Source organism: Tursiops truncatus, chromosome 13 (genome assembly GCF_011762595.2).
Source record: "Tursiops truncatus isolate mTurTru1 chromosome 13, mTurTru1.mat.Y, whole genome shotgun sequence".
Classification (NCBI taxonomy): Eukaryota; Metazoa; Chordata; class Mammalia; order Artiodactyla; family Delphinidae; genus Tursiops; species Tursiops truncatus.
This window is the reverse complement of record NC_047046.1, coordinates 34,370,650-34,625,456: the sequence shown is the minus strand read 5'-3', so window position 1 is coordinate 34,625,456 and position 254,807 is coordinate 34,370,650. Positions and strand designations below refer to the sequence as shown.

The 254,807-nt window shown below is 40.7% G+C and overlaps 4 protein-coding genes, 1 non-coding gene and 1 pseudogene across 12 annotated transcripts; 3 read left to right on the top strand and 3 right to left on the bottom strand.

Moving 5' to 3' along the window:
* Window positions 1-17,712: 17,712 nt before the first annotated feature.
* MYOM1 (myomesin 1) lies at window positions 17,713-180,828 on the bottom strand. Of its 4 annotated transcripts, XM_073790556.1 has the most exons (41): window positions 179,758-180,828; window positions 172,266-172,350; window positions 162,470-162,649; window positions 160,794-160,844; window positions 155,313-155,637; window positions 136,634-136,774; window positions 133,154-133,382; window positions 132,346-132,503; window positions 121,455-121,547; window positions 119,427-119,515; window positions 119,253-119,315; window positions 115,262-115,426; window positions 113,030-113,191; window positions 106,621-106,762; window positions 103,943-104,142; window positions 101,736-101,792; window positions 88,862-88,986; window positions 84,147-84,330; window positions 83,500-83,674; window positions 79,781-79,902; window positions 78,122-78,409; window positions 75,746-75,942; window positions 65,300-65,426; window positions 61,677-61,861; window positions 57,593-57,707; window positions 48,146-48,302; window positions 46,035-46,141; window positions 45,873-45,917; window positions 40,514-40,650; window positions 38,232-38,376; window positions 37,413-37,472; window positions 37,046-37,113; window positions 33,703-33,816; window positions 32,941-33,028; window positions 31,918-31,956; window positions 31,731-31,836; window positions 28,441-28,604; window positions 26,236-26,272; window positions 25,983-26,005; window positions 23,917-23,972; window positions 17,713-21,105 (listed from the first exon to the last, which is right to left on the bottom strand). In XM_073790556.1, exons 5-41 carry the CDS (start codon window positions 155,612-155,614, stop codon window positions 20,812-20,814), a joined length of 4,959 nt encoding a protein of 1,652 aa, XP_073646657.1. In that variant the 5' UTR covers window positions 155,615-155,637; window positions 160,794-160,844; window positions 162,470-162,649; window positions 172,266-172,350; window positions 179,758-180,828; the 3' UTR covers window positions 17,713-20,811. The 4 variants fall into 4 exon arrangements, with proteins under 4 accessions (XP_073646657.1, XP_073646658.1, XP_033693489.1 ...); XM_073790557.1 differs by lacking the exon at window positions 78,122-78,409; XM_033837598.2 differs by lacking the exon at window positions 160,794-160,844.
* Window positions 122,688-124,463, bottom strand: LOC101330159 (BTB/POZ domain-containing protein 10 pseudogene; annotated as a pseudogene).
* Window positions 180,829-180,969: 141 nt separating the features above from the next.
* Window positions 180,970-191,095, top strand: LOC101333732 (myosin regulatory light polypeptide 9). Its single transcript, XM_004313113.4, has 4 exons — window positions 180,970-181,116; window positions 186,982-187,180; window positions 187,671-187,832; window positions 190,593-191,095. The coding sequence occupies exons 2-4, from the start codon at window positions 186,997-186,999 to the stop codon at window positions 190,763-190,765; spliced, it is 519 nt and encodes a 172-aa protein (XP_004313161.1). The 5' UTR covers window positions 180,970-181,116; window positions 186,982-186,996; the 3' UTR covers window positions 190,766-191,095.
* Window positions 191,096-196,550: 5,455 nt separating this feature from the next.
* LOC101333254 (myosin regulatory light chain 12B) lies at window positions 196,551-210,784 on the top strand. Of its 3 annotated transcripts, none has more exons than XM_004313110.4 (4): window positions 196,551-196,702; window positions 205,532-205,727; window positions 209,243-209,404; window positions 210,276-210,784. In XM_004313110.4, the coding sequence occupies exons 2-4, from the start codon at window positions 205,547-205,549 to the stop codon at window positions 210,446-210,448; spliced, it is 516 nt and encodes a 171-aa protein (XP_004313158.1). In that variant the 5' UTR covers window positions 196,551-196,702; window positions 205,532-205,546; the 3' UTR covers window positions 210,449-210,784. The 3 variants fall into 3 exon arrangements, with proteins under 3 accessions (XP_004313158.1, XP_073646659.1, XP_019776310.1); XM_073790558.1 differs by lacking the exon at window positions 196,551-196,702 and adding an exon at window positions 196,882-196,893; XM_019920751.3 differs by lacking the exon at window positions 196,551-196,702 and adding an exon at window positions 201,947-201,971.
* Window positions 204,783-204,855, bottom strand: TRNAG-CCC (transfer RNA glycine (anticodon CCC)). The gene has a single exon. It is a non-coding gene; the product is annotated as a tRNA-Gly (tRNA).
* Window positions 210,785-213,111: 2,327 nt separating the features above from the next.
* On the top strand, window positions 213,112-230,665 carry LOC109547561 (large ribosomal subunit protein eL31-like). 3 transcript variants are annotated; one of them, XM_033837596.2, is made up of 2 exons: window positions 213,112-219,943; window positions 225,987-230,665. In XM_033837596.2, exon 1 carries the CDS (start codon window positions 218,685-218,687, stop codon window positions 218,988-218,990), a length of 306 nt encoding a protein of 101 aa, XP_033693487.1. In that variant the 5' UTR covers window positions 213,112-218,684; the 3' UTR covers window positions 218,991-219,943; window positions 225,987-230,665. The 3 variants fall into 3 exon arrangements, with proteins under 3 accessions (XP_033693487.1, XP_073646661.1, XP_073646660.1); XM_073790560.1 differs by lacking the exon at window positions 225,987-230,665 and adding an exon at window positions 220,606-225,980; XM_073790559.1 differs by lacking the exon at window positions 225,987-230,665 and adding an exon at window positions 220,580-225,980.
* Window positions 230,666-254,807: the final 24,142 nt, after the last annotated feature.

Sequence of the window (254,807 nt, the reverse complement as noted above, 5' to 3'; positions counted from 1 at the left end):
CTACATTTATGTATGATTGAGAAGCTCCATAATAAACATTTTAAAAAGTTAACGAATAAAGAAAGAAATGAAAGCATGAATGGATGTACATTTTCCCACTTCTGTGCATTTGTTCATTCTATTCACTCCATCTGTTATGTCCTCTTTGTCTCCACAAGTCCAAATACTACAACTTTCAAGATCCACCTGTCTTCTATGAAGTAATCTCCAATTCTCCTAGTTTTAGGTTGATCTTTCTCTACTCTACTCTACTCCTAAAGCATCTTGTTTGCTATTTGTGGCTGAGAAGCAAGGTCTCCTACAATATCTGTTCTCTCCTTCTTTCATAGAAAGACCCTCAATTTTTAGCTGGGCTCATGGTCACTCAGAAAAGATTCCATTTTCTAGGCTTGTTTATGGCTTGGAGTAATCAGGTGATTACAACTCCTCTCACTAAGGAGTTGTAATCATGATTGTCCTGTTGTTCTGGGAAACTTCCTCAAAAGACAACTGACCTATATTCCTTGTCTCTTCTTTTTGCCCTGACCTCTCTCATGCTGTCTGGAATGGGGACCTGATGGCAGGAGCTCTAGCGGCTATCTTGGATCATGAAGACTATGGTCACATCCTAGAAACGACAGAGCAATGAGCTGGAAGGAGCTGGGTTCCTGGGAATTTCATGGAGTAGCTCCTGGACTGGACTCCTTCCTGTGGAATCTTATGCAAGAGGGAAATAGGACTCTATTTTGTTTAAGTCACTGTTATTTTTGGTTTTTATTTTTAAGAACAAGAGTTATTGCTAACAAACACCACTTTTTCAATAATATTTCTTCTTTGAATTCTATTTAGCTGTGGATATATTGCAGGATAGGACTTTTCTCCTCCTTTGTCACCCCCCCTTACTACCTTGGTCACAGATTACAGAGATGGTGTCAATATTAGCAAGAGCAAGGTCTGTTTGCCAGTGGGGGCCTATGGCTGTCCTGGCACCATGGAACCTGGGACAATGTCCAGTGTTTCAGGGATCCTGCAGAAGGGGGCAAAGGGGTAGGAAAGACCTCAGAGATGTACAGGAAGAAGAAAAGGGCGGGAGACTAGAAGTTGAAGGGACTCGTAGTGAACACCTGAATGGAATGGGCTCTGTGTGAACTGCAGGATGACTGAACGGGAAAATGAAGATACCTTTCTGTAGTCTCTAGAGCAGGATGTGTTTGCGTCGGGTTACTGGTAAGATTGTCTTCTCTCAGTGATGGTCACCCGCACAACCCTCTGGACACTGCCAGCAAACCTGCAGGTGATGTTCTTCTCTCTCTCCAGCTGAGCTCCTCCTGGGCAGGGTTGATGTTCCACTCTTCACATGTAGCCCAGTTCACAGTTCACAGAGATGCTAAATACGTGTTTGACGTTGATGAGCCTGATGATGATTAGCTTTAGTTTTGAAATATCAGTACCTGTGGGATATTTTTCCTGTGTTAGAATCTGAAAAGAAAAAGATACCTTGTCCTTTCTAGCTCCCCTCCCCTCCAGGCACTTAAGGTACTTCTTGGAATTTGCCTAAATAAATATACACCCAAAATATGTGTGTTTGTGCAGAAGGTGCCATTCGTAGCCAAGGGTGGCTTTAGCCAAGTATTCATCAGCTTACTTGCTTGATCTTTGTCTATTCCATTCGGAATTTTACTCCCCTCTTTTGGTTAAAAGCAAAACAACCAGAAAACGAGGGACTGTATCTTCCTAATGATTGAATGTTTAATAAATATTTATTGAATGAATAAATAAATGAATGAATATCCTAGAGTAATGGAAATAAAAACAAAAATAAACAAATGGGACCTAATGAAACTTCAAAGCTTTTGCACAGCAAAGGAAACCATGAACAAGACCAAAAGACAACCCTCAGAATGGGAGAAAATATTTGCAAATGAAGCAACTGACAAAGGATTAATCTCCAAAATTTACAAGCAGCTCATGCAGCTCAATAACAAAAAAACAAACAACCCAATCCAAAAATGGGCAGAAGACCTAAATAGACATTTCTCCAAAGAAGATATATAGACTGCCAACAAACACATGAAAGGATGCTCAACACCACTAATCATTAGAGAAATGCAAATCAAAACTACAATGAGATATCATCTCACACCAGTCAGAATGGCCATCATCAAAAAATCTAGAAACAATAAATGCTGGAGAGGGTGTGGAGAAAAGGGAACACTCTTGCATTGCTGGTGGGAATGTGAATTGGTTCAGCCACTATGGAGAACAGTAGGGAGGTTCCTTAAAAAACTACAAATAGAACTACCATATGACCCAGCAATCCCACTACTGGGCATATACCCTGAGAAAACCAAAATTCAAAAAGAGTCATGTACCAAAATGTTCATTGCAGCTCTATTTACAATAGCCCGGAGATGGAAACAACCTAAGTGCCCATGATCGGATGAATGGATAAAGAAGATGTGGCACATATATACAATGGAATATTACTCAGCCATAAAAAGAAATGAAATTGAGCTATTTGTAATGAGGTGGATAGACCTAGAGTCTGTCATACAGAGTGAAGTAAGTCAGAAAGAAAAAGACAAATACCATATGCTAACACATATATATGGAATTTAAGAAGAAAGAAAAAATGTCATGAAGAACCTAGGGGTAAGACAGGAATAAAGACACAGACCTACTAGAGAACGGACTTGAGGATATGGGGAGGGGGAAGGGTGAGCTGTGACAGGGTGAGAGAGAGTCATGGACATATACACACTAACAAACGTAAGGTAGATAGCTAGTGGGAAGCAGCCGCATGGCACAGGGATATCGGCTGGGTGCTTTGTGACCGCCTGGAGGGGTGGGATAGGGAGGGTGGGAGGGAGGGAGACATAAGAGGGAAGAGATATGGGAACATATATATATGTATAACTGATTCACTTTGTTATGGGGCAGAAACTAACACACCATTGTAAAGCAATTATACCCCAATAAAGATGTTAAAAAAATGCAAAAATAAATAAATAAATAAAAAATAAATGAATGAATAAATGATAATAAATCAACACATTTCTATAAATCCTTTCTATATAACCAAGTGATCATAACCTGCTCTGTGTTATTTCTCAGTTACCAAAGGACAAACTGAATGTTTATCATAATGGTGTATTTATCAATCAGTATTGACTGTATGTCAATTTCAGTGTTAATTAGCGTGAGGAACACCCAAGATCCACCTTACAAACTGAGTAGAAAACACACAACAAAAGAGAATGATTTCTTCTAACATGGAAACATAGTACCATTATAAATGAAGTAGGAGCTCAAGGAAGAAATAGCCACATGGCCTGGAGGGAAAAGTTAAGGATTACTTCATGGAACAGATCAACAGCAAAGAACAATTCAGATTGTCTAGGGAACGTGGAGGAAACAGTGCTTTCAGGGGTCGGAAAATCAGGAGCCAAGCTCATGGATCTAGGTAATGAGCCGAGGTCATGGGGTTCTTGAGCAGAGGATTAACTGAAAGCACATTCTAGACTACTGGTCTGGTTGTGTTCCCCGAGATTAAAAAGATGCCTTTCTTTCTTGTCATAACTTGGGGCCTGGGCCATTGTGGGGGCCTAATCAGTGTTTGCTGAGAGGATGAATGAATAAATGAATGTCTCATTAAAATAAATGTGATCACCCTCCCTCCTTTATTCCAAGGGGGATACAATAAGTGACATGGTCTCACCTCTCTACCTCCTGTTTTTCTTTCTTTTAAAATCTTCTCTACTTTTCCACCTTCGGATTCATTGCCCACCTTTCTCTCCATCCTCCCCTTTCTTGGTCTGTTGTGAGTCTAAAGTGGAAGCCCAGGAAATGGGATAAAAGGCAGCACAGCACAGGCAGCCTGCTGATTCCTGAGTCCAGCAGGATGGATGGTGGTCATTGCCGTTGTCACCTGGCATTTCCTCCCACTCTGACTCCAGGAAGATGCCAGAGCTATGTTTGCCAAGCCTTACAATACTGCATGTCCTCAAGGTCGGCCTGCATTAATGACATTTTCCAAAGTAGCATCATTTAGTTATCAGAAAAAACATACATTAGGAAAAGAATGTTGTGGCTTCTTCTCTATTCACAGGCACCATTATTTTCTGACAAGAATCATTTCTTTTTTTACAATCAGGTAATTCAGTTTGCATCAACTGCTTCTTTATGATAGATGCTGTCAGAATAAATATTGTGAATTAAAAGCTTTGTTAAAGTTAATTAAGTCTTACGATAGAAGACTTAATTTGGTATATATATCGCACATTAGGAAACGTGCATATATATATTTGGTATATATATGTATTTGGTATATATATATATCGCACATTAGGAAATAAAATCAAGTTGGACATTTCATTTGATGATTAAATACGCTCACATTTATTTTTGCTTTTGTACAAAAACACAGTAAAGCACAAAGGCAAAAAACAGTACAAACTAAGACTCACCCAAAATCCATTAACAGTTTGATATATGTGTTTTTTATCTTTTTTCCTCTGCAATTTGTTTGTATGATTTTAGATTTAAAAAAAGAAGATAAAAAAGGAAGATGCATTTGCTTTTCCAATTACGCAATATATCAATCAATATTGCCACAAAGTGTTCCCTCAGTGGATTACTATAGTTTTCTTAAGTGATCTCCAATTTTTAGTATTAACAGTGCTTTTTCATGTTTTGATATTATAAATAATATTGTGATGCACATTCTTAACTCAAACATCTTAGTACATCATCTCTATTTCCTTCTGACAAATTATTGAATTTCTGTGTCTAAGGTTATATGCATTTGTAAGATTTTCAATCTGTATTTCTGCTTTTTATTCCTTTTTTACAAAACTTTCAGTTATGCTGTAACTTTAGGGAAATAATGCCAGGTCCAGGCAAACTCTGAAGGACCAAATCTTCTGTTTTGGGTGCTCAATATGTCTGCTCTTTCCCATGTAAAAACCTGTTCTCTGGAAATAATCTGAAAAATTAATTCTCCCCTGAGGATGAAGTTTCCGGGGACCTCAGTTGCATAAAGCTGGGAGCAGTGCTGGTCTTGTCCCAGGCTGTGCACTGGTGGGTTGGCCGCACAGGGCCTTTGGCTGAGAGGTGCTCCCTACACACTTACGGAGAGAGATGAGGATGAGGTGTCCCTGCCTGGCTTGGAATAAATCATCTTTCCCGTAGGGTTTACATTTTAATAGGAAGTCCCTTGATGATGGGGTAATGGCTCTCTACTTGCGTGATTTTAGACAGCTCTGAGCAAGTGAGGGGATACATTCTGGGCAAGGTGAGGACAACAAAACTTTCTTAATTCTGGAATCTCATTTCACAGATTGTTATCTATTCTATCTACTCACAAGGGGAGGTTAGCAGGAAAAAAACCAGTCTTTGAAATCCCGGATTTAAGGATTCCACTCTCTGAATAATGTGTTGTCCTCTGGCCTACTTACTAAAATGCTTCAATTCCAAATTGTTCTATCTCATTGGGACCAGCTGTCCATTGAACACCATTTTCCAAATGTTCTTCTCACCCTTCTTGCCCAGCTCCATGGTCCAACTTGATCACTTCCTGTGAACCCCCACACCTCCATCTCCATTCATTCTCCAGTTACTCACTAGGCAAAGCTGCTCCATCATAACTACACTTGTGCAACTGAATATTGCAGAAGTTGCACAACTGTGCTGACAGCGTCATCTTAAATATGCGACACATATTTCAAATGGGCCCTTGACACCTCCTGGAAACCCTGCCACATTTTCTGCTAAGATATTTATTTTTTTAAATGCTTTCTCCATGCCCCAAACTGAACTCTCTCTTTAAAAAAATATTTATTTGGGTGCATTGGGCCTTAGCTGTGGCACATGGGCTCCTTAGTTGCAGCAGGAGGGCTCCTTAGTTGAGGCTCACCGGCTCCTTAGTTGTGGCATGTGAACTCTTAGTTGCAGCATGCATGTGGGATCTAGTTCCTGGATCAGGGATCAAACCTGGGCCCCCTGCATTGAGAGTGCGGAGTCTTAACCACTGCGCCACCAGGGAATTCCCAGTCAGCTAAGATATTTATATCCTACCTTTTTCTCTCTTCAGTCACTAACCCAACCCTCCACCTTCCTCCCGCAGCTTCACTTTCAACCGATGACTTAGCCTCACAATTCGTGAAGGAGATGGAAACGATTAGATGGGAACTTCCTCATCATTTCACCATTAACTACCTACCTCCGTGCTCGTATTTTCTGCCTTCTGTCCTATTAAGGCCGAGGGGATGTATCCCTATCCAAGCAAAGCCACACACCTGCTCATGTGGACGTCATCCCGTCTTGTCTACTCAAGGGCATCAGTCTGCACCTTCACTTCCTCCCTCTCTACTCAACCAGCCTCATCAGAATCTTTCCATCTCTGATCTATCATCTTAGCTAACTCCCCCTTTACTCCAAGCCCCCTTCAGCTACCATCTCATTTCTTCACTCCCCATGCAGAATAACTATGTACTTGACATAATTATCTGTACTCCGTGTCTCCATGTTTTATCTTCCATTCTCTCTGAAATCCACTCCAAGGCTTCTGACACTAAAGCTAAACTCATGCCGACTTTCTGCACATCTGATACAGTTGACCACTCCGTTTGGGATGAGCAAATGTTCTTTTCTTTTGCCTCCCTGAGGCTCCCAATTTACTCCTTCCTGGTTGCCTTGGCTGGTTCCTCCTCCTCTTCTGGAACTTAAATGTGGGCATGTACCAAGGCTCTCTGTTTTTCACTTCCTTCTTTGCTGAGGTGGTTCTCTCTTGGAAGCCCACGCTGTTGGTAGCATCTGTAGTCCAACAACTCTAAATACCTTTCTCTTCTATGACCTCTCCTGAACCACAGACTTTGTTTGACTTCTTACCCGGCATATCCATTTGTGGGTCTAATAGGTATCTCAAAATTAACATGCCCAATATGGGATGATTGATTTCCCTGTTTTTCCCCATTTTTTCCTGTCTCAAACAGTCATACCACCACTCTTCCAGGGGACAGGCCAAAAGCCTTGAAGTTATCCTTGATTTTTCTCTATTTCCCTCAATTCACTACATCCACTGCATCAACAAAACTTTGTCCTCGAATTATATCTCAGATCTGTCTGCCTCTCTCCATCTCTGTTGCTAACTATAGTCAGGGCTGTCATTAATTCTCTCTTGAGTTGGTGGGAGAACAATTTAACTCCTTTTCCTTCTTTCATTTTTGTCCCTCCTCAATCCATTCTCCACTAAGCACCCAGAGTGATCATTTAAAAAAAAATAACTCATGTTGTTTCTTTGCTTAAAATCTTCTGGTGGGGGACTTCCCTGGTGGCACAGTGGTTAAGAATCTGCCTGCCAATGCAGGGGACACGGGTTTGAGCCCTGGTCCAGGAAGATCCCACATGCCACGGAGCAACTAAGCCTGTGAGCCACAACTACTGAGCCTGCGCTCTAGAGTCTGCAAGCCACAACTACTGAAGCCCTCACGCCTAGAGCCTGTGCTCCTCAACAAGAGAAGCCACCTCAGTGAGAAGCCCGTGTACCACAACGAAGAGTAGCCCCCGCTTCCCAAAACTAGAGAAAGCCCGTGTGAAGCAATGAAGACCCAACGCAGCCTAAATAAATAAATAAATAAATAAATAAATAAAATCCTCTGGTGGGTTCCCATTGGATTAAGAATAAAGTCCAAACTCCTAACCCCACTCTATATGGCCTGATTCCTACTTCCCTTGCTGACCTTATACTACCCTTCTCCTCAATCACTGTATTCCAGGAACATTGGCATACTTTCTGTTATTCAAACATGGTAAGTGCCAACCTGCCCCAGGGCCTTTGCACTTGCTGAACCCTCTGCCTGGATCATCATATCTAAACCAGTTCAAACCCATTATTCATCGTCCTGTTGTATGTCTTCATGCCTCATTTTTTTTCTTTTCTTTTTTTCATAATTCTTAACTCTAAAATTTCTAACAAAGTATCTTACTCTTAGTAGATAATCAATAATTTTTTTTTTGGAATAAACAAGTGATGCTGCTCAGTGAAACTTGTTCACTGATTGATTCATTCTTTAATATACCTTTGATAAAGAACATGCTTGGGCATCTATCCAAAACTGAACAGGCTTAAAGTTGAGAGAAACGTGAACTGAATTACAAATAATAGACTGGCATCACTTCAGAGTTAGTCCTTTTAAACGCTATATTTGAGATAGTTTCTGAGACTGTAATAAAATGGTAATTGAACTGTCTTCCTCCTAATCTATCCACCTCCCACTGTTGACAAGGCAGAGCTCTGATTCCCCTGTCAAACCAGGGTCCTCTTCACCCACTGAAATGAAAATTCGTGAAGAATGGGCAAGAATGAAGCATAGACTGGCCACTTACCTACTCTCTACACCTACTGCCATTTTCTCAATAGCCTGGTTTTATTCAGACATGTAGTTCTAATATTTTCCCTTTGTCTTTGATATTCTGAGGGGTCTAGGTGTGGATTTATTTTTTACTTATTTTGCTCATGATACAGGGAGCTTCATCACATATCTTTAGTTATGGAAAAAATTTCCATGCTTTTTCAATAATGTTATTTTGTGTTCTTCTTTTTTTTTTTTTTTTTTTTTGCGGTACGCGGGCCTCTCACTGCTGTGGCCTCCCCCATTGCGGAGCACAGGCTCCGGACGCGCAGGCCCAGCGGCCATGGCTCACGAGCCCAGCCGCTCCGCGGCATGTGGGATCCTCCCGGAACGGGGCACGAACCCGCGTCCCCTGCATCGGCAGGCGGACTCTCAACCACTGCGCCACCAGGGAAGCCCTTGTGTTCTTCTTACTCTCTTCTCTGGAACTCTAGTTCGATGTATTTGGTATTTCTCATTTTAGTCTCTGGGTCTCTTACATGATTTTTATGGTTTTCTTCCTTACATCTCTAGTCTGAATTCTGAAGTATTTCTTCCACTTCATTAATTCTCTTTTTAGTTAACTGAGTTTTTTTTTAATAGTTCCAGTAGATAATCTACTTTTCATGTGTAGGATTTCTATTTGTTCTGTCCTAAATTCATCTGTTCTTTTCCCCATAATATCCTGTTCCTGCTTTATACGTTGTATTTCTTCCTTTACCTCTTTCAACATTTCAAACTCAATTATTTTAAAGATTCTTTCAGATTGTTCTATTGCCTCTAGTTCTTGGATGGGAATTATCTCTTTTGTGGTTCTTCCCTGGGGTGGTTCATTTCCTGGGTGGTTTGTAATTTTCACCTGTGAGCTCATCTGAGGTGGGTGTTATGTTCCATGAGAGTCCACCTTCCTTGGGTTTTGTAGACAAATTACAGAGAGGGCAGGTCAGCCTCCTGTGGCTTCTCAAGACTGGTTGCCCAGTTGGAATGTCCTGGTCTCTGTTTTACAGATGGGACAACTCCTCAGCCTTATACAGGGAGTCCTTCTTACAGAGGTTAGTGGCTTCATCTTTTGACATGTGTGAAAATCACAGATTTGATCAATGAACATCTGATGTATGAACATCAAAACCCTGGCTCCCAAATCCTAAAGCTTGTGTCAGGTTCCAGGATCTCCTTTACCCATTCAGCTTTACTGTTGCACACTACTTTGGCTTTGAGTTTTCTGTTCATTTCCAGCCCTTAAAATCTTTTTTTCATTCAACAGATATTTATTGAGTGTGCCAGGCACCGTTCTAAACCCTAGAGAATCAGAAATGAAGAAAATAATGTCTTTGTCTTCAAGGATTTTACATTCCAGAGATTTCTCTTTCTTCTCCCATGCTCTAAATGTATTAAAAACTTATTTGTTGCATTTTATCCATCATTTCCATGTGTCTGGAGTGTGTGTGTCTATGGGGTGGTGTGGGGAGGGTGTCTTTCTGCAGCAAGTCAGCCTGCTGGAATGCCCAGGTGCCACCCCTCTCCTACCTGTGCCCCTGCAAAGTTGAGAGGATGGTGAGGCTTCTAGCCTACCTTGAAGACAGTGGAAATATCTCTATCCACATTTAACCTGAGAGGCAGCTGAGTATAATTAACAATTAAAAACATGGACTTTGGAGCCTAAACACCTACATTCAAAACCCAGCTTAACCTCTTACTAGTTATGTGGCCTTGGGCAGAAATTTCTCCTGGTGCTTCAGTTTGCTCATCTGGAAAAGAAGTCCAATAATAGTATTTTCCTTATATGCGTATTGGGAGGATTCAATGTGTAAAGTGCTTGGAACAGTTTCTGACATGTTGTAAGTACTTATTAATTGGTAGCTACAATGCAAACATCAGGGACTATTATGGACTGAATTGTGTTCCCCTCCAAATTCACATGTTTAAGCCCTAATCCCCCAATGTGACTGTATTTGGAGATAGAGCTTTTAGGAGGTAATGAAGGATCATAAGGGTGGGATCCTAATCCAATAGGATTGGTGGCCTTATAAAAAGAGGAAGATAGTCTCTCTCTCTTTCTCTGTGTGTGTGTGTGTGTGTGTACCCTGTGAGCACACAGTGATCAGGCAGCCATCTGTAAGCCAGGAAGAAAGCTCTCACAAGAAATTGAATCAGCTGCAACCTTGACCCGGGACTTCCAGCCTCCAGAATTGTGAGAAAATAAATATCCTCTGTTTATGCCACTCAGCCAGTGGTGTTTTGCTATGGCAGCCTGAGAAGGCGAATACAGTGATCCAGAGCTAAACCCAGTGCTCTGTGACTAGTAGGTCTTCAAGAGATCTTTATTGTTGCTTGTTTGTTGTATTTTGCTTTCCACCATCTGCGTGCCTCATGGGCCAGGGCACGCTGGTGAGATCCAGTCACCAGTATGGCTGGGCTGAGCTGTAAGCTGGAGCGAGGTAGGGAGCCCGGAAACCAAACCCGGTCTGTTACCCAAAAACTGGGTTCACTTCTTGGTGGGTATGGAGCCAAAAGACACAACCAAGCCAAAGAGTGGGAGAAGGAAGGGTTCATTACCTGCAGCAAGTAAGGGGAACACCGGCGATCTTTCCCAAAGCAGTGTCTCCCCAAACAGCAAAATTGGAGAAGTTTTAAGCTAAGGGTACATGCACATTCATGAAGGACTTGAGCAAAGGAGAATTCAGCATAGAATTAGGGCAAAGGTCGGCAGAGTCCAAGCTTTAGTTGACTGAAATCATGAAGGTCAGAAATAGTCAACGTCATCCCTTGGGTTCCAGTTGATCTGGTGGTTTGAGCCCTTGAAAGGGGTTTAAATTCTGCAAAACAGCTCAGAAAGTGCTTCAGGCTAATCTTTACCATTCAGAACTGGGAGTCTTTACAACTGATTTATTATCTTTGCTGTTATAACAGCCTTTGTTCTTTTGTCCCCGTGAGAGCATTATTACTGAGACCTGTTCAAGGGCAAGCCTTGTGGCCGGGCTTAGATCACACAATGGCTTAGGCCTAAAATGGCTTCTCTTCCGTCCAAAGTTACATTTGGTTCTTTTCCTGTGCCAACCCCCCACCCTACCTGGTCCAAACCAGGGGATGTCTAAAGCCTCTATGGGGACTATATTAGTTTGTTGGGGCTGCCAACAAAGTACCACAGACTGGGTGGCTTAAACAACAGAAATTTATTTCCTCACAGTTCTGGAGGCTGGAAATCCAAGATCAAGGTATCAGTAGGGTTGGTTTCTTCTGAGGCCTTTCTTCTCGGCTTGTAGATGGCTTGTCTCCTCCCTGTGTCTTTACACGGTCTTTCCTCTGTACCTGTCTGTGTCCTAATCTCTTCTGAAAAGACCACCAGTTATGGGACTTCCCTGGAGGTCCAGTGGGTAGGACTCTGCACTCCCAGTGCGGGGGGTCCGGGTTTGATCCCTGGTCGGGGAACTAGATCCTGCATGCCTCAACTAAGGAATCCCCGTGCCTCAACTAAGACCTGGCGCAGCATAAATAAATAAAATAAATAAAAATATTTTAAAAAACACACAGCACCAGTTATATTGGGTGAGGACTCACCCCAATGACCTATTTTAACTTATTGGCCTCTTTAAAGGCCCTATCTCCAAATGCAGTCACATTCTGAGGTACTGGGGCTTCGGACTTCAACAAATAAATTTTAGGGGACACAATTCAGCTTGTAATAAGGACAGGATGAACTCTGCTGGACATCGTCTTTCTCTGGGAGCGCGTATTCCAGCTCACTTCTGTGCAGACTTGTCTCCTTCTGGGATGCCTTCACAGTGCTGAGTGATTTCTACTCAGTCTCCAAATGGCTAAACCCATCTGCTCATCAAAGCTCAGATAAAAAGCTTCTACTTCTACAAAGCCTTTTCTGAATTTGGTATCTCACCTTCTTCCTATGCTCACCTCACGCTACAGCAAGTATTGCATCCCTCCTCTGAACTCGGATAATAATAGTGTGTTGTCTATACTTTCCTCACGAACTTGTGGCTTGTATTACGGTTTTTCACGTTCCTGTCACTGCATTAGTTAGAAGTAAGCATCCTGAGGGCACATCTCCTGCTGGTTCATCTTTGTATCCTCACAGTCTGTGCTCAATAAATACGTGTGGAAGGAATAAATGAGTAATAAAAATAACAACTAGATTGACCTCTATGTCATATATGGAGTCAAGTATTGAGACGTTCTTCCAAAACCTCTGATCAATATTTGACTCATTTGAAGACCTTACCTGCTTAGCACAACTTTTGCCACTTACTCAAGGTGAGCACTTTGAAAGCCTGGGTGGAAGAGGCATGAAATTAAGGTGTACCTTTGTACAGGCTGAGGGCTACCTTTAGCAAGAGAGAAGGTCATGCAGTTGTGGTGTGAAATCCTCAAGGACTCATGCAAGAGGTCCACAGTAGAAGTGAACCAGATTAGTTTTTTTTTTTTTTTTTTTTGCAGTGACTTGTCTAATTTCTGCATAAAACACTTTAAAGGTTAGAGAAGTAAACGCTTTCTTATTTTTTCCCCCATTTCATTTTAAAGGGAGTTTCCAGAGTTTGACTCTTCTTTTGAATGATGTCTTTGTAACAAACTTCCTGTGTTGACAAGGAACGCATTGCATTTCTGTAGCTGTGGCTACCATAGAAATGAGGCGTGGTTCCAAATGTCTTACTATTTTAAGGTCTTTATGCAATTTTCTGAGAGTTCAAGTCCCCTAATTTTTATCATGGGTGTATCTTGATGATATACAACTATTATACAGTACAATACAACTATAATACAATAATAATATACAACTACATCTCTAAATATAAATATATACAAATAATACAATAATAATAATATACAACTACATCTCTAAATATAAATATATAATATACAAATAATACAATAATAATAATATACAACTATATCACTATACTATACTGCTGTAATAAGCATGTCAAGTAATGTTTTGTCTTTTGTTTTTTGTTTTTTTTTTAACTTCGCCTAGTGTCTTGATTTGTTTTGCTTTAAATTATCTATCAGCAGAGGCCTGAACTTTTACTTCAGCCTTGCGGAGGTAAACCTTCTCCTTTATTTTGGTTTTGTATTATTAGGGTGGAAATGGAACCAGTTACCTCTGCATCTCGGCTGTGTCGGAGATCAATCTGCCTCCACCTCATAAAAGTGGTTCAAATGTCATTGACTCCGATTCTAGCAGAACTGGGGACATCCAAGTGTCTCTAATTTATAGGATAGAGTGATTTTAGCATGAGCCTGTTTTAAAACACAAATAAAAATTTTCTATTACTCAAGCTAAATGGTTTATCGTTCTACTTTTACTTACAGCTTTTATCTTTCTTTGGTGCCTTGTATTTTAAGGCAATGACCTCCTTTAATACAGCATTAGGAGAGCACAGCAATTTGTTTGAAATGTTAACAAGCATAATGTGGCCTAGATAAGAAACAAAAGTAATATTAAAAGCCTGAGGAGATGTAAAGTGGAGAAAAAGTCCATCGAAAAACGTTTACACAAAATAGTCTATAATTCTTTATAGATATGAAGTTATGCGTACAAACGCATAAGAATTCCCTCTCCTTCTGTCTTCTCTCCCCTCCCCTCCCAGCCACCTACACAGCTCCCATCTTGACCTCACCCTCCATCCAGGGAGACAGAAAAAACCCAATTCTCACCCCAGTTTAATTCTGTGACTTCCGGGAGTGCCCGTGCAGAGGCCAAAGCTGCCTGTGATTTTCCATTTACATCAACATGAACCTGGAGAGAAGGCAGGGGATTCAAAGGCTGAGGGGCAGCCTGGCCGCTGGTGGTGGTGGGGGGGTGGCTGTGAGGAGGAGGGTCTGATCCAGACCTTTGCTAAGTCGATACTTGTTGGATGAGTGAATGAGCAGAAAAGGCGATGTCTTGCATTTTTATTAGTATAAGATAGAGGTAATTGCCTTCACTTCCAGTTTCGAGAAGAAAACCGTTTCTTCTTTTCATTTTCATCATTCTTATCTTCATGTCAACACGGCTGAAACTTCCTCCTAAGATTCTGCCCTAGCAAGGAGTTGATCTCTCCTCTCTCTGCACAGTTTTCTTCTCAGTGAAGTAAAAAGATCCTCTTGGGAATGTGGTCCTGGTTTGTGGTACGGAGGAAGGGGCACTTTTCCCGTGACGTTCTGGAGAGTGGGGACTGGATGGTGGGGAAGGTCACCAGCTGGTGGGGTCTGTGCTGAAGCAGTCTGAGAGCAGAGGGGGTCCTGAGGCCTGGCTGGAGCGTTGCAGCGGGAATATGAGGCTGTGAAGAGCAGAGGGCAGTGGAGTGGGGTCGTTAGTCTATGCGCTGCAGCTGGCCTGGAGGCTTCTGTGGGCAGCTGTGGGCCAGGTGTGTTTGGATCACCGCGATCAACCCAGGAGCAACCAAAATAGAATCTACATAAGAAAACACTGTGATTCTGGGACAGGGCTCCTGGTCTCTGAAAGGAAGCTCTTCCCTCTGACCAGTCCCAGGGATGAGGTGTCAGCGGTGCCACCTTCTCACCCAGCTTAGAACTAGGTCAAGGCAGGCAGGATAGGAGGCTTTCCTGTGATATCATTGCACCCTTCAGGCTGTAGTCCTGCTCCTATAGGTTATGCCCTCCGCCCTTCTTCAAATAGGGAGGAGAGGGAAGGGGGAAACCACAGAAACTTGAGACCAGGGGAGGGGAAAGCTACTTTCATGATTTATTCAAAGCAGGGCGTATTTTGTTGCCAAAGTGTTTTAAGTGCAGCTTGGTTGTGTGTTGCTCCATACCTTTTCCAGAATGTAGAAATTTGCCCTTAAGTGGGGACAGCAGGGCGTGTGTACTGTCTCTGGGTGCCCCCAGAACGTGAATGAGCTTTGTCACAAGTATTGTCTTATTATCTCTACTAATAAGACAATAGTAGTAGTCTATTGCCACTAGACTACAATAAAGTATGTAAAGAAATAGTGTGAAAAATCACTTAGATCTTAATAACTATGAGCTAGGTCATTTTGGAAACTTTCATGTAAATTTTTTGAGATTTTCATGTACATATATCAGTTGATTCTTCAGAAGCGTATTAAATCATCTAAGACTTTTCTTACATAACTTCATCTCTAAAGCCCGGAGGTAGAGGTCAAAATGCAAACACCTGAAGACATGACATAATAGTCATTGTGTTTCAAGCATGTAATCTTCCATAAAATCTGTGTATTTTATCTAAACGTCTTGCTGTGGGTAAGAGCTGGGCCACAGAGTTGGACATAATAAACACTTTGAGACGGCGCCAGTGGTACTATTAACCCATAAATCTTTTTTTTTTTTCACTTGATAGCGGTGGATACTTAGAAGTAACAAGAACATACTGTTTGAGCAATAACAATGCAATGATACTTTGCAACACAAATGCTACATAGTTCCTGTAACTGCCAAAACAGTAAAGAAAATTCCTGATTCTATGATTCAACAGGAGTGTAATTCCTCTATTGTACAAGATTTGCTTTCCTGAGGTAGATATATTGATGCACCACAAAGATGGGGAAGTTTTTGTTTTGTTTTAACGTACAGTATAAGGATTCATAGTTCCCAGTACTTTAACTCACACTTTCTCTTTTATTTGTTCTGAGAATGCAAGCCCAGTAATCATTTAAGCATCATCCTCTGCTGCTTTCTGGTCATTCATCTCATACTGCTTCCTTCTCTTTCAGTCAAGGCTTTTTGTACCTAATATCTTCTAAAAGCAGTAATTTCTTACCCTACCCGACCTTTTAGGAAACTCACAATTTTGCCGTAATGCAACCCCCCCCCCCCCGCCGCCTCACATGGCTCCTTCTATCTCTGGGCTGCTCCCCTTTCAGAGGACACACCACCCATCCAGCTACTCAAGGCAGAGGGTAGGTAGGTGAGTCCTCCTGAGCAATTCCACCCCAGCCCTGCCCATTTACCTTCGAAACATCTCTCTGGTCAGTGCATCCTCATCTCCTCGGCCGCTGCTCTCATGCAGACACTGCAGGAACCTCCTGAGTGGTCCAGCCCTGGGTAAGGTTGGACTTCCTGAGACTAGAGGGATGAAGGGTTGGCACATTATCCTGGCGGGACTGCATCTATCCCTAAGCAGCGCCTCTGATGGTACTGATGCCGAGGCCTGGGAACCCTAGGGCTGGCCAGGGTCTGGGTGGAGGGAGTACAGGTGCTGGGTACCAGGCCGGGCCAGGGTGCCTCTGGCAGAGGTGCATTAGGAGCAAGAAGAAAATACAAATGAGAAAAATGTACTTCATATTTGCCCACGTATTTGCCACTTCCGCTACGTTTCATTCTTTGTTGATCTGAATTTCCATCTGATGCCACTTGCCTTCTGTCCGAAGAACTTTCTTGAACATTTCTTACAGTGCAGATCTGCTGGTGGCGGACCTCTCCACTTTAGTTTGACAGATACTGTAAAGTGTTTTGCCTTAATTTTTTAAAAAATAAATTTATTTATTTATATTTGGCTGTGTTGGGTCTTCGTTGCTGCGCACGGGTTTTCTCTGGTTGTGTCCAGCGGGGGCTACTCTTTGTTGCGGTGCGCAGACTTCTCATTGTGGTGGCTTCTCTTGTTGTAGAGCACGGGCTCTAGGCGCGCGGGCTTCAGTAGTTGCAGCACGTGGGCTCAGTAGTTGTGGCTTGCAGGCTCTAGAGCACAGGCTCAGTCACTGTGGCGCGTGGGCTTCGTTGCTCCGCGGCACGTGGGATCTTCCCGGACCAGGGCTTGAACCCGTGTCTCCTGCATTGGTAGGCGGATTCTTAACCACTGCGCCACCAGGAAAGTCCTTGCCTTAATTTTTAAATAATATTTTCAGTCGGTAGAGAATGCTAGGTTGAGAGTTTTTGGTTTGCTTTTTACTTGGCACTTTAAAGATCTCACTCCATGGTCCTCTGGCTTTTATAGCTTCTCATGAGAAGTCTTGCGTTAGTCTCACTTTTGTTCCTCTGTACATAATTTGTCTTTTTCCCTCTGGCTGCTTTTAAGATTTTCTCTTTACCAATGTTTTTCAGCAAATTCATTATGATATGCCTTGGTATTCTTCCACGTCTCTACTTAACATATTCAGTATTTCCTCTGGCTTCTTAAAAATATAGAATATAGTTATAACAGATGTTTTAAGGTCCATGTCTGCTAATTCAATCACCTCTGTCATTTCTGGCTTTGTTTTTATTAATATACTTTTTTTCCTCATGTATCATTTTATTAGATTGTGGACTTCTGCTAACTTAGATTAATGATCATAAAACTATAGCAATGCCATTTCAAGTTACATACCTATAAGCTACCAACAAATAACTTATATACACGTAGCTCATCATATTTCAAGCATCTTTTATTGAAATTATGATTACATTTGCTGTTGGGATTGCACTGTGTTAAAAATGCCTAAAAATTATTTTGAATTTTCATTATCTGCTCAAATTGTATTAAATTAATAATGAATTATTCTTGATACTTCCATAAAACTTGTGTATATTTTTCCCAGTTTTATTGAGATATATGGACATATAACATTGTATTAGTTTTAGGTATACAACATGATGATTTGACATATGTATATATTGTGAAATGATTACCACAATAAGTTTAGTTAACAACACCTCACATAGTTACAAATTTCTTTTTCTTGTGATGAGAACTTTTACCATCTACTCTCTTAGAAACTTGTAAATATGCAGTACAGTATTATTAACTATTGTAATAATATTTACATGCTGTACATTACATCCACAGAACTTATCTTTAATGTACTTTTCTCCTGGTTATCAATCATATTTTCTTGCTTCTTTGCACACCTGCTGATTTTGATTGGATGCCAGCTGTTATGAATTTCACACTGCTGGATGATGCATTCATTTAAAGTGTGCTGCACTTTGTCCTGACACACTATTAGGTGACCATAGATATTTGATCCTCTGGAGGCCTGCTTTCAAGCTTTGTGAGGGTGTGTCCAGGGCAGCTTTCAGTTAGAGTTAATTTAGCCCCACTACTAAGGTGAGCAACTTCTGAAGCCTCTACCCAATATTCCATGTATTACATTGAACATTTTCATTCCGGCTGGTGGGGAGGAGAACTGCTCCCAGTCTGTGTGAGCTCCCAGGACTCCTTGTCCCCCCACCTCCCAGGGTTCTCCCGCACTCACAGAGCAGCGCTCAGCCAGAGACCTGTCTGCTGCAGCCCGTGCTCCTCTCTGGGCAACTCTTCCCAGAGCGCGGGCTCTAGGAGTGCAGGCTTCAGTAGTTGCAGCACGTGGGCTCAGTAGTTGTGGCTCCTCTCTGTGCAACTCTTCCCTCCATTGCCCTTTCCTATGAATCCCAGCCACTTCAGCCTCCTTGAACTTCAGTCTCTAACTCCTCAACTCAGTGAGACTGACAGGTTCTCTCTTGGTCCCCCTGGCTGGACTGCAGCCTGAACACTGTCCAGGCACCAAGTTGGAGAAATCACAGGTCTTTCGTTACTGTTTCCCTTTCTCTGGGGCATCACAGCCCTGCATGTTCACTAGCCAACGCCCCAAAGAGTTTTTTCCCACATATATTGTGCCTGGTTTTCTAGTTGTTTATGGTGGGAGGATAATTTCCATAACAGCGATCCTTTGTGGGCAGACACAGAAGTTTCTTGTAGTGTCGTTTTACATTTGCTTCTCTGGGGCCCAGACACTGGCCATTTTTATGGGAACCCTTGGCTTGGGATACCTATACCATGTGGTGCTTGCTGTAAATGTGGACCCCACGAGTGTGCAGTACGGGCTTGAGGAACCCGTTAACTTTGTTTTTCTCCCCAGAATCACTCCCAGGCAGATGGCGAGCTTCAGTAGAGCTTCTCCATGTCAGCTGGTGATATTTTTACTATCCTTGTTTTTTTTTTTTGTCTAAACCACCTTTTGTGCATCCCAGCGCTGTGCTGAGGTCTTGGTGTGCAGTTCCCCATCGCGAACGATCCGAATCCATGCCTCTCATTCTGGCCTGGGTATTAGAACTCCAGTCTCAGGCTCTAGGGGCTACATCTAGGTAAAATGAGTATTTTTGCATTATGGAGTCTGTGCATATTTGATTTTTATGTACTTGTAATGTTTTAGATAATTAAACACTTTCCTTCTGGGTCCACTCGTCCTGGGAGGAGAAGGTCAGCCTGCTCAGGCCGGCACTTTCTGCAGGGTCCAGGGGACCCCGGGAAACATCCACCTGCCGTGTCTGACAGTGGGAGGGCAGCAGCTCACTCCTGCCGGTGGATGGCGTCAGGGCGATAGTGGGGGCTACAGTCAGGTGAGAGGCAAGTTGCAGTCCTGGTCTTTGCAAAGGAGAGGATGTGTAGGTGCCCCTCCAAACTGTGTGAGGGACTCTGTCGTCCCGTCCCTGACCCTTGACAGGACGAAGGCAGGGGTGGCTTTCACAGTTACTCTTTTCCTCCTGTGTTGTGTGTGTGTGTGTGTGTGTGTGTGTGTGTGGTGGTTGGGGGTTAGGGGTAGGGGTGGGGAAGGCCCAAATTCCCTCAAGCAGAAACGCTGCCACAAGGGGCAGGCCCCAGACCTGGCAGTTCTCTGAACTTAGAGTGACCATCCTGTAGTGTCTTTTATTCTCAGCTGTGGCCTTAGTCGCCAATTCTGGTGCTAGACGCCCCACGCCGTCTTATTATCCTCTGTTGACACATTACATTCGGTGACTCCGGGTATCTTAACAATGGAGGAGACCTGACAGATCGCCTGGTGAGCTACCAGATGCACAGTGACGGAGCAAGTTCACACCTCTGAGCGTCAACCGACCTGGGATGCCTTATGTGATTGCGTTGTGAAGGCACTGCTTCAACCAAAAGGAATTTAAAATTCAGAAGACGTGTTACAAGAAGAGGCCAGAAAGGTCACCCAGCGGAGGCCACCCAGCTGGGCAGCTAAACCAGTAAGAAGGAGAGAAGCACTGACGGGGGAGCGGAGGGGTGTGAACTGTTTATTAGGACCGAGAGCTTCCAAATCGCCAGGCCGCCCACAGAACGCACACGGCTCTTGTTACAACACACGACACAGGCTGGCTGACTTAATAGCTTGTCTCGTCCGACTGGATGCTGCCGCCTCACTGCGAACCAGGAGAACTGACTGCTGAGAGGCTGGCGGGTCCAGACGGCTCCACAGCACGTGTCCCCCGCCCCCATTCAACGGCCCTCTGACTTTACCCTGCTCTTTGCCTTAAAACTGTTTCCTAATATTTGCGCTACCAATGTTATTTTCTTAACACAATTTGTAGGTAAAGAAAAACGATTAAAATGTCGTTAGTTGGTGCTTTCTTATATGAATAAAGATTTGACAATCCCCCCCGACCCCCAAAGCCAGCACAAAAATAGGGAGTAGGAAGCACGGAGACTTCCTCGCACTCAGCTCGAACCCTTCGCACACACGTAGCCCGAGGCAGTGCGGGGTGGCTCGCCCCCCTCGGCCCACTCGCCCTCCGGTCACTTGGCCTTCTTGTTGCCCTTCGGGCGCTCCTCGGCGACTGTCCTCGCCTCCTCCTCCGGGATGAACACGCTGACGGTGAAGTCGCTGGTCTCCGAGCCGTACTTGTTCTTCACGACCAGCCCATACTTGCCCGAGTCGGACGTTCTGACCCCGCTGATGGTGAAGTAGGCGGTCTTGCCGGCCTCGAACCTGAGGTTGCAGTGCTCGTCCGAGGCCAAGATCTTCTCGTTCTTCAGCCAGGAGACCTCCGGAGTCGGGTCTCCCCACACTATGCAGGTGAGGTTAAGCGCCTGGAAAACAGGTTTCATGAGAGGGGAGGAGATGTATCAGATTAACGATCCAACTTGAAGCGTCCTTCTGGGGGTCGGCCTGACCGGACGGAGGATAAACCTAAACCTCCCGGGCCGGGCTGCGTGTACCTGTCTGAGTTACAGTCTGAAATCACACCTGAGTAGGTTTCTTTGGGGCCTTGGCTTTCTGGCTTTGGGAACATTTATCATCAAAGCCCCACAAAGGCATTTGCTTCCAGTTCCCATAAACACACAGATGCCTTTTTGCTCTAATGTGGCGTTTTGGACTCTGTCTCAGTAGAGAAGTCTCCTCGTTGCCATGATCTCCACCTGCTTGCTTTTGCATTTCATTTGTGTCACTGGGCCCAGCAGCAGAATCCTAACAGCTGCTTCAGATAATGTGACTCATTTTCATATCCCATCTTCCTCATTTTATTTCTCCCCCCAAACCCACTCGAGCTGTTGCAGTTGCAGAGGTGCCCTGCCAGCATGTATTTGTAGTTCCTAATATTTTATTATATTACCAACTGTGCTGAAACCCTCTTATTTTAAAAGATCAATGTTTAGGCCTATAATTTTACTTTATATTTTTGTTGAAATATTTTTTAGATAATCATAGATTCATATACAGTATAAGAAATAACAGATTTTGTATATTCTTTACCCAGTTTCCCCCAATAGTAACATTTTACAAAACTACAGTATAATACCACAACCAGTACACTGACATTGACATAACAGATTTCCCCAGTTTTTCTTGTATTTGTGTGTGTTTAGTTCTATTCAATTCTATCACCTGTCTAGGTTCATGTATCCACAACCTCAGTCAAGATACAGAACCTTTCCATCCCCACAAGGATCCCTCCTGCTGTCCCTTTATAACCACGCCCACTTCTCCCTCCCAAGCTGTTCCTAACTCCTGGCAACCACTAATCTGTTTTCCATTTCTAAAACTTTATAATTTCCAAAGCATTATATAAATAGCATCATACAGTAATGTAACGTTTTGAGAGTGCCTTTTACACTGAGCATAATTCCTTGCAGATTCATCCAAGTTATTGCAGGTATCAATAGTTTGTCCCTTTCTATTGCTGAGAAGTGTGCCATGGTATGTATGTACCTGTAAGGGTCATCTGGGCTGTTTCCAGTGTGGGGCTATTATGAATAAAGCTGCTATGAACATTTGTGTACAGGTTTTTATGTGAACATAAGTTTTAATTTCTCTGAGATAAATGCCCAGGAGTACAACTGCTGGGTCATATGGCAAATGTATATTTCATTTGTTTAAGAGATTGCCAAACTGTTTTCCCAAGTAGCTGTATAATTTTGGTCTACATTTCCACCAGCAATGTAGGACTGATGCAGTCTCTCTGCATCTTCACCAGCATTTGTTGTTGTCACTGTCTTTTTATTTTAGCAATTCTGATAGGTGTGTCATGATATTTCATTGTGGTTTTAATTTGCATTTTCCTGATGACCAAAGATGTTAAATTTACTTCACATTTTAAATTCCATTCTTGCATTTTTTTTCTTACTGAAGTCCAGAAATTATAAGGAAAAGAGCTAGGGCTCACCATATACAGGGAAAAGGACAGCCTTCTATCTAGAAGGACCTTATATGATCACTTGTTACCTCTTCTGTAAGAGTATCATTTAGAATTGGGTAGATATTAAGAAATTTGTTTTCTTCCCATGATTAATTAGCACTTCTGACTGAATTATTCTGCAAACACATTTCAGCAAGAAAAATATGAGTCAAACTATCGACATTGAATTTATCCAAGCAGACCACGTGTATGTTCCGGGAAACTGTGATTTCGTGCATATTAAAACTTTTATCAAAACTAAACAAAACTCCCATGCACCTTAGGTGTCCAGGAAAACTCTTACCTGTACTATATATTTGAGTTATAGATCACGGGATGCTTTCACATACATTCTCTCTCTTAATTCTCACTACCACCCAGTGAGTTGAATATTTTGAACCTCATTAGGTGAAGAAAATGGAAAATAGAGTTTCAAAACAAAAGCAACCCTGTAGCAGTTGAGCTTAAAGTCAACTGTGGTCCTATTTTCCAGGCACGAAGAAACATAGCTGGATGAACTGACCTCTCATTTAAAGCATTAGATGTGCCCTGTTTATCATCATAGTCCCAGTCACCCATCATACATCTTCATTGCCCTTTGGAGGTGGGAAAAGATGTTGTTCCACTACAAACACCCCTCCTCCTGTGATTGGCATATTAAATTTGTTTTAATGAAACACAGGGATGAAGAAAGTGAATCCAGGTTAGAAATTACGTTCACTGCTCTTCAGAGAGATTCTTATGGATCCAAGAAATACCAGTTTAAAACCAAATGGAAATAAATCAGTTTTCAGCTGAGAAGGGGCCTGTAGAAATTCACAGAGCAGCACGTTTCCCTCCAAAGGTGAGGAATCTCATAGGTCAGCCCATTTTCTACTAGTGTGAGAGGTTGCTTCTTCAATTATGTTCATCACATAGTTATGACTGAACATTTTCTGCTTCTCCTGATGTTAAAGGGAAATCACTTCTGGAAAGAGACTAAGAGGTCTACATATACCCACATCAGACAAACGTGCATCCTGATGCTTGACCTACGAAACATTAAGCTGAGTGGAAAACTGACTGCATTTTGAACCTTGCGTGTGGCTATTCTGAAGTCAGGCGTAAGCAGCAGTGGCATATGATGAAGATGGTAGGATGCATCTTCAAAGAAGGAACAAAGTCTGGGGCACTGGAACCCCTTCCTAGCGTGGAAGAATTGGGGACAGGAGTGCTCCATGCTTACCTTGCCCTCCTGGATGGTGACCACATCGGGGAGACCTCCCACTACCCGGGCGCGATCTGCAAGCACAGGCATTTCCGGTTAATCACTGAAACGACGAGCGCCAGCAATCACACGCACAAAGCCTCCCAGCGGAACTCATTTTCCCGTTTAGCTTCCCTCTCCTTGCAGTTACTTTATGCCTGCTTTCAATATGCAAAATAAGAAAATGATCCAGTAATTCTGAATGTTCTTCTTCTTCACACACGGGTGCCTCTATCTGTGCCTGAAATATCAACTTGAGGTCACTCTGTTGTATCGAGATCTGCTCTGTAACTTTCCCGGCTATTCTCAGCCCTGGCTCTCCTGGAGGCAGAGCAGATCTTGGCCTCTTTCATGGGCTTCTCTCTGATTCGAAAAGGTTGCATAACCAGAGGCTGTGTGCCAGGGAGATCTGGAGGCTGGAGAAGATGTGGGCTTTCCTTGGGGCCTTCCCTAGAGAGTTCCCCTTCCTCATCTCCCGGGAGTTCTTGAGATGCTCTGCAGAGCTCCTGTCTATGGCTGAGGGGACAGGGGGTGGGAAGGGTGCTGAAATCCAGGGCTGACACCCCCCCCCCCGCAAGCCTTGTGCTGTGGGTGTGACTGCCTCGGCCCCAGGGACGGACACCTTTCTGTCACTCAGTCAACACTAACGCAGTAGCCGCCACCCTCTCATTTTCAGCCTACGTCAATGAATGTGTGACTCTACCTCCTTATTTCTATCAATACAATCCCTTCTCCAGTAAGTCAGGCCAAATCTTTGAGTGAGTCTTAACTGCCTTCTCCTGCCGACTCCGTTGCCCTTACACCACTTGTGGGCCCAGCCCATCACCTGGCCCCTGCACCACCTGCTGTGTGGTATTAGGTGAGTCACGTCGCTGTGTGGACCTCAGTGTCCTCATCGGTGGGGCGGGGGGCTTGTGTTAAACCCGTGGACATGAAGCTTCTAAACTCTGCTCCGTGGCATCGCTGGGATTCATCCTGACTCCACCGAAGATAATTCAGCTCTTACCTATTTTATGTATTGGGAAGATTTTGTTTGAACTAAGTGTTCTAGGCAAATGTTTAAGAACATGGAGCTAGAAGGGCTCTCAGGTCTCTTCCGGCTCTGAGCTGCTGTGGTCCAGAGACCTCTGGAAGGAGCATATGAAGCAGAGGGAGGGTCAGGCTCCTTGTCCACAAGAGAGGTCAAGAACGGGCGAGGCCTGGCTCTGGCTCTGACACTCTCCCGTTGCGCCTGGTGCTGGCCTCGGCCTCACAAGCCCCGGGCAGGAGCGGGAGGGAGGAAGGAGGGGGAAGGAGGGAGGAAGGCCTTGCAGGTCAAAGGTGAAAAGTTCCTTTCCGAGTGACCAGGAGCCACTGACAGGTGGACAACTCCACTTCTCACTCTTCCTCCTGGTTCCCTTCCACCCAGCTCAGGGCCAACCCTACAACTTTAACCCTCAACGGTTTTCAGGTTCTGCTCCCACACTGAGAAAGAACCTGAGTTATCACGATGATCCGTCTGTGACTCCTGGGATCCTGTAGACTGAGTTCTAGAAATTTCTGTGTGAAGCACGGTTGAGAGAGGTCAGGAGTCAGCACAGTTTTAGGGACACAGGCTTGACTGCTGGGTCAGGGTCACTCAGCCTTATTTGGCCCCTCAGGAAAATGGGACTACTTGCTGGGGGACCAGCTATAGCGATTCACCTGATACCAAACCTACAAAATTTCCTATTTTTTCTTCTCTTTAACATATATACATTTTTCTGACACCTGGCACCTGCTGCAAGCGATTAAAATCCTACTGTGTGATTTGCAGCCCAGAGGTGTTTCAAGTCAAGGCTGGGTGCCATTCTCACAGTGTAACCTGAGACCTTCTTTTCACAGACATTCTACTGAAGAGACTAAATGAAAACACATGCAGAACACCTAAGATTTAAAATATATAGAGAGAAATGAAAGAAAAGGAAAAAAAATGCTTTCACTCTCCTACATCTGCAGTCATAACAGAAAAACAAAAGTTTTATTTTGAAACCACAGCAGGAATAAACACGAAGGGGTTTACTTACTTTTCTCCACGATGGCAGCTTGTCTGTGGTTGAGAGAAACAAACAAACACACAAACAAAGAAGGATTTTGTTTTAGTGTGACTTCAAAGTAGCCAACCTCGACTGCATTTCATGTTTTTGCTGCTCAACAAAGCGGCAGGAAATGCTGCTCAGACTACGCTTGCCCGAATGAAAGACCCTCTGACAGCCAATGGGGAGCAGCGCGCATCAGAGACAAGAGTGCCCGTGGCATCGCTGGGAAAGAGGGACTTACTTTAATCTCTGGAATTCTTCAAAGGCTTCGTCGTACGCTTGAAGAGACAAAAAAGAGAAGTTAGAATTTTCTCTCCCAGAACTGGCCACACACAGGGGTCTATTAAAGCTCACATCCTTTAATAGACCAGTGTAGGGCAGTGTAAGCGGTCCAGACAAAATTCAGCTGGCTTTGAATGAGGCTGCGCCCGAGCGGTCCCTCTACAACTTGATGGGCTTAACAAGAGAAGCAAACACTTTCTAGGCAGAAAGCATGACATAGTGGATTTTAGAAGCTCTCAATTCAGTGAGAAGCCTTCAACCCTCCAAGTAGAAAGGGAAAGATTTGCTCTGCCGAAGATGAAGTGGAAAGAAAGGTCTGTTTCAAAAAATGATTGGTTGTCTATTAAGCATCCTGAGCATCAGAAAAGCTTTTCTCTCATTAAATCATCCCTCACGTCACAGCCTCCTAGCCGGACAGTTCTGTGGTCCTGCCCGTGCATTTGCGGTAAAGGGCACGAGGAATTACTACGATCACAGTGCGGGCCAGTGCGGGCCTGAAGCGATGCTTGTACACTGTGCAGCAGACGAAAAATAAGACAGGGAGACAAGGAAATGAGAGCTATGGAGCTCTAAGATAATTATTTTTTTCCTGAGCCTGCGAGTAAGGCACTTGGAAGACTTCAGGCCATAAAGCTTCACTTTTAAATTTCTCTCACCTGATCTTTAAGCTCCTCTGTCGTCTGGGAATCACAACATTTTATGTCTAGAAAATATGTCCATAATACTAGTTTGCTCTCTTCTTTACAGAAGGGAAAAATAAGCGTAAAGCCAGGCTTAAAGCCTCTAGACCAGCTGGGCTAAGGCAGGCTAGTTAGGGCTGCTTTTCCTGCTCATGCCACACTAGAAGGAGATGGGCACGGCTGAGCCAGTGTGTTTGGTGCCAGTGGCAACGCTGGTCAGACAATCCAGGGCCTTTTTGCTTAAGGGGGATTTGAGAGCGGGGTAGTTAAATGAGCTTTGGTGAGCAGAGAGTAAAAGCAAATTTTAAATAAGTTTTGAATGTATCTGCCCACGTCTTGTCTCCCTTTTCTATTGTGTCTCCAAGTGTCAGATGGATCGCAGAAGCAATTCCCCATCACAATCTCTGCAGGCTGTGACTTGGGCACAGGGTGGCCGGGGGACCAAGTCCCTGGGGAGCTGCTCATTCCCACAGAGACCCTTCAGGGAGCCTTTCCAGTCATAAAGGGTGGGTGGGGGTGAGGGGAGGGGTATTCATCCCAAAACAACCCGGGGCAGGGTTGAAAGGCTGCTCTCTAAGTTGTGAATCTACTCTGAGGATGAAAACATGAAGAGTCATTGCATTTTAATATACGAAGCCATAGAGGAAAAGGCAGCCCACAGTCTCCTTTGGTAACTTCATACAAGCTCCTTCTTTCTTTAGGAAAGAGTAAGATGAGCAAAGTACCAGAAGAGGGAGAAATGGCACAGGGTTTTTAACTTTTTATTTGTGATTGTACATTTTTTAACTTTTAAAATTCTAATTAATAGCTGCATATCACCTTTCCTGTCTGTTCTTAGATGGAAAACTGCCTTCTGCATCTCATTACTTTCTTCTCCATGTCCCTATTCTTTCCAGAGCCCCTCATTCTCCCAAAAGGCTGAGAGATCTGAGGCCACTTTTCTAACTTCCCTCTGTTCCCCTCAATATTTATCTTTGCTTATTCACATTTACTCCTTTCTGGTTTCTGAAGAAAAGGTATCCCTGCTCCTTCCCAAAGCCATTGCATTCACCTCTGCCCCGCAACTCCAAGCTTCTGTTCTTCAGAACCCTGAGACATCAGTTATTCCCCATCATTCACATCTCCAATCCTTCCAAATCAACTGATTTCTTGGACTCTATGAACATGCTCGCTTTTCAGTCACCATAAAATGATCCTTTTTCAGTTTGTTCTTGCTCAATTGATTGTAAATCAACCTGCCCTTCTCTGTAAGCATCTTGGAAGAGCAGCGCTTCCTCTCCACGTTCACTGTCTCCACTTTACTTTTTACTGATTCTCCACTCATTGAATTTTTGCTTCTACCACCGTGGCTGAATTTAAAGTGCTTTATTAAAATCTCCCATCGTCTTCCAATAGTCAAGCGTAATGCCCTCTTATCACACTTCATTCTTTTTAAAATGCCCTCATCTCCACAGTAGGTTCCAACCTGCAGAATATCCGTTTACCTTGTCCAGAAAGATCCACTGTCTTCTGGTGTCCAGTTTTGCCATCAAAGAGCTCCATCACGTATTTCCCTTTGTCATTCGGAGTGGGCTCGTTGATCTGCAGCCAGATTTGCTCCCCGGTGACCCCACTCTTAACTCTGTCTGTGTACTTAATAGCAGTCCCGCTGTTTTTATCAAAAGAAAACATCGTAATCATTGGCTTTCATCCAGAGCTTATCTTTACTTTGTCTCTTCTTACTGAAGGTCTTACCATAAAGTTGTACAGACTTTGAAATAACATGGGATCGGCATATGTTCTTCTGCTTCAGAGAAATTATGGGCCCTGAATCACAGAGCGTGGATTCCAAGGCCTGGGGTGGGGGTCTGGCAGTCTGCGTATTTCACTCCCAACAGCAGTCTGGGGCCCAGATTGTAGCACCAATACTTCTCAGGGGTATTAATTGTCTTTGTTTCCACTCAGGTTTATTTGTAGGACTAAGGGAATCTTTAAAGTGAGAAGGCCAAAGTCCATATCATATTACTGCATATTTCATGCAGATGGTCCGTGGCTATAAATGGGATTTTACAGGCTAGTTAAAAACAGACCTAAAGAGGTTCATCTGTGGCTGACATCTATTGACACACATGGTTACAAAGCTATTTAAAACAAACGTAAATGTGCACTCAGTAGTACAGCCAAGAATAAATGAAAAGCAGAGTTGCTGTCAGAATGAATGAGGCACTTTCTCTGACCCTGGATGTGAGTTTCCCCATATTCTATAGTAGGTCACGAGCATACCCATGCATTGTATTCTTTACAAGAGAATAAAAGCAAATAGAACCCTTTCATCTGACAGTCTAGAAATGCTACTGTTACAGATGAAGTAAGAGGAAGGCAGAGGTAGTGTACTCTCAATGATGTTAAAATAAACTCTATGAAGAGTTTGTAAACGTGAGGAAGTAAGAAAAAAAAAGCAGCATACAAAACTACTTTATTATGGTAACAGTTATGCATAAAGACCGGAAGGAAGTACCCCAAAATGTTCATACTATGGCTAGGAAAACCATGGATGATACCATAGTATAAACTCTTTCTAAGTTGTAATATGATATTAAATATATTTTCTAAAACATGTATTATGTTTGTGGTTGTAATAAACAAAATGAACTTAAAAAAATAAAACCCAAAAAATCTCCACCAAAAAAATTTCAGACTTCAAATAAACATTCAGCATTTTTCTTATATGCTAGATTCTTTAAAAGATATTAAAATTAAAATGCCATAAAATGTAGGGTAAAGGAACCCATCTGTACACATAGACGTTAGCCTGAGCAATATAGTATATGTCTTAGAGAGTTAGAAAGACAGATAGTTGTCAGCTTTGCTAATGGTAAGTCTGTCTGAGTTCTTTAATCTCTAGCTAATATGCATACTAGTACCTTAATAGGTGCTAGGTTTGTAAAGCACTTCACGGTTCACAAAATGCCATTCATTCTCTCTTGGGTCCATCAGTGTTATGAGCTAGAACAGGTATTATTGCTCCTATTTTATATGAGAGAAACCTGGGATTCAGAAAATTAGATGACTTGTCTAAGATCCAAGGGAAGACAGGAGCAGAGTGAAGAGCCAAACCCGTTTCAAGGTTTTTTTCCTCATCACACCACATACTTACATAAAGACGGGGAAGACAACCAGTCCTTGGTTCCTGAGCCTTTAACAGGCACACGTGTGTGTGCACACAAAACACGCATTTAGCTGACTAGACCAAACGAAGTTTATGTCTTGTTACTCTGGGAGCAGTTTCCTCAAAACCCAATGTTCTAATTTTTTTGAACATGTATTCTTTTAGAGATGATGTAAAGCCTTTTGATGGATGATTCAATTAATTTATCGTCTCATTCTTCAGAGGGATATATTAGAATGTCCTAGATGTCACGGAGGAATTTCCTAGAATTTGATCTATTTTAACTTATAATTACTTTCCTAAAATGTATTCTGAAAGAAATAGAACAAAGGCATGAAACTCCAAGCATTCAAAGTGGAATTTCACTTGTTCTCATTTTTTTTTAAAGAACTCAGGGAATTATTAGTAATGATAATAAATGTAATAAAATACTATTCTAAAACAGTGAAGTCATTTTAGAGAAAACACAAATGACTGTTCTGTGGGACCCAGCTCTGCTTAAATGTTCAGTCTAGACTTTTAATGCAACTTGAACCCGGGGTACTGCCGTGATGGGGCAGGGGCTCTGGAGTCAGGCTGCCTGGGCTCAGCCCTCCACCTGTCACATAGCTGTGTGACCTCAGGCAAGTCACCTCCCTGAGTCTGAGCTTCCTAGTCGCTAAAGTGAGAAGAACCTACTTCGTAGAGTTTGAATATTAAATGAATTCACACATCTAAAGGGCCTGGAGCAGTGCCCAGCGTATTGTAAATGTCCACTGAAGGGAAGATCCTCCCAGGGGTGCCACGGCGACCTTCTCCTCAGTGAGGCTCACAAGGACTTCGGGAACTGGCATCTGCTGCATCCCAAGAGTGGACTAAAGGGACATGTTTCTTTGGCAGACTGCTGTCCTCTTTCAGCTCAGGAAATTTCAAGGAAGCACAGAGATCAAGGACCCTGGTGATGGTGTAAGTGGGAGACCTGGTTTGACTAAGAAACCTACTTTAGCTCTTGGAATCCCCAAGGAAAACTTGAGTGAAATCCCTCTGTAACTGCGCGAAGGAAGCCTGGGATTAGAACAGATCTTCAGGCTCAATCCAGTTCAAATACACATTCCCAAAGTCATCTTGAGATCTCCAAAGCCTTCCAAGGAAACGTGCTAATACCCACTCTGCCAACTGCTACGAACAACAACGATGATAAACTCGGGCACTGCTCTAGATCAGGCTTATTGGGTCATTGGCCATTAATTCATACAACAGGAAATCTGGTGCAATGCTGCCCCACTTTTGTTCCAGAGCACAGCATGGCTTAGGAGTGTGTAGAAAGATGGAATAAGAATCTGGCAAAGCATGACTGTACGGAGGCAGAGGTCACGTTACTGAGGCGTCTACGAGTTATGATACGTCCCAGATCACAAAGACAGAGGCTTTAAGCCATCGCTGGCCTCACCATGTACGTGCTGAGGGAGAGTGCTAACCTCACGCTAAAGGGATGGGCTGGTGCTTCTGTCCTACACGCATCAACATCAGACCCGAGAAGTAAGAAGACACCTTACCTGAGAGGAACAGAGGGTTGTTGTTTTTCCCAGTCCTTCCCCTGAGTGGAGAAAGAATTTCTACACAGGATTTACGTTGTTATTTACTTACTTGTGGGACCAGTTAACTTTCAGATCATCCACGTAGTAAGTAACAAGAGAGTACAGCCGGATGCCCTCAACTGTGCTCTGGATCTTCAGGTCTGTTGCAGACAAAGCTGCAAGAAGAAAATACATTATTTCAAACACCTGTAAGCCCATCCTGGAGAAGAATGAAGCACTGCCCTGTGAGAACTTACCTATTGTTTTACATACTTCAGCCATCAGTTCTTTAAAGGCTGTGGATAGAGATTCACAAACAAAGTTTTAGCATAAAAATGCTCAATGTCAAGTCAAATCTCAAACTGTTAGTCACACTTGCTCTCAAAAACATCCAGTCACAAGGTGAATTTATTGACCAATTGGTAACAAAGAACTTAATTTTTATCAAGTTTCAAAAGATTCCTGCTCTTATTTTGATATTTTTGCTCCCTTGAATTCTTTGTAACTGTCACCATGTTTACATTCTAGAGAAAGAGCCACAATGAGATTTCCAGGAAGCTTCTTGGTTTTAGGATTCTCATCTTCCTAAGTCCCAGGAAGGCTTCATTTACATTAGAGGAAGCGTTCTTATCTGTGTCATCAATTCATGATGAATAACCATCTAGGTCCCCTGGTATTTCTCAGCCAATAAACACATTTAGTCCTGCCTCCACAAGGAGTAGGAAGGGAAATCAAAGGCATACTTCTGCTGTTCGTTAGCAACGTTGTTAAAGATCTTGTTCAGGAACAAAACTGGAAATGTGGGCATCCCATGTAGGTTTTCGTTATCATGATATAAGTGTCCTCAGTAGTCTCTGGAAAATGGAAGTTGCTTTCTTGCTCTGCTATTAACTGAGAGGCTTCGAGTTTCATATATAATCTTTCTTGCCACCTTTTAGAGAGTGGACTCTTTTGAGACATGCTTTCATGGTAGTTTTTGATCCTGGAACATTTTTCATAGGGTTGAAATAAAAATGATGATTTGTATTGAAAACAGACCTCTCGTGGATTGTGGACTATAAATTCTCTGAGGATCAAAACTATACTTCTGATTTCAAGGAAGACTAAAAGTGAAGTATTTTTTAATAAAACAGTAGTTCGCTCAGCTGGAAGGGCAATTAAAACAAAATCTGTGGGCAAAAGATCAACATGACTTCAATCATTCAGCTCAGCCTCACTCAGAATTCTGGTCACCTGTATACAGAACACACAGAATGCACCCCAGCAGTGGGTGGACTGACCTTCATCCACAAGCTTCAATCTGCTCTTATCTTTTCCTCTGTCGTCTTTCAGGATAACTTCATAAATCCCAGCATCTTTCTTTGAAAACTAAGGGGGGAATAGATATACCACATTACAACTTATTGTAGCCTCAGAATATGGTGTTTGCATCTTTCAGGCCCTGAGATTTATAGAACTGCCGTCAAAACACACTGAACAAGCATCCAGCCATGAGAGCAATGAACAGTTCGCATGTGAACTATCCATCATAACCTGACCAGCCAGCAGTCCTGAGTTTTCACCCTCTAAGGCTACAATTGATTTGAGGCTTAAAGTCCTTATCTTTTACTCTGCCTTCATATTAAAAACTAATGAGCACATGTATTTGAAAGGCATGCTCTTTTAGACAAAGAGTAGATAAAAATCTATACTTAAGTGAATACTATGATCGTCTCTGTACCTTTAGGGAACAAGTTATCATGAGGCTTAAGAGCAAACAAAGAAGGATCCACTTAACTGTCCTGCCACTCACCCATCTATGAAAAAAACTAGCTCAGAGAGGCAAGAATTGTGGTGTCCAGCCAACATTGTTTGGATATCTGACAAATCCTTGCATATCACAAGGTGAGAGAAGCCTTTGTGTCCTTACAGCTTGCTTTTGGGGTGACATCAGGGCAGGGATCTTTGCCCGGGGCTAAGGAACACATAATCTAGTCTCTGTATTTTAGAAGAATGTAGGGTACAGAACTAATACATTACATTTTATACTTACAGTCACCTACCTCTGTTATAAGGAGGGTACATATACCATCCTTAAAGTCATGCTTTTCATCCACTGATATCTCCCTTTCATCTTTATACCACACAATATGAGTCTCCTTCTTAATATTTGCCACCTAGAAGAAAAACTGTAGTTATACTTCTCGAAATAAGGGAATGCTACTCTTATGAAACTAAATAATTCTCAATGTAGCACTGGATATAAGAAAAAGCACAGATTTCTAGAGGAATCAATTGAAAGCTATTTTAACTGATAAAGAGTTTAAAATAAAATGGATACAAAAGAATAAACCTAAATCAATAGCATCTTTACTTCCAGCAGAAAAAAATTTGTCTTTAAAATCACCTGGTGGACAAGAAAGCATAGAAACATACATACTAACATACAGAATTAAGTAAAAATAAAAATTTGAAAACCAAAGGAAGATAAATCCCATCAGATTAAAATATAGTCTGTGTCACAAAAACAAATGACTTTATCAAAGTATCAGAATGACTAAGCCCCAATCTATGGCTAAATATTTTTTAAAAGGTAAATGAAGCTTTGTAAATAAATGTGGAAAGGAAATGTGTTTAAAATTATTTAATTAAAAATTTTTCCAGTTTTATTGAGATATAATTGATATAATATTGTATAAGTTTAGGGTATACAACATAATGATTTGATATATGCATATATTGTGAAATGATTAACACAGTGAGTTCAGTTAGCATCCATCAAGTATGGTTTAATAAATTAATTGCTTGGCAATTTTTAGAAACTCATTTAGATCCAATATCCACACATCGTATCATAAATTTCAAATGGGCAAAATGACTTCATACGATTAAAGGGATTTTAAGCTTTATCTACAATGCTTGAACTTTCTATGAAGAAGAGTATATTCATGTATTTCTTGTGTAATTAAAATTATATGAAAAAGTAAAGACTTCATACAAATCAAGAAAACAATCTCAAAGACCCCACTACATAATTGGACAAATGTATGTATGATTTCCCAAAGAGGAAAGATAATTACAGAACAAACAGATGAAGAAAATGTTTGATCTCATTAAAGACAAGGAAATGTAAGTTTCAAAAAAGAAAAACAAAATCTCAGCTAATACATCAACATAAGAACTAACACTGTAACTGCAGTGAAACCAGAACACACAAACTTTCTTTATAATCCTGTAAACTGGTTCCCGGGTTTTAACTGTGTTACTAGGCAACATTGCTTATGATAAACATGCCCCGCAGATGGGAAAGCTACCACTGGACTGGGCGGGACTAGAAATGGACTCCGTGGCTTTGGGCTTCCCTGAATATACTCTTGTTATTCGGACATGGTCCCTGCGGGGACCCTGGAAGCTCTGCTTGGGGTGTTGTTACAAGAGGTATTGGCCCCTTGGGGCACGAGGGATTTTTTTTTAAAGCCATGGCATTTCCTGCACCTGCCCAAAGTGGAGCTTGTCTCCTTGCACCTGAGCTGTCACCTGTGGGTGGTGAAGGGCGTGATTCCTGATGTGGACTCCTGCAGGACAGGAGTGCCCAGCATGGCCCTGTAGGCAAGCTGGGGTTCTTGTCCATATTCTTTGGAGTAGACTAGCTCCAAGTGGGGCCCATGGTAGTCTCAGAGTCTGAATGTTTGGCTGCACATACTCCATCAGCTCTAATGCAATATGTAAATTGCTAAATGTACATAAATTGCTGTAATAATGAAACAAAGAACTGTGGGAGGACAGAGGAAGGTTCATTTTACCCAGACTGAGAAGGGGGAGGCTTTACAGAGGAGATGACTGAGTTGGGCCTTGAAAAAGGATCGTGTCAGAGAAGCTGAAAGAAGAAGGCCATTCGAAGTCATGAATACATAACGAATGAATAGTCAGAACCTACTTCTAGGCTCCTGTGGTTGGTCAGGATCTGGGTAAGGGGCTGATTCTCTTGAGGAAAACCTTCAGAATAGGGCTGCAGAACTCACTTCCCAGAAGCCTAGTGCAATAGGAAGCACAGAAAGAAGGATGCACGGACGTGGGGGCCCCTGAGGAAGGGATGGTTTCTGGGGAGGGCAGTGTGAGGAAAAAGTAAGTAGAGGCACGCAGCTGTGGACAGTCAGGAGGAGAGAGAGGTGCTGCGGGTTTTAGCTGCTGCCTGAGAAAGTGTTTTTCAAGAAGCTCTGCCAATTCCTAAGAGGCTAAAATCCAGCACTGGTTTTTCCTATACATTTCTGGTAGACCGCTGTTTCTTTGAATTTGTCAGATTTAGCAAAGACCGGAGTATTTGCGTTCTGGCTTTTATAATGACAACTACGTGTGAAACGCCAAATCTGTGCATCTGCTTTGGGGTCACTGTCCACCATCACAGCCTTCACACTCCAACCTCACCCAGCAGTTCTTATCCAAAAACGTTTGATGACTCACGGAGCTGCACACCATACACTCAGGTACATGATAATTTAGAATGTTATGTGCAACTTTTTTTTCCTAAATGTTTCAAAGGCCTAATAAGATAATTGGTTGTGAGCTGCAAACTCTTTACCAAACCTCTCCCCTCAAGGGAGCACAGGGGTTTCAGAAGCAGCAGCAGAGCTGCCCAAGACTCGAAGGTACTGTTGTGCAAGACACACAATTTAGATTTAAAAAATTGCCAAACTTCCACAGAAACACAGTGTGGCTGGAATGATTCTGGAATAGATCTACCACTTAGAATGCAATGAAGATGATGAGAGATTCTCCTGAGATTAATAACTGAAAAAGAGTTGGTGGGTGTGGTTAGTGAGGGACGAGCAAGCAGAGCACAGAGGCTTTTCAGGGCAGTGAAAATGCTCTGTATGATACTATAAGGACGGGTACATGTTTTTACACGCTTGTCCAAACTCATGGAATGTACAACTCCAAGAGTGCACGCTAATGTAAGCTATGGATTTTGGGTAATGATGTGTCCATGTAGGTTCATCAGTTGTAACAAATGTACCACTTTGGTGGGAATGTTGATAATGAGCGAGGCTATGTGTATATAGGGACAGGGGTGTATGGGAAATCTCTGCACCATCCCTTCAAATTTGCTGTGAACATAAAACTGCTCTAAAAAAAGTGGTCTTAATTAAAAAAAAAAGGAGACTCTGTCCTTATTAAATAGGGCATGAGTAATGAATAAAAACTATCATCTTGACTTCCCATATTTTTATGCTGTTTTATTTTAAATATTTCTTACCAACCAACAGTAACATTCAACAGTAAAGGCACGTCACTTATCATTTTGGTGCAAATAGAGGAGATAAAAAGTTGATCTTCCTTTTCTTCTCACATTCTATTTTATCTTTATTTCCCTTGTATCAAATTATTAGAAATTTATCTACTTCTTACCTTGCATTTCAATAGTACATTACATTCACCAGTCACTTCCCAGCTCAAATACTCAGCGAAATGTGGACCTATAAAATTTTAATAATATCAGCAATCAGCAATATTAATCATGAATGCAAAATTCCAAGCTCATTCTTAAATTCTAAGGTGATTTACATCTAAAGGGAAATTTTAAAAATTCAAGATTTAGTTTTTAAATATTTTAAATGGATACATATTTAATAATAAATATTTTTTCAATTATTTTTATTAACCAGGGCATTATTAACATAAGCAATAATATTCATTTAATTTGTTACGGAAATAATCTTGGAATATTTTGTTCAAGAAATTGAAGCTTTTCTCTTTATTCACTGCCTATGTTTACCTTGTTTCCTGATAAATTCTTGACGCTGGAATTCAGCTTCTTTCTGGAGCTTTTTATAAACTGAAAATTGAAAAATGAGGAAATATGAAATTGAGTTGAGTGGTATACATGTACATGCCAGTCACTGCGTTAAGTGATTTATATTCATTGTTATAACACTCATACACCATGACCACCCTATTTGTTTTCAGTATTCATAGATGAAGAAAAAGGCTTAGAAAGGTTAAGAAACTTGTTCAAGGTCATGAAGTCAGGAAATAGTGAAACAGCTTTGGCGATTGCAAATGTAGAGACCTGGCCAGCCTTTCCATTGCTTTATCAAATATCACATTTTAAATCTTGGTGATTTCCACACTGGCTTATGACAGCTGTCATACAACCTAGTTCTAACGGATAATCCTCCATTAGATTTGGCATCCTCTACTCTTGCATGTTTATCTTCTTCATTTAAGTAATTTAAAGTAGGTACACATTATAAGATAGTATCGTAGTTTGTTTCTGAGACATAATACTGTCTTGGTTGTATTGCAATATCCTTCACTGGAGAATTTTAGTAATAAATACTTGTTTATATATGAGATAATTTAAGTGCGGTATTGCCTGTGGGCCAGTGATAACTTTGGTGTCCTTTTAAATCAACTTTCTGTTTTATGAAATGAAATACTATGGAAAGTATTAATTGCAAATTGCACTTTGAACATTGGAATCTAATCAAGAAATAATTTTTACTTCCTCCCACATGGTCACTTTCGAGCGATGGCGTATTTGCATTGAAGGGAGTAGCAAAATCTTCCAGATAATGTTTCACAGAACACTTACCATCTCCAATGAGAACAAGAGTAGAATGGCCAGTTGCTCTTCCATCTTGAACCTGGAAAGTATATGTGCCCTCATCCTCATCCTGTAGCTTTTCCATAAACATCTCAATTATACCAGTGTTTCGGTCAATATGCATCTTATATTTCTTCAATGTGACAAGTAAAAGAGAGAAATAAGTGAGATAGATAGGATGACAATAAGCCATATAAAATAAACACACAAACTCCAAAGTATCATAATTTAATAGTTTCTTGTTAACATTATTTTAAGTGAGCAAAGTTTCAAAATCTTGTACACAGAAAAAGGAAAATATTATGTGGAATATATGATGTTGACCAGAACTGATTACTAAAAGTCTGACGTTTAGTTTTTTAAACATAAACTTTTGTTACCCCAAATCACAAAATGTTATCAAAAAGTTGTTTTTAGATTCTCATTTTTCTTTCCAGATTACATTATTTTCAATTAACAGAATAATGCAACAACTATAAGCGACGTGAGAGAAGTGTTTGTCTTGATCATTGCTATACCCCTGGCATGTAGCACAAGCATGGAATACAGCAGCCAATTAATAAACATCTGCTGAATTAATACATGGATAAAAATGCTTCTAAAGCATTGGAAGCCCATTTGCTCTTAATGAACAGAAATTGCCCTGCTAGACTGTGCTTATTTTATCATCTTCCTCAAGCAACATTTTTTTCAATGTAAAGATAAGTCTTAGTCCTTGGGCTTCCAAGCTCAAGTTCCATAACAGATCTGAACAATGAAGTTTTCCTATAAAATGTCACAGAATGAAGGATCCCAGGTCTGGGATCAACTCTGTGGTGCAATTCATGCCCTGGAGTTTCCCCTGCAGGGAGCCAGTCTTCAACAGAGACCCCGTTTTGGATTAGCTTGCCCCATAACTTGGCTTGTGTCCCTCACTCCTACCCCTGAGAGTAAGCCCCATAAACCACTTGAAGGAGAAACTCTATTTCAGACTCTCCTAGGGAACCTGACCTAAGACGGTAATTTCCACCCAGTGAAATAGTATGATTAGAACCAATTGCAATGACAATAAACTGCTCTTCAAGTTCTGTGTGTGTGTGTGTGTGTGTGTGTGCATGTGCCACATGCGTGTGTGAACACATGAAGGGGAGTGCCTCTACACACATGGGCACGAGTGTTCCCTCAATGGCTGTGGTGGCAGTGATGCCATCAAGGCTCTTCCTTCCTCTCCACTGGCCAGATGGTGATCACCGCTGTGGATGAGAACATTTTGAAAACAGGGAGATGGGCCACAGTGGACCCATGTGTGACTTGTTCCTGCTCTCACACAGTTACTACATGAGTTGAAAAGTAATATACTGCATATTCTTCTGCTAGTCATGTTACTCATTCTCCCTCTAACTAATGAATCCTCAAATATTTTTTAAAAACACATTTTGATGAAAGGGGAACAGGTTGTTAATCATGGCCACAAAACACACCTCTCCCCCATCTTTTTAGTCTCCCATTTACACCCATGAGAAGACAGGTATGAGACAGGGCCCCTAAACCCAAGTTCTTCAGTACCACCAGGCACAAGCCTGATGCTGGCTCTACTGATGTCTGGGGAAGACAGATAAAGTGCAGATGTTGTAACTCTAACTATAGAAACTATGTTTACATTAAAAGCAAAGAAATAGTAAATATGATATACATAATCACCTATGTAAATAATACACAAATTGACATACACACATAGAAGTATAGAAAAAGACCAAAAGTATATATTAATATGTATATCAAAAAGTTGTAAGAATTTGTGGTTTGTCTCTTCTGAGTCTTTAAAGTTTTTTACAATAAGGATGAATTGTATTTTTAATCAGAAAAGCAATGAGATTTTTTTTTACATTTTTTTCTGAGCCATTAGAACAATTCTTCCATATGAAGAACCAAGACGCCACTGGAGTCTCTGATGTGAGTATCTGTGTTCAGGCAAGGGTTCTGGCCCCTCTGCCTTCAGTTTTTTTCATAGGTGACCAGCTTCCTGATTTGCCTGAGACAGTTTTGGTTGATGACTGTTATCCTGGAAAAATTATTACTAGCATCTTCTTTCATTCTCAAAAGTATCCTAGTTTTGGATAATATGATATAATCAATCTATATTTTCTTCCACACTTTTCACATGTGAAATGATTTAAACCCCCTCACCCCACGTCCAGTGGTTTTCTTAACAACTTATCTGCATTCTAATAGGGGTTTCCCAGCACATTCTACAATGATATGTTTAGAAATCTAAAAAGTGTAAAACCTACCGGCCCTTCAAAAACTTCCTTGTCGTTAACTATGTAGTTGACTTTGGCGTTGCCAGACAGCTTCTCAGCCTGCATCCAAAACCGGACCTGGCCTTTCTCCAAAATTTCAACTGCCAACTCTGATTTAACTGGGACAGCTATGAAAAATAAAAATAAGAGTAGTAGTTATATTGATAACCATTTGTACTGATACAGATTTTTCCAACAAAGGAAAAACAATGGAAGTGATGATGTAGCACCTTGCTTCTTTCAGTGAGAGCATTGTAGGGAAAGTTTGATTTTGAGGGACAGTAGAACTGTGTTCTAATCCTGACTGTCATAGATGTCTTAACTATAAAAGTGAGGAAGATGAACTGACCTCCCAGGGTCCTTCAGCTAACCTCTGTGACTCTCTACTGTGGCTTTGGTTAGCTTTATTTAGGGACAATAACAAAGTATGATGAAAAGAGTCTTGAGCTGGCCCCAGTAGTTCAAGGTCAGCTACTAACAAACTGTGATGTGAGGCAGTTCAATTTGCATCTCTGGGCCTCATGTGACTCATAGTAAATGGATGGAATTGAACTGAATGTCCTAATTGACCAGGATATTTTCCTGCTCCAATATTCTAAGATTTAATTACTTCAAAATATTTTGAAAAAGAGTTCAATTTGATTTTTTTTCAACAATTTAACTCACTTTGGAGGTTTTTAAAAATGTTTTTAAAAATGAATCTTAAGGGCTTCCCTGGTGGCGCAGTGGTTGAGAGTCCGCCTGCCGATGCAGGGGACACGGGTTCGTGCCCCGGTCTGGGAAGATCCCACATGCCGCGGAGCGGCTGGGCCCGTGAGCCGTGGCCGCTAAGCCTGCGCGTCCGGAACCTGTGCTCCACAACGGGAGAGGCCACAACAGTGACAGGCCCACGTACCACAAAAAAAAAAAAAAAAAAAAAAGAATCTTAAGAAAGAATTAATTTTGACTACATATATAAGATGAACCAGCTTGTCATTTAAACCCTATCCATCCCAATGGTATACCTGTTCATTTACGTTCGTAGATCAAGCAAAATTTTTCAGATGCAAATAAGCAAGTCATTATCAAGAAGCTATATTAAAATACAGCGTGGCTTGCTTCACATAGAAAGTAAGGAACTGTGTGATATCTCTGATTTACACCTGTATCGCTTAAGCCATTTGAACATGAGTGAAATTTTTTAAAAGTTGGCTGACATCTCTCGAAGCCTGTTTCTAAATTTCTTGTAACTTGAAAATGTTCTCTACAAAGCCTCGTCCAAGCCAACAGATCTGTATCAGAGATGGCTCCTGGGCATCCTCTGTGGAACAAGATGGTTGTTTCTCAAAGTTCTGTAGTCCTTCACTTCTGTTAGGGGAAATCACCCTTTGCTTTCTCTCAACTATTCTTAAATATATCTCAAAATTTTAGCCATGCTACATTTTAAATTATAAGCTTTAATTATAAGCTTGGTATAAAGTTGTATGAAATGTACATTAATGTCTTTTGTATTTATCCTAAAACTACCCTTCTCAAACTTCAAGGGATGCCTTTCCTTTGCACTATTCCATATTCATTGTGAAACTCAGTTATAGAGTCATTCCATGCAGAGCTGAAAGGAGGCTCAGACATCACCTACTGAGGGTGTCCCCTGTGAACAGAGAAGGGCCACACCTTGATCAAGGACAGTTATCTACCCCTAAAACCTTGTGCTCCTCACCTGCTAACATGCATATTATCTGCCTCACAAGGCCACCAGGAGTGAATATGGTACCAGGATACACTGAGCCACTGTGAATAATGACCGCTGCTCGAGAAAGGAGTTCTCTTTCTCCCCTGATTTTACTGATGACAAAACTCAGCCTCGGGAAAGCTTAGTAACATATCTGGGTAGCAGAGCTGAGACCAGGGTTGTTCCCTCTATTCTGTGCTCTTATGGTCCTGGCCATCCACTCTGAAGAACACTAGTGGTTTTCCAGTAAGAGCAGATCAGCAACAGACCCCAGGGCAGTGACAGCAGAGGCTAAGTTTTCTCCCTACAGGATGCTCCTGCTTGCTACAAGTTAAGTCTTGAGGGGAATAGAGAGTAGGATCTCTTCCAGAAACATCTGGAAATCTCACTCTAGGGAATCTAATACATGAGTGATGCAGTTACTAAGAAGCTCAGTGTGGCGGCAGTGGGGAGGGGACACACTCCCACGCTCTCCTGGAAGCCTCCAGATCCCTTAATGTTCACGGTCCTCTCTGAGTAATGGGGCCATTGTCTGGGGAGCACTGGCCACCAGGATGCACACACAGAAACAGCCCATGTCCTGTCAGACCACCTGGGCTTATGCCCAGGTACCAGCTGTGTACATCTGGTCTAGTTACTTAACCTCTCTGTGCCTCACTTTCTTCATCTCTCAAATTAAATCACCATAGTAGTGACCCTTTTAAGGTCATTGTGGAGTTTGATGACATTCTGTTTAAGCACCCTATAAACAGCATATAATAAATTAATATTTTGGTGACTCTTCCTTCAGTTGTTTAAATAACAACCACCAATTGTATGTTATATTTACACCTAAGAGGACATACCAGATAGATATAATTTATGTATACGTGCTTGTGTATGTCTGTACTCATAGAGTATAATATATACAAGTGGGATAATAACCAATGTCTACAAATAAAAAGATATATTATGCAGGATGTTTTTGTTTCTGTTTTTTTTTTAGGTGAGAAGTGTATTTATTTAGAGAGATACACATTCCGTAGACAGAATGTGGTCCATCTCAAAAGGCGAGAGGCCTGCAGGATGTTGTTGATACTGAAGTATATCTCCCACCATCCCCCCCATATACCTTGAATTTTAGATATATATATACACACACACACACACACACAGACATATATATTCAAATAAACTGCCTCTCTACACTGCAATTTAGTATCACTACTGGCAACACAGACTAGGTTATTTTCTATTTTTAGCTTTAGATATTTTTATTTTTTCCTTCTGCTCAGCCCTAAATTTCCTTAGGCTCTTTTCTCTGGCAGTTAATTTGCTCCAGCAAAATATCTGGTATTTGTAGGTTTAAGGCATATGTTTAGTGGTTTTCAAAATATTTTTGAAAACAGGAGAATTTACTGTGCCAAGGGATGAAGGAACAGCACACTCTTTATTATACTCTGTAAGAGACGAGACCAGTTAAGACCTTACAAAATCTCAAGAAAATGGCTTATGTGTCAACATATACTAAAAGGAAGTGGGTATAAATTGAGAAATTGGATATGCTGCTTTGACCCTATCATCAGATCTCTGAAATTATTCATGCAGTGACCTGGCTGATCCAACAGTGGTTGGGGAGAGAAAAGTACTGGAGCTGTGATACTTTAAACATTGCTTCAACGGGTTCACGGGAGCTACCTCCGGTTGGGAGAGTCATACCTGCACATCAGAGTTTTTAACACATTTTTGGGTTCTCTCTGTGCTGACCCAAATGCCACACCTGATCTCTAATAGTAGGGCACCTGAGTTTGCTGCTACCCCTTCTCCTAGAACCAACAACTAAAGTGATTATGCTCATGCAGAATGAAATATCTCAGCATACATGACAGTGACAGCGGGCAATTACTACTGGCAAGTCCATATGATCATTGAACTTCAGGGAGGCTGGGCACCTCCAATTCAACAGTAACACCCCAACTTCTCTCATCTCCATCCTTTAAGCTAAATGTAAATGTGTTTGGACCAGCTGTTGCCTAGACACTTTGTCAATGTTTACCGTCTGACTAGATTAGATTAGCAGGTGCTGCTGTTTCTGTTTCACGTTGTAGACAGTGCGAGCATTCACAGGCTCCAGCTGTGCTCGGCACGGTGACCCTCTCCTCCACTCCCCTCTTCATGGCCCCGGGAACATGAAGGGAGGACATCAGTGTGACTGGCAGACAGCTCTTCTGCAAGTGGGTTTTTCTAGGTCACTCTTCTGTTTCAATTAACATTTATATTTTCCCTGAAGAGTTCAGGATTAACCAACGCCCTGTTGATTGTCTCTCACAGCCCCTCTATGTCGTGGGTGCTGTGAACAATTACAACAGCCATTCCTGGAAAAGAAACCAGGCAATGGGGAAATTGGGATGAGGTGCTCAGGTTCACAGAGTACAGAAGAAGGACAGTCCAGGCCAAACCTCTGCCTTCCATACAATTTTAAAAAGAATAACTTTTAAGATACTATTCTTGGTGTAACTTTTCCAGTTTGATGGTGAATAAGCTTACAGACGAGAAACAGTTCTCCCCTAGAATTCAGAAAGCCTGCTTTCTGCATTCACACTCCACAGGCACCCCACTGTGCTTTGTTGAATAAAGTTGGTTTTGAGAACATTCCAGCTGAGGCCAATAGTCACCAACACCCAGCCTCACCATCAAACATGCATTCCTTGGGAATGTGAGAGAGGTCAGACACCTAGTTTTAAGCAGTGTTTATTTTTTAATCACAGCTCTGCTGAGAATTTCAGGAAAGCTGTAGACCTTCGCCCTAGAAAAATGCACATCTACAAACACACAACGTTTTGCCTATAGTTTGGGGTCAGGGTATAGTTCCCTGGGTTCCTGAAACTCCTGTATTAGTGAAGAAGCTATATTTTAGGGATTAAGGAATGAAAAAAATTCCTGATTTAAAAGAATGAGTGATGCTATCACTCTTTGTTTTTTCAAACTCTAAGGTGTAACTTTCTGGATGCTTCACTGCTTTGGCCAGTGGGTACCAATGGGCAAGAGATCCTATCAGGCCAGTGGAACTTTCTGAGTATCGTTTCAGACTTCTTTCTCTTCTCTTAGGTGTCAACTCTGGAATTTAATCTTTTATGTAGAAGGTACTTCATTGAAGGGTTTTTAGATAGTTCATAGGGATTCTTTTTCTGATCAAGGCATCTTTACCTTATTTTCCAGGAGTTTAAAACGTTAGGTACTGTCTTTATTTAGAGGTATGGTTCTTCTATTAAATGTTAACATTAAATTGCTTAGGAAGAGATCAGTTCGCCTAAAAGACATACAAATTAATGTATCCAGGAGATGTGTGTGTGTGTGTGTGTGTGTGTGTGTATAAAGTTCCAAAATATGTAGGCAAAAGGTTAAGAATGTAATTGGTCAGCTGTTACACCTATGTAACCCGATAGTGTTCTATGTAACAGAGCATGGGATGTATCTTCTATGTCAGTGTTCTTTGTATCTCTGGAGAACAATGACAAAGATAAAGGCAGCCCTTCGGAAAGTGCATCTGCAGCTACCGATATATGCTCCATTATATGTTCTCAAGAGCCTCTTCTCTTGATCCTGTCAGAAGTGTGTAGAGGGATGGCTAAACTCTGTGAATGTATTGTGGACACTTACTTGGGAACTTGTGTTCTTGGCTGAGAGCAAGTAAACGTTTCAATTCTGTAGGGAGAAAAAGAGAACAATTAGAGCTTGAACTACTAAAACAAAAGTCACTTGATCCTTGGGAATCACTGAGAAATCAAAGCAGACTCATGAATGAACTGATTTTTCACTTACCTTCCTCATCTATCAAGTAGCTTGACGCTATTCCATCAGTGTCTGTTACATCGCAGGAGTAGATGCCCAAGTCTTCCATCCCGAGGTCTTTGAAGGTCATTTTCGTCCTTCAGAACAGAATAATTTTATAAGAAGAGAGGCCGTGTGGGGTCTGAGGACCTGCACCCTGCCGGTCTCTAGGCATTTGCACGTCCGCTCCCTTCACGTGGAGCACTTGTTCTGTCCCCCTTGCTGACCTAAAGCCCACTCATTCTTGCTGCTTCTGGAAAGACTTTCCTGACCTCCTCCTATGGGCTGATGGTAACGGGAGGGGGAGCTGGTACAAATCTCCCATCCCCAAGCTATGATGCGTATCGATGTACATCCCAAATAAAGATATTTTTAGCTGATCAACCCTTGCTGGGCAGCCTGAAATTTTTCTTCTTCACAGGGCAGAACCTCCCAATGCCTCTCTTATGTCAACCCTGCACTTCCTGTTTTGGAGGTTATCACATGGCATCAGTATTGCCTAGTTCATTAACTATATACCTCCACTGAATGCCTTTTGGGACGAGATCTGTTTTGTTCACTGTTGTGTCCTCCGGCCTCCATACCTTGTCTAGCACATAATATGGGCCTAATAAATACTTGTGGAATGAATGAATGAATGGGTCAGTGGTCTAGTTCTCTTTGTTTTCTAACTTTGGTGAGTCACATTGCTGGTCAGGGTCTAAGATCACCCAAACATTTATAGGTTAATCAAGGAAAAAAATTTATAGTTTGATTGTCTTTCCTTTGACCAAAATTATGTTTCACTTCAAGGACCTTACAGCATAGTTACAGCAGAACGTCTTTTAATTATTAATATATTCAGTATTTCCTTGCTGTTTTCCAACAAAATTACTATTTCTTTCTTTTATTTTTGAGCTACATTGGGCTTTTGTAATAGAAATAATACTTAGGAATATTTTGCTTTACTAAATATAATCCAATCTGGTTGGCACTATAAAGATATGAAGCTTGATAAGTAAGGTGAAATAAAAAGAAATCTTGAGGCTGAAAGGAAGTAACAGATCATAAAATTAATCTCCTTCACTCTCTTCTATTTTACAGAAAAAGAAATCCAAGGTCCATGTAATTAAAAGCTGCCCCAGGTCACACAGCCGGCTCCAGGTAGAGCTGGGACTAGAGCTCATCTCTCCTGTGCTTCCCATACAGAGTTCTTTCCAGTACAGTATTGTGTCACTCACAAGTGGCGGTGAAAAAGCAGAACAGATTATACCCAATCCATTGAATTTACCATAACTTGAATCAGCAAGTTCTTCCTTAACCCCTCCCCATAAGCATCCTCACCATTACTTAAGATTTCAAAATTCTGTAGAATAATGAGAATCATCTTTGAAGTTCACTTTTATGCCAGTTAAAGCTTTTCTTACATCATCATAAACGATGCCAACTAAAAACTGCTGCTCGCCATCTGCTTCTACAAGGATGAAGTCATTAGCCACTGCAGTCGCTGACCTTCAACACACCCTGAAAGGAGTTCAGGGTGGAGATCAGGAATGAGGCGCTCTGTGCTCTGGAAAAACTGGCAGAACAGGCCTTCAGACAGTTAGGTATTTTTCAAGAGAAGATTTTATGAGCCCAATTTCTTGTATCTTCTCATATCTAGAAAAGCACTAAAATCATTGATGGAGACATCGGCTCCTTGTGACTAGCAGCAAGCTTCTGCCGAAATGTGTGCTTTGATTGCACGTTTCCCCTTCACCAAAATCACTTCTATCCTGACTTTCCTCCTTACCTTTTCGGAGCAGTTCCTCAGAGCTGTCTGAGATGCTGTCTCCTGGGCTATTGTCCTCATTTTGCCCCAAATAAAACTTAGGTCATAACTTTCACATTGCGCTTTTTTTTTTCAGTTGACAGTGAGACACATATGAGAAAATACTTTAAATGGACTAATGTGAAAAGTATTTTATAAGGATTGTTATTTTTTAAGGTTTATACTGGTTTTCACTTTTTACATTTCCAGTTATAAAATATTTGGATTTCATTCTCTTATTTGAAATGGAAAGCGTACTTCATCCTCCTTTCATGAAAAGGAGACCCATAGTTAGGATTGAAACGGTGCGTACTTGTTGCCTTTGCTTTCAACCTCTAATCTTGGAGACTCCTCTGTGGGGACATAATCTTTGGACCAGGTGAACTCAGAATTTGGAGCCATCTGATCACATTCGAAGTTCAAGGAAATGACTCCATCATCATCCACATTTACAACAAGTTCTTTGGTTCCTAGAAGATCAAAAACAAGGCACTGATAGTTCCTGGTAGAAGTCAATCACGTAAGAATTCCTTACCTTGGGATCCCTTACTGTAGCCTTAAAGCAGGGCCTTGAGCCTGTGCAAGCAAAAAGCCCCAACTGCTCGCTGCAACTGACAATCCTGCTACAATTCAACTTTTGTGTTGTGACAGAATTAAATGAATGTACCATGTTTCTTAGGTAGTGCTAACACCATGGACAGTACTGTTTGTTCAGGGCTGAAGAAAATTGGTTGACGTGACCCTTGGGACAGTTACTGGAGTATGTTGACCATAATAAGAAGGACAAGGCAGCCTTGGGAGAAAGGAAAGTTGAATGGTCCTTATCAGGGCCTAATTCATGACTTTTGCTTCAATATTACCCATATCTAACTAGTCATCAAGAAAGGATAGATAAGAGATAAAGAAATCAAAGGGAAATTAGAGGGGAGAAAGTAGAGGTAGTAAGAACTGCCTATATTCACATGTTCAAAGTTTGTAAATCATTTAAGAATGAAAAAAAACTCCATGGAAACAAATTCTGCTGATCAGGTAATCATAAATTAATCTAAAGATGCCATTCTAGATTAGAACAATAGAAACCTAGAAATGACTGTTATTGAACTTTATGGAAATGAATTTCAAGAGATTCAAATGTTTCAAGATTAGTTTTTGGATTTTAAAAGAAAACAATAATGTTTTGAGGGATTTTTTTTGAGGGTTATAATAAATTACATCTGCATTCAATATAACAATTCAGAGTGTGTATAGCATATAAAATGTTCACACCTCTGCCTAAATCCAATTTAAAAGGTAAAATGCTCTTCTCAAATTGCCATTAATTCAATTACCAGTCTACACTTAGTTTGTTTCCATACATTAGGAAAAATATATTTAATTTCAGAAAGGTATAGTTTTATTTTTTTTAAAGTATAAACAAAAATCTTTCAGTAGATACTTCCCAAGTGATGAAAGATTTTCTCTTCTAGATTGCATCATTCAATAAAACTTGTCAGGGGAAAAACAATTGCAAGACTCCTCCCAGGCGAAGGGCAAAACAAAACGAGTGCCTAAAGAGTGATTGGTGACATTAGGATGTTGGTTCCTAAGCCTGGCAGTTGGTCTAATTTGTGTCCTTATTGATAGTAGTGTGTGCTTCAACTATAAACCTCCAAAAAGTGATTTTTAACACATAGAAAACTTAGCGAAGACTAATTCTAGGAGATTTTTAAAAAATTACTTTTTAAAAAATAAAGGGTTATTTTCACATTTGGCTATACAGATAAACAGAAATAAAGATCAATTAAAGATTTAATTTTTCCTAAGTGAAATGTCCCCCATGTATTACTTTATTGGAAGTCACAGACCATGTTTTATTTCTATTCCCAGTAACACATGACTAATCCTTACATTAGGATTAATGTATAACATTGCTGTATAACAAATAACGAACAAGTTACTTAAGAAAAGACTGACACGTAAGAATGCTGAGGTTTAGATGGTATTATAATACACAGTTAGCATAACTGAATCACAGAGAGTATAAATGGAAAATTTTCTGCATATCTGTATTGTTATAAAGAGGAAAGGAGAAGTAATGAAGTTGACTAAACCTTTCTTGCTATTTACATAATATCTATTTTGGAGGCATGACAGATTGTTTGTATTAATCATTCATTGGTTTATTTGTAATCTCTTTAAAAAGGAAGTGAATCATCCATATGCCTGCTGTTTATTATGTTGGAGGTATGACTTAAGTTTACAGCAGAAAAAAATATTGCTTAGCTTAAGAGTCTTGATTTTTATTAAAGTGAAAGATTTGACGTTTCTACAAAGGAGTCATAAAACGGAAAGCATATGAACAATATAATTAGCTTGGCTTTTCTCTCAATTACATGGATAACCTTTGTACCGTAACACTTCACTCATTTGGAATCTTGCCCAAGACCAAGAAGTAATGAAAACAAGTCTCTAAGAGCCAGTGCTGATGTGACAAAGTCCATGCACTAGTATTCTTGAACACTCACTGGTGAATTCCATAGACCATCACTTGGAATCTCTACTTAGCTTGAGATGATTGTAACAAGCTTAGTTGGTCAGTTTCTCTCAGTAGATTGAACCCAAAAAAGAGAGGAAAGTAAGAAGCTACTATCATCAGGAAAATGACAGCAGGAGAGGAAGCAGAAAACTAAAAAGCAGGCACAAAGACATTATTTAGTAGAGGGACAAACAGCTCCTCACCCCATAAGACGTCACTATATTGTAACACTGGGCAATAAATAAGGTGGATACTTATGGCTCTGAGTCATTCAGAAAAAGGTAAATGAAATTAAGTATATTGCATCCAAGAAGTATGAAAGGTAGGTACTGAAATGTGTAATCTATTTTACGAGAATTTTCATCAAAGAGTCTTAGAATGAAATTTTAAATAATTGATGCTCTAGCAGTAAATTCTCAGGTAAATGGAACTACTGGGTATTTAAAACAATACCTTTTTCAGGTTTCTGAATGGCCAGATTTGGTCCCAAACCCATGCAACTTAGAGAATAGAAAAACCCTGCTTAGTTGTTGTCTCAATTGCCTCAGCTATTAAGAGAAGGATATAGAGCTGCCTCACTGAATTATTCTGGGCAATTAATTTTTGTAAAGTACTTGGAGATCTTTTGTGACATATGAAATGAAACAAAAGATGTTATTTTTAAGTCCCAGGCAATATGTGTGTTTCCACTTTAACCTATGAGTTTTACATCATTACTTTGTAGCTGGGTTCTAATGTAAAAAAATGTAATAATTTATACTTTTAGAAAACAACATGGTATTTTTTGAAAGTCTTAGATCAAAATTTGTGATTTGAAATTAAGTAATTGCCTGGAGGGGCAAAATAAAAAGTAGGGATTAGATGTAAAGTCAACTAGTATCTGAGTGTGCTCATCTGTGCAGCTTTTCTTGATTAATCATATCAAATCAGAACATGGTAGACAATATCTGTAGTGGATAAAAGAGAAGCATGAACATTTCCTCAATTTATGCTCACATAATTGTGGCTATGATGGGTGCTATTTGTTGATTTATTTAAATAAAGGGAAAAAAAGTTAAAACTCTCTTCCATACTTCTGTTTTAAAAATCAAATACTCATTAAGATGAGTATTTGATTAATTTTCAGTTTTCAAAAAGTTGCACTGGTTGTTTATTTTATCAAGAACAGGGTTACATTCTACAAGGGCAGGGCTTTTGTCTTTCATATTTTCCATACATATTTACACATGCCAGGCACTGGACTGAAAAAACAGATTTAAATGAAAAATGTCAGTTTAGAATTGCAATGTTTATTTTATTGGAACTAGTCTTATTAAAGCTTAAGCATAACACCAATATTTTGATAAACAGACAAAATTTAAAAAAAACCAACAAAGAAAACATTCTAGTCGCAGTGGGTTTCCTACTTACGCTCAGAATTTAAAACTTGATCTCTTTCCTGACAAACAGTGATGCTGTCAACTGGCTGACAGTATCACTCTGAAAGTGATCATAATCACAAGATTTTGAAAAGTAAAGTTTACTGAAAATAATTGAAATACTAGTTTTCTAGGCATATTTCTTACACTCCACAAAAATTCTCTTTAGAAAATAATGTTTAGTCAAAATACTATTACAATGAAAGAACACAGTTTCAACTGTATAAATATAAAACAAGGTTATTGTCTTAAAATGATTATGGCAACAAGTTATCTTGTTCCCTATTTGTCACATGAATTACAATGCTAATGCTCTCATACTCTTTCAACATGGCTTTTGAAATTCAAAGCCTTCTGTTACTGTTCAGCTTTAATTAAATGGTTAACATAGTTCTTTGAATAAAAGTGTTTTTGGAGAGTGACTTAGTAGACCAAGTATTTTATAATAATACCTATAATGGGAAATGGAATTGAAGTTGCCTGGAAAAAAGGTAGACTCTTCCTGCATTCTGGGTTTATATATAGAGGAAGTCATTTTTGGAAAATACATAGATTCATAGATTCCTCTCTGTGTAATAAAGAAGGTAATTATGTTAATCTGGAAAGGACATTTTTTCCACATATTAAAATCTAAGGGGAATTAATAGTGGCGTTCCTTAAATGAACGGATCCTGGATACATCATGGGCAAAAAATTCTAGTGAGATTTTACAAAAGATACATGACATTGAAATGGATGATTCTTTTTATAAGTGCTCTAGGAACACCAAGAGCAATGTAATGACAGCATTTCTAAGAGGCCCCAGGCTAGTCCACAACTACACCTGTGGAGATTAACCTGGTGCAGCGTCAGAGTGAAAGAGGTGCAGCTACAACACCCTCAAATTTTCTTTTTAGAATGTCCCACGGCCTGAGTTTTTGCCAAGCACTGAGCTGCTGTCAATCCATGGTTGAACTCATAAATGTCTAAAGAGACACATTCACTAAATTTGACTAAAACATGAGCAGAATGGTTCCGATATTTAACAGGCAGGCAGCAAGTTTGATGTTCTGCTGTCAAAGTAATGGAATCCCTATGGATATTCTCATCTAGATGAAAGGCCATCTCACTTTCCCGCAGAGTTGAGCTGGGAAAGTGGACCAAAGTTTGTCAGGACTTAGATTTTTCTCAAAAACAACCTTTGAATCTTTTCAAGAATATGAAGAATTCAGTTAAGAGCAGAGGAGATTTGGCTATAGAAAATGAAGGAGATAATTCTGGTCTGAAAAGGAATTAAGAAGAGTTGTCTCTAGTCAGCTGCCCCAACCCTAAACAAATCCTTAATGAGGACATAGAGGAATACTGGATTGCGTGGAATGGCATTTTAATAGTCCCTCCAGGCTTGCCACTACCCCCAGTAAGTGAATGGGTTAAAGTCCGGCCCAGGGCTAAAATGAACTTTTGGGAAATTAACTCCAGCCCATAATAATAAAACTCCAGCAAATAATGATTTTAAAAAGAGATAAAATTTAAAAGTGGGAATTCATCTTCTCACACATTTCATAATCTGATGTGAGAATTTTCTCATATAATTTAGTCTTTTATATCTGCATTAATAGGACACTTTTATAAGTTTTATTCTTTGTCCTTCTCCATGGTGTGCGTGAGTGTGTGTGTGTGTGTGTGTGTGTGTGTGTGTGTGTGTGGTGTTTAAAAAAACTGGAGAGTGGGACAGAACAGAAGCAGACAGAAGTGAACAAATGTAATCGGCTGCGTGTAACGCTGAGGTCCCCTATGTGGAAGACAGGACCGCTGGCTGACACACCAGCGGTCCTGGTGCTACATCAGGGCCTCCACTGGACCTCTCCCAACTCACCCTTCATAACCAGGGCGTTCATTATGAGATACTAGGGTTAGGTTTACACGTTGTGGCTGCAAAACAGAGTCACACTCTCTCGCCAAAACATGGTAGCCATTCATTATTTTTTTCATCTATAAACCAGGTACTAGGCTATTGACATATATAGAGAAAATAAAGTTCCAATTTTGAAGGAGCCCACAATCTAATGCACAGTTCACAAACCTTGAATTTCATACTTGAATTACCCAAGGAGTTAAACAAACAAACAAAAATGAACCTATGCCCAGGCTCAGTCCTGGAGACTCCGATTTAATTGGTCTGGAGTAGTCTAGAATGGAGTCAGAATTTTCAAAAAGTCCCTGGCATGATTCTAATGCAATGTACTGTCAAGGTTGAAAACTACTTTGCTAATGGGTGAAAGAGAGCAGATAGTGGGCAAATATAAGTGAAGTTTTCTAAATTAGCCAGTTGAGCTAATCTTTAATAGTCAGCCTGGCTTCCTGCTTCAGAATCCTTCAAAGCTCCACCTCAAGGCCACTGAACCTTCTCAGCCCTACCAGGTTCTATAACCTATCAATTTTCAGAAACTGGGATTGGTTAGTAGGTTGTCAACTCAATCCCAGCTCATTATTCCTTCTGGAGCTCCGTTCTTCTAACCTGCCTTGCTCTTGGTGAGAAGTCCTAACTTCCAATAACTCAGTTCCTGACCGGGACTCTGCCTGGGTTTGGGTTCTCCTGCCCCTCACCTCAGTTCTCCTGCCTGCTGCTGGGTCTCTGGTAAGAACACCTGCAGCCTGTTCTGCCAGTTATTTGTTGCCCTCCAGATCACCTGCCACACCTTGGCAGGTCTCTCTCTTGCCTCCCGTCTGATCTGGTTCACTTTGTCTCCACCTACAGCCCAGACCTGATACAATCAACATAGATACTGTTTGAAAAATATCAAATATCAAGACTAGAAGTGCCTCTCATGTACCAACAAATCTACTCTAAATATTTTCCAGCTTATTCTTCTTACAGGCTTGTTTAGCTACTAGATTTCTTGGTAAGGCACAGCACACTTAGTCCATTTTGATCCTCATTACCAGCACGATCAGACTTTGCAGTAGTGGCTGAGCTACATCTGCTGGCATTTTCGTCAACTTCAAAGGGAGACCAGTCACCCTACCAACCCCAGTGGATTAGGTTAACTTTTAACTGGAATTCAAATTGCACTTGAGGTATCTTGTTAGGTGTATTTGAGGTTTGCTGTTACATGATAAGCTTTATTCTCTATCTGAAATTTTAGTAATGTGTTCCAAAAGGAGTTGTTCTTCTGAAATAGCAATCCTAGTTTCACGTTCCAAACCTTGAAACTGATAACAGATCCCATCCCCCCCCCAACCCCGGCCCCAAACATTTTAGCATAAAATAAAAACATGATTAAAAGTAATATATTGGTATTTAATAAAGTTAATAAATACAGACAACCTTAGGCTACATACAAGTTTTTACAGGGATTTTTGAAGCCTTAACACCTGTTTACAGCCTATTCATCTATGGGAAATATTTTGTGAACCTCTAAGCTCTCATCATGCCGTGCTGTAAACTGTTTTTCCACCAGCTCACAAGCCCAGTGGGTGGTGACAACGTCACATTACTCTACTTGTGGTGCCCACACAGCACCTGGCATGAAGCAGGTGTTCAGGAAACACATAGTGCAGGAATGAATGTGTCTGTTGCATATGGAACCAGCCTCAGTGTCCTGGGTTTGGGCTCCTTCATGGCGATGCTTCAAGTCAAGCATCTTGACTCTGTGCCTCCCGGGATTTTTTCCTAGGCTTGAGCCAGTGGTTCCTGAGTGGGTTAATCTGCTGCTGTTTAGTCTGCAGCTGCTGCTTGTAGTTATATTCTGGGAATGGAACGGCCACAGAATGACTTTGGGTGCCTTGTTCCAAACGAGTGAAACAAAACTCTCCCCCAGGAGCTCACCAGCAGACTCCTTTCTGATGGTAAAGTTTCCACCGTGGTGGCTTTACTAACATCCTGACTGGCCACCTGCCATTCCAAGGGTTATTGATGAGAAAACAGGAAATCAATTTAAGCTTTCTTTAGTCAACAGATTTGGGTTCCACTGCTTAAAGGGTGCTTTTAACCTATCAATGACTAGATAGTTTATTTGTGTAATAATCTAAATGTTCTTACAAGGGCAGCCTCACAGTTGGGCTCTTCTGCATGCCCATTGGCACCCTAGATATCTGCACAGTTGGCACCTGAAGGGTCTGATTTCTACAGGAATGTGTGTCCTCATGTCTTCGTGTGTCACCTTTTACCTGGCATTTGGGCTCCTAGCATTTTTCTATTTTCTCATGAAGTTTTGCAAAGAGTACTTATATGAGGTATGGCACTCTGTCCAGACACACCTACCACACTTTGGTACAAGAAGGTCACTTCTGTCGTACCCAGTGCTAGAGGGTAGTTACAGGAGTAGATGAAAGCAGTTTATGAAGTAATAGGATGAAAGGGGCAGGTACTTCCTCAAAGGATACATTAGATATTCTTTTCAAGCGTCATTAAGTGAGAGCAGAGTTTTCTATGTTTACATTCTTTTCTCATCCTAAAAACAAATATTACATTATATATCTGCTCTTTATTTCAGTCTGAAAATAGGAATGGATTAAAGTGAGAGTGCTTGGACTAGAATAAATATAAACTTAAAATAACTGGTTAATACTTTTTTTTATCTTTTTTCATTTCCAGTGATTTCTTTCCTGTAACTTTAATGAACTGAAATTTATAACTTTGAAAAGGAGATTAAATGACAAAATAAGTATTATATAATGATCTGAAACTACTTGCACAGTGAACACTACAAACTTTGTTCACATAACAAAGGGAAAGACTGTCTTTCCTAGTCCAATCATGGCATCTTGAAACTGGGAAGTGAGGCTGCCTCGACTCTACAGATCATTCAGTTAGGACCGCTGTTAGTTTAATCCAGGGGTCAGCAAACTATGGCTTGTGGGCTAAATCTGGCCCATTGCCTCTTTTCGTACGGCCTGCAAGCTAAGAATGGTTTTTACATTTCTTTTACAAATAAAAAGAAGAGGGCTTCCCTGGTGGCGCAGTGGTTGAGAGTCCGCCTGCCGATGCAGGGGACACGGGTTCGTGCCCCGGTCCGGGAAGATCCCACATGCCGCGGAGCGGCTGGGCCCGTGAGCCATGGCCACTGAGCCTGTGCGTCTGGAGCCTGTGCTCCGCAGCGGGAGAGGCCACAGCAGTGAGAGGCCCGTGTACCGCAAAAAAAAATAATAATAATAATAAAAAAATAAAATTAATATTTCAAGACCTGAAAACTAGTTATAATTCAAATTTCATAATGCATGTAATGTATCATATTACATAATGCATGTATCAAGCACAATAAAGTTTTATTGGCACATAGTCATGCTCACTAATTTATGTATTGTCTGTGGCTGCTTTTGTGCCACAGCAGAGTTGAGGATTGTTACAGGGACCATATAACCATAGAGTTGAAAATATTTACTATCTGGCCCTTCACAGAAAAAGTTTTCTGTCCCCTGGTTTAATTTAGTAGCTACAATTATATAAACCCTACTTTTGTTTAAGGATCATGCTTGCTACCTGGGCTGTTCCAGCTTCCTCTGTGATGGGAAAATATTCTTGTGGGAATTAATGGCCATAGTATAATAGGAATAACGTCCCAGGAATGTATGCTTTAAACAGTTGGTCCAGGAAGCATAATTTGATCAAGAACTTCCCTGTTTTTAAGTATGAACCAGAGTAGCCCTGGACCACTACAAACGTGGCTCACCCCTGCCCTAAGGTCCTGTGATGGGGTAAATGATTGTCAAGTCCTACGCTCTTTCTTATCAATCATTCGGCTACCATACAGTGATGATTTTGAAAATGAGGAAAAGCATAGAAGTAAGGTTGAATGTTACTTTGGTATCTTACACAGATGAGACTAACAAAAAAGTAAAAGCCTACCTGGACGGGTTTCTGCCACAACAGGCCCAGCAAGGTCAGATGGCTTCCCGACACCTGCCTGGTTTATGGCTCGGACTCGGAACACATAGCTGACACCCTCTTTGAGGCCTTGCACCTGGAAGAAGCAGGTATAGAAGTGATGGGTGCTTTGTGTCATTTGAACAGAAGTGCCCTTCCTCTGTGGTGGCAATTCAATTATACAGCACAAAGGGCACAGGACTTGGGTTTTGAACGTCATTCTGTCAAAGACTGTGTGTGGCTTCAGCTAAGACTTTCTTCTCTCTGGACCATGTGTAAGTAGAGATTTCCAAGATCCCTTGAAACTCAGATGCTGTTTATTTTTTAGATAATTTAATGGCCACCAGCATCAGAAACAGAAGACTAATACAGGTATGCTTTAAAGGAGTTAGCCACCTTATTCTTTGGTCAAAAGACAAATTACAAAGTGCTCAGGAGAGCTTATATGCTGCCCTTTTTTTTCCTGATCCTTTTGAGACGTTCCATGAATAATTTCAGATAAAATTTCTGACAAGAGAGGGGAATTACAAGCACGGATCACAGATCACGGATCACTTTCCGTTTAAAAGCATGTTAAAGCACTAGAACAAAAACAAACAAAAATTGTCCCTATAAATATAATACAGCTATTTCTCACTAAACAGACAAGCAGGGACTTCCCTGGTGGCACAGTGGTTGGGAATCCGCCTGCCAATGCAGGGGACACGGGTTTGAGCCCTGGTCCGGGAGGATCCCACATGCCATGGAGCAACTGAGCCCGTGCTCCACAACTACTGAGCCTGCACTCTGGAGCCCACAAGCCACAACTACTGAGCCTGCATGCCACAACTACTGAAGCCCATGAGCCTAGAGCCCGTGCTCTGCAACAAGAGAAGCCACCACAATGAGAAGCCTGCACACTGCAATGAAGAGTAGCCCCCGCTCGCTGCAACTAGAGAAAGCCCACGTGCACCAATGAAGACCCAACGCAACCAAAAATAAATGCATAAATAAATAAATTTTTAAAACGATAAAATCTTAATAAATAAATAAACAGACAGCAATTAACATGATTGTGAATTTTAGTAATTTGTGAATAGTCAAATATATTCAAATTCCAAATCCTCACATCTTCAATCATCAAGAAGATGTTTGCTGAGGACCTATATTATATGTGTGCCACCAAGCTAGAGTTACAAGAGCATAAGAGAAGTAAAAAACATATATAATATGTTTTTATACAGCAGTCCCACTTCATAATTTTTTGTGACTTTCTTTGGGTTCAGCACAGTCTCATTAGTATTACAAATACTGTCAGTATTTTACAAAAATTATCTTTTCCGTTTTAGAACATGTGACTTTTAAAAGCTATATGTATTTTTTTTTAAAGCTATATGTATTTTAAGAAGGAGTTTATTACACACAAAGGGCACAATTTTTTCCCATAGTGTTGTGATGGAGATTAACAGCCAAAATGGGATTTAAATCAAACAAAGCTAGAATATACTTATTCAACTAAGCAAAGTGTTTGTGACCATGTATTTAGATGAGCTATGTATTAAACTGTTGGGTTTTTAATCTAATTATTTAACTGTATTGTGTTTATGGTAACAGAATGTCACCACTTATATAGTGATAGCTTTCACTGGAGCTAATGGATTTTTGAAATGAATTTTAATCCGTAAATGAATTTAGGCACAGGCTAAATGCATAAGAGTTTGATGTATGTAAATTCTATACTTAGAAATAATGCCAGGCAACTGTGGATCTACAGAAAGGAACAGAAACATTTCCTTGTCGTGATAAAAATAGACCCGTTGCCAGGTACCTGCCACATCTGCACCTGCCACTTAGGTAATATGTGGCCGTGAGTCAGATTTCTGCCAACACGGCACAGGAAGTGAATCCACTTCCTAGTGTCTAGTCACTGAGGTGACAGGCACACCCCTCCACTCTTCCATCACCACAGGGGCAATGACTGCTGGCTTAAAGCACTAGAGATGCATAATCTATATCCCCCACCCCTTCCAATTATTCTCACCACATTGTCTCAGCAGATTGTAATTACCAATCAAGAAGGAAGCATGAGCTCTGTTGGTTAAACCTTTGGGTGGATAGTAATGCATCTTTCACTCTCTAGGAACCCCTAGGCACTCAGTGCTAATGTGAATGGGGGTGCTTCTGGCAGAAACCGGTTAGGCCATTATGTGCCAGTGCCACGGTGCTAAAATCTCCTGTTCCTGGAGCTATATGTCCTTTCCTCACTTAAATTTGACAGATTAAACTTTTTAACATGCACGTTTTTCCTCCATTTCAGGGCCGAAACTTTTCTGAATATGAAACATCTGGAAAAGTGACTCCACATCAAAATGGGTATGGGGACTATAGGACATCTCTACTTTTCTTCTTTATGCCTTTACTGCTTGAATTCGTCATCATAAGCATGCATCTGTTTTATAATCAGAAAAATCAGTAATTCTATTTTTGCTTTAAAAATTGTGGCCAAACTCTAAGGTCATTTCCTTACAGAAAGTTCGTCTCCTGGTTTGTGAGGGGCACTCAACCTCAGTCTCTCTCTTTCCCCTAAATTTGCCTTTCTTCTTCTTTTTTAAAAAACTGAGTGACATTAACCATTCTTTGACGTGTTTAAACTCCATTATTTTCTCTTCCTACTCATTTTCCCTGGGCTCTTGGTCCCCTTTGCTTGGCTTCTCACTCTCGCTTGGTTTCCCGTGAGTCGGGCTCCTGGGATCCTGTGCTATGGCAGATGGAGGATTTGGAAGTCATGCTGGCCATAAGCACACACCACCATCATCTAGGATGTGTCCGACCTTTGTTTTACATTGGCCTTTGGGGATGTCTTTGTATCTAGAGGCCTCCTGACTTCTCTGGACAGCCAAACAGCACCCTAGGCTCCAGACCTTCCTTGACCTTTTCTCTTCCCCACGAAATGTGACCTTCCGTATCTCCTCATGGTATTGTAAGGGGCTGGAGAGCTTACTGGCACATGGGAAGCTGAGTTAATGGCATGTTGGATATAATGGTTTAAGGGTCATCTCTCCTGGAGGGTACATTTACATCTTTTTATAGGGACCCCAGAGAGTGGCTGCCCTAACCCCAGAGAGTGGCTGACAAATGGTATGGACTTTAGTGGCAGGTTGACAAGAGAAATCTCTTAAACCAGGTATGCTCTGAAAATCCTCCAAGGCCCACGCCCTGGGTGGTGGCATATTCTGCCAACAGATAAGACTGCACACTGAATGCACTGTGAAGCTTCCTGTTTGACTGTGGTCATACAGTCACACTTCATTGTACGTAACAAGAACTGGAGTCATATTCCCCACAGTTTCTGAGGCCTTGTTGTAGATTCAGGGTCTCCAGATGCCACTGCTGATAATAGGGGGAAACATTCTTTTGAGATTTCTATTTGGTACTAGTGAGAGAGTCAGTGGCTAGAGCAGAACAGTCTCTGGCAGATAGAGTTAGAAACTGGTTCGGTTGGAACACTCTAGAGGAACCTGGAAGGCAGTGACATGGAGAAGGGTGAGAACAAGGTCAAGAGTTGAGGCAACTCATTCCTCTGGTCCCTGAGAGCTCACGTGAGCACAGGGGTGAGGGGGCAGGGGAGGTAAGGCCGACCACGACTCAAAAGGATCAGCAGTTAAAGGCGTACAGGCATGAACTCTATGAAAATAACACCCTCAAGTCAAAAACCACCGGCAAAAATATTCGAGGTAGGAATGAGAAAGTCACCTTTTGGAGATGGTAACATCTTAAGACTGTGAGTAACAAAAATGTGAGGTGGGTAAGTGGAGGCGAGGAGGGACAGAAGAGGGAGGAGGGATCTTTCCTAAAGCCAGGCAACGGGATTTGGGTCAAATTACAAGCAAATTGTTTTAAGTATCAGAAAGATCCCCCAAACCTCATCGACTGCCAAATGGAATCCTACCAGGATCCCAACACATGACACAGACCAATGCTGAGATGCTCTGCTTTATCTCACTGACTTTAAAGTTAACTTCGTTAGAAGAACCGTTTTTCTTTAAAAAAAAAAAAAGATTTTCTCAAACTGTGAGCATCCTCTCACCTTCAGGTATGTGTTTTTCAGAGCCGCCTCATTGAGTCCTCGCCACTGGTCCTCTTTGGCACTGGCCTCCTTCATGTCCACAAAGTAGCCAGTGACCGGAGTCCGTCCTGAGTGCATTGGAGGCTTCCACTGCAGAACCAGGGAGGTTTTTCTGACTTCACTGTACTTGAGACTGTGCGGTGGTCCTGAGAGGGAAAGAGAGACATGCGTAACAATCATAATGGAGATAAGAAAACTCCAATGTGTGTAAACCTAGAACCACATTTAAGGTCTTAAAGCTGAAGCTAATGCTGGTGTTCTTTTGTAAAATCTACTACTCCCATGGAAACAGGTATTCCGTGCTCATTTCATATCAAGTTTCCTCAACAGCTCTGTATCAGCCTATTAAGACCCTTTACGGGCAGCAAGTGGTTAAGGCCAGTTCAAGGTGCCCTCCAGCAGCTGGATGAAGCCTTGCCCTCAGGCTGTCCTCAGGCCTGTGTTCCTCACCTTTTATCATAACAGTTTAATTTGGTTGCAGATTCAGTTTCAGATTATTTTTGGATGACAATCTGAAAATACCCCGCAATCTCAATTGTGACGAAGAAAGCAACTCTCTTTGATGGCTTATGAATATAGAAATATATATATATTGCAAAATATATATCCCTCCCTCACCGGAGGGATATCTTTCTCGTAAAGCATATATCCCATATAGGGGTAAAAACAAACTACAATTGTGGTTACAAAGAACTTTCACCAAAACAAATATAATCAATCCCATGGGCCCTGAATCTATGCTAAACCCTATCAGGTATTTTACGTTCTTTTATCTCACCCATCCCTAAAACAATTAACAGAAAGCTCAGAGACACCAAGGAACTTGATCAACCTGTTCAGGAAGGAAGCCAAATACTTCCTGTGTGTGCTCTTTGCACTCTTGGGCGAGTCCCATCTACTTACTGATGGCCTGCATCTTTGCATGACTACCAGCTGCTATGAAGGTGATATAGTTATTTATTTTCTTTCTTTTTTTTTTTTAAAGGATATAGTCAGATTTGCACTTTATTTATTTATTTAAATTTATTTATTTATTTATTGGCTGCGTTGGGTCCTCGTTGCTGTGCGCGGGCTTTCTCTAGTCGCGGCGAGCGGGGGCTACTCTTTGTTGCGGTGTTCAGGCTTCTCATTGCGGTGGCTTCTCTTTGTTATGGAGCACAGGCTCTAGGCACGCGGGCTGCAGTAGCTGTGGCTCTTGGGCTCTAGAGCGCAGGCTCAGTAGCTGTGGCGCACGGGCTTAGTTGCTCTGCAGCATATGGCACCCTCCCGGACCAGGGCTTGAACCCGTGTCTCCTGCATTGGCAGGTGGATTCTTAACCACTGCACCACTAGGGAAGTCCCTTTATTTTCTTTTCTCTTTCCTCTTTTTTTTTTTTTTAAATAACAACTGGTTTCTAACCAACCAATCAAAAGCACCTGAACTGACTCACAGTGGCCTGAGAGCCAACTACAAGCGCAGACTCCATCATGCTATGCTTTGGCATTTTGCAATTGATCACTGTGTTTTTTGGGCCCTTTTCCTCAGCTTAATGGTCACTGGCAATGAGTCATCCTTGTCTCCTGATGATGCCTTCTGTGGAAACAGGTTTAAATAACACCAGTACCTTACCCTGGTGTGGAGTGCTCTGTTTTGCAAAGGGCTTTTATGACCATTGTCCTGTGTCATCCTTAGGAGCCAGAGAGGCATCCCAACAGGTAGCACCGGCCCTTTCTTCCAGAGAAGGACCACTGTGCTGCTGCTTCCTACCCCCTCGTGTCTTGGAATGAGCAGACCTAGTTTCCAACCCTAACTGCCACTTATTGCCTGTGTGACCTCCTGGGTATCATTTAACCTGAGTCTGTTTCTTCATCCGACAAAATGTCCTAAATGCTCTCACCTATCATAAAGCTTTCTTGACTCATGGCTTTCCCAACACTTCTCAGTGAGTCAAGGGTGAATCTGGGAAAAGAGAGGCCGTGGGCATGGAGGACTGCCCCGTTCACTTCTCCTCTGAGTTGGGAGCACTCACCCTGCAACCTCTTTTGCTAACTATATCTCTGTCTATCAAACCATTTTCCACAGGTCTGCTCAGAATTTCTTGGTCTGTCGTCATTCACATTTTAACTTTATTCAGGAACTGCAGTAATTTAAAAACAGACCCACTTTTGTGTAGGTGGCAGAAAGAACTTAAGAAATATCGCCAGCTTCAAGAAGGCGAAAGGAAAGCCACTGTGTTTGCCTCTTGTATTAACTGAAAGTGAGTGAACTCTTGAACTTCTCTTGAGTTTCTCTTGTAATCTTTTTATTCACACCTGATAGAGATGTGATGCAGATGGACGCTCACTAAGTGAAGGCAAAAAAGACGGTCCTCCAAATGCACTAAGGTTTCAAATAGAGGAAGTGGGTGGCACTGGGGGCATGGCTGGATCCACCCAGTGTGCCCAGTGTGGCCTGGTGTTCTAACGTGGTTGGAGCCAGTGCTGTAGCAGTTGTTATACAAGCTGAATATCCAACCCAAGTGGGAGAATTTAGTCATTCTGTGGCACTAAAGTATTTGGGTGTTTGAAGTTAGTGCCATTGGAAGCACAATAAAACCATCCACTAGGGACTTCCCTGGCAGTCCAGTGGTTAAGACTCCTTCTTCCAATGCAGGGGGCGCAGGTTCAATCCCTGGTCGGGGAATTAAGGCCCCCCACGCCGTGTGGTGAGGTCAAAAATTAAAAAACAAAAAGCAAACAAAAAAAACCCATCCACTGACTATGTTGCTAGTCTGACTCTTAATGACTTAGTAAATTTGTTAGTATTCAGTCTTTACATTTGTTCACTGTTGTAACTGTGTAAGAGTTAAAAGCATAGGTAATTGTTTCTGGCTTCTCCCCACTTTCATCCCTGCCCCATCAACCACCCTCTATGACAACCTCCAAAGGAGAGCATTTCCAGTCCGGTTCCAGGATCTTTATTGTGATGCAGAGTTGAGAAAAAGCTGACATAGACAGAAAGGACTCAAGGGCTAAGTGGAGAGATATAAGAGGCAGGAGGCCAGGACTGAAGCCCTAGGCAGGCATGTTAGGTCCCCTGTATGTACAGTGAAGAGCGGGGAGCAAGGGAGGAGGAGACCACAGGGAGGAGGACACAGAGGCTGGGGCTGAGGAGACGGGGGAGGGAGGCTGATAAATGAAATGCTCCAGAGCAGTGGGAGAATGCACAACTTGGGAGTGCCAGAGGACATTTTAAGAAATTTTGCTGGGGGATGTGAATTGGATGCCCTTTAGTGGCCTTGAAGAAGACAAGCAAAGATTAGAATTCCTTTTAAATAATCAAGTGGCATTCAAACTGTGTGCTTCCGTCCATCCTACTCCATGCAGAGGCTGAGCTATGGGGACTCTAGGATTTATTTGGAATATAAGAAATTTATACTCAGTTTTATATTGGTACCTATTGTTTCATAGTACTGTAGAAATATTTAACGTAAACACAAGGGGCTGAGAGAATTTGTCTCCCTTAGAAGCTGTATATATGTACCACTTAAATTTAGTTCCAGGTTGTAGGTTCCATTGGAAGAAACTCTGAGCCTCAGTGCTGAGACATGGTCTTCCCAGTTTACCTGGAACAGCAATGGTCCACTCTTCACATTTGAAGCTTGCGCTTACTGCCGAGGGTGCTCCCAAGCCAGCGATGTTCATGGCTGCCACTTGGAACTGATATACCATGTTCTCCTTCAAGTTGCTAATCTGCAACATGGACAATATCATGGATAGTGAACGTTTCAGGTTTGTTTTTCTAGTGGTTCAACGTCTTATTTATTTACCTCCTGTGTTGGACATACTCTAGGGTGACCCCCCAATGAGTCACACCCTTTTGTAATCTCCCCTTGCATTGGGGTGAAACCTGAGACTTGCTTCTAGCCAACAGAACATGGCAGGGGTATTGGAATATGAGTCCTGTGATTGTATTATATCATATGGCAAAGGAGGAGGGATATTTCAGATGTAATTAAGATCCCTAATCAGTTGATTTTGAGTTAATCAAAAGGGAGATAGATTATCCTGGGTGCACCTATGATGTTGTGATTTATAATAAGACATATATATTTGGTTTTTGTCCCCACTCCTGGCACAGAGCTCCTAAAACACTTGGAATTTCCTAAGTGATGAGAGTTATAAAGTATCTTTTGTTGTGTTAATGAGGTGACTTTTGGAAAGCACCTAAGGATGGGGACTGGTTGCCAAGGGAACAAATCATGTGATTAGAGGGTGGGAACTTTTGGCCTCATCCCAGACCTCTGGACCTCCAGGGAGGGAAGATGGGCTGGAGATTGAGTTCAATCACCAATGGCCAATGATTTAATCAAGCGAGTCCATGTAATGAAGCCTCCATAAAACCCCAAAAGAACAGGGTTCAGACAGCTTCCAGGTTGGTGAACACATGGAGGTGCTGGGACAGTGGTGGTCTGGAGAGAGGATGGAAGCTCCATGCCCATTCCCCATATCTTGACCTATCAATCTCTTCTATCTGGCTGTTCCTGATTTATACCTTTTATAATAAACTGATAATCTGGTAAGTAAAATGTTTCTCTGAGTTCTGTGAGCCACTCTAGTGAATTAATCAAACTCAAGGAGGAGGTTGTGGGAAATTGATTTGTAGTCTGTTGGTCAGAAGCACAGGTGACATCCTGGACTTTCAACTGGCATCTGAAGTGGGGGCAGGGTTATTCTTGAGGGACTGAACCCTTTACATGTGAGACCTGAGTCTCTCTTCAGGGAGACAGTGTCAGAATTGAGTTAAATTGTAGGACACCCAGCTGGTGTCTGAGAAGTGTTGTGAGTGTGAAGTAGTGTAAGAGCAAAGGAGAAACACACAGGAGGGAAAGTGAGTTTTTCCAAAGGACTGACTTAATCAGATAGAAACTCTTAAAATGGGGTTTGGGCCCTGCCTAAAGAGAAACACTGTCATGATGGCCTTGAAGAAGCAAATACTGTTTTTCAAACTGCTTAGCCACTCACATTTGGAGAAGGACAGCCTCTAGGAGCTGAGGGTCTCAGACCTACAGCTGCAAGGAACTGAATTTTGCCAACAACAGTGAGCGTAGAAGAGGAACTCGAGTTCCAGATGAGAACACAGTCCAGCTGAAACCTGGTTGCAGCCTTGTGAGACCCTGAGCTGAAGACCCAGCTAAGCCGTGCCTAGACTCCTGACTCAAGGAAACTGTGATACCACAAACAGGGACAGTTTGTGGTAGTTTGTTACACAGCAACAGAAAACGAATGCATGTACAGATGAAAATTAAATGAATTCTAATCTTTGAATCAAAATACTCAAATTCTTGTAATATTTCTGCTCTTTACTGAGTGATCTCATATTTTCTATATCCCTCAGTATGAACTGGGTTGTTGTGGGGTAAATATATGTAGTAAAATAATAAATGTGAAAACATTTGCAAAATAGAAATGATGGAATGTATTAATGTGAAAATAATCCATGAACTAGGCTTTAAAAGAGGAGACAATGAGTAGAAGGACGTGCTCTCACTCCCTCTTGCAAGAACACCAGAATGACAACTAACTGCTGAACAATCATCGACAGGAAGACACTGGAACTCACCGAAAAGATACCCCATATCCAAAGACAAAGGAGAAGCCACAGTGAGACGGTAGGAGGGGCGCAATCACAATAAAATCAAATCCCATAACTGCTGGGTGGGTGACTCACAAACTGGAGAACACTTATACCACAGAAGTCCACCCACTGGAGTGAAGGTTCTGAGCCCCACGTCAGGCTTCCCAATCTGGGGGTCCGGCAACGGGAGGAGGAATTCCTAGAGAATCAGACTTTGAAGGCTAGCAGGATTTGACTGCAGGACTTTGACAAGACTGGGGGAAACAGAGACTCCACTCTTGGAGGGCACACACAAAGTAGTGTGCGCATCGGGACCCAGGGGAAGGAGCAGTGAGCCCATAGGAGACTGAACCAGACCTACCTGCTAGAGTTGGAGGGTCTCCTGCATAGGCGGAGTGTGGCTATGTGTCACCGTGAGGACAAGGACACTGGCAGCAGAAGTTCTGGGATGTACTCCTTGGTGTAAGCCCTCCCAGAGTCCGCCATTGGCCCCACCAAAGAGCCTGGGTAGGCTCCAGTGTTGGGAGCCTCAGGCCAAACAACCAACAGGGAGGGAACCCAGCCCCATCCAACAGCAGAGAAGTGGATTAAAGTTTTACTGAGCTCTGCCCACCAAAGCAACAGCCAGCTCTACCCACCACCAGTCCTGGCCATCAGGAAACTTGCACAAGCCTCTTAGATAGCCTCATCCACCAGAGGGCAGACAGCAGAAGCAAGAAGAACTACAATCCTGCAGCCTGTGGAACAAAAACCACATTCACAGAAAGATAAACAAGATGAAAAAGGCAGAGGTCTATGCACCAGATGAAGGAACAAGATAAAACCACAGAAAAACAACTAAATGAAATGGAGATAGGCAACCTTCCAGAAAAAGAATTCAGAATAATGATAGTGAAGATGATCCAGGACCTTGTAAAAAGAATGGAGGCAAAGTTCAAGAAGATGCAAGCAATGTTTAAGACCTAGAAGAATTAAAGAACAAACAAACAGAGATGAACAACACAATAACTGAAATGAAAAGTACACTAGAAGGAATCAATAGCAGAATAACTGAGGCAGAAGAACGGATAAGTGACCTGGAACACAGAATGGTGGAATTCACTGCTGTGGAACAGAATAAAGAAAAACGAATGAAAAGAAATGAAGACAGCCTAAGAGACCTCTGGGACAACATTAAACAAAACAACATTTGCATTATAGGGGTCCCAGAAGGAGAAGAGAGAGAGAAACGACCCGAGAAAATATTTGAAGAGATTATAGTCAAAAATTTCCATAACATGGGAAAGGAAATAGTCAACCAAGTCCAGGAAGTGCAGACAGTCCCATAGAGGATAAACCCAAGGAGAAACACGCCGAGACACATAGTAATCAAACTGGCAAAAATTAAAGACAAAGAAAAATTATTGAAAGCAGCAAGGGAAAAACAACAAATAACATACAAGGGAACTCCCATAAGGTTAACAGCTGATTTCTCAGCAGAAACTCTACAAGTCAGAAAGGAGTAACATGATATACTTAAAGTGATGAAAGAGATGAACCTACAACCAAGATTACTCTACCCGGCAAGGATCTCATTCAGATTCGATGGAGAAATCAAAAGCTTTACAGACAAGCAAAAGCTAAGAGAATTCAGCACCACCAAACCAGCTCTACAACAAATGCTAAAGGAACTTCTCTAAGTGGGAAACACAAGAGAAGAAAAGGAACTGCAAAAACAAACCCAAAACAATTAATAAAATTGTAATAGGAACATACATATCGATAATTAGCTTAAACGTGAATGGATTAAATGCTCCAACCAAAAGACACAGGCTTGCTGAATGGAAACAAAAACAAGACCCATACATATGCTGTCTACAAGAGACCCACTTCAGACCTAGGGACACATTCAGACTAAAAGTGAGGGAATGGAAAAAGATATTCCATGAAAATGGAAATCAAAAGAAAGCTGGAGTAGCAATGCTCATATCAGATAAAATAGACTTTAAAATAAAGAATGTTACAAGAGACAAGGAAGGACACTACATAATGATCAAGGAATCAATTCAAGAAGAAGATATAACAATTATAAATATATATGCACCCAACATAGGAGCACCTCAATACATAAGACAACTGCTAACAGCTACAAAAGAGGAAACTGGGCTTCCCTGGTGGCGCAGTGGTTAAGAATCTGCCTGCCAATGCAGGGACGCAGGTTCGTGCCCCGGCCCAGGAAGATCCCACATGCTGCAGAGCAGCTGGGCCCATGAGCCGTGGCCTCTGAGCCTGCGCGTCCGGAGCCTGTGCTCTGCAACGGGAGAGGCCGCATCAGTGAGAGGCCTGCGTACCGCAAAAAAAAAAAAAAAAAAAAAAAAAAAGAGGAAATTGACACTAATACAATAATAGCGGGGGACTTTAACACCTCACTTACACCAATGGACAGATCATCCAAAATGAAAATTAATAAGGAAACACGAGCTTTAAATGACACAATAGACCAGATAGATTTAATTGACATTTATAGGACATTCCATCCAAAAACAGCAGATTATACTTTCTTCTCAAGTGTGCACAGAACATTCTCCAGGATGGATCACATTTGGGTTACAAATCAAGCCTCAGTAAATTTAAGAAAACTGAAATCATATCAAGCATCTTTTTTGACCACAGCGCTATGAGATTAGAATTCAATTACAGGGAAAAAAAACATGGACACATGGAGGCTAAACAGTCTTTAACTAAATAACCAAGAGATCACTGAAGAAATCAAAGAGGAAATCAAAAAATACCTAGAGACAAATGATAATGAAAACACAATGATCCAAAACCTATGAGATTCAGCAAAAGCAGTTCTAAGAGGGAAGTTTATAGCTATACAAGCCTACCTCAAGAAACAAGAAAAATCTCAAATAAACAATCTAACCTTACACCTAAAGGAACTAGAGAAAGAAGAACAAACAAAACCAAAAGTTAGGAGAAGGAAAGAAATCATAAAGATCAGAGCAGAAATAAATGCAATAGAAACAAAGAAAACAAGAGCAAAGCTCAATAAAACTAAAAGCTGGTTCTTTGAGAAGATAAACAAAATTGATAAACCACTAGCCAGATGCATCAAGAAAAAGAGGGAGAGGACTCAAACCAATAAAATTAGAAATGAAAAAGGAGAAGTTACAACAGACACCGCAGAAATACAAAGCATCCTAAGAGACTACTACAAGCAACTCTATGCCAATAAAATAGACAACCTGGAAGAAATGGACAAATTCTTAGAAAGGTATAACATTCCAAGACTGAACCAGGAAGAAACAGAAAATATGAACAGACCAATCACAAGTAATGAAATTGAAACTGTGATTAAAAATCTTCCAACAGGGCTTCGCTGGTGGTGCAGTGGTTGAGAGTCCGCCTGTCGATTCAGGGGACACGGGTTCGTGCCCCGGTCCAGGAAGATCCCACATGCCACACAGCGGATAGGCCTGTGAGCCATGGCTGCTGGGTCTGCGTGTCCGGAGTCTGTGCTCCACAACGGGAGAGGCCACAACAGTGAGAGGCCCGCGAACCGCCAAAAAAAAAAAAAAAAAAGATTTTCCAACAAACAAAAGTCCAGGACCAGATGGCTTCACAGGTGAATTCTATCAAACATTTAGAGAAGAGCTAACACCCATCCTTCTCAAACTCTTCCAAAAAATTGCAGAGGAGGGAACACTCCCAAACTCATTCTATGAGGCCACCATCACCCTGATACCAAAACCAGCCAAAGATACTACAAAAAAAGAAAATTACAGAAAATTCACTGATGAATATAGATGCAAGAACCCTCAACAAAATACTTGCAAACAGAATCCAACAACACATTAAAAGGATCATACACCATGATCAAGTGGGATTTATCCCAGGGATGCAAGGATTCTTCAACATATGCAAATCAATCAATGTGATACACCATATTAACAAACTGAAGAATAAAAACCATATGATCATCTCAATAGATGCAGAAAAACGTTTTGACAAAATTCAACAACCATTTATGATAAAAACTCTCCAGAAAGTGGGCATAGAGGGAACCTACCTCAACATAATAAAGGCCATATATGACAAACCCACAGCAAACATCATTCTCAGTGGTGCAAAACTGAAAACATTTCCTCTAAGATCAGGAACAAGACAAGGATGTCCACTCTCACCACTATTATTCAACACAGTTTTGGAAGTCCTAGCCACGGCAATCAGAGAAGAAAAAGAAATAAAAGGAATACAGATTGGAAAAGAAACAAAACGGTCACTGTTTGCAGATGACATGATACTATACATAGAGAATCCTAAAGATGTCACCAGAAAACTACTAGAGCTAATCAATGAATTTGGTAAAGTTGCAGGATACAAAATTAATGCACAGGAATGTCTTGCATTCCTATACCCTAATGATGAAAAATCTGAAAGAGAAATTAAGGATACACTCCCATTTACCACTGCAACAAAAAGAATAAAATCCCTAGGAATAAACCTACCTAGGGAGACAAAAGACCTGTATGCAGAAAACTATATGACACTGTTGAAAGAAATTAAAGATGATACCAACAGATGGAGAGATACACCATATTCTTGGATTGGAAGAATCAATAGTGTGAAAATGACTATACTACCCAAAGCAATCTACAGATTCAATGCAATCCCTATCAAATCACCAAAGGCATTTTTTACGGAACTAGAACAAAAAATCTTAAAATTTGTATGGAAACACAAAAGACCCCGAATAGCCAAAGCAGTCTTGAGGGAAAAAAACAGAGCTGGAGGAATCAGACTCCCTGACTTCAGACTATACTACAAAGCTACAGTAATCAAGAAAATACGGTACTGGCACAAAAACAGAAACATAGATCAATGGAACAGGATAAAAAGCCTGGAGATAAACCCATGCACCTATGGTCATCTAATCTATGACAAAGGAGGTAAGGATATACAGTGGAGAAGAGACAGTCTCTTCAATAAGTGGTGCTGGGAAAACTGGACAGCTACATGTAAAAGAATGAAATTAGAACACTCCCTAACACCATATACAAAAATAAACTCAAAATGGATTAAAGACCTAAATGTAAGACCAGACACCATAAAACTCTTAGAGGAAAACACAGGAAGAACACTTTTTGACATAAATCACAGTAAGATCTTTTTTGATCCATCTCCTAGAGTAATGGAAATAAAAACAAAAATAAACAAATGGGACCTAATGAAACTTAAAAGCTTTTGCAAAGCAAAGGAAACTACAAACAAGACGAAAAGACAACCCTCAGAATGGGAGAAAATATTTGCAAACGAATCAACGGACAAAGGGTTAATCTCCAAAATCTATAAACAGCTCATGCGGCTCAATATTAAAAAAACAAACAACCCAATCCAAAAGTGGGCAGAAGACCTAAATAGACATTTCTCCAAAGAAGACATACAGATGGCCAAGAAGCACATGAAAGGATGCTCAACATCACTAATTATTAGAGAAATGCAAATCAAAACTACAATGAGGTATCACCTCACACCAGTTAGAATGGGCATCATCAGAAAATCTACACACAACAAATGCTGGAGAAGGTGTGGAGAAAAGGGAACGCTCTTGCGCTGTTGGTGGGAATGTAAATTGATACAGCCACTATGGAGAACAGTATGGAGGTTCCTTAAAAAACGAAAAATAGAATTACCACATGACCCAGCAATCCCACTACTGGGCATATACCCAGAGAAAACCGTAATTCAAAAAGACACATGCACCCCAATGTTCATTGCAGCACTATTTACAATAGCCAGATCATGGAAGCAACCTAAATGCCCATCAACAGACGAATGGATAAGGAAGATGTGGTACATATACACAATGGACTATTGCTCAGCCATAAAAAGGAATGACATTGGGTCATTTGTAGAGACGTGGCTGAATCTAGAGACTGTCATACAGAGTGAAGTAAGTCAGAAAGAGAAAAACAAATATCGCATATTAACACATATATGTGGAACCTAGAAAAATGGTAAAGATGAAGCGGTTTGCAGGGCAGAAATTGAGACACAGATGTAGAGAACAAACGTATGGACACCAAGGGAGGAAGCAGTGGGGGTGGGGGTGGGATGAACTGGGAGACTGGGATTGACATGTATACACTAATATGTATAAAATGGTCAACTAATAAGAACCTGCTGTATGAAAAAATAAATAAAACAAAATTCAAAAAAAATCCATGAACGATAAATAATCCTTTGAACATTAAAAATGCTTAATAAATGGAGGTACTGATGGAACCAGCTGAGTTAACAAACTTTACCTACTGTATGATTTAAGCCAAGACAAATCTGTATCCATGATCCAGTCTACACCTGATTTTATCATGAAGCTGGGTATCCATAAAGGGAAAAATAATTTGACCCTTATTTCACATCATACACAACATTTATAGGTGAATTAATAACTTAAACGTAAGTGGCAAACTGTAAAGCCTTTAGAATATAATCTATATAGCATGGTCCCAGCTGGGGCCATGGCTTTCAGGATTCCTGAACTAGAAGGCATTTCTTAAAAAAAAAAAAAAGGCACAGAAATCGCTAATGACAAAGCAAATGTTGGTAAATCTGACTACAATAAATTTGACAAGAAAACAGGTGTAGTTCACCATAAGGAGAGGAAAAGTCTAGCCAATGAGACGATATAGGCAACTTACATAGCCAACAAGGATTTATGCTCAAAATATTTAAAGAACTTCACAAGGCAATAAGAAAACCCATTAGAAAAATGGGCAAAAACCTTGTTAGGCATGCTATGAAAGATTTCAAAATGGACCATAAACACAGGAAAAGATGTTCAGACTCATTCGACACCCAGATTGTCGAAACAGGAAAAGTGTGAACACACCAAGTGCTGGAAGGATGTGCAGCATTGGAAATTCTCATACTCTTCAGAAAAACAGCAGAGAATTATGAGGTGAAGTTGGAGATAAACAAGACTCCCTGGCCTAGCAATTTCACTTGTGGGTAATAACCTAGAGAAACTAGTGCACATATGTGCCAGTAGGCATGTACAAAAATGTTCATAGCTAAATTGTTTGATATGGCTTACAATGCCCCATGTCAATCAATAATTGAATGGGAAGGTCTACTGTGAGATGGTCATATAATGGAATACACAGCAATAAAGTCAGAGCTACTTGTACCAACATGGAAGAATCTTAAAAATAAAATTTTGGAAAAAAAATAAAAAATAAAATAAAATAAAATTTTGGGGCTTCCCTGGTGGCGCAGTGGTTGAGAGTCCGCCTGCCGATGCAGGTTGGGGAAGATTCCACATGCCGCGAAGCGGTTGGGCCTGTGAGCCGTGGCTGCTGGGCCTGCGTGTCCGGAGCCTGTGCTCCGCAACGCGAGAGGCCACAACAGTGAGAGGCCCGTGTACCGCAAAAATAAATAAAATAAAATTTTGTTTTATGTATTCTCAGTATGCGTGTGATATTTCATAAATATTAGATGTTAAGTTAAAAGAATGTGGGCTTCCCTGGTGGCACAGTGGTTGAGAGTCCGCCTGCCGATGCAGGGGACACGGGTTCGTGCCCCGGTCCGGGAAGGTCCCACATGCCACGGAGCGGCTGGGCCCATGAGCCATGGCCGCTGAGCCTGCGCGTCCGGAGCCTGTGCTCCGTGACGGGAGAGGCCCCAATAGTGAGAGGCCCGTGTACCGCAAAAAAAAAAAAAAAAAAAAAAAAAGAATGTGACATTCAGTTGGGGAAAGCACCATTCCCCGGGCCTCACCCTGCTCTTGCTCTCACAGCTTGGGGTTCTGTGAGGGAGGGGTGGTGACTTGGGTCTAGCTGACGATGCTGCAAAGAGGGGAGCCAGTAGCTATGGTAATAGTGAGACCCCTCAGGTGCTCTGAGGTGGGCCGAGCAGTGAAGGCCCACGTGTAGCAGGGAAACTCGTGGGTGGACACGTGAAGTGCCCCTTTGTGGCTATCAGAGCACTATGACAGGGGCCACTTCGCAGAGGGCAAGCTGAGTCTGGCCATCGGGTCCATGTCCCTTTATTCTTCGTGATTTGGACATTGAAAGTTAAAAATCCAGTCATTTGGATTCCGGGACTCCTAAAACTAGTCGCATATTGTTACAGATACTTTGTGAGTTAATTTTTGTAAAAAACATAAGTTTTCATAAAAAGTATATATTCCATACTAAATATTTGAAGAAATTATGTTTATGTGTATAAATCAGAAAATACACATACTGCCTGGTTAGCCAAAATATTTCTATTCATCTTTGTATATTTGTCACAAAAGTCATGTCACTGCAGGCAAAGGACACTGGAGAAATGACAGGAATCATCGACAAGGTGCTGGGCATGTGCATGTATGTGCATGTGTGTGCATTGTGTGCATGTGGTGTGTCAACAGACATATGACACCCCGCACTACTGAAGGCCACACACTTACCTTATATGCCTCATCACTGACAGCTTTGATGTTGGCTTCTCTCCATCTTCCTGGTACCCCGTCAATTACTTCTCGATAGTTCACATAATAGCCCGTAATTTCAGCCCCTCCAGTCTTATCTGGTTGCTTCCATCCAAGAACCATTGAGTCACGAAAACTTTCAAGACAAGTGATATCATAGGGTGGAGATGGTGCCGCTGTTGCAATATGAAGAGCTCATGAGTGGACAGAAATGCTTCTATGATTCTACCTGCATCAAACTGTCTCATTGGTGACACGCATGAGGGCACTAGGTCCTGTGGTGTAAAACTAAAACGTGACACCAGTAAGTAACTTAGCATCGATTTGGTATGTGAGGAAAAAAACTGACACACAGTAAAAACTGCACCACAATTATTATTCCAAAGATAAAAAGAACCTGCCCCCTCCACTCCCAAGGAGGAATAAGTTTTGAGATACTAACAGCAAAATGTTAGTATTTCTAACAATATCCTGAAAATATAACTAACGATATCCTGAAAAATGATCTGTTCCCCATAAGAAGAAATATTTTTCCCAAGATATATATTTTTGTTTCTTTTTTTCAATACTTTATGTATCTTTATTGATTATTTTTCATCCTACTTTGTATATCTCAACTCTAAATTTTAGGACAGAGGTACATGCTACCTCTTCATTCCTAAAGCAATAGCATGAAAAAGTAAGATATTTTTGTTTCTTTATGTGGTTTTGTTTTCATTTGCTCCCTGAGGAAAATGACATATGTATATCAATTTCTGCCTTGATTTGCTTATTAAGAATTTCTATATATTTCCAAACAGTTAGCATTTCACCACTCAGGTACATGTACCCTTGTGAGACCTTACAACTATATAGGTTCTGTCTCCACACAGAAAAAAATCATATACTGGAGCTCAGCTAAATGCCATGTTAAAAATCTTTTTTAAAAAACAGGAACAATCAGCCATGTGATTTTTCTCTTAGTATAATACTTTTTGCTGCATTATTTTAAACCTGATGCTGGATTATCATTCATATGGCACAAAATACTACACAGCTGCCACTGTGTTTATTAGTGCTTAATCAGAAAAATATTTGGATGTTGTTTTAAAAGTCTTTCTTCATTTATGTGGATTTGTTGATGAAACTTTCACTCAACTACTGAAATTATGTTTTTTTGATAAAGAAAGAGAGGGTGGGGTGGTGGAAAGAAATCCACTAGATGTGCAATAACATTAAAAAGAATTTTCTGAATATTTATTTGGATTATCAGAGATAAAGGAACTATCTCATTCTTATTCAAAAAGATTCTCAGAACAATAAAGATTTTAAAAAATAAAATACGTTTTTTCTCTCTTTACCCCAACACCAACCTCCTTCATTCTTTACATTTTAAAGAAAAGCTTTCTTACTCTCTCTCTCTGTTTCAGAGCAATGTTGAATATAAACTCTCAAATGAATACCCTATCTCATCTTGAGTTGAAGAGGCAAATAAAGGTGTCAAAAAAGTAGAGAAGGGCTTCCCTGGTGGCGCAGAAAAAAAAAAAAGTAGAGAAGGTTACAGAAGTTAGGGATGGGATATACATAGGGGATGGGTGAGAGGCAAGATATGATTTACCAGCATATGCTTACCGTTTCATTTTTATTTGATAAGAAAAACATTGCCTCCTAGAATATATAAACCACAAATACCAAATATCCTAATCAGAAAATTCTGATTACTGATAATTAGTCTTTCTATTCTAATTCTAATTAGGTAATTAGCCTTACTGATAAATAGTCTTAAGTAAATCAGTTCTGGGAATGTGGATCATATATAGTAGAATATGTGATTATAATGCCCTGTTAAACTTTTCATGACAACTCAAAGAGATATTGTTTCTTATGTTTATTTGAATTAAATGTGAAGGTAATTTGAAAACCTGAGGATGAAAAACAGAAGTTAATAACTATGATCCTGATAAAATGTTACTTTTTTGTGAAATATTTTTCCTATCCATTTATTACCAAACACGGATATTTCGAAAGACCTCCCATAGGCTATGACTATCAAATCCTTCCCCTCTCATATCTAACTCTCTCAGCAAAATGAGGCCAAATGTGTGTCTGCTTGTTAAACCAAAGAGACTCTATAACCAAATTACTTTAAATATTCTATTGTCATTAAGCACAATGAATTATGTGCCAAAGCCAAACCCCTATAAAATTACTTTCACAACTCATTAAACAAAAGTATTACAAATGGATAACTGAAAACATAAAATTAAGAATGAACACTGATGAAAGTGAACACAGATGGAAGAAGGTGATCTGGACAACGAGTGGTGAGGACACTCATGGAAACAGACAGGATGCTTTTACTGTTTCAGCTCTCACCTAGATCCTTCTTCTTTTTCAGAGGGTCAGACTTACTTTTCCCCTTAACAGCTGCTTTCTGTAGTGGTGGGAAAAGCTCTTCCTGAACTGTTTCACTTACTTTACTCACTTCTGTTTGGCCCAGGTTGTGAGAGCTACTGGGTAGTGAAGGTTTGTTAAGTTTGCTACCAAGCAAAGCATCTTTCTTAAAAGTTGTCTGGGAGGTGTCATGCATGCCTCCCCTGGAGTCTGTTAGTCCACCTGGTGTATCACTCAGTTCAGGCCACACAGCTGGAGACACTCCTCCCCCTACAATTGCCAGATAACAACAGAAACACTTTGAACCAGGACACAGTACAGAGTGCTCTTACTTCATAGAACAAGCGACAAAAACATTAGCACCACAAACAGAACAAAAGCAATCTTGGTTTAACGGAAATCACTTGGCTTTGCAAGAAATATGGAAAGCATACATTTCACATAACTTACACCAAGGAAGCATTTCAACATTTCCATATTTTCAAAATAGAAGAAATGAGAACAAAAAAACCACAGACAGAACAGGAACCATTCTGATTTGCAGGACCCAAGTAAATATAAGAACAAGCACTTCTCAGACATTTCTTGAGAGAGCTCCATTATTCAACAGAATGGGGGAAAAAACGACCATAAAGTGCACAGGAGACAAACATTGAAGATGTTGATTATATAACAATTAGAGTTATGTACCTTACTGATATAGTAATGGTCTGTACCTCCCAACTTCAAAGACGCATGTTCACTATGTCCTTATAATACAAACATATTCTAAGGAATGTTAAAAAGTAATATGGGGGGCTTCCCTGGTGGCGCAGTGGTTGAGAGTCCGCCTGCCGATGCAGGGGACGCGGGTTCGTGCCCCGGTCCGGGAAGATCCCACATGCCGCGGAGCCTGCGCATCTGGAGCCTGTGCTCGGCATACGGGAGAGGCCAAAACAGTGAGAGGCCCGCGTACCACAAAAAAAAAAAAAAGAAAAAGTAATATGGGGTGCTAACTGAAGATAACTGATATTAAATAATCTTTCTCTTTAAATACGTGCTACTACATCACAGATTTCAATTTAATTGCCCTGAAATACCTGGGTCCCTTTCCCACCTTGAGATTGGAAGGTACATCACTGTACATACATATAATTACTTTATTACTGGTTTTATTCTGTTGGTTACTTTGCCAGCAGAGATGAAACATATCAAGCAACCACACACGTCTCGCACAAATTTTAGCAGTTTATAAAAAGCAGGTTAATGTGCTGTTACTGAGAACAAGCCAGGCTGTGCCGCAGATGAAACGGCTTTTACGTGTGAGATGCTCTGTGTTACGGGTGATGCACCACCTCATGGAATCGGGTGGCACTTCATACTCCCGGATGAGCACCAAGTTAGAATGGAGATTCACACAATGGGAAATATCTGAGGAAACTCGGACTGGTGAAGAGGAAAAGGCTACAGATGCACAGAATCTGGATAAGTGATGAAGATCTGTAAAATGACAGCTATGGAAGGTTAGAGGTCACCTGGAGTCAGAGACAATGATCATCTGAGGATGGAATCATCGAGCAATACTAGAAGTTTTACACAATTTCTGAAGAGGATGGTACCTTTCGTTGTAACTTAGAAAAATTCATTTTTCTGAGAACTTACCAATAGCAGCTTTTACTTCGATTGCTTCTGAATCTTGTGAATATTCACTAAGTCCAGCTGCGTTAACTGCTCTGACCCGGAAAATATAACTCTGACCGGTAGTCAATCCATGACAAGTAAACCTGAAAGGAAAGAAAGTTTTAAAGAAACTTTCCCAGGAGGAAGGTTAGGGAAGTTGATTGTTAGCTTAATGGAATGATCTGGCTTTATGAGAATGATTCATTTTTTAAAAGGAAGAAAAAGATGTAGAGAGATGCAGGTAACATATGTACATTAAGCAAGAAGGCACCTCAGGCAATTTTCTAAATTCACTCTGTCAGACGATGAGGAGTCTTGGTTATCCCCTGCACAAACACCCTACCCTTTTGAGCCTACGTGTGCTTATCAGTAAAATGGAGGTAATAACGCCTACATGGTAAATTTTGTGTGAAGATTGACCATAAACTATATACAGCACCAGGGGGGCGGGGAGGGATAAATTAGGAATTTGGGATTAACAGATACACACTACTATATATAAAACAGATAAACAACGCTTGTTTATCTATTTGTACTGTATAGCACAGGGAACTATATTCAATATCTTGTAATAACCTATGACAGAAAGGAATTCAGAAAAGAATATATATTAAACAGAATCACTTTGCTGTATACCTGAAACATTGTAAATCAACTATACTTTAGTTAAAAAATTAAAAATAAATTTAAAAACTTTAGCAAAAAGTATATATAGTACCTATTACGGGGCCTGGCTATAGGAGGCATTTAATAAATAATAGGTGGTATTAATAACACGATTAATGACTATTTCAGGGATATACTTATAGCTGTAAGGCACTGGCTGCCTTAGTCATAGAGGCCTACTCACTGCCTCCCTGCATGCCATGGAAGGTACAATTACTTGAGAAGTTGACTCCAGAATTGTCATTTGCATTTAAGGGTCCAATAATGAGGTGCGAATCCATGGGCAGTTTGACACATAAAACAACCCCACTCTTTAATAGCTATTATGGCTATAAAGAAAAACTGTTTCATGAATGACTGTAACATTCTAATGCATCCTGAGGACTGTAAGCAGAGGAAATAACTGGTCTGCTAATGACTCTATCACTATTAGCATGTTGAAATACTTAATAAGGGCAGTCATAATGTAGGCCAGCTCAGTTCAGTAAACATTTATTAAGCACTTCAGTGTTCCAGACACTGAGCTAGGTACTGAGGATACAAAGATGAATAAAAAATGGTGCCGGCCCTTGAGCAGCTCCATTCTATTTATGGAAAGGCAGACTCTGCCTTACCCTGCATGAAAATTTCTAAATAGTCCCCAGAAAATGTGGGGAACTCAGAGTAAACGTGAAGTACACAAACAGGCTAAATGAATCTCTTGCAAAACATATTGCCTTCTCCCGTTAGCTGGTTTGTCTTCATTCTCTCCTGTTCTACAAAAGGAACGACTCATCCTCTGGGGGTCCTTGGACATAGAAGTGGCCAAGTCAGAAGCTGCCTAACAAGCCTGCTTGACAATTGGGATGGGGTGAGTCTCCTCTGAGGTTGGTCCTAAATCAAAGGAGACTCAGAATTTGGATGCAGGCCAGAATCCATCATCAACTTGCAAAGCTGGTTGATAAAATATTCAAAAGCAAGAAAAAATAACCCTCCTCACATTAGAAACAGACACAAGGAGACAGTAAAGTATTCTGAATGTCTTTATTTTGGTGTTTATATCTCCTCAGCACTGGATTTAACCATATTGATGTTCAAAATTTGTAAAATGTTGATACTTTTTTCTGCTCATTTAAAATGCCTGCATAATTTATGACACTGGACAGCTACATGAACAAGAATCAAACTGGACTACTTTCTCACACCATATACAAATATAAACTCAAAATGGATTAGACTTAAATGCAAGATCTGAGGCCATGAAAGTCCTAGAAGATAGCATAGGCAATATGCTCTCTGACATTGGTCTTATAATATTTTTTTGGCTCTGTCTCCTCAGGCAAGGGAAACAAAAGCAAAAAGAAACAAATGGGACTACAGCAAATGAAAAAGCTTTTGTACAGTAAAGGAAACTATCAACAAAATGAAAAAGCCACTTACTGAATGGAAGAAGACATAAGCAAATGATATATCTGATAAGGGGTGAATATCCCAAATACAAAAAAAAAACCTCATAAAACTTAACATCAAAAATCCCCCAAACAACCCAATTAAAAGATGGGCAGAGGATCTGAATAGATATTTTCCCAAAGAAGACATACAGATGGCCAAAAAGCACATGAAAATATGCTCAACATCATTAGCCATCAGGGAAATGCAAATCAAAACCACAATGAGCTATCACCTCACACCTGTCAGAATGTATATTCTCAAAAAGACAAGAAATAACAAGCGGTGGCAAGGATGTGGAGGAAAGGGAACGCTCATGCACTGCTGGTGGGATGTAAATTGGTACAAACACTATGGAAAAGAGTATGGTGGTTCTTCAAAAAATTAAAAATAGAACTACCATACCATCCAGCAATTCCACTTCTGGGTATTTTTCTGAAGAAAACAGAAACACTAATTCAAAAAGATACATGTGTCCCTATATTCACTGCAGCATTATTTACAATAGCCAAGATATGGAAGCAACCTAAGTTTCCACTGATAGATGAATGGATAAAGAAGATGTGGCATATATATACAATGGACCATTACTCAGCCATAAAAAGAACGAAGGCTTGTCATTTGCAACATGGATGAACCTAGAGGGTATTATGCTAAGTGAAATAAGTCAAAAAGAGAAAGACAAATACCATATGATTTCATTTCACTTCTATGTGGAATCTAAAAAACAAAACAAATGAACAAACGTTAACAAAACAGAAACAGACTCATAGATATAGAGAACAAACAGTTGTTTGACAGAGGGGAGCAGGGTCAGGGGTGAGTGAAATAGGTGCAGGGGATTAAGGGTTACAAACTTCCAGCTACAAAATAAATGAGTCATGGGGATGAAATTATAGCACAGGGAATATAGCCAATAATATTGTAATAGCTTTGCAATGCTGGCAGATGGTAATTAGACTTATCGTGGAGATAATTTTGTAATGTATAGAAATATTGAATCACTACGTTGTGCACCTGTAACTAACGTAGTGTTGTAGGTCAGTTATACTTGAATTTAAAAAATAATAATAAGGGACTTGCCTGGTGGTCCAGTGGTTAAGACTCTGTGCTTCCAATGCAGGGGGCACAGGTTTGATCCCTGGTCAGGGAACTAAGATCCCACATGCCACGTAGCATGGCCAAAAAAAAGTAATAAATAAAAATAAAATAAAATGTCTGGTTAATTTACGTTCGCTAGAGCCTATTAGATCCTTGAAATCTAGTATCACACTGGGTATTAAAACACGAACAGAGGGTTAAAAAGGACAAACAGCATACAGGGAAAGAATCAGAAAAGAGCTATGAAATGATCTCTTATCATAGCTGGCATTGTGTGTTTCTAAGTGTTTAATATCACTAGTAATCCTTTTTTCAAATGTATGGCTGTAGACATGTTCAATTTTAAGTTCATCTGGATATTCAGAGCATAATGTTTTTAATAATCTCCCTGTGTTTGATGCTTGTGCTGCTCTTTGGGTCCATGTCTGTGGTCCTTTCCTCAGCCCCTGTGGCTCCAGTGTCATACCCCCACTCCCCCCCCAACCCATCCTGCATATTGCGGTTACCTTGTGCCCTTCACGGGGTTGTTGTTGCAGGGCTCCCACTTGCCAGAGCCAACAATACTTGACTCTATGTAGTACCCGACCAGCTCCTTAGCATCTTTGGATTCCTCCCACATAACGACAACTGATGTGTCTGTATTTCTGCTTGGGATGATATTGCTCGGGGGCTTGGGGATGTCTGAGAAAAGAGGGAAATGATGGTCCAGCCCAATGTGGTTTAGAAATTCATTCTTATCACATGTGCACAGACATGCACACACATATACAAATTTTACACTAGTAGTCACGTCAAACACACAGTTCTTTTATAATATATTTGTTAAAGCAGAAAGTTTTTAAAAATATGCTAGTTTGGGAGTACAATGAGAAACTAAACACCCAGGAACATACCAACCCCTTCCAGAAAAAAATACATTAGCAATACTGTTGAAACTCCTGGAGAAGTGTACTTTTCATAATAATTCATAATAATGAAAAATTTTAATGTATCAGTCAAGTACAGTCATCAATTACATTAATAATATGAAAAAAGGAGGTCATGATTTTTACTTTTGAATATATACATATTCCAATAAGACTCTTGCTCTGGAATCCTCTCTTGAATTGAAGTTAAATAAGTTTACAGTGGCTCAAGCAAACTCTATACTTACCAAGTTTGTCCTCGACCATGGTCACTTCCGTTGCCTCGGAGGGCTCACCAATTCCTGCTGAATTGGAGCAGCGGACTCGGAACCGGTAGGATTTCCCCTCAGTCAAGTCAAACAGAGCAAAGCGGGGAGACTTCACAGGGAGCTCCATGTTCACCTGCTGCCAGTTTTCTGTTCCTGCATCACACTGTAGCCAGAACAGTGGAATCCATTGAAAGCACAGAAAGAATAAACTGGAACTCTAAGCCAGGCATCTTGAAGTTCGTTTATCTGCCAACAAACTACTACCTGTTATGCAAGCTGGACTGCAAAAGAGATTTGGGGGAAATGGGGTATGAAACATCTGAAGTACACAGGATTATCTAAATCAAATATGGCTGTATTGTTGAACAAATATGCTGCTTTAATACTTCCCTTCCTTTTTAACTAAATAAGATCATTGGTCTACTTACAAAAGTCCTTAATTTATTTAGATGATAGTTTGGGGTCAGATACTTTTCTAATTCTTAGGGTAGGTAATTAAATTTAATATGCTATGTTAGATACTTATACTTAAATTTCCATTATGTTGTTATGAACTGTGTTATTTTAATTGCGTTTTATTTAATGTCTTATAACATCATGCAGGTCTGTGCTCATATACCATCTCCTCAGAAAGGCCCACTTGATCACCCTCCTTCCATTACCAATCTGAAAGCTTTATTTGCTCCTTTCCTATCTCTCTGTAACCCTTACTTACTCTGCTTTATTTTTCACCAAAACACTTATCAACACTTGAAATTAAATTATTTATTTGTTGTCTCCTTCATTGGAAAGTAAATTCCAGTGAAACAAGTTCAGGGAGCTGTCTTGTTCACTGCTATACCCCAGAGCCTGAAATTGTTATCTAGCACATAGTAGATAATCAACAATTTTTGTTTCTGAATTAATAAATGTTTCTGAATTCTGAATGCATAAAGTTAGTGTAAGATAATGTTATTTTTTTGCCCATATTTTAGAATAAATAATGGGGAAAACCAATTTAAAGATATTTTATCCTTGAAATTAAATTGATCTACAGTGACTTTGAAATCCCTGAAAGAAGGATGTGGTGTGTATTTGAGCTTAGGTACAGAATACAGTAAGAAAACTATCAGCAGTCTTCAGTAATCCTTTTTCCCTACTATTATAACTTTCAGCTCTGCCCAAGGTAGCAGAAGTGACTTTGCTCCAGAACTTCTGAACAGTTTTAAGAGACTTTTCTGGAAATCCAAACCTTGTGATAGACTGACCAGTTGTCAAGAATGATAAATTTGGGGGACAATAAGTTTATTGGTACATCACTCAGCATAATCTTCATTGACTTGAAATGAGAGGCAATACGGTATGGTGAAAAGAACTCAGAGGCACCGATTCTGGTCCTAGCTTTGGTAACAACGAGATATGTGATCCTGGGAAAGTCACATTAGTGTCATCATCTGTAAAATAAGCAAATTTGACAAGCTAACCTCTGAAGTCCCTTGCAGTGCCTTTTATGATAATGTGTCAGTTGTGTGTGGGAGGGTAGAGAGGATAAATTCCCCCGAACAGTCAATCTGCTCCCCACTGGCGGACAGAATTCTCCCAGACTTTTTACCCTTTAGTTTATGGCTTTGACTCATTTTGACATTTTCTCCCTTAGGGAACACATAAACATTTATCAGTCATTTACACTTTCATAATAAAAATAGTAGCTGCATTTCAGTGTGCTAAGAACTTTACCCCATTGTAACTCTTTAATCCCCTCACCTGTGCTCTGAAGTAGGTACTGTGGAGGTAATATTGTGTGATTACTGAGGTTTTCCAGAGGAGACTTAGGCTTGGGAAGGTTGAAAGGCAGCAATGTATAAGAGCTGGATATATGGACCTGAGCCAGACTGCTAGGGTTCAAATCCTAGCTCTGTCTCTTCCTAGTTGTGTGATCTTGGGCAAATTATATACCCCATCTATGCTTCAGTTTCCTCATCTACAAAATAGACATAATGTAAATGAAAGTATTTCCCTCATAGAATTACAGTAAGAATTAAGTGAGTTAACACATGCAGAGCTTAGAACAGTATCTGGTCCTTGTAAACATTAGCTATTTTTATTCCTTTGATAGAAACAGAGCTACCAAGTAATACAATCCTTGCCTCTGACATGACCAGACTTCTGATAGGGGAATGAGAGAAAGAGCTGAAAACAATTTTTCTGGGGAAAAATTGGGGGGCTGAAAAGAACATAGTAGGATGGAAGGGTTGGGAGTGCTGAGACCCGATTTATCTAATTCCTCTCAATATCAACCATTTCAGAGCTCACAGACATGGCATAACTGGTTGCAAGCCTGTCACCATGACAGGCAAGTTCGTCCTTTATGTGCAAATCCCAGGTAAAGAGTTCCATGAAGAAATGCAAGCCCAGGGGTAACCAAAGAGGCAGCACTGCTGTAGGCGTGAACATCCTGGGGATGGAAACTCGCCACAGAACGAGAGCATGGGAACATCTCCCTTAAGAAAGGTCAACGTATTAGATAGAAGTGGTTCATCAGAGATAATCTGAGACTTGGCTCAGGAGAATGGTCTAGCATTTGGACAGTTCCTCTGTAAATGTGCCCCAGGTCTCTGGATGTGTGCTGCTCCCTTACTACCTCAATGTCCTGGCCCTTTTGTCTGTCTGTGGTGCCTGTACAGGCCTCTTTACCCATGCCGCACTCATAAATGTCCCTTCTGTTCCATACGAACAGGTGCAGTGCTGGAAGAACATTTAAATTTTAACCTGGCTCACGTATTTAGGCCTGGAAAAGTGACAGACTTTCGTGGAGAAATTCGTGTTTATGTGACCAGAGGAGATGCTCAACAGAAGCTAAAAGCTGACTCATCTCAAGAAAAGGCCTCGGTAGTAGGTTCTTACTGTGCCATTATTCTAAGAAAGATGGTAATTACTGTCACAGAGCTTATTCAGAACCGTCTTCATGTGGAGCATTTCAAAAGGATTCACTGGGGAGGGTGTATTAAACACCACAGGAAATGAATGTTTATCACTCTTTGTCTTGTCCTCTATTAAAAAAAATTGAGGGAAAAATTTTTAAATCAAGAATGCTACTCAAGTTATATTTTATTTGAAGCTAATATCTAGAAAATATAAAAATTAACAAAAATATAAATTTTTAGTATTATTTTGGTAAAATCAGAATTTCTTTGAAGACGTCCATATTACACGTTGAAGAGATGATACGCTTATTGTTACCGATTTGTTAGGGATAAGAAGCAAGTGAGGAAAGCTCCTAAAGATGTGAGTTAAATGTCCTCATCAAAGAAAAGTATAATAATTAATAAAGGGAAACCACAGACCCTAGTGTTTTTAGCTCCAGTATAATTTTCTCAAGAGCTGCTAATTAGAAATAATTAAAAGGCCATAAAGATAGTCGAATATTGCTTTTACGTTGTTACCTAATTTGCAGATGTTTGCCTACGCCTATATTCCTATGATATCTATTCTCTTGTAATAATTGTCAGGGAAGGTGATCTAATAGGTGTTCTGAAATTGAATGATCAGAGTAGCATTAAAGGTAAAAGAGAGGACTTTAGGAAAATTAATTGAGCTCCATAACATTTTTGCAAAAAAAAAAATGACCTTTTCTATGATTTTTCTATGAAAGCAAAATGTAAATGATACCTTAACATGCTATCACAGAATTTTATAAAAATAAAATATAACAAAAAAGTACAAACAGTTGTTTCATTCATTGTTCTAAAAAGTGGTGCATAACTGCCAATAAAAATGTTCTTACAGACAAGATAAGATAAACTTATTTTAATTTTTTTCAATTATATCCTAATCAAAACCTTCTTAACAATGGATTTGGAACCTCAGTTTCAGCACATTCTCTTTAAATGCCCTTTTCCAGTACCAATGATCCCTTTAGGAGCGGACTTCCTCCGCCCACCCCGGGCCCTGTGCCTTGCCTGGCAGGTGCTCCCCTGTGCACTTGCAGCTGGGGTAGCTCCCCCAGATAATGTCTTGTCCACGTCTTGCTTTTCTCCATTTTCTCAGCATAAATACTTATTAGAACTCCTCTCCAATATGGGTATAGGATAGATTCACATGTAATTCTCATCATTTCACCCATTTTAGGCCTTCATTGTATGCTGCCCTCTCCAAGATAACTACAATATAATTGTAAGATATTTGAGGGAAAGAACTAGCCAGTATCTTTCTTAATTGTAACCCCTGACCCCACCCTCCCACCGGCACTTAGAGTAGTGCCAGCCAAGCTCGAGGGAGCATGTGAGGACTTTCTGTCTTCACTCTCGCAGCCATTTGAAAGTATTGTAACTTCTATTCCTCTCGCCCATCTATCCTTCCTGCAGAGGGACAAGTGCAGAGAGATGAAAAGGCATTTCTAGGGCAAGGGAGACAGAAAAAGTGTCGAGAAAACAGTGTCACAGAGGCAATCTACAGTTTCAGGAACATTTCTCTTCTTAGAAGGGTTATGAGTTGGGGTCTGTGGACCTTGTAGGAGTCTATGGGTGACCCTCAGGGATCCATAAACCCCCTGAACTTTAAGGCAAAGTTCTGTGTGACACACATTTTTCTATAGAAATTGTTTACAGTTTATAAGAGTTTAAAAAGTTCAGGACACAATAGAAATTTAATCTTTACTTCCTTAAAGAAATCTTGAAGAAGTGTTAAGAGGTATAATGTCGATCCCAGAGTCTTACCTTTTCTACAAAGTAGAGGATGCCCTCATGGCCACGCTGACGGGGGGGCTTCCAGCTCAGCACCACATAGCTCTGTGTGGCCTCGATGACAGAGAGGTCTGTGGGGGGCCCGGGAACAATACCCTCTGAAAAACAACAGGGAATAGTGAGGGGCACACACTTGGGAAGCCCAGGGCACTCAAGAGTCACAGAGGGAGGAAGAGCTAATTACTGCTCCACAGTAAAAAGAAGTACCTTGTCTCTAAAATTCTTCCTAAAACTTTCATTCATTCATTCATTCATTCAAAGCCACAATTTTACTTTCTTTGCTTGACAGTTTTAATTTCCTACAGTCCTGAAAAACAGTAGCAATGACACAAGTTATGTTTTCTGCACATCTTACTTTTTTTTAATAAATTTATTTTATTTTTGGCTGCGTTGGGTCTTTGTTGCTGCATGCAGGCTTTCTCTAGTTGTGGTGAGCGGGGGCTACTCTTCATTGTGGGGCGTGGGCTTCTCATAGCGGTGGCTTCTCTTGTTGTGGCTGGCAGGCTCTAGAGCACAGGCTCAGTAGTTGTGGCACACGGGCTTAGTTGCTCTGCGGCATGTGGGATCTTCCCAGACCACGGCTCAAACCTGTGTCCCCTGCACTGGCAGGTGGATTCTTATCCACTGCGCCACCAGGGAAGCCCTTCTGCGTATCTTAAATCAGCTTTTTGACAGAATATCTTTTCAAGTATGCTTGGGTGGCAAACAACCTTGGAATATAGAAATAGTATATCCTCTAGGTCAGAGAGTTGTTTCTGACCAGAAGAGTAAAGATAATGTCTTTCTCCAAGAAACTTTGAGTAGGTTGGTGAGCAGCTCCCTTGTAAGACTGGGGTTTCCTAAGGGCAAGCTTTCTCAGCTGTGACGCAGATCTCTGCATGGGCAGCGTCCACCTGTGTGGCTCCACATCGCCCTGTGGGGCTCAGGGAAGCAGGGGGACCAGTGAAAACACGAAGCTCATGCTGTCTGCTGAGCTGTGGGTAACAGAGCCCTTTCTCTCTGACCCGGGAGTCTCATGCCTTTTGTCAGCATCTATGAAACTGCTATGAAACTTGATGGCCCGTAAGTAGGGTGAAGTTTTAGACCCTCCACAGTTCTTGACATTGGAGTGGCCCTTCCATGTGAAACAAGTAAAATAATGAGCAAAATATATGAAATGACCATTTATAGACATTGGACATCAGTCATCATAGGACAATGATACCCCATAGCTGGAAAATTAGATGAGCCCTACTACTGTCCCAGCTTACTGTCTGGAGGGAGTTTCAAGGCAGCAGCTCAGGAAGAGAAACCCAGGTGGAGCCTGGCAGTCTCCCTGAGTGGAGAAGAAGCTGTAAGTCCAAGGAGGGCAAAGTGTGCACAGAGAGAGTCATGGGGAGGAAAAGGCTGCACAGAGAGAAAGGCTTCAGAGACTTGAGGGGGTCCCTTTGGAGTATTCACTTTAGTATTGATCAGCACATGCATACAAGGAAAGCACCTGGGGCCGGGAACACCCACACAAAAGAACTGGAGAGAAAAATTCTCAACGCTCTCAAAGGACCTGGGAGAGTTCATCCTCCCACCAGCCAGACTGGAAATCTCCTAACTCACGGGGCATCCGGTAGAGTACTCAGAAAAGTACTACCTCTGTAATTCAGCCAAATTACGGCTACACTAAAGGCTGCTCTGATTCCACCAAACAAAAGCAAACCTTGAAAGAATCAAATTGTTTCCCCAGAACAAAGCTCAAGAATATTTATAGGCATAAAAAAATATCCAGCACCATACAACATAAATTCAAAATGTCTGACATGTCATTAAAAAAAAAAAATGGAGAATCTAGGGGAAGATGGCGGAAGAGTAAGACGCGGAGATCACCTTCCTCCCCACAGATACACCAGAAGTACATCTACACGTGGAACAACTCCTACAGAACACCTACTGAATGCTGGGAGAAGACCTCAGACCTCCCAAAAGGCAAGAAACTCCCCACGTACCTGGGTAGGGCAAAAGGAAAAAGAATAAACAGAGACAAAAGAATAGGGACGGGACCTGCACCGGTGGGAGGGAGCCGTGAAGGAGGAAAGGTTTCCACACACTAGAAGCCCCTTCGTGGGCGGAGACTGCGGGTGGTGGAGGAGGGAAGCTTCGGAGCGGTGGAGGAGAGCGCAGCAACAGGGATGCGGAGGGCAAAGCGGAGAGATTCCCGCGCAGAGGATCGGGGCCGACCGGCACTCACCAGCCCGGGAGGCTTGTCTGCTCACGCACCTGGGTGGGCGGGACTGGGAGCGGAAGCTCCGGCTTCGGTCAGAGCGCAGGGAGAGGACTGGCGGAGTGAACACAGCCTGAAGGGGTTAGTGCACCACGGCTAGCCGGGAGGGAGTCAGGGAAAAAGTCTGTACCTGCCGAAGAGGCAAGGGACTTTTTCTTCCCTCTTTGTTTCCTGGTGTGTGAGGAGAAGGGATTAAGAGCGCTGCTTAAAGGAGCTCCAGAGATGGGCGCGAGCCGCGGCTAAAAGCGCGGACCCCAGAGACGGGCATGAGACGCTAAGGCTGCTGCTGCCGCCACCAAGAAGCCTGTGTGCGAGCACAGGTCACTGTCCACACCCCCCTTCCGGGGAGCCTGTGCAGCCCACCACTGCCAGGGTCCCGGGATCCAGGGACAACTTCCCCAGGAGAACGCACGGCGCCTCAGGCTGGTGCAACGTCATGCCAGCCTCTGCCGCCGCAGGCTCGCCGCGCACTCCGTGCCCCGCCCTCCCCCCCGGCCTGAGTGAGCCAGAGCCCCAGAATCAGCGGCTCCTTTAACCCCGTCCTGTCTGAGCGAAGAACAGACGCCCTCCGCCGACCTACAAGCAGAGGTGGGGTCAAATCCAAAGCTGAACCCTGGGAGCTGTGAGAACGAAGAAGAGAAAGGGAAATCTCTCCCAGCAGCCTCAGGAGCAGCGGATTAAATCTCCACAATCAACTTGATGTACCTGCATCTGTGGAATACCTGAATAGACAACGCATCATCCCAAAGTGAGGAGGTGGACTTTGAGAGCAAGATTTAGGATTTTTTCCACTTTTCCTCGTTTTGTGAGTGTGTATGTGTATGATTCTGTGTGAGATTTTGTCTATATAGCTTTGCTTTCACCATTTGTCCTAGGGTTCTATCCGTCCTTTTTTTGTTTTGTTTTTTTTGGGGAGTTTTTTTACTTAAAAAAAATTTTTTTTCTTAATAATTATTTTTTTATTTTAATAACTTTATTTCATTTTATTTTATCTTCTTTCTTTCTTTCTTTCTACTTTTTCTCCCTTTTATTCTGAGCCGTGTGGATGTAAGGCTCTTGGTGCTGCAGACAGGAGTCAGTGCTGTGCCTCTGAGGTGGGAGAGCCAACTTCAGGACACTGGTCCACAAGACACCTCCCAGCTCCACGTAATATCAAATGGCGAAAATCTCCCAGAGATCTCCATCTCAACACCAGCACCCAGCTTCACTCAACGACCAGCAAGCTACAGTGCTGGACACCCTATGCCAAACAACTAGCAAGACAGGAACACAACCCCACACATTAGCAGAGAGGCTGCCTAAAATCATAATAAGTCCACAGACATCCCAAAACACACCACCAGACGTGGACCTGCCCACCAGAAAGACAAGATCCAGCCTCATCCACCAGAACACAGGCACTAGTCCCCTCCACCAGGAAGCCTACACAACCCACTGAACCAACTTTAGGCCACTGGGGAGAGACACCAAAAACAACGGGAACTATGAACCTGCAGCCTGCAAAAAGGAGACCCCAAACACAGTAAGATAAGCAAAATGAGAAGACAGAAAAACACACAGCAGATGAAGGAGCAAGATAAAAACCCACCAGACGTAACAAATGAAGAGGAAATAGGCAGTCTACATGAAAAAGAATTCAGAATAATGATAGTAAAGATGATCCAAAAACTTGGAAATAGAATAGAGAAAATGCAAGAAACATTTAACAAGGACCTAGAAGAACTAAAGATGAAACAAGCAACGATGAACAACACAATAAATGAAATTAAAAATACTCTAGAAGGGATCAATAGCAGAATAACTGAGGCAGAAGAACGGATAAGTGACCTAGAAGATAAAATAGCAGAAATAACTACTGCAGAGCAGAATAAAGAAGAAAGAATGAAAAGAACTGAACACAGTCTCAGAGACCTCTGGGACAACATTAAACACACAAACATTCGAATTATAGGGGTTCCAGAAGAAGAAGAGGAAAAGAAAAGGACTGAGAAAATATTTGAAGAGATTATAGTTGAAAACTTCCCTAATATGGGAAAGAAAATAATCAAGTCTAGGAAGCACAGAGAGTCCCATACAGGATAAATCCAAGGAGAAACACTCCAAGACACATATTAATCAACACTCCAAGACACATATTAATCAAGACACATATTAATCTCCAAGGAGAAACACTCCAAGACACATATTGTCAAAAATTAAATACAAAGAAAACATATTAAAAGCAGCAAGGGAAAAACAACAAATAACACACAAGGGAATCCCCATAAGGTTAACAGCTGATCTTTCAGCAGAAACTCTGCAAGCCAGAAGGGACTGGCAGGACATATTTAAAGTGATGAAGGAGAAAAACCTACAACCAAGATTACTCTACCAGCAAGGATCTCATTCAGATTTGATGGAGAAATTAAAACCTTTAGAGACAAGCAAAAGCTGAGAGAGTTCAGCACCACCAAACCAGCTTTACAGCAAATGCTAAAGGATCTTCTCTAGGCAAGAAACACAAGAAAAGGAAAAGACCTACAATAACAAACCCAAGACAATTAAGAAAATGGTAATAGGAACATACATATCGATAATTACCTTAAATGTAAATGGATTAAATGCTCCCACCAAAAGACACAGACTGGCTGAATAGATACAAAAACAAGACCCATATATATGCTGTCTACAAGAGACCCACTTCAGACCTAGAGACACATACAGACTGAAAGTGAGGGGATGGGAAAAGATATTCCATGCAAATGGAAACCAAAAGAAAGCTGGAGTAGCAATTCTCATATCAGACAAAATAGACTTTCAAATAAAGACTATTAGAAGAGACAAAGAAGGACACTACATAATGATCAAGGGATTGATCCAAGAAGATATAACAATTGTAAATATTTATGCACCCAACATAGGAGCACCTCAATATATAAGGCAAATACTAACAGCCATAAAAGGGGAAATCAACAGTAACACATTCATAGTAGGGGACTTTAACACCCCACTTTCACCAATGGACAGATCATCCAAAATGAAAATCAATAAGGAAACACAAGATTTAAATGATACATTAAACAAGATGGACTTAATTGATATTTATAGGACATTCCATCCAAAAACAACAGAATACACATTCTTCTCCAGTGCTCATGGAACATTCTCCAGGATAGATCATATCTTGGGTCACAAATCAAGCCTTGGTAAATTTAAGAAAATTTAAATTGTATCAAGTATCTTTTCCGACCACAACGCTATGAGACTAGATATCAATTACAGATCTGTAAAAAATACAAACACATGGAGGCTAAACAATACACTACGAAGTGATCACTGAAGAAATCAAAGAGGAGATCAAAAAATACCTAGAAACAAATGACAATGAAGACACGATGACCCAAAACCTATGGGATGCAGCAAAAGCAGTTCTAAGAGGGAAGTTTATAGCAATACAATCCTACCTTAAGAAACAGGAAACATCTCGAATAAACAATGTAACCTTGCACCTAAAGCAATTAGAGAAGGAAGAACAAAAAAAACCCCCGAAGTTAGCAGAAGGAAAGAAATCAAGATCAGATCAGAAATAAATGAAAAAGAAATGAAGGAAACGATAGCAAAAATCAATAAAACTAAAAGCTGTTTCTTTGAGAAGATAAACAAAATTATAAACCATTAGCTAGACTCATCAAGAAAAAAAGGGAGAAGACTCAAATTAATAGAATTAGAAATGAAAAAGGAGAAGTAACAACTGACACTGCAGAAATACAAAATATCATGAGAGATTACTACAAGCAACTCTATGCCAATAAAATGGACAACCTGGAAGAAATGGACAAATTCTTAGAAATGCACAACCTGCCAAGACTGAATCAGGAAGAAATAGAAAATATGAGCAGACCAATCACAAACACTGAAATTGAAAATGTGATTAAAAATCTTCCAACAAACAAAAGCCCAGGACCAGATGGCTTCACAGGCGAATTCTATCCAACATTTAGAGAAGAGCTAACACCTATCCTTCTCAAATTCTTCCAAAATATAGCAGAGGGAGGAACACTCCCAAACTCATTCTACGAGGCCACCATCACCCTGATACCAAAACCAGACAAGGATGTCACAAAGAAAACTACAGGCCAGTATCACTGATGAACATAGATGCAAAAATCCTCAACAAAATACTAGCAAACAGAATCCAACAGCACATTAAAAGGATCATACACCATGATCAAGTGGGGTTTATTCCAGGAATGCAAGGATTCTTCAATATATGCAAATCAATCAATGTGATACACCATATTAACAAATTGAAGGAGAAAACCATATGGTCATCTCAATAGATGCAGAAAAAGCTTTCGACAAAATTCAACACCCATTTATGATAAAAACCCTCCAGAAAGTAGGCATAGAGGGAACTTTCCTCAACGTAATAAAGGCCACATATGACAAACCCACAGCCAACATCATCCTCAATGGTGAAAAACTGAAAGCATTTCCACGAAGATCAGGAACAAGACAAGGTTGCCCACTCTCACCACTCTTATTCAACATAGTTTTGGAAGTTTTAGCCATAGCAATCAGAGAAGAAAAGGAATCCAAATCGGAAAAGAAGTAAAGCTGTCACTGTCTGCAGATGACATGATAGTATACATAGAGAATCCTAAAGATGCCACCAGAAAACTACTAGAGCTAATCAATGAATTTGGTAAAGTAGCAGGATACAAAATTCATGCACAGAAATCTCTGGCATTCCTATACACTAATGATGAAAAATCTGAAAGTGAAACCAAGAAAACACTCCCATTTACCATTACAACAAAAAGAATAAAATATCTAGGAATAAACCTACCTAAGGAGACAAAAGACCTGTATGCAGAAAATTATAAGACACTGATGAAAGAAATTAAAGATGATACAAATAGATGGAGAGATATACCATTTTCTTGGATTGGAAGAACCAACATTGTGAAAATGACTCTACTACCCAAAGCAATCTACAGATTCAATGCAATCCCGATCAAACTACCACTGGCATTTTTCACAGAACTAGAACAAAAAATTTCACAATTTGTATGGAAACACAAAAAACCCCGGATAGCCAAAGCAATCTTGAGAAAGAAAAACAGAGCTGGAGGAATCAGGCTCCCTGACTTCAGACTATACTACAAAGCTACAGTAATCAAGACAGTATGGTACTGGCACAAAAACAGAAAGATCAATGGAAGAGGATAGAAAGCCCAGAGATAAACCCACGCACATATGGTCACCTTATCTTTGATAAAGGAGGCGGGAATGTACAATGGAGGAAGGACAGCCGCTTCAATAAGTGGTGCTGGGAAACCTGGACAGGTACATGTAAAAGTATGAGTTAGATCACTCCCTAACACCATACACAAAAATAAGCTCAAAATAGATTAAAGACCTAAATGTAAGGCCAGAAACTATCAAACTCTGAGAGGAAAACATAGGCAGAACACTCTATGACATAAACCACAAAAAGATCCTTTTTGACCCACCTCCTAGAGAAATGGAAATAAAAACAAAAATAAACAAGTGGGACCTAATGAAACTTCAAAGCTTTTGCACAGCAAAGGAAACCATAAACAAGACCAAAAGACAACCCTCAGAATGGGAGAAAATATTTGCAAATGAAGCAACTGACAAAGGATTACTCTACAAAATTTACAAGCAGCTCATGCAGCTCAATAACAAAAAAACAAACAACCCAATCCAAAAATGGGCAGAAGACCTAAATAGACATTTCTCCAAAGAAGATATACAGACTGCCAACAAACACATGAAAGAATGCTCAACATCATTAATCATTAGAGAAATGCAAATCAAAACTACAATGAGATATCATCTCATACCAGTCAGAATGGCCATAATCAAAAAATCTAGAAACACGGGCCTTCCCTGGTGGCGCAGTGGTTGAGAGTCCGCCTGCCGATGCAGGGGACACAGGTTCGTGCCCCGGTCTGGGAAGATCCCACATGCCGCGGAGCGGCTGGGCCTGTGAGCCATGGCAAAAAAAAAAAAAAAAAAAAATCTAGAAATAATAAATGCTGGAGAGGGTGTTGAGAAAAGGGAACACTCTTGCACTGCTGGTGGAAATGTGAATTGGTACAGCCACTATGGAGAACAGAATGGAGGTTCCTTAAAAAACTAAAAATAGAACTACCATATGACCCAGCAATCCCACTACTGGGCATATACCCTGAGAAAACCATAATTCAAAAAGAGTCATGTACCAAAATGTTCACTGCAGCTCTATTTACAATAGCCCGGAGATGGAAACAACCTAAGTGTCCATCATCAGGTGAATGGATAAAGAAGATGTGGCACATATATACAATGGAATATTACTCAGCCATAAAAAGAAATGAAATTGAGCTATTTGTAATGAGGTGGATGGACCTAGAGTCTGTCATACAGAGTGAAGTAAGTCAGAAAGAAAAAGACAAATACCATATGCTAACACATATATATGGAATTTAAGAAAAAAAAATGTCATGAAGAACCTAGGGGTAAGACAGGAATAAAGACACAGACCTACTAGAGAATGGACTTGAGGATATGGGGAGGGGGAAGGGTAAGCTGTGACAAAGAGAGAGAGTGGCATGGACATATATACACTACCAAACGTAAAATAGCTAGCTAGTGGGAAGCAGCCGCATAGCACAGAGAGATCAGCTCGGTGCTTTGTGACCACCTAGATGGGTGGAATAGGGAGGGTGGGAGGGAGGGAGACGCAAGAGGGAATAGATATGGGAACATATGTGTATGTATAACTGATTCACTTTGTTATAAAGCAGAAACTAACACACCATTGTAAAGCAATTATACTCCAATAAAGATGTTAAAAAAAAAATGACCAGGGAATTCCCTGGTGGTCCATTGGTTAGTGTTCTCACTGCTGAGGGCTTGGGTTCAATCCCTGGTCAGGGAACTAAGATCCCAACAGCCATGAGGCACAGCCAAAAAAAAAAAAAAAAATCACCAAGTATGCAAAGAAGCAAGAAAATACAACCCATGATGAGGAGAAATATCAATCAATGATACAAAACCAGAAATGTCACAAATGATAGAACTAGTAAACAAGGACATAAAGACGGTTATTATAAATGTATTCCATATGTTCAAGAGGCTAAAGATTAAAGATGATAATTAAAGACATGGAAAATATAAAAATAATACAAATTAATTTCTAAGATGAAAACTACAAAGTCTTTTACAAAGAATACATTGCCTGGAATTCACAATAGGTTAGAAGCTAAAGAGGAGAAGAATAATAAAATTAATGACATAGCAGTAGAAAGTAACAGAGAAAGAAATGAAACACGGAAAGAAAAAAAGACTGATAGGAAAAATGAGCACAGCATCACTGAGCTTTGGTTTCAAGAGGCATGTAATTGGAGTTCCTGAAGAAGAGAAGAGAGAGGGGAGTATAGAAAAAAAAATTTGAAGAAATAATGTGAAAAACAATTTCCAAATCTGATGAAAACCATAAATGCACAGATTCAAGGAACTTGCAAACGCCAAGCACAAGATATGAAGGAAACTACACAAATGCACATCATAATCAAATTTCTAAAGCCAGTGATAAAGGGAATATCTTAAAAGCAGACATGGGAAAAAAATACATTACATACAGAAAAACACAAATAAGAATGGCAGGAAAAAAAATGATAGCAGTCATTCTTACAGTGCAGACCTATATTACAATGGACCAACCTCTAAAGAAAGACTGTCAACCTAGAATTCTATAGCTGGTGGATATAGTCCAAAAATGAAGACGAAATACAGACTCTCGCAAACATACAAATAATAAAATAATTCATAACCAGCAGGATTGCACTACAAGAAATATTAAAGGAAATGCCTAAAAAAAAAAAAAGGAAATGCCTTAGGTGGAAAGAAAATCACATCAGATGGAAATCCACATCTACACAAAGAAATAAAGAGCAACAGAAATGGTAAAAATGTGAGTGAATACTGAAAACTTTCTTCGTACTTTTAAAATTTCTTTGAAAGCTTTGTGACTGAACCAAAATAATAACATCATATCATAGAGTTTATAATATATAAACAAATAAAATACATAACAACACCACCATGGCTAGGAGGGGTAAATGGAATGATACTGCTGTAAGTTCTTATACTACATGTGAAGTAGGATAATATTACTTGAAGGTACATTGTCATAAATTCCAAACTACTATAAAAGAAAAAAATAATTATAGCTAATAAGATAACATAGATAAAATGGAATAACAAAAGGTATTTAATCCAAAAGAATGTAGAAAGAGGGAAAAGAAAGCAAACAAATAGATGGAACGGATAGAAAACAACTAGCAAGATGGTAGATTTAAATGCAGCCATATCAATAATCACATGAAATGTAAATAGCTCAAACACCCCAATTAAAAGGTAAAGATTACCAGATTGCATAAAAAGGCAAGGCCCAACTATATGCTGCCTACAAGAAACATGATTTAAATACAAAGACACATAGGTTAAAAGTAAAAGGAAGGAAATCATATGTCATGCTAACACTAATCAAAAGAAAGCTGGGGTCATTATATTCATATTAGACAAAACAGATTTCCAAGCAAAAATGTATTACCGTGGATAAAAGGAGTCACTTCCTAATATTAAAGTGGTCAGTGCATAAGAGGATATAACAATAAAAATGTTTATGCATCTAATAACAGAGCTTCAAAACACATGAAACCAAACCTGATAAAACTACAAGAAGCATTTAAATCCACCATTTAGTTGGAGATGTCACCACTATTTTAACAATAATTGATAGAGGGGCTTCCCTGGCGGTACAGTGGTTAAGAATCTGCCTGCCAAAGCAGGGTACACAGGTTCAAGCCCTGGTCCGGGAAGATCCCACATGCCGCGGAGCAACTAAGCCCGTGCACCACAACTACTGAGCCTGCGCTCTAGAGCCTGCGAGCCACAACTATTGAAGCCCGCCTGCCTAGAGACCATGCTCTGCAACAAGAGAAGTCACCGCAATGAGGAACCCACGCACCACAACGAAGAGTAGCCTCCGCTGGCCACAACTAGAGAAAGCCTGCGTAGCAACGAAGACCCGACGCAGCCAAAAATAAATAAATAAAATAAAATAATTAAATAAAATAATGGATAGAATGAGTAGATAGAAAATCACGAAGAATAAAAGACTCAAATGAAATCCCAGCAGGGTTTTTTTTTTTTTAGAAATTGATAAGCTGATTTTAAATTCTACATGGAAATGCAAAGACTTAGAACAGCCAAAACAACTGTGGGGAAAAAAAAAAGATTAGAGGACTTATACTACCTGATTGCAAAACTGTGAAGCTTTAAAAAAAACATGAAGCTTATAAAAGCTACAGTAATAAAGACGGTGTGGTACTGGTGTAGAGAAAATAAAATTGACCAATAAATATTCCAGAAATAGATCCACAAATATACAATCAATTGATTTGGACAATGGTGCCAAGGCAATTCAATGGGAAGAAAATAATCTTTTCAACAGATATTGCTGAAATAACTGGAGAGCCATATGCAAAATAATAATAATAACTTAGACCCTTAATCCACACAATATAGAAATAATTAATTTGAAATGGATCATAGATTGAAATATAAGAGCTAATGCTATAACATGTCTAGAAAAAAAAGGGAGAATATCTGAATGAACTTGGATTTGACAAAGATGTCAAATATGATGCAAAAATGGCAAATAAGCACATGAAAATGTGCTCAACAGTATTAGGGAAGTGCAAATTAAGACCACTATACACCTACTATGAAATACCACCATGGTACAAAACACCACTATGCACCAATTAGAAAGGCTAAAATTAAAAAGACTGACCGTACCACGAACTGGTTACAGTGTGGAGCAGCTGAAACTCTGGACTACTGCAGATGGGAATGTAAAATGGTATAACCATTTTGGAAAACAGTTGGCAATTTCTTTAAAAATTAAACAAACATCTATCAGATGACCTATCCATTCAAACCCTGGGTATTTATCCAAGAGAAATGAAAGTGTATGTCCACAAAAACACTTAACAAGGAGGTTCATAGAAGGTTTCAATGGTGAAGGTATAAATAAGTTGGAATAAACTGATACATGCATCAATATGGATAAATCTCAGAATAATTATGCTGAGTGAAAGAAACCAGACAAAAATGAGTATGATTCCATTGATCTAAAATTGTGGACAACACAAACGATAGTGACAGAAAGCATGTCAGTGATGGCCTGGAGATGAGGAAGGGGCAGGAGGGAAGTATTACAGAGGGGTATGAGGAAATATAGGGGTGATGTATATGTTCATTACTTTGATCACGGTGATGGTTTCACAGGTGTTTGCACATGTAAAATTTATCACATTGCTCATTTTACAGACATGCAGTTTAGTGTATGTCATTATACCTCAATTAAGCTTTTTAAAAAAAGCGATTCTCTGACAACATAAGTTACTTCATGATCTCCAAATATTTCAGAATGTTCTTTCCAAAACACTTAAATAATATACAGTGTAGCCTCATAACAAAAGCCAAACTGCATAGCAGAGCACTGGCAATACTATCTGGGGAAAACGTGGTTTTTACCTGTCGGTTCCTCCTCAGTGACAATGATCTGTCCAGTCCAGGGTGCTGAAGGGCGACCTGACAGAGATAAATACAAAAATCAGAAACATTCACAAATGCAGTTCAGCTGCACTGAGAAATTGGTAAACTGGCCAGATTAGTCCCCAATGGGGTTGTTACTAGTTTACTTATGTACCTTCTTAGTGAGTCTTATCAAGCACGCACATGGTATTTTGGGGAGAGGGGGCATAGTCTCTGTTCTCAAACAACTCACAATCTGCTAGATTCCACGTTTCCGGAACTGTACTGACACAGGCGAGGTAAACAGCCTGTGTTCATACACTGTTCCCCATGTATCTCCTGAAACACATAGGCTCTCTCACCCTCCTTGAGAGATAGCATTTAATTGGGAGAAAACTTTCAGGAACAATTGTAAGCCGGGCTGTTATTTATGTCATAATGAAGATGAAAGGGGAGAGAGGCGCTGATCCTGCAGTAAAGCTCAACGAAAGAGATTTCTTTCCATTAATTTTGAAAGTGTTATTTACAAAGGAAAGCAGTTTAGATCCCGAGTAAGGAAAATGAGTGAGACAGGCAGTATAAAGTTAAAGGGGAAATTCATTTCTGTGATATCAGAAAGACATCAGAAAGAGAGAATGATTCAACTCCTGCTTCAAGTGAGGGACTTTTCACCAGACTGTGTGCAAAAAACAGAAAGGTGATAAGCAAGATAATTCATTTTCAATCCCAACAAATCTTACTTTCATTGACATTTATTAAAGAGGAGTAAATGAAAGTATGAGATGGAATTAGGAAAGAGGGAGAGAAGTTGGACAGTGGGTGAAAAGTGATTGGAGAGTAATCAGGGAGCCTGATTAGAAAAGTCTCCAGAGGGAAGGTGACATTATTTTACTTAGATTTTTATGATGCCACTACATGTACTTAAGGTCAAGAATAACACTGAAAATGTTATAAATGGCATAGACCAGTAGTCCTCAACTAGGGTGATTTTGCCCCCCAGGGACATGTGATAATGTCTCGAGACAATTTTGATTGTCATGATGGCGGTTGGGGGGAGGGGGGAGGAGGGGGTGGGGGGACCATAGGCATCTAGCGAGTAGAGGCCAGGGATGCTGCTAAACATCTTACAGTGCACAGGACAGCCCCCTACAACATAGAATTACCTGGCCTAAAATGTCAATAGGGCCAAGGTTGAGAAATCTGGTATAGACTGAAATGTGAAATTCCAATTCTTTTAATGCCACTTTAAGGTCCCTATTATTAAGGATGCTGTATTGGTTCCTAGGAAACAAATGCAGAGCATAATTCATATACCACAATTTTTTTTTTTAAAGAAGATGTTGGGAGTAGGAGTTTATTAATTTATTTTATTTATTTTTACTGTGTTGGGTCTTCGTTTCTGTGTGAGGGCTTTCTCTAGTTGTGGCAAGCGGGGGCCACTCTTCATCGTGGTGCGCAGGCCTCTCACTATCACGGCCTCTCTTGTTGCAGAGCACAGGCTCCAGACGTGCAGGCTCAGTAGTTGTGGCTCACGGGCCTAGTTGCTCCGCGGCATGTGGGATCTTCCCAGACCAGGGCTCGAACCCGTGTCCCCTGCATTAGCAGGCAGATTCTCAACCACTGCGCCACCAGGGAAGCCCCATGTACCACAATTTTGACATTGAGACTTGGAGGCTAAATATATGAAAAGATTATTTTTGATTCTAACACAGAAACCCGAGTACAGATCAGACACGATGTGTCGTAAATGTGTTTTTCCTTTGACATAAAGAAATTCACAGTGTTGAGTATTAATGCTCTAAGGGATAAATTCAAGATTAAGAAAACTACCTTACAATTTTAAGAAAATGAACCAGAAAGAAAAGTATATTTGAACTGTGCTAATAAAATGAAAAAAAAAAAAAGCTCTCCAGCCTTTTGGTTTTCATATTTCATTTCAAACACAATGCCTGTAACTCAGTCAAATAAGGCAAACTTTTCTGAATCAAATAAAAATAACATAAAATAAAGCCCTTAGTGAACAGATGAGTCAAAAAACAAATACTTTTTTGTTTTTGTCTTTTTTTCCCCTGGATTTTTCTGATCAGTAAAGGATTTCTTATTCTCTTCTCCCTCTAGTGGAGGGTGGAGAAATAACCTTGCAATAGGATCTACTTCAGGCATATAAAAAAAATTCAAGATGATCCTGAAAAATGAAAAATGCTTACTTTTAAGTCTAGCTTTCTCAGCTGGATCCAGAGCAGCCACAGGCTCGGAAACACGAGAGGGGAGACCTATTCCAGTTTTGTTCACAGCACGAACTCGGAATATGTAAGAACGACCTTCTATCAATCCAGTGACTGGGAAACGAGCAAACTTCACAGGTGTGTCATTGCACTGAGACCAGCTGTCTGTGCCCACCTCACACCTAAGGGAGAGAGAGTGATGGACAAAACAGAAAAAAACAGAGCTGGAGGAATCAGACTCCCTGACTTCAGACTATACCACAAAGCTACAGTAATCAAGATAATATGGTACTGGCACAAAAACAGAAATATAGATCAATGGAACAGGATAGAAAGCCCAGAGATAAACCCATGCACCTATGGTCAACTAATCTATGACAAAGGAGACAAGGATACACAATGGAGAAAAGACAGTCTCTTCAGTAAGTGGTGCTGGGAAAACTGGACAGCTACATGTATAAGAATGACATTAGAACACTCCCTAACACCATACACAAAAATAAACTCAAAATGTATTAGAGACCTAAATGTAAGACCGGACACTATAAAACTCTTAGAGGAAAACATAGGAAGAACACTCTTTGACATAAATCACAGTAAGATCTTTTTGATCCATCTCCTAGAGTAATGGAAATAAAAACAAAAATAAACAAATGGGACCTAATGAAACTTAAAAGCTTTTGCAAAGCAAAGGAAACTACAAACAAGACGAAAAGACAACCCTCAGAATGGGAGAAAATATTTGCAAACGAATCAACGGACAAAGGGTTAATCTCCAAAATCTATAAACAGCTCATGCGGCTCAATATTAAAAAAACAAACAACCCAATCAAAAAATGGGCAGAAGTCCTAAACAGACATTTCTCCAAAGTAGACATACAGATGGCCAAGAATCACAAGAAAAGCTGCTCAACATCACTAATTATTAGAGAAATGCATATCAAAACTACAATGAGGTATCACCTCACACCAGTTAGAATGGGCATCATCAGAAAATCTACAAATAACAAATGCTGGAGAGGGTGTGGAGAAAAGGGAACCCTTTTGTGCTGTTGGTGGGAATGTAAATTGATACAGCCACTATGGAGAACAGTATGGAGGTTCCTTAAAAAACGAAAAATATCATTATCCTATGACCCAGCAATCCCACTACTGGGCGTATACCCAGAGAATACCATAATTCAAAAAGACACATGCACCTCAATGTTCACTGTAACCCTATTTACAATAGCCAGGTCATGGAAGCAACCTAAATGCCCATCGACAGACGAATGAATAAAGAAGATGTGGTACATATATACATTGGAATATTACTCAGCCATAAAAAGGAACGAAATTTGTAGAGACGTGGATGGATCTAGAGACTGTCATACAGAGTGAAGTAAGTCAGAAAGGGAAAAACAAATACCGTATATTAACGCATATATGTGGAACCTAGAAAAATGGTACAGATGAATCAGTTTGCAGGGCATAAATAGAGACACAGACGCAGAGAACGAACATATGGACACCAAAGGGGGAAAATGGCAGGGTGGGTGGTGGTGTTGGGATGAATTGGGAGATTGGGATTGACATATATACACTAATATGTACAAAAATAGAGAACTAATAAGAAGCTGCTGTATAAAAAATAAATAAAATAAAATTCAAAAAAAAAAAGAATCTTACTAGATTTGTAAAAAATGGTGCATTTACATAGAGGGATACTTTTACAAAGGTAGATAGTTATGTTTTTAATTAAAATACAGATGCATATTTTTTTTTAAAGAATATATCTAAAACTTCACAGTTCATCATTATTCAATGATGAAATAACTTGGAAACATTTAGTGTACAGTTAAATAAAGTATAATCTATTATAAATATTTCTCTGGTTGGTACTGAGCCCAGTAGGCATATACTTACTTACTGCTATAAATATTAAGTTGAATCCACCTTAGTACAAACCTGTCATACTACAGCGGCATAGATTATCTGCCCCTAGTGGTTTTTACAGTCACAGTTTATTACTTAAAAATGGAAGAGAATTGGAGCAACTATCTGAAAAGAAACTAAGTCAGACAATAATGTATTTAGGTCAATAATCTAAATTTGTTTCTAAATTGGCCAAGCTCACTGGATAATTCATATGTAAGACCCATTTACTATAAATATAAAGCCTCTAAGTTTTGGAGAATGTAAACAGCAACGATTTGTAGATAAAACAGTTTAATACTATGGATATTTGTTATTTCTTTGTCAAACTTGAATCCTGTGATATAAATGAGATTTTCTTAGTATTCTTAGAGTACTATTCTTTAAATTACTTAATATTCTTAAATTACTGACATACTAATTATATGGACATTAAGCATATTGAATACCAGCTATTTCATTTCTAAAGTGGCCTCTATTAGGTGAACAAATTCATAATATTCTCGCCAAATTAGTGACTTGGGTTGGTAGTACAATTCAAGGATTATCTTTGGAATTTAGGTAAACAGGTAGGTATGTGTATATACATATATATACATACATACACACCAGACAGAGACAGAGACACAGAGAAAAGAGGGAGAGAAGACCAGTAAAGAAAACACTTCACCTAGAAATGGTGGGAGAAATCAAGCATGTGTCTCTATGGCCAAATCACTCTAACTGAAGTTAGACTAAGTACTAACTTATCAATAAAATATCCCAGAATAGGACTCCCTCCATCCACAGCCGGCTGTTTCCAAGAGATGATGATATAATCTTTGTTGGCCTCCAAGGACACCACATCCAAGGGAGAGGCTGGGGCTCCTTCAATCTCTGCATCAGCATCTGTGGGGATACAGAAGGATCCTGTTAACCCTCTCAGATGTGCTCTGTCAGCCCCAAAGGCCAAGGTCTTAGTGCAGACATTTCTTACCACACCACCGCAGTGGCTATATCTTTGGCCCCAGTCGAGCAATCTTCAATTTGTAATTGCTTACCAAAATAACAATGTGTGCTTTTCACCATCAGTACAAGGAACATTACACTAGGAAGGGCTCTGAAAAGGACCCATGACCTCTGCCTCATGGCCCTTGCCTGCCCAAAATGTTCTAAAAGAAAATAAATAAGGACATGTTGAGGACTGCTATCAGAAAAGTCTGATGTAAGTTATGTCAGGAAGTCTGTTCTTAAGATAATTATTGGGCAGTGTTACTCAGAAACTATGAACGGCTCCAAAGGGGAACAAACAGCCCCTTCTGTTACCTTCTAGATACATCCACAAGAGAAGAAGAACCAAGAAGCTTTGCCCATCCCTATGCTGGGACCACCATTTTGGAAGAGAAACAAAAACATTCATTTTAATTAAATGTTTGTTCCCAAGCTGAAGATCCTTGCGAAAGTAACTCTGATGAAATAGCCACATCTGAGCTTAGTTTATCTGAGTTTAGTAAAAGTCCAAGACTATACAAGAAACAGAGTTCAGTGACTGTTCATGAAATGGGATCCTCTGACAGTGGGTCCCCTCAGCAGTGTATGCACAGATAAATTAGTAACACAGGGGTGTTTTTAGGAGGAAAGGAAGGGGAATGAAAATAACCCCATAGTAGCCTTTTAAGTGAAAATGATTAAGATAAGAGTCACAGTCCCAAGGGGAGGGGAACCACATTTGCCAATTCCACTTGACATCTGGTCAACCCTTTAACAACCGGAATTAGTAGGAGAGGAGGCTGAGACATGTAGGAGCCACTCACCCAGCGAAAACACTCTTGTTGACTGAATAATAAACACTTTCTTTTCCTATGATCTACTCTTCTGTAACTCTTATAAGTTACTGAAACATTTGCTAACAGGGCTGTGCATTGTCTGTGAAGATCTTAAATCAGTTTGGTTTTGAACATTCTGTTTCTTGCCCCATGAACCGGCATGAACCCATGAACCTGCAGGATAATATCTCCTGCATAAGTGCTATAGGAGAGTGTAACCAGATCATCATGCCTAAAACAATGCAGAATTCCTGCATGCCACACAACGGCAAATGGGCATTTTGGTGGGGAGAAACTTTTTTCCTTTTAGGCTTTCAGAGCACTGGATGGTGGGGAGAAGTTCTGCTGATGGTGAAGGTGGAGCAGAGCTAGGATGGAGGTGGAGATGCTGAAGTTAACAGACCTAATAGCTGCTCAGCTGCGAGGGGGACAGCTGGCAACCTCTAGCCATGTCCCTTTTTAGCAAAAAGCCCATAATGTAACAACCGGCAACGTTGGTGTTGGTAGATAAATCCATTGTATGTAACAGAGCCTGGCAGACAGCAGACATTTAGGGAGCCATTTCTCAGCATTTCTATAAAATTGCTTGGAATATGCCATTTGCCATGTGGACTTGACAATCTTTCAAAACACGGTTCTGTATAGCAGCTGCTGGAAGCCAAATCCAAATACCATGCTGTATTGCTTCACACTTGTGCTCTTGGCTCCCAGCAGCTGCTACAGAGCGTCTGGCCCACAGTACCCACTTGGGCAACGTCAATCCTCTTCTTAGCCTCTGCCCTTCTCCCAACCCTCCAAATAGTCAAACCTTTTGTATCTTTGATTAATTAGGCCAAAGATTAGCCTGCTACTCTTTATATTCTGACGTCTGACACAGGCTATTTAATAACTTTTATCAAAATGTAAGTAATTTTATTGTTTATCTTTATTATAAAAGTAGTGTCTTCTTGTAACATATATGTAATAAAAATACATGTTAGAATCCCTCTTAATTCCATAACTCAGAGATTACTAATACTAACGAATTTGCCTAGATTTTTCTAGATTTTTTTCCCTATATTTATAAACTCAAAAGTAATTGTTTTTCACAACAATGTAAATCAACTATACTCCAATTTTTTTAAAAAGTGATTGTTTTTTAAATAAAAGTGGGATTGGACTATATAGTTTCATGTAAACTGGGTTTTTTTAAATATATTTTCATATTAGTAAGTATACATCATTAGTTTTCATTACTGTGCAGTATTTGTGTGTTTATATGGAATATTTATTATACTTTATTTTCAGTTCCCATTGGTGGATATCTAGATTCCTTCCATATTTTCCCCCAAACAAACATTTTTTTCAGCTTTGTCCACTTAAATTCCTAGAACTAGAATCGTTGGGAGATGCGCACTGTTGATACATAGTGGCAAAACACCCTGAGCAAAGCTAAACCGATTTACACTCACCAGCAATGTGTGGGAGTGCTGGCCCCTCCATTCCTTCATCCCAGTGGATTTTAAAACCTTGTAAATCTTTTCAGTGTGATCGATTAATTTTATTGCTTTGATTACTAGTGAAAACTTTTTCATAATTTATTTTTCATTTGTAATTCTTTTTTCATGACATTTATATCCCATCCTTTATCACTGTATCATCTTTCTTTCCTCCCTGCCATGTGTGTAGGAAGGGGAGGAAAGAATATATAAAAGTCTAGAAGAATATGTGATAAAATGATAACTTCAGGTATCTCTGGATGTTAGACTTACGATGGCTTTTCTTTTTTTCTTATTTATATTATCTAGTTTTTCAGAAAGAACACATATTATGTATGTAATAAAAAACTGGCCAAATATGTACAGCTCTGGAATGTGTTTCTGCAGACATATGGTGCTTTCTACACTGATCATTCTGGTTCAGAAGCTATTTTCTAAGCAGCAAAATACCAGAGCTCTAAAAAATGCATTGAAATGGCCTCATGCAGCTCAAAGTTTAAAATAAAAAGCACCATAAAATGTCACTTAAAACACTTTGGCGGTTTCTCAAAAAGTTAAACACAAAGTTAACATACGACCCAGCAGTTCCACTTGTAGCTATCTACCCAAGAGAAGTGAAAACCTAGGTCCATGAATAGGAACACAAATGTTCATAGCAGCATTATTCATAACAGTCAGAGAGTGGAAACAATCCAACTGTCCATCAGCTGGTGAATGGACACACAAAATGAGGCATATCCATACAGTGCAATATTAGTCAGCAATAAAAAGGAACAAAGTACCAACATAAAAACCTCAAAACATAGGCTCAATGAAAAAAGACAAAAGTAGAAGATCACATATCATATCCAGAAATGTTCAGAAAAGACAGTTTATAGAGGCAGGGAGTAGATTAGTGGCTGTCTGGGGGCTAGACTGGGGATGGGAGTGGGGAAGGGGCACAAGAAGTCTCTTTGGGGTGAAGGGGATGTACTAAGCTGGATTGTAGATGGTGGGTGCACAGCTCTGAATATTCTGAAAAGCACTGTCCACTTAGCATGGTTGACTCTTATGGTGTGTAATTATATCTCAATAAAGATTTTTTTAAAAGAATCTAAAATATATCATTTAAAATAAACTTACAGGGGAAATCTTTTTTCTAAAAGTTAAATTCACAACTCGATTTCTGAAATTTGTCTTTGCAATTTTGTCTTCCCCATGAATCTTTTCAATTCTCTCACATCAATATCTGATACATTTTAGAATCTTCCCTTATTTGTGGATATGAAAACTGGCTTAATGATAAATTTCAATCCCTTCCCCCTGTCTGTGGTTGGTCATCTGAAGTCTGGCCTCAACCTGCAGAGAGCCACGACTCTGGATGTGGGCACTGAGAAATGTTGCTGAGGAAACCCTGGACTGTGTCAGAGTTCCCAGAAAAAGTCCACAAAGGGAATCCTCAAGGCATAACTTAAGTGTTTCTTGAGTCACCAGAGATACTCTTTGGTTCAGGTCAGACTGAGAGCAGAGGCAAAGACTGTTTGCTTTCAGTTATCATCTGGCCAGGTCTATCCAGGTGCTTTGTTTAAACAAACATACTTGCTGATAACTTCCAGGGTGTCCATTTTTACTGCAACTGACCCAGAGGGCTACTCCTCTTTTCCCCTCACAAGATCCAACTTTTCCCAAATGCTTTGGTGCAGGAGGAAGTCTGCCCCATTTATCAGCTGGCATAGATATTCGTGCATCTTTATCAGTTGCGAATCTGTGGCAGAATTCAATGATCATTTGTTATTGTTCAGTACTGGTGTGGTATATAGACTGCTGTCTCTCCCCAGTATCCATTCCTCCTGTTTCCTTTTAGTATCAGAACCCCTGAGCTTCTGCAGGCAACATGTTGCCCAGCTTCCCTCCCTGTGGATGTGTGGTAGAGTGTTCACCATGCAGAAGTGATGTGTGCGTCCCTGCATCTCTGCCCTTCCCACAGGCTGGAATGGGAACACAGGACAGCACCATGGGGGCAGTGGAGCAACAACATAGATGGGAGCCAGGACTCTGAATGACTGAGTTGAGCAGAACCACCTGGACCACCTTCCTACCTCTGGACTGATGGACATAAGACAGAAATAAACTTTTTTAAAAAATTTCATTTCAGCAGCTTAACCTATTCCCTAATTAAAATCCTGGGTTAGCCATCAGAAGGCCTGTATCCTAGTCCCACTTCTGCTTCTAACTGTGAGGCTTTTGGTAAATCATGTTACTTTCCTGAGCTTTAGTTTTTGCATCTTAAAATTAAGGGGAGAAATTTCCCTGGTGGTGCAGTGGTTAAGAACCCGCCTGCCAATGCAGGGGACATGGGTTTGAGCCCTGGTCCGGGAAGATCCCACATGCTGCAGAGCAAATAAGCCTGTGCACCGCAATGAAGAGTAGCCCCCACTCACTGAAACTAGAGAAAGCCCGCGCGCAGCAACGAAGACCCAATGCAGCCAAAAATAAAAAATAAATAAGTAAATAAATAAATTTATAAAAAAAAAATTAAGGGGAATCCTAACATTTTTGTGTGCCTTAGACTCCTTTGGCAAAGTGGTAAAGAAAACCTAGAGGGCCCTTCTCAGAACAATGTTTTTAAATGCATAAAATAAAATAAAATACACGAGCTTACCAAAGAAACTAATTATACTGAAGTACAGTTATAATCACAGACCCCTTGGGAGTCTGTGGACCCCAGTTAAGGACACCTACATGACCTCTAAATTTCCACCCTCATCAAAACACCTAGGAGTTTATGGTTCTATTTAATGCACAAGAGATAAAAAATTAGCAAGTCTACTTGTATTGTTTATATGTTTATTTTCTGTATATTGTGACGTTTTGACATCTTAAAAGCCTTTCTGGGTGGGGAGAGATTTTCTGCCCCCATCTCTGGGGGCTAGCCAATTTTAATCCGTCCAGAGCTCACCTCCTCCATCTGGCCCGTGTACCCCAGGAGGAAATATTCCTCTGCCTTAATCATCTCAGCACCAGGGACCAGACAACTAAGCACGACCCCTGTAGCTTAGGGTCTGCTGAAGTTGTTCACACCAGCCAATCCTGAACTGTTTACCCCGCCCTGCCATGCCTTTTCCACGGGAACTCCAATACAGACTGCGGTCTAAGCTCTCCCTCTGCCTCTTCTGCCTCCTGACCAACCAGTAGTGCCTTTGCTTCCCCATGTGGCCCTGGGTGGTTCTCTAGCACCTATGAGTATAATACACTCTTTTCCTGAGCCCCTCCTCTGTCTCCTCGTGTGGCCACACCTGACTGACCACCACGTAAAAGAACACAGAGCACTGCCTCTGTGGCCTGGAAGTGTTCATCGTCTTCCAGATGTGCTGGCATCTCATGTAGAAATAACATCCCCACTTGGACACGTCTGACCTGTTAGAGACGTCGCTGAAAAAAGAAAGACTCCTAAAACCAACAGTTATAGTTTGTCTTAAGGATTCAGTTGTAGCATCTTGTTTCCTAGTTCATTAAAACTAAAGCTATAAAGAAAAGGCCTAGAATGAAGTAATAAATTTGCTCTCCAAAATAGATATTCAAGAGTGAGTCCCCATCACTCTTTTATTGTAGCTTCTTCAAACTGAGACGGCTTTTTGCATCACTAGGACCTAGCCTCTCTACTCAGACACCTACAGAGCACTGCTCTGGAGGCTCATTGAAGATGAGGAAAGTACTGACACTAGTGACAGTAACATAGTCTGGAAACTGGTCACCTTCCATTCCAACTGGTGCCTTCAGGGTTAAATTTTTACATTGGCTCTTTCATCTTTACCAAAAATATGCTTGGATAGATTGACATGGCCTCGGTGTTTTAAATATTCTCAGATGTTCTGCTTTTTGCTAGGTCTTACCTCGAACAAAGACGTAAGCGCTGTATTGTTCATAATATTCTCCCATTCGTACATGGATTGTGTAGAGACCTTCATCTTCCTTGTTGAGATGAGAAAATGTTAGTGTTGCCCGATCTCCACTCCAGTGTGTTTGCACCCATTTTGATGGAGAAACAGGAGCCCCTGGGGAACAAAAGTAAGCAAATTAACTGATTTCTTTCTCTATTACTCTCTTCTTCCTCCTTCCCCTCCACTCTTCCCTCCCCCCAATTCTCTCTCTCTCTCTCTCTCTCTCTCTTTATTCCTCTTCTTCTGTATTGAAAGCTATCTGAATATTAGAGGACATCTGTAGGCCTTTGAGTCATTCTGCCATGTTTATATTGGTTAAAATGTTAGAGCAGAAGTGAGGGGACCAGGGCCAGATACATAATCTGCAGGGCCCAGTGCAAAATGAAATTACAAAACCCCTTGCTCAAAAAGCAGAGGAAAAAAACACAGTCAAGGTACTAAAATATAAGGCTTTGTCCTCTAAAAATAGTTTATTACTTATAAAACATAATAGGGTAATACAAATTGCAAAAACTAATATTTTCATGCCATAATTTTACATACAAAAATAATTATTAATGTGATACATTGATTGATAATACGATATTTTTTACTTACTTTTCTGCAAATTCAGTTATTTTTAGTAACTTCATTTTAAATTGATATAACTGAAAGCAACATCAGTCACTCTTTGCAAATGCAAGATCATAAATTAGTTTTGATTTTTTTTATTTTAAGAAGGATCTTTCTGCTGATGCAACTATTAATGCAGCTGTTAAGAGTATTACATAGTCATAGTAATATACAGCTTTATACGTTATAGTATTATATGGTTATGGTGCTATAAAGTTAACATTGGGTTAATCTTATGATAAACTATTTCAAAATATAAATTTTAGTACTCTAGAGCTGACGATTCTTTTTTTTTTTTTAAACATCTTTATTGGAGTATAATTGCTTTACAATGGTGTGTTAGTTTCTGCTTTATAACAAAGTGAATCAGAGCTGACAATTCTTGAGGAACAATTTTTTCTAAAAAGATTTAACTCTTTATACAAATAGTTTCATGTAAGTCTGAATTTAATTTTAAATGTAAATTTACATAACTGCATCCTAATATTTTCTCTTACATGTCCTGTAACTTGTGGTCATACAAGAAACTGAAAATGACTTCATGATATGTGTATAATTCAAATGCCTGTTTATGCATTCTCTCACTGTATCTTTGATTATGAGGAAAATTTAATTTAAAAATTATCTTTCTTGTTAATAACTGCTTCATCCAAAGTTTCATATGAAAATAGTGTTTTTTCATTGAATGTGACAATCTTTAAACTTAATTTTTATTTCCAAGCCTGTGAATGTTTGCTTTGCAATGTTGTGGCAGTTTTCATAACCAGAGAGTCTAAACTCTGAAGAATACTAACTGCCTTATATGCCTTACTGCAATGTCTATGTACATGTTTTTATTTTATAATATCTTACGGACAAAGTTTACTGCGTGATTGCTGGCAGTTCCTGTCACGGTGCTCAGGCGAGGAAGCTCATATCTGTGCAGATCCCACAAATATGCATTCTGGGGGCGGACGGGCAATCTCGGCTCCCACGGTGGGTGCCCACACTGCCCCACGTGGGACCCCTCCTCTCCTCTAGGGCCACGCCGTCCAGCAATGTTGCTGCTGCTGCTTCTGCCGTGACTGGTTTCACTCTGGGCCCAGGTCCTGGTCTCAGCCATGGTCTTGGGATGGCCCAGACTGCCCGGTGCCCACACATGCACTGAAGTTCAGGCCAACTGCACGGTGAGCGTGCTGACGACCACCCACCGTGCCTGGGGACCAATGGGCCTGCTCCATAGTCCCATTGGACTTCACTGGACTCCACTTTATTTTACCAAATAAAATTAACTTACAAAATGAATATACATCCACCTTGCAAAATGAGAATACAATTTTTTGTAATCCTTTCCCTATATTACTTGGTGATAAGAAATTATAATCTCCACAAATATATTGCGAAGGTTCTGCTACTCTGATATATGTGTAAAAGCTTTTGTAACATCCAAAAGGTTATGTCCTCTAACGTTCAGATTCTGCCAGCTCTGATAAAGAGAACTGCAGTCTTATGGACATTCATGCTCTGGGGCCAAGCCTGGGCTGTGACCTTCTGCAAATAAGAACCCAGTGAGAATTCATTAGTAAGGCTCACCATTTCGGTACCACTGGATCTCTGGCTGGAAATGTTTAATTTCAGGAGTGATAACTACACGGCAGCCTAGACTCAACGTCTCGCCTTCTCTCCCGAAAGACACATCAAACTTGTCATCAAAGTGGATCTCAAACTTGGACGCATAACCGTAAGGGGTCACAGCAACTGGGCACAACAAAAACAAACATCAGTAATTTACTTTTTGTCATCAAAGAGACACAAGCATTTTAATAAGCACAGGCAGAAAGCAATCACAACAAACCTATCAAGTGACTTATCTGGGCAAAAATTAAGTCTTATAAAAGAAGTATGTAGCATATTCACATATATCATTATATTGAAATGGAAATTCTGTGTATGGAAATTCTTGCTTCATTGGTCAGAGAAGCTAAATGCTTATTTTTACTATTATAATTAATAGAATTTAAAAGGTCAGGTTTAACGCCTTACATAAAATGTAAATGAACACCACATTTTTTTTTTTTGCTGTACGCGGGCCTCTCACTCTTGTGGCCTCTCCCGCTGCGGAGCACAGGCTCCGGACGCGCAGGCTCAATGGCCATGGCTCACGGGTCCAGCCGCTCTGCGGCATGTGGGATCTTCCCGGACCGGGGCACGAACCCGTGTCCCCTGCATCGGCAGGCGGACTCTCAACCACTGCGCCACCAGGGAAGCCCGAACACCACATTTAGCTTCGACTTAAATATAGCTGCAATATATGCACATTAAAATGTTAGATTCTGAGTTCATTTAAACTTTACTGCTTGTACTCTTGGAACAAATAGCCATATCGATTTCTCATAAAAATAGAGTTTTTTAGTAAGTGGCTTCAGCTTCTTTGATGATCTGGGTTAAAAAAATACAAGAAATATCAATGGGAGAAAACAAAGTTTAAAATACCATTCTTAGAAATATCCTATTTATAGATTGAGTCAATACCTGCACCATAAACTCTCCTAGGTTTTATTTTCTCTTTTCTCAAAGGAAAGGGCCTGGGAAAATAATGACTATTTTTTGATGGCTTCCTGCATGCCAGGAACTTCACATTTGACATGTCATCTAATCCTTGCAAAAACTCCATGGCATAGTTACTAGTTTTTCCTCTCTTTCAGGTAGGGATATAGAAGTTCACAAATATATATAGCTAACGCAAAGGTTTCAAAGTCATCATGTGTGAAACTGAAATTCAAATGTATAACTGCCCAACTCTAAAACTTAGGCCCTTTTTCTCCTATTTCAATTCTCTTCCTAAGACCTCTTCGAATTAATTTGAAAATGCAAGCTAACATTTATTGAGTTCACCTTGTGCCAAGTATTGTTCCAAGTGTTTAATATCTATCAACTCAATTAGGCCTCATAATAACCCTATCAGGTAAGTACCATTACTATTCCCATGTTATCGATGAGAAAACAGCAGCACAAGGAGACTAAATAACTGCCCATATGCACCCTGCAGACCCAGGATTTACACTGGCAGGCTGTTTCCAGAGCCTGTGCTCTCAACCAATACATGGGGTTGACTTGACTTTGTGTGTCCCCAGGCAACCACTCACCAACAGGGAAATGACTTCTCTTTGAAGCGTGTGTCCCATCTGCCCCATTTTTATATGATGATGTCCCACTGAGATCAAAACGCAAAACAACTTGAACAGATCTTGTTTATTGGGAAGTTGGGCTGGTTCCAAAGCTGCCTCAGGGAGTAGAGATAAGGGTTATAGGGAGGGCCTGGTTTAGGTCAGGGGTTGGCATATCTGTGAGCCAACTCTGGATTGCCTCCTGTTTTGTACCATGAAGAATGGTTTTTAAATTTTTTAATGGCTGAAAAAAATCAAAAGAAGGATAATATTTTGTGACATAGGAGAAGTCATAGGAAATTCAAATTTCAGTGTTTATAAATAAGGTTTTATCTGGATACAGCCATGCTCATTCATCTATCTATTGCCGATGGCTGCTTTTGTGTTACAGTGATAGAGTGGAATAGTTGTGACACAGACCCACACAGCCTAAACTATTCACAATCTAGTCCTTTACAGAAAATGTTTGCCAATCCCTGGTTTAGAATATGGTTGGTATTAGAAAGACCAGGTTACAAGTCGCTATTCTACCATTATGCGTGGTCTTGACCCATGATTTAATCTCTCTAAATTGTTTCCTCATCTGCATAGCACAGATAAAAAGGCACCCAGTTCATAAGCTTTGGAGAGCATTAAATGAATCAATGCATATAAAAAATGTCCTAGGGGACTTCCCCGGAGGTTCAGTGGTTAAGACTCTGAGCTTCGACTGCAGGGGGCAAGGGTTCGATCCCTGGTCAGGGAACTAAGATCCCACATGCCGCATGGAGCAACCAAAAAAAACAAAACAAAACTGCAAATCACTAGTAAAGCTGGCGGTGCTGTCTCCCAGCTCAAAAAAAAAAAAAAAAAAATGTCCTAGTACGGAGTCTGGCACAACTGATCAATACATATTAACTACTAGAGCAGAACCAAGGGCAGGGAGCTTTATCCATGATATTTACCAGCATATTCCAACCACCTAAACTGGTACCTGGCACACGGTAGATGTTCAATAAATACTAGTTGAATTAATGAATAAGAGCCCTCCGTTCTCTATGTTGGGAACAACTGCACTCAGTTCAGAAGCCAGAGGAGGCTCTGAAAGATTAAGAAGTCAGAGAGGTTAGATTGAGCTGGGCTTTCAGACTTTGGCTTGATGGAGAAGAGAGGAATAGAAAAAACATGGATGATGATATAGAAGTGGGACTGAACAGGATACGTGTGGAGGATTGTAGAACGACCAATAGGGCAATCTTGGGGACATTGGGGATAAGTCATAGTTTCAAATTTCCCAGTTATTCTATCTCAATATAAATCAAATGATAGAGAAGGACATGATTTGGGATGTGTTCCTTCTTCACTCTCACCCATCATCCCCTCTTGCCCAGGGGATTGATACCAATGATTACAATTTAGAATATTAAAATTAGGAGCCATTCCATGAAGTCGATGGAGTGGGTCATCTATAGACATCAAACTAATTAGTTAGGTGAAAAATTGAACCATGGGAAAGTATTTTCATCAACCATTTTTAAAAATACCACTTATTTTTTAATGTTTGGAAAATAAGAAGTTCGGGCTTGACTACTGTCTTCAGTCCGAACAGTGTAAGCATCCAATTACTTGAACAACAATAAGGATTTTACTTTTATTGCCTCCCATGAAAAGAAATTCTGATATAGATGAAATGATTGAAGTTCACAAATTTACAAATTACTATGGATCAGAATATTGTTAATAATTTGTTATTAAACCACATTTAGACCTCATTAAATTGCATTTCATAAATTAATGTATTTATTCATTCATCATCAAATACTACTCTACATCAGGTGCTGGGGTTTAAAGATAAAAGGTCCAGCCTTGCCTTCAAGTGTCTCATGGGTCAGTGGGAGAGAACAGTTAACAGTGTCCAGTGAGATAGATGCTCTTACGAAGGTGCCACAGCTTCACTGGGGGCACCGAACCCTGAGTGGGTGGGGCCTGGGGAGTATCAGTATCTCAAGGAGTTGATACTGAACTAGATATTTAAAAATGAGTAAAACTGCTCTGATATAGTCCAGACTGTGTGTCTGTGTGTCTGTGTGTGTCTGTGTGTCTGCGTGTGTGTGTGGTTAAATCACTCTGCACAGATTTGTGTAATGATCTTTCTCAATTTAAACACAGAAAGACTTAAAGCATTTTAAATGCTTTTAAGACTTAAAACCATTTTTAGCCTGTCACATCTGGGCATTTATAAAACCAGAACAAAGCAATTATATGCAGAAAGAGAATATAGTAACCAAAGAATCTGAAAAAATAAAACCAATCACAGGTAGTATTACACACATACTACATATATTATAATATAGACTATGTATTATTTCAGCATTATGGAACAGCTTATTATGCAGTATTGTACAGAGATGACACAGCAAATATACTTGTAAACTTACAGCTGAGGGGCAAGGTGGAGGCCCCCGCATGGAAGCGAGTCTCATCAAACTCTCCCTTATATCCTAGAAGAGAAAGCAGAAAAGCATGCCAACTGTTCCTTGACTGTATTTTTTAGCAGTGAGAATAAATTTTTTTTAAATACACTTTGAATAAAACAAGTTCAGCAAACCTACTCTTTACCACAACCGAAGCATATGCTGAAAGCTCTCCTTTAACATTCATCGCCGAGGCCCGGTACTGAGCGGTGTCTTCAAAATCACACCTGAAAGAACGGATGGAAATGAGTGCCCAGTGCAGTGACACTCCTGGTACAGTCGTCACTCAGCATCCGCGAGGGATTGGTTCCAGGACCCCCATGGATATTAAAATCCGTGGATGCTCAAGTCCCTTAAGTAAAATGGTGTGAAATAGTCGGCCCTCAGTATCTGCGGGTTCCGCCTCCTCAGATACGGAAGGCCGATGTAATTGCTAGCTGTTTCATCAAGGATCTCTTTGCTAACAAGCCACAGGGCAAATCACTGACTGACACATAGCTCTTTGGCACTCCTGATAAAGCTACTCTCTCTGACCCAGCACCCTGTGGTGTGTTATATAGGCCAACAGATCTATCTACCAACAGCTATAGTCCACCGTGACCCTAGCCTGGGTTCACTTAAAATGTCCCCCCCCCCAAAAAAAAGTCAACAAAGTGTCAAGCATATAAATTACAGTGTGAACAGTGTGATGAAAAATTGTTCTAAGGTTGTATCAGGAGCAGAAAACGTCCAGCCATGTACCTTTGGAGCAGGTAAGACCCTGAACACCTTGGGGCCTCCCTCAAGGTGGGTTTCAGTCTGGGGGGCTACAGGGTGATGAAAAGACAAAGAAATAGCCTCTCCTTATAGACGCCCACAGACTCCCTGAGCCACAAAACGGATCCCGGTTAGTCTAATGTGCTCTAGCCTCAAAGTACAAATAAGTTATTTAACTTTCAATCCTGCTAAGGTTCAGGCCCACAGAACAACGCAAGAAGTGCCATTTGGAAGTTCCTCTAAGTTATAATGCAGAGATTGGGATGCTGTTAATGGAGTAGAGAGAGAAGGACCTCACACAGAGATGAACAGGCTAAGATTTCAAAGAAGGCTGTTCTGTGTCTTCTCACTGCCAGTGTTCGTGCTCTTCATTGTTCCTCTGGGTTTAGTTTCATTTGCAATATCTTAATTCTTGTTGAAATCTACAGACATCAATAGAACCCCAGGAGGGTCAATACAGTTGCCTTTCCCATAGCTATTTAATTATAAAGCAACCACATAGCTCACTGCCGCCTCAGTAGAATCCCCGACTGGCAGAATGGATGTAACTTTAGGAAGGGGTCAATGCTTGGCAAAAGCCCCAGAGTCCCAGGGTTCTTTCTGCTTGAAGCCCAGCATCACCTGTGTCAACTGCTCTGACCTGAGAAGGCTATGAATCTCTTGAGATCAGAATGACGTAATTTATTTTTACTTTGACATCTCAGCATGTCATGGTTTTATTTGAACCAAAAATGCTGGCAGCTTGTTTAACTTTTCCATCCACATAACTAGGCTTGGATTTCAAAACCACATTAGGAGACATGATAAACCTTTGAAAACTTGGAAATTTTGATGTGGATTCTGCTTTCAAATTTTGCTTTTGATTTTGCTTTATAAACATCCCAATGTCAGGCTCTGCGTCCATCTACAGGCTGACAGGGTGGGCACATAGTTTCCCACAGTTCCTGGTGAGCTGAAGGAAAGAACAATTTCTCTAAGTACAGCTTACTTTCAATGTCACCCACCCCAAACTTCATTGGCCTTTACTGATTAAAGGCAAAAGTGTATAGTGATGGCATAGATTTGGAACTCTGAAAGTATAACTGAACATAAATGCCTATTTATGTAACTTATTTTCTTACTAATGTCTAAGAAAAACTCTCCAGTATATAAAAGGATAAATAGATACAAATGAATTTTTCCTCATCGTCTTTGACTAAATTCAAGTAAGATCACTTTGGGAGGTAACGTGGGCTTGGTAAGAGTGTCATGCTTATCGCTCTTCGGTGTGCACCAAGAAGCAACGTATGGGACTGTCCCCCATCCTGATCGCGCTGCATTGGGAGGAAAAGGGAACAGTCATTAACTGGAGCGCAAATTGCCACCCTAAGCAACTGCTGGGCAACACACACAGACCCTGATGTCTCTTACGCGTTTATCTCCAGAGTGTGCATTCCATATCGGCTTTCGATAATATACTTTCCAGGGTTTGCATGGACGTCTATTGGCACCTGGTTTTTATACCTATGAGACAATGGAAACAAGGTGAAGTAAGTTGAGGTGTAAATAGATTCATGATTAAAAGCAACACACACATAACTGTTGTTCTTGAAGGAACACCTGTAAACACAGCACTGAGGTCGGTGGTGGGGTCTGTTCAATAAATGCAAATAAAACACATTATAAATACTATAAAACCTCTTTTTCTTAACATTAAAACAATGGAATTTTATTTTGATGAAAAATGAGTTTACAATCATTTAGTAAATGAAGAGCAAACACTTCATTTTCCTATCCCATAACTCGAAAAAAATCATTAGTGAATAAATATCTGTGAACAGATTAAGGGTAAGGCAGACTGGATAATAAACCACCTGAAGTTCACACTCTCCGCATGTGACTCACTTGAAAAGGATGAAAACGGCACTGGAGATAACTGATAAGATATGGCCATTGAATCTCATCCTAATCATTCAAATAAGCCCAATGATACTCATTTTTTGCTCATCATGGACAGCAAACTATATACATTTTACTGAAAGAATACTTTGATAGAAGCACTTATTTAGATTATATTGTGCATCACAATTATTAAAATGGCTTGAACAGTTCCACTCAACCACCATATATAAAGTGCAACTACATAATATTCTACATTTTATCTGGGGTGTGATGAATATCAATCTAGACTGAAAGTACCCCAGCTGCCAATTTCCACCACTTCTGAAAAGATCTAGATGTGTGAAAGAGGACTGTTCCCCCATACAAAGAACCAATTTCACAAACCTACTGGTAAACCAATACATTTATATAACTGGAACCTCAAGATGCTAGAATTGTAGTCATTTAAAAAAACATTCAGGGCTTCCCTGGTGGCGCAGTGGTTGAGTCCGCCTGCCGATGCAGGGGACGCGGGTTCGTGCCCCGGTCCGGGAAGATCCCACATGCTGTGGAGCGGCTGGGCCCGTGAGCCGTGGCCGCTGAGCCTGCACGTCCGGAGCCTGCGCTCCGCGACGGGAGAGGCCACAACAGTGAGGGGCCCGCGTACCGCAAAAAAACCAACCAACCAACCAAACAAACAAAAAAACCATTCAGCCATCCAACCATTTTAAAAACCATGGTCTTTTAAAAAGTTTACACTGCAATATCCTAAACACTGTTCTGTGCATCTCACAATGAAGAGAGTGGCCTTGCAGTGCAGGATGAGGAGAGTGCAGCGTCATCGTGAAGAGTAGCACGCTATGGTTTCAAGGAACATCACCATCACAGCATCAGATTCTGTGCGTCAGGATCGAGGTCATTGTTGCTAGAAGGGGGATGGATAGGGAAAATATCGAGCTCATCCACTTGAGGAGTTGGGTGCATGACTACCAGCTGGTCCTGGGGAATGTCAGCTGCAGCTGCTGCAAGGTTGGTGATAGATTTACTTTTTACACACTGAAAGTCTACACACCGGCTCTTTCCTTCTTCCTTCTCCCAAAACATTCGAATAAAGGGTCTTTGGACATAGTTGTAAATCACTTCTGGGCAGCCCCCAGGCCTTTTCTTTTACTTTTTTCTTTGTAGGTTGGACAACCTTTTATTCCCAATCTAGTCTTCTTAAGACCCCTCTCCATCAAAACTGATTTGGCCACAACTCTGTTTTCAATGTACTTGAAAAATCTATATAATTTTGTGCTATAAATAATTTGTGAATATTATTCTCCCATCTGTGGTGGATACTCTTCATCCCAATCAACCACATCATCACCTGTAAGCACCACTATGTGGCATTCATGGTCCCCACTCTGGGCACTTGCTACCATGAGAGGCAGAGTCATTTCTTTCAGGTAAAATTCGAACTGTCTACGGGCACCATCATTTGATAACTCATGCATTAGGGCACTGAGATCTCTACATTTAATAGTACTATATTCAAAAGAGATACAAAGAGAGTCGCATGGTTCCCTCAGTTCAGGAATAGATATGCCATTGGGACAATGGATTATTCCTGTTTTATAGTAATCCAGAATAGCTCGAAACACAGTAGAGCCAATCCCCTCTGCCACCTCATACTCTCCCTTCTCGCTGGGACATGTTCTCTGCCAGCCCCAAACATCCTGTCCAGCACTGCGTATGGCTGAGCAGTAAAAATGGATGGGTCTACAACAAATTTAGCGTTATCCACTATTAGTGTCACTCGTTCTGACGTTCTTACATTCCGACCTCCTTCTTTTGCATTTTCACACACAAACACCATTTCCCCAGATGTCTTACAGCTACCATCTGAACTTGACTGACCACTGTTTCTGCTGCTGTTCCCAGCACTGCTCCTGGAACCATTTGGAGATGCTTTTTGAGGATGAGGACTGCTTGGACGAGAGGAACTGTGATCTTTTTCACGTTCAACATGGTGCTGTCGTGTTGAAGTAACATTTCTAATACGAGGAATGAGCTGAGATTCTGTACTTTCGTGAGATGAATCTTGGGATCTGTCACTTGACCTTCGTCTATCTCTTGATCTCTCGTTGAGAGAGATCAAGTCACCATGTAGACTCATTTTGGTGTGGGCAACAACTCCTTTGGCAACACGTGGGGGAGTACTTGAATGTTTATAAAGTTTACGATGTCTACTATTCAATTTCCAATCCCAGTTCTCTGGATCACTGGAGTTACTGTCAAAAGGATGAGGCCATCCTGCCATCCCACTTCAAGCTTCCTCACATTGCTGCTCTGAAAGCACACATGTAGCACTCATAACCTGTAGTCCCCCTTGAGTGTCCAGGCACAGGCCGGGGCCGGCGACACCTCCGCTTCCTCCCCAACTGGATCCCTCCGGAGGTGTCTGTGGCCGCGGAGGCTCTGGCGGCTGCGGCTACAAGAGCCTCCCCAACAGGTTGCAGGCCGGCTCCCAGGCTGCTTCTCGCCTAAAACTTCTTGACGAATGTGCTTTCCTCTCCTCCATTACAAAAATTACGTTCAAGAAGTTGGCCATTCACAGCAATGTGGTTGAATCTTGCATGTGTAATGTCGAGTGAAAAGAGCCAGACACAAAAGAGTATAATGATTGCTTTTATGTAAAGTACAAAACCAGAAAAGACTAATTAATGCTGCTAGAAGTCAGGAGAGTGATCCCCCCGGAGCGGGGCAGGGGGGATTAAGGAGACATCCTGGGTGCTGAAATTGTTTGGTTTCTTGATTTAGGTGCTGGTTACCTGCGTGTATGCAGTCTACAAAAATTCATCAGAGTTCTACATTTATATGTGATACACACTTTTTAATGTGCATATGATACTTCAATAGAAGATCTGAAAAAAAAGAAAACAAAAACTTGCCTATTGTTGACACAACAGAGAGGAAGGCTTTGAGTGGTTTTTTTGTTGGCTGTCTGTGTAGGATGAAAGCAAAATATTCTTCCCACTAACATTCTTGCATGTTGTTCAAAACCTTGTTATTGCATTGAAAGCTCATTATATTTGTTTTACTCTTTTGTGAGCAAGCATAGCTCTCCTCTTGGAAGAACTTAAAATATCAATCATGAAAGAAAACTACTGACAAATAGGAGCTGAAAGATTCCCTTTCTCTGACTGGCCATCCTTGGTGAAGCCTCTCAGCCTTGAGAGGCTGGCGCTCCACGGAGGGGCCCCTCCTGAGACACTGTCTCCTGAGTCTGCAAGGGGCACCTTCTTCACCACGTCCTCAGGTTCTCAGTAGCCAGTGGCTATGGTGCTGGACCAGGCTTTTCTGCTTAAGCCATTTTCTGTCCCAAAGAGGAGCTGGACTTCATTTGATTCCCTTTAGGACACCCCACTTCACTTGTGCAGACATCGCAAATAACGCTAATAACCATAACGGACACAGAGTGTTTACTGTGAGCCAGGCAAGTGCTTTAAATTCAATGCTCACAACAACCGCACGAGATGGTACTACTTTTAACGTAGTAAAGTAGTAGCATTTTCCAGATGAAGAAACCCAGGCATGGAGAGGTTAAGTGTCTTGCTCCGGCTCTCACGGCTAGAACAGCAGATCTGGGATTTGCACCCAGGCAGTCTGGCTCCTGACAACATGGGATGCTTCCACTTTCCAGCTGTTCTCTATTTAGCTGCACTTTATTTCTTCAGATTTCTGGACATGGTTATAAGGAGGTTTTGGAGCAGGGAAAGTTGTGGAAAGGGAGAGAAAGAAAGGAAATAATCTTCAGCCAGTCCCTACCTCTTCCCAGCTTGTACACTCGTACACTCATACACACACACACACACTCTCACACACACACACACACACGTGCATCCTATGTCCCTAAAATGCATCATTTTTTATACTTTAAAAAATGTACCATTCTCCTTCTCCACCTAGCAAAATCCCAACTCGTCCTTCAAGGCTCTGATCAAATGTCACTTCTTCAATAATCTCTCCCTTGAAATCCCGTACGATATCATTCCTGCCTGTCCGCATTGGTGTTACTTGGTTCAAATGGAAATATATAACATTTATCAAATTATGGTTGGACAAGTGTCACTTCTACTAAGGTGTGCGTGCCTTGAAGCTGGGGATTGTGTCTGATCCCTACTTCTATTGCCACTCTCAAGGAAGTAGGCATCACAGGCAAATATTAGGCACTCAGTGTTTGCTAAATTGGATTGAACAGAGTTATTGGGTAACACCATAGATTTAACTGTGCTTCCTGATTTGGGGCCGAAGGAACGGAGTTCTGATAAATCCATCCTTCATGATATGGATAATTTAAAATAAGTGCATGTGAAGAAGGTGTGTTGAGGCTCTTTGTGTCCTGGTTCCCTAGGATGTGAAACGGCAGGGTGGACTGGCTTAGGAATCGCAGCTGCGTAGCAGGTGTAGGGGCACAGCCTTCTGCCCCACCCTTGGGAGCCATCCCTAGCTGTTTCTGACAGCTCAGAAGCAGCCTCAGTTAGCTCCCTCCCCACAGGGCTCCAGGCAGACAGGACTGTTTGATCAGAGATGGTGTGTAAAAAGAAATCTGCGGCCACTCCTAATCTGGAACATTCCTTGTTTTGATGAATGACAGGGTAGAACATGTTAATCAGCATGTTCTCCTGACTGAATTGGTTTAGGTCATTTCACACTTGACTCACAAGCTCCCTCTTGCTCAGTTTTCTCCTTTGCTGTGGTGTTTTCAGTATTTCCTTCTAACATAAGAAGAGAAATATGACACCCAATTCTGTGTGGCAGGTGCTACTTGACCAAACAACTGAGTGACACTCTATTTGGCTTCTGACCAAAAACGTTGTTCATATTTCTATAAAGTTTGAATTAAAACAGCATTTGCAGCTCCCAGGCATTCTTCACTTTCCTTGTCCTTCTGTCCAATCCGACTTAGCACCTCAATGCCTTCCCCCATCCCCCGACCCCCAGCTAAACAGCCATGGCTTCTCTGTCTCTGTCTCTGTCTCTGTCTCTGTCTCTGTCTCTCTCTCTCACACACACACACACACACACACACACACACACACACACACACACACATACAAACACACACACACACTTTGAGAAGCTTCCATTCTCTCCACTGGAACTCCAATGTCAGTGTAAGAAGCATCTGTTTTAAAGCTGCAGACATGGATTAAATGAGGAAGGGATTCAATTCTATTCTCCAAGGAGTTCACCTAGCTAGGCGCTCAGGTTCGGAGTCATTTGCGATTGGCTGTCTTCACCATCAAGTCAGGGGAGAAAAGGAGGATTTGAGGCCTGCTCTGTATATGCTTCACAGTTTGTTACTTCTGGAAAATGAAATTCCAAACTGGTCAGTCACCAGCTAATTTTGGAGAGTTAGCTACACCCTGGGGTTATTTGTCAGAGGGTTTCTGAAATTCCTGTGAACATTTAGCTGTACACCATTTTCCTTGCCATTTTCATGTAGAGTCTATGAACTAGTTAATGAGCTTCTGTTACAAGTATTTCTAGAATAATACTCTTTATGTATGTGTGTAAAATACACACTTAATTCCTCCAAACAAATGTCTGTTTGGATATTGGGCTGACTTTGATAAGAAGGGATTACAGTGAAAGCTCTTTGGCAGCGTAAAGCATGGTCAAACAAAAGGGCTTCACTCTAACTTTTCTCTATCAGCAAATAATGCCTGCCAAAATGATCTTTTCATGTTGAATACCCCTACAAGTGTGGTTGCTACTTAGAATGCAACCCTACTGTTTTGAATAAATAGCTGTTACTTTAAAAACCAATTAGCTGAGAGAGAGCTATTCCATTAGCATAGAATTTGGACTTAAATAAATAAGAAAAATCTAAAATAAAATCCCAAACCCTTATACCTGGGAAGTAATTATAAATAATTTTTAACTATTTTAAATGCAGGCTGTTTTCCTAAGATAATATGATAGTAATTGCTAAATTTAAATACATTGTGAATAACTCTAATCTTGTAAACAAATTCAACATATGATTCTATCATGGAATTTGTGAATTCACATAATTTGCAAAAATAGATTAAGGCGTTTCCAAATCTCTGGACTCTTCCTAAGATAGTACTATTTTATTCCCAGGTTTTGAACTCTTATCATGCTTAATGACAAATATGTTTGTCTATTTGACAGTGACTTCAGGGATAATGTGAAGAATTTCAAGTATGTATTTTTAAGTGTCTTGCGTGAGGATCTAGCCCAGTAACCACATACACATCTGAAAACTTGGGTATTGAGTGAGCATCAGATTAATACTAATCCTCACTAACACTAACACATTGCTCCAGGGAGTTTGTGTGAGTCTCCCTGCAGATTACAATCCAGGCTTCCATTGAAAAAACTGATTTAGACTTTGGGCTCGAAATGCAATTAAATCTGGCTCTTTTTTAAAAAAAGGAAGTGTAAAATTAATGCAATTCTCTCCTTCTCTTAAAGAGAACTTTTCTCCCTCATTTCACATAGTTTTTACAATTTGACTGGGCAATACAGGCATATGGTTCAAAGACCAGAAAATATCAGGGTGCCCAGGAAACATTCTCCTTCCTCAAACCTGTCTGCTTTCTGCCCAGCTCCTCCCCACAGCTAACTGTTCTCCTTAGATTCTTACATAGCCTTCCAGAGCTTCCTTATGCAAGTAATATGGATACAAACATAAACGTTTTTCCTCCCCTTTTAAACCAATATATAGCCTATTAAACAAGTTATTATATAAATATATTAAGTAAAACAGCTTTGGTTTTTCACCACATATATATTTCTCCTTCTCTGTTGACAAGCCCTCCTTCAGGATGGCCTGCTTCACTGTGGTGGTGCAGCAGCGTCATCTACAGCTAACTTTTCTACCGGACGCAAAGCCCACAGCCTTCCTTCTGCTCGGAAAGTGAGCTCAGCGCCTCCACACCGGGCCCTGATGAATGATGGGCGCGCCTGTCAGTGAGCGCTCCCTGGCTACCCTCTAGATTCCATCCAGACGGATTTAGTCAGTACGCGGGGTTGGCCAAAGAGCAGCTGCTGTGTGTTGATATCATTTGTTAGACCTCAGGGGCTTCCATGACCTGAGGCTGCCCAGTGGAAACTTGGAACTGAACCCTCTTTGGAAAGGAGTCTGAGGGAGCCAGGTCCCAGGCACACATGCCTTTGAGAGCTAAAGGCTTCAAGCGGAGGCATCACAACTGCCCGCAGCAACATCACACACTTATTTCTGTACTTTCCCTTCTTCTATTCAGTAAGGTCATTCTCACTTATTTCTTTCATACTTATACTCAGTGTCAGGCCCAGGAAGCTGCAGCTGGGTACCAAAGAGGCATAAATGCCAGCAAATTAGTCACCACCAACCGTGGTTCTTGCTAGGTCGTGGATTCCCTGCTCATTGAGGGGAAGGATGCTCACTGAAGATCGCACACTCTGGACCAGCAGCTTGCAAAGTAAATCAGAGCTTCATTTCATGATTATTTTTAAAAAGGCAACGTACCCAGCAAGCTATAATCAATCCTACATGGACGTTTACTCTCAGAGATGGATTCACCTTGAAACCAGTGAAGCTCAAGTTTCAGGGTCTCTCATCAGCATGCGTCCCCACAAGGCTCTGTGCCTAATGCATATGACTTAACTTTATATTCTTTTTTGTAAAAGTGCTCCTCAAATTGTACAACTCTTACGCCCCACAAAACCTGGATCTGACCTTATTTATTGCCACAGCCAATTTTCAGTTATCTGCTAGCTGATTGTCCAAATTTCAGCTTTATCCAGGGGCAAATCTTGCTTGCTAAACAAGGTGAACTATTTTCTTAGTGGTCCACTGGTTCTTTTGTTTTCATATTTACTTCTCACTTGACTTGCAAGGCAACAGGACTTTCTGTGAAATGGTCTGATCCGTCCCTACTGGGAGAATTCTTGATACAGAATGGATTTGACTTCTCCAAGCACAAAAGGGGTCACGAGAACTAGAGAAGGTTTGTTCCAGTCAACGGACAGCCTCCCAAACAGCCTCCCAATCGTTTCTGAGACAAATCTTGCCTCTGTGCCTTTGTTTTTGATTCAAATGAACCCCTAGGCCATAAAATTCATACGTTAAGGAAATAAATATTTCAAAGCTAAAGGTGAAAGATTTGAGGGATCAATCATACTTCTTCTCAGCCCCATTAGTGAAGATAACAAAAAACTGACAGTATGGGCTTCCCTGGTGGCACAGTGGTTGAGAATCCACCTGCCAATGAAGGGGACACGGGTTCGAGCCCTGGTCCGGGAAGATTCCATATGCCACAGAGCAACAAAGCCCATGCGCCACAACTACTGAGCCTGCGTTCTACAGCCCGCGAGCCACAACTACTGATCCCGTGTGCCACAACTACTGAAGCCTACGCGCCTAGAACCCGAGCTCTGCAACAAGGGAAGCCACCGCAATGAGAAGGTCGCGCACTGCAACGAAGAGTAGCCCCTGCTCGCCACAACTAGAGAAAGCCCGCATGCAGCAACGAAGACCCAACGCAGCCAAAAAAAAAAAACCAAAAACTGACAGTATTTCTATTTTCCAATTTGACTGGAGTTTTACGGGTTGACAATTTAGTCATCTCATATTTTTTCTGTGGCGTTTTAATATTTTTTGTTTGTTTTTATTTTTTTAACATCAACATATTTACTCATTTGCTTATTTTTGTTTGTTTTTAAATCACTCCTTTTTCAGCCCACAAAGCACTATGTAAGGAGTTTAATCTCTAACAGAATTAGAGCTCTGCCTTTATAGAACCCTATTACTCTGGCTTAGTAACACCATCAGTGGTACATGGTATGTTTGTATTCTAGTTGCTGAGTATTTAACGGAATAAATAAATGCTTAAGAAATTAATATTTACCTCCTAGAGATTACTTTGTATTCTTTTGAAAATCATATTTAACTCTGATGTTTAAAAATCAGGAAAACAGAGATAGGACACTGTAATAAATATATCTACTTAAGGACTCCAATGATTCGTTTATTGGTAGTACATTTTAATTCATGAAAGATGAGAATTTTTTTTACTCATCAAGTAAATTTTTTTTTAAACATCTTTACTGGAGTATAATTGCTTTACAATGGTGTGTTAGTTTCTGCTTTATAACAAAGTGAATCTCAAGTAATATTTCTTGGAGCTAAAAATTTGTTATTCTTTATGTAATTCTATAGGAAAGTTTGGATTTTTTCTGAGGTGGGAAATAATCAGTTTTTTAAGAGGAAATGTCCCTTTGATAGGCCAATTTGTGCAACTCTATAGGTAGAGAGAAAGGTGGGCAAAGATGGACTGATTCCTAACTTACTATAGTATACTCTTATACTTTTAAAGCTTGGAAATTGATTTTTTAAACTTCATTTTCACCTAAATATGTTCCTACATTTCTCATCTTTGTTTACTATAAATTATTTGCCTTGGTAATATAGAGCTGGCTTTGGTTTCATTCTTTGGTTTTCAAACTCAAGAACCCTGGAAAGAGTTTACATACAAGAAAAACTGTAAGTAAATCCAATATTACCACAGGCAGATTGACGTCACAGGTGAATTTTTAAAAAACACAACTCACCACCTGCTCTTTAAGAATAACCTTAGCTAGCAGTTTATCTTGTCAGCCACCTCCATTATGCTAGCCAGGTGTCCAAAGAACATTAGAAATAACAGAAAAGAGAGGAAGAGACAGGCGCTCTTTGGGTGACAGTGCTATTCTATGAAGTGTTTATACTGTGACATAGGGCATATTTACCACCACTCCCGAGGATAAGGGAACTGCATGCAAAATACCCCTGTCGGAGAAGAAGACGGAAAACGCCTTTTAAAACTGGCTCACAATCCTCTTCAGACTTCTGCTCTCTATGGCAGACATTCATGCCGTATGATGGGAGAGTTCTGAGTTTAGGGATCACAAAGTCATTGACAATTGCAATAGGATATATAATGGACGGAAAAAAGGGGAGCTTATTCGTTATGGAACAAAAATTTCTTCAGGCCCCATAGTTGTAACAGCTCCCCTATTTTTTGGCTTTAGAAAACACATTAAGACCTCAGCTCATGTGAGGAGTAGAGATGGAGCCCTCTGGGTCTTAATTACTTTTAAAAAGGCAGTATCGCTTCTCATCACAAAATGATACCAAATAAATATGCTGACTAAATTTTAACGCTTTATATAAGATAAAGATCCATTTGTATAATAGGATTATAAAGTATCATAATAAATCGTAATGGATGCAAGACTCTTCTTTCCTTCCATACATGTATTTTTTCTTCACTATTTAAAAAATCTATTCAAATTTGTAGATGCTTTCACTGACTCTTGCATATTCACAATGTCACATGTTTTCATAAGAGGTAAAATTAACTTTGAGTAATCGATTCTATGAGAAATTTTCATAACGATAGCTTACCATGTGAGACGAGGTTCTGGCCAGCCGGCTACAGAGCAGTGTAATTTTACATTTTCTTTCTCCCAAACAGTGTGGGAACGAGGTTTAATGACAAATTCAGGAGCATGGAGAAGACTATCTTCATTCAACTTTTTATGATATGCCTCAGTTTCTTCTAACTGAAAAAAAAATCAACATATTATGAAATCAAAGTAACATGTGCTACAAAAATGTAATGTAGAAATCAAAATGATCATTTTTTTCATTTGGAGCCTTACTTTTGCATTCATTTCAAACGAATTCCCCTCACCCCTTTTGAAAACAGACACATCACTTAATTTTTAACATTGTAAGCCTGAGCAACATATTTTACTTCTCTAAGGTGGATTTCTTAAGGTTCTTCAAGAACTTTAATTTCTATAGAAACTAAAATTTCACAGAATTTAAATATTGTGTGTCTTTCTTTGACCTATACATTTTGATGTCTTTTTCCTTCTTTTGTTTCTCCGCAAGACCACATATTTCTTCATTTGAAGCTAATTAATCTATATTGACACACATATATACAATGTTACATGCATTTCTACTTTTTAAAATTAATATTTATTGGATTATAGTCGATTTACAATGTTGTATTAGTTTCTGCTGTGCAGCAAAGTGAATCAGTTATACATATACATATATCCACTCTTTTTTAGATTCTATTCCCATATAGGCCATTACAGAGTACTGAGCAGAGTTCCCTGTGCTATACAGTAGGTCCTTACTAGTTATCTACTTTATATATAGTGGTAGCATTTCTACTTTTGTAAGTTATCTTTTTTTTTACCGTTTTTTTCAGTGACAGGTGTTCTGCCTTTTCTCGAATTGCAACTTTCCTCGACTTCTCAAAACCTTCCTCCTGGCGAAGCATGGACGTGGACTGTTCGAATACTGCGGACTGCTTGGCTGCCGTGACTCCTTCCTCTCTAGCAAGGAGATTCCTTTGGGCTATGTAAGCAGCAGCTTCTTTAATTCTTTCTTCTTCCGTGTCTGTAATTCCACTGACATGCACTTGGCTAAAATATAATAACAGCGAAATATGGATATTGCGGATGGCAGTGATGAGATAGCCCAAGTTTACCAAGTTCAAGGTGCCCGACCTCAGATGCTGTACACTGTGCCCAAAGAAAACCTGACGTAGAAAGACCTGGTAAATAGGAGCTAACTCTTCACACATGGCAGTGATCTTCACCTTAACCAACAATGATAACCACAATAATACTACCTATTCCGGCTGTGGTGCCTTGACAAGTGCTTTTTACATACATTGTCTCATTTTTCCCCACAACAACCCTTTGAAGTAGACTGTACCCTCTCTACTTTAGAAATACGAGAGGCAACAAGACACGGAGAAGTTAGATAACTTGCCCAACGTCATTTCTTTGGTTTCCTTAGTGTGTTTAAATACGATTTAGTCTATAAAAAAAGATTAAGTTACGACTTCCTTCCAGAAAAGACGATATTGTGAAACGACAGACAGTTGTGTGGCTGTGATTCTGATTTTCGCCTATGTGCTTGATCTGGATTCTGTAACTCAGATGATGTAATGCATTGCCCAGAGGTGCTGCACGCAGAAATAAGTTGTAAATCTACGTGAGATCCTTAAGCCTAGTGGGTTTCCTTTCCATGATAATAAAGGTTGTGTGTGTGTATCTACATATTTAATATGACAGCCTTACTTTGTGCTTACACACAGCCCTGTTGTAAAGAAATGATCAAACTCACAGCTGAAGTGTCAATGCTGACAAAAGTGACTTGTTTTTACTCATAATTGATGATGATGATGGCAAGTGAGTGGTTACATCCCAAAGTGCTGTGCCTAATATAGTAGTTTATGATAGAATTTGTGCTGTTATTTAGTAATGTTTAAAATATTTGGATTATTTTAAAACTCCTTCAATACCTTTGTTGTCAATCTTATTACATGTTTCAGTGAGGAGTATGTTGATTATATTGAAGATTCTCTTGAAATTGAGTCTCCTGAGACCTCTTAAGGCAGAATTGTACATTTGTTTTTCTTATAAGAAAAATTACTTCAAACTTCAAGCAAACACTGCCATTGTGTTTACAAGTCCCTGGCACCTGAATCTATATAGTTTGCTGACGAGTAGGACGCAACATTTGCACACGTTTGGAATTTCTCATGGAATATTACTAAAACATCTGGTAGACAAATTAGTCTACCTCGCGTTTTACTTAACTTAGCGAGTAAATTTTAATTTCTTTTCCCTTCTCTCTATCTCTCCACATATTAAAAAGTAGTCTCTACCAAGGAAGTTATCTGCTATAATTTAGGGGGAGAAAAAGGAAGATGGAACATTTTTAGCTTAGTATCCTGACATAATTACCTCTAACTTTTCTTTTTGAATGAGATAGGAAGTGAATGAATTAATAAGTGAATACAAAACAAACGTCATGAGAATCTACTTGGAATTCTCTATAGAGGCTAATATACAATATAGAGATTTGAAATGAGGTTTGTAATATGATTCAATATGTATAGTAATGGATTATATTCAATGATAGTCCGGCCCCAAGTTGAGACAACTCTAAGTGAAGTTCACATACCCTTTAACAGTGGATGTGCTAACATAGCTCTAGAGGGCAGAATGGAGTCATGGTTTCCCTGCCTTTTCCATTTGCAAATAAGGTAAACCTTGGGGAAAAAAACTGTAATTATTTCACAGGAAAACTCAAGTACACTTAAAAATATATTTTTGACCCAGGACAGCAGGCACATTTGCCTTTAAGTAAATATAAGTGCATGTCAGTGGTAACCCTGCTATAATTTGGGTACAAGAGCAAGAATATGATACTAACATCAAAAACACACTACTGGGCTTCCCTGGTGGCGCAGTGGTTGAGGGTCCGCCTGCTGACGCAGGGGACGCGGGTTCGTGCCCCAGTCCGGAAAGATCCCACATGCCGCAGAGCGGCTGGGCCCGTGAGCCATGCCGCTGAGCCTGCGCATCCGGAGCCTGTGCTCCACAACGGGAGAGGCCACAGCAGTGAGAGGCCCGTGTACCGCAAAAACAACAACAACAACAACAAAACACACTACTGCAAATTTAAAATAAATTTAAAACCTTTCCAGGGCTTCCCTGGTGGCGCAGTGGTTGAGAGTCCGCCTGCTGACGCAGGGGACGCGGGTTCGTGCCCCAGTCCGGAAAGATCCCACATGCCGCAGAGCGGCTGGGCCCGTGAGCCATGCCGCTGAGCCTGCGCGTCCGGAGCCTGTGCTCCACAACGGGAGAGGCCACAACAGTGAGAGGCCCGCGTACCGCAAAAAAAAAAGTCAAAGGTATAAAATGAAAAGCTAAAAATAGAATATTGTTTACCCCCTTACCTTCCTAGGTAGGTTCAGAGCAATTATGACATTAGCCTCCGAAACCATTCAGAAAGGAACCATCAGAAAACAGTGGAAAGAAAAAATGGAGGGAAACAGAAGTTGGTTACCCAAAATTACACCCGCATTATTGCCTAGTGATTTTCCTGAGAGCACTTGCCTGGAGAAGATGACCTCATTCTGAACCATCTTAGCTCTGTGAATAATTCTCCATTCAAAGGAAAATAAACAGGGAAGACTCAGAAAGTTCCTGTTAAACTTTAAGTTGGTGTCTTGGACAAGTCTCCTTTCAAGATTCCTTTGTATATATTATCATTCAGAAAAATGTTTATATTATAAACAAATTTGGCATTACACAGACTGGTGATTTAGTGATTATTTTGTTTGAACTTTACCTCAAAATAAATAGTAATCTATTTTACATTTAACAAACATAAGCCAGGCATAATTATGGTGCAATTCTTTTACTTAGTCTACGTTATCTAAGACTTTTTTTTCTTCATAATGAATAATAATTAAAACCACACTGGCAACCAATCTACCTAAACATATCATCTGATTTTTTTTTTTTAGTTCATCCAATATTTTATAGTTTTAACCTTTCTTTCTACTCTAAACATAGTGACTATATATAGAGTCGAAAAACTAGCATCCAATACTCAGCTTCTAATTTCAACTAGTTACATAATTAGAAATAAATTGCTGATCATCCTCTTTTGTCATATAGCCATCCTATGTGATGGCAAACAGTTTTACAATGAACACATCTCCCTCCGTGCATGGTTCTGAGGTTCCACAGACCTTTCTCAACCAGTACCTAGTAAGTGCTCAATAAATGACAGCTGCTATTGTTATTACTACCTGACAACATTTACTCTCCACTTTCTAATAATCAGATCCAGGGAGAAAATCCGTACATACCGTCCTGAGAAAATGGGCACCATGTAGTCACTTGGCAGATTTTCTTTCTTCTCTCCAGGGAGAAGGCTTTTCTTGGCTCTCTTTGTTTGGGGGCTCAACTTGGATGAATAATCTTCTAGCATCAGACTGGAATCTGTAAGTCTGAAAAAAAACACCCTAATGTTAGTCTATAATTTAAAAACATGCTTATAAAAGGAAGTTTTAAGTTTGAGGACGTTTTACAGAAACCTAGACGGCTAAAGTTATAATCATCTTTTATCTTTAGAGCTAGCGTGAGAATGACCTCACATAATGCACTCTATCTAGACACAAGAGAAAAATAAGTCTATAGCAATTTTTAAAAATTGCAGTATAACTGCTTTACAATGCTGTGTTAGTTTCTGCTGCACAGTGAAGTGAATCAGCCATATGCATACACACATCCCCTCCCTCTTGGACCTCCCCCCGCCATCCCACCATCCCACCCAAGTAGCCCATCACAGAGCACCGAGCTGAGCTCCCTGTGCTATACAGCAGGTTCCCACTAGCTATCTATTTTACACATGGTAGTGTATTTATGTCAAATTTCATGGCTTTTTCCCCCTTAAAATTTCGAGGGAAAGTGGCAGTGCTTTGGTAATAGTTCCAAATACCCTTTGCTGTTAAGTTAATGTTGGAAATTTAGGTGGTCTACATAAACGGTTTGGATACATTGTGTATCCAAATGCTTTCAGGGGATTGATACAAAAGCAGATTTTCTGTATTGGGAGCCCAGGCAATTCTGATGCAGGGCCTCTAGGTTCAACTTGAGGCCTTTATGTAGTATAGACAGACTCCGTCTGAAAGGACACTGGGTTCATCAAACAATAGAGTTAATATACTTTGTGTGAACACACAGCGTCGAGTGACTCGGAAAATTACAGGTTTGATAAAGAACACTTTCCTAGTGCTGTTGCACACAAAAATCCACCCACCCATGCACACTGGTGCGAGTGTACACTTGGAGGTAGTTATTGTTCTAATAAACCAAAAAATGTGTTAGCAGAGTGGAAAACATGACAGCAGAGATTGCACCTAGAGAAAAGAATTGATGAAATTAAAAGGACAACCTTAATCTATATAGTTCTTGAATGAAATGAAGTGTATTTTCTTTCAAATGTATAGAATTTGGCATAAATTTCAGAAGTTCATGGACTCTGAACAATCCATGGGCTCAGGCTAAAAGCCTCTCGTCCACATTGTAATGAAAGATAGTCACAATAGGAAGCCGTACAGGAACTCTCTGTACTATCCTTGTCATTTTTCTACAGACTTGAACTGATTCTAAAATTAAAAGTTAATATTAAAAAGGTCCCTGGTGTAGAGAAAATTTGAAGAGAAAGTGAAGCATGTGAGTGGTGTGGCATGGAAAAAGCCAGCTGCCCAGTTAAAACAGCAAAACCTTCCAAAGTGTCCAAACCTTGATCGTTTCCAGTCTTTAAAAAGCATTAGCAAAAGCAAAGAGATTACCTAAATCAAAAGAAGACAGCACATATACAGAGTACAAAATGGATACATAATAATGCAAATAATCTTATCCCCTGCTAAGCAAGTAACACAGACCTGCAGGGCTTCTAGGAAGTACAGGGGGTGCAAACGTAGCCTGAGAGTATAGGGTGGGCTACTGTCTTTAATTCCTGGAGTGGAGTTGTAGCACAGAAATGGCCTTTTCCTCTCCCACTAACTACCCCCTCCCCCAGGGTGAATATCTAGCTCTTATTCTATGATCAGCATTAATGCCAAAGGTTAGAACCTTGAAATCAAACTTGTGGATTGGTTACCAATTGGAAGGCTTAGTGAAATTTGTTCCTGGCTGGCTGTTCCAGGCAGCAGCAAAATGATTGCATTCTATACCCCTAGCAGGTTACAAAGTACAGGCTGTGCTAATACAGGTCTAAGTTTAAAGTGGTATTTTCCTTCACTCCTTTAATTCCATTACTATATAAAATGAAATTAATTATGGAGTCTGTTTCATTTTTTTCTATTTATAGAACATTTGCATTTTCTAACTTTTCTCCTGTTTTTCTGTTTTTGCTCTTTTTACTTTTTACTTTCATTCTACTATCTGCAGTCATATTCTCATGAGCTCATATTTTCAATGTTTATTTATATCAAAACAGCTGTGATCTGTCATTCTTTTTCTTGTACTGTCGTTCCTTTTTTTCTGTCATTTTCCCTTTAAGATAAACCTTTAAAATGATTCACTTATTACATAGAATGTGTCAGAATGTGATTATTCCATTCTCACAAGTAAGTCACAGCAGATGATTTTTAATAGTTAAACTTTATGGTAAAGATTCATGGTACTATCATCAGTTTTCAAATAATATTTCATTTGGAACAAAAGGCTTCAAAAAAAGCATTATGATTTATATATTATATAGGATTATTTAGAAAATCATATATTATATAGTATTATTTAGAAAATCCAAAGTATTTAGAAAATATCAAACACTTGTTATGCTCTCTAAAGTTTCTTCAAGCTTTTGAATCCTAACAAAAAAAGAGTGTGTGAAGGATTAGATGTTAAAATACTGTGCCAACAGACTATTTGGTAATGCTAAGTCATTTATCGAAGTTAACAAACAAAACTAAATCAGAGAAACGAAGTTTTAAGGAACTGACTATGCAATAATCAGTGTAACTAATTATTTGAAGGAAAGACATGTCTATTTTGTTATGACCCAGGAACACTGAAGTCTAACATCTTACTCTATTGAATTTTAAAGTCAAATAATGTTTTTAGAGGAGTTAATAGAATATGTAAAATTTTAATTTCTTTTTTTAAATTTAAATTTCTTTGAAGTTACATCAAAGAGCTAAATAAGGGCTTGCTAACCTCTTGGGCTTTTAGTTGTATCTAAATTTTGAAAATAATACTCTGTCTTATAAGTCAGTTTCTGAGTAGACACTTAACTTGATATGTATGGATCAATTTGGGTCTTTTAACTATTAAAACTATATTTAACGGGACTTCCATGGTGGCGCAGTGGTTAAGAATGGTTAAGAATCCTCCTGTCAATGCAGGGGACACGGCCTCAACCCCTGGTCCAGGAAGATCCCACATGCCGCAGAGCAACTAAACCCAGGCGCCACAACTACTGAGCCTGTGCTCTAGAGCCCACATGCCACAACCACTGAGCCCGTGTGCTACAACTACTGAAGCCCGCGTGCCTAGAGCCTGTGCTCCACAGCAAAGACAAGCCACCGCAATGAGAAGCCCACGCACCACAACAAAGAGTAGCCCCCGCTCGCGGCAACCAGAGAAAGCCAGCGCACAGCAACGAAGACCAACGCGGCCAAAAAAAAAAAACGACCACCATGGGGGCCTTCATAAGCTCTCCATATGCCTGAATAGAAAAAAACTGGAGAGGGCTCAGGTTATCCACACATCATTGGTTAACTGTAAACCTGTGTACATGTGCAGAGGAGAAACAAGAGAGTCTAGAGGTAAGCAAATCCAGGGCATACATACTTTAAAATTACCTGAATTTCAAATGTGCTCCCCAACACACACACAGATCTATTGCCAGAAGATGGAACCTTTACTGTCTTGAGATGTTTGAGCACAGTGTCTGACCATTCATTGATTGGCCATTAATCTATGCAAATACAAGGTGATCCCTATGAATTCAGGCTTAAAAATGAGAATGACAATTTTTTAAAAAAACTAAAACAGAGACATCAGCAGTAACACAGTGCTAGGTGAACAGATTCTATAAATGTGTTTAGGCAAGTAATTAAACAAAAACAAAACAGAGCAACAACACATTTAGGGAAAAATTCAGAATCCAGAATTACTACAGTATATTATCTAACAGGTCCCATTTTCTTTTTTTTTTTTTTTTTTGGCTGTGCTGGGTCTTTGTTGCTGTGTGTGGGTTTTCTCTAGTTGCGGCAAGCGGGGGCTACTCTTTGTTGCGGTACATGGGCTTCTCATTGCGGAGGCTTTTCTTGTTGCGGAGCCCAGGCTCTGGGCACGTGGGCTTCAGTAGTTGTGGCTCGTGGGCTCTAGAGCACAGGCTCAGTAGTTGTGGCACACAGGCTTAGTTGTTCCATGGCATGTGGGATCTTCCTGGGCCAGGGATTGAACCTGTGCCCCCTGCGTTGGCAGGCAGATTCTTAACCACTGTGCCACCAGGGAAGCCCCCAACATGTCCCATTTTCAATTACAACAAAAATTATGAAACATGACAAGAAATAGGAAAGTGTGACACACACCAGCAGAAAAAATCAGTAAATAAAAATTGTCTCCAGGTGCACCCTGATGTTCGATTTAGCAAACAAAGACTTCAAAGTAGTAATAAGAAATAAGTTTAAAGGCCAATAAAGGAAACCATGTTTAAAGAATTAAAGGAAGTATTATAAAAATGACCCAAAAAGAGAGAATGTCAACAAAGAGATAAGAATTATAAAATAGAAGCAAATGAATATTTTGGAGTTTAAAAGTACAATAACTTAAATGAAAAATTTATTAAAGGGACTCAACAGATTTTATATAGAAGAATTTAAAAAATCAGTGAATCTGGAGATAGAAATAATCTAATAAAAAAAAACAGAAAAAGAATGAAGAAAAAATCTTAAAGCCTCAGAGATCTGTTAGACAACATCAAACATACCAATATATGAGTCATGGTAGTACTGGAAAGAGGAGAGAGAGAGAAAAGGTAGGAAAATATATCTGAAGAAATAATGGACTAAAATTCCCCAAACTTGATGAAAATATTAATCTATGGATCCAAGATACTCAACAAACCCAAGTATGATACTCACAAAGAGATACACATGTAGATATATCATATATAGTCAAACTGTTGAAAGCCAAAGTCAGAGAGAAAACTTCAAAGCACCAAGAGTAAAATGATTCATCACATACAAGAGAACAATGTATTAATGATTCACTTCACATCAGAAATGATACAACCCACAGGCATTCGTATGACATATTTAAGTGCTGGGGGAAAAAATAAATCAAGAATTCTATATTCAGCAAAACTATTACTCAAAACTGAAAGCAAAGACATTGCCAGACAAAGAGCGAGAGAATCCATTGCTAGCAGACCTGTCTTATAAGAAATGCTAAAGCAAATCCCTCAGGTTTAAAGGAAATGACACCAGACAGTAATTTGAATCCACACTAAAAAATAAAGAGCACCAGGAAGTAAATAACTGGACAAATATATAAGCATACATATATTTCTATTTTCTTAAATTCTTTGAAAGACATAAGATTACATAAAACAATACTTATCACACTGCACTGTTGGGTTTATAACATATATAGTTGTAAGGCATATGATAATAGTACAAAGGATAAGGGAGGAAATGGAACTATATTGGAGCAAAGTTTCTAAATTTTACTGGTATGAAGTTAATATAAATCTGAAGTAGATTGTGATTAGTTAATATATATATTATAATTTCTAAAGCAATCCCTTAAGAAAATAATAAAAAATAGAGTCAAGAAAGAAAGGAATTAAACGGTACACTAAAAATATCTATTTAACACAAAACAAGGCAGTAAAGGAGAAACAAATGAACAAAAGAGATATGAGATATGCAGAAAAAAATTTAAAAACTGGTAAACATAAGTCCAACCATAGCAGTAATTTTATTAAATGTGAATGGATTAAAAACTCCAAGGAACAGCAGAGATTGTCAGAATGGATTTTTTAAATTCCAACTATATGCTGCTACAAGAGCCACATTCTAAATTCAAAGACACATATTGTTAAAGTAAAAGGATGAAAAAGATATACCATGCAAATAATAACCATAAGGAGCTGGAGTGGCTATATTAATATCAAACAAAATATACTTTTAACTAGGAAATATTACTAGAGACAAAGAGGGACATTTCATAATGATAGGAAGGTCAATTCCTCAAAAAAATATAACAATTATAAATGTACATGCATCTACCAACAGAGCCCTAAAATATATGAAGCAAAAAATGACAGAATTGAAAGAAAAAATAGAAAATTGAAAATAGCTGAAGATTTCAATACTCCATTTTCAATAACTGATAGAACGACTAGACAAAAATCAGCAAGGACATTGGAGACTTGAATAACACTCTCAATCAACTTGATACAACTGACCTTTCTAGAATACTTTACCCAATGACAACAAATTACATATTCTTTTAAACATTCTCCAGGAGAATTTATATGCTAACTCACAAAACAATCTCAATCCATTTAAATGAATTTAAACCATACAAAATATATTCTCTGATAACAGAAAAATTAAGTAAAAATCTACAACAGTAAGAAATTTAGAAAATCCACATATATCAGGAAACTAACAACATACTTCTAAATTACCCACAAGGGAAAAGAAATCACAAGGGAAATTAGAAAGTATTTTGAACTACATGAAAACAAAAACACAACATATCAAAATTTATGGGATAAAGCTAAAGCAGTTATTAGAGGTAAGTTTATAGCTTTAAGTGTCTATATTAGAAAAGAAGAAAAGTCTCAAATTAATAACTTAAGCTTTCATTGTAAGTTAGAAAAAAATTAAATATGAAGCAAGTAGAAGGTAGATATAATAAGATTAGGGAGGAAATCAATAAAATAGAAAACAGAACAACAATAGATAAAATCAGTGAAACAAAAGTTGGTTCATTGAAAAGATCAAGAAAATTGACAAACCTTTCACTAGATTAACCATGAAGAAAGAGAGAAGACACAAATTATCAAGAACAAGAATAAAAGAGGAGACCACTACCAACCCCACATAAATTAAAAGGCTCACAAGGAAGTATGATAAATGCACTTATGCCAAAAATTTAGACAACTTAAATGAAATGGAAAAATTCCCATAAAGATTCAAACTACAAAAACTAACTCAAGAAGAAATGAAAAATCAGAACAGATCAATAACAAGTAAAGAAACTGAATTAGTAATTTAAAATCTTTGCACAATGAAAAGCCCAGGCCCATATGGTTTCACAGATGAATTCCATGGAATATATAAAGAAGAAACAAACAAATCATTTACATGTATTTTCAAAAACAGAAGAGAAGGGAACACTTCCCAACTTATTCTATAAGGCCAGTATTACCTGATATCAAAGCCAAACAAAAACATTATAATAAACAAACAAACAAAAAAAACACAGACCAATAGCCTTCAAGAACACAGGTACAAAAATCCTTCACAAAATATTAGTAAACTGAATCCAGCAACATATAGCCAAGTGGTATTTATTCCAGGAATGCAAGGTCGATTTAACATTTGAAAATCAATCAGTGTAATATACCATATTAACAGAATAAAAAACAAAAAAAATGATCACCTCAATAGATGCAAAAGAAGTATTTGACAAAATTCAGCATTCCTTCATGTTAAAAACTCTCAACAAAAGAGGAATAGAAGGGAAGTTCCTCAGTCTGATAAAGACCATCTATGAAAAATCTAGAGCTAGTATCATATCTAATAGTAAAAAATTAAATCCTTTCTTCCTAAGACAGTAAGGGAACAAGGGTGTGATATTTGCTCTTGCCAATTCTCTTCAACATTGTACTGAAGTTCACATTATACTGAAGAATAGCCAAGGCAATTATTAAAAATAAAATTGAAAAAATTGGATAGCAAGTCTACCTTTAATTATGGATGATATAATCCTATATTTAAAAAATGCTAAGGAATACACACACACGCACACACACACAAATGCTACTACTAATAAATGAGTTCAGCAAGGTAACAGGATACAAAATCAAAACACAAAAATCAATTATACTTCTGTTGACTAGTAATGAACAATACAAAAATAAAATTAAGATAACTCCATTCACAATACTATCAAAAAGAATAAAATATTTAGGAATAACTTTAACATAGAAGTATAACATTTCTACATTGAAAATTACAAAACATTATGATAAGTGAAACAAAATCTAAATAAATAAATATCCCATGTTCATGGATTGAAAGAGTCAACATTGTTAAAACACACATTTTTCAAAATTGATTTACAGTTTCAACATAATTCTTATCATGTTGCCAGCAGACTTTTCTCTTTGTAGAAATTAACAAGGTGATCTTAAAATTTATATGGGAATATGAAGGAATTACATAGGCAAGATTTTTTATTTTATTTTTTTGTAGAAGAGGAACTAAGTTTGAGAACTTACATCTACCAATTTCAAAACTCTTTATAAAGCAATAATAATTAAGAAAGTGTGGTGCTGGCATAAGGACAGGCATACAGATCCATGCAACAGAATTGAGAGTCCATATATAAACCTTTTTACTTATGGTCAGTTAATTTTTGATAAAGGTGCTAAGGAATTTAAGGGTGAAAGGATAGTCTTTTCAACAAATGGTGCTGGGACAATTGTATATCCATAGGTGAAGGGATGGATTTAGAACTTTACTCAACATCACATACAAAAAATTACTTCAAGCAGCCGCATAGCACAGGGAGATCAGCTCGGTGCTTTGTGACCACCTAGAGGGGTGGGATAGGGAGGATGGGAGGGAGGGAGACGCAAGAGGGAAGAGATATAGGAACATATGTATATGTATAACTGATTCACTTTGTTATAAAGCAGAAACTAACACACCATTGCAAAGCAATTATACTCCAATAAAGATGTAAAAAAATTTTAAAAAAATAAAATAAATTAATTCAAAATGGATTATTTCTAAATGTAAAGTAAAATTACAAAACTCAGAAGATAAAAGAAATTCTTTATGATATTGAGTTAGAGTTCTTAGATATAACATGAAAAGCATGATTAAAAAAGGAAAAAAAGTGATGAACTGAATTTCATCAAATGTAAAAGTTCTGGTCTTTGAAGGACACTGTTAAAAGAATGAAAAGACAAGTCACAGAATGAGAGAAAATATTTGCAAACATTAATAAAGGAATTGTATATAAAATACTTAAATAACTCTAATGATTCAATAATAAGCAGAAAAAAATCCAATTTAAAAATGGGCAAAAGACTTGAGCAGGCATTTCACCAAAGAAGATACACAAATGGCTACCATGCACATTAAAAAGATGGTCAATGGGCTTCCCTGGTGGCGCAGTGGTTGAGAGTCCGCCTGCTGATGCAGGGGACGCAGGTTTGTGCCCCGGTCCGGGAAGATCCCACATGCCACGGAGTGGCTGGGCCCGTGAGCCATGGCCACTGAGCCTGCGCGTCCGGAGCCTGTGCTCCACAACGGGAGAGGCCACAGCAGTGAGGGGCCCGCGTACCACCAAAAAAAAAAAAAAAAGATGGTCAACATCGTTAGCCATTAAGTAAGCACAAGTTAAAACCACAATGAGACCCCACTACACACCCAAAAGAATGGCTATAAAAAAATAAGACAGAAAATAACTAATGTGGATAAACTGGAATCCTTGTACCTTAGTATGTGAATGTAAAACGGTATAGCTGCTTTGGAAAAGAGTAGTTTCTTGTAATGTTAAACATAAACTTAGCACACAACCCAGCTGATATTTTAGAATGTGCAAGAGAAGGTTCACTTCAAACAGAAAGCCTTAACTTTCTGTCATAATTTCATTTATTCAACAGAAAACTTATTTAGTATCCACTGTGTGCACAATAGCGTGCTTGAAGCTGGGGTGGGAGGGGGATATGAAGATAAATTAGATAAATTAATGACTCCTGTTAGGACTTCTCTGGTGGTGCAATGGTTAAGAATCTGCTTGCCAATGCAGGGGACACGGGTTCGAGCCCTGGTCCGGGAAGATCCCACATGTCACAGAGCAACTAAGCTTGTGCGCCACAACTACTGAGCCTGTGCTCTAGAGCCTGTGAGCCACAACTACTGAAGCCCGCACGCCTACAGCCCATGCTCCACAACAAGAGAAGCCACCACAATGAGAAGCCTGCACGCCACAGCGAAGCATAGCCCCCGCTCTCCCGCAACTAGAGAAAGCCCGCGCGCAGCGACGAAGACCCAACGCAGCCAAAAGTAAATAATAAAATAAAATTAATTAATTAAAATTAAAAAAGACTCTTGTTTTCTGAGAGCTTTACCATCTAGTAGGGGAGTAAATGCTACCAGGCCTGATGTGTTGAATTATGTCAATCATGGAAGAAAGGATGGAAGGACAGAAGGAAGGCAGGCAGATAAACAGAAAGATTAGAGCAAACAAAAGCTGAATTCACAGGCTTGGAGGCAATTTCTGTCTGGGGTTATCAGGGAATCCTTTGTGGAAGAGCTGGACATTAAAAGATGGGTAGGTCATCCCAGGATGACACAGAGATATGTGCAAAAGCTTGAAAACAGAAGTTCCATTTTCATTGCTGACTTATCTATGTGTTGCCATTAGACTTTACTGAGTCGCCACAAAGGAGCTGAACTCATTTTTATTATTCTAACAATTTTCCTTTAAAACCGCCTCTTCATATATATTTACAACCTAGCATTGCTGCGTATAAACAAAATGCTCAGCTGTTTCCCAGAAGGGAGGAAAGGGTGGTGGTTTTACTGAACTATGGGTCAGCTTCTAGAAAACTGTCCTTCTTGGCTGTCTTTGGTCATTTGGTCAGCCCCTCCTCCTCAGGGCTTCTGGGATCTGAGGGTCCATCTCTTTCATCTTCAGAACCCCCTGGAGGGTCAGAAACAAGCACTTGGAGTTTGCAGTCTCTTTTCTCATTTCTGTGTTTCTATCAGCTGCATTTTTCCCTGTTGCAAAACTTGAAAGACTGTATTTTCCCTGGGTTTTGTGCAAGGTTGTTTTGGGTCTACTTTTGATATACAGCAGCTTCGTCCTACGCTCCTCCTTTGGTATGGGTATCGTGTCAGCCTCAACACTTTCTACTGACCTTTTGATTCTCCTGTTTCCCAATCTAAACACTTAAGGAACTTTCAGGAGAACATCAAAGTTAGTGGATAAGCAGGAGGCTTTGAGTCCTTTTTTCACTAGTATACTTTCCAGAAAAGGTCTCTTATAAGATACAAGCACGAATTTAGTTTGATCAACATCATCCTTGAAATTTACTGACATGCAGTATCATAATAAATAACAGTCCCTTGGCCTTTCTTTCTGTCTTTGCATTATTTACCTTATAGTTATCCTGTTTTCCTCTCTATTTCAGTCTCTCAGCATAAAAATATCTTTTTTATTTTTAATTTATTTATTTAATGTATTTATTTTTGGCTTTTTTGGGTCTTCGTTGCTGCATGCGGGCTTTCTCTAGTTACGGAGAACGGGGGCTTCTCTTCATTACAGTGTGCAGGCTTCTCATTGTGGTGGCTTCTCTTGTTGCAGAGCATGGACTCTAGGCACGCAGGCTTCAGTAGTTGTGGCTTGCGGGCTCTAGAGCACAGGCTCAGGAGTTGTGGCGCACGGGCTTAGTTGCTCTGTGGCATGTGGGATCTTCCTAGACCAGGGCTTGAACCTGTGTCCCCTGCATTGGCAGGCGGATTCTTAACCACTGTACCACCAGGGAAGCCAAAATATCTCATTTTTAGTTTTTAAAAAGTTTTAGTTACTTAAATAGTAATATAACCACAATTTTTCTTCTATTTATTGCCTTATTGTTTCCATTATTTAAATTTCCGCTGACAAGTAACATTTTACTCTCCTTTTTAGTAATTTGCCACAGCTAATGTATAGATAGACATGATCTAAAAACAAATACCAGGGGAGTCTGAACCACTTCTCAACATGAATGTTAGAATAGTCATGCTCTGGAAAAAGCTAGTGGGTTAAACACTGAGAGACAAATCTTTATGGTTATCACATACACCCTTCAGTTTCTATCCATTCCTGGCTATTTTAGAAATTAATTTAACCCGACTGAGTGAGTATGGCCCATTTTTAAGCAGAAGTGAAAGAGTCCACTCTATATTTCCTAGATATATTATGCAGGACACTTGACCATAATATCAGGAGATGCCTTATAGAGTCTAGGTCTGTGGACTGAAAATTGTCCAGGGTTAGTAAAAGTTAGCCTTATTAACTTATTTATAAGGCAGCCCAGAAACCCATATTCCACCCCACTCTGAGGATGGTCGCTAGGGTTGACTAGACTTTGCATGAAGGTTACCTTCCTCATTTGAGGTGCTGCTGCTATCTCCTGTTTCATCTAGAAAGGCTGCTGTGGAAAAGGTCAAGCCTGCAGCAAGGCCTCCTTGGGCTCCCACAGCTCGGAGAGCTCTGCGGGGAAGCTCAGTTACACTCACTGCTCGGCCAGCAGTGGACAGAGTTAACATGTTACCTCTGAGCGATGGGAGGTAACTGCATGGCCCTTCCTCCACCTCTGGCTACTCATTCTATTCCCACTCTATGAGGGGGCATGTCTTCCTTCTCACAGCCTGATTCACCTGCCTATGGAAGATTAATGCCATTCTGGGGGTATCTTGTATCATCTAAACTTTAATTTGACCTGCAAAAGAACCTGATGAATAGTATTTTCAGTGTAGAAACAAAGCAAATGAAGCAGAGAACGAATCACGTCTTTCTGGGCCTCAGTGTATGTTATCTGTGGAAGGAGGGGCTTGAATTAGATGAGCTTGTGGTCTCTTCCTGCCATTCCCCAATTCTATGGATCTACAAATTGCCAGTTGTAGGAAACTGGTATCACCAGGAATGATACTCCCAGTCCTCTCTCCGCAAACAAGTTGCAGGTTTACAGCAATGAGAGTCGGAGATTGATGCGTGGTGAAGGCTTCTCTCTTTAGAGGCAGCGTTTATTTTGGGGATTCAGAACACAACTCAGTAGTTGCCTTTTAAAGAAGGAACTGGCAATAAACCTGTCCATTTCTGGGCAGAATAAAAAAGAATAACTGGTTTCTGCTTTCATTAGATGTTTCCCCTGATCTTCTCCTGTCATATAGGAAGTAATATGACTCATCATTTTCTTAGTACTTAAATTCTGGAAGACAAATCCCAGAATGTTCTATTTGCTACCCAGAAACTTATGGTGCCTTTTCCTTATATATAATAGTTAAATCTTTCTTTAGAGAAGAGGATATATCTTAATCCTTCTTACCCTATTCTATTTTTTATTGCTTCCATAACATTTATTACCTTTTAGCATGATTTAAATTCATTGTCCTTTTTATTATGTTTATTGTTTATGACCTATCTCTCCATGCTCCAAGAGGGCAGGAATCTTTGTCAGATTTATTCAGTAATTTATCCCAAGCACCTAGAGCAGTGCTTAGCACACAGGAGGCACTCAGTAGATATTTACTGAATGAATGAACAATACCTAAACCTCACTAAACGGTCCCTATGTGCCTGCTATTATACTACACACCTTACATGATTATCTCTTTTAGGGCTGCCAACATGAACAACAATCATTTTCCTCATTTTACAGATGAAGAAACTGAGAGTTTACAGGCATATCCAAAGTCGCAAGTGTAATTGCATGTAAGTAAAGGCTTGTTTGACCCCAAAGACTATCCACTTGCCATTACGTTAGAACATCTAGAAATGGAGATATAGAAAATGGACACTAATCTGATACCCATAGCTGAGGTCAAGACACACAAATGTCCACAAGGCAGCAGACTTCTTTGGTAGCATCATTTGAAACCACACTGGGGTGGAAAGGGAGCAAGTCTTCAGGTCCCCCTCAGTCCCTGCTGTAATCAGATCCATCAATAAAAGACAGGGGTTTGTGTTTTGTGGTCTCTGTTTTTAGCATTGGTATCTTCTGTGAGAATTACAACTGGTTTGAACATTAGTACGTTCTTTGCAAAGTCTAGAAGTTTCAAAAGAGGTTATGATCTGGGTAACAACCAAGGGTCAATCAATGTGACAATGTGACATGAGTGTAGGTGAGGGGCACAATTTAAGGTTAGGCACGGTGCCCAGGGCAAGTCACTCATGTTTCAGTTTTCTTATCCCCAAACTGGTGTCTTCCAGAGCCCTTGTGAGTCTCAGGTCTGATTCTAAGTGACAGTTAAAGAGTGTGTAAGGTTTCAGGTTTGGCATTCATAATGCCCCTGGGATTTTCTAGCTATTGTTTCTACCTATTGTTCCCTGCTCTAAATCTTGGTTTCTCCAGGAGAAGCAGGGGAAAGAAAAGGAAGCATAACGCAAAACTACACATTGATGCTTCAAGAAAAATATGGTAGCCATGTAGTCAAGGGGAGTTACTGGGAACTTGTAGAAAGGGTGGGGGACTTGGGGTAGGTTGGGGCGCTCAAGTCACTCTTCCACTATTTGTTAGTGTAAGGAAGAAAAGTCATTTAATCTCTTTGGTCTCCAATTCTCTCATTTTTTAAAAAAAATTTTTCTTATTCTTTGTACATTTTTTTGTGCTATTTTAAAAATTTGTTTATTTATTTATTTATTTGGCTGCGTTGGGTCTTTGTTGCTGCGCGCAGGCTTTCTCTAGTTGCGGCAAGCAGGGGCTACTCTTCGTTGCAGTACACGGGCTTGTCATTGTGGTGGCTTCTCTTGATGAGGAGCACAGGCTCTAGGCACGCAGGCTTCAGTAGTTGTGGCTCGCGGGCTCAGTGGTTGTGGCTCATGGGCTCTAGAGCACAGGCTCAGTAGTTGTGGCACACGGGCTTAGTTGTTCCGCAGCATGTGGGATCTTCCCAGACCAGGGCTCGAACCCGTGTCCCCTGCATTGGCAGGCAGAGATTCTTAACCACTGCACCACCAGGGAAGTCCCTCCAATTCTCTCATTTTAAAAATGAGGATAATAATTTCTACTTCTCAGAATTACTGTAAAGTGGTATAGAGAATGCTATGCTGAACGGTATCATATGGGCTGGATTTTAATCTGTTTAGAATCAGACAATCTGATGCCTACCATTACCACAGAGGGTTGAGGGGCCCATCACCCAAGAACTGTGCTGTGTTGTTCTCCGGTTTCTGGAAGTTATTCATTTCTACTTATCAAGTATAACAAAATATTTCTTTTTTACTCCCATCTTACTCAAAAGAAAGGATGGCACCCTGATTTCTATATACCACATTCCCTGTAAACATCTTCCTTATTTCATCCTAATTCCTTAGAAAGGGATCCTCAGGTCACACACTGGGCTGTCTGATATTTATATGTAGAATTTTTAGTGCAGTGGTTGTGACCTTTGTTGAACCACAGAGTTCTCTGAGAATCTGATAAAAGCTAGGGTCTTTCTCAGCAAAAAAAAAAAAAAAAAAATTTCATCTGCGCCTTATTTTGCATATAATTTGAGATCATCCAAAACTCTGTTGAAACCTACTCATGGACAGAGGCTAAAAACCCTTGCCTAATGGTTGCGAAGTGGTCATGAGTACCATTTCTCCCTTCATCTCTAATAGTATTTGTGAATTACTAACATAAAACAATAGTCTTGTATCATTTTGTTTTCCTGAATTACTTTCTTTAATTTAGTTTTTTTTTTCTCACTGTGACTAAGAACAAAAGCATTTAGAATAAGCCTTCCAGAATTTATTTTATAACCCTTGGCTCAGAATGCAATTGGTAAACCAATCTGAGCTAAAAACCACACTGACTCTGAACAAGCCATTGTTCTTGAGTCTTAACTGAGGTCAGCCAAGTCCTGAGCACTTATAAGTCTCCATAGTTTCCACTTTACTACTGGACATCTAACTACAAAGCAGAGGCTAAAAATAGATCAAGCCTAGTGTTCATATACACTCCACAGAATTGCATTTCCAACCCCACATGAGTTTTAATTAACAACACTCTTCGCAACCAAAGAGAGACTTCATTTAGCAGGGAAAAGTTGATCCACTTTGAAAAAGTTAAAATACAACCTGAAGGAATTATGGATTCCTTCATAATAATAGATAATTAAGGAGTTATCTATTTCAAAGAATATCATTTGCTCCTGTTAGCTCTGGGTCTAAAATAAGAAAAACTAAAATACCCCTGGGATTAGGTTAGCTTTCTTTTCTTTTACATTGCATTACACAAAGGAGAAAATATTGACATCCTCTTCCCTTTCTTGTTTCTAGGTCTACATTTCTACTAAGTGGAGTTGTTCAAACATAGCAAGCCATTAATAAATACCTACTTACCTACATAAATACTTATAGAGCAAGAAGGAAGATGTGAGGTCGAGTATAGATAAATAATTACAGTTCTACTGCCTACAGAAAGTTTATTAGCTGAGGCTCTTTATAGTTGAAATGGCTGTCTTCCAAAGATAATATAGAGCAAATGTTTTCTGGATAAAATATAAAGATTCTCAAATTTTCAATTACTAATGTTAGATATAATTTATCAGATTGTAAATAAATATGAATATTGCATCTGTGGTTAAAAAAAGAATTTGTATAAAATTAAAATAATTTTAACAAAATTTAGCAATAGAGTTTAAGAAGTAAAACTCTTTGAATTACAGATTCATAAAACTCTGTAGCCTCTACAGCATTGGGGGAATGAAATAAGTACACAAGGAGTTACCTTAACAACTGTATGGTAATAAAAATACCCATTCTCTACATTTTCTATAGACTTGGCACAGACAGACCAGGAAAATGGATATTTAAAACATAATCCTCTCTATTACAGGACAGCTGTTTCCTAAATGAGGTTCTTAAACACATGTATGGGACATTCTTCAGGAGAACGCAATGATACTGTCACATAGCATGGTGCTCGTTCCTATTTCCTTTGGAAGGCAGGTATTTGAAACAAGAGCTAAAAGAAGTGAGTTCACCTCCTCACTGACAATATTTCCATATGTGCAGCTAATCTGAGGTCTTTATGAATATCCCTTGGCACACATGACCCATGAAAGTGAGACTGCAAAACAATCCTGTTCCATTTTAAATGGAATTTCAGAACGTTGCCATCACACATTCCAGGTAAACTCCAGAGACTCTGGTACTGAACATGCAGAAGCTCCCAGGAGGTCAATGTCAGTGCCCAGGAATCACAGCCGTGGATCAGGTACTGCTTAAACCCACAGGGATTCAGGCGTTTCTGCCTTCAGAAACTGTCCTTACATACAAGCCACCATATTATTTCCTCAGTAACTTTTTTAATTCCCAGAAATAAACACCTTCTCCAGTTGCCCTAACAGATATTTTGTGGACTTAAATTTTGTAAGACAAAATTATATCTGTTTAGAACAAATAATGCAACCTACGCCAGATGGAGGAGGTTTGAGCCAGCAGGTGATTACTGATCACATAGCCCAGGAATTTTTATGTTTTGAAGTTCAGCAATTCTTTCTGTGGACTATAGATGGATGTTTAATAAAATCACATGAATCTTGCAAGTGTGTTTTAATCCCCATGACACATTTTGCTCTGGATATGGAGAAAATAAAAATTGGCTTGGACTGAGAAATTATCTGCCCAGCATTTATCAGGCTGGAACAACAAACACAGAGAAACCAAGCTCAAGGTTCACAGGAAATGTGTCTCCCGGGGACACTGCTGCAGTAGAGGGTTGTGATAACTCCCTCTTTGAGTGACTACAGGCTCACCGAGAAACTTTCTTCTCTAATATCAAACATTATCAGTAGGCTTGCTGTTTGAAATTTTATCAGGAAGAATGAGGTATTGCCTTGTTGTGTGGAGGAGTTGCTGTTGACAGAGAAGCAGCCTCAGTTCCCAGCCCAGGTGCTGAGCTCCACATAAAAGGTTTCTAGATACAACAGTCCTCATTTATCTCAACTTGACTGTTTCCAAAGCAGCAGGACACTGGATTCATTTTTCAGACCAGACCTACATCTAAGCTCCATGCTTCCTAGAATCCTACTGAAACTCTCTTTTCCTCTGGTGTGTGGTCTCCCTCATGGCAATGGGTTAAATCTAATTTTGTCAGAGTACCAGTTTGCTCCTGGTATTCTTAGGCTGACTGAGATAGGGCCATATTTTTATAAAATGCCCTGGCTAAAGAAAATATTTGCTGCTTGAATAATAACTCGGAATTTTAACCTTGGCTTTCATATATTGAAAGACTAGAACACATCTCTGCTGTAGTTTGGGATCCTGTGGTCTGTGAATTTCAAATTCTATTCTCATCTATGACTTCCCTGGTGGCACAGTGGTTAAGAATCCACCTGCCAATGCAGGGGACAGGGGTTTGATCCCTGGTCAGGGAGGATCCCACATGCCACGGAGCAACTAAGCCCGTGAGCCACAGCTACTGAAGCCTGCACACTTAGAGCCCGTGCTCTGAAACAAGAGAAGCCACCACAATGAGAAGCCTGTGCACCACAGAGAAGAGTAGCCCCTGCTCGCTGCAGCTAGAGAAAGCCTGTGCGCAGCAATGAAGACCCAACACAGCCAAAAATAAATAAATAAAATAAAATAATTAAAAATAAATAAATAAAATTGGAAGTTAAGACTCTGCATGAGCATTTCTTTAAAAAAAAAAATTTCTATTCTCATCTAAGTTGAAATGTTCTCAGGACGAGGAAACCTGCTGTGAGTATTGAAATGAGGTTTCCTGGCTCTGCTGCTGCTGAATATTGAACACGACTTGTGGCAAAACATCTCTGCTTCTAGCAATATCGCAGATGGCAATTCAAGCAAGACATCCCAGGGTGGCTGTGAAGCTTTTTGTGAAACTCAGAGAAGGAAGGTAAAGGGAAATCGTAGACATAAGTCCCAGGCCTCCCAAAACATGGCCTTGCTCCATACCTGGTTTAAAGGTAGGGCTGCCAGTAAGAAGATAAGAAAATGTGACATGGGGAAGTTATTCAGAGAACGTGGCTTTGCCCTAAATTCGTAAGGCTGCTTTGGACATACCCATGGGAGTAGCCATAGTCGTAGGCTGAGGCAGCCTTCTGACTGACTGCAGATGAGAGGGCAAACTCGGAGGCCCGGGAAGCCTGCTGCTGGTAGGACGCGGCGGACGCCTGGCTGAAGGCCTCGGACTTCTGGCGGTGGGCAGCGGAGGAGCGGCTGCTGTAGGCAGTGGAGCCGTGGGTGTAGATGGCCGAGCTTTTCTTCTCCTGCTGGTACTGGCTCATGGTGGTGCGAAGGTTTTTGTTGTGGTAGCTGCGATCATAGTGCTCGTGAAGTTTCTGATAAAAAGGCAGAGACATCATGTGCCCCCAGGGAACCAGGCAATCTACAAGAAAGCAAGAGTTTGGGGGTGAACTATTAAGGAACAAACCCAACAGAACAAGTCATCTAAACCAACATGTAAAAATTAATACTCTTTTATCCGTTCCAAAGAGTAAGTGGAAACTGATGTGAAGGTTAGTTTAGCTGGTTACTCAATAAATTCCTTGCTTCATAGCCCAGATGTACCCCCTCCTATCATTGTACCGTCTTCTCCTTTTTTTAAATACCTAGGAGATCTTTACAAAGTTTCCCTATTGTGCTTTTTCCTTAGACCTTTCATAGCATATATTTCTAATTTTTTGGCATTTCATTCTGACAGGGGCTTCATCTGAGAGAATATGTAATGATGGAGAGTCTGCGTCCAGCCAACGTGGTTTTCATTCAACAAATAATAACTGAGAACCTATTTTGAGCCTGGTACTATTCCAGCACAGGAAATACAGAGATGAACAAAACAAACAAAATCCCTGCTCTGATAACCCTATATACAACCTTATGATCTATTGCAAGAGACAGACAAATAGAGAAAATAAAGTGTAAAGTATATTAGAACCTGCTAAATGCTATAGAGAAAAATAAAACAGGAAAGTGGGATGGGATGCAATTTAAACAGCATCATTAGGGATGATGATGATGACTGAGCATGAAAGTGACATCTGAGCATGAGAATATCTGGGGGGAAGTATTCTGGTTGGAAGACCATTGCAAAGGCACTGGGGTGTGAGCCTGCCTGTTGTACTCCAGGAATGGCAAATAGGCCAGTGAGGCTGCATGGAGTGAGGGAGGTGCAGAGAGAGGTATAGAAGATAACGTCAGAGAGGTGGAGGGTGGGGAGGGCAGATAGTGTAGTGTCCTATAGGTGCCTGTAAGGACTTTGAATTCTATTCTGAAACGGCTAAGGAGTCACTGGAATGTTCTGAGCTGAGAATCACTCTTGCTGAGTTTGAGAATAGACTGTTGAGAGACAAGAGTGAAAGCCAGGAGACCAATTAGAAGGCTGTTATGGGCTGAGTTGTATCTCCCCCCCAAATTCATACATAGATGTCCTAACCTTCAGTACTTCAGAATGTGACTGTATTTGGAGATAAGATCTTTACAGAAGAAGTGAGGTTAAACTGAGGTCATTAGGATAGGTTCTAATCCAATATGACATGATTGGCATCCCTATAAGGAGAGGAAATTAGGACACAGATATGTACATATACAGAGGGAAGACTGTGTGAAGACACAAGAAGACGACCATCTACAAGCCAGGAGAGAGGCCTCAGAAAAACCAGCCCAGCTGACACCTTGATCTCAGATTTCTAATCTCCAGAATCATGAGAAGATAAGTTTCTGTTGTTTAAGCCACCCAGCCTATGGTACTTCGTTATGGCAGCCCTAGCAAATTAATATAAAGGCCACTGCAATAGTCCAGGCTAGAGATTATAGTGGTAGCAGTGGAAGTGTGAGAAGTGATCAGACTCTGCATGCTTTGCAGGCAGAAGCAATAGCATTTGCTGAAAGTTCTGGATTAGGGTGTGAAAGAAAGAGAGGAATGAGGGATGGCTCCAAGGATTTTGCTTGAGTAACTGGAAGACTAAAACTGCTATTAACTGAGATGAGCCAGGAGTGTAAGAAAAGAGCAGTTCAGAATGGAAGAACAGGAGACTGGTTTGAGACATTCTACATTTGAGATACCTGCTAGACACCCAAGTGGAGAGATTAAGTGATTAATCTTAAACTTAATTAAGAGATTAAGTTAGATATTTGACTCTGGAATACAGGGTAAAGGTTCAGGATGGAGACCTACATTTGGGACTCACCAGCATTTAGATGCTATTCAATGCTGAAAAGAAAATAGATGAGAATGAAAGTCCTAGGACTGAACCCTGGAGGATGCTTATATTGTCATATAACAAGCTCTCTCGAATTTCACAAATACTTCAAAAAGGTATAGTGTCAAGGCAGAAAAATTCCATTAAGAATATGAAGGCTTCTAGTCTTCCTACATAAGGCAGCAAGAAAGTCAGTCATCAGTGTAGCAGTTTGCATTGTGAACATGACCTAACAGTCCTACTGAAAGTCAAAAATAGGTTTGCTTAGCATAGAGAGGGGAAACTTCAGACTGCATTATCTTTCTTGAAAAATTTGTCTACTGACAGAAGCGTATCAGCCATATTGACAACCCTGGATGAAGTAGTGGTTTTATGGAAGCCCCCTCTTACATTTTTTTTTAATTAATTAATTTATTTATTTTTGGCTGCATTGGGTCTTCGGTGCGGTGCGCGGGCTTCTCATCGAGGCGGCTTCTCTTGCTGCAGAGCACTGGCTCTGCAGCAAGAGAACTGGCTCTGGGTGCGCAGGCTTCCCTGTGCCACCAGGGAAGCCCCCCTCTTCCATTTTTTTTCCCCTCTTCCATTTTTAATGCTTTTGTGCATGTCCTAAATTTTTTACAAGTGAAATTAGTTGTAATAAATTTTTCAAATCTTTTAAAAAAATTCTAAATGAGGACTGAATCCTTCTAAACTTGCCACATTTTCTGTCAAGTTTAAATCTACTTTTTAGGACTTCCCTGGTGGCACAGTGGTTAAGAATCCGCCTGCCAATGCAGGGGACACGGGGTCGATCCCTGGTCCAGGAAGATCCCACATGCCACACAGCAACTAAGCCCATGTGCCACAACTACTGAGCCTGCGCTCTAGAGCCCCTGAGACGCAACTACTGAGCCCACGTGCCATAACTACTGAAGCCTGTGTGCCTAGAGCCAGTGCTCTGCAGCAAGAGAAGCCACAGCAAAGAGAAGTCCGTGCACCACAACAAAGAGTAGCCTCTGCTTGATGCAACTAGAGAAAGCTCGCGCACAGCAACAAAGACGCAATGCAGCCAAAAATAAATAAATAAATAAATTCAAAAAATAAATCTACTTTTTAGAAAGCCTTTTAAAGTACAAGACAAGCTTGCTCTTCAATTCAGTTCCATTAAAAACAATGAGATAAATATAAAAACAGTTTCTAAGATGAACTGAAAAGCTGTTTCCCTTTTATTATTACTTTATGTTTTCTTGTCGTTAGTCCTGCAGATTTCCAGGCCCAACCTCAGACTTAATAAATGAGGATCTTTGGTGAGAGCGGGAGCAGGAGACTGAATTCTACACAATTTCTCAAAGTGTTTCCAATGTACACTGAAGTTTGAGAAATGCTTGCCTTAGAAGATAGGAGTGATTTTAAGGACAGGTAGAGAATAATATTTCAATGGATTTTAAATGACTAGTGTGGAGAAGTTTTCAAATATTGTGTTTTTATTTCAACACCTAATAAAAATTTTCACCTCTTAAAAATTTTTTTTAAAAATCTACTTTTTTTTAACATCTTTATTGGAGTATAATTGCTTTACAATGGTGTGCTAGTTGCTACTGTATCACAAAGTGAATCAGCTATATATATACATATACCCCCATATCCCCTCCCTCTTGTGTCTCCCTCCCACCCTCCCTATCCCACCCCTCTAGGTGGTCACAGAGCACTGAGCTGATCTCCCTGTGCTATGCGGCTGCTTCCCACTAGCTATCTGTTTTACATTTGGTAGTATATCTAAGTCCATGCCACTCTCTCACTTTGTCCCAGCTTACCCTTCCCCCTCCCCGTGTCCTCAAGTCCATTCTCTATGTCTGCATCTTTATTCTTGTCCTGCCCCTAGGTTCTTCAGAACCATTTTTTTAAATCTTTTTATTTAAACTAAAGAGTCAGCATGTATTCCCTAGAGAAGAAAATCCAGCAAACTTCATTCCAGAAATATTTATATTAGGACTCATGGAAGATATCAGTCTACATGGCATTTCTCAAGAGGAAGAAAATAGCTACCAGCAAGCAACTTTGCTTCAACCCTTAAATAGATTGCTATTTTCTGTTCTAAAATATACAGGATGATGATCAGGTGTAATGAATTATTATTAGACACATTTTTATAAAACAAAAGGGTTGAATATATAAATATAGAGGTATATGATCAGGCATTTATAAAGATGTTTGATAAGCTTCTGTACTGATACATACTACACTGCAACACAGCACATGTTATTTGAATGATGTCCAAATAAATAGTGAATGACCTTCCTGTGTATTATGTTATAAGCTAAATTCAGAACCCAAATAACTTGAAATGCTGTTATTTTCACAAAATAAAATCTTTAAATGTCTTGCCTCAATTCTATTTTCCATTCGCTTTATTTCTATTTTCCCCAAATACGTTTATTTTTAATAATACTTAATATTCCAAGCACAGAGATAATATATTACAAGTAAACAGGCTTTGGCCTTATGTCAACTCAGCTGGTTGTCATAGCTCTGACCTCTGGAACAAAGGTACAACTACCTTCTCCTCATCAAGTAAGTGAGGATTATCCCCAACACATGACAGCTAGAGTGTATTGGGAGGAAAGATGGTTTGGTTGTCTTCCATTCCTTTAAGACCTGTGTTTTTTCCTGAAAATAATTTGGGAATTTAGGAAGAGACAGTAACTCCATAGTTGTAACTGTGACATGATACTTTGTACAGGCATTAGAGGCTGAAAGCTGATAAAAATTCTTCACAGAAAATATTAACTTTAGGATCATGATGTGGGGCTCTTTGTTGCCTCTGAAATATTGCTTAACCATTTTCCGATTAGAAATACCCAATGTACCCTTACCTTCATCCACGTGGCACTGTCAGAGCAAAATCACTGAATTAGAGACTAGTGACTTCAGAGCTAGTTTACTCCTTTTGATCTAATATGTAATCAGGGAGTATTGTAGGCGTATGGAGGATAGAAAACACATGATTTCCTGTTACCTCACCCATTCCAGGTTTCAACCAAACCACTGAACTGTAACTTGGAAAGAGTACTTGACTCACGCTTACAGTTCTATCTGAGACAGCTATTATCTTTTTATAGTTCCAGAAACAGTAGCTTAATTTTAAAAGAATCCACTGATCTGAGAGAAGAGCTGTGCCAGCACAAACTGGCACCCTGCCGCTCGTTTTCCTTCCCCGGAGCTCCACTTTCCTATTTCTCTGCTATTCTGACATCTTTCTGAGAAAACTGCTGAGCTCAGAAGATAGAAAGAAACCACACACACTGCAGTGCTGTTGAGCACATAAAATATCAAGTGCATTCTTCTGCCTCAAGGTCACACTTACCAGTTTCCAAAGGAGTGATGGTGGTGGAAATGTTCCGACGTGACTGTGGAGCTGGATGAGAGAATGAAAAACCCACGCAGGTTGAATCCAAGAAAATGTTAAGAGGCAGGGCTAAAGACAGGACCCTGGGGGCCAGTTCAAAAATAATGCATGTGGTCAGGCTGTAGAATGTCAGAGCCACACAGCCAGCCTTTTATGGCCAAGAGGGCAGATAAATATAGCACCAAATGGGGAGGGTAGTCCTAAACCAAGAGGAAGAAGGAGGCCCTGGCAGGTAGCTGCCTCAGTAATTAATTACATTAATGCTAGTCAATGGCTCTGGCCTGATTAAACCAAATGTAGGATTTTTATTTGGCTATAAGAGCTATTTTCAATATAATTTTATCACAGGATATTTAAAAGCATAATGGAAAGAGTGGTTTGTGTTGAGAGCTAAAAATAGGTGCAGTAATCTGATTCCCAAAATGGACTTCATGGAATTTTAATGCCAAGATATGATTCTGGATGCGCTGTTCATAACCCATGTACAATACATTTAAAAGACACAAGGTGAAAAAAGAACATGAGGCTAACTAGAGACAAGCAAGTAAGAAATGGGTCACACATGGTGGAAATTTTGGCTTGATGATCACCATTTCTCTCATTTCAGGAAAATTTACAAAGTAGGTTATAGCTTCAAGTTTGAATCTTTGATTCCCTATTCATTAACTAAAGCCTTTACGAAGCAACAGGTTTTATCTTTCCTACAGTCAGAGTAGGGTCAGTCTATCTAACAAGAGATTCTCTTTCTTTGTTTTTAGAATATGTCACAAATTCAGAGGTGGTGTAACCTGGTGGCAAGAGCCTGCACTTTGGACTCAGACCAGACCTTGATTCTAGGCCACCGATGGCATTTAATAGCCAGGTAACTCTAAGCAGAGTATCTCTCCTTAAGTTTCATTTTCTTTCTCTATAAAATGGGGACAATAATATCCAAATTAGGGGACTGCTATGGAGATCAATGTGATAATGCAGAGAAAGCACTTAACCTAGTGATTGCCACAAATGAAGACTCAGTAAATGTCAACTATTGTTACCGATAGTAATAACTTAAAAGCTCATTGTTTAGATTATATGTAAGGAGAAGGTTATGTCCTGATGTGATATTACATCGACTAAATACAGATCCACTTGTATCTACCAAAATATTGAACAGACCCAATATCGTAGCCTACTTTATAATTCCTTTCTTGATGATAACTACAGTTAAGACTGTTGAGAATCTATCAAGTGCCAGACACTCTGATAGGCACTTTGTACACATTATCTCATTTAATTCTCATATTGCCTTCTATCGCTGAGGAAACTGAGGCTTCGAGAGGTGAAGTCATTTACCAAAGAGCACACAGCTAGGAAATGACATAAATGCAATTCATTCAGAGATATTTGGATTCCAAAGCCCATGCACTTTTTGTCATGGATTGCCTTATCCTCCCTCCAATGATACTTTGTCTATAAAACACTAGATATTTTCAAATGGTCTTTCAAGTGCATTACAGGTCCCCATTCATAACTTAGGGTCAGCTTTTGAGCTACCCAATCAATGTATGTAAAAGAATGTATTCCACTTAGTACTGATCAAATTCAACCCAGCATTTGTTTATCTAAATGCACCTCTAGTCAGTGTGCATACGTACATTTTTGCTGTCAGGAATCCATAGGAGAATTTTCCAAGCTTTACGTTCCCAAGTACCCATTTGTTCTCTAAACATCCAATACAGAATGGCAGTGGTTCTTCCGAGTTTTATCCATCAGCCATTGGAATGGTTCCCAGTGAGTCATTTCTCTAGAGAACATGGTAAGTTGCTTCAAATCTCCTTGAAATAGAAAGAGGAAAAATAAGCAAAAATAAGAGATATAAATCATCATAATATGAGCTAATAGTTAATAAGCATTTGCTATATGCCAAGTATTAATAATGACCATGATACACACATAAAAACATTTCATGGATTATGAAATTAATTTAAGATTTAGAGAGATTAATATTCTTAAAGTCACACAACTAGAATGTGACAGAAAATTCAAACCTGGATCTGTTCTACACAGAGCCCAGCCTCCTTTATATCATACTGTACTGCCTTATAACCATTTAACTCTGTGTGTGTGTGTGTGTGTGTGTGTGTGCAGATAGATACATACATACATAGATAGTCAGATAGATAGATAGAGTGTGCCATATGCCAATAATGTCCACTAGAAGTAAGAACTCTTACCAAAAAAGCGTCTTAGTTATATTTCCCATGTAACAGACAACTATTAGGTCAAGATTTACTGGCTACAAATATCAACACATTAAAATATTTACTGAACTTTGATCCCTGTTAAGAACGCAAAATGAGAGAAGTCCACACACATTTGTGGAAACACTAAAATATCATTTATTCATTGATGCTCAGGATCCCAGTGAAAGCCAAACAGTCTATTTCAAACAACTGTACAGTAAGATTCGGCAAAAGAAGTAGAAGCTAGACCCAAGCAAGTCTCCTAAGTGATCTTTCTGCTGTAGCATCATCTGGATTCAGCCTTTTCTAACAACATATTTATCCAAAATATAAATATCCAGATAATAAACTACCTACTGTGTTGTACTGCATAATAAAACTAAAGATGAAAAAATTAGTTGGGCTTTGACAAATCAATAATTGTGATTTAATCAAATTGCCTTATAGATGTATAATCAATTAATCTGACTTAATCATGATGCCCTTACACATGTGTAATTATTCTGAAAACTTAATGGAATGCTAATCTACTGTTAATTTCAAATTTCCCAGAAAACCACCTAATGCAAAATACTTTTTAAAAAGTGTATAACTATATAAGTCTGGAAATTTAAAAAATATTTGCTTCCAGAATTACAATTACTTTTTTTCATTTATTTATATATTTTTGGCTGTGTTGGGTCTTCGTTTCTGTGCGAGGGCTTTCTCTAGTTGCAGCAAGCAGGGGCCACTCTTCATCGCGGTGTGCGGGCCTCTCACTATCGCGGCCTCTCTTGCTGCGGAGCACAGGCTCCAGACGCGCAATCTCAGTAGTTGTGGCGCACGGGCTTCTTTGCTCCGCAGCATGTGGGATCTTCCCAGACCAGGGCTCAAACCCGTGTCCCCCTGCATTGGCAGGCAGATTCTCAACCACTGCGCCACCAGGGAAGCCCAAGAATTACAATTAGTTTTTTAAGAAAGCAATTTTAAAGTAGATACATCTTCTCTTCATACTAACTGTAAGGGTATTAATATTTTTATGTGTGAAATGATGAGCTTAACTAACTGTAGTGTATGCTAAAAGCCAAAATAAATGTATAAATTATATTTAGCCACCTAACAATTTTTTGTTTTACGGAAGTGGAAACAGTAGCAAATCATTTTTCTATACATGAGGGAATAAACAAAGATATATTCTTTAGAAATAAGGTAAACCAAAGCAAACAAAAACTAAATTCCAACTCAAATCAAGAAAGTTTAAGTTGCTGGGGAGTTTAGTTAACAAATAAAACCCATGTATCAATAATACAGAAAAAGAAAGACCCGTATTTAGTCAGTTTAATTCATAAAGCATTTATTGAAAACCCACTAATGTGTCAGGCCCTGTGTTACGCCCTAGGGTCCAGTGGTGACTCACTCACGTCCTCAAAGTAGCCACTGTGTAGTTGGGTAGACAAAGATTACTTAAGAATAACTGTGGTACAGGGCTTCCCTGGTGGCACAGTGTTTAAGAATCCACCTGCCAATGCAGGCGACACGGGTTCAAGCCCTGGTCTGGGAAGATCCCACATGCCGCAGAGCAACTAAGCCCGCAAACCACAGCTACTGAGCCCGTGTGCCACAACTACTGAAGCCCGTGCGCCTAGAGCCTGTGCTCTGCAACAAGAGAAGCCACCACAATGAGAAGCCTGCGCACTGCAACAAAGAGTAGCCCCCGTTCTCCACAACTAGAGAAAGCCCACGCGCAGCAATGAAGACCCAACGCAACCAAAAATAAATTAAAAAAAAAAAAGAGTCCTAGCCCCCTCCTCTAGCCCTTTTCAATGATCACCTCTCCCCTCTGCCTCCTTTCCCACCACTCTACTCATAACAAATCTGAGACTCTGTCCCGTCACGCAAGGACTTAACTGATTACATGCTGAAACATCTTTCTGGATAATTTCTAGTATAATAGGGATTTAAATTCATAAAACGACACTCTCAGGAGAGAGCATTTCAGACATGAGCTAGCAGGTAGAAGCAGAATTCTTGGAGTAAGGAGGATTTATTTTATTCCCCTCAAAATTGCTCCACATAGGATGTTGCTAATCAGCTTACAAACCAGGCAAGAAAAAACAGCTGCTTTTTGGATTCATAGCACAGTTATTCAGGCTAGAAAACACCTTAGAGATTATCTGGTTGAACTCTCTATTTTATAGGTGAGAAAATGGAGCTTCAGAGAGGGGAAATGACTTTTCAAAGTCACTCAATGAACAACAGGACTAGATGCCAAGTGCCAATATATATATACTTATATATTTTTTAATTAGGCAACTCTGAGATAGGAAGGATACAATTAATTTACAACTTAAAAGAGCTCACTGAATAATCTGGCTGAGCTTTGCCTTCTGTTGAAAGCATTTGTATTGGAGAAAATTCTTAGAATTTAGAAATTCTTGACCACAGGGCCCGTGTCAGTCATTTTGCTTCCCTGTACCTAGCATGTGCTTTGCATAATAGGTGAGCAATGAGTGATATATTAGATTTGCTCCTTTAATTCCTATCTTTTAAAGGAGAAGGATTCTTTTGGTTTTGCTTTGTACATATAAAACAACCAGTCACATTCTTTCTTATGTGCTGTGTTCATCATTTCACCTATCATTGTACCACAGTTATTCTTTTTTTAAAAATTAATTTATTTGTCTGTTTTTATTTTTGGCTGTGTTGGGTCTTCATGGTGGTGTGGGCTTCAGTAGTTGTGGCATGCAGGCTCAGTAGTTGTGGCTCACGGGCTTAGTTGCTCCACGGCATGTGGGATCTTCCCAGACCAGGTATCAAACCTGTGTCCCCTGCATTGGAAGGCAGATTCTTATCCACTGCACCACCAGGGAAGCCCGGGACTAGGACTCTTATCAGAAGCCAAATCTCACCTAGTTATTAAATGAACTCGATTTAAACTAGATGAACTAGATCTAGATCTAAAATTAGATCTAGTTCTAATTTTGCCTGTACCCGGGCAATGGCCAAATTAAGCCAATGCAGTCAATGCCTTGCATCAGGACCTACAGGTTGTGAGGGGCCCACGTGTGCTCCCATCCAGGCTAGGGATAGGAGAGAATTGCTGGGGCTGACAGCCGATTCTGAAAAAGGACAATCCTGTGATGTGCAGCACTGGCCGCGGAGCTGGTGGGATAAGTCCCCACCCCCTGCTCAGATCCCTACCTACCACCCTGTCCCCCAGACTAGACTCCAGGCCACCAGGAAGGAGATGCATAATTCCACAGTGGCCTTGGCTTTCTGTAGCATGGTGCACTTGTGGCTGCAGAAATGGAATTAATTTCTGTTCTTTACCAGTTGCTCTATCTCCCTCTCCTCTTCTTTTTTTTTTTTTTTTGCGGTACGCGGGCCTCTCACTGTTGTGGCCTCTCCCGTTGCTGAGCACAGGCTCCGGACGCGCATGCTCAGCGGCCATGGCTCACGGGCCCAGCCGCTCTGCGGCATGTGGGATCTTCCCGGACCGGGGCACGAACCCGAGTCCCCTGCATCGGCAGGCGGACTCTCAACCACTGCGCCACCAGGGAAGCCCCCTCTTCTCTTCTTAATTGCCTCCCCCATCACAAGAATCTTCACCTTACTTATCCAAACCCTCTTCCTCTGTTTGTATTTTTTAAATATTTAGTGTCAAGAACTGTGAAGGCATATAATGGATATTATTCAGCCTTAAAAAGGAATGAGATCCTGATTCATGCTTACAACATGGATGAGTGTTGCAGACATCATGCTAAACGAAATAAGTCAGACACAAAAGGACAAATATTGTATGATTCCACTTACACGAGGTACCTAGGGTAGTTACATTTATAGAGACAAAGTGGAGTAGTGGTTACCACGGGCTTGGGGAAGTGGGAATAGGAGCTAAGTGTTTAATGGGTAGAGTTTCCATAAGGGATGGTGTAAAAGTTGTGGAGACGCATAGTGCTGAGGGTTGCACAGCAATGTAAATGTGTTGAATGCCACTGAACTGTGCACTTAAAAATGGTTAACATGGTAAATTTTGTTATGTAGATTTTATCATACACACAAAAAAACTATGAAGACTAAGCTTTTTTACCCTGCTTACAAGCTAACAAGTTAACCTACAGTTTCCTTGATGCTGACAAGACATGGGACTCCTGGGTCAGAGTCAAAGGACTCGCTACTCACAGCAATAGCAGAAGCCAAAGCACCAGCATATTCTTCACCAGTGTGACAACCCCACCCGCCCCGTTCCCCCAGGGCAACAGGAAGAGGCCCAGGTGACACCAGCACACACACTGGATTGCATTATGAGAGTGGAACTTTGAGCTTAGGGAACCTGAATATTTTATAAGGAGCAGTAAGCAGGCCTGCTCTTTGCTCCAGCGGCAGCCGTTCTCTTTATTATACTGGAGAGGGGGTGTGCCTGCCTTTGCCCTGGAGGGAGATACCGTCTCTATTTTCAAACATCCCTGAAAAGATAGCCTGGAACAAAGGGAAGCCAGAGGCTTTCTTGCAAGATGTGCAGAAACATGACAGACCCATGGAGAATTGTCTCCCAACAATCAACACAGGTTATTTTTACAAAAGCAATAACTTTTTTTCTTTTTTTTTTAAAGTGAGAACCAGACTAAAGAGTAACAGACGTGAATCTCCAGTTTCAATTTATTTTTAATTTCTTTTTAACAGTTTTATAGAAGAAAAATTTATTGTACATGCCATAAAGTTCATCCATTTTGAGAGTAAGGATCAGTGAATTTTAGTAAATTTATACAGTTGTGCAACCACCACCAAAATCCAGTTTTAAAACACTTCCATCACTGGAAAACTTCCCTCATGCCAGTTTGCAGTCAGCCCTTGGTCACTTCCACAACCCAGGCAACCACTGACCTGATTTCTGTCCCTACAGTTTAGCCTTTTCTGGAAATTTCATACAAATGGAATCATCTAATATGTAGACTTTTGTGTGTTTTTTTTAACCTCGTAAGATGTTTTTGAGATTCATCCATGTTGTTGCATGATTCAGCAGATGGCTTCTTTTTACTGCTGAGAAGTACTTCATTAAAAGACACACCATGTTTTGCTTATCTGTTCATCAACGAATCAACTTTGCATTGTGTCCAGTTTGGGGCTAGTATGAATAATGTCACCTTGAATTTTTAAATCTATTTTTCCTTATATAGTTAACCAAAGTTGGTGTAATAGATAACAGAAGTATCAAAACACTGACCAAAAAGTATTGCTATCTAACACTTATATAGTACTTACTATTTGCCAGGTGGTATTAAAAATGCTTTATATGTATTAACTTCTTTATTCCTGACAACAATTTATAAAGTAGATACTATTATTATAATACCTTTTTCATTAATGAGAAAAACTGAGTATAGAGAAGTTCAGTAACTTGTTCCAGGACAAACAGCTAAAATGTGTTAAAGCAAGGATTCAAATTCAGATAACCCATATCCAGAGTTCACATGTTAACCAGTACATAATATTCCCTTATAATTAAAACAAACCAATTCTGACAAGATTCTATAGCTTCCTCACCTCTTTTAATATTGCAGACACCATTTTCATATCTGATGCAGGCACATGTCTCCACGTATTAATTAATTGTGTTCTGTGTTCCCTTATTTTCTCTTTCATACCATAAGAGCCCCCTTTCCTCTCCTAGTCTACACTGAAGCAGAAACAAAGATGCAAAAACACAACAAATCACAGTTTCAGACTAGTAGTTTCAGATACAAGCTTACAGAGCTAGCTTTTCCTATCCTGCTCCCTAGATAAGACAGCCTAGAAAAAAGGAGAGGGAAAAGGCAGGGTAGTTACTAGAACAGGAAAGCAAAGATCAAAAGAAGGGCTGGGGTGATCCTCAACCTGGAAGGAAGTGGACCTTTGATGAAAAGAGCAAGGGAGCAGAGAGAAAGACAGGGAATAATTTTCTTCAAAAATGAACTCAACTTCGGAGACACTAAGTGAAGGAAGCCAGTCACAATGGACAAATGCTGTTGTATGATTCCACCTATATAAGGTACTGGGGTCAAATTCAAGGGAGAACAGTAGTTGCCAGAGACTTGGATGGCAGAGTGGAGGAAATGGGGAGTCATTGTTTAATGGCTAGAAAGTTTCAGTTGAGCATGATGAAAAAGTTCTGGAGATGGATGGTGGTGATGGCTGCACAACAATGTGAATGTACTTAATGCCACTGAACTGTGCACTTGAAAATGGTTACGGTGATAAATTTTATGCTAGGCATATTTCACCATAATTTTAAAAAATGGATTCTTCTGATTCGTCACTGTTCAGCATAGACAGTCCACCATTCAGCAGTCCTGGACACTGATAACCCCATTCCCCTCAACAGAGATGCAATACTTGGCCACCTGGTGGGGGGAGAAGAGCATGATGGGAGACCTGTGCCCCTCCCACGGGGGAACTCAACAGTCCTGGTTGGGACTCTCTCAATGAGGGCAGCAATGGACACAACATTATCACACTTGGTTCTCATCAGTGTGTACACACTATGTTCTACTTTGTCTAACAATTGATGAATGCATTGTACTATTTCACCATAATTTGTTACCTAGTCTCTAGGTGTTGGCCACATGGATATTTCCAGTTATTCACTAAGACTAGAAGTTAGAACCAAGAATTAGGAGCATCTTCATTTTCACCTCAGCTCTTTTACCACATCTATGTGTGTGTTCCCTTCAGAGGCAGCCTTTTAACCCCTCTGGTTCTGTTCTGTCATAGTTCTCCTAATGGAGTGGGATTGGAAGAGTGGTTCTCCATCCTGGCTACACATCAGAATCACCTGAGGAGTTTTTAAACCATCCTCAGGCTCAGGCCATATTCCAGGACAATTAACTCTGAATCTCTGGGCATGGGAGAATGAGTGTTTCTAAAAGCTCCTAAATGATTCTAATATGCAGCCCTAGAGGAAAAATAATCTCCTAGGTCTATTTTGGTTCTAAAATGATGAAATCCTCTGAATTAAAAAGGGAGCTATAAATATTTTATACAAATAAAGTTTTCCTTTCAATTACCTCCTTGGGAAGTATTTCCCCAGAAAGGAACTACAAATTGAAGGAAATGTTTTGTGAGAGTGCTATTTGGAACATTAGGCTAATCTATAATGCCACCTACCAAATATGAATGCACCCTTTCTTCATTGCTCCATCAACATTGGAACGTACAATTTTATTTCAGCAAGTTTAACAGATGTGAAATATATCTCGTAGCTATTTTTAAATGCATTTTTAAAATTCATGGTGAGGCCAGACATTTCCTTCAACATAAGCTATTTGGTTTTCCTCTTGTATGAGCTTCTTTTGACCTTTGACATGGAGATTGATTATTTTTCTTGAGATCATTATTAATCTGTTAATATAATAATAAATAAAAATTTTAAATAAGATAAAATAGCTACCATTAAACCTCCTGTGTACTAGATACTATATCATGCTTTACACATAGTATTTTATTTATTTCTTACAAAAACCCTACAAAGCAGTTATCATCCCCAAGTTATAAATGAGAAAACTAAGTTTCAGAGAATAACATTAGACAAGTTACCCAAGGTCACATAGCCAGCAAATAGTAGAGTTGGGATTTGAACCCAGTTCCATCTGGCTTTAGTGCTCCATTCTCTTTCCTGGACAGGAAAGCACTTAATGCCTGCTCTGCTCACAGCATCTGCTGATATTCTGCACCGTGTGATTCCTACTCTATGACCACAGGTGACGGGTCATTTCAAACCCAAAGGTTACTGATGTATATCCTGGCAGCAACCTATGATACATAGCCTGGGCCAAAAAGGTGAGTCAAGCCAATCACATTCCTAGCTTACAAATTTGATTTTGGAAATACTGAGTGTCAATACACTTACTAGAAGGACCAAAAGTCAAAAAAGCCTGAACCAAAAGATGCCAGGGGTATATCTGGGGTCAGAGAAGCCATGGCAAGCTGAAATTATGAGGGACCAGAAACTAAAATTAGCAGCGAAAGGCAGTTGGTAGAGAGAAAACACAGTAGATGCTCTTAAAGAAGCAGCAGGTCACTCAGAGAACAATCATTCGGCCCATGAGAGAGAAACAAGAGTCAATCCCTCAAGTTACTGAATCCAAAAAAAATGGTTCTGAAGAACGTAGGGGCAGGACAGGAATAAAGACGCAGATGAAGAGAATGGACTTGGGGACACAGGGAGGGGGAAGGGTAAGCTGGGACAAAGTGAGAGAGTGGCATGAACATATATACACTACCAAATGTAAAATAGATAGCTAGTGGGAAGCAGCCGCATAGCACAGGGAGATCAGCTCGGTGCTTTGTGACCACCTAGAGGGGTGGGATAGGGAGGGTGGGAGGGAGACGCAAGAGGGAGGAGATGTGGGGATATATGTTTACGTATAGCTGATTCACTTTGTAATACAGCAGAAACTAACACACCATTGTAAAGCAATTATACTCCAATAAAGATGTTTAAAAAGGATCTAAATAGAGAGAATTACTACAAGAATTAATATAGTAACATAAAAGACTTTATTCATTGTTATCCCCTGCCTTGGACAATAATTTTCATTGGCTTATATATCCAAACAAGAGCTAACCTGTCTGTGGCTAATCTGGTCACCTCAACTACCTATGTCCCAGGAGATTTTTCATTCTGGACCTAGCAGGCCATACAGAAGTTTGATAACATTCATCTGGTTGAGTTTCAACACAGGACTACATTCATCATTTAACCACTTCCTAAATCTCCCTTATTTTTTTCTATACCTTTGCCCAGAGTTCTTAAATAGGTTTACAGTTTTAACGTAGGTTTACTGCACACACATGACATGTCTGGCACTGTGCAAGGTACTGGGAATACAAACAGAAGAAGGTGCTCTTGGGAAGTATGTCTACCTTCTTATCATAGTTCTTTCTTTGTCCAGCAGTAAATAATGAATTGCGTAACACACAGTAAGACACCAAAGAATACTGACTTTGGGAAAGCCCCTTCAAACTTGACCTCTGGCTCGTCGACCTGTCAGGGATTCCTGGGTAGTGCTGCCAGACCAGTGCTTTAATGCTTTACTGAATCAGCACTTGAGGGACAATGCAAAAGGAGGTGTTCTGTGTTAAATGTTGACATGTTATATGAAATGGAATCTGCCCATAGAAATTACTTTCATTTACCATTATTTCTCCAGGAGAAAGAAGAACTCAGAATCAAAAGTTACAATACACTTACAGATGGCTGGTAAATCAGTTATTTTCCCAAGGCACTAACTTCAGTGGAATTAGGAAGTCTGCACAAGACCTTAGAGTCTCTTTTCCTGGGGAGAACAAAAAAAATAAGTCAATATTTGGGGTAACTATTCGCACTCCAAATTATTAACACAGTCATTCTTATCAATGATTAGCATGTGTCAACAATAAATACTCCTGCCTTTTCTATTCCCCAGCATATGACCTTGGGCAGGTTATTAACCTCTCTAAGCTTCAAGTTCCTCATCTGTAAAATGGAAATGACGGTAACTACCCTGCAGGGCAATGACTGAGAGTTAATAAAACACGTAGCCGAATGCCTAGCTCTGTAAATATAATAACAATAACAATTCATTAGTTTGTTAAAAGTATACACTGAGGGCTTCCCTGGTGGCGCAGTGGTTGAGAGTCCGCCTGCCGATGCTAGGGACACGGGTTCGTGCCCCGGTCCGGGAGGATCCCACATGCCGCGGAGCGGCTGGGCCCGTGAGCCATGGCCGCTGAGCCTGCGCGTCCGGAGCCTGTGCTCCGCAACGGGAGAGGCCGCAACAGTGAGAGGCCCGCGTACCGCAAAAAAAATTAAAAAAAATAAAAAAATAAATAAATAAAAAAAATTAAAAAAAAGTATACACTGAAAAACTTCTACTTAGCTAGTGTAAAACTAATATAGGATATGTTTACAAGTGAGTTGGAAAGCAAGTCAAACAGACATGAAAAAGCAGAGAACAATCAAAAATGATCTAATATTTTTGAGCGCAATAGGACGTTAAACGTGAGGTTCATGATATCTCAGAATTTTGGCAGACATCCCAGAGGCTGAGAATATTAGTTGTCAGAATATCTATTCAGGACATGTTCCAAGACTGTGAAATCAATTTTGTGACCCTTAGTTAATGTTCCTCCTCAGGAATTATAAGAGGCAAGATCAGTCTCTAGACCTGAGAGTTTCTAGAGAGACCAGCATCCAGAATTCTTTGGAGAGAGGTGTCAGGATTTTGCTCATCCATTCCACACACATTGTGTAGGGAGTGAGTGATTCTTCTCACAGCACTTTGAATACACCTTCAGCAGGTAACGTTGCTGGAGGAAAGCATACTGCCGGTTTAATTATTGTTCCATGGTAGGCCATTTGTCTTTTCTCTCTGGAAGTTTTTACTATTTTCCTTTACCCTTGATGTTCTGAAGTTTCACTGTGATGTGACTTGGCATAGATTTATTTCTATTTTTCCTGCTTCACATTCAGTGCACTTTCAACGCGAATAAAGATTTTTTGACTCTCTTTCAATACTGGGAAACTCTTAGTCGTTGTCTCTTTTAATACTGTTTCCCATCATTCCCATTTTTATCTTGTTCTGGATTTCCCATTAAATATACAATGGATTGTCAAAATATATCCTCCCTGACTCTTGACAGCTCTTTTATACTTTTATCTTCTTGTCTCTTTGTGCTGTTTTAGTGAATGCCTCTGTGCTGTCTTCTAATCCACTACCTCAAAACGTCCAAAACTGTAACTGTCATTTCCTACCGTCACCATACCCCACACTCCAAACTACTTCTCCCCCATGTTCCTCATTTCAGTGATTGTCAGTGTCATCTGTCAGAAATCCCGATTCTTCCTTCTCCCAGGCTATTCCTCTGAACTATCAGAGCAATTTTAAAATAACACAATTCTGCTCATATTAACCCCATACTTAAGACAGATCAGTGGTATCCTACTGACCTTCAGAAAATGACTTAGAGGCCATTTGGGATACAGTCTCTGCTTACTCCTTTAGCCTCATTGTTCTACCATTTTCCCCTTATATTCTACTTTCCAGCTCTTCATTCAGTCAATATGTATTTTTACTTACTGAGTGCCTGTAATGTGCTAATAATAATGACTGTTCTAGGTCTTGGGGATACTTCAGTAAACAAAGAAGCCTAAAAACCCTGTCTTCATGGAACTTAATAGGGAATATGTTCTGGTTTACATTTTAAAGGATTACTCTTTGGCAGTGTGGAAGTACCACATAGGGGGACGTGGAAGTAAGGAGACAAGTTAGAAGGCTATTGCAAAAATCCAGGCTTGAGAGAGGTTACCTTGCACTAAAATGGTAGTAAAGTTGGTGAGACTAAGTCATATTCCAATATATTTTGAAGGACTTAACCAATAGGTATGTGCTAATAACTGTTCTAGACCCTGGAGATACTTGGACTGAAAGACTGGATGAAGGTCATGAAAGAAAAAGCGGTGGCATAGAAGAGTCAAAGGTTTTTGACCTGAGCAACTTAAAGGATTGAAATGCCATTAACCAAGCTGGAGAAGACAACAGGAAGAGCAGGTTTTGGAGTCTGAAGGTTTAGATGCCTGGCAGACCTCCTCTTGGAAATGTCAAGTGAATATTTAGATACGTGAGTCTGGAGTGCAGGGCAGAGGTTTTGGCCAGAGATACACACTTGGGAGTGATCAGTGTCTAAGTAGTATTTAAAGCCATGAAAGTAGATAAGATCAGCTAGGGAAGGAGTGTCGACAGAAAAGAAAAGAAAGCCAAGCACTGAGTTCTGGGCTACACTGAGGGATTAGGGAAATTAGGAGGTATTGGCAAAAGACATTGAAGAGTAGCCGTAAGGAAGGAGGAAAACCAGGAGAGTGAGGCATCCTGGAAGCAAAGAAGAAAGTATTTCAAAGGTGAGGGAGTGATCACTCGGGCAATTGGCCATGATGACATGAAGGTCATTGGTGACCTTGATAAGCGCTTGTTGGTGGAGTGGCTGGGAAAATAAGCCTTATTATAGTGAGTTTAACAGAGAACTAGAGCCAGTGAGTATAGGTGACTCTTCTGAGGACTTTTATAAAGGGGAACAAAGAAACAGGACAATAGGTGGAGGAGGAAAGGGCATCAGAAAGAGGGTTTTTTTTTGGTGTTTGTTTATACTATAGCAGTTTTCTATTGCTGCTATAACAAATTACCACAAACCTAGTGGTTTAAAACAATACAACTTAATTTTCCTACAGTTGTGTAGATTAGAAGCCCAACTTGGGTCTCACTAGGCTAAAATCAGGCTGTCAGCAAGACTATGTTCCTTTTTAAAGACTCTAGGGGAGAATCTGTTTCCTCGTCTTTTCTAGCTTCTGGAGTTCATCCACATTCCTTGGCTCCTGGCCCCCTTCCTCCATCTTTAAAGCCAGCAATGTTACATCACTCTGAACATTCTTCCATGGTCACATCTCCCTCTGATTGTCATATTCTGCCTCCTTCTTCTACTTTTAAACCCTTGTGATTACACTGTGCCCATCGTGATAACACAGCATAAACTCCCTATTTTAAGGTCAGCTCATTAGCAACCTTAATTTCATTCTTAATTCCTCTGTTATGTAACCTAACATAGTCACAGGTTCTGGAATTAGGATGTGGGGAGCCTGCCATACATGCGATACATTACAGCTTACTTGTTGATGGGAATAACCCAATAAAGAGAGAGAGAACCTGATGACGCTGGGGAGGGCAGAATTGTTGGAGTGACATGAGTGAGCAAAGGGAAGAACTGGTTTTCCATAGGAGCAAGGAGGGTTCCTCTCAATTTAACAAAAGAGGAGTGAGAAGACAACAAATGGGGACAGATGCTGGTTGGTGGGTAAATGTGGGTGGTGTGGGAGCTTGCGGGAGTCATTTTTTTTCTCAGTGACTCAGAAGCAAGGTCATGGACTGAGAGCAAGGATCGGGGGAAGGTGTTGAAGGTGAGAGAAGACAGAAGTTATAAAACTGACATCGAAGAGATTAGGAGCATGAAAGAAATAGAGAAATGTCACGAGTACCTAGGTAGCATCAAGGGCCCACTTGACGTCTGCTGTCATTATTTAAAGTGTGCCCATTCAGCTTGTTTCCTCCAGCCAGGTAGACAAAACATGGGTACATTAATTAGCTAGGTTAGGTTAACTGCTCGACAAACTCCAAATCTCAGTGCCTTAACCAACCAAAGTCGATTTCTCACTAAGAAATGTACATGGACTATCTCACCTAATCCATACAATGGTTGAATAACATGAATACCATTATTATGCTCTTTTCCAGATGAAGAAACTAAAGAGTTAATTGTAGCAAGCCTAAATCATAATTTTTGTTTTAGGTATTAGTTTAATTTGGGGGTATTTTTAAAAAAATTTTTCCCTCATAAGATTAATTCAGAAAATGTAATTTGGTCACTATACTCATTCATTAACAAAATATTATTAGAATCAACTATGTTAGGCTATGTATTTCAAATTATGAACCATAATATTATATTAGGAATCTTTGTCTTTTAGTAGTTGGAGCAGCATTTCTTCAGTTAATTACCAGAGCCCAGTAACTTATTTTCTAGGTAATTCTTATTTCTTATTTTGGTTTGGTTTATTCATATTCTCTCTTCTTGTATCTTGTTTAGTATTTTAATTTTCCTAAGCATTTATCGATCTTATTTTTTCAGATTTACTAGTATGGAAGTAATAACTTTCCTCAAATATTCTTAATTCAACTTCACATTATTTTTTTAATATCATTCCCGAATTTAGAAATAATTGTGATTTTTTTTTTAAATGCAATTCTTTATGTAGAATTTTCTATACCCTTTTAATATACTACTTGTAGTTTTGGCGCTTTTAAGCTATTAACTTTAAAGTAAATACAGATTAACTCAAACACCTTTACTTCATTTAAAAGAAAGAAGCTCCTCCTACTGTTTTACTGAATTAATGCTAATTGTTACATTCTATTTCATGTACAGAGAATTAGAATTCCACTTATGTAGGTAAAACCAGAACGTAAGCCATGTCTCTTAACATTCAAAAATTTCTTACATGCAATAAAAATTGCAAGTGATCATTACAAAATTATTGACTTAGGTAGTAAACACCAAGGGTCAATTCAGCTATGCTTCTTTGTTGTTTGGGTATGGAGTTCCCCTCCTTGGACCAAAGAAGAGAGCGCAGCATAGTAAAATTAAATGTGGGCTTTGGGTCAGGACACTTACTAGCTATGTGCACTTGAACAAGTAACCAGTTACTGAATATTTATTGGCACCCATGGATAATTAGGCCCTTTATTAGGAGTTAGGGATTCGTGAACAAGAAACACTGGCCTCTGCCCTTCTATCTTACCCCTGGACAAGCAGAGACATGAGTTATAACCCTGGTTCTTTTATTGTCTTTTGGTAACATGTGCAAGTCACTAAAGTATTTAAGCCTCGGTTTCCTAATCTGTGAAACAGAGGTGATAATACTTACCTCACGGGGTCATTGTAAGAATTAAATGATAAAAATGCTTATGTACTAATTAAATGCTTATGTACTAATAAAAATGCTTATGGAGCTTCCCTGGTGGCGCAGTGGTTGAGAGTCCGCCTGCCGATGCAGGGGACGCGGGTTCATGCCCCGGTCCGGGAGGATCCCACATGCGGCAGAGCGGCTGGGCCCGTGAGCCATGGCCGCTGAGCCTGCGCATCCGGAGCCTGTGCTCCGCAACAGGAGAGGCCACAACAGTGAGAGGCCCACGTACCTCAAAAAAAAAAAAAAAAAAAAAAAAAGCTTATGTACTAATTAAATGATAAAAATGCTTATGTACTAATACCTAGTACATAAGAGGTATATAGTAACTGTGTGTTCCTTTTCTTTCTCTCTGTGCTTTTTTCTTTCTTTAGAGCTGATCTCGGGGTGGGGGGGGCGTGGAAAAGAGCCTTACCTTGAGGCAGGAGCAATAGTGCCCTTTCAGTGTAATTACAGCACCCCCAAATAATTGCATACTATATAGTCTGAGTTCCTGAAACATGGTTTTTCCCAGCCTTGGCACTACTGACATTTTTGGCAGAATAATGCTCTGTTGTAGGGGGCTGTCCTGTGCATTGTGGGGTGTTTAGCAGCATCCCCGGCCTCTACACACTAGATGCCAGTAGCAGCTCCCTGGTTATGAAAATCAAAACTGTCTCCAGACATTGCCAAGTGTTCCCTTGGGGGAAAGTCACCCCTGGTTGTGAACCTCCACATTAGTGGATCATAAATTCACATGTAGTAGGTCTTGAGCATTTAAAAAAATTAAATGGCATAACGTTGACAAGAATAGAAATCTTAGAAAGTATTACAGGCAGTCAAGTATTGCTTAGTGATATAAATTTCTGTGAGTTGTCAAAAATTTGAAAGCCACTGTACTCAGTGAAAACTTTCATATAAACTCATTTAATCAGAAAACTCTACAAAATAAGGACAGATGTTATCCTCTGTTTTACAAATCAGAAAATTGACTCTCAGATCAGTTGAATGACTTGCCCTCAGGGTTACTCAGTAGGCTAAAGGAAAATGTGAAACCCATCCCAGGTCTCTAAACTTTTAATGACAAGGTGTAAAGGAGATTGTCACCTGAGGGCAAAGATCTCCCGAAGGGTCCACAAGGGAAGAGATATTAGAGTGAGAGGTCTTTGGTGGTGGGTCCAATCATTAAAATTTAATATCAAAATGTTAGATGGAAATTTGAATAACATTTTATCAAGATATTATTTTTCCACACTGCTAACCTTTGTATACCCACAGTTAATTGGGGAATGAATAAATTAATGAATGAACATGGACCACACAAATCCCTGTGCTCAGTCAGCCAGGCCCTCTGATCACCTCCAGACAATCAGGCAGGCTGCTCCCTTTGCCTGGAATCTCCCTCTCCTCTCTTTCCCCACTGACTTCTAGAATCAGCTCTTCAGTAGTCCTCCGAGGGACACTTTCCACAAGTCCCCAGACAGGCTGATTTCCTCCTCTGTGTTCCTTCTATAAACCTTACCAAATTATGCTGTAATTTTCTGTTCCACATTTGTTCCCTGATAACTCCCTGTGCCTTTACTCCCTCCCCGTTATCCCAAAGGTAGAAACTATGCTCTATTTTAAAAACCAAATAAACCACAGCACTCACCACAGTGCCTGGCAATGCAGTTGCTGTTTAATACCTGTTGACTGAATGGAAGGAAAGCAGACAGACAAAGCAATTATCTGATACTATAGAAGCAAAAGACTGTTGCTGCTCCCTGCCGCCCTGAGGGGAAAACTATACCGTCCATTTCGCCTTATGGGATGACAGCAGTGGGGGCTCTAGCGCCCCCTGGTGGCAGGTGGAGGTGTGAGCACTGCAGGCGGCTCGCCCTGGGTCCAAGCCAGGCTCCAAGAACCATCTGCAGTCCCCCGACTCAGCCACCTGGAGTTTGTGCCCTCACTGCCTAGTCTTAGACCCTAAACTGTCCTCGCTCTGTGTCCCCACCTTTGGTGATAAGACTCACTTAGGACCCCTGTTAAACTGATGGCTTCCCAGGACCCGCCCTGCAAGATTCTGATTCAGCGGGCTGGAGATGAGGCCCCCAATATTGTGTATTTTTAACTAGTACCCCAAGTGATTCTCACTACCAAGGCTGTTTGGTAAACTAATCATCTTCGTTTCACTCACGCTGTAGAATTAGGGCAGTTTATTTTTCAGTGACTTTACCTCCAAGTGAACTTGGGAATATATTATTGGTTAAGAGACGAAATGCTCCTGAGGTCCTTGAAGGTGTAGCTTATTCGTATCTCGAGTATATTATCCTGCAGCTTTTCCCTTCCTTGTCAGCAGCAGGGTGACTCGAGTGAGGGCGCTTTCGAGGGCGACCCCAAACCTCAGAACTGTTCCGGCCACGTGAGCCAGACCAGGCACGTGACCCCGGGGCCAGGATGACCCTGGAGTGGCATTGGCCCCAGCCCACCCCTTCCTCCAAGGGGCAGGAGTCTGGACGCAGGAAGACAATGGGGGAGGGCTTTCCTTTAACAAGACGCACTGGCTGAAGTGGCCCGGGGCAAGGAGAGCAGAGCACAATAGGCCCCACTTTCTGGCCCCCTTTCCACCAGGCGCACGCCCGAACCACAGTCAGAGGCGGGGGCGAAGTTAGGAAGCTCTCGCTGCTGGTCACGCGTCTTCCTTTCGAGCCGGACGCAGTCAGGCTATCTTCTTCATGGGGTCTGAGGGGCTCTGGTGGGAAACAAAACCGCGAACGTTTTGGAATAGGGAGGAGGTCTTCGGCCGCCCGTGGCCTGAGGAAATCCTTCTGGGACGAATAAATAGTGGCTTCTTGTCTGAGGGCCCTCGGGACTAAACAATGTTTGCTTCTGTGGGGAGGGGCGGGACTCTTCATAAAATAACACGGTACACAGAGATCAAATCTTTTGTCCAAAGGCCTCCTCTCGGTAGCCGCGGGCCGCTCGGGGACCTGCAGGCCGATCTCTAACCCTCCTGAGTCACCCTGAGGTGAGCCACACGCGCAGGCACACGACTGCTCGGCGGCAGGGGCGGGACTTTCTGAGGCGGGGCGAAGGCCAGTCACGTGGGCCGCGAAGCCCTCTCCGCGATTTCCCTACAAGGACTTGGGCTGTTGGGCCCCGCCCCTGGCCGGGCCCTGGAATGTGCGGAGGGGCAAACCCTCAGGACAGAGTCAACCATTTGCTAAGAGGAAAGGGGGGAAGAAAAGCTTACATTGTAAGAAGAGGTATTAAAAAAAAGGAAAACTCAGTCATCAGACCCGGCGAACCATTACACCTTCTTCTACGTTCTAAGTTGCCCGCTTTACACGTCCTTCCCATGCACTGGGTCAAAACTGCGCCCTTTGAGCACACCGGCAACTCCCCCGCTCCGTCGCCCTTCCATTAAACCAGGCTCACACTGTTAGCAGAGAATGGTGACTCGCTTCCTTCCGGTCCGCTAAGCGGAGGCCGGAAGAGTTGTTTGCAGCGTCTCTGGGAGTGGAAGGGAGTTTGTAGCGGCAGTCAGGGCAGCGAGGGGTTCCCTGAAGCGTTCGAGTTCTCGCGGCTGAGCAGGGTGAGTGGTGCTCGCGGTCGGGCGCGTGAGGCCCATTTCGGGGCGCATTCCCTCGGGACGGCTTGGGGGGGGTGCAGTGGCGCTCCCCCGGCGCCGGGAGCGCACCTGGGCAGGTGTACCAGCCGGTTCCCGGGTTTTGAGCCCCAGTGCCAGCTCCAGCATCGAAGGCCGCGGCCGGAAGCGGCCCAGACGCCGACTTCGCTCCTTTGCCCAAAGTAGGAGCTCGGGAAGTGTGGCTTACTCTGCTGGCGCCGCGAGCTTGAGCGACAGCAGGCCTGCGAAACCCGAGCCCAGCGGAGCTGACTCTGGGACTAAGTTTAGTTTATAACGTAAACTTGCCCGATTCAAGAGAGTTTGCGCAAAAACTGTGCCCAGTGCGCCCCCCTCACCCCCCCCCCCCCGCGCTGCATCTGTTGTTGCAGCTGTGTGGCTACGTTTAGTGGGAATAACCACCTCAAATTAGCAACTTCCTCAGCTCAGTGTCCACTTTTGTAATTAGAGTTTTATTTTTAAGTGATATTTGGACAAAGAGGAGTTCGGGGTTTAGTTTGCGGCTCCAGAAAAACTCCAAAATACAATACCGTGTTACTCTTGGGTGGAAACTCGGGGTTAAGTCAATTTCCCAAAGTGTTTTCCTTTTAAAGTAGTTGAATAGGTTTATCAAAGAGTGTATCAGTTCTTTACAGAACTTTGAAACAGAAATAAGCGTTAGGTTGAGATTTTAACTTACGTGCAAAAAGTTTTGTATCTAAAGGTGAAGAAAGTGAATATTTCCTAAGATTACTACTATTTGTTTCATGTTCTGGAAGCCTTTTGATAAAACTTAACCAGAAAAAGCTTTTTATTTAAAAAAGTGACGCTTTACTGGCAAGTGAACCACGACAAAGAATTGCCTTTGTCAAGTACTGAGAACTTTTTGGGTGTGGCAGTCTAAGGGAACTAATCCTACCTTCTACCGGAAGTTTGCATAGGAATTGAAAACTTGTTTTAGTTGGAACGGAAGCACCAGCCTGAAAATGTACTTTTAAAAAGCCGTGGTTAGCCCCCCAAAATTACATATACTTAGCTTTGAAAAAAGAAGTGCATTGATTAAATGAGACGGTAGATTTGGTAAGCAGATACTACGTGCTCTTACATTAAGAAGTGTTTTCTAAAATGGGAGTTTTTCCTTAAAGAATATAATCATATTTCCAGAATACTATCAATTTGAGTGTTAATCCTGTAGAAAAAGTCTTAGGTTTAGTTTCCATTTATTACCACTACAAACGCTGGACTCTAGGATTCTAACTAGAGTAATCTAATGTAATATTGGTATGGATTAATCCCATTTTATAAATGAAACCAAAGTATCTAGAAATTCTGAAAAATCTTCTGGTTGCCCTTCATGTGTGGGGAAAGCCTCTTTGAGGATCTTTATTTTCCATTTCCCCCATCACTTAATCTAGTCTAACATCTTCCTTACATAGTTTGTATCCCTCCTTTTGTCATAACCCTGAATGATTCTCCTCGTATTTGATCAAGCTAAAAGGATAAATCTAGAAATTCATTACCACCAACACTCCCTTTCCCTGATTAAGACAAGATTATACTCCTTCAGGTCTGTAAACTGAATCTCCTTGACTGAATCTCTTCTATATATTTAATAGAAGTTGCCTCTGTGAGTCTGTGGGTTTTCAAGTTCCATACAACATATAGCCCTTCACACCAAAGATCTTAAATTAAATGCTTCAAAAATAGACTCTAGGGGCTTCCCTGGTGGCGCAGTGGTTGAGAGTCCGCCTGCCAAAGCAGGGGACGCAGGTTCGTGCCCCGGTCCGGGAAGATCCCACATGCCATGGAGCGGCTGGGCCCGAGCCATGGCCGCTGAGCCTGCGCGTCCGGAGCCTGTGCTCTGCAACGGGAGAGGCCACAACAGTGAGAGTCCCGCGTACTGCGCAAAAAAAAAAAAAAGACTCTAGACTATAACTTAGGATGAGTGAGGACATAACTTGGAAATCTCAGGTGCCTTCATGGCAATCTTCCCACCCTAAATAAAGAATAGTTACATTGATGAATAAAATATTTTCAGTTTTATTTTGCCCTAGTTCATGAGAGTTGTGTGTTTGCTGAAGGCTTGTTACATGCAGAGGGTTATAGGTTGACTCGTTTGGGGAGGGTAAAAGTGGACAGCATACTAGAATCATAGCAAGGAGGACAATGACAGTATCTGTCATCAATGATCTCCTTCGGATCATAGCACTGTTCCTTATTTGGCTTCCTCTCCGCCAGTGTTTATTCCACCCATACTTTCAGTTTGGTAGAGGAAAATAAAAAACACCCTTTCCTTATTTTGAAATAACTGACTGCAAAGCTGAACTCCCTGTCACTATAAGGATCTGGGTTTCTGGTGGGAGATAAACTCACAGATCAGAATCCAACCTCCGTGAAAAAGTAAAGGCCCATGTAGTAACTTGCCCAACGGTATACTACCAGTTTTTGGTAGAATTAACTACCCTAATTTGTTAGAACTAAGACTAACATTTAAGTCTCTTAATTCTAAGGATGTCTTGTAGCTTTTAGGATTTTTCAGTCTTCTCCCCCCGCCCAAATCTTTTAGAAACAAAGATCTTTTCTGAACTCACAATATTTGATAATCATGTACCACCTTTGAGTTATTTTTCATTTTTGTTACGCATTGTTTTAACTTGAGAGCCATACTTCTGGAATGAAAACTATGTGACTCATTTCATAAGTTGAACCAATCATCTCATTTCTTTAAAGTTGCCCCCCCAACTATATTTTAGGCTCCTTGAAGATAGCACACCTACCTTACATTTCTTAATTCTTAAATAATAATCAGCACTCATGACATTTAATGCACATGAATGTAATTCTGCTGATCATATTAAAGGTTGATGGTTAAGTATCGAATGAGATAAAGAAAAATTCTGTGAGACCACTGTCAGTTCTGACCCCCAAAAAACCTTTATAATGTTTAAAACCTATGTTAGAATGCATTTACAAATTGAAAGAATGCATGATTTTAAAAAGGCTAAATAGGGGACTTCCCTGGTGGCACAGTGGTTAAGAATCCGCCTGCCCAGTGTAGGAGACACGGGTTCGAGCCCTGGTCCAGGAAGATCTCACATGGCCGTGGAGCAGCTAAGCCCGTGCACCAGAACTACTGAGCCTGCACTCTAGAGCCCACGGGCCACAACTACTGAGCCCTCGTGCCACAACTACTGAAGCCCACGCACCTAGAGCCTGTGCTTCGCAACAAAGAGAAGCCACCGCGATGAGAAGCCACTCAACCCAATGAAGAGTAGCCCCCACTAACCGCAACTAGAGAAAGCCCGTGCGCAGCAACGAAGACCCAACACTGGCAAAAATAATAAATTTATTTATTTAAAAAAAAAGCAACTGTAAAAAGGCTAAATAGGAAATATATCAAAATTAAAGAAGTGGGTGTGTGTTACTTTATAATCCAAACTAAGTTTTAAAAAGGTGTATAGAGGACCCGCACCAAATTGAGTATTATGAGTTTTTTTGTTTTGTATTTTATAATTTTATTTATTTATTTTTGGCTGTGTTAGGTCTTCGTTGCTGTGCGTAGGCTTTCTCTAGTTGTGGCCAGCGGGGGCTACTCTTCGTCGTGGTGTGCGGGCTTCTCATTGCGGTGGCTTCTCGTTGCACAGCACAGGCTCTAGGTGCACAGGCTTCTGTAGTTGTGGCTCGTGGGCTCTAGAGTGCAGGATCAGTAGTTGTGGCGCACGGGCTTAGTTGCTCCATGGCATGTGGGATCTTCTCAGACCAGGGCTCAAACCCATGTCCCCTGCATTGGCAGGCAGATTCTTAACCGCTGAGCCACCAGGGAAGCCCTATGAGGTTTTGTAGATTAAAAAAATCAGTTTTATCAACCATTTGACCTATAATTTTCATCAGTTTCTTTGTTCTTAAAATAACTGACATTTGCGCGTCATTAGGGGAATATAATGTAGTCAAACAAAACAGACTTTTTAAAGATGTGTTTTGTTTTGCAAAGACATGGCATACCTAAAATATTAAAGAGACGTGGACTGGTAAATATATGCCGCTCATTGGGTCTCAACTGCTAACCCAAGTCCTGGAGTCCATTTAAGAGATGGAAGAATAATACATATATGTTATAACTCCTTGTAGTTTTTAAAACTGCATTTAGAATAGAGGGGGACATTACAGTTCCATATAGTTTAGATAATAGTGGGATTTACTGCGTCCAGAGGTGTTACAGAGTGAAAATATGCATTCATAAAAGGGTGATTAAAGGAAACTTGGAAACTAGGGAAGAGTATATATCATAACTGCTATGTCACGTAGAGTATATCTTACCAGCAACACATTCCAGTGTATCCTAGGAGTGCTATATTTAATGGACTGGAATTTGTGACTCTCCTTTGTGGAATTTCCTTCTAAAATCTGAGAACAGATTTAGCTTAAAAAAAAGAAAATCTGAGGCAGAGTCAGAGCTTTTCTAATTATTTCCATAATTGAATTTAGCCTGGCTGATGTGGTGTAATCAAGGAAAGAATGTAAGTAATAAGTTTTTAAACTCATGTGGAGCGTTGTGTTCTAAAGTCACTTTGCAGTACTGACATCTAGGTAGTACTTCATTCTTTGCAATCCACAGACTTATTTTTAGAGTAAGGGCATAGTGTTTTGCTACATCATAGTTAAATGTTGTTTTCAGAACGTAAGCTTTAAAATTGTTGTCCTGGTCAGAGAGTGAAATCAGTAGTGCCTATTTTAGACCTGCTTCAAAGAATATAACTGAATACAGTGTCTCAGTCTTGTGTGTTAGAGGTTTTGCAGACTGCCATTGCCACCTCAGCTCTGAAAGATGGTATGGTAAAATTTTATTATCTGAAGCCTGTGGGATTTTTAACTTCAAACAAACTTTTATAGTATTAAAGATTGTGTTGAAAGGAAAATTACCTCTTCATCTTAGGTATTATTAAACATTATTTTTAACTTAAATTTTACAGGGATAAATTTAGATTAGAGAGCAAAGGTAGTTTCTGTACCTCTTAAAATGCTTTCTAAAACTTTTTAAAAACTAAAGTGCTTTAAAAATTTTTATTGTGCTCTGGTTTTTGTTTCGAGGACTTAGTCACCTCAAGTGATTTAGCTTAGCTCTGTGCAACAAATTGGTTAAGATAGAGTGGAAATATTTACAAAACTTAATTATTGATGAATTACCTTTGGAGTTTTCTATACTTTTTCAGTTAGCCTTTTAACAGATATCTTTCCTGAAGTACTTTGATTCCAGGAGTGAGGGTGCGATAAGAAATGTTAGTTGCGAGTGGAAGAATGGTATTTGGCAGTAAGATTAGGAGATGAAGACCTGTCCCATCAGTTAATCCTCCTTCCTTCTTTCTGTCCACCTTAGAATGGGAGGCTGGTTTCAGCTAGGGCTGCAGAAGGATAACCTGTTGAAGATGAGTTAATGTCCCTCAGTACTCCATAGCACTGATGTACAGAACCCAACATTTTTTGTTTCTTGTTTTCTATATTGTTATTAAGCTAGTAGATTGGGTTATTGGTCCTTAATCAGCTGTCCAGTAGTACTGGGGACAGGAAATCTTGTTGATAATGCTCTGAGCTTTGAATTAATGTTGGTCGTAGTTTCGTCACAACTACTAAGGATGAGTGAACTCAGAGCATGAGTCTGGTTTTTCTCTTTGTAGAGTGATTCTCTGCATAATGGTATCGATTAGTTGAGAGAGATTTTTGCCAAGTGATACTATCCTGTGGAATAGTCTTTAGACACATCTCTAAGTGGCTCAAACGTATCAGGAAGGTTGGTTCAGCTTACTTTTTGTTATTTCTTGTATTTCCCTTATTTGTTAGGATTTAACCGCCACCATGTCGAGCAAAAGAGCAAAGACCAAGACTACCAAGAAGCGCCCCCAGCGCGCAACCTCCAACGTGTTCGCCATGTTTGACCAGTCACAGATTCAGGAGTTCAAGGAGGCCTTCAACATGATCGATCAGAACAGAGATGGTTTCATCGACAAGGAAGACTTGCATGATATGCTTGCCTCCCTGGGTAATGATCAGTTTTAACATTAATAAATCAAATAGAATTTCTATAACACCTTTTATATTTATTTCTTAAGCCAATCTAATGATGCTTTGTGAAGCCAATCTAATGATGTTACAGTTCACTAAGATTCGAAGTCTGGAGCATTGTTTCCCAAAGCAGGGTCCCCGGAACACCTGCAGATTTCTGGCCAAGTTTCAGGGTTAGGCTGGGGGCCAGCCGTGTACGTGCATGCACTGCAAACACTGATCTTGATTGTGAGAGCAGTGTTATTCCTCCTGACATCCAGTGGAACAGCACACAGTCTCCACACTCTTAATACGGATCCTATTCATTGAGAAGACTTTTTTCCGAATAGTTTTGCTATCTTGAATGCAAATAGCAAACTGTTTAAATGACCGTCTTTCTTGTCAAAATGTTTACCATGATGAATTGTTGATGCGCTTTGTGGTGTAATTATCACCCTCTTAAAATTATGACCCTCTTTTTTGTTTAGGGAAAAATCCAACTGATGAGTATCTGGACGCCATGATGAATGAGGCTCCAGGTCCCATAAATTTTACCATGTTTCTCACGATGTTTGGTGAAAAGCTAAATGGCACCGATCCAGAAGATGTCATCAGAAACGCTTTTGCTTGCTTTGATGAAGAAGCAACTGGTAAGTCTGAGGTAACCTTTAATTACCAAGTGATTTAATTTTTGGTTATGGCAACTAAAATATACAATAACTTGAAATGTGATGACATGTAATACCCTTAGGTTTATACCATACCTGAGGTTTGGGGGATTTGGGGGGACAGGTTTTGCCTATGGCTTGTTAGTCACTCACTTCACTGCCTCTGCCCTTAAATACTTAATTTACAATTTAATAGGTATATTTGAAACTTCTTTAGGAAACTTATGTTCCTCCTTTACTAGAATACTTCCACAAGGGTCAGATACTCAATAAATGTGTGTCAAACCAATATCTTTTACTGGAGCAATCTTGGAAAAAGTTTAAATTGCCGTAGGCGGTGATACCAGTACAATCCTATGTTTGTTTATCAGGTACCTCTCCAGCTCTGAGAGTGTTTAGATCTGGTATCTAACCTCTCCCTCTGGAATCAGGTGCCCCGGTTTCATAATCCTGTTCTGCATAATAGCTGTGTGATTTCAGGCGAGTTACTGAACTTCTCTCAGCCTCTGTTTTCTTATTTGTAAGATGGACAGTAATATTACCTACCTCAGGGTTGTTGTGAGGATTAAATGAGGAAATGAGATAGTAGCTTACTGCCTGCATAGAGTGAACTCTCAAAGACACCCAAAAGGTTAACTAAATACATGCCCGATAAGGGGTAACTCACATAGCAAGTTTTTGAGAAGGAAGGCACACCCTCTGGTTACACAGTCCAAGCATAATTTGGGCATGGAACCATAGTCTCCCCACTCTGGCTTTCAAGACTGCTCATTTGGCCTGTTCAAGTAGACCACCCTCAACTCTTCCTAACCTCCTTCCAGACTCCTCCATGCGTTGTTGCCCTGACTTACCTCCACCATTTCTGCCTCTGCCTTTCCTCCTTATACCACCTCCTTCCTCCTTCCCCTTGAAATCAAGACTCTGAACAGTTATTTCTGGAAGGGGTAGGGAAGGGGCAGGCAGAAGAGACCTTTTTCCTGCTAAAAACATTTGTGTATTGATTGAATTTTTTACAGTCAATGGGTATTACTATTTTAGTGGAAGGGAATAAAACCATAAAAGAGTAAAGTGTCTTATTTATTCTTTAAAGTCATCTCAATGGTCACTTTCTTTATAGAGCCTTACCTGTGTTTTCATACTATTTTCTCCTGACCTCTGGGAAAATGTAAATGTTCTCCCTTTCCCCTCCGAAGTATTTTATGTATGTCTCTACTGGCACATACTCCACCTGAGCTCCTACTTTAGTTGTGTGCTTATTTCTTTTTTTTTTTTTTTTTTTTTTTTTTTTTTTTTTTTTTTTTGCTATACGTGGGCCTCTCACTGTTGTGGCCTCTCATGTTGTGGAGCACAGGCTCTGGACGCTCAGGCTCAGCGGCCATGGCTCACGGGCCCAGCCGCTCCGCGGCATGTGGGATCTTCCTGGACCGGGGCACGAACCCATGTCCCCTGCCTCAGCAGGCGGACTCAACCACTGCGCCACCAGGGAAGCCCGTGTGCTTATTTCTAATCATCACAGTCTCCCTGATCCCAGGATAATAGCTGTGTCTTCCAGCATTCCATTCCCATCCTTGTAACCCCTCCCAGCTCCTACCACAGTCCCTTGCACATAGTCAATGATGATTTTACATGATAGTTGAATGACTTGGCTGGAGATGAGGATTTATTTCTACAAGCTAAAAGTCTAAGATTTGGAGAACTTTTTTTTTTTAATCTAGGATTGAATTAGCAAAAACAATCCATAAATCTAGAGTTTCTTTTGTGAACTGACCTTACACTTTAAACTCATAGGAAATATATTATCAATGTTTTAGCTTAATTTCACATACAAGGAAGTTGTCAGATTTTTCTTTTTTTACTTTATGAATTTCAAAATTTCTGTGCTTGAATGGTCATGTATTACCTTTGGATTACTGCATTAGTGGGTCTCAGTCATGATAGCTCGTGGGATTTACTTGGGGAGCCTTTTTAAAATATCAGTAACAGATAATAAGTCAAGGGTGGCCTCTGGGGTTGTTTTGTTTTGAGCTCCCTGGATGATTCTTATGTGCAGTCAGGCTTTATGAGAACCCTGCTTTCACAAGTCCAGAGTAGAAAGCCTTCCTCTCAGCTCACCACTGTAGCCCCAATGCCTATCCCAGTGTCTGCAACGTAGTTAATGCTCAAATATCTACTCAGTGTTTTTGCACATCCTGGGCCTGAACATATTTGTTACTGAATCTAAAATTAGATTTGTTTAGAAAATTTTTTTTAATCTCATTTTACATATAAAGAAAAAGAAGGAGGTAAAGTGAAATGCCTGAAGTAACATAGCTTGTTAAAACTGGACCTCAAGACTTCAGTATTCTTTCCACTGAAGCACTTTATTGATGTTTATGATGATTTTAGTATATTTACTCGTAGAATAAGTGTGACCATGCTACTTTAAGGAACCATGAGGCTTAGATTCCTTAATCATACTTTATGGCTTGTGGTTAGGCATAGGCTTAGCCACTGTTATTGAGATCAGGAGATGGATGTCGGGTGAGGTCAGTAGAGCAGAGCAGGTTAATGTCACTAAGCAACAGGGCATTTTCTAGGCAGCTGTCTGCTGAGGCTGACTTCAGCATGTCAGGACCTCATATTTCATACATTTGCGTGCTTCTAGTTCTTAACAGATAGCCCATGCTTAGTCAAGTGTAGATGCCCCTTGCAATTACTCCTCAGAGTAGTGTGTCTTCTGATCCCTGGTTCTTTTCTCTTTAGGCACCATTCAGGAGGATTACCTGCGAGAGCTGCTGACCACAATGGGAGATCGGTTTACAGATGAGGAAGTGGATGAGCTGTACAGAGAAGCACCTATTGACAAAAAGGGGAATTTCAATTACATTGAGTTCACGCGCATCCTTAAACATGGAGCAAAAGACAAAGATGACTGAAAAGAACTTCAAATTCCAGCCAAACTTTCCTTGTTGCTACTTTGGGTATTTCTGAGACTTTCTCTTAGAGCCTATTGCATGCCCTTAGCTTTACAGCTTTTGCCTTTCTGTTGTATTTATTCTCAACCATTTGGGGCACGTGCATCTCTATAATCAGACTGGAAATGGGACTTTTTGTCATTTTCAGAATAGAAAATAGGGTAGTTTAACTTACCCCTACCTTCCCCTCCCCCAATAACTGCAGTCTACAAAGAGTCGATATATTTTTTCAGAGAAAGTTATTCACTCAATTTTTTCTGAACCATAATTAAACTTTATAATAGAAACTTACTTGTTTAAAATTTCTTTATTTACCCAAATTAGCTTTGTTGGTCTTGGTTGTAATTTTTTATTTATTTATTTATTTTTGGCTGCGTTGGGTCTTCGTTGCTGTGCGTGGGTTTCTCATTGCAGTGGCTTCTCTTGTTGCAGAGCATGGGCTCTAGGCACGCGGGCTTCAGTAGCTATGGCTCCAAGGCTCTAGAGCACAGGCTCAGTAGTTGTGGCGCACAGGCTTAGTTGCCCCGCAGCATGTAGGATCTTCCCCGACCAGGGCTTGAACCCATATCTCCTGCATTGGCAGGTGGATTCTTAACCACTGCGCCACTAGGGAAGCCCTTGGTTGCAACTTCTAAAGAAAGGTAGTGGGAATTCCCTGGCGGTCCAGTAGTTAGGACTCCACCTGCACTTTCATTGCCAAGGGCCCGGGTTCAATCCCTGGTCAGGGAACTAAGATCCCACAAGACACACGTGCGGCGCAGCCAAAAATAAAGAAAGAATGGTAGTGAGGCAAATCCTAGAAAATAATATGGTTGTTAGACCTCCCCCTTACTCCTGCCAGTTTTCCTAACAATCCTACTCCTCTACTATTCATTCTTCCCCCTTTTTAAAGAAATCCAATTTTAACTGCCTTTATTGAGTTTCCTGCACTTTGCCTTCCAATTTTAAAAATAATTTCCTGTAAAATTTACATGTGTATGATAGCTTTGGTAGCTTTAAATCCTAAAGTTTAACATACCTGCCAACATCACCTCATATCTGTTCTAATCTTTTGTACATAACTTCTTGTCATTTAAAGTTAGACCAGGCCACTGAGTGTAATTTTAATTTGTCCTAATTTTTAAAACAATTTTAGCCCCAAAGTTTCTATGGAATGCTTCTACCAAAAAGGCGCATTTTTTTGTATTGTATTTCAAAGTGTTGGAAACACAATATGGTTTTTGTTGGTTTGTTTTGGGTTTTTTTGTATATAGTTTCTTTTTATCACACAGTCCTCATTGAAGTACTGTGTTTATTTATGCAGATTCACATGAGTTCATTTGTGAATGTTTGACATTCCTGACCTGCCCGTGGTCAGAACAGCTGAAGCTACATGCCTGGGAAAGTGAGGTCATTATTTCAATCCTAAAAATAATTTCTGCTATTTGCAGGAATGCAGGACTGTTTTAAGAGTTAATCAGGAAATGGTAGACAGTTTCATTCACTTTGGGCTTCAAAAATCTGACTCTCAAGGATTCATAAGTTTAAGAAAGATCTTGAAACAGTGGGGGAAAAGTTGGGTGAAGAGGGTTGACAATTAACCTGTGAAGATGAATACCTGATAATTACTATAACTTTATGTTTTATACTACTATTAACAAGACTGTCCTTGGACAAAACTATTACCTCGTTGAATATGCAATTACTGCATGCCTTCAGGGCAGCAGACCTTTACACTCAACAGGATAGGTGAGCTAGATTCTTTAACCTCAGGAGACCAGCTTAAAATAGGAGTAGGACTAGTAACAAGGCTGCTCTTGGCCCTTTCAAGATTAGAATCTTAGCACCTGCCTTAACTCTGCCTTTAATGTGTTCCTGAATTTTGTTCAGTGGTTTAAGCAAAGTACTTTTTCCAGGGTATAGCCATGATGCTGAAATTGTTGAACTAAATTTACATTTCAACTGAAAAAAAAAATAACTTCTGCTTTGTTAACAAATTTCCAGTCAAGAACAAATAACATTGTTTCCCTACTGAAAAAAAGGTAGCCTCATCTACTAAAATTATCTCTTGCAGTATCTCCACTTCCATTTCAGATAACTGCTCAAAGAACCAGCCCCCATTAGAAACAGTGGATAGTCTCTTCTGAATGAAATGTCTCCTCATTTAGTAATAGCATTCTCTATGTAGTAAGTAGGCTTTGCTTAAGTAAAGCTGATTGACAGTAAAAAGCTAAAGCATCTACTCCAACAGTGCATTTGATAGAAAAACTGGTCTCCACGATGAAAGCCAGACTTGAAACAAACCATTTCAAAACCAGCCTAATGGGGGCAGCCTCCTTACCCACCTGCTTATGATTACATTGTCATTTGGACTCCAGGGCCCAAATTTTATTTGATCAAGGAGCCTCTGTGACTGCACGAGAGTGGGAATTTATGAGTGCTACTGGGAAAAAAGGGAGCAGGCCAGACTATATGAGACAAGTAAAAGCAAATTCTGGAAAGGAAAGGCAACTATTTTTTTTTTTACGAAGTATGAGGGGGGAAAGGACAGCAAGAGATGTACTAGACTTTGAGAAGTGCAAGCAAGTTGTAAGAAGGATCAGATAGAAGATGGTAAAAGAGCTTAGTAGATAGAGCCACAACAGTGTTATGGAAACCAAGTGAATAATTTCAAGAGTGAGGAAGTTAGTAGTGTTAAACCACAGAAAAATCGAACACAGGAAAATTTAAATGAGGCCACTGGATTTGGCAAGTCGGTCACTTCTGCCAGAGCTGTTAAGGTAGTTTTGAGTGCAGAATCCATAGTGTAGCAGGAGACACGGACAACGCCTGGGTTTGGGGGTCAGGCCAGCTGCATTTTAATCTCATTCGTGCTACATCATGGCTTTATAACCTTAAGAAAGTTATTTAACCTCGCTCGACCTCTATTCATTTGTAAAATTGAAGTAATGCTCTGGCTCATAATAGGAACATAATCTATTAATATATAAAGCAGCATTTTTGTGATTAGGAGCAGTATGGGTTTTAGAGCCAGACGTGGTTGAGTGAATAATGCCTGTTATTTGATGAGCTTTGTGTCCTTGGGCAGGTGGCCCAGCCCTAAGTGTCAGTTTCCTCACCTGTTTAACAGGGACAATACCCTCCACGTTTGTTGTGAAAATAGAAACACTAAAGCTAAATGGGTCTGGCACACAGTAGGTATTCAAATAGTGGTTATTCTGTTTACCAGCAGGGGCTGTTGGGCAGTGAGGAGAGGGTTGAAGGGAAGGCAGGACCAAAGAGCATTTTAGAGATTCAAGCCTGTCTGTAGACAGAGGAAGGCGGCAAACGAGTGTAAGCAAATGAGTGAAACCAAAGGAATTATGTGCAGGAGCTAGGAAGAGATAGAACCTAGATCACATGTTGTAAGATTATTCTTAGAAAAACAAAAATGGATACTGCTCCCTCTGAAAACAGGAAAGGGTAGGTGATAGGAGTTTAATCATAGTTGGAGATTAAAAGCCGAGGTTAGGAGAAAGGTCCATAGTGGTTTGATAGTAAATTGTCTCAAACTAGAATTTAATTAAAGGGTTGTTATGAGCATTTAATGAGAATATACATAAAAATGTGTGGTACCAAGTAGATCCTCAAATAGTTTATTTTAGATTTCCTGAGTAGGTCCAATATGCCAGAATAGTTTGTGTCTTTCTAGATCCTCCTTAAGTGTACAATTTCTTGATTGCCCTGCAACCCTGGTTTTTATCTTTGCTGTCCTGAAAGGCATTGCTGAAGCTAATCCCATATTGAAGAAACAGCCAGTTTTCCCAAGTCCCTGTATCTTTTTATCCTAGGTTTATATGTGCCTGCTCAAATAATAGGCATCATAACTTCTCTTTCACATTTATCTACATACATCTTCTAGTTGTAGTGAATATACACCTTGTTTTTTAGTTTAATGTATCTTAAATTGTCTGTTTTGGCATACCCACCATTTTTGTTTTGAGTTTTAAGTATATTACCTTTTTTTAAACCATTCTTTTTAATGACCACAATAAACAATTATCTGGTATTTAGATATTCAGCTTTTCATTAATAAATATTGTTTTTCTTTTGAATCTAGAGAGAACACTATACCCTAGGATTATTTTTCTATAACAGTGCTATCCAGTAGAATTTTCTGTGATGATGGAAATGCACTCTCTGTGCTGTCCAATAAGGACACTAGGTCACATGTGACTATTGAGCACTTAAAATGTGTCTAATATAACTGAATTTTTAATTTACATTTAAATAGTCACATGTGGTTAGTGACCACTGTGTTGGAAAGCAGTTCTAGAAACAAATATGGAGATCAAAGTCAAAGTACAGAGTGTCTCAGCTATGATCTTAATTGAGGTGGCCAGGGTGAGGGCTTATGGTATAGTAATAGACCATACTTGGAAGAGCTCTCTGACAAAGACCTCAGAAGCCAAAATGTTCTCAGGAGTGGAAAAATATTTAAATTATTGGACCAAAGGGCAGACTACAGCTAAAGAAAAGAGTAAATATTTTAGAACCAGATATGATTTCTCAGCAATTGGTTTCAAACTCCATTGAGAAAATGCATTCAGTTAAGGACCTTGGGGCAGTGCTAACTCCGAGGACCACGTTATAAGCATCACCTGGGGCTTATTAGGAATGCAGATTCTTGCCCCACCCTCGACCTACTGAATCTGAATACCTGGGGCTGGGCTCCAGAATCTTTCACGTAGCCCCCAGGTTTTTCTTATTGGTGCTACTGTTTAAGAACTACTGCTATAGCGTGTTGAACACATGGTTCCTACCATATAGTAATTCCTGATCAAAGATATCTAATTTCTCATCAAACTTTTCTAGAATATAAGACTGGATTATTCGTTCATCTCCCTGCATCCCGCACACGTTCAGGCAATCACAAGTGCACAACGAAGGTTTGCTATTAAGTTGACTATCTTCCATTATCTGGAAATAGTAGTATCTATCTGTAATATTCCAAGGTGAGGGAACTTGAAGGTTATGGGCACAAACAATATCTAGAACAAAAATTGAATTATGTAGCTTCGTGGTTTCGTTTTGACCAAGAGCATTATATAGTGTGTGCGCGTTTGTGTGTGTGTGTGTAAATCTGCATTGTCTTTAACGAACCAAAGGAAAACAAATAACTTGAATAAAGCTTCCCTGTGGTTGAAAGGGGAAAACGTCACCAGCCGTGGCCTGGTAAGGGCGTAAACCTGATAATCTGAGGGGTAAAACAGGAGGGGCAGAGGTAAATGATAGAACTCGGTCTGGGCGTGCAGTCTGTAAAGCAGGCGGAGACCGCTCGGCCGCAGCCCTCTTACCTTCCCCAGTGTGGCGCGGGACGGAACCTAAAAAATTGCTCGTTTTATCTGAAGTTCAAGTGTAACCAGGTGAGGTCTACTTTTACCTGCTAACTCGGGCAGCCCTGGGTGGGCGGCGCCCGCAGACCCCCAAACCTCGAGGGCTCGCGCCCGCCCAGCCGGGTCAAATTCCAGGCCGGCTCCTAGCCGGCCCGGGAATGCGGAAGGGCCGCGGGACACGCCGCGAGCGGCGGGGGAGGAAAGCGGGGAGGTGAGCGGGCCGCGGCGCCACGGCCGCGCTGCGCCTGCCTCAGACCGCACGGCCCGAGAAACACCACGAAAACCCAACCCGTGGTCGTCGGCCCCAGCCTCGCGCCCAGGCGGACAAGGTGGACTCGGCCTCGAGCGGAGCGAGAACCGCAGCGCATCCCTCCACCCGGGGTTGGATCCCGCCTCGACTTCCGGTGCGGCTTCCGGTCCGCCTCCCGAGGCAGGAAGTGCGGGTGTCGCCGCTCTAACGCTGCATCCCAGCTGCAGTTCCGCGTTCTTCGCCTCGTTTGTCTCGAGCAGGCAGTCCGGCTTCTGGTGCTGGTGTCCGGCCGCGGTGAGTGGCGTTCGCCCCCCGCGCGCGACACACCTGGGGCCGCCCCGGTGCCCCGCCCCTCCGACCTCTCGCCGCCGCCAGACCCCGGCCAGCGTGCCGGCCGGCCGGAGGCGGGCGGGCGGGCGGGGCGGGGCGGGGACTGCGGGACCTGTCGGTGGGGCAGGGAAGGTTGGCGAGGAGGTCCGGCCGCGGCCAGCCCGGCCCTGGACGTCGAGGGTACGGGAGGCTGGGGCAGATGGAACCGGGCTGGGGAACTGCCCAGCTGGCTGAGTCGGCCTGTCCCCTGCGCTGCGTCACCCGACGGCTTCACACACCTGGCGCCTCGGCGGCCGCAGCCCCGCTCCCCGCCGGCCCGGTCGGTGGGTTTGGGTGTCTGCTTAGCCCACAGGGCTGGATGCTTTGGGGGCACAGGGGTCCGCTGGTGCGTGGTTCTTGCCCGGAGCGCCGAGTTGATACCGGCTAAATGTAACGATTTCCAAGGGAGTTGTGACTCTTCGCAGCACCTTGCATCTTGTAAAGATTTACTTCATTCGTGCTGACTGAAGAAGAGGACAAATAGCAAAAATCAGGAAAGGTTTTCTGAAAAAGAGAATCGTGACCTCATTGAAGGCCTTGGACTTAGCCCTGGTGGGGAGAACTTAGTATTTCAGGCTGTATCTGTGGTAGGAGGTAACAAGACCAAAAGCTCAAAAGGTGTGAATTGTGTCGTGTGAAAAGGAGACCAGCCCGAACGGAACAGAACTGTAATGAATAATAGTTGGAAATAGGTAGATCAGTGGGGCCGTTTCACGGATGTCTTGCAAACTTGATGAGAAATGAAAGATTATGTAAGAGACATTCGGGAGTCATTTTGGATTCTTCACTAAGGGAGTGAGATGAAGAAAGGGGTGTTTAGAGGATTAGTTTGGCAGCCTTGGTTTCGGACGGATTTGCAGTGGTCCTTTGGTAAGAAAAGAATTGTAGCATTTTAGAATTCAAAAGAAACTTGTAGGTTATCTTTCGATTTATAATTGAAACCCAGCGAGGTGAGATAATTTGCCCAAGGTCACTTGAGGGGTTCACCTGCTGCCACCCATTTTCTCTGAGCATTAGGTGGACGTTCCTCATGGTTAAGTGCACGGCTTCTTGTTTGTTCTGGCTCTGTTGAATAAAACAGCTTCTGTGATGACCTACTCGAGACGCATTTATGCTTTAATGAGACTCAGTGTGGACAAGAGGAACTGCAGCTTCTGAAGGACAGGTCCCAGGTGAGGGTTGCTGGGCTTAGGAAAGATAAAAGGACTGGGATCCCCTAAATGGAGCCGGTTGTCCCTCTCCCAAGATTCGAAGACAGCATATATCTAGGGATGATTTTCATTGCCGGCAGCTTTGGGGTCTTTCTTCCCCGTTACGCACTTTAGATGTGGTGGCTTTGCTTCTTACCCCCAACCAGCTCTCCACATTTTCATGGTGGAGAAATTCTGCCACCTACATGCAGGATGTTCGGAGCTAGTGGTGCAAGCTCTGGGCTAGACTTCCTGAGTATGATCCTGCATCTAAGCTCTACGTTTTTCTAGCTGTGGCTGTAGACAGATTATTTTTTCTCTTTGCCCTAATTTTTCATTTGAGAAATGGGGATAATAACAGTGCCTATGTAATAAGTTGTGAGAATTACATATATTAATACATATGAAATGCTTAGACCAGTGCCTAGCACATATTTAGCACTCTTATTAGTACTCTTTGTTCCAGGTACTTTTTGTTATGGATTTCTTGGGGAGGGTCCAGTGGAGTTTATGCTGAACCATGGGTAAACCATAGAGAAAAGCCATATTTTGCAGAGTCATATCCAGGGGGTGATGGGAATGTTGAAGAAGGGGTGACTGTTGCACTTAAAAGAGGAACCCACAGAACTTGGAGAGAAATCGAATAAAAGAATTAAAATTTGCTAACCAGGAATAGAAAATTTCCCTACCCAGTGCAAACTTGGCTGTGGCCCCTTTGAGGTTTTAAAAATTCTTTGGCTATAATTCTGAAATAAAGGCATTGCCCTATTGAATATTAAAGATGCCAAGGAAACACAACGGCTTTATTAGTTTTCTGTAGCTATATAACAAATTACCCCCAAACTTAACACCTTAAGAAAACAATAAAGAGCTTCTGAGGGTCAGGAATTGCAGGGCAGCTTAGCTGGGCAGCTCTGGTCTGGCTCAGGATCTCCTGGAGTTGCAGTCCAGATGTCAGCTGGGTTTGCAGTCATTTGAAAGAGGATCCACCTCCAAGATGGCTGACTCACCTGGCTGGCAAGTTGGTGCTGGCTGTTGGCAGGAGGCCTCAGTTCCCTGCCACATGGACCTCTCCGTGGAGTTGTGTATAGTACCCTGTAGACCTGGTGCTGGCTTTCCCCAGATTGAGTGATCCGAGAGAGAGCATGGTAGAACCGGCAACATCTACAATATTATGACAAAGCCGCACTCCATCATTTTCAGAATATCCTATTAGTTATGAAGGGTGGCAGAATATGCCACCCCAAGATATGCCACTTTGGCATGAAGATTATTTTGAGCTGAAGGCAATTGAGAAGAAAGCAGACACAAGAAAGGCTCTTTGCCCTCCCCCAATGTGCCTAAAAGCAGGACACACATTTACAGAGGTGTTCTTCTTTCCCTCTCTACCAGGCAGGACAAAGGTTACTCTCTGGAGACAACTTTAGACTCTTAATGGAGAAGGCCGTGACTTAAATCTACAAGAGAAGCCTTACCCTTGTTTATACTGTGCTTTTAACCTTCCACACCTAGCCTCTCCCCTTCACACATGCCTTTCTTCTTTTGGCTTCAGCTGAAGATGATATTTAAGCCAGAGTTCTAAGCCACCTCTGAGAGTTGGATTTTCCCTGGGTATCTCCCCATGTGTACATGAGGTATACGTGTTAATAAACGGTGTGTTTGTTTTTCTGTTATTAATCTGTTATTACAAGGCATCAGCCAAGAACTCAGAACCACGGTCAGTGCCTTCTAAGTGTTTATCTCAGTGGTTCTCAACCGTCACTATATATTGGAATCACCTGCTGCATTTTAAAAATACAGATTCATAGACTTCACCTGTAGACATTCAGTTTCAGTTGTACTAGACCAGGACCTGGACATCACTTTTTAAAAACTTCCAAGATGGGACTTTCCCTGGCAGTCCAGTGGTTGAGACTTCGCCTTCCAATGCAGGGGGTGTGGGTTCAACCCCTGGTCAGGAGCTAAGATCCCACGTGCCTCCTGTCCAAAAAACATAAAAAACAGAAGCAATATTGTAACAAAGACTTAAAAAAAAAAAAAAAACTTCCAAGATGATTCTAATGTAGCCAAGATTGAAACCAGAGGTTAACTGTTGTGAGAGCCATATTTACCCGCCATGTGGTAGCAGCACCTAGCTGACTTAGATGTTTCCTAGGTAGCTAACAGAATATGCTCCATGAGCATCTTTTCCAGGCTTCCAATAAAGCCATATAGGCTGGATGAGCAGTTTCTGCTTATTAATGATTATAGTGCCCATGTTTTGATTTGCACATCAGTATAGCAGGTGATTTTGCAAAAATTTAGATTATGACCTAAATATGTTGACACCACAACTACCTATAATACCGGTATTCCTATCCCTGCCCTTCTTTAACCTCTAAAAATACTACATATGACCTTTAGTTCACTCTATATCAGAAATATACAAAAATAATGAAATAAAAATTTTGAAGAGGAAGTAAGACTTTTGTTTATTCCCGTTAAGGCTTATTCGTTACCTTATATGCTATGTTCTAAATGGATATTTTTTGTAACTATGGGGTTTGGTGGGTTTTTTCCTTTAATATTTATAGGTCAAGTAGTAATTTCACAGTCGTACGTAAAGATTTCAAGCCTTTACCCAAACCAAAGCCATGACTGATAGGAAATACTGCCATGTGATAAACCCAATTGCACGGTTGCAGGGAGGGCCATTCATATCTTATTTTCTTCCCATTCCACTGTGCACTTCTAGTCTATACATTGGTTTCCCCAGCATAGTTTGAATTTATTTGAAAACAGAGTTTCACTAGGAATTAAATTTAGAGGAAAGTAGCTGCTCAGAAATCAGTGTTGGACTATATTGGTAAGTACTGAAAGTTTAAGAAATTTTTTGTGGTAAAAAAAATAACTAGCAGAATTGTATGAGGTAAAAAAATATATAGGTAAAATCACCTTTAACAAATGGCGTTGCATTCTAGCTCTGCCACCAGGTGACCTTGGGCAAGTTGTTTAATAACATATTTTGATATTCAGTTCCTCCATGTGTAAAGCAGGCATGTTGAATTTAGTGCACCCGAGTACCTAGCATAGGAGTCACTCAGCAAATGGTAGTAGCCATAAGTTGAGTAGACTTTTAATTCTCTCTGGTCCAAAGGCATTTGGGGGCTAGAAAAATAGCGAGAACAAATACATGAGTTAAACTGCATGGTGCCTTGGGCACATACTAGTACCAATAGTTTGGTGTTGCTGAAGGAAAAGTACAAAGCAGAGAATGGCTAGCGATGAGGCTGAAAGGTCATCCTAGAGCAGGGAAAGGTGTGTGTGCCATGCTCAGGAACTTGTACTTTGGCCTGTAGGCAGTGGAGAGCCGACAATTTCTCAAAAGGGAATGATATGGTCGTATTCATGTTTTACACACCTCTGGCTGGAAGATAAAGGATAGTCTAGAGGGGACCAAAAAGCAAGGAGGTTGGTTAGTTGGCCAATGAAATATTCTACACAAAGAGGTGATGAGGGCCCAGCATAGGGTGGTGGCAGAAGAATGAGGAAGATGAGCAAGTCTGATGAATATTTAAGAGGCAGGCTTGGTTCATCAGTGAGAGGGATGAGTCAGGGATGACTTGCATGTTTCTGGCTTGGTGAGGGCGTAAACGATGGTGCCATTAACTGACAGGAAACAAAGTTGAGAAAGTTTAGGAGGGGAAGATAATGAATTTTGTTTCTAACATGTTGATTCTGAACGTCTGGGATATGAAAATGGGTGCCTTTCACAAGCACAATTGGCTGTTTGACTCCACAGCTCAAGGGAAGGGTCAGCCCTGAGGATACAGACGTGGGAGTCATAGGTGTTGTCAGAACAGTGAGAGCCGATGAGATCATCCAAGGAACACAGAGTGAAAAGAATTTAATAAGCCATGGACTGTGAGAATACTCGGAAACGTGAATATTAAAGTGAGTGGAGAAGATAAGAGCCTAACAAGAAAATGGAGGAGGACCAGGCATAGAAATAGAACTGAGAGGAGGTTGGTGTCACCGAGTCAAATACAGCATTTTACTGAAACTAAATGTGATCTTCAGGAGTTTCCTTGTTAGAGTGTAAAGTCTTAAAGGCTGGGAACCTTGGGCTCTCGTTCCATTGGGACAGTTCATTTCTACTGTTACAGTTCATCAAGGCCAAGAGTTGTTGAGGCCTGAAGAGAAGAGGGATAAAATGGTGTCAAATATAGCAGAATGGTCCAAGGAGACTTAGACCAGATTTGACAATTGGAAAGCACTTGCAAATAGAGAAGAGAAAGCCAGATTGTGATGAGTGGGAAGTGAGAAAGTGGAGAAAGCCAAGATACTTATCTCAGAAGGTAAGGACAGAGAGGGTGGTAGTTTCTTTGGGCGCCAGAGTTCTCTTTAGATTGACTGTTTTGCAACAACCTTGCCTCACTTTTCAGCTGAGGTTTTATTATCAGTTGATATTTTCTGTGTGTACTTTGTATATTTATATACAAATATAAATGTGCACTGGTTTTAAATGAAGTACAGAGAAAATGTAAACTGTTTTTCTTTTTAAAGAGATCATGGTGTCATTTCATTGAGCCATACCTGCTCTGTAACAGGTTTTGAGTGGCGGCTCAGACTTGCTCACGGTATAATGGCTTTTCTAGCCGTACTGGGTTACCTCCTCATTCTCGCTCCCAGGCATTTTCCGTAATAAAGATCCTTGCATGTGCAGTCTCTTCTTGGCATCAGCTTCTTGGAGAACTCCAACTAAGTTTTAAAAATGTTTAAATAGAATATACTTTTGGGTTAGCTGTAGCGTTTGCATGAAACAACTGATTATTTTTTAAAAATAAAGATTTTCTCTTTGGGAGGTTTTTCTAAATGACTATTGCGGACATAGTTTACTGATACTGAGGGAGAGAACTAATTCTTGGCTTCAGATCTACTGTCTTTTATATCTTTTGAATCTTGAAGAAATAGAATCATAGAATTTTTAGCATGCGAAAGAATTTTAATCCAGCAGTTTTGGAATGTGAGGAAGAATTAAAGCAGAGTCAAGTGCCTTGCTAGTGGACCACATTCTGTCTCCGATTGAACCTTCAATATAACTAAGGTCACGTGACTAGCTAGTTACAGGAAGGAGAAGAAATTAACATTTACTCAGGCCATGTATGCCCGGAGGGGAAGGAGTTGAAATGTTAAAGTAAGGACTCTAAGGCTGACGTGCTTCAAAACTGCAAACAGGGCTTCCCTGGTGGCGCAGTGGTTGAGAGTCCACCTGCTGATGCAGGGGACACGGGTTTGTGCCCGCGTGTGGGAAGATCCCACATGCCGCGGAGCTGCTGGGCCGGCTGAGCCTGCGTGTCCGGAGCCTGTGCTCCGCAATGGGAGAGGCCACAACAGTGAGAGGCCTGTGTACCGCAAAAAACAAAAAAAAACTGCAAACAAACTAAAACAATGTAGGTTAAAAGTCCAAGACCGGAAGTCCCGGAGACCCAGGTCCAGAATTCCCTTGCCCAGCCACTGCCCTCACCAGTCACCTGCTTTCACGCTGCGAGGCTGCAAAGTTAGAGAACAGTCCCCAAGGCCACCCTCATTTCTGACACCAATTCCAAGTTTCGTTCCCCAAGACGACCCTCAGGTTCAGTAATTCGCTAGAACTTACAGAACTCACTGAAAGCTGTTACACCTATGGTTATGGTTTACTGCAGTAAAAGGATTCAGATTAAAGTCAACCAAGGGAAGAGACTCGTGGTATGGAGTCCAGGAGAATTCCAAATGCTTAGCTTCCAGTGGTCATTTCCATGGGCAGTGTTGACCTCTCCTGGCAGCAAGGCGTGGCGGTGAGCATGGAGTATGGCCTGCCAGAGAGCTTGCTTGACCCTTCATAGCCATAGTTTTTACTGCGGCTCTGTCCCCTAGATACTGTCCCCACTCCTAGGCTGACTTGTCTCCAGTTCCTCTAGAGGCCAAGCTGATTAACACCTCACCCAGAGCCCCCATGATAAATCACATTGTTAGACTCTCTGGTGTGACCCAAGACCCCAGATATACCAGGCAGAACATTATAAGAGCTTAGAGATTACCTCCCAGGAGCTGAGGACAGAGGCCACACCTCTCTTACAAGGGCCATTGATTTTTTTTTTTTTTAACCTAGGTATTACCTACCTCATAGGGCAGTTGTGAACATTGAATACGAACGACAGTGGAGCAAACAATTATTCTGGTGTCCGTGGGTTTTCAAGAAATAGTGAAGCTGAGATTCAGACTCAAGATTTTTCTGATTCCAAAGCCAGGAGTATTTTTGTGTTGTATTTATTTACATCATTTAAAACCGCAAATAAAAATGGAATGAGAAGGGAATTCCCTGGCGGTCAGTGGTTGGGACTCGGAGCTTTCACAGCCAGGGCCCGGGTTCAGTCCCCGGTTGGGAAACTAAGATCCTGCAAGCCACGTGGTGGCCCAAAAAAAAAAGGAATGAGAAGTGTCCATTCTTTTTGACATTTAAAACATTGGTGGCTTTCAGTAGAGTATCGGGCCACCACTAAAGGTGTATTACGGAGAATTGAGAAGTGATGGGGAAGATGAGAAAATGGAGAGAGTTGAGTAGTAGAGTACTATTCTAAAAGTTTTATCAAGGGAAAGGGGAAATGAGGATGTAGCTAGAAGGGATACAAGACTAAAGATACATTTTGATGATTTTTTTTAAAAATATATATTTATTTATTTATTTTGGCTGCACTGGGTCTTAGTTGTGGCATGTGGGATATTTAGTTGTGGTACGCTGGATCTTTAGTTGCAGCATGCAGATTTCTTAGTTGCGGCATGCGTGTGGTATCTAGTTCCCTGACCAGGGATCGAACCTGGGCCCTCTGCATTGGGAGTGCAGAGTCTCATCCACTGGACCACCAGGGAAGTCCCATTGATGTTTTTTTTAGAATGAGAGCCTTTTGAACATGTACCTTATAGTAACTATACTAGTCTCTTTGCATATGTTATCTCATTTAATTCTCACTTGCATTAGAGTAGATATTGTGTTTCGCTGTAAAACTGAGGGTCGAGTGAGGTTCCCTGGTTTTCAGACCATTTTTTGGAAGAAACCAAGGCTCAGAGAGGTTATGCAATATTGGTAGTAAAATGAAGTTAAAAGGTGTACCTACTGCATAGGATTGTTGTGAGGGTTAAATGGGACAATCCTTGTGAAAGTAAGATGTCCGCTTTGGAGCCTTTCTCTTTAGGGGAGCACCCTGCCCTCATAACAGTGCTTGGCACGTAGTAGCACTCGGTAAATGCGATCTATTGCTATGTGCTTTAAAACTCATTCACATTTAATAAAAATGAGGTTCGTGAAGTTTGGGATGAAGCCACATCAATAATTTCTATTCTGTTTCTTCAAAACTGCTTTTGTCCTAGCTGTTTAATTGTGACATTGGAAATAAAGTTTATATGTATATTCTCACCCAAATAAAGTAATAATTCTACAATACATTGAAATATTTTTTCTCACTAACTTTAGGTGTTGTGAATTCTTTTTTTTTTGCTTTATGTTTTTATGCATTCTGTTTTGCTTTATGTTCCTTTTTAACTCTAGGATTAAACCGCCACCATGTCTAGCAAAAAGGCAAAGACCAAGACCAAGAAGCGCCCCCAGCGCGCAACCTCCAACGTGTTCGCCATGTTTGACCAGTCACAGATTCAGGAGTTCAAGGAGGCCTTCAACATGATCGATCAGAACAGAGATGGTTTCATCGACAAGGAAGACTTGCATGATATGCTTGCTTCTCTAGGTAGACTTTTATGTTCTTAATATTCCTGCTTCCCCAAAATAATTAGCGTTTTATGAATTATTTTTTGTGTGATGTACAGATATTAATCTCCTGGTCTCAAAGGCCTCTTGAGAGATGTTGGGTGGGAGGCACCATACTGAGGCTTGGCCCGTCATAAGAGGATATGCCTTCGGGGGTGGGGGCCTGGCTGCCACTGTGGCTAGGCAGGCTTCCGTTCCTGTTAGCTAAATATGATAGGTCTACAAGGTGAAAAGCCAGGGGACGACTAGATGGCAAGATACCAGAATCTTAAACAAAAAGTGTGGACAATAATATAATGTATTAAGTAATAAAAGTTGAGGACAGGTTATATGACAGAGGTGACGGTCATAAGTGATAACGACCATCTCAGGGAGGAAGGGCAGTGCTCCTAAAAAAAGGGAACACAGGGAAGGGGGCTTCCACAATTTATATATATATTTTATAATTAAAATAAAATGTAAAGATAGAAGATTTATCGATTTATTTTTACACATTTATTTAGCTATAGTTGATTTACAATATTGTGTTAGTTTCAGGTGTACAGCTTCAGATTCTTTTCCACTGTAGATTTATTACAAGATATTAAGTATAGTTACTTGTGCTATGCAGTAAATCCTGTTGTTTATCTATTTTTTGTATAGTGGTGTGTATCTGTTAATCCCAAACCCCTAATTTATCCCTCCCCCCACACCTTTCCCCTTTGGTAACCATAAGTTTGTTTTCTATGTCTGTGAGTCTGTTTCTGTTTTGTAAATAAGTTGATTTATAATTTTTTTTTTAGATTCCACATACAAGTGATATGTAACATTTGTCTTTGCCTGCCTGACTTACTTCACTTAGTATGATAATCTCTAGACCCATCCATGTTGCTGCAAATGGCAATATTTCATTTAAAGATACAGGATTTAAAGCAAACATAAACTGCCCTTTGTCATTCTGGCTATGTCGGTGTTAATCTACTGTTCCTTATATGATTTTGTTATTTTGATCTTAAGGAAAGAGGGGAAAGTCCTCCATGTCCTGCCTGAATTGGCACTGATTTTACAGTTGGAAGAAAGGAGTATCAAGTCAGGGGGTTCTTGATAGGCCAGAATGATGGGCAGGGAAGGGGGCACAAGTCAGGGATGGCCCACAGGTAGGCTCTGCACTCTAACGTTTCTGTGCCTGACCATGAGCCAGAAAGGGCAGTTCAAGGGCCAGAGGACAAAGAGAGAGAATTTTGTTACTTTTTTCTTTTTAGTAACCACATGATTTTGTTCATCTCTGTTATTTTTTTCTCCTAGTGTGTTATTTTGAAATTTTTTAAGCCTATAAAAAGTTGAAAGAACGGTGTAATGAACACGCATCCATCCTTTACTCAGATTCACGAGCTGTTAACATTTTGCAACATTGCCTTTATTCAGAGTGAGAGTTGAGTCTTGCAACATGGCCTTTATTCAAAGTGAGAGTTGAGTCAAGATACTGATCTGACTTGTTGACTTGCAGGTGGGGTGGATCCCAGTGTTTTCCACACTCTGAATAGCTAAGTACTAAGTGTCCTTTGGGGAGCAGGTCACTACTGAAGAAGGCCACCGAGGAGAATTGAGGGCCTGAGTTGTATTACAAAGATCAAACACTCAAGCCTATCCCCTGGTCCTAGTAGATGCTCAGTTAATTTTTGTTGGATGAATGAGTGATGGTAGAGTAAGAGACTTTTGGGAGCTTCCATTTTGGGGAATGCCATGCCTTTAGAGATACATATTTACCTTTTAAATCAACAAATTATATTAGATGCCTTGAATGGGTCCATAGGTGCTTAAGCCTAAGCCAATTCATTTTAAATCCCTGTGTCTTTTTCGTACCCATGTTCTCTTGACACCTTTGGGTTACACTTTTTACCCCCAAAAATTGCTGCAAGAGAGTCGGGTTAAATCTGGAGGTAGAAAAGTAGTCCTTTTTAGCTACTTTCACTTACTCGAAGAATCTTGAGATTAATTTTGGGCTAATTTTGTATCGATATGTCGAATAGGTATAATGAGTGAAGGTTGTAATGCAGTAAGACAGATGCCAACTTGGCACTTAAATTTCACCCAAATTCCTGGGAGTAAAACTTACATATGAACCATAATTCTAGATTTGACTGTCATTAGCACTTAGCTGGGTATAATAGTGAGATGCTGACATGGATGCTCTTTTCATGGAGAATCATACAAACTTAATGTTGGAAGGGACCTTTCAGATACCAAGTTTAACTAGACCATTAAACCCTAGACAGTTTCCACCTTGTCCCAGGGCACACAGTCAGTGGCAGAACTGGGATTCAAACCCACTATTCCAGACCCTTCGTTCAGTGCTGCTTTTCTGCACCATGTGGACCTCACACATGCCAGGACAAAGAGAACTCTTTGTTACTCCCACCACATGTGGCCATTCCAGGGGAATTTCTCCCAACTTCGAAGGGAGGGTCAGGGGAGTTCCCTCACCACCATACCAGAAGAGGGAGAAGTGTCCTTGGTTGGAACTGAGATTAAGGTTTCCCATCATGAACAATACTAAACAAGACTATATTTCAGCAATATGAGTAAACAGCATCTGGGGATATGTCTGACAACCAAATAGAACATAACATTGTTTAAAATGAGCTCCCAGGGACTTCCCTGGTGGTGCAGTGGTTGAGAATCCGCCTGCCAGTGCAGGGGACACGGATTTGAGCCCTTGTCCAAGAAGATCCCACATGCCACGGAGCAACTAAGCCCATGTACCACAACTACTGAACCTGCACTCTAGAGCCCACGTGCCACACTACTGAAGCCCGCGTGCCTAGAGTCTGTGCTCCGCAACAAGAGAAGCCACCGCAATGAGAAGCCTGCGCACCACAACGAAGAGTAGCCCCCGCTCGCCGCAACTAGAGAAAGCCCACGCGCAGCAACGAAGACCCAATGCAGCCATAAATAAATAATAAACAGATTGATTAATTAATTAATTTTAAATAATAAATAAAATGAACTCCCAGTTCTAAACCAACCTAATAGTTTCAGCTTAAATGACCAACTTATAAATAAATTGTTTGAAGCATACCAATTATAGGCAACTTACTGCAGTTAGAAATATGAATATTTAGATTTTTTAAACAACCAGTATTGAAATGCCCTGATGGGTCTTTAATGTTATCAGCATTCAAGATGTAGTAATGTGGCATTACCTGGTTCATAGTTTCATGTGTGTGTTTTATTTTTAATGAAAAATAGTGAAGGAAAAGTTGCAGGAAGTATCAGTGAATGGACAGTATTCAACCTAAGCCCAGAATGCATTTTATTTATGATGTAGCAAAGATTTTTTTATGTTGTTAAAAATTGTCTTTTTTAAATGTTCTTAATGTAAGTTAATTGAAATATTAGTTTCGTGTGATGGTGATGTAACTTTTAAAAATATGTTGGGGAACATAACAATAACAGAATAATTATTTATTGAAATGAGTTCTTTGTCCTTAAATGTTAAAATGTGCGATTTTCTAGGGAAGAATCCAACCGATGCGTACCTCGAAGCCATGATGAATGAGGCTCCAGGGCCCATAAACTTCACCATGTTCCTTACCATGTTTGGGGAGAAGCTGAATGGCACAGACCCAGAAGATGTCATCAGAAACGCTTTTGCTTGCTTTGATGAAGAAGCAACTGGTGAGCACTCTTTGTTTATGCCCAGCCTCATTCCAGACTATGTGAAACACTTTTTAGGGAATGAGAAAGATTAGCAAAATATAAATTTTTAAAAATGAGTAGAGGGAAACTATCATTTATGATAGGACAGTCGACCAAGAATGGCTAGAACACAGGGTAGGTCATAAAGCTACACGGTTTGTGGTGTTAATCTTTGAATCTGGTTCTGAGCTTCCTGGAAGCCAAAGGGAGAATTTTCTTTTAAATAGTGTTTCTTAGACAATATACTGCTTCAAGAAACTTTAAGTTTCACCAAAAAGTATAGTTAACTAACTTGGACAATTAAAATCTTCGGTTTTTTTTCCCTTATTATTTAAAAATGTGTGAAGAAAGCCCTGCTGTTCCGTTTTCTGATTTCTCTCGTTTTCCCCTTTGCTTCTGTGTTAACCCTCTGCTCAGCCACGCGCATCGCCTCCTCACATACACCTCGCATCCTCCTTCCTGCTTCCCCCTTGCTACCTATTAAAACTGCACTGTCCTTCGTGCACGTTTGGTCTTGGCAACGCTGCCCTTTTGTTCTGGGTATCTGCCTTTTTTTTTTTTTAATATATCTGAAATACAAGGTATTTTTTTTCTCCTCTGGAAAATGCTCGCTTCAAATTAATTTTGTAAGCGTATGATCTACTAACTGACTTTGTAAATGATTTAATTTAATATTAATAAAGAACTCTAAAAATAATAGGAAAAGATAAGGATATGGTTATATATTGCTTTATATTGTTCAGGTAAATATGTATGTTCTGAAATATCTTGTAAGATTGACGTAGTTGAGAACCAAATCATTCAAGTGCCGGGAAGTGTTTGCAACTCCCCTTTTTCTGCTGCCTTCCAGGCACCATTCAGGAGGATTACCTTCGAGAGCTGCTGACCACGATGGGAGATCGGTTTACAGATGAGGAAGTGGATGAGCTGTATAGAGAAGCACCTATTGACAAAAAGGGGAATTTCAATTACATTGAGTTCACGCGCATCCTTAAACATGGAGCGAAAGACAAAGATGATTGAAAAGAACTTGAGCTAAGACTTTCCAATTACTTTGTCTTACTCTGTTTTATTTCCCAGACACTTCCCCCCTCATAGACCTGTTGCATGCAACTTAGTTTCACAGCTTTGCCTCTTTTTCGGTGTATTTATTCTAGACCTTTCTGCCACTTAGCACTTGTATAATCAGACTGCAAATGGGGATGAGGTTGTAAATTGTATTGAGAAAAAGCATTGCGAATAAAAATCAACAAATGTGAAAGCCCAGGAAAATATATCCGGTATTTCTGGTTTTGCTGGATTTTTACATTTTTATATAATAAAAATGCTATTTTGAAATAAAGATTATGCTGACTCAGATGTAATATAATGGAAAGTTAAATAACTGGTAGTTGGGGGTAGTCGTTTTTTTAGATTTTCAAGTTCGTATAATTCAGATTCCATAGTAAAACTGATTGTTCACATGTATGGGACAGTGTTCTTCAGTATAAGTTAAATAACATCATTATACAGTAAAAACTGGTTGTACCTTAGTTTCTTTCATGCTTCTGGTAAGTCAGATGTTTAAATTATTGAATGATAAATATAGAATGTATCTGAGAAAACACAATGTTTTACTGATTTGAGTCTAGGAACATGAGGCAAAATTCTGAAGAAAAGAATAGTTATTATTGAACATATACAGTGTGTAAAGCATTGCATGTAGACGATTTTCATTGACTCTTCCCAGCACCCTTGTGGGATAGAATTTTATTAGCCCTGTATTTCAAGGGGAAGAACTGAGCACCAGGGAGTCAAGTGATTGATCTGAGTCTCTGTCAGAGCTGGGACTCCAGGCCAGGGCACCCCACTCCAGAGTGAGGATTCTGGGACCACTGTGCTGTCTCTGAAAAGCCCCAAATGCCTAAAAGGTCAAGATATTTCCATTACATTCTAACATAGTTTTGTAGTCATTATTGAAATTTAAAATAACTTGGGGACATTGATTGTTGGAACAGAATTTCAGAAAATTCTATCCAGGTGAAAAATAGAGGACCAAAGATTATAAGCAATATAATCTTCCAACCGCCTTCAGTTGGAAGGTGGTTCACATAGTGTAGAGTGTAGACTGGATGGAAGGTCTGAAAACCATACAGACAAGGCTGCTATGAGCTCGCTTAACATCCTCAAGGCCAAGCAATATGAGAAGTAGGAGAGAAAAACCTAAAAACAGAAAAAAATCCATTTAAAAAAAAAGTTTCCCAACGTTGTTCAACACCTATTCCCTCTTAAATGTATTGATATTCTATCTCCGTAAAATCGATGCATTTACACGTCGTTTAACGTTTGTGCTTCCGAGCTTGCTGTGGTAGGCAAATCCTTGCTATCAATTAATTTTTCTAGGTTTTTCATCATCTTTAAAAAGAGCAGTTCCACTCTCGTGGTCTAGTGCAAGAGAAGTGCTTTGCAGTTCATAAGAGCTTTCGCACTTATGACCTAATCCTCACCGCCCATGAGGTAAGTAGGGCAAGTAATATCCCTGCTTTTCATATGAGAGCTGAAGTTTAGAACAGCCATAGCACCTGTCCGAGGTCCCACAAGAATAAGAATCCACATCTGGCTCCCTTTTCTACTTCCAAGTGTAAAGTCACGTGCAGTGTCAAAACCAGAATCACCGTGTGTAGAAGGAGAAGGGGAAGCATACTGGGATCATCTTGACTGTCATTAACAAATACTTATCAGTTACCTGTTATGTGCCAGGCACTGTTCTCTGTTCGGGATAACTGGGGGGGCAGGACAAACAAGGATGCCACCCTCCTGGGGCTCAGCTCCTTAGTGGGAGATGAGGAAGGCACCTCTAAGTATCGTGGGACACAGAACTTGAGCAAGTGCAGAGAGGGCCTCTGAGGTGAGATCTGAATCATGAGAAGAGGGTCCCCGTGTGGAAGTCAGGGAGGATGTTCCACTCACAGGGGACGGTCCTTCCAAGGCAGACACTGGCGGAAGCACTGGGAGAGCTCAAGGGAAGGACATAAGGATGGTGTTTGCTGCGTGGTCTACGTGCAAAATCAGGGCTTTGGGCAGGGAAGAAATGTGAATTATGTTTTAAAAACTCAACCTTGCTGGTGAGTATAGAATGGAGGGCAAGAGTAGCAGCAAGAAGACTTCCAGTTAGGAGGCTATCACTATGGTCCAGGCAAGTCAAGAGGGTGGCTTGGTCTCCAGATGGTCGCACAGGTGGCTCTGCTGCCTGACCTATTTACTCTGTTCCAGCCTTTTCTTGTCACCAGCTCTCTGGCATCATTTTAACTGCATTTATTCTTTTGCTCTGCTTAAAGGCAGATTTGAGAAGATTGGGAGGTTGAAAAAGTTTTCAAGATTAAAAACAAGAAAAACTGTCTCTTGAATGCCTTGTGTTGACCTGACGTAACCCATTCTGTTTCATCCATAGTATCTATAAAGAGAGTAGTGGAATCCAGCATGCACTATAAGGCACTCAGCTAGGACCTTTTTCCTCTCTGGTTCAATAAATATTACTGATGATGATGAAAACTCTATTTTAGTATCTTTCCTTTTTTGAGAACAACTTAGTAATGATCTCTAAAATTGACAATTGATGCCTTGGCCAACACAATTGGAATGTGTGTTTGTACTCAGGTATTTAAAACTATGCTGAATGGTTGCTCTGTACTAAGCATGTACACTACTGGCCTTTGAGGTAGGTTTTTGTTTTGTTTTAATTATCCTTGTTCTACAGATAAAGCACTGAGGCGCAGAGAAGTAACTTCCCCAGGTTACACAGGTAGGAACCAATGGGACCATAATTTGAGTCCAGTCAGTCGAGCTCCTGAACCTGCCCTCTCAGAAAAATAATTATTGAAAGTAACACCACTGGTTTCTTACCATTGTACAGGAATTTTAAAAGCATTCATTATTGCATTTGATCCTCAAAACTCTAGGACGTGGATAAGGTAGGCAATATTATCCCCTTTTACAGGTGAGAATACTGAGTTATAGACGTTATCCCACTTGCTCAACTTTATATATAAAGTACACAGTGTCTGAGCCATGACTAGCTTTTAAGCTTTTTGAGTGAGGGTGCTTCTCATTAAACCTATAATTTCCTAATTAGATAATACCTGTAGCCTGATCAACATCTTTTTCTCATTTATAAATGTATATATACTATATATCATATATATGAAAGCCATTAATATTTATAAAATTGAAATTGTTTAGTTATACATTTAATGAATCATCTTTCCTGATAAAATAATTGCATAAAAATGAAGTTTTAAATTCAGCATATATATGAATAAATAACTTGAATAAGAATTTTCTTGATTGTAATTTTTTTAACATTTTAGTGTTTTTGAAAACAAAATGTCTTACAATCAATGTATATATTCAATAGTTTATCCTTAAAAATAATTGCATCGATGTTGCATCTCAAAATTGAAAGGTCTAAAAAAAAAATGAAGGGTCTTAAAAGATAAACATTATTTAGAATATACATATATAAACTACTGAAAAATCTGGTGTGAATAGGCTCTGTCATCTGGGAAATATGAACGAGGATGAGAAAGTTTATCACATACTGAAATTTTGGGAAAAATTTTCTTGGACAGAAAAATGGGGAAGATTACAAATTGCATACATCACTCTGTACTTAATCTCGGGTCAATCGTTTTTAGAGCAGGCGATGTTGTCATATGCACTCTTAGAGACAATAACTAGAAGGGTCACTAGATGGCACTATTATTCTTAGTACTGTAGTAACCTATTCCGTAGTGAACTTGAGAGTGACAAAGCATGAATAATCAGAGAGCATTAGTCCAATAATGCTGTAACTTTGTCAAAATTGTTTCTTAAAAGGAAAGAATTGATGATAAAGTCTGTTACAATGAAATTCATACTATTTTGTGAACCCCAAAATGCAGGGAACGATCTCTAGGCCTCCTTTTTACAACGCAGCATTCATTTATTCATTCATTCAATCATTCGTTCACTTACAAATATTTATTGAGTGTTTTGAAAGTGCCGGGATCTCAGTGAAGCTCTGGTTATTTTCACACTGAAGTAATGACTTCTTTTTTCAAGTAAGAGCACAGGTTTCGCACTAGTAAGACCTGAATCCTCCACTTACTGGGTCATCTTAAGTAAGCCCTTATTATTATTATAACTTCTGTTGTTGAGAAGAGTAAGGCACAGAGCCAGTGGCTGTGGATGGAAATACTTTGTAAAATCATGCTTTCTATATGAATACTATTACTACCTCAAGAATGTTGAGGACTATGTCTAGTAGTAGTTCTATTTACATAATAGACTATTAAGTCACACAATCTAAGCTTATTAAGATCAGCCTCGGGACTTCCCTGGTGGCGCAGTGGTTAAGAATCCGCCTGCCAATGCAGGGGACACAGGTTTGAGCCCTGGTCCAGGAAGATCCCACATGCCGTGGAGCAACTAAGCCTGTGCACCACAACTACTGAGCCTGTGCTCTAGAGCCCATGAGCCACAACTACTGAGCCCCGTGCCACAACTACTGAAGCCTGCGCTCCTAGAACCTGTGCTCCGCAACAAGAGAAGACACTGCAATGAGAGGATCGTGCACCACAATGAAGAGCAGCCCCCGTTCGCTGCAACTAGAGAAAGCCCGCGTGCAGCAACGAAGACCCAACACGGCCAAAAACAAAAGTAATTAATTAATTTAAAAAAATATATATATATATGCTAAAAAAAAAGAAAACATTATTTCAAAAAAAAAAGATCAGCCTCAACACAAGTGACCATGAGACAGTTTCTCAGTGCAGCTCTTCCCTGCCTCAATATATGTCTTGGAAATACCATCAGAATCAAAACGAAGCAGATCCGAAGTGTTTTGGCAGAAGGATACTAGAAGTGTGTTTGGGGTGTGAACGAATGGGTGTGTTTATATATAAAAAATTGTTTCAACGCACCTTGCAGGAAGCCAGCCTCATCTCTTACCAGCCTCACTTCTCCTGCAGTTGGTTTTGTTCCCAGTGCACAGTACTTCCTTTCAGACGCTCATTCTGAATGAACATGATGACGATGCATATTTACTCCCGGACGTTGCTAACCAGCACAGCAAAAATAAATCTGAATACTTTATTCACATTTTGTAACAATCAGGGTGTAAATTGACAATGGCTCATTTAGGAGGTTGCGCTCATTGTACTTTACTCAAGTTCCCTTTTTATGTGTGATCTGTTTATTCAGTTCTTATTTATGGAAGTGGATATTACGTCGGAGTGTTACGGGTGACACAGAGATTCTGATTCTGTTACTCGCCATAAGTGTTATACTGCCCAGCCCTTTGGATGCGAGGAGTGAAGGTTAGGTTTCTCCTTTGGCCAGAATCCCAACACAACTGTGCTCTCTATCTATGCTGGAGCCACTGCAGCTGATGTCCTAACAGCTCACTGAGGAGGTCAAAGATGGTTTTCTAAAAAATGCCTCCTCTGACAGTGACGCTCGCATCTCAGAGCTACCATTGTTTGCCTTCCTGTCAACCACTCACATAGCTAAGAACTCAAGCAAACACATGAAAAAGAAAAGCCTCTATTTAAAGTTTTATTGAAAATATTCAAGATTTCCTGCTTCTTTTAGGGACAGTGAAAGAAATCCAGTGTTTTATCCATGTCAGGTCCCTACCAGATTATAAACAGTTGAGAGGAGGGTCCACTTGCTGAAAGGTGCCTTGAGAGAAAAACTCCCACTTCTGGGATTCGAAGAGGAAGCCCCCTCATCTCTAAAGTCTCCCTTGAGGTGTCGCAGCCAGTGGGGGCATCACAGCCTCCCGCTCCAGGCTCTTTCTAGCTTCCACAGCCGGTGCCTCACCCAGTTTATCAGGCAGCAGGATTGGCTGCTCTACCCAACTCCAGAGCTTTTCCCTTTGCTTTAAAATTGCCCTTGAATTCAGCTCCCTTCCACTCCCTTTTCCCCACACAGTATTTTTACACCTTTGATGCCCAAACCTTGAAGGTAAATACAAAGACAGGCATCTGTAAACACAGAACGATGCCCACATTCATGGGAATAACAGCAATCTCAAAAAACAATCATGATGGCAAATTTTAATCAGTGACTCTGAGAAACTTCCCAAGCAAGAAAGATTTGTGTCCCAGTCTTGCTCTACCCTCATTTCATGTCTTTTTTTTTTAATTTTACATTTTTATTTATTTATTGGCCGCCCCGAGAAGCATGAGGGATCTTAGTTCCCTGACCAGGGATCGAACCCATGCCCCCTGCAGTGGAAGAGTGGAGTCTTACCCACTGGACCACCAGAGAGGTCCCCCTCATTTCAGGTCTTAGTTCCAGCTCTAAGTGTTTGCAACAATCTCCTTCCTGAACTGTATCACATTCATGCAACTTTTTTTTCCCCCTACCTTGTATGTGAGCCTGGCCATTTCTTTCCCTGTTAAAGGATCTACAGCCCCGACCTCTTTATATAACGTCAACCCAACTAGAGCAGGAACCTGCCTCTATCTAAAAGTCTGGCCATGCAGCGCCGGCAATCCGTGAACAGCAGTTGACGGGCTGATCCAGAGCAAACCCCTCATGTACTCCTCAGGGAAGGGAGGAAGGCAAACCCATTGCCAGCCCACGATGGTCATGATGGAAAGATGTGCACATCCAGGCTGGCCCTTCAGGCTGATGGGGCTGGCTGAGAACTGAGTGAATAAAGTGAAATGGAAGGTAAATGGATGCAATCCAATTATTACAAAGAGGGAACAGGCAAGGTTGCTTTAAAGAGACGAAAACTGAGCATTTCTATGCCCTCCACAATCATGGGGGTTGAAAATGTTAGTATTCCTGCTCATCTTTTCTCTTTGGTGTAGATCCGTCTTTTGAGGCATATGGTTTTTGTTGTGATTTTCTTCGTTTTTACCACCTGTGTTCCAGATGTCTGTCAACTTCATCATTTTGCTGCTTTGCTTGAAGATTTCAAAACAGACCTCAATTTTGAAACTCTTCTGTGGCACATTTCTCTTTTATTTGAAAAGATGTGTTTGATTTAGAAAATACGGAGACATTGCCCTACTTTCTTGGCATTGGGGCTAAATTGGAAGTAGGCAGCAAAATGGGTTACCTCCTGACTAGTGGAAGAGATGCTCACCACAGCCGTCTGCTGACTGCGGAGAAGCGGCAGCCGGGATGGTGCAGGTGAGGCCAAGTGCATGTCCCCAACCTTTGTGCTTCATTATGTCACAGACGCCGGGAATGACAAGAGGATAAGGAAATCTGTGGCCTCAGTTTAAAACACAGTCCAGATAGAGTCCGTACCCTATTGAGAAATCAATTCAGTACATGCGTGTGTTCTACATGTGCACAGGTGTATTCATGCCAACATAAATGCATCAAACGTCTCTGGCAAGACATACAGGAAGTTGGTTGCTGTAGAGGTGGGAATTTGGAAGCCATGGGCCAGGGGTAAGAGGGAGACCTAATTTCGCTGTAAACAATTTCTTCTTAAAATTTGGAACTTGTGCTTGTATTTCCCATTAAAAATTAAAACATTGGATAATCATCATAACAAAAGAATATATTCTACGAGACTGGGCACACCTAAAAGTAGTCTTCTAAAGCAATTTATCCCTTTGCATGAGGAATAAAGTCCTATCACCTCAGTTTGAAGGGAGATTAATGTGGCTTGAATATTTACTATGGTTTTACTGCAGAGATGTTTAAGTGCCAACGATGTGTTACCACGTAGGCAAATGGCTCTCGAATCCAGATAACCGTGCTATGGAAAAGACGGTGGGGATTTTGGTGTTTGTGTCATTTGGGCTTGGATTACACGTTCCTTCCCCTGTTGCTGGGAGGCCCATGTTCTTGGAAGTAACTGAACTAAGGCTGGAATAGTGGGGATTGAGAAAATGAATGACTTGGAAGAAGATACTGCAGCAGCAGTTTGTGGAGACCCTCTTTCTGCCCCCTGCTCAGACATCCAGGGCAGGTGAGACATCCAGATGCACAGGACCCTTTGGTTGTGTCATCTTGGTTCACTCCTTGCTGCCAGCACTAGACGGACACTCATCTGTTTCCTGGGACACGGTTCTAGGGCTCTCTCCAATTCCTCCCAGGGTCTCCAGCATGATTCCTTCTCTCTCTTTGCAGCCGGCGCAGAACAAATAGACCAGTGAGAGGACAGAACGCAGATGGCATATCTCTCATATAAGTTACCTATTCAGGTTGCTTGCTTACTTATTCATTTAATAAACATGTATGGATTCCTTTCCAACCCAGGCAGGGCAGGATGGCTCCCACAAAGAAGGGTGGTGAGAAGAAGGGCCGCTTCACCATCAACGAGGTGGTGACCAGAGAATACACCATCAACATTCACAGGTGCTTCCATGGAATGGGTTTCAAGGAGCATGCCTCTCGGGCACTCAGAGAAATCCGGAAATTTGCAATGAAGGAGACGGGGACTCCAGATGTACACATTGACGCCAGGCTCAACAAAGCCATCTGGGCCAAAGGAATAAGGAATGTTCCGTACCGTATCCATGGGCCGTTGTCCAGAAAGTATGATGACGATGAAGATACACCAAACAAGCTCTAAACGTTGGTTACCTATGTACCTGTCACCACTTTTCAAAAATCTACAGCTCGTTGATGTAGATGAGAACTAAATGTCGATTGGCCAAGAAAGTTATAGAACGGCCAAAACCAAACACAAACAAACAAACAAAAATGTATGGAAAACTACCATAGGCTGAAAACTTGCTCTGGAGATGCAAGACCTCAAGAAGTTCACAATCTAGTGGGAAAGATAGACTTTTTTTTTTTTTTAATATATGATTGCAATAGTCTGATGAGCGTTAATGTAACCTAAGGCCAAGGTAACATAGGAGCATTTACAAGGGCATCCAAACCAGACTAGGGGTGGTACCGATCACATAGGTGACCAAGTTGGGACTGGACGGGCGTGCCGGAGTCTGCCTGTGGGCCCCATGGGAGACGGGGACTGAGTGTGTTATTGCCGGTTGGTGACAGGAGAGTGGCTGCTGTGAGGGGTGTAGGGCATTTCACGATGAGATAGTAACATAAAATGAGAAATGACCACAGCTCATCAGGAACCGCAAATTGCCGGCATGGCAGAAACATAAACTCTGAGACAGGGTAGGGAGTATAAAGGGAAGAGGAGGGGCTTTACATGTCTGGCTAAGGCATTTTTGAAAGGATCAAAGTGGGAGAATGACAAGACTTAACAAGATATGCGTTTTCAAAGATAATTGAAAGAGGTAGAGGGAAGGTATTGGGGTGGGAAATGTTAGAGGTGGGAGACCAGTTAAGTGGCTTCTGCGACGTTTCAGCCAAGGGGGGGATGAGGTGGTGAAGGGGGGTGGCAGTTACAGGAAAAGAGAAGAACAAAGGTGAAACCAACAGCAGGGGCAACTCTGTGACCTTCCTTCCCTGACACAACGGGATTAGGATGTCATTGCAGGTCTACCCGAAAGGAGCTTAGAAGAAATGACCAGACAGTATCCAAGCACGTGGCAGATCAATGCCTAGGTAAGTAAGTAGCTCAAAGTTAACTAAGAAGAGGCAGGTAAGGGATAAAGCCAGCTGGGATGGAGAGTGTAGGGAGAAAGTGCAAGCAGATAGATACCATGGGAACCTGATTTAGTGGGACCCTTGCAGCTGGTGAGTGTTCCAGAAGCCCTAAAGGAACCAATACGGAACACATCTATGGGTGTGGGGAGGGGTCTAGGGTCACTTACCTCCTGACTTGGGTCACTGGGTGGGTGGAGATACAGCAGTGAAAGGTAGAAAATTCAGGAAGAAAGACTTTTGGGAAGAAGATAATGAGTTGAGTTTTGAGCTTTTTGGATATTAGACGCTTGATGGCCATCTGAGCCACATTCACTCTGGAAAGCATCTAGGTAATGCAAGAGATGTGATGGAAGCTAAGAGAAAAGAGTCTCAAGAAAGAAGAAACAATGAAAATGTCCATTGCTTCAATGAAATAAAATAGGTGTCCATCTGATTTGACAAAAGGAAAGTAACCAGTGATCTTAGTGAGAATGTTTTTGGTAGCATGGTGTTAGAAAGTAGATTACCAGATCACCTCCGCTGAGGACCTGAGGGAGAGAAGAGAAGGTTGTTGCAGTGGGAAGTCAATTTGATGCAAAGTTTACCTCCAATCAGGTGACCAACCGTCCCTGTTTGCCCAGGACTGAGTGGATTCCCAGGATGCTGGTCTTTTAGTGCTAAGACTGAGAAAGTCGTTGGGCAAGCAGAACAGATTGGTCACCCTGCCTTCAATCCCGCTACCAGAAAGGCTGTCCAAGAGTTCATGAAATAGACTCAGATAAAATGAAGACACTTGGGACTTCCCTGGTGGCGCAGTGGTTAAGAATCGGCCTGCCAATGCAGAGGACACGGGTTTGAGCCCTGGTCTGGGAAGATCACACACGCCGCCGAGCAAGTAAGCCCATGCGCCACAACTACTGAGCCCGCGTGCCACAACTACTGAAGCCCCTGCACCTACAGCCTGTGCTCTGCAACAAAGAGAAGCCACATTAATAAGAAGCCCGTGCACCACAACGAAGAGTAGCTCCCTCTCGCCGCAACCAGAGAAAGCCCGCGTGCAGCAATGAAGACCCAATGCAGCCAAAAATAAATAAATAAATTTATTAAAAACAAAAAAAATTAAGATGCTTGAGGGAATTCCCTGGTGGTCCAGTGGTTAAGACTTGGCACTTTCACTACTTTGGGCCCGGGTTCAATCCCTGGCTGGGGGAACTAAGATCCCACGAGCCGTGTGGCGTGGCCAAAAAAAAAAAAATTAAGATGCTTGAATCACAAGGTTTACTGAATAAATTTAAAACGCACAGCAAGAAACAAAGGGAAAGAGATGAAGGATGCTATCACCATGAGGAGAGGGTGCAAGTTGGGTGTATGAGCCACAGCTCTCTCTCTGTCTGTCCCTGTCTGTCTCTCTCATCTTCATTCCCTGCTGCCAGTATGGTCACGAGGTCCAGAGTTGAGGGTGAGCAAGGGGACTCAACAGACTGAAAGTATCTGGAGCCAGCACATGCTTACTCCTTCCAAGAGATGGAGGGACAAATAGCTTGGACACAACTGAAACTCACCAATAAGTTGCTGAAAAGCTATGGATTTATCTGTGTTTCTTGGGCAGAGGTTACATGTGGCATAAGGATGATACATGATCCGTGCTTTATTAATGTTTTAGGTTTAAGTGGTCCTTCTATCCCTTCCTATCTACAAGTGGTGCTCTGGTTTGTTCCATCCTTTTCGTCTATGTTTATCAAACATATGCTCTGTTTATATTTATATTTAACAGATTTCTAACTTAGCACATTTGCTATCATTCCTCAATATGTTTTATGAGTTTCATCTGTTATTCTACTTGTTTGTTTCCCTTGTTATTTACAGCACAATTGAATATTCTCAAATAACGTGATAAAAATCATGTTATAGAAGTGACAATAGCACCAGTAGTAGACTTTTCATTCTCGAAACTTGGCTGTTGTGAAAAAAGAAAGAAAGAGTATTTACTAGAGGGATTTAGATAATCGTAAGAAAAATTTTTTTCAATAAACTGAAGTCACCAAGTCAGAACATAAGGTGTTTCAACCAGAGACATGAGAAGTTAATGGACAAAGCATGATCCTTGGGAGAGTATAAAAGGATGGAGTCCAGATCAGGTAGAGCATTGGTGGGAAATCTCCTCCTCTTAGACTAGAGGGGAGAAGGAATAATAGTGGACAAGACAAGTGTGTTTCCAGTGGTGGACTGGGTTTACCATTATGTCTTAGTTTTCTTTGTGAAGTAGCTTGGCCATTAAACAATTATTTCCAGGCACTGGTTGATTTACAAATATTTACTTCTTTTTAAGGTGTGGTGGCCTTGTAATGTATCGATTTGGCTATGCTGAACTACTTTCCCTAGAATTTCATTTCATGTATATTTTGGGTTACGGTGGGTCCCAAGGGAGATTCTTGTGAGATTTGGAAGGCAGACAGGAAAGGGCAGCCGTTCTGTAGCTCACACACGTTGCTGCCAATGTGCTGACTCACCTCACCAGCATGAAGCAGCAGCGGCACCGGCTCTACTTCCCCTGAACCAGGTGCCTGTGTTCAGTTCCATGAGGAAGGGCAATGTCAATCATCATGGGTTTCAGTGTGTCCTGGGTTGCAGCACGTTCTTGATCTTCCTCAATTTACATCCATTTTCCCTTCGTAACTCCCCACCATCTAGACTCCAGGCTCCAGTATCAGTGAGAAGACTTACAGAGATTGTTTAACGAGTCCCAACAAATGTGTAAGGCCAAACTCCTATAATATAATCTCCGGAGACCATGCTTGAGTTTATGCTAATGACATGACTCAGGACAGGGGCGGTCCACGTCAGAAAGATCAGCCTTATGATTAGAGGGTTAGGATTTTGAGCCACATGATATCAACCCAACAGTTGACCTCCAGGGAGGGTGAGGAGGGCTGAAGACTGAGTTCAACCACATGGCCAGTGATTCAATCCATCATGCCTACAAAATGAAACCCCAATCAAAGCTTTGCACATGGAAGCTCTGCTGACTTTCATGGTTGGTAATCCTGTATCAATGAGCCAGCAGGGTGATACTTCCTAAGGACATGGAAGCTTTGCATTCAAGACCCTCCTGACATTGCCCTGTGTGTCTCCTCATTTGGCTGGTCTTGAGTTGTATCTTTTATCATAAAACTGTAATCATAAGTATAGTGCTTTCCTGAGCTCTGAGTCATTCCAGCAAATTATTGAATCTGAGGGGTTAGTGGAGACCCGTGAATTTGCAGCCAGTGGTCAGGAGCATGGGTGACCTGGGGACCCTGGACCTTATGGCTGGTGTCTGAAGTGAGGGGGTGTCTTGTGAAGGAATGTGCCCTTACACTGTGAAATTTAACCTAAATTCAGGTGCTCAGGTACTCAGGATTGCACTGCAAAGAGAAAATAATATAGTAACCTCCCATGTGGGCATCACCTAGCTACAACAGTAATCAACTCATGGCCAATCTTGTTTCATCCGTAACCTCCACTGTGGGATTACTTTGAAGCAAATCCCTGTTGTCATAGGATTTCATCCATAAATATTAAAGTAGATATCTCTAAAAGATAAGCCTCTTCTTTCTTGCTAATAACTACAATACCATTATTTTTTTTTTTTTTTTTTTTTTATTTATGCGGTACCACGCCTCCCACTGTTGTGGCCTCCCCCGCCGCGGAGCACAGGCTCCGGACGCGCAGGCTCAGCGGCCGTGGCTCACGGGCCCAGCAGCTCCGCGGCACGTGGGATCCTCCCGCACCGGGGCACGAACCCGTGTCCCCTGCATCGGCAGGCGGACTCCCAACCACTGCGCCACCAGGGAAGCCCCATTAATTTATTTTTAAAAATTGATTCCCTAATATCATTGCATACTAGTAGTCGTGTTCAAATTTCCCCTATCATCTCAAAAAAATTTTTTATATCTGGTTTGTTCAAATCCAAACAAGTCCCCACATTGCATCTTGTCAACAGACCTCTTAATCTCTTTTCATCTGTAGGTCTCCTTATCTCTCTCTCTTTTCTTGCAATTTATTTATAAAAGGTACTGAGTGTCTTTTCCAGTAGAGTTGTATTCTCAAACTTTAAAGTACACACAAATCACTAGGGGATTTTTTTTCTTTTGCTTATATAAATGCATTTTTAATTTTTAAAATTCTTAAATTAATTTTTATTGGAGTATAGTTGCTTTACACTATTGTGTTAGTTTCTGCTGTACAGCATAGTGAATCAGTTATACATATACATATATCCCCTCTTTTTTGGATTTCCTTCCCATTTAGGTCACCATAGAGCACTGAGTAGAGTTCCCTGTGCTACACAGTAGGTTCTCATTTGTTATCTATTTTATGCATAGTACCAATAGTGTGTATATGTCAATCCCAATCTCCCAATTCATCCCACCCTCCGCCTAGGGCATCTAATTTTAAAAGTAGATTCTGCTTTAGAAAGAAAATTTGGGGGCTTCCTTGGTGGTTCAGTGGTTAAGAATCCGCCTGCCAATGCAAGGGACACAGGTTCGAGCCCTGGCCTGGGAAGATCCCACATGCTGCAGAGCAACGTGCGCCACAACTACTGAACCTGCACTCTAGAGCCTGCGAGCCACAACTGCTGAGCCAGCGTGCCACAACTACTGAAGCCTGTGCACCTACAGCCCATGCTCCGCAACGAGAGAAGCCACTGCAATGAGAAGCCCGTGCACCACAATGAAGAGTAGCCCCCACTCGCCACAACTAGAGAAAGCCTGCACAGCAACGACGACCCAATGCAGCCAAAAATAAAAACAAACAAATAAATAAATTTATTTTAAAAAAAAGAAAATTTGGTGTGGGGCCCAAGATCCTGCATTTTCAGCAAGCCCCCAGGTGAAGTGGATGCTGCTGGTCCATGAACCACATTCAGACTAGCAAACTCTGGAGCTCTCTACAGTCTGGATTTTGATGATTGCATCCCCATGATGTCATAACCATGTTTCTCTGTCCCCTCTCAACTGGTGGTCAGGCCATCTGGATGAAGGGGAAGTCCATTGTGTGTAAAGCAACCTGTTGTGTAACTTTTAATGCTCCTTCAAAAATGTATACTTAAGCAATCTGAAAGTTTTCCAGTAGTTTTTTTCTCACCCTCCCAACCCTTTTCTGTGTTCTCTCCCATTTAAAGTTTATGCCCAATGTATTCCAATGGCACTCAGTAAAAATACTTTTTAGGGAAAGGAGGGAATATATCCAGTGGTTGTAAAGTTGGAGGACATACCAACATGACATGGAAGACAGCCTAGATTAGGCGGAAGACAAGAAGAGAAGCAGCTGCAAGACTGACCTGGGTAGAAGTAAGGGCCCTTAGATAGGGGAATGAGGCTGGGTGAGGCTGGGTGATAAGAGTGGGGCAGAGGTTGTGAAGATCCGTTGCACACAGCCATTCTCAAAAGCCAGTCCAAAATCCCAGAAGCACATGGGGGCTTGCTAAAAACGGTTTCCTGTTCTGACACATCAAATCAGAATCTCTGGAGAAAGAGCCTTGGAATATGCTTGGCAGGCACCCTCTGGAGACTCTGATGTAGAGTGGGTCTAGAAACCACTGAACTATATCGGATGCCACACATTGCTGTATGTGTGTGTGTGTGTGTGTGTGTGTGTGCATATATATATATATATTTGCCATCTTTCTTGCCAGTGAATGCTCTGAAGTACTCACTGACCAACTGCTAGGTAGCCCTAGGATAAAATATCACCTAGTGCTTTCATTCTCGTTGGGCACGTGGTCGTCTGATTACATGATGTTTAATTTAATGGCTGAGACATTAAAGCCCAGTGGTTAAGAGCTCTGACGAATTTAAACTCTGAAAAGTGTGGTGTTTACACTCCTATACATGGCACCATTCCCATATCAATTATGCTGGATTTTCAGATTAATTAGATGACCATAGAGTTGCCAGGCTCTGAAGGAATTGGACTTCAGACAAGAAAAATGGAAATAAATTTTGTAAATTATTTACAAGTTTCACTACTCTGTTTTCAGCCAGACCTCACCAAAAAGAGAAAAAAAGTAAAGACAGAGGAACCTTCTAGCACAACGGCGAGAGTTTGCTGGGCTGTCATCGGCTTGACCTTCCTGTCTCATGGGCTTGGCTGTCTCACACAGCTCTAGCTGGCAGCAACCTGGCTTGGTTGTGAATATTATCCTTATATGAGCTGAGTCATCCGGAGGCAAACATGGACTTGCAAGGATGTGAGGGACCCTCCTTGTTAGAATGTTCACATTAGTTCCTCTTTCAGCTACACATGCCAACCACACATGCTGCTTCATCCTCTGCCAGTAAGATTCCTTTTCCTCTTTCCTTGGCCTGGCCACTTGTCACTTCCTTCTGATCTTGCGTGTTTCTTTTCCTTTGTCACATCTGGCCCTCACACCAGTTCAGCCTGCTTCTAATCCTGTGTTTATTGGCATTCCCAGGCATTTTCAGAAAACGTGTAGTGTTTCTGCTGCATTAGAACACTGAAGTTACAGGAGGAATTGAATTGAGGATGTTGATTTTTTTCAATACAATTACTCTTCAGTTAGCGGGTCCCGTAACACCAGTGAATTTTAAAGTCGGAACAAGTTTTACAGATGCTCTGAAAAGTACTAACTGTTTTCCCCTTGAGCCCAGATGACATTTGGGCAGAAATGGAATGCCAACTTTTGTCAATATTCTAAGGCAATAACATGTAGGGGGTGACTCTGGTGTCATCTTCCCACCTCCTTACCCACTGGGAAGTCATAGAGTACATTCCACGGCCAAGTTGAAATGTTTTCTGAATGATTCACTCTATCCTCTCCCGTTGGGTCATATATCAAGAGTAAGAGGAAGGACTCAAATCAGACTCCTTAGGTTCGAATCTCAGAAATCACTACTGTACCATTTTCCACAAAAATGTAAACCTCTTTAAGCCTCATTTTTATCATCTGTAAAATGGGGATAATATTAGCACCCACTTTGTAAGGATGTTGTGAGCATTGATTATTATAATCCATGGTAAGCACTTAGCATAGCGTCATTATAAATACTCAAGACACTTCAGTCACTAATATTTTTCCAAGGTTTGTTGATAAATATTCTGCCTCATACCACAATATTATCATGAATTATAATGTCATTTTTGGAAAAAATCTGTTGTCAAGAATGTGATCACTGTGAGAAGAGAAGACTAAAAACAGAATCAATGAATCAAATTAAACATGTCATGACTTTTGATATTATTTAGTCCAATACGTTCCTTGTTTATACATCTTCTAGCCTTTTAGGCACATAGACCGGCATCGTAGGTTGATCTTGCAACGACTGCCGTGTGCCAGAAAAAAGACTAAGTCATATTATCCTGATATGAGTTGCCACCTACGATCATCACAGGAGAATTTCAGAAAGTCGGCTAATTTTAATCTTCTACTTAAAAAGGAAGTGTCACAACAGCAAGTATTTGTTCGACTCAAACTCTGATTCTATATATCCCAAATCATTGAGTGAGGAAAATGTCTTTTAAATTTAAAGTAATAAAATGCACGTGATAAAAGATTCACAGAGTAAATAAGGATGAAAAAGCAGAAGGAAAAGTTCCCCTACCCCTGCCTCCTTTCCACTCCCAGAGGAAATTAAGACCGACAATTATTTGTTTATCTTCCCAAATGTTTTGTAATGCACATTCGGGTTTCTATTCTGGAAGCTCTGTAGTTCAGTTTGGTCTCAGTGTTCTGACAAATTCTGCTATTTGGCTTCATCTTTGGCCTGTGGAAGACTGAAGAGTCAAATGCCAACTTACTGTCAGTCCTGGCACGCTTAGTCTTGTGCGTGATCAATTAGCATCTACATCAGGGGGTCTGCAATCTACCACCTTCAAGCCAAGTCCGGCTTCTTTTCTGTTTTTGTAAATAAAGTTTTATTACAACCTATCACACCCATTTGTTGAGGTAATTGTCGATAGCTGCTTTTAAACTAGGTGGCAGAGTTGAGTAGTTGCAATAGAAACTGGCCTGCAAAGCCTAAAATACTTCCTGTCTGGCCTGTTATGGAAAATGTTGTCCATCTATGATTAGGCTATCACCATAGCTAACTAATCAGCATAAGACCGTCCATCCACACAAGGCAAGTCATTGATTGTTGTCATCTGAACAATCACTTTTAAACATAGGAGCATTCTAGATGTAATTTAGAGAGAGCTGTCACCCCAAGTGTTTTATGTTGAAATTCTTTCAGTTAAAGTATAAGTTTGAATTTACCATTGCAAAGGAAAACTGTTGAAATAACCAATGTAAAAGCTGTTAAGTTTGTGAACAAAAGCCATCATTTAGAATTTTCAAATAGTTAAGTAAATGAGACAATAGATCATCAGTGCAAATACTAAGACAGAGTTCGATAACTTTAGGAAAGATTAAAAAGTCCTTTTTGAGTTCACAAATGTTGATTTAAAAATTAAGTATCAATACAAGGACAACAATGGAGATTAGAGTATCAAAATTCTAGTATCTGTAGACTTGTTTGAAGTGAATGAACAAAATAACCCTTAAGAATTTTAATTGTTATTTAATTCCAGTTGGGCCATGATCATTTCAAGAAAAAATAAATTCATTTGGGAATTCCTCACATCTTCTAAAAATGAATCAAATGCAGAATGTTAGCTTTGTTATCAGTTCAGACTTTCCAAAGAAGAAAAACTCCAAAATCACATGTAACAATAGCCAAGAATGTATAGAAGTATATATTTAGACATAAGAAAGAGTGTATACAAGTATAAGAAAAACGAGGGACCTCAAATTTTGTTCTCACGTTTCTAATTCAACAGGGCAGACTCCACGGATGAACCCTGAGACCATTACGCTCAGTGAAATAAGCCAGCCACAAAAAGACAAATACTGTATTATTTCATTTATATGATGAAGTCCCTAGAGTAGAGATATTCACAGAGATGGAAGTAGAACCGTGGTTGCCAGGGGCTGTGAGGAAAGAGGATTGGGATGTTATTGTTTAATCGGTTACAGAGTCTCGGTTTTACAAGATGATAAAATTCTGGAGATGGATAGTGGTGATGGTGGCACAACAATGTGAATGTACTTAAGGCCACTGAACTGTATCCTTACACAAATGGCTAAGCTAGTAAACTTTATGTTATGTGTGTTTTACCACCATTTTAAAAAGATGCTATGAGACTACTTTAAGAAGACAATCCTTTACAGCTTTAAGTCTATCGAACTCAAAAACTTCAACAGAAGCTTGTTGAAATAACTCCTATTCATTGCCAACCATTTTCAATAACTGAAGTAAAAAGATTCTGGAAAGTTGACCAATCTATGAATCTTAGGCACAAAGTTCCTTCTAGAAAGCATGTTACTGAAAAATGACTTCCTGAATTGTATTCTACTGTGATGAAAAAAGGAAGGAAGGAAGGAAGGGAGGGAGGGAGGAACGAAGGAGGGGAGGGAAGGAAAGACGTCATTAAAGATGCCGGTTGAAAGAGCTATTTACCTGTTGGAAGTGTGCAATACAATGACCACAGGAGCTGCTCACCAGCTGACCATGCTGTGGAACCACTGTTCATGTACCACGATGGCAATCTTTAAAGATGTGACTAGTACCGTTTTAACAGTATTTGAAGTTATAAAAATAAGTCTGGAATGAAGTTCATTCTATGATGGTATAATCTGTTCCAGTCTTAGTTTTAACTGAATACTGATTTTTAACAGCCCTCCTTTTGGAATTCAGCCAAACTATGAAGTTGGTGTTGAAACATATATAAAATCATGTGTATTTTTTAAATGTACATGAGTGAGACCAAAGTATTCATGCTATATTTATTTTTTAATGAGTCATATACCTTGGATATCCTTCCGTATCAGGATATACCACCCCGAGGTACTTATCCAAGAGAAATAAATCCTGTGTCCACACCAGACTTGTAAACTGACATTCACAGCGCCATTTGTAACAGCTCCAAACCGGAAACACCACCCAGTGACTAGCAACAGGTGAATGGCTAAACAATGTGTATAGCATTTGTACAGTGGAACACAAATCAACAATAAAAAAAAGAATGAACTATGGATACAAATAACAACATAGATGAATCTCAAAATATTTATGCAGAGTTAAAGAAGCCAGACAACAAAGTGTATCTACTGTTTAATTCAATTTATATAAAACTATAAAAATGCAAACTAATCTATAGGAAGAAAAAGCAAATCGCTGGTTGCCTGGGGACTGGGAATGGGGAGGAAGAATAAGGGAGGGAGAAGTTACAGAGACACAAGAAACTTTGGAGGTGACAGGTATCTTCACTATTTTCATGTGGTCATGGTTTCATGAGTTTAGACTGTGTCAAAACTGATCAGGCTACAAATGAACTTATCTACAAAACAGAAATGGAGTTACAGATGTAAAAAATAAATTCATAGTTACTGGGGGTAAGCAGGGGAGGGATAAATTGGAAGATTGGGATTAACACATACACAGTACTATATATAAAACGGATAGCTAATATGGACCTACTGTGTAGCACAGGGAACTCTACTCAATACTCTGTAATGGCCTATATGGGAAAAGAATCTAAAAAAGAGTGGATATATGTATATGTATAACTGATTCACTTTGCTGTACACCTGAAACTAATACAACATTGTAAATTATACCCTAATAAAAAATTTTTTTAAAACTGATCAAATTGTTTAAATATATGCAGTTTATTATATGTCAACTATATATCCATAAAGCAAAACAAAACAAAACGAAACAGAAAACGTTTTTAGGAGTTGGTAGTGTGGTTACTCACACGTTCCACAAACCAACATTTGTCAAGCTTTTAAAAAGTAATGATTTTTATATCTGTTGATGACATTAGCCATTTTCAGTAAAGTGTGGCAAATATTTCCTTAATTTTGTTCCTTTTTTAAAAAAAAACTGTATGTGATTTTTAGCCAGATAGAAACCTTACATTTTTATCAAATTAAATGCATGTCTTCTATGTTTTTGGCTTGTGCTGTTGTGCTCTGCTCAGAAAGAATCCCTACTTCAAAATTATATATTTACAATTTTCACACACGTTTTTTTTTTGTTTTTTTGTGTTTTTTTTGCGGTACTCTGGCCTCTCACTGCTGTGGCCTCTCCCATTGCGGAGCACAGGCTACGGACGCGCAGGCTCAGCGGCCATGGCTCACGGGCCCAGCCGCTCCGCGGCATGTGGGATCCTCCCGGACCGGGGCACGAACCCGTGTCCCCTGCATCAGCAGGCGGACTCTCAACAACTGCGCCACCAGGGAAGCTCTCACACACGTTTTATTCTAGCATTTTTATTGCTTTATATTCTACATAAAATTCTGTCTTGAATTTAGTTTGGAATAAGGCAGAAATTGAAACTTATTTTTTTCCCCTAATTACTTAGCTGGTTGAATTAACATCATTTATTGAATAATCACTCTTGTCCCACTCTTGAGATTTTTATCATCTCAAAGTACTTAATATTTGTGGGGGGCGCAGTGGTGGGAGAAGCGGAGGAGCTTCACCTGGGGCCTCAGGCTCTCATGCTGGTGGCCCTGGTGGTGGCTCTTTTTGCTGTCCTTGGGTTAAAACTCCTGCACCAAAATTCATTACACTTTACTGGCAGTAAATACTCTTGGATTCTAGCTGCTCTCCAGTTCAGAGTAGATCCATGAAGCTCTTGCTTCTGATCCAGGAAAAATGTAGACATTTATTTCCCCCTCTTCATCTCTGCTCCATCTGCTGATAGCCTCTCCCTGGCACCCATGCCTCACCCCTACCGATGGAGGAACAAAAAGATAAGTGAAACACGTGGGTTAGGAAAACCTGCAGTAGGGAAGGAGGGGCTTCAAATACAGCTTTCTGTGTCTTTCTTCTCTTTGTTTACTTCATTTAATTTGCGGGGAGATTCTGGGACCTATCTTCACAAGTTTTTCATCTTACTCTAAAGTCTCCTTCAAATATCCCTAGATAGAGACAAAATATTTCATTGTAAATTGTTTGGATAAATTTATCAGAATAAGAAAAAACCATCTCTTTATGGCCCCCATGTCCCCCTCCTGGAAGCTCTGGTCATCCGGGCTGACATCTCATGACTCTTACTTGTCTGAAGATACACAATTAAATTTTTCTTAGGAAACTAATTACTGGATCATTTATAAAACTAAAGTTTTACCAAATGTAATAACATCCTCTTCTCTTGTGCTGTGGGCTGTTTCTCAGCTCCTAGCTCTGTCAGTTATGGTGATCCGTAAGTATTTTTACTCAATAAATAAAGACATTTATGACACTTTAAAATAGCCCTTCAGGGACACTTCAGAAACCATTTTTCCGACGGATTTTATCGCATTATACTCATCTTTTGTATTTTCCTCCCTAGACAGCCATCTCCTAAAAACAAAATCAGACTGGCCTGTAATGATAATCTGGCTCATTTCAAAGGCTGGATTAGAGTGCTAATACTAGTAAATATAATAATTATAACTAACATTTATTGAGCCCTAACTAATAATAACCCTTGCTTAAACACAGGTAAGCACTACATAGAAGTAGAGATATTTATTTCAAAATTAGACTCCACTTTAGCATGAAAATGGCCTTCCTTTGCTCCCCCGCCCACCCCTGCTTTTTTTCTGTCCGCTCCCAGCTGAATGTGGGATCTTAGTTCCCTGACTAGGGATAAAATCTGCGCCCCGTGCACTGGAAGCACAGGGTCTTAACCACTGGACTGCCAGGGAAGCCCTGCCCTCCTCTTTTTAATGGGACACACATTCCACCCCCCAAATTATAATACTGGCCTCAGCGCCCAAACAGCGGTCAAATATTGCTTACTCACTTTCTTGCCCACAGTCCTGAGGAGATGCACAAAATTGCACCTTCCTGTTGTGTCTCTCTGCTTCTCTTACCTCTACTACGCTTTGGGTTGGTCACACAGACGTACCAAAACGTGGTTGGTGACCACAGCGATTTGATTTTTCACTAACATTGTTCAGTAGCTTTGCTTTTTTTTGGGTGGTTGGGTAGGGCTGTCACTTTATATGCATATTTTGGATGTGTAGAGGTAGGCAGAGCTTTTCCTTTTCTTTTTTCACCCTTTATCCAGAAAATGTAAATTCTCAGGGAATGTATTCGTCATTCTGGTTTTCATTTGAATGCCCACCCCGGTCATGAGAGAGGAGTTGAAGTCTTTGTTTTGTCTCAAACGCAGAAATCTCAATTTACAGGAAATTGAATAGCAAGCAGAGTTGTGATTAGTTCGAGCCTTGCAATGGTCAGCCTTGATCTGGGGAGACTTCGTACCTCTGTGAGAGCAGAAGCAGGAGGGCAACTCTGCTCCCTGCTGCAAGCCAGCTCCTGCACCTTGCGGGCTCACTATGAAAAGACGTGGCCTTTGGGATTGACATATATACACTAATATGTATAAAATGGATAACTAATAAGAACCTGCTGTATAAAAAATTTTTTTAAAAAAGACGTGGCTTTTCAGCATTTGCCTATCACTCCTAATTCTCCTTTCTAGAGCAAAACATCATTTTGTGTCAACCTGAGGTTTCATCTCTAGTCGTGAGCATTCTGATTTTCTTTGACCACTCTGGAATGTTTGTATTTGTTTTTAAGCAGTGTCAAAAAATATTTGTAAAGAGTAGTTTAAAGGGTGTAGTGCAGTGGGGAAATTATAGATTTTAAAATAAATATCAATTGTCCTTTTTTTTTTTTTTGCGGTACGCGGACCTCTCACTGTTGTGGCCTCTCCCGTTGCGGAGCACAGGCTCCAGACGCGCAGGCTCAGCGGCCATGGCTCACGGGCGCAGCTGCTCCGCGGCATGTGGGATCTTCCCAGACCGGGGCACGAACCCGTGTCCCCTGCATCGGCAGGCGGACTCTCAACCACTGCGCCACCAGGGAAGCCCTCAATTGTCATTTTTGCTTCAACCATTTGGTCTTTTGATGTTATAGTTTTACACCAGATCAATGGTGAATTTGATCTTTATCATTCACTACAACACTGCAGGAAGTTTGTATGCAAGTGCTTCTTAAGCTTTTTTATTCAAGTCCCAGCTCTCTGACCCTAAGAGGCTGGGGATAGGGTCACTGTCTGCAAGAGGCACAGCTGTCTCCACTGCCATCTCCAGCCCCCTTAGCTTCCTTTAGCAAGTTGGAATTTTCTCCATGCTCACATCCCCACACCGCGAGAAGAGATCTGCTCTAGGTAGGTGGAATCACACGAGGTCAGCCAATGGCCGGCTGGAAACAACATCAGAATTCTGGACCGGGCTGTACCCGATTTGGAACTCCCCTACCCCCAATCCACTAGCACACCATACCAGGCACTCCCTTTGGAAGACGGTTCATTTTCAACATCCTTTAAGTTGGTGCTTTGGGACACCACAGTAATTGCCCCCAAACTTTAAAAAAAAATCCATTTCAAGGTCTGCTTTTCTCCCTAAAGTCTTTATACTCAACTCTGCAATCTTACTGCATTTATTCTTTAGTGTTAAATAAGAAAAAATAATGTTTCAATATGTGAATTCTTAGATGTTATAGGCTATACATCCATTTTGGTGACTACGTAAAGGTAGGCATTGATTCCAAGTAAAAGCAGTGAGAAATACAGCAGGTAGGGAACATAGACCTGAAGACTTAAAAAAAAAAAAAAAAAAAACAATGGCCCTCTGTAATGCTTTTCCTCCTTCCGTGTAGTTTTCTCTGATCTCTAGAGCATGCCAAAAGTTCAAGCACTAATAAACTATAAAAAGAGAAGCTGAGAAAAATTCCCCGTTTAGAAGAGAGGTATTAAATGAAAGGTCTTTCACACAATAATTTTTAAGAAAACACAGTGAGGAAGGAAGATAATAAGAGGTTTTTTTTTCTTCTTTTTTTTTTTGCGGTACGCGGACCTCTCACTGCTGTGGCTTCTCCCGACGCAGAGCACAGGCTCCGGACGCGCAGGCTCAGCGGCCATGGCTCACGGGCCCAGCCGCTCCGCGGCATGTGGGATCTTCCCGGACCGGGGCACGAACCCGTGTCCCCTGTATCGGCAGACGGACTCTCAACCACTGCGCCACCAGGGAAGCCCAGTAAAAACTTTTAATAGCTATGAGGCCATTATTCAACATATGTGAAGTATGATGTTTTTCAGGAAGTGGTTATTTAACAGAGACCTAAATTGATTGAATTTTCAGGTGCTTTTGGAGCAATTCCCCAGAGACAACATCAAAGTAGCAAAGTGCAATGGTCAGTCACTTGACCGGGGGCCAGGGAACTAGACTTCTCCTGGCCGGGTCACCAGCTTGCTCAGCCACTTTGCCTAAGTCGCCTGGACTCTCGATTTCTGGCCCTCCATTTTCTTACTTACGAAAAGGGGTCACAACTCTAAAATTATGAGACTATACAATTTTGAATTTTATAAACACTCTGATTTGCTGTATTGGACAGTTAACTAAGGGAAAGGTGATTAAAAAAATATAAAGATGTACATGGTAAAAAAACAAAAACTTCAAACAGCACAGAAAGATATAAAATGAAATCTCCGTCTCCACCAACTTCTAGTCCCCTACCCTATATTGACCAAATATCCTTAGTATAATTACCTATGCTCCAAGAAATCTTTATGCAAGGATCAATGTATATGTATATAGACTTTAAAATGTGTACACAAATGGCATACTGACTACTGTTTATATTTTGCCCTTTTTTTCCGCTTAATAACGTATCTTGGAGATCTTTCACATGAAACATACAAACTTACCTCATTCTTTTTAACAGCTGCACCGTTATTTCATTGTTCATCATAATTTATTTAATCAGTTTCCTACTAATAGGTTTCTGGGTTATTGCCAGAATATGTCATTGCAATTAATGCTGTAATGAACATCTGTCTATGCATATAAAGAAGCAGACTTTTGCAAATATAATATATACCTTAGGTAAATTTCCAGTAGTAGAATTACCAGATCAAATGATAAGTGCGTTTTAAATTTTGGTAGACTCTGAAATTACTCTTCCTAAAGGTTTACCAATTTATCTTTCAACCAAGGCTGTGTTCAAGTGCCTATTTCTTCCTACCCTTACCAACACTGGGCATTACCAATCTTTTACATTTTTTGTCAGTTGTACATAAAAATATGGTGAGAGGTAGATTTGAAGGTCGGAATTAAATGATGTAAGATTATCGATCTTTATGTATTTCCTTGTATTGAGCTCAACAGAGAGGTTCCTTTCATCTTTGTTTGATGTTTTGCATTTATCAGCCTGTTGATTTAATTCTATGATAACTTTGGAAGTTTAACAATTAACCAGATTTACTTATGCTGCTAAGGACCATCAAGACCCACCTTCCATTTGCATTGGGTTTCAGGCCCTCATTTAATTTCAGAAAATTTGCCCTAATGCGGCCATCTTCTGCGATTTAACTGATACAGTTGAAGACACAATGGATACTTCACTCGCTACATTGTGTCCTGAGACTTGAACAGTGAGTGACAGGGCAGCTCCCAGAAAACCCAGGTTAAAAGGAAAAACAGATCATGCACTGATCTGTTTAACAGATTTCTCAGGTTCAAATCTCATTGTAGATTTTCTCTCTGATCTAGTAGAGTTCATCCTAACAGCTACTTGCTCCTCCTTCAAGAAGGGCAGAGTGCCATACTTTATCTTGCTATTGCTTCGGGCAAAAATATGTGTTGACTATCACCTATGTTATTTTGCATCTAGCTTCCCAGACTTCCGTGAACACAGTTGGTAGGAATACGTCTGTTTACAGGAAAGAAAAATGACACTCAGCAACGACCAGGGATGAATTCAAAGGCATTACATTGGGGTACAACTGAAATACAGTTTCAGACTTGACAACCGTCAGTGCTTTGAAAGTTATCACACACAACTAACTTGCACTACTCCCGTAAGATAATTCTAATAATCTCTAGAAGTTTTTACAACTTTCCTTTGAGCTACAAAAATAAGCATCTATCTGCCATGAACAAAACTCCAGAGTTCACCGATAAATGCTGTGTGTCGTTTAAGCCCTCTGAAAAGTATCTGAGAGTATATATGCCACAGGCATGGTTTTTAAAACAACCACAGTGAAACCTGGGAAAGAAGAGATAAAAGAAAAGAGAAGAGACAGAGAAGGAAGGAAGGAAAGGGAAATGGTGAGGGTGCAACTGAAGAGTGCAAGGTCAGCCAGGGGTCAAGGGTGAGAGGGTAGGATTATTTTCAAATTTGTGTTGGTCCAGCCTAACTTTTTTCTCCAGTTATACAAGGTCACAGGTGTCGGTTTAGAAGGTTCTGTTAGGACATGATGGAAGAAATTTTCACATATTGAGGTATGGGGAAGTCATTCTGGCTTATACCAGACTTGGCTTGAACTTTCCGTTCACTAGAACAGCCTGTGTTATGGGCTGTCAAGCACACATTGTACTTCTGCTTTAACCATTAAAGAAAAGAATGCTTTTAAAAATCAAAATGGAGTAACTATGGTTCAGGCATCCAAAATGGAGCTAAGTAGCCATCGTGGGTGTAGTTTCAGACACATTCCTGCATCACTGGGAACTTGAATTTTCTGAACTGTATCAAACTCAAGGACACCACCAGCCGTTTTCAAAACAATATCTGCTAGCAGCTGCCAGCTGCAAACTTATGGTCTCAAGGTCTCCCCTTGTAACTATGCAACCATTTTGGATCCCAACTAATCCTTGCTTAACGAGTGCCCTTAACTTCTTGCCAGCTCCAATCCTAATGCTTGACAAACAGCTTATGTAACTTTGTGGGTTTTGCCTACATATCCTCTCTCATTTTGCGGTCTGGAGGAACACGATTCAAGTGCTTCTTAATCTGTGTTTCCCACACTATAGTCCTCAGTCTGGCGCGAATAAAGCTCTTTTCTATCCCTATTGTTTACTGATTATTTGCATCAACAGACGCCTACCAGTATTATTAGAGCTGTAAAATGGAATTCATATTACTATCAATATATTTAGAGAACACTTGGAATACATGTTAACATATGGGAGAGAAATAATCACTTTGGGGAATATGGAGCAGAGGTACTTTTACCTATTCTCTCAATAAGTAGAATCCAAAACCCTGGACATTATATATGAAACATATAAGAAAATTCAGAAGTGGAGAGGAGAAGGTGGACCACTTAGGGACCTCGAGACACAAGGAACAACAGGTGGTGAGTTCCCTGGTTTGCTTTTTCCGTCACATAGCCAAGACTTGGAGCTGACGAAGCTACCAAGGCAGAAGTACCAACAGACACAGACAAAAACAGCAACAACAACAAAAGCCTGTTCTTTCCAGTCAAAGGACCAGGTAAGGAGTCGCCTCAGAAGACAGAACACTTTTAGAAAACAACCATGCTGGTTCAGTCAAACACTCTAGAACACATACTGTGTTCATGGATTGGAACACTCACCATAGTACAAGCCCTAGTTCTTCTCGAATTGATATACAGGTGTAACACAATCCTTATCAAAATCTCAGTATGATTTTTGTACATATAGACAAGATTGGCCTAAAATCTATATGGGAAGGCGAAGGAACTAGAATTGCTGAAACGATTTTGAAAAATAAGAATAAAGCAGAGGGACTCAGGTTACCCAATTTCTATCAACAGTTGAATTGTTAAAGAAATAAAATGTGGCATATTCATACCATGGAATACTATACAGCAATGAATGAATAACTACAGATACAGGCATGAGATGAATGAATCTATTAGAATTATCTAATTTAGGGTGAACAAGCCAGACACAAAAGACTATACATGGTGTGATTCCATCTATATAAAATTTTAAAGCAGGCAAATGTAAACTATATTATTTAGGGGTAAATACTTAGATGGTATTTATCCCTAAATAATATAGTATAATAATGTATAATAGAGTATAAAACAAAGCAAGGAAATGGTTTCCGTAAAAGTCAAGAAAGTAGTTACTTCTGGTGGGAGGACAAGAGATATGAGGGGGTTTCTGGGGGTGTTTGCAGTATTTTATGTATTTTATTTCTTGTAATTATAGAAAGTGTGCTTTACACTAATGTTTTAAGCTGTACATTTATACTTTATGCACTTTTCTGTATACATATTGCACTTTTTCAGTGTAAAGTTGCTTTGTTTTTTTAAAATTTATTTACTTTGGGCCGCGTTAGATCTTCGCTGCTGCGTGCGGGTTTTCTCTAGTTGCCGTGAGCGGAGGCTACTATTTGTCGTGGTGCGCGGGCTTCTCCTTGAGGCGGCTTCTCTTTGTTGCGCAGCATGGGCTCTAGGTGCGCAGGCTTCGGTAGTTGTGGCACGTGGGCTCAGTAGTTGTGGCTCGCAGGCTCTAGAGCGCAGGCTCAGTAGTTGTGGCGCACGGGCTTAGTTGCTCCACGGCATGTGGGATCTTCCTGGACCAGGGATCAAACCCGTATCCCCTGCATTGGCAGATGGATTCTTAACCACTGTGCCACCAGGGAAGTCCAATGTAAAGTTTCTTTTTAAAAAAGATTGCTCGTAGGCTTCCCTGGTGGCGCAGTGGTTGGGAGTGTGCCTGCCGATGCAGGGGACACGGGTTCGTGCCCCGGTCCGGGAAGATCCCACATGCCGCGGAGCGGCTGGGCCTGTGAGCCATGGCCGCTGGGCCTGCGCGTCCGGAGCCTGTGCTCCGCAGCGGGAGAGGCCACAACAGTGAGAGGCCCGCGTACCATTAAAAAAAAAAAAAAAAAAAGATTGCTCATCTTCTTTGGGAAGGATAACTTGTATGAATAGAAGAGGAGCAAAGATAGAAATTAGGGAGAGGAGTTGAGGTGGAAGGTTGCTACTGCAATACTCTAAGTATGAGATGACAAGAAGCAGGACTGGGGGCTTCCCTGGTGGCGCAGTGGTTGAGAGTCCGCCTGCCGATGCAGAGGACACGGGTTCGTGCCCCGGTCTGGGAAGATCCCACATGCCGCGGAGCAGCTGGGCCCCGTGAGCCATGGCCGCTGAGCCTGCGCGTCCGGAGGCTGTGCTCCGCAACGGGAGAGGCCACAACAGTGAGAGGCCCGCGTACCGCAAAAAAAAAAAAAAAAAAAAAAAAGAAGCAGCAGGACTAGGACATTAATAATTGGGATGGAGAACAGCAATTAGAGAAGACTGAAAGTAAATGGAGGTGGAGGAAAAGTCAAGATGTGGTAACCAGTCTCTAAAGACGGCGCCTAACGAATCACACCCCCGGTAGTGTAGTCCCACATGAATTCTGGGATGGTCCATTAAAACTGATGGAATGAGACAGGAATGACACTACCTGACTTCCAAGGCTAGGTCAGAGGAAGGTTTGCCTGGGTCTCTTGGAATGAGAACCCAGCTCTCATACTGGAGAAGTCCAAGCCACCCAGCTGCACTCACGGCTAATAGCCACACCACCTGCAGCCACACGCAGGAGGTATCTTGGGTGTCTAGTCCCATAGAGCCACCAGATGACTGCAGTCCCAGTCAATATCTGACTTCACCTAACACAACCCACAAGTAGTACCCGCCTGAGCCCAGTTAACCCACAGAACTGCAGAAGATAGTAACAAATTGTTATGCCACTAAGTTTTGGGGAGGTTTGTTACACAGCAATAGATAACCAGAACACAAAGATAACCCAACAGTTTGGAGCTTGGGGGACTGGATGAATAATGATACCCTGACTGAGACAGACAGTGTGGAGAAAAAGTAGGTTTGTGTCGGAGAAATAAGTTTAGTTCTGGACTTTGAGATGCCTGTGGAACATCTAGATGTAGGCATCCAGTAGGCATTTATTTATAGTGACAAGCCTGAAGCCCAGGGAAGAGATCCGGTCTGAGGATAGAGATTTGGAAGACATTTCAGCATATCGCCGTAAGAGTATAGGACCTGCCCAAGAAGTAGGACCTACTCCTTCAAAGACTAGTCCTAACATCACCTCCTCTAGAAGAACCCAGGGACACTGGTTTCTAAATGCCAACTCTTTCCCAGTAATTTAGTAGTTCTTTGAACATATCTTTTCTATAGTCCTTACCATACTTCCCTATCATTATTTATTTACATGTCTGTCTTCCCTGATAAATTGTGATGTGATCCAAGACAGGAATATAACTTGATCATCTGTCTCATAGTCCTGGAAAGCAAGAAAACCTTCAATGGATAAATGGAAGAATACATAAATGAACAAAAGAATAAATGAAAGACCACCCTCATCTTATACAGATAAAAGTCAAATAAACACATTAAAGGGACTTCCCTGGTGGTCCAGTGGTTAAGACTCTGCACTTCAACTGCAGGGGACACAGGTTCAATCCCTGGTTAGGGAACTAAGATCCTGCATGCCATGCAGTGTGGCCAAAAAAACAAAACAAAACAAAAAAATTAGGAAACATAAACATAAAAATGAATAGGTATTCAAATGTAAAATAGATAGCTAGTGGGAAGCAGCCGCATAGCACAGGGAGATCAGCTCCATTCTTTGTGACCACCTAGAGGGGTGCGATAGGGAGGGTGGGAGAGAGATGCAAGATGGAGGAGATATGGGGATATATGTATATGTATAGCTGATTCACTTTGTTATAAAGCAGAAACTAACACACCATTGTAAAGCAATTATACTCCAATAAAGATGTTTTTAAAAAAATGAATAGGTATTAGTTGCTAATATCTTACTGAATAAGCTGATTTCCTACTAAGATGAAATTAGAAAATAGTGCAGTATATGAAGACAGAACTGAAAAGAACGTGTGTTTAGTATACATTTCACTCCTCTTTTGGACTTACTGCTTCCAGGGACTATTTCTAATTACTGTGCACAAATTTATCTATCTGCTACTTAATCAGGAGAGATTTTCCCACTAGGTTTACAGATTAAATTTTGAAGATACTCTTCTTTTTGTATGAATTGAGTAGTAGTAAATACAAAACAAAATAGAGAATGCCTTAAGAGTTTGTGAATTACAGAGCTCTGTGGGTTTTTCTCTTTACCCAATAAAAGACTTAAAATAAATAGCTTTGGGTACTTCTTTTATAGAACAGTATTGACTATTCCAGGAAGTTATTAGGACCACCTACTTTAAAACCTTTGATCTTTATACCACAGAGTGTAATGTATTTTATTTAACTCAATAAAGTATAATTGATTTATTTAGATTTTAAGTAGAGTCTGTATAATAATTCAAATCATATGCCCATAGGCTACCCTATAATTTTTGTTTCCTATCCTTCTCATGAGCAAAGAAAACAGCTGTGTTTATCCATTCGTGGCTGACAAAATCCATTTGTTGGTATTGTACTATCGAAGTTACAAACGCCAAGTCTGGCAGCATTTTAATTTCGAATTATCACATGTACTTGAATGAATCTTTAGAGAGAGAACTGCCAATTTTGAAGGGCTACTGAAAGTACTAAAATATTAATTAGACAGGAGGTCTGCCAAGCACTTGGAAAGCCCAACTCCTTTCACACATTACACACTAGACCTAGGAGATTTGGGGAATTTTTTTGTTTTTTTGTTTTTCTGTGGCTTTGATCTCGGGTGGCCTCAGCCTGCAGCGGCTTGAAGCAGGGTTTTGGTTCCCCGCCAGTGATCGAGGTCGGGTTGCGGCGGTGAGAGCGCTGAATCCTAGCCACTACACCAGTGGTCAGTGACAAGGTCCTGACCCCACGGCTTTGCAGAAAAAAGAATTCCCACAAAGACGGGAAGTCATGAAACAAGTAAAGTGTTTATTAGGAGGAAAAAGAGTACGCGTGGGTAGACACAAGGGCGGACTCAGAGAGAGAGCTGTGCCCCCGTGGTAGTTTAAATCACTTATATGGGGCATTTCTTCCGTGTTTCCTTTGGCCAATCATCATTTTGATTTGCTTGGTTCTGAGTCCGTATTTGGTAGATCTCAAGAACCTCTCATGTGTGCACGCGCATCTCTTAGCCAAGATGGATTCCAGCAAAGAGGCCTATGGGTAGACTGACATCACTCTGCTTTTGGCCTCCAAGGAGCTTTATAGTCGGGAAGGTCTCCTTGACTTTGAGAATGAGAAATATGTGGTGTCTTATCTTTTATCTGGGCGGGGCCCGGCCTCCTCTATTATCCTGCTATTATGGAGTTTCTGTCCACAGGGGACGAACTCCATCTCCTCAACTTGGGGCCCGTCTATCTCCTGCCTCAGCTTAAACGACACGAATTTATTTTCTCACAAGTCTGGAGGCTGGAAGTCCAAAATCAAGGTGCCAGAAGTGCTGATTTCTCCTGAGGAAGATTTGGGGAATGTTAACAATAAGAGAATATTACTTACTCAGAGACCTTTGAAATCTGAACTGCTGAAATCAGGAGTAGCTAGAGCTTCATCCAGGGTTAGGGGTTGTTGAGAAAGTAGAATAAACAAAATTCTGTATACTGTTCAGTGATCACTATCACAGAAAAGCTGGCCAGACTTTTTTTTTTTTTTTTTTTTTGCGGTACGCGGGCCTCTCACTGACGCGGCCTCTCCCGTTGCGGAGCACAGGCTCCGGACGCGCAGGCTCAGCGGCCATGGCTCACGGGCTCAGCCGCTCCGCGGCATGTGGGATCCTCCCGGACCGGGGCACGAACCCGTGTCCCCTGCATCGGCAGGCGGACTCCCAACCACTGCGCCACCAGGGAAGCCTGTGGCCAGACTTTTGATTGGGAATTTGGAAGAATGGAAAAACTACTAAAGATTCTAAAGAGAGCCCTAAAAATGATCTAATTTATAAAGACTCGGCTTCAGGATTATTTACTCCTTCGATAGATGAAGTGTCTCCTGGAGTTGCTGACCTTCCCATCTCCAGGAAAGCAGCGTCCGCTTGACCAGTGGTGCTTCCTTTTTTTAAATCAGGAAGGAAGCTCCCTGCACATGCTTTACCATTGTCCGTGATGGGACTTCTGCCAGTCTTACCACCCCAAACCTGTCTCCCCTTACATCCTCCCCAGCCTCACATCATGCCCACTCCTATTTAAAATCCTGGCTTAGACCGTTGTTTCTTAAGCCTGGCTACAAGTGAGAATCACGTGAAAAAACAAAGTAAACCTAATGACTGGGTCCACCCTCATGGAGTCTATTTTAACTCCAAGCACCGGCTAGTGTTAGCACTTCCCCAGGTGACTCTCATGTGCAGCCAGCGTTGAAAGACTTCAATCCCGCCTCCTCTGCCCCAACCCCGCCTCCTCTGCCCCAACCCATCCGCTGCCACTCCCCGACTTCACATCCACCTCTGAAGCTCCTGCACCACATTCCACAGCGGTCCCGGCATCACCTCACCTCTGAGTCACTTCCCGACTTCCCCAGGAAGAAAAATCCTTTGTCCTCGGTGCCCCGTTATGCACTCAGCCGAATTCCATCAATGCACCTGGAGTTAACGAACTTTTCCCTGGACGCGTCTCTGCTTCTGCTGGACGGTGAGTTTGTAAATGTAGGGTTCAGTCAATAAGCGTTGCCAGGAGTAATGAAGGACAAATACAAACTACTTAGAGAACTCCATCTTCTCTCGTTTAAACCTGCAGAATCCCTTGGGGGAATAGTTCCAAGATTGCTGGTATTCCAAAGACTCATATATTCTCCAGATTCCCCACAGCAGATCTGTCTGTGGAGATAAGTGAGAGGGGGTGGGGAAGGGAATGGCCAAGGCTTTAAAAAGGCACCTTTAGGCCCAACTGCTGGAACATACCGTCTTAGGGTCTTTGCAGTCCATTTTGGTATTCTGGAAATAACAGTAATAGAATGGCTATGTACCAGCCACTGTTCTAAGATCTTGTTTTTTCCCCAGCTTTACTGAGGTATAATTGACAGATAAAAATTGTATATATTTACAGTGTACAATGTGGTGCTCTGATATATGTATACATGGTGAAATGATCCAGCTAATACATCATCTCCTATAGTTACCTTGTGTGTATGTGTGTGTGATGAGATCTATTCTGTTAGTAAATTTCAAGTATTCAGTACAGTATTATTAACTGTGGTCATGATGCTGTATGTTAGATCTCCAGAATGTGTTTATACTGCTTGACTGAAACTTTGTACCCTTTGACCAGCATCTCCCCATTTCGCCCTCTCCCCAGCCCCTGACAACCACCATTCTACTCTCTGCTTCTTTGAGCTTTATTTTTTAAGATTCTGCATATGAGTGAGATCATGCAGTATTTGTCTTTCTGTGTCTGATTTATTTCACTTAGTATAATGGCCCCCAGGTTTATCCATGTTGTCTCAAATGACAGGATTTTTTTCTTCTTTTTTTTAAGACTGAATAATGTTCCATTGTGTATATGTGCCACATCTTCTTCATCCATTCATCTGTTGATGGACATTTAGGTTTTTTCCACATCTTAGCTATTGTGATTAGTGCTGCAGTGAACATGGGAATGCTAATTCTGACTTCGGTTTCTTTTGGATATATACCAGGAAGTGGAATTGCTGGATCCTATAGTAGTCCTAGTTTGTATTTTTCTGAGGAACTTTCGTACTGTTTTCCACAGCTTTTGGACCATTTTGTAGTCTCACCACCTGTGTGCAAGTGTTCCAATTTCTCCATATCCTCGTCAACACTGTCTGTTGTTTTTCTTTTTGATAAATAGCCCCTCTAACAGGTGTGAGGTGATGGGGCACTGTGGTTCTGATTTGCATTTCCCTGATGATTAGCTAGATACCAATAATATCCTCATCTTATAGTTAAAGAAATCGACAATAAAATCTAACCTGTTTTACTTCCTATTTGCAACAACCCTGTAGAAGGGTGAAGCTCAGGGGTCAAGCAAGGTCAAGCAAGGTCCCAAGGCTAGTAAGTGGAATCCAATCAGCTCTGATTCTTACTTGTTGAAATGTTGGAAGCACTGCCCTACAGATTTTAATAACCCCTATGTCCATGAGATGCTTTCGGCTGCAAATAATAGAAAACTACCATCCAGATCCATTTAAACAATGAAGAAATGTGGTTTTTTTTTCATAAAAAGAAATCTGCGATAGGTTTACACTGGGCCTGATCTGCAGGTGGTGCTTCTGCTTCCTTCTCTTTCTCTGCTCTTCCCTCCACATTGGGTGGGCTTAATCCGGGGGTTGGGTCCTCTCACCAGATGGCCACAGAAATCCCCGGCATCACATGTAGTGACGACAACAGGCTTTTTGCTCATTGATCATTTCCAAGGGGGTGGCATAGCCATGGTCAAATGGAGAAATAGAATGGGTGTTGGAGAGCCAACTGCTGTCTCCATCACTCTTTTTGTTTGCAGTGCATGTTTGAATTTTCAGAATTCTTTCATGGTGGTTATAGCTTTTGATTTTCACAACCACCTATGTGTAATGTGAGTTTTGGGTTGTCCTCAGTGGTAGTTTTGTATGCAGGAAAAGATGAAATATTAATATTAATATTCAGTATCTTAAAGTACACTTTAATGGTTCCTTATGCTTTTAAGTTTAGCTTACACATTATATTCTTATAAATCTAACAAATTTGGCAATTATTTTAAAGAGATCATTAATTAAAATGGTCCTATTCATAAGCATAATCAAATATTTTAGGACTTTTTATACTGCACCTATAAATGTAATATATATCTGATTTCATTAAATAATTGTCTGACTTAAAAAATAAAACCTTTCTTACCTGTGGGGGGAGGGATAGTTAGGAAGTTTGGGATTGACATATACACATTGCTATATTTAAAATAAATAAACAGCAAGGACCTACTGTTTAAAAAAAAATGGAGAGGGGACAAGAGAATGACAGATGAGATGAGACTGGCCATGTGTTGATACTTCTTGAAGCTAACTGATGGATTTGTAGGGATTTATTACACTACTCCTTCCACTTTTGTGTATGTTTGAAAGTTTCCATAATAAAAAAGTTAAAAAAATAAATAAAACCTTATTGAACACTATATAATTCTCTTTTTTTAATTTATTTATTTTGTTTAATTTTTGGCTGCATTGGGTCTTCATTGCTGCGTGTGGGCTTTCTCTAGTTGCAGCGAGCGGGGGCTACTCTTAGTCACGGAGTGCGGGCTTATCATTGCAGTCGCTTCTCTTGTTGTGGAGCGTGGGCACTAAGCACACGGGCTTCAGTAGTTGCAACTCTCAGGCTCAATAGTTGTGGCTTGCAAGCTCTAGAGCGCAGGCTCAGTAGCTGTGGTGCACGGGCTCAGTTGCTCTGCAGCATGTGGTATCTTCCCGGACCAGGGATCGAGCCCGTGTCCCCTGAATTGGCAGGTGGATTCTTAACCACTAAGCCATCAGGGAAGTCCCACTATATAATTTCTTTTTTGAATTTTATTTTATTTATTTTTTTATACAGCAGGTTCTTATTAGTCATCAGTTTTATACACATCAGTGTGTACATGTCAATCCCAGTCGCCCAATTCATCACACCATCACCCTCACCCCCCCACAGCTTTCCCCCTTTAGTCTCCATACATTTGTTCTCTACATCTGTGTCTCAATTTTTGCCCTGCAAACCGGTTCATCCGTACCATTTTTCTAGGTTCCACATATATGTGTTAATATACGATATTTGCTTTTCTCTTTCTGACTTATTTCACTCTGTATGACAGTGTCTAGATCCATCCACGTCTCAACAAATGACCCAATTTCGTTCCATTTTATGGCTGAGTAATATTCCATTGTATATATGTACCACATCTTCTTTATCCATTCGTCTGTCGATGGGCATTTAGGTTGCTTCCATGACCTGGCTATTGTAAATAGTGCTGCAATGAACATTGGGGTGAATGTGTCTTTTTTTTTTAATTAATTAATTAATTTATTTATTTATTTTTGGCTGTATTGGGTCTTCATTTCTGTGCGAGAGCTTTCTCTAGTTGCGGCAAGCGGGGGCCACTCTTCATCATGGTGCACGGGCCTCTCACTATTGTGGCCTCTCTTGTAGCGGAGCACAGGCTCCAGACGCACAGGCTCAGTAGTTGTGGCTCACGGGCCTAGTTGCTCCGTGGCATGTGAGATCTTCCCAGACCAGGGCTCGAACCCATGTCCCCTGCATTGGCAGGCAGATTCTCAACCACAGCACCACCAGGGAAGCCCACATGTGTCTTTTTGAATTGTGGTTTTCTCTGGGTATATGCCCAGTAGTGGGATTGCTGGATCATATGGTAATTGTCTTTTTAGTTTTTTAAGGAACCTCCATACTGTTCTCCATAGTTGCTGTATCAGTTTACATTCCCACCAACAGTGCAAGAGGGTTCCCGTTTCTCCACACCCTCTCCAGCATTTGTTGTTTGTAGATTTTCTGATGATGCCTGTTCTAACTGGTGTGAGGTGATACCTTATGGTAGTTTTGATTTGCATTTCTCTAATGATTAGTGATGTTGATCAGCTTTTCATGTGCTTCTTGGCCATCTGTATATCTTCTTTGGAGAAATGTCTATTTAGGTCTTCTGCCCATTTTTTGATTGGGTTGTTTGTTTTTTTAATATTGAGCTGCATGAGCTATTTATATATTTTGGAGATTAATCCTTTGTCGATTCGTTTGCAAATAGTTTCTCCCATTCTGAGGGTTGTCTTTTTGTCTTGTTTACGGTTTCCTTTGCTGTGCAAAAGCTTTTAAGTTTCATTAGGTCCCATTTGTTTATTTTTGTTTTTATTTCCATTTCTCTAGGAGGTGGGTCAAAAAGGATCTTGCTGTGATTTATGTCAAAGAGGGTTCTTCCTGTGTTTTCCTCTAAGAGTTTTATAGTGTCTGGCCTTACATTTAGGTCTTTAATCCATTTTGAGTTTATTTTTGTGTGTGGTGTTAGGAAGTGTTCTAATTTCATTCTTTTATGTGTAGCTGTCCAGTTTTCCCAGCACCACTTATTGAAGAGGCTATCTTTTCTCCACTGTATATTCCCACCTCATTTATCAAAGATAAGGTGACCGTATGTGCATGGCTTTATCTCTGGGCTTTCTATCCTGTTCCATTGATCTATATTTCTGTGTTTGTGCCAGTGTACCACATCTTTATCCATTCATCTGTAGGTGGACATTTAAGTTGCTTCCATATCTTGGCTATTGTAAATAGTGTTGCTGTGAACATTGGGGTGCATGTATCTTTTTGAATTAGAGTTTTCTACAGGAGAAAACTTTTTGATTAGAACTAGATCTTTGGGTATTGTGACTTTTGTTATAAATAGCCATTGTGTCCTGTCCACCTATCTCTGTCTTTTGTGTTTTTGTTTCTCATAAGGAGAAGAATCAGAGGGTGGAACACAAGCATAGGTCCTAGAAGCCTGTTGTTTGAGCTGGCCTCACAGAAAAGTGAATTTATAGTTTTTACCAGACTGGTGTCCACTTAGACAAACTGTGATGTGGATCACCAGTGAACTGCGTGGGGTTCTCCTTCTGACTTAACTTTACATCCTGAGAGCCTGGCTTGGATCCAGAGAGCATCTACCTGCCGGGGGCGGGGGGAAGGGTGTGTGTGCAGATTGTTGGGTCTGTCCTTAGAGGCAACCAGTCATCAGTTTAGGGGCTGAGACTTGAGATACACAAGCAACACTCTCTACCAGTTGTTGCCTGCTCTCAGGAGGTTTGTCTAAGTCTGAATCCTAAAGGATCACAGCCTGTAAAGACCCTTGTCGTCTCTTTTCCCATTGCCTGTGTAGTGCTAAGATTCCCGTCTTGGTATCACCTGCCCAGTACCATGGATGAGTAGGTCTGTGATCAGAGGTGTGTCCCTTTTATAGGAGATTGGAGACATGAATACCTAGAGAGCACTCTTACTGCCTGAAGCAGTGGGGGTCTTTGATTTCTTTCTCCTTGGCTCTCTTTGGATATGGAGGCTGCATCTTCTGCACCCTCTTTGGGGGTGCCTCTTGCACCCACACTTAAGCCATGAAAAAAAGCTTATTGGAATAAGTATACTCTTTGAAGTTGAGTTAGGCTCCCAGGCTTATTTGTTTGGAATGTACTTCTTGGACTGGAAGTTCTTCCTAACTTTTTTGGAGACCCTTCTGTTCTCACTACTTGCCTGTCACTGTCACTTCTCAGTCGACTGAAACCCTCACCCCTTCTGCTGACCACATGCTTCACCAGTACGGCCCTAACTTATTGGCTTCTTATTGGTATGATTTTGCAAAGGATAGTTTGGAACTTCGATGGCCCCTTTGGGAAACTTACACCTCCCCAAATTGGCTCCTCTAAGACCTCTCCGTTCCTATTATCTCCGTTCCTCCTCCATCTTTTCACCACTTTCAAGGTTCCCTTCAAGCTCCTTTGCTATGTCCCCCTTCAGACTCCTACCTCCTCCATTCCCCTGCCCATCACTGCCAGACCTTTCCCTTCCTCTCCAGCCTCTCATCTCCCGATGGTCACTCGAGCTTTAGGCCCCCTGCCCCCATTAGGGGCTCTTGATGGACTCGGGGATCCCCAGAAGGAAACACCTGAAGGTATAAAGGCTGATTGGAAACAGACTGGAGACTTTATCCAGATAGCTCCTTAGTCCCTTGCCTAAAATAAAACTTAGTCCACAGCCTCCATAAGATTATATGTCAGGGCAAAAGAAAATCTTAAAAGTCTCTCCCATAAGTATTGGTGGGAAGTTTTAACCCTCATATTGAACAGATAACCTCAACTTCTCCCATTAGCCAGAAACACAATTTGGATAAAATATAAAGTGAAGCAAAGATAAGATGTAAACTTTATGTAAAAACAAATGAACTTTGTGTTACTGTGTTTATGCCTGACTCATGGTAAAATTTTAGAATAAAAGACATAAGATCTCTATTTGCATCTGCCTGTATGTTTATGTGTGTATTTATGTCTAGGTGATATTTTCCTATCTGTGGATGGCATTGCCAAATTCATTTGTAAAATCCCTTAAAGGAGTTTAATTCTAATTAACTTATAGGGAGGTAATAAGCAGTTATATAAGTTCAAATATTCCTAATGGTCCCAGAAGTGTTGGAACTAACCCATATGTTTTTCAAGTTCAAATAATTTCGGTGAATCTCTGGTAAATAAGACTGTTTTGGTATCGTTGGTTTATTAAAAATAGGTATGTTGGGCTTCCCTGGTGGCGCAGTAGTTGAGAGTCCGCCTGCCGATGCAGAGGACACGGGTTCGTGCCCCGGTCCGGGAGGATCCCGCATGCCGCGGAGCGGCTGGGCCCGTGAGCCATGGCCGCTGAGCCTGCGCGTCTGGAGCCTGTGCTCCGCAACGGGAGAGGCCACAGCAGTGAGAGACCCGCTTACCGCAAAAAAAAAAAAAAAAAAGGTATGTTTTCTGAGTTATCAGCATTAATCGTTCATTTTATTCTACTTGGGTTTTCTTGTCAAGTAAATTTATACTATATCTGCTAGAATTTGAAAATTATAAAAAAACATAAATTCAACTTAAAGAATAAAGTACAAGTAAAGGTGCAATAAAAATGAAAAAAAAACGTATTTACATTTTTGGGGTTTTTTGCTTTTGTGATTTTCTTTTTCTTCTGAATACTTGCTTAGCATGCATGTGTAGTAAGATTAGGTAACAGGAAAATAACTTGAGATGATGGCTGACTTTGTTTAAGGTCTTACGAAATTTTTGTAAATACTCCAAGCATGATGGTTAAGAACACAGATATTAAATGCATATAATTGGGATAACAGTTTTATAAATGGACTTTTCAGCAATAATTATGTTTTGTAATATGTCTGCCTTAAAATAATTTCCAAAATCTTTCTGGTGACTTGCAACCTTAGCGTTAGACTAAGTTAAGCAATAGATATTCATTAAAAATCTAGACCGTTTCTATGCAAGAAATTCCTGAAATATTCATTATTAAACATAAGTTAAAGTTTATATACTTTTGGCTTCTTATTTTTGCAGAGACAAACGGTATTCGGGTCTATTAATAAACATGTTCTTTTTGCCACAGTGAAGAATTGTATTATGAGGAAGCATATAAAAATTGTGAGATGGTATATTCCTAAACTTTGCTATTCTGCTACAGAATGTTGGCTTTCTGAATTAAGTTCAGAATTTTCTACTTAGTTTTCTGTAAAAGTTACTAATGACAAAACTTAATTGTGATCAATATATGTAAACGAAACTACTAGAAATAATAAGAGTGAAGGGAAACAATTTCGTATGAAAAGTATGCAAGGAGTACAGGATGTGTTTTTGTTAAGAAAAAAAAAGGAGAGAGATTTTGTCTTAAAATGACTGGTTGTGCCAGACGGAGAACGAGTAGGGCAAAACTTGAATAGATATGAAAAGTTGTAGTGTTTGTGGAAAAGGAATTTTATGTTGCATGGTCAAAGCTGTCTAAGGATGGATGGTTTTACATACAAGGTTTTCAAAAATAAGTTTTAGGGCTTCCCTGGTGGTGCAGTGGTTAAGAGTCCGCCTGCCAATGCAGGGGACACGGGTTCATGCCCCGGTCCGGGAAGATCCCACATGCAGCGGAGTGGCTGGGCCCAGAGTGGCTGGGCCCGTGAGCCTTGGCCGCTGAGCCTGCGCGTCTGGAGCCTGTGCTCCGCAACAGGAGAGGCCACAGCAGTGAGAGGCCCGTGCGCTGCAAAAAAAAAAAAAAAAAAAAAAAAAAAATGAGTTTTAGTGTTAATATACCTAAATGTAAAACTAGAGTTTAATTTTCTCTTTCTGTTAAAATGACCACGTTTTTATGGACTACTGGTCTGCTCTTAATAGGAGATTATAAGAGTTTTTTGTTTTAACCTTTTAAGTAATCTGCCTAGGAAACAAAGATTCTGTGTCTTAGAATAATTTCCTCTGTTGTCTTTATCATGCCCTTGATTATTTGAGAAAAGGAAGTCTTTTCACTTTCAAAACAGCTGTTTGTCTTGTAGTTGAGTTACCTCCTACACTGACTTTTGAAGTTTTTGATTGTCACTTTGGTTAAATACATAACTAAGTATTGTTTCACAGTGAACTCTGAACATATTTAATCAAGTGTTCAAACCTTTTGACATTTCAGACAACCTTAAATATTTTTGCCTTTTGAAAAATCAAATCCTAAATGAAATCTTGTTCTTAAACTGACTTTGAGATTTCCCAGAGGCTCCCCTGGAAAATTCCAAAGGGTTTGCTCTTTCGCCTTGTAAAAAGAGAAATGTTAAAAATAATTAGGTTTATTTGATATGTTGAATTGTATGAAAAGCTTTGTCAAATAGGGAGAGATGCTTAACCTTCCCTAGGTTACATTTGTATGGGTAAATGTTATTAATATAAATATTTCAGGAATTGTATGAAATTCCTAGAAATTTGTCAGTGTCCATGACGCATCCTGTTACTGCCTTCACTGGTAGCAGACAACAACCACAGTATAATGTTATCAGCCGTAATTCCGGTTATTTTTTTTAATGATGTATGTCACAAACACAACGAAATTTCCTTGTGAAAATGCATTATTTTTATAGTGAAGTCTCATCAGATCTTTACCCATGGCCATTTTAAGTTTTTTGTCATTTGCAAACAATCATTGTTTTACTCTCATGTTTCCTGAAAGTTCTTCCAATCAGCTATCAGCCAAGGTGCTTTTCTTCAACAACAGGGGTATCACAGAGGAAATTTTCATCTATGCTTCTAGGTTCTTCTGGCTGGCTGAGAATTAAATTGATGTGAGATAGATTAACGGGAGAAAATCAAACAAAAGTTTAATAACATTTGTACATGGGAGAGACCCAGAAAAACTGAGTGACTCACCAAAATGGCTGAAACCCTCACCTTAAGTACCATCCTCAGCTAAAGACAGAAGAGGATGTTGAGGATGGAGAGTCAGTTATGGGAGGCTACCGGGAAAAGCACAGTAAACAGGGTAAGGTGGTGATGCAGATTTAGGTCTTTGCCTTTTCCATTGGTAAGTTTCTAGAGATTTGGTCATCTTCCTCTTCTTGGTACAGTGAGGGAGACACCCTTACAAAGGGAGATTTCCCTTACAAATGTCAATGTTTCTTGCAAAAGGGTAACTCCTACTTGGTTTTCAGAGTTTTCCCCACACCTGCTGTTTCTGAGAAAATAACCAGCTTAATAGGCCAAAGAGACATATTTTGGGGTGGCAAATTCTGCTCCCCGACAGGGCCTGTCTTGGAGATCTATGAAGAGGAGTACATAAGATGCTCTGGGGTACAGGCTCCTGATAACATTGCTTAAATAACTTTGAGATAATACCCTGGAACTGAGTAAAGATTGCCAGAACTGTAGTGGAAAAGCTGATGAGTTCATAAAACCACCAACCAAGATCAAGCAGAACAAGAAATAATTACATGGAACTAAATGAACTGATGAAGGAGAATCATGGCTTTTGTTTGTAACACTGCTGTTTGTTTAATGTTGTGTACCCTGGATTCAAGGAACTCCTTTCTCTTAAGTTATCTATAACGCATGACAATTTAACAGATTATACTTTTGTTTTGTTTTTTGCGGTACGCGGGCCTCTCACAGTTGTGGCCTCTCCCGTTGCGGAGCAGAGGCTCCGGACGCGCAGGCTCAGTGGCCATGGCTCACGGGACCAGCCGCTCCGCGGCATGTGGGATCTTCCCGGACCGGGGCACGAACCCGTGTCCCCTGCATCGGCAGGTGGACTCTCAACCACTGCGCCACCAGGGAAGCCCAGATTATACTTTTGTAAACAGAAATGTAACATTTATCTTTCTCTCTGCCTGATTCCCTCCAGAATTCAGAAACTGTAATTGAGTATTCCTATTTTCATAGAAATATAATTACTTACACGAGTGTAATAAGAATCTTTCTCCCTGTAACAGGACATAATTGGAAACATCAGTTATATAGCCAAGGCTTTGACTGGAATGTCATATTTAAGAATGATGTACGTAGAATCAGACATGAAAGACATTTTTAAGGAACTAAGATGAGTTTATGGAGTCAGTGCTTACAAATCTCTCTTGGAAACACCAGCCTGGTTTATGGA

What these genes read in the sequence shown, in the direction of transcription:
- MYOM1 (XM_073790556.1), bottom strand. Translation starts at nt 155,614, where the DNA reads ATGATGTCTCTGCCTTTTTATCAGAAACTTCACGAGCACTATGATCGC. An exon ending in GTGGACCATTGCTGTTCCAG is followed by an intron (nt 61,862 to 65,299) that starts GTAAACTGGGAA and finishes TTTCCCTCTCAG; the next exon opens with GACCACCGCACAGTCTCAAG. An exon ending in AGGAAGTTTTTGAAGGGCCG is followed by an intron (nt 38,377 to 40,513) that starts GTAGGTTTTACA and finishes GTCACATTGAAG; the next exon opens with AAATATAAGATGCATATTGA.
- LOC101333732 (XM_004313113.4), top strand. Translation starts at nt 186,997, where the DNA reads ATGTCGAGCAAAAGAGCAAAGACCAAGACTACCAAGAAGCGCCCCCAG. An exon ending in TGATATGCTTGCCTCCCTGG is followed by an intron (nt 187,181 to 187,670) that starts GTAATGATCAGT and finishes TTTTTTGTTTAG; the next exon opens with GGAAAAATCCAACTGATGAG. An exon ending in CTTTGATGAAGAAGCAACTG is followed by an intron (nt 187,833 to 190,592) that starts GTAAGTCTGAGG and finishes TTTTCTCTTTAG; the next exon opens with GCACCATTCAGGAGGATTAC.
- LOC101333254 (XM_004313110.4), top strand. Translation starts at nt 205,547, where the DNA reads ATGTCTAGCAAAAAGGCAAAGACCAAGACCAAGAAGCGCCCCCAGCGC. An exon ending in TGATATGCTTGCTTCTCTAG is followed by an intron (nt 205,728 to 209,242) that starts GTAGACTTTTAT and finishes GCGATTTTCTAG; the next exon opens with GGAAGAATCCAACCGATGCG. An exon ending in CTTTGATGAAGAAGCAACTG is followed by an intron (nt 209,405 to 210,275) that starts GTGAGCACTCTT and finishes GCTGCCTTCCAG; the next exon opens with GCACCATTCAGGAGGATTAC.
- LOC109547561 (XM_033837596.2), top strand. Translation starts at nt 218,685, where the DNA reads ATGGCTCCCACAAAGAAGGGTGGTGAGAAGAAGGGCCGCTTCACCATC.